The sequence below is a fragment of the Colletotrichum jinshuiense genome, chromosome 8 (genome assembly GCF_051148585.1).
Source record: "Colletotrichum jinshuiense chromosome 8, complete sequence".
NCBI classification, from domain to species: domain Eukaryota; kingdom Fungi; phylum Ascomycota; class Sordariomycetes; order Glomerellales; family Glomerellaceae; genus Colletotrichum; species Colletotrichum jinshuiense.
Genome location: NC_139315.1, coordinates 1,469,373 through 1,704,214, shown reverse-complemented (window position 1 = coordinate 1,704,214; position 234,842 = coordinate 1,469,373). Strand labels below are relative to the sequence as shown.

At 54.0% G+C, this 234,842-nt stretch overlaps 69 protein-coding genes across 69 annotated transcripts; 30 read left to right on the top strand and 39 right to left on the bottom strand.

Annotated features, from left to right (window-relative positions):
* Positions 1-2,051: 2,051 nt before the first annotated feature.
* Positions 2,052-3,491, top strand: EsH8_VIII_000470 (uncharacterized protein; the record flags this gene model as incomplete). Its single annotated transcript, XM_083269512.1, has 1 exon — positions 2,052-3,491. The coding sequence occupies one exon, from the start codon at positions 2,052-2,054 to the stop codon at positions 3,489-3,491; it is 1,440 nt and encodes a 479-aa protein (XP_083129280.1).
* A 9,407-nt stretch (positions 3,492-12,898) lies between these two features.
* Positions 12,899-14,374, bottom strand: EsH8_VIII_000469 (uncharacterized protein; the record flags this gene model as incomplete). The annotated part of the gene is made up of 2 exons (XM_083269511.1): positions 12,899-14,119; positions 14,177-14,374. The coding sequence occupies 2 exons, from the start codon at positions 14,372-14,374 to the stop codon at positions 12,899-12,901; spliced, it is 1,419 nt and encodes a 472-aa protein (XP_083129279.1).
* Positions 14,375-15,442: 1,068 nt separating this feature from the next.
* On the bottom strand, positions 15,443-16,392 carry EsH8_VIII_000468 (uncharacterized protein; the record flags this gene model as incomplete). Its single annotated transcript, XM_083269510.1, has 2 exons — positions 15,443-16,305; positions 16,356-16,392. 2 exons carry the CDS (start codon positions 16,390-16,392, stop codon positions 15,443-15,445), a joined length of 900 nt encoding a protein of 299 aa, XP_083129278.1.
* A 1,303-nt stretch (positions 16,393-17,695) lies between these two features.
* On the top strand, positions 17,696-18,424 carry EsH8_VIII_000467 (uncharacterized protein; the record flags this gene model as incomplete). The annotated part of the gene is made up of 4 exons (XM_083269509.1): positions 17,696-18,045; positions 18,108-18,225; positions 18,283-18,332; positions 18,406-18,424. The coding sequence occupies 4 exons, from the start codon at positions 17,696-17,698 to the stop codon at positions 18,422-18,424; spliced, it is 537 nt and encodes a 178-aa protein (XP_083129277.1).
* A 6,698-nt stretch (positions 18,425-25,122) lies between these two features.
* On the top strand, positions 25,123-26,898 carry EsH8_VIII_000466 (uncharacterized protein; the record flags this gene model as incomplete). The annotated part of the gene is made up of 1 exon (XM_083269508.1): positions 25,123-26,898. The coding sequence occupies one exon, from the start codon at positions 25,123-25,125 to the stop codon at positions 26,896-26,898; it is 1,776 nt and encodes a 591-aa protein (XP_083129276.1).
* A 1,091-nt stretch (positions 26,899-27,989) lies between these two features.
* Positions 27,990-29,099, top strand: EsH8_VIII_000465 (ribosome biogenesis protein BRX1; the record flags this gene model as incomplete). Its single annotated transcript, XM_083269507.1, has 5 exons — positions 27,990-28,117; positions 28,172-28,295; positions 28,358-28,461; positions 28,522-28,796; positions 28,855-29,099. 5 exons carry the CDS (start codon positions 27,990-27,992, stop codon positions 29,097-29,099), a joined length of 876 nt encoding a protein of 291 aa, XP_083129275.1.
* A 1,900-nt stretch (positions 29,100-30,999) lies between these two features.
* EsH8_VIII_000464 (peroxidase/catalase) lies at positions 31,000-33,344 on the bottom strand (the record flags this gene model as incomplete). Its single annotated transcript, XM_083269506.1, has 2 exons — positions 31,000-32,946; positions 33,015-33,344. The coding sequence occupies 2 exons, from the start codon at positions 33,342-33,344 to the stop codon at positions 31,000-31,002; spliced, it is 2,277 nt and encodes a 758-aa protein (XP_083129274.1).
* Positions 33,345-38,394: 5,050 nt separating this feature from the next.
* Positions 38,395-39,928, top strand: EsH8_VIII_000463 (uncharacterized protein; the record flags this gene model as incomplete). The annotated part of the gene is made up of 4 exons (XM_083269505.1): positions 38,395-38,536; positions 38,688-38,756; positions 38,833-39,279; positions 39,336-39,928. 4 exons carry the CDS (start codon positions 38,395-38,397, stop codon positions 39,926-39,928), a joined length of 1,251 nt encoding a protein of 416 aa, XP_083129273.1.
* A 944-nt stretch (positions 39,929-40,872) lies between these two features.
* EsH8_VIII_000462 (uncharacterized protein) lies at positions 40,873-42,225 on the top strand (the record flags this gene model as incomplete). The annotated part of the gene is made up of 2 exons (XM_083269504.1): positions 40,873-41,361; positions 41,434-42,225. The coding sequence occupies 2 exons, from the start codon at positions 40,873-40,875 to the stop codon at positions 42,223-42,225; spliced, it is 1,281 nt and encodes a 426-aa protein (XP_083129272.1).
* A 564-nt stretch (positions 42,226-42,789) lies between these two features.
* EsH8_VIII_000461 (nucleophile aminohydrolase) lies at positions 42,790-43,887 on the top strand (the record flags this gene model as incomplete). Its single annotated transcript, XM_083269503.1, has 1 exon — positions 42,790-43,887. One exon carries the CDS (start codon positions 42,790-42,792, stop codon positions 43,885-43,887), a length of 1,098 nt encoding a protein of 365 aa, XP_083129271.1.
* A 667-nt stretch (positions 43,888-44,554) lies between these two features.
* Positions 44,555-46,383, top strand: EsH8_VIII_000460 (uncharacterized protein; the record flags this gene model as incomplete). Its single annotated transcript, XM_083269502.1, has 5 exons — positions 44,555-44,690; positions 44,821-44,945; positions 45,049-45,193; positions 45,246-45,371; positions 45,428-46,383. 5 exons carry the CDS (start codon positions 44,555-44,557, stop codon positions 46,381-46,383), a joined length of 1,488 nt encoding a protein of 495 aa, XP_083129270.1.
* A 773-nt stretch (positions 46,384-47,156) lies between these two features.
* Positions 47,157-48,371, top strand: EsH8_VIII_000459 (Alpha/Beta hydrolase protein; the record flags this gene model as incomplete). Its single annotated transcript, XM_083269501.1, has 2 exons — positions 47,157-47,711; positions 47,784-48,371. 2 exons carry the CDS (start codon positions 47,157-47,159, stop codon positions 48,369-48,371), a joined length of 1,143 nt encoding a protein of 380 aa, XP_083129269.1.
* Positions 48,372-48,942: 571 nt separating this feature from the next.
* EsH8_VIII_000458 (GNAT family N-acetyltransferase) lies at positions 48,943-49,494 on the bottom strand (the record flags this gene model as incomplete). Its single annotated transcript, XM_083269500.1, has 1 exon — positions 48,943-49,494. One exon carries the CDS (start codon positions 49,492-49,494, stop codon positions 48,943-48,945), a length of 552 nt encoding a protein of 183 aa, XP_083129268.1.
* Positions 49,495-52,560: 3,066 nt separating this feature from the next.
* Positions 52,561-54,332, top strand: EsH8_VIII_000457 (uncharacterized protein; the record flags this gene model as incomplete). The annotated part of the gene is made up of 2 exons (XM_083269499.1): positions 52,561-54,139; positions 54,244-54,332. The coding sequence occupies 2 exons, from the start codon at positions 52,561-52,563 to the stop codon at positions 54,330-54,332; spliced, it is 1,668 nt and encodes a 555-aa protein (XP_083129267.1).
* A 3,760-nt stretch (positions 54,333-58,092) lies between these two features.
* EsH8_VIII_000456 (uncharacterized protein) lies at positions 58,093-58,969 on the bottom strand (the record flags this gene model as incomplete). Its single annotated transcript, XM_083269498.1, has 3 exons — positions 58,093-58,183; positions 58,213-58,450; positions 58,510-58,969. The coding sequence occupies 3 exons, from the start codon at positions 58,967-58,969 to the stop codon at positions 58,093-58,095; spliced, it is 789 nt and encodes a 262-aa protein (XP_083129266.1).
* A 1,726-nt stretch (positions 58,970-60,695) lies between these two features.
* On the top strand, positions 60,696-62,432 carry EsH8_VIII_000455 (uncharacterized protein; the record flags this gene model as incomplete). Its single annotated transcript, XM_083269497.1, has 5 exons — positions 60,696-60,823; positions 60,890-61,559; positions 61,615-61,666; positions 61,726-62,204; positions 62,283-62,432. 5 exons carry the CDS (start codon positions 60,696-60,698, stop codon positions 62,430-62,432), a joined length of 1,479 nt encoding a protein of 492 aa, XP_083129265.1.
* A 95-nt stretch (positions 62,433-62,527) lies between these two features.
* EsH8_VIII_000454 (uncharacterized protein) lies at positions 62,528-63,783 on the bottom strand (the record flags this gene model as incomplete). Its single annotated transcript, XM_083269496.1, has 3 exons — positions 62,528-63,446; positions 63,497-63,542; positions 63,597-63,783. 3 exons carry the CDS (start codon positions 63,781-63,783, stop codon positions 62,528-62,530), a joined length of 1,152 nt encoding a protein of 383 aa, XP_083129264.1.
* Positions 63,784-64,293: 510 nt separating this feature from the next.
* Positions 64,294-66,597, bottom strand: EsH8_VIII_000453 (P-loop containing nucleoside triphosphate hydrolase protein; the record flags this gene model as incomplete). Its single annotated transcript, XM_083269495.1, has 1 exon — positions 64,294-66,597. One exon carries the CDS (start codon positions 66,595-66,597, stop codon positions 64,294-64,296), a length of 2,304 nt encoding a protein of 767 aa, XP_083129263.1.
* A 1,471-nt stretch (positions 66,598-68,068) lies between these two features.
* EsH8_VIII_000452 (phosphomevalonate kinase) lies at positions 68,069-69,801 on the bottom strand (the record flags this gene model as incomplete). The annotated part of the gene is made up of 2 exons (XM_083269494.1): positions 68,069-69,164; positions 69,530-69,801. The coding sequence occupies 2 exons, from the start codon at positions 69,799-69,801 to the stop codon at positions 68,069-68,071; spliced, it is 1,368 nt and encodes a 455-aa protein (XP_083129262.1).
* A 1,322-nt stretch (positions 69,802-71,123) lies between these two features.
* EsH8_VIII_000451 (uncharacterized protein) lies at positions 71,124-74,627 on the bottom strand (the record flags this gene model as incomplete). Its single annotated transcript, XM_083269493.1, has 1 exon — positions 71,124-74,627. One exon carries the CDS (start codon positions 74,625-74,627, stop codon positions 71,124-71,126), a length of 3,504 nt encoding a protein of 1,167 aa, XP_083129261.1.
* A 6,087-nt stretch (positions 74,628-80,714) lies between these two features.
* On the bottom strand, positions 80,715-81,164 carry EsH8_VIII_000450 (uncharacterized protein; the record flags this gene model as incomplete). The annotated part of the gene is made up of 2 exons (XM_083269492.1): positions 80,715-80,859; positions 80,926-81,164. 2 exons carry the CDS (start codon positions 81,162-81,164, stop codon positions 80,715-80,717), a joined length of 384 nt encoding a protein of 127 aa, XP_083129260.1.
* Positions 81,165-87,953: 6,789 nt separating this feature from the next.
* Positions 87,954-89,839, bottom strand: EsH8_VIII_000449 (Aldehyde/histidinol dehydrogenase; the record flags this gene model as incomplete). Its single annotated transcript, XM_083269491.1, has 3 exons — positions 87,954-88,067; positions 88,411-89,295; positions 89,435-89,839. 3 exons carry the CDS (start codon positions 89,837-89,839, stop codon positions 87,954-87,956), a joined length of 1,404 nt encoding a protein of 467 aa, XP_083129259.1.
* A 444-nt stretch (positions 89,840-90,283) lies between these two features.
* On the top strand, positions 90,284-91,264 carry EsH8_VIII_000448 (RNA-binding ATPase activator ESF2; the record flags this gene model as incomplete). Its single annotated transcript, XM_083269490.1, has 1 exon — positions 90,284-91,264. One exon carries the CDS (start codon positions 90,284-90,286, stop codon positions 91,262-91,264), a length of 981 nt encoding a protein of 326 aa, XP_083129258.1.
* A 1,967-nt stretch (positions 91,265-93,231) lies between these two features.
* EsH8_VIII_000447 (ribosome-binding protein NMD3) lies at positions 93,232-94,725 on the bottom strand (the record flags this gene model as incomplete). Its single annotated transcript, XM_083269489.1, has 1 exon — positions 93,232-94,725. One exon carries the CDS (start codon positions 94,723-94,725, stop codon positions 93,232-93,234), a length of 1,494 nt encoding a protein of 497 aa, XP_083129257.1.
* Positions 94,726-96,500: 1,775 nt separating this feature from the next.
* On the bottom strand, positions 96,501-97,622 carry EsH8_VIII_000446 (uncharacterized protein; the record flags this gene model as incomplete). Its single annotated transcript, XM_083269488.1, has 3 exons — positions 96,501-97,188; positions 97,256-97,308; positions 97,368-97,622. 3 exons carry the CDS (start codon positions 97,620-97,622, stop codon positions 96,501-96,503), a joined length of 996 nt encoding a protein of 331 aa, XP_083129256.1.
* A 796-nt stretch (positions 97,623-98,418) lies between these two features.
* On the bottom strand, positions 98,419-99,751 carry EsH8_VIII_000445 (WD40-repeat-containing domain protein; the record flags this gene model as incomplete). The annotated part of the gene is made up of 3 exons (XM_083269487.1): positions 98,419-99,141; positions 99,230-99,470; positions 99,531-99,751. The coding sequence occupies 3 exons, from the start codon at positions 99,749-99,751 to the stop codon at positions 98,419-98,421; spliced, it is 1,185 nt and encodes a 394-aa protein (XP_083129255.1).
* A 3,692-nt stretch (positions 99,752-103,443) lies between these two features.
* Positions 103,444-105,271, top strand: EsH8_VIII_000444 (major facilitator superfamily domain-containing protein; the record flags this gene model as incomplete). The annotated part of the gene is made up of 3 exons (XM_083269486.1): positions 103,444-103,810; positions 103,872-104,903; positions 104,967-105,271. 3 exons carry the CDS (start codon positions 103,444-103,446, stop codon positions 105,269-105,271), a joined length of 1,704 nt encoding a protein of 567 aa, XP_083129254.1.
* A 444-nt stretch (positions 105,272-105,715) lies between these two features.
* On the bottom strand, positions 105,716-107,420 carry EsH8_VIII_000443 (uncharacterized protein; the record flags this gene model as incomplete). The annotated part of the gene is made up of 5 exons (XM_083269485.1): positions 105,716-106,254; positions 106,368-106,454; positions 106,514-106,675; positions 106,782-107,097; positions 107,340-107,420. The coding sequence occupies 5 exons, from the start codon at positions 107,418-107,420 to the stop codon at positions 105,716-105,718; spliced, it is 1,185 nt and encodes a 394-aa protein (XP_083129253.1).
* A 540-nt stretch (positions 107,421-107,960) lies between these two features.
* On the top strand, positions 107,961-109,596 carry EsH8_VIII_000442 (FAD-binding oxidoreductase; the record flags this gene model as incomplete). Its single annotated transcript, XM_083269484.1, has 2 exons — positions 107,961-109,036; positions 109,113-109,596. The coding sequence occupies 2 exons, from the start codon at positions 107,961-107,963 to the stop codon at positions 109,594-109,596; spliced, it is 1,560 nt and encodes a 519-aa protein (XP_083129252.1).
* Positions 109,597-110,037: 441 nt separating this feature from the next.
* EsH8_VIII_000441 (ribose-5-phosphate isomerase RKI1) lies at positions 110,038-110,948 on the bottom strand (the record flags this gene model as incomplete). The annotated part of the gene is made up of 2 exons (XM_083269483.1): positions 110,038-110,480; positions 110,540-110,948. 2 exons carry the CDS (start codon positions 110,946-110,948, stop codon positions 110,038-110,040), a joined length of 852 nt encoding a protein of 283 aa, XP_083129251.1.
* A 4,523-nt stretch (positions 110,949-115,471) lies between these two features.
* On the bottom strand, positions 115,472-118,085 carry EsH8_VIII_000440 (uncharacterized protein; the record flags this gene model as incomplete). The annotated part of the gene is made up of 2 exons (XM_083269482.1): positions 115,472-115,490; positions 115,948-118,085. The coding sequence occupies 2 exons, from the start codon at positions 118,083-118,085 to the stop codon at positions 115,472-115,474; spliced, it is 2,157 nt and encodes a 718-aa protein (XP_083129250.1).
* Positions 118,086-118,684: 599 nt separating this feature from the next.
* Positions 118,685-120,338, bottom strand: EsH8_VIII_000439 (peptidase M24, structural domain-containing protein; the record flags this gene model as incomplete). The annotated part of the gene is made up of 6 exons (XM_083269481.1): positions 118,685-118,741; positions 118,792-118,878; positions 118,934-119,098; positions 119,157-119,420; positions 119,474-120,234; positions 120,296-120,338. The coding sequence occupies 6 exons, from the start codon at positions 120,336-120,338 to the stop codon at positions 118,685-118,687; spliced, it is 1,377 nt and encodes a 458-aa protein (XP_083129249.1).
* Positions 120,339-122,328: 1,990 nt separating this feature from the next.
* On the bottom strand, positions 122,329-122,947 carry EsH8_VIII_000438 (AhpD-like protein; the record flags this gene model as incomplete). The annotated part of the gene is made up of 3 exons (XM_083269480.1): positions 122,329-122,576; positions 122,645-122,706; positions 122,796-122,947. The coding sequence occupies 3 exons, from the start codon at positions 122,945-122,947 to the stop codon at positions 122,329-122,331; spliced, it is 462 nt and encodes a 153-aa protein (XP_083129248.1).
* Positions 122,948-123,564: 617 nt separating this feature from the next.
* EsH8_VIII_000437 (general substrate transporter) lies at positions 123,565-125,756 on the bottom strand (the record flags this gene model as incomplete). Its single annotated transcript, XM_083269479.1, has 9 exons — positions 123,565-123,713; positions 123,834-124,218; positions 124,273-124,441; positions 124,514-124,783; positions 124,856-124,973; positions 125,042-125,064; positions 125,127-125,247; positions 125,310-125,489; positions 125,546-125,756. 9 exons carry the CDS (start codon positions 125,754-125,756, stop codon positions 123,565-123,567), a joined length of 1,626 nt encoding a protein of 541 aa, XP_083129247.1.
* Positions 125,757-129,399: 3,643 nt separating this feature from the next.
* EsH8_VIII_000436 (pyridoxal phosphate-dependent transferase) lies at positions 129,400-131,035 on the bottom strand (the record flags this gene model as incomplete). The annotated part of the gene is made up of 3 exons (XM_083269478.1): positions 129,400-130,470; positions 130,678-130,737; positions 130,820-131,035. The coding sequence occupies 3 exons, from the start codon at positions 131,033-131,035 to the stop codon at positions 129,400-129,402; spliced, it is 1,347 nt and encodes a 448-aa protein (XP_083129246.1).
* A 2,193-nt stretch (positions 131,036-133,228) lies between these two features.
* Positions 133,229-134,437, bottom strand: EsH8_VIII_000435 (uncharacterized protein; the record flags this gene model as incomplete). Its single annotated transcript, XM_083269477.1, has 3 exons — positions 133,229-133,469; positions 133,547-134,268; positions 134,321-134,437. The coding sequence occupies 3 exons, from the start codon at positions 134,435-134,437 to the stop codon at positions 133,229-133,231; spliced, it is 1,080 nt and encodes a 359-aa protein (XP_083129245.1).
* Positions 134,438-135,545: 1,108 nt separating this feature from the next.
* EsH8_VIII_000434 (major facilitator superfamily domain-containing protein) lies at positions 135,546-137,204 on the top strand (the record flags this gene model as incomplete). The annotated part of the gene is made up of 1 exon (XM_083269476.1): positions 135,546-137,204. One exon carries the CDS (start codon positions 135,546-135,548, stop codon positions 137,202-137,204), a length of 1,659 nt encoding a protein of 552 aa, XP_083129244.1.
* A 1,709-nt stretch (positions 137,205-138,913) lies between these two features.
* EsH8_VIII_000433 (chaperone EMC4) lies at positions 138,914-139,576 on the bottom strand (the record flags this gene model as incomplete). Its single annotated transcript, XM_083269475.1, has 3 exons — positions 138,914-138,986; positions 139,040-139,392; positions 139,448-139,576. The coding sequence occupies 3 exons, from the start codon at positions 139,574-139,576 to the stop codon at positions 138,914-138,916; spliced, it is 555 nt and encodes a 184-aa protein (XP_083129243.1).
* Positions 139,577-140,391: 815 nt separating this feature from the next.
* On the top strand, positions 140,392-143,025 carry EsH8_VIII_000432 (adaptin N terminal region-domain-containing protein; the record flags this gene model as incomplete). Its single annotated transcript, XM_083269474.1, has 5 exons — positions 140,392-140,436; positions 140,783-140,967; positions 141,023-141,098; positions 141,154-141,518; positions 141,570-143,025. 5 exons carry the CDS (start codon positions 140,392-140,394, stop codon positions 143,023-143,025), a joined length of 2,127 nt encoding a protein of 708 aa, XP_083129242.1.
* A 3,580-nt stretch (positions 143,026-146,605) lies between these two features.
* EsH8_VIII_000431 (ubiquitin-related domain-containing protein) lies at positions 146,606-147,500 on the top strand (the record flags this gene model as incomplete). Its single annotated transcript, XM_083269473.1, has 2 exons — positions 146,606-147,284; positions 147,346-147,500. 2 exons carry the CDS (start codon positions 146,606-146,608, stop codon positions 147,498-147,500), a joined length of 834 nt encoding a protein of 277 aa, XP_083129241.1.
* Positions 147,501-148,138: 638 nt separating this feature from the next.
* EsH8_VIII_000430 (proteasome maturation factor UMP1-domain-containing protein) lies at positions 148,139-148,659 on the bottom strand (the record flags this gene model as incomplete). Its single annotated transcript, XM_083269472.1, has 2 exons — positions 148,139-148,576; positions 148,654-148,659. The coding sequence occupies 2 exons, from the start codon at positions 148,657-148,659 to the stop codon at positions 148,139-148,141; spliced, it is 444 nt and encodes a 147-aa protein (XP_083129240.1).
* Positions 148,660-148,860: 201 nt separating this feature from the next.
* On the top strand, positions 148,861-151,053 carry EsH8_VIII_000429 (P-loop containing nucleoside triphosphate hydrolase protein; the record flags this gene model as incomplete). The annotated part of the gene is made up of 1 exon (XM_083269471.1): positions 148,861-151,053. The coding sequence occupies one exon, from the start codon at positions 148,861-148,863 to the stop codon at positions 151,051-151,053; it is 2,193 nt and encodes a 730-aa protein (XP_083129239.1).
* An 815-nt stretch (positions 151,054-151,868) lies between these two features.
* Positions 151,869-155,581, top strand: EsH8_VIII_000428 (chitin synthase class II; the record flags this gene model as incomplete). The annotated part of the gene is made up of 3 exons (XM_083269470.1): positions 151,869-152,014; positions 152,582-154,320; positions 154,374-155,581. The coding sequence occupies 3 exons, from the start codon at positions 151,869-151,871 to the stop codon at positions 155,579-155,581; spliced, it is 3,093 nt and encodes a 1,030-aa protein (XP_083129238.1).
* Positions 155,582-157,246: 1,665 nt separating this feature from the next.
* On the top strand, positions 157,247-159,181 carry EsH8_VIII_000427 (uncharacterized protein; the record flags this gene model as incomplete). Its single annotated transcript, XM_083269469.1, has 5 exons — positions 157,247-157,301; positions 157,447-157,534; positions 157,598-157,756; positions 157,834-158,131; positions 158,237-159,181. 5 exons carry the CDS (start codon positions 157,247-157,249, stop codon positions 159,179-159,181), a joined length of 1,545 nt encoding a protein of 514 aa, XP_083129237.1.
* Positions 159,182-160,895: 1,714 nt separating this feature from the next.
* On the bottom strand, positions 160,896-161,345 carry EsH8_VIII_000426 (uncharacterized protein; the record flags this gene model as incomplete). Its single annotated transcript, XM_083269468.1, has 2 exons — positions 160,896-161,139; positions 161,203-161,345. The coding sequence occupies 2 exons, from the start codon at positions 161,343-161,345 to the stop codon at positions 160,896-160,898; spliced, it is 387 nt and encodes a 128-aa protein (XP_083129236.1).
* A 6,203-nt stretch (positions 161,346-167,548) lies between these two features.
* On the top strand, positions 167,549-173,073 carry EsH8_VIII_000425 (glycoside hydrolase family 55 protein; the record flags this gene model as incomplete). Its single annotated transcript, XM_083269467.1, has 15 exons — positions 167,549-167,625; positions 167,702-167,721; positions 167,887-167,947; positions 168,244-168,363; positions 168,427-168,662; positions 168,725-168,973; positions 169,026-169,163; positions 169,216-169,592; positions 169,696-169,894; positions 169,963-170,131; positions 170,218-170,330; positions 170,397-170,437; positions 170,489-170,892; positions 171,005-171,279; positions 171,362-173,073. 15 exons carry the CDS (start codon positions 167,549-167,551, stop codon positions 173,071-173,073), a joined length of 4,191 nt encoding a protein of 1,396 aa, XP_083129235.1.
* An 851-nt stretch (positions 173,074-173,924) lies between these two features.
* Positions 173,925-178,942, bottom strand: EsH8_VIII_000424 (sulfite reductase (NADPH) subunit beta; the record flags this gene model as incomplete). The annotated part of the gene is made up of 4 exons (XM_083269466.1): positions 173,925-173,954; positions 174,018-178,409; positions 178,483-178,625; positions 178,900-178,942. The coding sequence occupies 4 exons, from the start codon at positions 178,940-178,942 to the stop codon at positions 173,925-173,927; spliced, it is 4,608 nt and encodes a 1,535-aa protein (XP_083129234.1).
* Positions 178,943-180,508: 1,566 nt separating this feature from the next.
* Positions 180,509-182,011, bottom strand: EsH8_VIII_000423 (Inositolphosphorylceramide synthase subunit Kei1-domain-containing protein; the record flags this gene model as incomplete). Its single annotated transcript, XM_083269465.1, has 4 exons — positions 180,509-181,243; positions 181,307-181,584; positions 181,659-181,714; positions 181,953-182,011. The coding sequence occupies 4 exons, from the start codon at positions 182,009-182,011 to the stop codon at positions 180,509-180,511; spliced, it is 1,128 nt and encodes a 375-aa protein (XP_083129233.1).
* A 23-nt stretch (positions 182,012-182,034) lies between these two features.
* On the bottom strand, positions 182,035-182,987 carry EsH8_VIII_000422 (Rab family GTPase YPT6; the record flags this gene model as incomplete). Its single annotated transcript, XM_083269464.1, has 6 exons — positions 182,035-182,090; positions 182,159-182,437; positions 182,508-182,637; positions 182,702-182,790; positions 182,852-182,877; positions 182,938-182,987. The coding sequence occupies 6 exons, from the start codon at positions 182,985-182,987 to the stop codon at positions 182,035-182,037; spliced, it is 630 nt and encodes a 209-aa protein (XP_083129232.1).
* Positions 182,988-183,558: 571 nt separating this feature from the next.
* On the top strand, positions 183,559-184,985 carry EsH8_VIII_000421 (ribosome biogenesis protein Nop53/GLTSCR2; the record flags this gene model as incomplete). The annotated part of the gene is made up of 2 exons (XM_083269463.1): positions 183,559-183,710; positions 183,785-184,985. 2 exons carry the CDS (start codon positions 183,559-183,561, stop codon positions 184,983-184,985), a joined length of 1,353 nt encoding a protein of 450 aa, XP_083129231.1.
* Positions 184,986-185,280: 295 nt separating this feature from the next.
* Positions 185,281-187,415, bottom strand: EsH8_VIII_000420 (uncharacterized protein; the record flags this gene model as incomplete). The annotated part of the gene is made up of 2 exons (XM_083269462.1): positions 185,281-185,297; positions 185,354-187,415. 2 exons carry the CDS (start codon positions 187,413-187,415, stop codon positions 185,281-185,283), a joined length of 2,079 nt encoding a protein of 692 aa, XP_083129230.1.
* A 931-nt stretch (positions 187,416-188,346) lies between these two features.
* EsH8_VIII_000419 (uridine kinase family-domain-containing protein) lies at positions 188,347-190,252 on the bottom strand (the record flags this gene model as incomplete). Its single annotated transcript, XM_083269461.1, has 10 exons — positions 188,347-188,830; positions 188,884-189,115; positions 189,170-189,211; positions 189,273-189,300; positions 189,351-189,436; positions 189,494-189,536; positions 189,590-189,734; positions 189,832-189,881; positions 189,933-190,010; positions 190,070-190,252. 10 exons carry the CDS (start codon positions 190,250-190,252, stop codon positions 188,347-188,349), a joined length of 1,371 nt encoding a protein of 456 aa, XP_083129229.1.
* Positions 190,253-191,188: 936 nt separating this feature from the next.
* On the top strand, positions 191,189-192,494 carry EsH8_VIII_000418 (CTLH/CRA C-terminal to lish motif domain-containing protein; the record flags this gene model as incomplete). The annotated part of the gene is made up of 4 exons (XM_083269460.1): positions 191,189-191,284; positions 191,353-191,429; positions 191,653-191,848; positions 192,042-192,494. The coding sequence occupies 4 exons, from the start codon at positions 191,189-191,191 to the stop codon at positions 192,492-192,494; spliced, it is 822 nt and encodes a 273-aa protein (XP_083129228.1).
* Positions 192,495-193,272: 778 nt separating this feature from the next.
* On the bottom strand, positions 193,273-194,006 carry EsH8_VIII_000417 (ETC complex I subunit conserved region-domain-containing protein; the record flags this gene model as incomplete). The annotated part of the gene is made up of 3 exons (XM_083269459.1): positions 193,273-193,582; positions 193,644-193,754; positions 193,813-194,006. 3 exons carry the CDS (start codon positions 194,004-194,006, stop codon positions 193,273-193,275), a joined length of 615 nt encoding a protein of 204 aa, XP_083129227.1.
* Positions 194,007-194,365: 359 nt separating this feature from the next.
* Positions 194,366-195,039, top strand: EsH8_VIII_000416 (F1F0 ATP synthase subunit f; the record flags this gene model as incomplete). Its single annotated transcript, XM_083269458.1, has 5 exons — positions 194,366-194,413; positions 194,477-194,491; positions 194,661-194,814; positions 194,882-194,947; positions 195,014-195,039. 5 exons carry the CDS (start codon positions 194,366-194,368, stop codon positions 195,037-195,039), a joined length of 309 nt encoding a protein of 102 aa, XP_083129226.1.
* A 1,149-nt stretch (positions 195,040-196,188) lies between these two features.
* EsH8_VIII_000415 (uncharacterized protein) lies at positions 196,189-200,055 on the top strand (the record flags this gene model as incomplete). The annotated part of the gene is made up of 3 exons (XM_083269457.1): positions 196,189-196,251; positions 196,406-196,901; positions 196,958-200,055. The coding sequence occupies 3 exons, from the start codon at positions 196,189-196,191 to the stop codon at positions 200,053-200,055; spliced, it is 3,657 nt and encodes a 1,218-aa protein (XP_083129225.1).
* Positions 200,056-204,434: 4,379 nt separating this feature from the next.
* On the bottom strand, positions 204,435-206,002 carry EsH8_VIII_000414 (pyridoxal phosphate-dependent transferase; the record flags this gene model as incomplete). Its single annotated transcript, XM_083269456.1, has 2 exons — positions 204,435-205,331; positions 205,475-206,002. 2 exons carry the CDS (start codon positions 206,000-206,002, stop codon positions 204,435-204,437), a joined length of 1,425 nt encoding a protein of 474 aa, XP_083129224.1.
* A 546-nt stretch (positions 206,003-206,548) lies between these two features.
* Positions 206,549-208,128, bottom strand: EsH8_VIII_000413 (NuA4 histone acetyltransferase complex catalytic subunit ESA1; the record flags this gene model as incomplete). The annotated part of the gene is made up of 2 exons (XM_083269455.1): positions 206,549-207,968; positions 208,043-208,128. The coding sequence occupies 2 exons, from the start codon at positions 208,126-208,128 to the stop codon at positions 206,549-206,551; spliced, it is 1,506 nt and encodes a 501-aa protein (XP_083129223.1).
* A 388-nt stretch (positions 208,129-208,516) lies between these two features.
* Positions 208,517-209,488, top strand: EsH8_VIII_000412 (3'-5' exonuclease; the record flags this gene model as incomplete). The annotated part of the gene is made up of 1 exon (XM_083269454.1): positions 208,517-209,488. One exon carries the CDS (start codon positions 208,517-208,519, stop codon positions 209,486-209,488), a length of 972 nt encoding a protein of 323 aa, XP_083129222.1.
* A 158-nt stretch (positions 209,489-209,646) lies between these two features.
* EsH8_VIII_000411 (uncharacterized protein) lies at positions 209,647-211,260 on the bottom strand (the record flags this gene model as incomplete). Its single annotated transcript, XM_083269453.1, has 4 exons — positions 209,647-209,757; positions 209,812-210,067; positions 210,117-210,781; positions 210,853-211,260. The coding sequence occupies 4 exons, from the start codon at positions 211,258-211,260 to the stop codon at positions 209,647-209,649; spliced, it is 1,440 nt and encodes a 479-aa protein (XP_083129221.1).
* A 2,893-nt stretch (positions 211,261-214,153) lies between these two features.
* On the top strand, positions 214,154-214,747 carry EsH8_VIII_000410 (ribonuclease H2 subunit C; the record flags this gene model as incomplete). Its single annotated transcript, XM_083269452.1, has 3 exons — positions 214,154-214,295; positions 214,367-214,650; positions 214,706-214,747. 3 exons carry the CDS (start codon positions 214,154-214,156, stop codon positions 214,745-214,747), a joined length of 468 nt encoding a protein of 155 aa, XP_083129220.1.
* A 586-nt stretch (positions 214,748-215,333) lies between these two features.
* EsH8_VIII_000409 (MCM DNA helicase complex subunit MCM6) lies at positions 215,334-218,327 on the top strand (the record flags this gene model as incomplete). The annotated part of the gene is made up of 3 exons (XM_083269451.1): positions 215,334-215,614; positions 215,683-218,134; positions 218,196-218,327. 3 exons carry the CDS (start codon positions 215,334-215,336, stop codon positions 218,325-218,327), a joined length of 2,865 nt encoding a protein of 954 aa, XP_083129219.1.
* Positions 218,328-219,024: 697 nt separating this feature from the next.
* On the bottom strand, positions 219,025-220,875 carry EsH8_VIII_000408 (glycoside hydrolase family 125 protein; the record flags this gene model as incomplete). Its single annotated transcript, XM_083269450.1, has 5 exons — positions 219,025-219,116; positions 219,178-219,192; positions 219,245-219,412; positions 219,463-220,670; positions 220,739-220,875. The coding sequence occupies 5 exons, from the start codon at positions 220,873-220,875 to the stop codon at positions 219,025-219,027; spliced, it is 1,620 nt and encodes a 539-aa protein (XP_083129218.1).
* Positions 220,876-221,941: 1,066 nt separating this feature from the next.
* EsH8_VIII_000407 (DNA polymerase subunit Cdc27) lies at positions 221,942-223,531 on the bottom strand (the record flags this gene model as incomplete). Its single annotated transcript, XM_083269449.1, has 6 exons — positions 221,942-222,111; positions 222,165-222,930; positions 222,980-223,047; positions 223,105-223,310; positions 223,366-223,421; positions 223,478-223,531. The coding sequence occupies 6 exons, from the start codon at positions 223,529-223,531 to the stop codon at positions 221,942-221,944; spliced, it is 1,320 nt and encodes a 439-aa protein (XP_083129217.1).
* A 523-nt stretch (positions 223,532-224,054) lies between these two features.
* EsH8_VIII_000406 (uncharacterized protein) lies at positions 224,055-225,497 on the top strand (the record flags this gene model as incomplete). Its single annotated transcript, XM_083269448.1, has 2 exons — positions 224,055-224,586; positions 224,641-225,497. The coding sequence occupies 2 exons, from the start codon at positions 224,055-224,057 to the stop codon at positions 225,495-225,497; spliced, it is 1,389 nt and encodes a 462-aa protein (XP_083129216.1).
* A 139-nt stretch (positions 225,498-225,636) lies between these two features.
* Positions 225,637-227,421, bottom strand: EsH8_VIII_000405 (Snf7-domain-containing protein; the record flags this gene model as incomplete). Its single annotated transcript, XM_083269447.1, has 2 exons — positions 225,637-226,996; positions 227,330-227,421. The coding sequence occupies 2 exons, from the start codon at positions 227,419-227,421 to the stop codon at positions 225,637-225,639; spliced, it is 1,452 nt and encodes a 483-aa protein (XP_083129215.1).
* A 430-nt stretch (positions 227,422-227,851) lies between these two features.
* Positions 227,852-230,161, bottom strand: EsH8_VIII_000404 (ER-golgi trafficking TRAPP I complex 85 kDa subunit-domain-containing protein; the record flags this gene model as incomplete). Its single annotated transcript, XM_083269446.1, has 1 exon — positions 227,852-230,161. One exon carries the CDS (start codon positions 230,159-230,161, stop codon positions 227,852-227,854), a length of 2,310 nt encoding a protein of 769 aa, XP_083129214.1.
* Positions 230,162-230,759: 598 nt separating this feature from the next.
* EsH8_VIII_000403 (Pre-mRNA-splicing factor of RES complex-domain-containing protein) lies at positions 230,760-231,767 on the top strand (the record flags this gene model as incomplete). The annotated part of the gene is made up of 1 exon (XM_083269445.1): positions 230,760-231,767. One exon carries the CDS (start codon positions 230,760-230,762, stop codon positions 231,765-231,767), a length of 1,008 nt encoding a protein of 335 aa, XP_083129213.1.
* A 491-nt stretch (positions 231,768-232,258) lies between these two features.
* EsH8_VIII_000402 (transcription factor IIF subunit TFG1) lies at positions 232,259-234,477 on the bottom strand (the record flags this gene model as incomplete). The annotated part of the gene is made up of 3 exons (XM_083269444.1): positions 232,259-232,515; positions 232,574-233,039; positions 233,095-234,477. The coding sequence occupies 3 exons, from the start codon at positions 234,475-234,477 to the stop codon at positions 232,259-232,261; spliced, it is 2,106 nt and encodes a 701-aa protein (XP_083129212.1).
* Between the last annotated feature and the right edge of the window lie 365 nt (positions 234,478-234,842).

Genomic DNA, 234,842 nt, shown 5'->3' with positions numbered 1-234,842 from the left:
ATAGGAGAGTGAAACCATACATGATTGACGAGAAGGGACGCCTATACCACCTCGCATCTGACGGGACGCGCGAACTCTGTGTGCCCAAGAGCGTGGCAGTAGACGTGCTCGCTCTCGCGCATGACGCGAAATTCCACCTAGGAACAGACAGGATGTTAGCTGAACTTCGGGGCATTCACTTCAAAAACAAGAAACGTGCCGTCAAACGGTATATCGCACACTGCCCAACGTGCCAGGAAAATCGAACGGATCGCACGAAGCCAGTGGGTTCGCTCCAGCCTATCGTCACACCCGGCATCCCATATCACACCATCACAATCGACTTCATCACGGACATGCCAGAGACCTCCTCAACGGCCTCGTTCTGGATGGTTCCCGGCCATGAGGCGTACGATAGCCTGTGCACTGTAACATGTAAGTTTAGCAAGAAGATCTTATTGATTCCAGGAAACACAAAGTACAAGGCCCGGGACTGGGCACAGGTACTGATCCGGGTACTTCTCTTCTGCGACTGGGGACTTCCCAAGGAAATCATTAGCGACCGAGACCCAAAGTTCGTATCGGCCGTATGGGGGGGGATATTCCACGCCCTCCGCACCAAGTTACTCGTGGCCACAGCCTACCACCCGCAGACAGACGGGCAGAGCGAGCGAACGAACCAAACGGTCGAAATCGCGATCCGATACCACACTTTCACCGACCCGGAAATACCGTGGACTGAGATCCTCCCGTCACTTCAACACACGATCAACAACGCGCTATCAGTCACTCTGGGATGCTCCCCTAATGAGTTGACGCTGGGATTCCGCCCACGAACTGTGATAGACGTTGTTAGTGAAGCGGATACGCCGACAGAGTCTCTGGACGTACTACGGAACACATACCAGAAAGAAGCGTTGGCGCTTATAGACGCAGCCGGGCTTATTCGCAAGGAACGATATGACGAGCGCCACCAACAGGTGGACTTCGATGTGGGAGACAAGGTGTACATCCGCCTCGGCCACGGGTACTCTCTCCCAGGCAAGCCGAAACACAAGTGGTCCCCACAGAGAGCAGGGCCATTCCAAGTGATCCGAAAAGCAGGACCGCTCGCCTGTGAGCTCAACATCCCCAGCCACTGGCGAGTTCACCCGGTGATATCTGTGGCCCAGCTATGGAAGGCACCACAGGGGGAGGATCCCTTTAATCGCGAGGTATCTCCCCCGGAGCCAGTCAAGGTGGACGGCGCACTAGAATATGAAGTCGAAAGGATTGTCAAGAGAAGGATCAGGTGGCGACGCGGCAAACACCCAGCGCCCGAGTATCTCGTGCGATGGCGGGGATATTCGGCAGCGGTGGATACCTGGGAACCTCGTGAGAACTTCAACACCAAAGCAATGGAGGAGGTAGATGAGTACGATACCGCGAATCCCATCGACTGGGCAGTGGAATTCCGTAAGAAAGGCAAACCACAGTCGGCCTTGGACAACTTCCTGGCGGCAACGAAGCGAGAAGCCAGACAACAGCCTGGACAATAGAACCAGGCATAAAGAGATTGTTCGCGGCCGGATCGCGAACCACCACCTTTCAACAAGGTCAGCTTCCCTTTCACTTCAAACAATCCCTTCAACAGGAACAAAGCTGAGGGATTATTCTTACCAACAACAACGCGAACAACGCGATATTTCCAGCCAGGCGGGGGTAATACGGCGGGCGATAAAATAAACAGTAGATCGCTGCGCCAGCCGTACTTGCCTACTCTATCCTTACTCAAACTCCGCTTGGATTCACAGCTCCTGCCGTAGTTACGTAGATTCACCGCTCCTGCCGCAACTGCCCACATTCACTGCCCCTTCCGATATTGGCCCAGCACGGTTATTTATCCCCACCCACAACCACCACAACAACTTTCCTTTCTACAACCAACCTCCAGCAGCAGAGCCGCGAGAATCTCGCGATATCTACCTTTTCTTTTCTTTCTATTCTGCTACACCCTATTTCTCCCTTTGACCTACACAGTAGGCACGAATATTCGCGCGCGTCTCTACCAGTAACCCGCGACGCGACCCAGAATGAGCGGTAACCGTCAATACCAACCTGCTCACCTGCCCACCAACGTGGCCGGCAACTTCGACGAGGCGGCATTCGACTTCGAACAATTCATCGCGGAAAACAAGGCTCAAATGGAACAACCAGTCCATAACGAGACCGCGTCTAACGCGCAAGATGACGAGCAAGTCGAGGAGACGATCATGGACAAGGAGGACCTCCAGGTCCTGACTCCGCCCCGGCCTCCCGCGGGAAACGAGTCCGCTCGCGAGGAACAGAGCACCGAACACGCGGAGGGCACCGATTCGGCTAAGCCCTTGTTCCCCAACCTGAGAAGACGCCACCACGCCCAAGCCAGTGGGGCCCAAGATCCCGAGGACAGCATGGACGATCGCGAGGATACCGAGACCGACTCCGATCAGGAAGACAACCGGTCCAATGACACCGACAACGAGTCGTTCGAGGATCGCGAGGACGAACCGGTCGTCTCGGGTGCTAAGACCCCCAAGACCCCGAGGAACGCGCGCTCGCGAACCCCTGCAACACCCAAGGGTCCCCGTACCATCCAGTACCCAACTTACGAGCAAGCCAAGAAACGCGCCAAACAGGCGTTCAAGACCAACCCGAACCCGGAACTTCACATCGAAGTTCGGAACTGGATCGAGAAATTCTACGAGTCCAAGGAGTCGTGCAAGCGCCCTGGCATCACATCGGTCGCATACTTCCGTACGGTCACAGACAAGATCGACAAGGTTCGCAGAGCGTACCTGAAAGGTGAACCATGGACAGAGTACCTCCCCACGCACGCCCAGATCCTCGGCGCAACTTTCGTGGAACCACCCGGCAACCTTAACGCCAGCATCGCCGGCACCCTCCTTATGGTGGGACGACTCGACCTGCTGACCGCCGCTCAACTCGAGTACGTTCACATCAATCCGGCGACTCACAACGTTGTCAAGGAGCTCGACGAGAAAGTCGACAACGTCGTCCAGACAACGGCGGCATATGAAGAGCGCATCAAGACGCTGGAGACAGCGCTCCAGGGTGCCCTCGAGACCGTTAACAAGCTTTCCGCGAACCTTGACACAGCCAACGCGAACCACATGCGTCTAGGCAACGACATCGCGAACAAGCTTATCCCCAAGGTCGATAAGAACACCGTGGAAATCAACAAAGTCTCTACGTACGTTAATGACATGCAAGAGGCCGTACGCGAAGGGTTCGAGAAGCACAAGGCCACCATAACTGGCATCGAAACCACTGTGTCGGCACTCGGCAAGAAAGTCGGCCCGGCGGCCGCGCTTGATAAGTTCAAGAAGGGCCCATTCGCTGACCTCGTCGCGAAAGTCGACGACATTGCGGGGAAGGTCGGCACCAGCCAGGCGAAGCGCCCGGCAGAGCCAGTGGAGGAAGAGGAAGTCCGTGAACCGGCGCCCAAGAGGACTCGACTGTCGTTCGTGTGAGGATCGAGAGAATACATGGGACTTGTGAGATATTTCGCGTTTGTACATGAAGGATACAGGGATCGGTTGGAGTAATCGGGACGATTACCTCTCAAAGGAGGGGCACTTGTCAACGTCTTTTCGTCTAAGTCAACCAGGCTTGGCATAGGACACGTGATGGAACACGTGACCGCGGTGTATATAGACAGATACACGCCAGAACCCATGGGGGGGGGGTTCAACCTTGAAGATATCACTTTGCTCATACCTAGCTTTCACTTTGCTGCTTGTGTTGTTTGGTCCTTTCTGCTCTGTTTGCCTGATTTACGTTGGACCTCTATTCGCGACATCTCACGATCCCTCCGGGATCGATCCCGTCCCCACGACAGTCTTACCCCTTCTAGCAGATCCGGAACGGCTGCCAGAAAGACTGTGACACCTGTCGTGTCAGGACATGAAGTAATCAATTTTTGCTCATTGTCTTTTCTCCTTGAAAACGAGAAGCTCGAAAAGAAAGCGATGTTTGATCTCGGAGTCCGCAAAGACTACTGGAACTTGCCAAAGGCCACCCAGCAGGGGGTACTAGGGCCTGATAGTGTGATCTTCGGGATGCGAGTGGACAAAGGCATCGACGAGATTCTTATAGAAGGAGGGGTGGATTTGAAGTCTATTGGTAAGGGGTTCTCTGGTTGTCTATGTTCATCTTGTCATACAAGCTATTCTCGTGCTTACTGGAATGATTCAGACTACTGCATCTGGTCTCACGCACACTTTGACCACCGAGGAGACATGTCGGTCTTTCCTAAGTCTACGACTTTGGTTACAGGACCTGGATATCTGTCTGCAAACAGCAGACCTGGTGGGCGAGACGATCCACAGGCCGCGCAAGAATTTGAAGGCAGACCCCTCAAAGAAGCCGAGTTCAATACCGGCTTCACTGTTGGCAAGTTCAAAGCCCAGGACTTTTTCGGTGATGGCTCCTTTTATCTACTAGAAGCCCCTGGGCATCAGCCAGAGCATATCTGTGGTCTTGCTCGTACCACCCCTTCTTCGGCTCCAGGGGGGGCTACATTCGTCTTCCTGGGCGGCGATATCTGCCACTTCGCCGGCGTCTTCAGGCCTACTTCAGTAACACCACTTCCAGAGTATATCCCGGCTACAGCCATTACAAGACGCCTAGACTGGGCTTCGAAGGCTGTGTGCCCATGCTCATTCTTCACAGCCCATCATCCCAATGCGGAGAAAAACAGCTCTGCGCGGACCACGCCATGGTATCAGCTACCTCGTGGAAAGAAGCATACTGTATACACTGATATAGATCAAGCCGCTGACTCAGTCTCGAAGATGCGAGAGCTGGACGTGGAGGACAACGTCATGGTTTGTATCGCCCATGATGCAAGCTTACTAGATGTACTGCCAGTGTTCAATAGCCAACCTGACAAGGATATAAATGATTGGAAAAAGGAGGGATGGAAGGCGACAACGTATTGGAGCTGGTTAAACGAGGTCTCTGTTGAAGGCAAGGTGGCGCGAGCTCCTGTTGTAGAAGGGTTTTGGAGGAATAGCAAGAAGTGGGATTATGCAGCGTACTTGGACACTTTAGTCTGAAGTTATGATCAATGAGGAATTTGATTTGACGTGGAAAGTTTGGAATTTAATACTATGGAATCGGGATTGTATTACCATCAACTATCAGTCATCTATTGTCAAAAAACAAATCACTTAGTCAGAGTCAATTACAATCACTTCTGAAGTATCGAAGGCACGATCTTGAATCGCGTCATCCTCTATGCTCGAATCCCTCTGACTGTCCTTAGGTTTCTCGAACAAATATGTTACCTCGGGACTCGATGGAGGGGAGTCTCTCTCATCCACATCTTCGTCTTCAATCTCTTCGTTCTCTTCATCAAAGGTTTCCGTGCCCGAGTCCTCACGAGCTTGGAATTGTGTTTCGGTATCGGATGTCCAGACTTGTGGTTTCTCAGTGAGGTTCGTTGCTGATCGATATGGCACTGGTAGCTGCCAGAGGAAGAATCGCTGTAAACCTCCGTTTAGATGTCGAGACAACATTTCGGTCGTATACATGCCCTCCATGCAGATCAGCTCCAGTAAAAATAAGCAGAAAATAGTCTTTGCCCAAAAGATTGTCCATGGCGAGAACGGCCAGACAAAGCCCATGGTAAGTACCTCTGCCACAGCAGCGATGTACCACCGGCTGGGGAACACATGATTCCAAAGACGTCTTAAATCGTTTGCTACACGCTCAAAGGGCTTGGGGAATGCAAAAACGCGCCAGTGCCGGGCAAGCTCGCGGTGATCAAAATCTCGTCTCGGATCGTTGTATCGAACTCTGTGCCGCAGTCTGTGTTCCCATTCTGGTAGCAAAATCCCTTCATTATCCCAAGGCTCTTTCTCACAAAAGGACCTCCATCTATCAAAGACTTCCAGAGCGACCTCATCAGTGACGTGGTAGTACTCTCTATGTTTCTTTTCACATGCGCATGGCCAAGGGTGACGGAAGTTCAACAGCTCTTTGTGGATTAACCTCTCGGCAAGTTTATAATGAGGGACTTGTCGCGCTATTGCAAGACGATGCTCAATAATCTCGGGGTGTTTGCAAGCGTGCTTTATTGCTTTACTCCGTTTGGTCGGGTGACCTTTTGTTGTGCCGAATTTAAGGAGCCGAAGATCGCACCCTTTAGGTCTGGTGACAAATGCGTACACAAAACCAACAGAAGACGGCCCGGAGCCAGGCCCAGCCTTTATCAAAAGCTCAATATCGCGGTCGATTTGAGGCCCGGCGAGCCTGTCCCTGCAGCTTATAGCTGGCTCGCTTGCGCCTCGTTCCGGCAGGACGGGGCGATTATCCACCCTCTCTTTCGTATCGTACATATCCGGAGACGTATGGGCTCCCATGAGATGCGGTCGAGTCCCAACTCCGTCCCCAAAAATGTCGTGGTCAGCTAAATTGCCTTCATTCTGCTGAAACTGAGTTGTTACTGCCGTTCCCCTTGGTTCCAAGAGAATGGGCCTATTTCTGATTGTTTGTTTCTTGGATGGAGTCTCTTCCTCATCAGTTTGAGCTCTTGGGAAAACAGAGTTTACGTCTGGAGACGAAGTTTCACGCCGAAGTCGAACCTCAAATGAGGCACATCTTTCTCTAGGTCGATCAGGCGTCAAAACCTGAGATACCGGCGCCAAGGGGGACGATGCCGGACCATGTTGAGCTGTTTTGGCAGCTTTGGCCCGGCGCTTAGTAACTCTAGCTGGCGTGAAATGCTGCATGCCCCGGGGGCTAGAGCTGGATGATTGATGACTTTGCGTCTCTGTTGAAAGTTGAGAGGTTGGCATTTTGCAGTGAGAATCACACCAAGTAGAACTGAAACAAACGGTTAGTGGGAAATGTGCGCAAGGTGGAAGTGAGCATCCACCTCATTAGGGGACATCGACAAGTTAAATAACAAAGCATACACCCCTTGCAACATGCCTGACACTAGTTGCGGTCACGAGTAATGGACCCGGCCTCACAGCCCATGGTTGGGAGCAGTCATGTTGGCCGACGAAACTGCGCCTCCCTAATTCTGAGTGATAATCCCTGCGCTTGCATCTCAACAATGCAGTTGGAACCAACAACGGCAGATTTCAGTCCACCTAGGACACCATGATGCAAGCGTTCCAACAAGCGACCGAACTACCAACCGGCATGTTGCTACCGCGCACATTGCGTATCTAATAAATTAGGGGTGTGTGGGCCTGAGTGATGAGGGCGGTGCGTTGGTGGTGGCAGTGCGTTGGAGTCCAATTGTTATCTTCAAATTTTTGGTATTCTCAGTATAGGAACTCTTAAGTGAGATTATGACTTATTATAAATATTGCGTCACAAAACCTCTTTGATAAATTCATCCGATTGGAGGGGGAGCGCTTTAGGTTAGGCTTATGGAAATGTGATGCTATCGAATAACTCTGCAGCTCAAAGGGGTTAATGTTGGATTACCTGGCCAGAATACGGGCAGCGGCCGCAGCAGCGGAGATCACGTCTCCTGGCCACCATTTGCTATATCTTAACCACCGCTTTCTGCTTTCTCTGCTACAAACCGATTCACAGCTCCCGAATATACCATATTGATATTCGGCGAGCTCCAGCCCGTACGGGTAGACCTGTGATAAAGCAGGTATCTCTGGGATACCAACAGTTAAGGCCTCCCCGGTTTTGAGGCTTGGGAAGTTCCAGGAACCATCCAAGAATGCCTGGGATATGGTGCTTGGAAATTATTCCTTGAACCTTACTTGTGTGGTTGGTTCTTCGTTTTGGCTGCATCATTTGTGAATCGCTCTTGTAATAGCGTGAAGGTTTCTACTTGTTGACAACTACGATGATGCGTGCTCTTAACTCAGGAGATCGATGTATGTTGCCTTGGACTCATCACCATCAGCCATTTGTTTCAATTGATTTAATTCAGGTGGATGAGGCTGTCAGAGGTGTTTTTAACAGATTGGAGGGCATAGTAGCTGTTGGATTGCCCAGCCAGAATACGGGCAGGCGGTCAGGCCGCGGGAAGCGGCAGCAGTCGGGCCCGGAGATTCTACCTCCAGGCTGCCAACGGCAATATCTTCACAACTGCTGCTTCCGTTGCCTACCTCTACTTTCTTCCTTCTACACATCTACAACTAGAACACAATACCAGTTTTGCTCTTCGATTGATCTTCCACCCGTGCGGGTATTCTGTGATGCCAACAGTGTCTTTTTATTCGTAGGTAGGTAATATGTAAGACTATTGCTGAAAGCTGCCCACTTGGATTGTCTTGGAGCAACGCAGGCTTCTTGTACTCGTACGGGCATGCTACCTCATTGCAATCTCAGCCCTAGATCCCTGCACCTGCGTTACTGTCTTCTCATAGATCCCACGATGTTGTCTTGGTGTCTGACAGAGGCATGGCTTCAAAGAAGATAATCGCAGATATACTCATGCGAATTAGTGTTGACAGGGCATGTTAATACAAAACTTGTTTGAATAGCTGCTGTTTTAGCCTGACCTGCTCTGAACCAGAGTAAGATAGCCTGTGCTGACTCAACCGTCGTGCTCCTCAGCGGTATCGCCTTCCGCTTCATCAGGGACTGGGTTCGTTACATCATCTACAATGATTTCAACTGGAATGAAATTACCCCTAACCATCAATTACATAGCATATTCCTCTCAGCTAAACCCCTTAGACATTGCGACCTGGGAAGACGACCTTTTCAACATCAAGAAGCTCCTGCGCTACCACCTCATCTAGGACCTCATCAACAGCAGCAAAACTGTGGTATCACAGGATACCCGTACGGGTGGTAAATCAATATAATCAAACAATGCGGTAAACTGGTTCTGTATTCTGTATATGTATTGTGTAGAAAAGAAAGTAGGTAGGTTGGTAGCAGCAGCAGTAGTGAAGATATTGCCACTGGCAGCCCGGAGGTTGGATCTCCGGGTTCCGCAGCCCTGCTGCTGCTGGCCGGCTCCCTGTATTCTGGCTGAGTAGTCCAATAGTCTGGTTCCCCCCATCGTTTGACCAAGGCTCCCTACTGAGGCCACGAATTTCTCATCATTGGACGTAAATACAAGAGCGACCATTATGAATTTCACAAACCAAGTCTAGAAGTGGGCAGATGTATCTGTGCGTTATCATGAAGCAGAAATTTGGTCGTATTTACCAAGCACTTGGTTACATCGATGATCAAACAGAGAATCCGATCAGTCGGTCCCATCGTTCCGTCCATAGATAGTTCAAGTCGAGCTGGCAACCTGACGCCCCTGATTTCGTTGAAAACATGCGAGTCCTCGTCAATATATGAAGGATGCCTTTTCTAAGTTACCCTTTGCTACGAGGTTCAATTGAGAACCGGAAATTGCAGGCAAGAAAACAATGGCAGGGCATCAGGCAACCCCGCTGTACGTAACTCTGTTGGAGGCTGTTAGTTCAAGACGTGAGCCATCAGCTAGATCCAGCGATGATAAGGAATGGGGGAGCTTTAACATCATATTTAGAAGAATTCTATGAAATAGTGGTGGCTGAATTCAACTGTTAGTTAGTCGTGTTGATACTCTGCATATTCATGCCATCATATCGTACCACAAATTCCTTGTCTTCTTGCATAGACGAGATTCCCTTGGGCTTAATGATCAGCGAGAAAACACCCCGGCACGGGAAGTCTCCGCCGTACGCCGCGCCGGGGGAGACGGGAGCCAGAGGATCACCACCCCTGTCCATTGCCGTTGTCTGAACCTTGTCACTGCAAGGGCTAGTTTTTTTCGACATGGTTGATATGCAGTTGGTCCTTCCACTTTCTTCAGCAAATTTTTGCCTCTGTTGGTTCATCTTTGGAACCTTGCCTTTGAGACGTGGTTGGGTGCTAACGAAAGGATTTCATCTCGTTTAAGGGCTTGCAGTAGAACCTAGCACACAAGATAAAATGTGACCCATGATTGATACTGTGTTTTCTTGCTCGCTAAACTCGGGTAGCGCAATGTCAAGGGGGGCCTATACTTGTATCTGAATGCGACCTCAAAGGGTTTGACCATTAAACAGGTATACATTTTGTCATTTTTCAAGTCGGTATGGCTTCTTTGGGGATGGTGTAGTTATTGCAGTAATAGAGAGCGGTACATCGATTTTTCACACCGTGCCAGGTTAAGGCCTTTAGACCCAGAAGAGTCTCGAATCCTAGTCTCATTCGTGAGAACCGGACGCACCTGCAACCGCCTGCAACTCCCTGACTGTGAATCTCCGGCCAGGCTGCATGTGCTTTACATACCCAGCTACCTGGTCAGATTTCATGCGGAACAACTCAGCATTGCAGCAACCTTGAAGAAGTTTGAAGCAAGCGAGCCTAGACTTCGGGAAGCGATAACGCGCGCATCTCCTCCCAGCCGGATGCCCTGTTCCCCACTGTGTCGTCGACTGTTTCAACCGAACTCTCGGTCGATGATCCTGTGCCAATTTATCCTGGATTTTGTCTGTATTTAAGTTAAAATAAAGAACCTGCCGCATGAATCTTCCATGGCTCAAGTTTGGCTAGCTTCACTGTTCGGTATCTTGCGAGGGTATTAGTCCCAGTACTTATGGGCGGGTCGTGCTCTCACCTAACAAGATACGCCGACCTCTGCCGACTTCGACAAGTAAACAATCATGTCTGCCGTGGATGCTACGATCCCGTGCGATGAGACATGCCACTCGGAAAGCAATACTGTGCGGATCATTACGGTCGTCACCATCCTTCACGCCTTGGCTCTCATCAGCGTGAGCCTCAGATTATACACGAGAATATGGCTGATAAAAGCACCGGGATGGGATGATTGGGTGATGGTCTTGACAATTGTAGGTTTTTTCTATCTCCTCTATCCTTAAAGGTTAACCACGCTTACGATGCCCCGTGCCAGCTTTGCGCGTTAGGTGGCTGGATCGTCTTCATCATCCAGGCGCATTACGGTCTGGGCAGACATCAAGCCGCCATTTCCAAACCTGACCTTAAAGAACTCCAACATGCAGGTCTTTTCCAATCTATCATTTCTGCGGCCCTTGGAATCATGTTTCTCAAGATCTCCATCAGCCTGAATTTACTTCGACTCGGTGCAAGGAAATGGTACAAATTTGGTCTATGGTTTATAATTGGTATGTGTATACCTAGATTTCGAAAATCGATCGCTGATTGTTGCAGTCTTCACGTTCATCCAATCTGGCAGCGGTGTTTTTACCTTCACCTTCTATTGCCAGCCGACCGCCCGATTCTGGGATAAAACCGTTGAGGGAACATGTTGGCCAATCAAGGTATTCGTCGGCTTGGGTATCATGAACACCGGTTAGTTTGGATGGATTGATTTCATTTATCCTGATGATCAACTTCTTACATTTGCATCAGCCCTGAATATCTTCACCGATGTTGTCCTCGCTACATTGCCCATTCCATTGATCTGGAACCTGCAAATGAAGCGCAAGGTGCGACTTTATGTTATCGGCATTTTGAGTCTAGGCTACTTGTGAGTTCTTCACCTTCTTGTGTGAATCAGAAATCTGATCTCTTCTTGCCTGTAGTGCTGTCGCTATGGGTATCGTAAAAGCTATCTATCAGATCGGCTTTGGCTCAAAGCCAGACAAGACATTCGAGCAATCCATACAATTTTGGGGATTGTAAGCATTTCAACCCCTCCTAAACTGAACGTGTCTCATAATACTAATACAACGTAGTCTCCAATTACAAATTGGAATTATCGCAGCGTGTGCACCTACATTCAAACCGCTCGTTGGGCGAATGTTACGTCTTACATCTTACGATGACTACACACACGAAACTCACAACAAGGCATCGCGGAAGATCCCAACGTTGGCAACAGTTGGAGGAACCGGAGGAACGGGCAACCGCCACCATACGATGCGCAGTGGGGGCATACACGGAGCAAGGGATCAGTACGAGCTTGACGATGTGGCCTCAGCAGACAGCGACCGTAGCTTGAGTAATGCAGCGGGGACAACGACAACTACGGCCGCATTCTACAAGCATGAGGATGGCCAGGGGTCTGGAAGTGAGGAGCAAATTCTGCATGGGGGCCGAAAGAACAGCATCAAGGGTATTATGAAGACCACGGAAGTCACGGTGAAATAGAGTAGCCATTGGAAAATAAGGACACCGAGGATGCTCCTACCGGTAGCGTGCCTTCGGCCCAATTGCTTTCCCCCCGTCATCTTTCCACTTCCAAGACCTAACTGTGAAATTTCTTAAACTTGTTATACCTCACCAAAAGACCACGGGTTCTCGAATACAGTGAGGAAGCGCGGCGTCTGGGGTAGGTGTTGAAAAAAAGGGAAAAAAGGCGGGCCAAATTAGACGGGAAACCGGCAATATCGAAGCCCTGCTTGTCACGCCTTGATCGTTTTCTTTTTCATCCCTGTGAGCCGCAGTATCCCGCGCTTAACCTTCAAGGTGCTGCCGGGAGTGGACGGGATGACTTTGTTCTCGTTGGCCCGGATCCGATCCTGCGCTCCTTCGTCGACCGGGGGCGGACGCTACGACCGGGATCTCTGGTCGGGACCCCGGACGGGACGCACGAATCCGGGTGGATCCGGGCCCAACTTCAATGTAACGTCTCCCCCGTCCCCGGCTCCAGCTATGTCGGGGAGGCATACTTTGAATGGCAGGTGGATTATGGGCTGAGGGAGGCGAGGACGCAAATCTTTCGGGGCTTGGTGGAAGCGATCTGCCACATCGGTCGATGTAAATTCCTGATTTCATGGCGCGTGAAGTGGCAGACATACCAAATGTGAGCCTGGATACTCCGTAGGATTAAGAAGACAAGAAGAAACAGTTTGTGCATGCATTAAAAATACGTGAATTACGTCTATGGGCTACAATTATCGAAACGCTTTGCCGAACTAATTCCATCCGCATTCTTCACTTAAAACTCCGCCAACAGCTTAGGCAGCACGTACTGGTTGTTGGTCTCCCACAAGATGGTGGTAAACTGTGCAGACCATGCGCCGCCAGTGAAGTAGGTGCTCTTACGGCCCTGGAGCGTGTACAGCTGAGTGATGGCACCGGCCTTGAGATCCTCCCTTTCAAAGTGAAGCTGCATGGCGCCGTGATCGGCCCAGGCCTTAATTTCGACGGTGTTGTTGCCGAGGCTTGGAACGGTTCCAGCAGCGGCGAGTTGCCTTAGCGACTTCTTGACGAGATTTTTTGCCTCGCGGCTTTTGTAGTTCTTGTCACCACCGACTAGGACACGGTAGTTGTTGTCGCCGAGGTAGTCGAAGCGGCCGACGAACGGAAGCTCCGGGAGAGAAAGCCACCTGGAGGGGGCGGTGTTGGTGTAGGAGAAGAGCTTAGGAAGAGATGGGTGAGAGACGATGCCGGCGTAGACAGTAGACCAGTTCCACTTCTCAAAAACGGATGTTTCCTCCTCATCAATATCAATGCCCTTCATGTTGTAAAGGGTGGGCTCGAAAGAGATAAGAAGCTTCTTGGCGCGGATGAGGGTTCGTGTATTGTTAGCACTCTTGACAAGGACCTCAACACCATCATCGGAACGGGCGGTCTTAATAGCAGTCGAAGAGTACATGACATCGTCACCAAGAAGCCCAGCAATCGCGTCGTAAATGTCCTGGTTTCTCTTGGAGGCAGGGACAAAAGACCCTACGATTCCTAAGAAAGATCGCGTGATAGGTGCGCCGAAGGTCTGCATGACGTACAATGTCGATTGGTGGGCGAAGTCGTCCATGCCCAGGCCAGTGACCTGAAAGATGCGAGGGACAGCAGCCTCGATATCGTACTTCTTGACGAAGTCGACGAATGGCATTGTGAGATCTTCCGGGATACCCTCGGTGACATTAGGGAACTTGGCGTACGAAGGGAGGATGTTCTCCTCATACTTCTCACATAGTTCAAGGTAGGTTCTCAGGGCAGCGGTAGTGTCGGCGGCGGCAGGCAGCGAGTAGTTTGTCAACTTGCCTGTCTTGAAATCGGCGTAGGTGGTAGTCAGGGACAGGCGAGCGGGAGTCATGACCGGGATGTTGAAGCGCGCGACGAACTCACGGGCTCCAGTGTAGTCGGTGTAAGAGTTGACACCGTAGTCGTAGTTATTGCCCGTCTCGGGATCAGTATAGGTCGCAACATGACCACCCTAAATATAGTAAGTCTCCTGTTCCATCTTCTGGGTCTTGGTTACGTCTGAACATACGATGCGGTTCTGTTTCTCAACAATGATAATAGTCTTGTTGTAGTCCTCGCGAAGCCTGACGGCGGCATGGGAGCCAGATGCGCCTCCGCCGAGAATCACAACGTCCTTGTAAATGATCTTCGTGGCGGCACTATCGGGGATGGTGACAGCGGCCACAAGGGACAGGGCGCTTAAGAAAGACACAATACGTGCAGCCATGTTGGGTTGGAATTAAAAGAATGGACAGCAGTCAATGTGAAACTCGACGGCTTGTGGTCGCGGGTGTCTTCCTGTCAATTGGTAAGTTGGACGATAGCGATGGAGAACCAACAGAAAAAGTGCCCAGATTTGCTGTGTCGGCATGTAAATATTTATGTGAATTGCTCCGGGTTTCTTTGACATCCATAGCTTTGCACACGATATGCAGTCACATCGGAGCAGCCCAATCTTGCTAGGCTAGACTGTCATTTGCCCCTGCATATTATCGGTCGCAAAGTTGGAACCGCGTGTTTGCCAACATTGATCATTCCCGTTGCGACGATTAGCTGCACAGGAAAATGGCGCGGATGAAATGTGGTACCCATGTCTTGCCGGCTGCCGTCGTGTTTACCTTGTCTGTCTACTTGTCTGTTCGCGCCCCGCCACTAGTCATGGTCTTTGCTGAGGGTGGCAATAGTATGCTACCGAGAACAGGCAGAATCAGTCCAGCCAATTGGAATGCTAGACAGCATACTGGCTATGCGGTTGACATATTGACCAGCATGGGGTTCTCGATATAAAGTTGACAGATTATGGTGGTAGAGCGAGGTTACCGCGCCGCTGTGCTGCCATTGAGCCGCGAGGCATCCGTAGGATCGTCGCCCTGGTCAAGCAATGTGGGTATCATGGTTGGGGCTGCATGGTTAGCCAGGGTCCCGAACACCAGGGTTACGGAAAGCAACTGCGCTTCAATCACATTGGCTGAAGCATTACTCAAGGAGCGAGATGGTTCTCGATTTGGCGTGTTCAGATGAGCAAATCTTGTACCTCCCTCCCTCCTAGGTAGAAATCCTGACAATTCCTTCAGGCGGTCCAATTTCCCCCCCATAAGTGCCACGGTTATTTGCCTTGGACACTTATTCTTCTGAAATGTGGGGGGCTATCTGGCCACAGCCTATTACATCTAGGTCTTGGGGAGTTTAGAGAGAGGAAGCAGTGGCCAGGTAGAGTCCAAAGGCAGTGAGAAAATCGGGACCTTGTTGTACTATCCGATAGTAAACTGTAGCATATCTGACTTTATCTCGTGTGCTATTCTTCAAATTGGAATGCTTCTGAGGTGCCTCCTTCTAGCCAGATTTGGATTTCATGTAGGGCATCCAGATCATTCTTGGGAAGAGATGTCCGCACCGCGTCATCGAACCATTCATACGTCCGGCCAACGCCATCCAAGCTTTCTCCCTCGTAACGACAGGACCCAAAGTCAATGATGACCCATGTATTTCCGTCGCTTACAATGTTGCTAGGGTTCAGGTCGTTATGGACAAGCCCGAGTGAGTGGACATGCTCGAGGCCCTTCTTAACGTCTTCTACTACTTGTCTGTAGTTGCCAAGACCTTGGCGAGTCGCACTGAGTTTCCTCTTCATGAAATTGCGAGGGTTCACCGCTTGCATCAGCGTGATTCCATACTTTACAAAGCAGATGCCGCTGATTCTGTCAGCTGAGAGCTGGCAGCCAATATATCTCGCGATGTTGGGGTGTGGGCTTTGTTGCAAAATCTCGCAGATGCGAACCTCGGCAAGTATGTCATCCGCAATACCGTTCGGTAGAGGACCTTGTTGAAAACGATCATAAGAAATGAGGCTTGGCCGTTTGACGTACGTGTTCCGTGGCAGCGGCTCTGGCGCGCGTGTAAGGGCTGAAGAAAATAGCGGACAGTAGGCGGCGATTGGAATTAACCTCTTGTCGGTGAGGTGTTCTGTAATGGTTTCTACTAATGCAGAGGAACGAGCCGTACTGAGTGCGTGGTAGATGTCATTTCCTTGCTGGTAAACAACAAGCGTGCCGGCAAACTTGAACTCGCCCCCAATCTCCTTATGCACCTCTTTTTTATCCAGGATACACACTGGCGTAGTGAGGGCCGTCACAGAGATTGTTTTGGCGGATGCATGAGCTGTGCGAGTTTGATCAGCTTAGCATCACGCTAACAACTGTTGTACTCACGTTCAGGGGAAGATTTGTCTGCAGTCTTGCAGCCCATGGTGTTGCATAAAAACTGACCAACTTGGAATATTCTGATGGATGCAACCGGTGTGCCGACGAGAGAAAAGGGCGTGGTTGGAAGATGTAGACAGAAAGGACGCACTGGTTAATGTGAAGGTGGGAAAAGGCAAGGGAGAAGGGAGAGATCAGCGGCAGGCCTGAACCCGCGCGGGCCAAAAAGAACCAAAGACCCCGACGACGATGTGGGCAGGAAGCTCAGCCTGACCAACATTCCAGATGTCGACTACACCGTGGCCACCCCCCAGCCTGCTCTCCAATTCAGCCCGAACTTTGTCTTTAACTTATATATCTATCTATCTGCTCAACCTCGGGATAGATTCGATTCTTCGAGCAAGTTATATTAGTAACTACTTGATAAGGTGTACGAATAGTCACTGGTGTGTGTCTTTCACTCCTTCGGCCTTGCGCGTCCTCGCGACAGTCTGCTGTCTGGGAAGAAAAGTTGGTAGCGTGGTTAATATGCAGCCGGAAGTCGCATGCGATCAAATTCACTTACCTAACCATCCGCCAGCCATGAAAAGATATATAACCAGGGGCATGGCGGTTATTTTCTGCGAACCTATAAGATTGAATGCTAATTTAGATACAAGACCTATGTACTGTGCAAACACGGAGCAACTAGGCACTCCACACCTGTTTGTTGCCTTAATAAGAGTATTTCATATCAATAAGTTACACAGCATAAGCAGGCTGTCGCACAATTTGACGTAACTGGTGGCCTCCTTTGAAGTCTCGGGAGGTTTGATTACGGAAGAAAATCTTGGGGCACAGTCTATCTTTCAGACAGCTTGTCCTCAAAATTTGAATTGTACACTGCACCATATTCAAACTTAAATGGCTATAGCGACAGGTCGTATTCAGGCACTTTATCGAAACTCGCCATTTCTACGTCAACGACCCGTACACCAAACCAGCGTACTTGAATTCACGAGACGCTGCCCAGGTATTTCAGACATGGCCCGCTTGGGCCTGCTCATTTCTTGGCTACGAATCCTAGCTATTCCACTGTTGAGCTCGCAACCATCGACTGCTCTCTCTATTCCAGCAGATAGAGGCACGCACATGGTCACATCAAAATCCGGTGAAATTGAAGGAATAGTGCCGGATTACGTGATTCTTCACGGTAAGACCTCTTGTTGCAAGACATTTGCGGAAATAGGACCCTCGAGACTCTTTCACTCATGCTAACCCATCTTCATATAGCGCCGCTCGTATGGCTACACTCCGATGACCCATTCCGACCTTCAGATATACTCCAGCATGTACGCCATACTAAACCGATGGTTTCTGGGCAGCCGGTAGCCGGACTGCCCGAGCTCGACCTCGATAACCTAGCCTTGTTGAATGAGATATTTCACTACGCCCCGATCGCACTGACAGCTGCCGACGACATTACAACACTTCCCAACTGGCTTTTAGGGGAAACACCAGACAAGCTGGGAAGGCTTCAAAACGCCACTTCATGTGTTGTTATCCTCGTTGACAAGGGTGCCAGCTACATGGATGCCTTTTACTTCTACTTTTACTCATACGATCAAGGTGCAAACATTACACAAGTGCTGCCTCCTATGAACAGGCTGATAGAAGACACGGAACATGGGATGCATTTTGGCGATCATGTTGGTGACTGGTTAGCTTCTTCCAATGGTCCACCTTTCAGTTCGACTGCTTTTGCTAATTGTACCTGAGTAGGGAACACAACATGATTCGTTTTCATTATGGGAAACCTACTGGCATATATTACAGCCAACACTCTTCGGGGTCTGCTTATGAATGGGACGATGCTGCTCTCACGGTCGAAAACGGCCGGGTATGTTGACTAGGACTATCGTAGTCAACCGAAGTCATATTACTAACATTCCCCTAGCCTCTTGTTTACAGCGCTTGGGGTTCGCACGCGAACTGGGTGTCTCCTGGGTAAGTATTTTACAATCTACCTGTTGATTTTGCGTGGCTTACCAGTCAACCAGCAATCATACTCACGATGCAGTCCTGTTGGACTATTGTGATGCCGGCCAGCTGTGGGACCCTGTCTCCTTAGCATACTTCTACAATTTTGACACCGAGACATCCGAACTGAAAAGAATATTTCCTTCTGGCAAAGAGAATTCCAGCAATCTCACATCTTTCCTCTACTTCGACGGAATCTGGGGCGACTTTCAATATCCAGATGACCATCCCCGCCAAAAAATGGTCCCGTGGTTTGGCCTAAAACGTTATGTCTCCGGGCCGTCGGGGCCGACTACCAAGCAGCTTATCAGGAAGGGCCTGTTTCCAGATCACCCAGAGAGGAAGTCTTGGCTACAGTGGGGCGTTCAAGTCTACATGTCGCTGTACCCGTGCTGTTTCCGGGGATGGAGGACTTGGTTGTCAGGCATTGTCTTCGTTGTGATATTGATTTGCATGGTTTTCGGTGTCAACCGCTTATTGAAGTGTCTCGGGGGGTGGCTCAGGTCATGGAAGAATGGATACAAGAAGTTAAATAACACTGATGGGGAAACAGACATACTCCTAGACGACCTGGCAGATCGAGACTCTAGCGATCCACATCGCCTCGATTAACGACGACGCCATCATAGATATTTACAACTGAGTACAAAATGTTAGAACCCCAAAGTTCTCATTGCCTACCATAACTCCTGAAAATCTGCTTGTGAGCATTCCGACACTATTTCCTGTAGTGATGTGCCGTCAACACAGGCAGGCGTATCCGGCATGTCCAGCACAGGCGATCAGCAACCCCCCCCCCCCCGCTCTTTGGTTGTTGTAAGACAACCATCCCAACCTCTTGTGTGCGTTTTCTCTTTCCCCTTTTCTCTTTCCCAAATTTCTTTTCTCAATTCTCAATTCTCAACCCGATGGAGCACGCAGCCATGCTATTCCAATATGCAGAAATAAGGCTTCTAAATCATTTCATTGGACGATTACCCTTGTTCTGCGCTATTTTATTGAGACTTGGCGGACAGACTATTGGCGCACGGCAAGCCTCCTTGTACGCGTCGGTGTTCCGAAGTAAGTCACACTGCATTTGTATCTCGGGAATGTTGTGCATTCGAGTCTCGTGATACGCCGTCACATCCCCGCTAACTCAAACCTTTCTTTTTCTGACGACACTTGTGCTCCTCCAGATGCAGCCAACTGCCACCTTTGAAACTTCCCATCGCCTCACCCCTTCATCTGGTTCAGTAATTCGCTTAGACTACCCTCAACTTAGTTTTGGCCTCCAAATAGATCACTGCAATTTGTAAAATGGTTTCAAAGCGTCCCCTTCTCTTCGTTGAGTCCGTTCGACAGTGGGGATGGAGCCAAAGGTGGAGGGCCAGACCAGGATAACTTCATGCTTCTTACCCTCACGGCAGTAAAATAGCCAGAGTCCAAATGTAACATTGAAGTAGCAAGCGATGCCAGTAAAAAAATGCCTTAAGCCTATGTTAGTGTCTCTTCAGGGTCAAAATAATCGCCGAGCTACAACACTCACCACCATCCATGGCCCTCAAGCAGCACACCCCAAGGCAGTCCGAGTTCTCGCCGCCAGAGCCGTAGCTGTGAACAAAATATGTTGTCGAGATTCCAAACCAGGAAGCCAATAGCGATAGAGCTGAGCCCCGTGGCGATCATGGCCCACATTGTCCTGAGGATCTCCGCGTTACAGTGCTCGAGCTCGCTTTGAGACTTAGGCCGAAGTGTTTCCACCATGACATACATGCTTCGTAAAACAACTGTGGCTGTGAGTATAGCGAACATGACTTGATGAAAAACTGGGTCTCCAAGATAATGGTAGTAAAGGGTGATGAAAATCGCCAGGCCGATAACAAAAAGGGCAAGAAGAGATTGGCCTGCTGTGGATCTCCCATGGGAAAACACGGCAAAAAAAAGGACACATGTGGTGTATATCATGGACAGCTCATCAAATAACTGCATCCAGTCTATTCCCATTAGTCGTGCAATCGCTTACGCGTCAAATTACCGAGGGGTAGCGAACATTTTAAGGAGGTGTGGTAAAAGAAGCTTGCCAAGCCAATGAACATATACCCGACGTATGCCACCAGGAAGACTCTTGGGTGCTTGTTCCTCATACAGTTGGATATACCAACCAGCGCAAGATAAATGAATATCGAATTGGTAAAAGTGTTCACAATCTCAGCCACGTAGACGGAGGCGTAGTAGTCCTGCCAACTCCGGTTAGACTCAATAGAATCACACTTAATTGCAATTGTGAGTAGGCCACAGGAATACCATACTTCTTCGCACCAATTGATCGTTGCCGTTACCGGACTCCAAAACCCGGACCCGGAAGGCGGATAGGGTATGGATGGCAATTTATAACGCATCTCTGCTCGAGCTGAAAACGCCAATAGCAGCTAGTCGTCCTTTTGCCGTGCTGATTGAAGTTGATGTAAAGGAGAAAACAAAGACTGCCGATTGATTTTGGAAGTCCCAACGTTTTCAAGGCTTTAAACCCGCCAGCCTGACATGCCACACCAACAGCCGCCAAGATGCAGGGTGGCGGTACTGAGCCGAGTAATCCCCTGCCTATAATATTTTAGATGGCCCGACATCGAGGGCGGTTATTTACACTGACTTACGGCAGGATAACCCGAGGCTGGATGGAGGACCTTCGGCACAATTCTACCCAAGCTAAGGTTGAGTAACAATGGCTTGCAGATGGATACACAGTATGTATTCATTAAATAGACTGCCAGAATAGTGAGAGAGGCTGGAATCCTGATGGAATGATGTCACGACCACACCGACTTCCGGTTTGTCATATATGACTTGTAATGTTGTGGGTATGTTAACGCCATGATAATTCAGTAAGCCTCTCAATCTAATGATGCTATCGTCAGTAGACTAAGTTGGACATGCTCGGATAATCTGCCTGGGAGTTCTAAAACACTTGCTGCTGACTCTTGCCCCCTTGGGAGTACTATGCCGCCTGGACGTGTTCAGGACAATCTGAATCGCTCCAATAATCACTTGGATTGGATTGGCTTCAGGTGTGTAACTGCTTTAACGCTGGCTTGTTTCTTTTTCAATCGATAGATGATTTTCGCAATATATGGCACAGATACGAAGGCATCAATTACTGTGGAGTTAGTGCTACTTCCTGGCGAGAGCCCGGAACCACTTGATCAGGGAATGACCACAATATCTCTCACTTTGTCCTACCGCACTAATTTATAAATGCTTCCTATAGGAGGATGTTACCCGATAGGATTCATTTACGCTCAGATTACTGCAGCCTTCATCATTCGAGCCACTCATGTGTTGTTTTGGTATCCGATACTAAGTCTTCAGCTTCATTATTCTTCTCGACGTTGAGGATCTTGTATTTCATGGGCGATCAATCTGGAATTCATAGCCTTCATTAAATCTACCTTAAGTCACAACTGTAGGTTGTATTGTTTATGTCCTAGTTTGTATATTCCAGACTTGAACATTTCAAACTCATCATTCTAGAAGCTGAACATGTTTCGCCTTGTTCTGTTTCTCTTTATTTTCTGCCTGCATTGGCCGCGTATGGTGGCAGCAGATAGCAAAGACCAGTTCAAAACCTGGTACGAAGAATTCGGTCCCACCTTCGAAGCAATTCTAAGAGACAACTGTTCCTACGAGTACGAGCAATACTTGACGGTACCGAAGAAAGATGCCCCCATAGATTGGTTGACCGGAGGGGGCAATACGAATAGACTCGCTCAGCCAGTTGTAAACTGCATCTTGAGATATACGTCTGGGTTCATCTTAAGCAACATGGCAGCTGCTGCGGTTGTCCTCGGTCTCATGCCAACAATACTCGCCACAGTAGGAAACAGTGTGGAAGAAACCTCAACACTCTGCGTCATTGGCCAAAGACCATTGCTTGCTCTGTTGGTGGCAGCCGCATCACCCGCGATATTTCCAACTCGGTCGTTCGAATACATCAACCCAATGGGGTTAGTTGAACCGCGGCGCGGTCGATTACGTCAAAAGAAGCTGCCACCACGAGGAAAGATGGCAGTTTTGATCACCCAGTACCTGTTGTCAGTCGCAGCCATTGTCAATACAATAACACTTTGCAACCAACTAGGAGTTCAGGTCGTCAGCATGCTTGCCCCTCAGCTGACCTATATGGAATTCGTTTACAGTATTATTGGCATCGCCATCCACGTTTCCGCTACCTTGAGCTTATGGAGTCGCATTGAATTTAAAAACAAGCAGCGCCAGTCCCGGACTGAAATATTTGATTACATCTGGGAAATCCTGCGGCAGCAACTCAAGCCTCTTGATCATGAAGTTTGGAACAGGACGGAGATTGGAGGTGAAACATACCTTTCTACCATATTCTCTTATTTTACGTCCCTTCTGGCAACATGCCACGTTATCTATGGAACTATGCTGTTTTCGAGCTTGGCTTTTATCTCTGCAAAGGACAGTCTCACAGTGGTGGCCCGCTACATGGCATCCGCGATGACCAGCAGAATAATCCTCATGTATGAACTTTCTTGGCTGAGAGAAATTATCATCGATAGAGGAGATGCACGTTTTGAGGAGACAGAGTTAACAAATCTGACGGAGGAAGGCGCCAAGATCTCGCACGGCAGTCGTAGGGAAACCGTAGATTAAGAATTTTTCTGAAATGTGAATACTACTACTTGTACATAATAATGGCGAATTTCTGCAGAGGCGCGAAGTACACTGCTTCACTGCGTCGACAGGAGAACGGCCACGGCTATAAGCTTTTGCTAGAAAATCGAAAGTAGCCGAGAAAGCAATGGAATGTCCGGGCTGACCTCAAACAAATCATGAGGTGAGGCTGTTGCTAGGGGGTTTGAGAGAAGCGTTAAGCCTTAATAAACTCCAGTGTGGATGGCTTGTTTCTTGCTCAGCTTAAGAAGCCAAGGATCTGTTTGTCAATTCTAATTAGAGAGGGAAAAGCCGGTAGTTGCTCAATACCGCTCTTGGCGGTGTTGTAGCGGGAAATCGAGCAGGTATCTGAAGGCTTCTGCCCTTTGGACCACGGATTGATTGAAGAGGGGGGCTTCATCACTTTTATCTACACACTGACTTAATATCGCAACTGATTATAAAACTCCTATCCGTACGGATACAGCCTCTGCCAACTTATAACCTGTAACTTCTCCAAACCCCTTTATTGTTCTATTGATTTGAAGAGCTCATATTGCAGCTTAAATGAATTTTCAGAATGCCGCCTAGAATTCTATACAGCCTTAAATATAGAAAATGCGGCCTACAAGTGTTACGCCGAACACAGTTTAAAGGAGACAGCAATGTGTTTATGCCTTTCTAAATAAAGTAATGCCTTGGTACACTTGGATGCTTGATTGGCCAAGACGACTCGGACCAGCCCCACAGCATGATCGCGGAATGTTTATCGGAATCGCCCCACGGCGGTATCTTGACAACTAGCCGCGGAGAAAGGCGTGAGTCGGCGCCCCCATCGAACGGCATCGCCCGTCACTAGAAATCATCTCGATTCTCAAAGGGGTAGAGATGAGCAACGTAATTTATCGTTGCCGGCCGCCCACAAGCCGTTGACCGATTCGGCTCCGAACAAAGACTCCCGTTACTTTCGTGTGCTTTCTTCGGCGGTATGGAGCAGACTGATGGATAAGTGGGCGTATGAGTCCTCTTAAATCAATCATGGAGAGTGTGGGGTTGTCCCGAAGAATCTTACATCACTGTTGAGGCTTGCGGCTCACCAATCGTCCTAGGTCCAAGAACGCCCGCAAATGTCATGTATACTTGATATGATGATGTCGTAGACGTTCGGGAACATCCTTATCTGGGTGTCTAGTATTGCATAGCTCAGAAGCTCTCAGAATGGTACAACAAAATTAGCAAGGGGTTTATGTTGTCTGTTTAATGGGAGTAAGCAGAATTCATTCATGTATTGCTTAATGCGCCACTCTGACGGACTGACCGCGCCCAGGACCTAGATGCTCAATGACTCATTAAACCAGGACCCCCAGACAAACATCAGGATGATAGGAGAATGATTTCGGATATTTTTGGACAGTTTTCACGAAGGAATTTCCGGGGCGCGTCATTTGACTCTGGACCTAAACTTGGTAAAATAAAATATTTCTGAGGCCATTACCAAAGATAAGTAGACTAGGCAAAAGTACTGCGGAATTCAGATAGTGCATGTACCTCTTCATGCATTGAAATAACTGTATTGAAAATTGGTCAGGACCAGAGTGACGCGGCATCTCGAGGGTGGAGGTAGGGTGCCTCATTGGACGTGCTAGGAAACATCTCCAAGCTCCGGGACTTGGTTCCCCACTTGAACAAGGTTCATCCGGACTATCAGCCCTAGAGAAATGTTTCCCAGTCTCACTAGATGTGGCTGACGTACCATCAGACGGGAACTACCGATTTTACGGCCCCCATTCTGTGGTTCTATACAACTGGGGTTGATGCGAGAGTTCCGGCTCAAATCTGTGCCCTGCGCCCCGGCGCTATGAGGCGTACAGACAGGCCGCGTATGGAGAAACATTCTAGATGGCTTCGCCGTTACCGAAAATATGGGGAGCTCCAATAATGAAGTCGAAGACGGCCGTGACTGTTTGTTATAAGAAGCCCGCCCTATGCCTCCTGGTTCTATGCTTGTAGGACATCACCACCATCGCTTGTTTTCATCACCCATTCACTCGCTTTCTTCCCCGTCTAATCAGTCAAGTTCTTTTTTACATCTGAATCTTTCATTATGTCTCGATACTCCAAGGCGGCTATCCGCGCTTTGGCGGCAAGAGCCAGCACATCTTCCCTTGCTGATGTGTGCACTGTCGACAACGTACAAAGTGCTCTGCCTTCCAACGGCACTTTGCTCGGTATTGACCTGCTTCCTTCAACCGTCACCGCGAGCCCAGTCTATAATGCTACCACCGGAGGAGGTATGATGGGAGGCGGCAGCAGCTCTGGCCAGTCCTACACCTACTGCAACGTGACGGTCCACTACACCCACACCGGCAAGGGCGACACCGTGGTTGTGAAGTATGCCCTCCCCAGCCCCGGCGATTTCAAAAACCGATTCTACGTTGCCGGAGGAGGCGGCTTCTCGCTCTCCACCGACTCCACCGGCGGTCTGTCTTACGGTGCTGCCGGAGGTGCCACCGATGCCGGTTACGATGCTTTCAGCACCAGCTATGATGAGGTCGTGCTCTACGGAAACGGCTCCATCAACTGGGATGCCACCTACATGTTTGGATACCAGGCCTTGGGCGAGATGACCCAGGTCGGAAAGGCGCTTACCAAGGGATTCTACGGCATGGGTGCTGACGACAAGGTTTACACCTACTATGAGGGCTGTTCCGACGGCGGACGCGAGGGCATGAGCCAGGTCCAGCGCTGGGGAGAGGAGTATGACGGTGTGGTTGTGGGCGCTCCGGCCTTCCGCTTCGGCCAACAGCAGGTTCTTCACGTCTACTCGTCAGCCGTTGAGAAGACTCAGGATTACTACCCTCCTCCCTGTGAGTTGGCACAGATCGTCAACTCCACCATTGCCGCCTGCGACTCTCTCGACGGACGAACCGACGGTGTCATTTCCCGCACTGATCTCTGCAAGCTCCAGTTCGACCTGAAGTCCACCGTTGGCGAGTCGTACTACTGCGCCGAGAAGAACAGCACTTCGCTTGGTTTTGGATTCAACAAGAGACAGGCACAGGGTAGCACCACTAGCTACCAGCCGGCCCAGAGTGGCACTGTGACCGAGCAGGGTGTTGCGGTCGCCCAGGCTATCTACGACGGCGTCTTCAACTCTGAGGGACAGCGCGCGTACCTGTCCTGGCAAATTGGATCTGAGCTTGGCGACGCTGCTACGACCTACAACTCCGAGACTGAGGCTTGGGAGCTCAGCATTCCTTCTACTGGCGGCGAGTACGTCACCAAGTTTATCCAGTTGCTTGACCTTGACAACCTCTCCGACCTCAACAACGTCACCTACGATACCCTCGTCGAGTGGATGAACACCGGCATGATCCGCTACTTGGACAGCCTTCAAACTACTCTTCCCGATCTTACCCCTTTCCAGTCTTCCGGCGGCAAACTTCTCCACTACCACGGAGAGTCCGACTCCAGCGTTCCCGCCGCTTCCTCGGTTCACTACTGGCAATCTGTCCGCTCTATCATGTACCCCACCGCCTCCGATGAGGAGTCTCTCAAGTCGCTCGAGGACTGGTACCAATTCTACTTGGTCCCTGGCGCCGGCCACTGCGGTACCAACAGCCTTCAACCCGGTCCTTACCCCCAGAACAACATGAACACCATGATTGAGTGGGTTGAGAACAACAACAAGCCCAGCCGCTTGAACGCCACCGTCTCCTCTTCCACCAACGTCAATGCCGGCGAGACCCAGATGCTTTGCCAGTGGCCCACTCGTCCCCTGTGGCGCGGCAACAGCTCCGACTTTGACTGCGTCAATGACGAGAAGTCGTATGACAGCTGGACCTACACCTTCCCTGCTTTCAAGGTTCCCGTTTACTAGATTCTCATTCACGTTTGGTCTTGTTACCATTGCCATTCCATACACCGAAGAACTGGGTTCTGGAACGTGGTGTTGTGTGCGTGTAAGAAGGAGGTTTTAGAATGAGACTCGGCGTCATTTCATTTCATTGTTTAAACTTGGCAGGCTGGATTCCACAAACCCACCCAGGCTCAAGCTATCATTGTATATAAGTTAGAAAGAAGTAGCTCATTCGTCCAAGTACACAAAGAATGGAGAATATGCCTTCAGATGTGTTCAGCCATTGTACTTGTTTTGACGTGCCCGCTTATTATTTACATTGAATTTTCCCACAGAAATATTATCAGCGAATTTTTGTTCTAAGTGTGATATTGGCTTCTCACGACGGGTAGATGATTGAGTAAAGTACCCTATCCACTTAGCTTGAGTGGGAGGTGCTGTTGTAGTGGAATGGACGTTGAGGGTTGGATATTAACTTAAAACGTGTTTGATAATGCTAATTACAGTGCTCAGCAGGTCAGTTCAGAACAGAACCAAATGTGCAGCTATAGGCAGCAGCACCGAGTGAACAGTATTTAGACATAAATTATAACGATGGACCGCCAAGTCCCGCTTCATTGATGAGGCGAGTATGTGAAAGTTGGACAGAGAAGTCTCATGTAAAAAAAAAGAATACGGAGTCAAAAAGAGGCAGTGAGCACCCAAAAAGACATTTTTTTCGAGGAAGCTCGTCTTGTTGCGACTCAATTGAACAGAAGATGGCTTTTGCAGGAATTAAACGGATACCTTCAGATGCTGACTAAGATGGAGTGTATTCAGATCATTGGGTTTTTGGGTTATGGACAAAAGACTTTGGATCTTAGCAGGTGGGCAGGGGTCCGGATAAGATAACGCGCAATGATCGCCCCACATCTGGCAAACCGTTGGAGCTGGTTGGTTCAGCCGCCCATTTGCCCCCTCTGATTTGCACCAACCTGGAAGTTGCCGACACATGGGCCCCACCTTCCGATAAAAAAAAAGTTGACGTCCAGCAACTCTTTTTCCAGGCCTTCGCGAGACCCGCGGTCACTTTCTCTCCAACAACGCGACAAGTCCAAGACACCCTCACCACAATGGCTGCCGTATACAAATCCCTGTCCAACGAAGGCGCTCGCGCCAAGGGCGAGACCTCCGTCAAGAGCGCCAGGTCGAAGAACGCACAGAGAGTACTGATGCTCTCGTCGAGAGGAATCAACCCCCGGTAAAGAGCGCCGGCCGCCAAACATCCGCAGCTTGGTCACTAATGACGCTTCAGACACCGATACCTCCTTAACGACCTCGCAACCCTCCTCCCCCACGGACGTAGAGAACCCAAGTTCGACTCGAAGAAGAACCTACACGACCTGAACGAATTGGCGGAATTGTACAACTGCAACAATGTTAGTACCCCCCGCAGGAAGGAGGAAGTAATCGCATCGAGCTGGAGCTGACCAGTTCTCAGGTGCTGTTCTTGGAGGCACGGAAACACCAGGATCTCTACATGCATCTGTCTAAGGTTCCCAACGGACCGACAGCCAAGTTCCACGTCCAGAACTTGCACACTATGTAAGGTCGCATCTTCAAACCGTCCCAGTCGGCCAGATACTGACATACCTCGTCCCACAGGACAGAGCTCAACTTCGCGGGTAACTGCCTGAAGGGCTCGCGCCCCATCCTGTCCTTCGACGCCGCGTTTGATACCGAGCCCCATCTTCTGCTTCTCAAGGAGCTGTTCACACACGTCTTCGGCGTCCCCCAGAGCGCAAGAAAGGCTAAGCCTTTCATCGACCGCGTTATGGGCTTCAGCATCCTCGACGGCAAGATCTGGGTGCGCCACTACCAAATTACTGAGGAAGATGTGGTGGCGGAGAAGGATATGTCTCTTCGCGAGATCGGTCCCCGTACGTAAACAAAAGCCCGCTCGCTTCTGAATCCTTACTGACCATGCTACCCATTCAGGCTTCTGCATGACACCAATTATCGTCCAAGAAGGATCATTCAGCGGCCCTATCATTTACGACAACAAGCAGTTTGTTTCTCCCAACCAAGTCAGATCCGATCTTCGGAAACAAAGCGCCGTCAGGCATGGTTCCCGAAAGGAGCAGCTTGTTGAGCGTTCCGCCAAGAGAGAGGAGCTCGGAATTCGGAGTAATGGCAAGGGGGCTCGCACCGACGCTTTGGATACAAAGCAGCTATTTGCTTAGATGGATACGGAGAAGATTGCGGGGGGGAGAAGGGTGCATCAGGGAGTTGGACCTCAGCTCTGACAGCAAGAAGGCGGTCAGAAATGCTGGGTGTATACTAGCACCACAGCGGGTGTCGATATCTCATCCTACCAAAATGATATCGTTTTAGTGATAGTCGTATAGACAAACTTTTCGTCCTTCACTAGCAGACGGTCAGCTCCCTCTTCGGGTGCGTTCGATTATCCAACTTTGCAAACGATAACATGAGCACTCTTGATTCGATGAGCGTGTCCGTTGCACCAAGCACGGCTTCTCAACACCGGTACTAAGCAAACCTTTTGCAATGTTGGAGTCTCCCTGTCAAGCAGGCGACGACGACTCCTTTACCGGTCTCCCACAAGATTAGCGAGTACCTCCGTTTCCAATGATGGCATACCTTGTCCGCCATCAAGGTCCCACTAAGGCTTTAAAAGAGTTGACGTCAACAACATTTAACCTACAGCTTGGGTCAACATCCCGCCACCTTCGTGGGTATCGGGCCTTTGGAACTACTATTGATAGCTTGACTATGGCCAAAGGGGAGGGAACAAGACAGGAAACAGAAGAAAAATGACGAAGAGATTGATTGGTACAAAATGAATTTTATCCAGTGCCCTGATTTCGTGAGGTGGAAGCTCGCCTATCAACCCATCAAGTCACCGACATCAATTACCACTGCAGAAGACAACCCCCCGGCTGACGGCTCCAGTACGTTCACGCTGTCGCAACTTGTGTCACTCGTGGAGGTGAAAGGACTAGCATCGATACATCCTTAGTGGTTTAATACGTATGATTTGTGAGAACAATAAACGTACACTCAACCAAGGGCTCTCGCCACTTGCGTGGTTGCGTGGTCGGGGCTGCAAGGTTCGATTCTCTTCCTCCCCCACGACATTGGAGTTGATTCTCTTCTTCTTGGTACAAGGCTAAGAGATGCGTAGAAGGGGGCCTGGGGTCAGGCTAATGCATGCAGCTAGCTGCTCGTGCTGGCTCATGCGTCAACCACATGCCGCGGGGAGAAGGCGATGGGCAAAACATTGCCATTGTCACGCAATTCCTGAGAGAGAGGGCACAGTGCTTGCCTGGGAAACATTTCACGTTTTCTAGACTGCATCCACACAGACTAGGCATTTCGGGGAAAACTACCCCGGGAGGCCAGAGCGCGCGGATGTCAACACGGAGGTTCGTCCCATCATCATTTTGCGCAACAACTCATCCCCCGAAACGTATACTGGCGGCGCGTGGGCGGCTGCGGAGTTGATGCCCGAACCCAAAGAATAACCATCGGTTGAGTTCTGATCTTGCGTATGCATAACCCCTCCTTTTCTTTTGAGAATGAAACGTTTGAAAGGCTTGCGTGCTGCATGCGCTGGAGCTGGAATTCGACTTATCGAGCTTGTGATCGCTTCGGCAGGGACAAGAAGTCGTACAACCTCCGACAAACACCTGCGACAGGATTTCGAACTAGGCTTTTTATCACATGGGGGTCTAAGTGTCAGACTGATTTCTGAACCTCTTTTGGTGTAGGTAGTCAAAGTAGCGACTGTCAGCCAACAGCAGTCACACACTGTACACACGTAGCTTTGGATGTTACCAAGGAATCATTGTACACAACACCGGCCCGACCCGTATTATTGAACATGATAGTAATTGGTGGAAAAGTGGAACTGAGGACAAATCATTCACTAGTAGGCGTTTGATTTCGCATACGATGAGGTAGGTACCCGTGAAGAGATGTTGAATTACGATATACAACTGGAAATACATAACCACACTTGCAAGACATATCATACCATATTGGCATCGCTGAGCTCGGAGACAGGAAAATCTCTGATTATTCGTCAAACTAGAACTTTTTTCTTCAATTTTTCGTGCCAACCTAAAGGCGGCTTGTTACATTGGAAGAGCCCTTCTTCAAGTCGAAGCGGTCCAAGTTCATAACCTTGTCCCAGGTGGTAACGAAGTCCTTGACGAACTTTTGTCCACTGTCGGCCTGGGCATAAACCTCAGCGGTGGCACGCAGCTCGGCGTGGGAGCCAAAGACGAGGTCGACACGGCTGGCGGTAAACTTCTTGGATCCCGTCTTACGGTCATAGCCCTCATAGAGGTCCTGGTTGTTTGTTGCCTTCCATTCGGTGCTCATGTCAAGCAGGTTAACGAAGAAGTCGTTGGTCAGAGCACCGGGGCGCTGGGTGAAGACACCCGCGGAAGATCCGTCAAAGTTGGTGTTCAATACGCGCAGACCACCAAGCAGTACCGTAAGCTCAGGGGCGGAAAGAGTAAGAAGGTGTGCCCGATCGACAAGGTAGTGCTCAGTCTTGGCACGGTCGGTCGACTTGCCGTAGTTACGGAAGCCATCGGCGAAGGGCTGTAGGTGATCAATAGACTCGACGTCCGTCTGCTCCTGAGTGGCGTCACCACGGCCAGGAGTGAATGGGACGGTGATTTCAAAGCCAGCCTTCTTCGCAGCCTGCTCGACTCCAGCAGCGCCAGCCAGCACAATGATATCGGCAGTCGAAATCTTCTTGCCGCCGCTTGCAGAGCTGTTGAACTTTTGTTGGACGCCCTCCAAAGCCTTGAGAACTTCGGCGAGCTGCCTAGGGTTGTTAACCTCCCAGTCCTTCTGGGGCGACAGGCGGATACGTGCGCCGTTGGCACCGCCACGCTTGTCGCTTCCACGGAAGGTAGACGCGGAGGCCCAAGCAGTGGAGATGAACTTGGAGGGATCGATTCCGGTGCCAAGGATCTCCTTCTTGAGGGAGGCGGCGTCACGCTCGTCGACGAGAGGGTGGCTCGGGGCAGGAATGGGGTCTTGCCAGATGAAGTCCTCAGTGGGCACTTCAGGGCCGATGTAGCGGGTGCGCGGGCCCATGTCACGGTGCGTCAACTTGAACCAAGCCTTGGCGAAGGCATCAGCGAATTGATCCGGGTTCTCAAGGAAGCGTCTTGAGATCTTCTCATACTCGGGATCGAAGCGCAGCGACAAATCGGTGGTCAACATGGTGGGAAGCTGCTTCTTGTTGGGGTCGTAGGCATCGGGGATGATGGCCTCGGCGTTCTTGGCTACCCATTGGTTCGCACCAGCAGGGCTCTTGGTGAGCTCCCAATCGAATTTGAAGAGGTACTCGAAGTATTTGTTGCTCCACTTAGTCGGAGTGGAGGTCCAGGTGACCTCGAGACCACTGGTGATGGTATCAGGGCCCTTGCCGGATCCGTGCTTGTTGCTCCAGCCAAACCCCTGTTGTTCAAGTCCGGCAGCTTCGGGCTCGGCGCCGACATTGCTGTCAGGAGCAGCACCGTGGGTCTTGCCGAAGGAGTGGCCGCCGGCAATGAGAGCGACGGTCTCCTCATCGTTCATGGCCATGCGGCCAAAAGTGACACGAATGTCTCTAGCGGCAGCAACCGGGTCAGGGTTGCCATCCGGACCCTCCGGGTTCACGTAGATCAGACCCATGTGGGCAGCACCGAGAGGGGACTCCAACTCGCGCGTGTGAATGTCGGACTTGGTATCCTGGGAGCCATCCAGGACACCTTGGCCAGACTTGCCCTCATGGCCATGCGCGTAACGGACATTGTTGCCCAGCCACTTGGTCTCGCCACCCCAGTAGACAGACTCGTCAGCCTCCCAAGTGTCTGGACGACCGCCAGAGAAGCCGGCGGTCTGGAAGCCCATGGACTCGAGAGCGACGTTGCCGGTCAGAATCATGAGATCAGCCCAAGAGATCTTGTTGCCATACTTTTGCTTGATTGGCCACAGCAGACGGCGAGCCTTGTCGAGACTGACATTGTCCGGCCAAGAGTTGAGCGGGGCAAAGCGTTGCTGACCCTGTCAGGCGAGCCACCGATCAGTATGTGCGCCTTGCATGCGGGAGGATCCATTGCGGGTTCACGTACCTCTCCACCACCTCCGCGTCCATCGTGGACACGATAAGTGCCAGCGCTGTGCCATGCCATGCGAATAAAGAGACCTCCGTAATGGCCAAAGTCGGCGGGCCACCATTCCTGGGAGTCGGTCATCAAGGCCGTCAGGTCCTTCTTGATGCCCTCATAATCCAGGCCCTTGAAGGCAGTGGCATAGTCAAAGTCCCCGCCCAGCGGGTTGGTGACGGGTGTGTGCTGGCGGAGAATGTTGAGCTTCAACGAGTCGGGCCACCAGTCGCGGTTCTTGGTGCCGCCACCGCCGGTGTTCATGGTCCGGCTGAAGGGACACTTTTCCTCGGCCATGTTGTATGATTGTCTATATCTCCTTCCGTTTGAATGCCGTCAGGCGGATGGTATTGATGTAGCGTTGCTTCGTGAATCGTCAGGTAGTGAAAGGAGAGAGAGAGCTAATTGCAAAAGCAAGGAAGAAAATCAATGGCAGATGGCAGCGACGGGAAGGAGGCGACCCCGCGTTTTATGCCATGGCCACCCGACCCCCTCACCTATTGCATGACCAATGGCGGGAATCTTGTTGGCGGTTGAGGGGTGTGGTCGAGGGCTGGGTACATAGTGAGAGGAACTGTGCGCTCACATCCATTCCCTTTCTAACTTGCACTAACGTGTGACAGCAGGAGCTATGCCGCACTCATCGAGAGTGGGTGGGGGTTTGGCAAAAGGCGTTCAGGGGCGTAGGTCGGCGGGGTATGACAAATGGCGGGGGGCGATTGCCTTGTTCTCAGGGTCTTTGACGTTCGAGAACGCAGGCGAATGGCGGGTATCTTTGTCCTTTCGCCCCGATGGCTGCAAGATTGTGGCGGCCGCACTGGAAGACGAGATGCCTCGGAGACCCGAGGCCTCCAGTCGAGACAGGACACGGCCGATAGCCGCGGCTGTTATCGCGGTGTTAGGGAATAGCTAGAGCAGGGTCTCGTTGCTATGACGCGGACATTCAGATGGTTTCGAGGCGACCTTAGCAGATTTCCAAGGCATTGCCGCATTGGAGCGTTAGCTTCACAGTCTCAAAAAGATGCAACAGTACCGTGAACTTGCGTGACCAGCTTGGAACAGTAGCTTGGGCCGGGTTAGAATGCCGTGCGGGGGAGAATCCATCTGTGCGTCGACACATCCTGAGAGGCCGGGGGAAACAGCAGCAGATCGACACAAGCCAAAGCCTGCTGTCCAATCGAAACGAACGTGATAAGCAGAAGCCATGTGGGATGCGTTAGACAGTGACATCGGAACCCAGCGGGACTGAGGAGTGCACTTTGTGTTCCGTTCGCTCCGAGCCGGCGTGATCCATTTTGCTCCATTCTGCCCCATTCTGCTCCATCTAATACGACCCGCGTCTCCTGGTCTCCTCCAGTGTCTTGTTAAGGGGCAAGCATCGAGCAGTGATTACGCTTTTCCCGGTTGGCTGACACTAGGTACTTACCCCGCAATGGCCCCTGCCTCTTTTCCTTTATTTTCTGCAGCAAAGAGAAAGCGACAGCGCTTGGGGGCGTTCCTCCCCTCCACATTACGCGCCTTCTGCAAAACTAATTATATACCGGTACTACAGGATGTACGTACAATGCACTCAGTGTAGGGTACGCGCGACTACATGAGACATGGCCAGGGGGGTAGCTTCTCGGAAAGTACACGACGTCACCTGACCCCACATTGCTTCTTAGATGCAGAAGGCGACACCAAACACTGGACACTTGATTATCAACGCTAGTTCAAATGGGAAGTGGGCGGCGATGGCAGGTACCGCCTGTGAAGGACCATAAATCTTTTCATGGACCATATTTGTGGCTAAAATCGCCGATTAGCGGACAACGGTGGGTGTTGATGGTGTCGGAGAGTCGAGTAGGTACTACGTAGAGCATGCAATGTGTCCAGGGTGACGATGAACCTAGCGTATACTAGCGCATCACAGCTTCAATGCCGCGCTGGAGATTCCATTCCCGAAGCCCATGTCTGCATCAATTGACACGTCAACAAGAAAACTATGCCCATTTACTGAGGATGCATTGCAATCACACTTCGGGTTGAACACCAACTTCCTGCGCCCTCGAACTCTCGAAACGTGGGCAGCTGCCACCCGTTGATCCTCTTTCACGCCCCCCGCACTCTTGGCAATTCCGGGATTCGAGCGAAACATCGCCGGCCCGGCTTTTTTTCTTTCGCCATCCCTACCAAGCTCATGGGTCTGTTTACCCACTGACCGGCATCACAAGCGCGTCTCCACCTGTATTCTACAGTCGTTGATATCATAGACTTTTGTGTTGAGATTGAACAGTGACTGTCGGGCACTCTTCCTTGCCCGGAACTAACAGCGAGAGTCGAGTGTAGAATACATGGCAGCTTTCCCGGCCCATTTTTTTCTTTATGCATATGTCTGGAATAAAGGCACTAGTGATGGCTCGTTGTTTCTCTTTGCCAAGGTAGAGGTGGTGAAACGGGGTTCAATGTCTCATATCAGATCAAGCCCACTCAACCAATGTATCGATACAGCAGATAGTGACTATAACTCGGTAGCAAACGATTCAGGAGGCCTTAAAGGTAATTGGCTTTGCCGGTCATGTTTATACCCAACAGAGTGCTTCGGAAGTCAACAGTTTCCAATAAACAACAACCCATTACATGAAACCACCGCTGATGTGAGACAAAGGGCCGACCCGTTCTAGCCGCGAAACGTAACGAAATGCATAGCAATACATGATAAACATATTTGAGCTTGTGTGGTAAGGATTCCTCTAGTGTGCATATAGAAACCGATGCTGGTTTTCTTTTGATGGCATTGGGCCACCCGACAGGAATTAACAGAAGCGAGGGTGTTTAGTCCCTAATCAAGTTATAAATGATAGCTTGCAATTCTATTTGGTTTGATCAAACAGGAGCAGCCCAGAAACCAGTGCTGCTGAATGGCGGGCTTGCCAGTCCCATTCACACTCTCGATTTAAACCTTCTTTTTATTTAACAAATAAACATTACGATGCTTTCTCTACAAACAAACCTCCTGCCTAGATTTTAGTAACGTGTTAGCATAAGTTCAAGCAACAGAGACAGGTCACGGGATCTTTCTCTTACACTATTAACACTTTGACGATGCTTTCGTTTACGCCATAAAATGAGAGCAGCCATCACCATAAGCGAGGTAGCCGCTGCCGTCCATATGTCAGCAGCACGCTCAAAGTCTTTCAGAGGGGGAAGTGAGAGGTCTTACCTATGCCTCCGAGCGCGCCAATTACGACGACGCCGGACCCAGTGCTGAAGGAGGTACTTTTATTCGAATCTATTGAAGACGGTTGGGGATTCCCCCCGACCTCGCTCGGGGCAGTCGTTGGAAGAGAAGCAGTCTCAGTGACTGTCACCGTCACGGGTACGGCGGTGAGGAAGACCGTGTTGGTGGGGCTTGGGATAGGTGCTGATGGAGCGCTGATTGTTGAGCTGGTCAAAGTCGTTTGCAATATCGGTAAGCTAGACGGAGGTAATGGTTGTGATATCGGTAAGCTCGACGGTAGTGGTTGTGATGTCGGTAAACTCGACGGAAATGATGGTTGTGATATCGGTAAACTAGACGGAAGTGGTGGCGTCTTGGGAGTCGTTGGGGCGGTTGGTGTTGCCGGAGGCGTACCCCCAGCAGAAGGTACGGGAGGCTGGGTTGTAGTTGGCTGCGGTAGGTTGGGAAATTGCAGCGTCGAGTTTATGAGAGGCCGGCTCGGCGTGAGTGGTCCTGCCGGTGTCTTTTGCTCATCTCGTTCTTGGCGTTGATGTGCGGCGTCAAGTTGAAGCTTAGGCGGAGGTCCTCGCCTCCGGCTCATTGATAGTCCAGCCATTGCAATCTGTGTCTGGAATTATTTCTTGATGGACTTCAGTTTTGGGTGTGGGGCGAGGTCGTACAAATCCTAGATGGAAATTCAGCTGCAAACTCGCGAGGCAGGCTGGCCGAGCTGGGGAGGCCGATGCTTCGTATCTCCGAGTTGAGAGGTAAAACTACGTGCAGGGACCTGGTGTCGGGCAAAGTGACCGGCTTATATTGACTCTGAGGGTCGCTAGGGATGGCTACAGGCTCGAGCGCCAAGGAGTTGCAACAGATTCATGAGGCGAACGACGTGTACGATCCGGAAACTCAAGTGGAAACCTGTCAAAGATATCGGCTCGTCTTGTCTATTCGATGCCGTAGCTATTCTTGGCATTTTCATCTCAGGTCTGTAAGACCATTTGATTCTGGCGGCTTTCGCCGTAAAACCTTGCCAGTCAAACTCGTTTTAGACTCGGCGAACTACGCTGGGGCGAGTTTCACGCTTACCTACCGCAGACCAGTCATGTTACAATGCGAGAAGGTTTTGGAGAAATGCGAGTATACCATTAGTGAGCCCCAATTGCCCAAAGTCGGCTCTACCTTGCAGCCTGCACGAATCAAATCCCAAACAATCTTTGCCAGCCCGAAAGTAAAATAATCCTCACCACCCTTTCGACCTATTTTTGGCGGGATTGGCCGGGGGGCCTAGTTGTTGCGTACTTGCCTGGGCATCAGCATCTTTTGCTGTTGATTCAGGCCTTCAGAACCTGGCCCAAACCGGTGTTAGTATGAAGCTAGTCCGGCAAATTCGTGCATGAGATGGTTTTACTTCGAATACGCTGCGTCAGATGTGGGTATTGTGCTTTCGAGATCAATCAAATATCGTCAAAGTCAGCCTCTTGTTGCCTTATTTCCCACCAACGCTTCATTCGCATGTAAGGCCGCCCAGTATCGATTTCTCTCGCCACGATGGAACCGAACAAGATGGATTCCCCTCGAATGTTGCAAGACATACGAAGCAGGCTCTCCGCCGCCGCCGTCGGTGGCCTGCATCTCCTTACAAGCGATTCGGAGCTTTCGCAGCACCGAGACCTCAATGAATACGTCTCGCCCACGCGAATGTCTATGAGGAGCCGCACGAGGTCTCGTTTTGGGAGTCCCAGTCCAGCGAGCATATATTCGGCAGGGTCCTTCGGCCGGACAATTTCGCGGGCTTCGACACAAGGGACCCAAAGGGATCACGGCGCAGAGTCTCAAAACCCCTTCGCGGATTTAAACTCAATAACAGAGGCGCAAACAAACGGACCTGAAAGCCCCTTCGACGATGTTAACTCAACCGAAGCAGAGGATATACAGGAACCAGAGCCGCCATATCACGTTTTTACAAATAAGCAAAAATGGGTTGTTATTGTGATTATTGGAGCGGCCGGTCTGTTCTCAGGTCTTTCTTCCAATATATATTTCCCTGCACTCGACACAATCTCACAGGTATGCTATTTCCAATCCGTTGTCGTAGGAATTAACTAAAAGCTTTTTCTCGTGGAGGATCTTCATGTAAGCGCGCAGATGGTTTCCCTGACGATAACGTCCTACTTGATCATTCAGGGTATCTCCCCGTTGATCTGGGGATCGATCTCAGACGCATTGGGAAGGAGGCCTATCTACATTGCGTCCTTTGCCGTTTATATCATTGCCAACATTGGGCTCAGTTTCTCCCCAAACTTTACAGTCCTTCTTGTGTTTAGAGGATTACAAGCAGCTGGAAGCGCATCTACCGTCAGCATTGGTAAGGAATTGACGGGCGTCCCGTCGCTCAATCCGTAACCAATTCGTCGTAACCTATTTCTTACATGCAATAGGAAACGGCGTCATCCAGGACATTTCGCCTCCGGCTGAGAGGGGGGAATTCATTAGCTTCTACCAGGCCAGTAAGTTAATATTGCCTTCTGTTTCACTTCACTTGTCTAGTGTTGTAACTTGTAGGCTCGGAGCTAACCCTCGAAGTCCGAAACTTCAGCATCGCCGTTGGGCCTGTGCTCGGCGGTCTTCTCGCAAACTTTTTCGGTTTCCGATCCATCTTTATCTTCCTTTTGCTGCTTTCCTCGGTGGTCACTTTCGTGATTGTACTTTTTCTGCCTGAAACCATGCGAAGAATTGCCGGAAACGGTTCACTTCGCTTGAATGGAATATACAAACCACTCATCCGATATATGAGAAAGGCTCCAGACGGCTTGGAAGACCCAGAAGAGCCTCTCCCACGGAAGAAGGTCACATTGATGACCTTTGTGGAACCGTTGCGACTTTTGATTCAAAGAGACATACTCATCAACCTCATCTTTGGTGGCGTGGTTTACACAATCTGGAGCATGGTTACGTCAAGTACTACCGGTCTTTTCAAGCAACTGTTTGGTCTCAACGAGCTTCAAATCGGGCTGGCATTTCTGCCCAATGGTATGCAGAACCCGAAACTCGATGTGTCGGAGACCCACTTACATGCGGAATATCAGGACTAGGAACGATTGTCGGCTCAGCCATCGCCGGCAAGTTAATGACGCGGGACTATCTGGCTACGGAGCAAGCCTATAAAACCTCGAACAACATCCCGGAAACGGAGAAGCTGTCGGGGAAAAACATGCCCGCCGAGTTCCCTATAGAGCACGCGCGCCTCCGGCGTCTACCGTGGATCGTCCTTATCTTCGTCGCCTCCACCGCCGCCTATGGCGTTGCCCTCGACTTTCCTTTTGTAACCTCTCGGGCAGGATGGATCGCCGTCCCGCTAATCCTACAATTCTTCATCGCAGCAGCGAGTAACGCCGTCTTCGCCCTCAACCAGACCCTCGTCACCGACCTGTGTCCCGGGAAAGGCGCTAGCGCCACCGCGATCAATAATCTGGTTAGGTGTGGGCTGGGTGCCGTGGGCGTCGCCGTTGTCGAAAACTTAGTTGCCTCGTTGGGGCCGGGAGCGACGTTCTTGAGCCTAGCACTCATCACGATTGTGGTTGGGCCATTATCAGTGGTGCACTGGTATTGGGGCCAGGAATGGAGGGCCCAGAGGATAAGAGCCGACGAAGAAGTCAAGACTGAAAAGGGTCGCGGCTAGAAATTTTGCCTGCTGGCCATAGCCATTGATTCATATAGATATTTTACAAGTAGACACACATAGAGATGACGGATAGATTACAGCATGCGCCACGACTACCCCGTAGAAATTGGGGATAGATGCCCCGGAGATAACTTACGTCGAGGATCGAACTCATAAGTCGATGCGATATATCTCGAGCTTTCTCCTTTTACATGGACAACATAGATATATATAACTCGTATATATGAGCTTATAAACATGGGAGTTTCATCAATATGGCCCAGCGGAAGTGGCTATTGCGCTGTGGCTTGTTTTACGGCTTTGATTTTCAAACATTGCCAAACTTCGTCTCCTGCCGAAGTAAGACATGGATTTGATAATCCATATAACACCATTGGTCATTGATTGCGGAGTGGTTGATTAATCAATATTTCGTAGGAGACATATGATTCATTCATTCCAGACGGTGTTAACCAGGTGGAGTCACATTTCGTGTGGCTCCTTGCATTTAATTTTGCTTTTTTGAAAAGTTTGAAGTATTTGGTTACTTCTCTAATAAGCAGGTAGGTGGCATGGAAGGAAATTCGACGCAGAATAATCGTATGCGCTGGAATGACTGCTTCGTGCAAGCCTTTCGGATATCGGCTTTGCCGATGTCGGGTTTGTGACATCTTTCCCGACAACGTCGACCGGCCCGAAGGGCAGCGGAGGCCAGCTTGCCTACGTTGCATACCCGAGCGGGGTTCATCTTATCTATAATCTGTGAACAACACCAATTAGACGCCGAAAACAATCCCGCCGGAATCATTTCACTATATGACCGGCGACTTCCCGTTGTGATTCTTTCGATATAAAGTAGAACTCAAGTGCTTCATCATCGACGCGATACCGGAATCAAAAGTCGACTTCTTCAAGACATAAAAGCCACGCATCACAGACAACAAGCTACATTTAATTCTACAATGACTACATCGGACAGTCAGATTGGTGCTGCAGATCACGCGGTGACGCGAATTAAGCAGCACTTAGACCAATTTGTGGAAAAATACGTTGCCGAAAATGGAAAGTCTAGTCAAGTCAACAAATCCGCCTCGATATCCCTTCCAGGTGGAACAACCAGATCTGTGCTCTACTACCAACCATTCCCCCTGGCTTTCTCGGGCGGTCATGACTGCCACCTGGCATCAGTAGACGGGCATGAGTATCTCGATTTCGTATCCGAATACTGCGCTGGCATGTTTGGCCACTCGCATCCGGACATCATAGCTGCCATCAACAGTGTCACCATTTCGGGCTTCACTCTGGGCGGGCCGACTCCCAAGGAAGGCGAGCTGGGGAAGTTGCTTGTCGACCGTTTCCCTAGTCTTGATGCTATTAGGTTTTGCAACTCGGGAACCGAAGCAAATACGATGGCGCTTGCCACGGCTTTGCATTTTATCCAGCGAAAGAAGGTTGGTTGCACACGTACTCTCATTCCCTTTCAAGGAAACTTTTTTTTTTACTAAGAAATGCATGATCTCTAGATTCTAGTATTTGAGAATGGCTATCACGGCGGAACTTTATCATTCTCGCCCGGTAACCCGCTCATTCTTCCTCATGACTTTGTCTACGGTCGTTACAATGACATTGACTTCACTCGTCCCAAAATCGACGATACAATTGGCGTCATCATTGTGGAACCGATGCAAGGTGCTGGTGGGATGATCGCCGGATCCAGAGACTTCTTGCAATTTCTCAGAGATGAGGCGACACGGGTCGGCGCCGTCCTGATTTTCGACGAAGTCATCACATCCCGGCTCAACTATGGCGGACTGCAAGAATACTACGGCATCATTCCCGATATGACCACCATCGGAAAGCACTTTGGAGGAGGTTTCTCGTTCGGCGCGTTCGGCGGGCGCAAAGACATCATGGACTTGTACGACCCTCAGTCCCCACGGAGTCTTTTCCACTCAGGAACCTGGAATAACAACGTCTTCTCCATGACGGCGGGCGTGGCCGCTACAAAGCTCCTGTCGAGAGAAGCCCTCGAGAAGAACAACAACCTAGGCAATAAGCTTCGTGACGGCCTGGCTGCGATATTCTCGTCCAAAGACGCGTCCATCGTAACTTTAAGTGGCTTTGGAAGTGTTATTGGCTTGCATTTCAATGGCCCTTCAGCGGAGAAGTTGCGAGACCTCTTTTTCTTCTACATGCTTCACAACAGGATATATGTTGGTCGCCGGGGATTTCTCGCTTTGAATCTCACCCACAAGGAGGAACATGTAAATCGTGTGCTCGAGGTCGTCAATGAATTCTGCGGTGAAGTCTTGTGAGACTCGGGATAGCAAGACGAGTTGGATTTGGAGACCGAGGGAAACAAATAAAACAAAAATCACGATCCACATTACTAGCCACCCATCTTCTTTTGTTCAAGCTGTGGCCAACTTGAACTCTTGAGGCAAGTCCCCGTTTTCAATCTTATCGGATCCCATGCCATCCAGTCCAAGTAGCAGAAAGATTGACCGCCATAGACCCAAGACTTCGGTATTATCTGATCATTTCCTCTAATGCTCGGACAGGAAGGTTGATTAACTCGCAGGATCAACCTGGCTTGGCGTACCGAAAGTAACGTGGTAATTAAACTCTTTCTGGACCATCTTTGGACACTCAGGACCCCTGTTTATCGGAGCAGATCAGCCTATCGCGCGGGGTAAACAACATCAGTGCGGCGCACTGCAACCGTGCTTTTTATTAAAGACCAACCAGCCAATTCCGTCTCTGCTCACTCGCGCCATCATCACATATTCTTGCACGGAGCTACCAATCAATTCGACTCCAGTCGGGCCAGCCTCTCTCTCCGACTCTCCGACTCCGGTATCACTCCCGAACCGCCCACCATGCCGGACCTCCGCCCCCGCCTCGCCCCGTTACTCCTCTCCCTGCTCTCCCTTCCCTCTGGGCACGTCCTTGCCCAATCTTCCCCGGGGTTCCCCATGGTTATCAACACTTGGGGCGGCGCATTTATCGCGGCCACTGACGCTGCGTACGAAGCTATTGTCAAGCCAGGCACCTCGTCCCTTGATGCCGTTGAGATCGGTTGCGCAACCTGCGAGGCCAATCAGTGCGACGGCAGTGTCGGCTTTGGTGGCTCACCCGATGAGCATTGCGAGACCACCCTCGATGCCATGATCATGGACGGCGTCACCATGAAGTCCGGCTCCGTCGCCGCCCTCCGCCGCGTCAAAAATGCCATCGGCGTGGCTCGCCATGTGCTTGAGTACACCTCGCACACCATGCTGGCCGGTGACCTCGCAACGGAGTTTGCCATTGAGAACGGTTTCGTCGCCGAGAATCTGACAACCGAGGCGTCGGCTGCGCGATGCGCTGAATGGCGGCGTAACAGCTGCCAGTCCAACTACAGACAGAACGTCACTCCGGACCCAAAATCCACCTGCGGACCGTACACGCCCCTTGAGCTTGACTCGAGTTCGCCCGACTACTTTGATTTAATCGCCCCAAACTCTGCCCAGGCCTCTCATGACACCATCTCCATGATAGCACTGGATGCGAATGGCATCATGGCTGCCGGAACCTCGACCAATGGTGCTTCTTTCAAGGTGCCGGGACGTGTGGGTGACGGGCCGATTACGGGATCTGGCTCGTACGTTGATGGAGATGTCGGTGCCTGTGGTGCAACGGGCGACGGCGACATCATGATGCGGTTCTTGCCATGCTACCAGGCTGTGGAGAGTATGCGGAGAGGCATGAGCCCGCAAGAGGCGGCGAGGGATGCGGTCGTTCGTATGGTGAAGAAATACCCAGCCATGTCGAGCGGTCTTGTGGTTGTGAACAACAAGGGCGAGCACGGTGGAGCAGGATCCGGATGGACTTTCACGTATGCCTTCAGGGGTGGCAAGATGAACGCGACTGAAGTCGTAACTGTGCCACCTGTCTGTGTTAGCCGGTCGCTGAGAGTTGAATCTGAGCTGAGATAAAAGAAGCGGAGGCTGGGCGCTTAGAAGTCGAATGAGACGTGTTGATAAGCGATGAAGAAAAGCGATGAAGATAATATTTGGTTTTCATACTTTCTCACTTTGCTCCCAAGCCCATTTGCCGGGCTGCATCGCGCCGGCTAAATATCCCCGAAAATGCACAATGCTCGGCTCGTCGAATAAGATCTTGGTTGCGAAGACGTCAAAGCAAGGTTGTCTATCATCATTGTGGGGTTTCAGCACACCATTTCTTCGCCCTGCTATCAAGACCCCGACTTGCATTGAATTCAACCAATCCATAGACTTCGGTACCTGGATACTGTTTCACGTAGCCGATATCGCATGTTCTTATCTCCGTGTTTAGTGTTGTCTTCCTCGACTTTCCTCGACTTTCCTCGACTTTGCTCGCCCACTCTGCACAGGATTGGTCTTGCTCATCGACAGATGCTACTCTCCAAGTACTAGACCTGCTGCATCTCCATGCATGCACCGGGAAGAGATTGCGCAATGGCGGACAAGTTCCCGACGCGATGATTGCGGAGCAAAAGTCTGCAACGGCGCAAGCTCACTATATGAATCGCACATTGCCCTTTTGGCCGCAATGAGTCCCTCTCACCCTTCTGGTTCCAGTCGCGTCGGCTTTGTCGCCTAAGTCAACTGATTTGGAGATATGGCATCTGCTCTGAAAGAGTCCGTCCCAAGAGACAGGTGGTGGGAGTGGAGATGGTTCTCCCCCGATGACACCAAAGAAGAGAGACGCCTGATAACGAAGATAGATCTTCTTCTAGTGCCGTATTCGGTTCTTGGTAAGTAGATTTCCATCAAGTTCAAGAAACCCCACCTTTCACTTGCTTCATAAGAAACTTTGAAACGCAGAACACGAGTGACATGCTATTTTCAATTTCACCCATTCTAATTTACCGCCTCTTTGAATAGGATACTGGGTAAAGTATGTTGATCAGTCCAATCTGAATAATGCATATGTTGCTGGGATGAAGGAGGATCTTGGCTTCTACGGCAATGAGCTCGTCCAGCTCCAGACAATATTTACCCTGGGGTCGGTACTGGGCCAGATTCCGTTCTTGTAAGATTTCAACTGCCGGCTTCCAAGGGTATATACTAATAAAAGGCCCTAGGTTCATTATGACATATGTCCCAATCCAGTATCTGATACCCATCTGCGATGTTCTGTGGGGGGTGTTCACGCTTCTGCAGTATCGTGTACACTCGTACGCCGAGTTGGCTGCTTACAGATTCATGGTTGGCTGGTTCGAAGCAGCGTTCTTCCCGGCAATGCATTATGTCTTTGGTATGCTCAACAGCCTCGATGCAGTTAATGATAATTGCTCACATGGCCCCAGGTTCCTGGTACCGAGGTCATGAGATTGCTCGTCGTGGCGGCATTTTCTACACTGGTCTTGCTGCTGGTACTCTGACCGCAGGTCTCATTCAAGCTGGTGCATCGAGTTCTCTAGAAGGTGTTCATGGTAGGAAGATTCTCTCTCAGTCTTGCCAAAGTATCGCCGTTAACCCTTTACCCCAGGCATGGAGGGCTGGCGCTGGATGTACATCATCTGCGCTCTTATCACTATTCCTGTCGGAATCTTCGGGTTTTTCGTGATCCCAGGCACTGTCGATCAACCCAACAGGTGGTGCGTCAACGACAAAGATATCGAGGTTGCACGCGAACGTCTCGAGAAACACGGCCACGTCCTACACGGCAAAATGAAGTTCGGACATATCAAACGCACTCTGTTCGGCTTCCGCTTCTGGTTGGTCATAACCACCGACGTTCTTTTCTGGAACGCAGGCATTCACAAGAATACCGGCTCCTACTTGCTTTGGATCAAGAGTCTTGGGCGATACAGCGCGGCGCGTATCAACGAGCTCGGTACAATCTCGCCTGCATTGGGCATCGCGTATACGCTAATTGCCTGCTTCGCCTCGGACATGTTCCTCGGCCCAGCCTGGTCGATCACAATTTGTTCCTTTTTTAATGCTGTTGGCCTTGTCCTTTTGACGATATGGACCGTGCCGGAAGGCGGTTTATGGTTTGGATTCGCCACCATGTACTGGTCCAATGCCTTGTCCTCTATCTTTCATGGTTGGGTCAACAACTTGTTGCGAGACAGCCCTGAAGAGCGCAGTTTCACACTCGTTCTCATCAATCTTCTATCGCAGAGTTCAACTGCATGGACCCCTTTGCTTACGTTTCCGACGGTAGAGTCACCGAGGTACAGAAAGGGGTTCTCGTTTTGTCTCGGTTGTGCGATCGCCTTGATCGTGTTCACGTGGATCATGCATTACTATTTGAAGAGGGACAAGAAACAAGATGCTATACCGTCGGACCAAGAAATGGGAAGCCTTCAGGAGAAGACCTCGGCATCTTCGGTGGATGGAGGAGTCAAACAACCTCCGGAACCTGCGGCACTGGAGAGGGGTACCGGGGCTAGAAAGACAACAAGCGAAGCTGGCAACGACAAGATCGCGGTAGCTTGAACTACGGATTTCAGGTCAAAATATGCAGCAAATCTGTTGGTTCTGCCTCATTGCCCATCGAAGCGTATTGTTCAGTGGTAGCACTAAGACGACAAAGGCCAGGTTGACAACGGTTGTCGACTGGTGCCAGGACTTCTAGGCACCATGTGCCCTCCCTAGCGAGGACGGACTGGCGTTAAACGATACAAACAAACAAACAAACAAACAAACAAATTGAGACGACAAATGCTTGGCAGGTTGGAGTACCACTAATCTTGCTTGTTACCCTCGAATATCCTCCGAATGAGGAAATCTTCATCAAACCCCTTACAAATGGTTCGATTGTTAGTAATTCTATCGAATTAACTATGGTGCCCGACGGCCGAGTTGCAAAGCCGACAGCCCGATTCGGGCGCGAGGTTGACGTTCCATTCAGTGCGGAAAGCCTCGTAGGATTCGACGGAATCAGGGCAGTCGGATCTGCAGTCTTGGCTTCCGTGATAAGTGGGGCTGCAAGGACAGTTGATTGGGGTATTCAGACTTCAATGCTTACCACCCAGGTCCCGCTTGTCAGACGAGTGCATAAACGAAAAGGAATTTGATTATCCCTTGCAGTCAATGAGGCGCAGTAATGTCTGCCTACAAGTCCACCTGAGTCCACCTTTACTCATTTCATATTCACTCTTGTCAGGATACCAATATGTCTTTCATATTTGATACTTAAAAGAAACTATTCAGCCACATCGGCAATCATTGCATTCGATATCTTGCAAGTCCTCGCTAGTATAATCGAAATGTTCCTCTCGCGCTTGGCTCTATTCGCATCTGTGGCGACGGCCGTCATCATTCCAGGACCTCCCGGTCCTTACTCAGTCACCTTGAAAGTGCAGACTTTTGAAGACGCGGAACGATGGGATCCGTATGCCCCAGAAGACCAGCCAGAGAAGCGGCGTGTGCTTGCGTCCATTTTTGTGCCAAGGAAGGATGCCAACTGCACTATTGAAGTTGTCCCCTATATGCCGCCAGCTACAGCAGCGATTTTCGGCCTGCAAGCCGCATCTTACGGGCTGCCGGACGACATTACCCAGTCACTTGAGCTGGAGCTCTGTGAAGCCGGGCAGACTTGTACGTCAAAGAACAAATACCCATTGGTCTTCTTCTCTCCAGGCCGCGGAGGCAGCCGACTTATGTACAACATCCTCGCCCGATCACTCGCCAGCTATGGTTATGTTGTCGTTGCCTTGGATCATACGTATGATACCGCCATTATTGAATTTCCAGACGGAAGTGTAAGATACGTGGCAAACTCAACGAACAATGATCGGGATTATGTCGAAGGCCTCGTTCAGGTGAGTTGGTTCCAATTGATGCGGCGGTATTCGAAATTTGTCCAGCACCTCTAACGATGAGTCTCATTATAGGCTCGCCAAGAAGATGTGTCTTTCATCATTGATCAGTTCGCGAACCCTTCTGTAGTAGGCCCGATCTTCGCGGGCACGCAGGCCACTGTCGACTTGGACCGAATATTTGTCTTTGGCCATTCCCTTGGAGGAGCCACCGCGGCTTCCTCGGTTTACGCCGATGATCGTGTTCTCGGCGGCCTGAACCTCGACGGTATGATGAATGGACCCGTCACGAGCGAAGGCACCGACAAGCCTTTTGTTGTGGCTGGCACACCGAGCAGTCGCGGGTACATTCCCTCCTGGAACGAAACTTGGGAAAACCTTCGAGGGCCGGCCTTGCTGGCCTCAATAAACGGCACAACCCACATGTCTTTTATCGACGCGCCCCAGCTTCCGACGGTCCTGGCTCTTCCCGCAGAGTATGGCCCGCTGCTGGACGCAATATTCGGTACTACCGATGGCAAAACGATCGGCAAGGTTGTAATAGAGCTTGTACGGTCGGCTTTGGGATTCGTCTTCGACGGCAAGACTGACGGTATCTGCAACGTCGAGAACATTGCCCCTGAGGTCGATCAAGTAGAGATTAAGGGGCTTTCTTGCTCTTGACGTGACTGTTATAAACCACAAAAAAAGAGCATGCTTGGTTACACACTATTGGTAACCAAGACAGTCCAATTCTAGTTGGTATTTATGCTGGCCAAACATTTACCCGGTGCTTTGGTCTATGGAGGTTAACGTTGGAAAAACTTTAGCGCCGACACATAGAATCAGAGTGTTAGCGGTAGGCTACGTTTTGAACAATGAGAATCCAAGAGTTTGTCCCTCAACCCGCATCAAAAACGAGTCTAGCATTTGGTTTTTGTCTATATATAACGCTGACGTCCTGAACGATCTCTGGCGCCCGGAACCTGCTATCTCAAACACCTGAAGTCTTGATGACAGGTCTTGGGCTACTTTGAGTATACTGTAGGGAGAACTTTGTGACGTTAGTTCGAGATCTTAACAAGATGCTGGAGTTTCACTTACTATAAATTCTCATCTTTGAGCTTTCTTGCCACAGGTCAATAAAAAATCGGCTCGGTGATTTTTTACTCCTATGTTTCATAGGTATTCAAGATCCATCTCAAAAGTTCCAATCTTGTCCCTTGATGTCTCCCCATCCAGAATAAATGTCGATTCAGATGGTCTCGGATGCGGCATTCTTCTCGAGTTCGACGAAATGTAGGTCCCTTGGCAAATCCAAGTCGGGAAATCGCTCGACCGGGAAAGGCGTTGTCTCGCCCGTCCTTTGGTAGCCACAGCGTTCATACCAGGCGAGAAGCTTATCACGCGTCGAAAGGGCATTCAACCCAAACTTGCCGACTCCCCATTCCCGGCGGCAGTAGTCTTCGGCGTAGGCGATCAATTGACGCCCAATGCCGCCTCGCTGCTGATTGGGGTCAACCGAGAGCATGGCAACGCGAGCGAGGTCGGGGGTGCGCTTAACAACGTCGACCGAGCCCACGAGGGCGCCGGTGCTGTCGAAGGCCATCAGGACCCTAGCGTCGGGCCTGTTGATCGTAGTGTGTACTTCCTCGACCTTGTAGCGGAACTGTCTCCCAAGCTCCATGTCCGCCGTCCAGCCGGCCCTGCTGTCTTCGGCACGGAATGCAGATTCAATCAGTTGTTGGAGTTGAACCGCATCATCCGGTGCCGCAATTCGAAATTGGAGGGTGCTGCCGTTCGTCATTTCAGCGGTTGTGAGCTTAATATGTGGGCTGTCAAATGGGACCGGCGTGCAATTGTGGTACGCTCGTGCTGATGTTGAAAGCGTGGGTTGTCGTAGAGGACTGCTTTCATAGAAATTCAATGGCCTACTTAAATGGCTCTTGAATCGAAATTTCGCGTGCAGTTCTGTAATTCGCCAGTATAGGCAGGTAACGGCAAGGGCGTTGATGACATGACAACTTGAAGATAAGTCTCATGTAAGCCGGGCGCACGCAGGGCGCACGCAGGGCGCAGGGCGCAGGACGCATCACGCCACTGCAACCAGGCCACTTTTAAAGTAACGCTTGGTAGCAGCGCAGGCACTCCACTCGTGCCCGCACTGGCGGGCGGGATCTTTGCGTATGGGTCTATCGAGCGCGTGGGGTTCCTGCCAGCTGCCCTTACATACTAAGGTACGGATAGACAGTGCCATCATATGCAATGCGTGTGCTGGCAGGGTCGAGGAACTCCCTTCTGATTGCTCAGATTCTAGTCACGTGGTGGGTTCATTGGCCAACTTCAAGTCTTCTTTTGGTGGTTTTCAATTGTACGAAAGCATCTTTATGGATTGTTTTGGACAGGATTCTTTCCTCCTCCGAGGCTGGTTTTCGCGCTGGCTGCGCTTTCGCCCGCCCCCATCTTGACACAAGAGTGCGAGGCCTTGCTCCGCTGGATTTCGGGTATTTTTTCGATCAAGATGACACGCCTCATTATAAAAGCGACGATTTTATCGCCTCGTTGACGGTTGAAGACTCGACGCGACTGAAGACTAATGATATCGTAGCGACTTATTTGTCTTTTCAATTCAACAGGTTGATGAATGGCCGTCATAGAACCGATGTTGCGTAGATCAAGTTCAAAACATCAAGAAATTCGCGCAGAACAGAAAACACGACTGACTATTTTTTCCAATCATTCTAGGTTCGTCAAATCAAAATCACCGAGACCTATGATATTGTGTCTACTTTTTTATTTATTCTAGTCATGGAAAGAGGCTGAATCTCATGCGCAATCGAAGGCAACAACATAAAAGGTGGGAGCCGTAGCCCTTGGCGACTGTGTGCAACCTGTAAAAACCTACGAAGCCATTCGCAAAGAGAGATAATCAATATATGCTGTTAAATTTGGAGCTGGAACATAAGACCATGCACGTCGCGGATATTTGTGGTTGTAATATTGTCTTGATCAAGGTGATCGACTTGGTGGTCAAGCAACACGACGAGAAAACCTTACTCGATTGCTTGAAGATTGACGGCTTGAAGCGAACATGGTGATGGGATTTTGCTGCGGCGAAAACGAATCCATACCCCGCCAAGGTGTACGGAGCCAGGAAACAGACCTCACACATTCTGCTATCTGCTATGGTTGTACTCGGGGATTTTGCGATTCCGTTGAGGCAGACTCCTGCTCGGGACGTGCTGGAAACATACTCGGGCGGCAGTACCGAGGCGTAGGCTCCTTGTTTTCGCATTGGGATAAGTTCCTCCATGTGGCTTGATCGCCAAGACACAATTGCCCAGGTCCAGAGACAGCCAAGATGGCGCCCAGAAACCCAGTGGCTTCTGTGGTGTCACCTTCGTCATCTAGCTCCGTCAAACGAACCTAGTGTGATGTGCGCTGCCGGGCTCTCGGGATAAAACCACGCGTGTGTTGAGCATGATAGGATTCCAATACCGAACATCTGACATGCAACAGCGGGTTAACGCTTGGCGATGGCAGGATCTTGAGCGCCGTGTATACTATTGCAGAAGCCAACTCAACTAAGAGCAAGGGTGTATCGTGGCGTCTGCAGCCTCACTGCACCTGGAAGCCTGCAGTGGCCATGATTCATGAGCGCGGCTGCATCGATACTTTTGGCCACGCTGGATTCTGAGATGGTGTTTGTGGTGAAAGATCTGTCGTCTGCCCGTCCGAGGAGAAGGGCCACAGCGGCACAGCCAGCATTGTTTGGAAATATTGAGTCATCGTTCCACACGAGGAGGCCACAGCAAGGCAATTCTGCAGTTTCCTGCCTGCATATTAGTTTCGGACCATCTGCATTATTACAGGCCGCCGCTCATTCAAGCCAGTCAATACCAGCGGCATGTGTGCTCCGCGCCCGCGGGGAAGAACGTGGGTGGCAAGCCAAGGGTTGAGACCAGGACATGCAGCTTTGGGAGTGAGGGGTAGATCTCCATTATCCCACCCGGTTAGATGGATGGCAAGGCAGGCAGACCAGTTGGGTAGGAAAAGATGCATCCTTCGTTTGTGACGGATTGTGCGGCACGTGTCATGGGTCGCATTGGTCTGGGCCAGATTCCAGGTTGACGCTGCGCCGCAGCTCACCGACCCCCAATCTCAACACGATGCTAGGGTGTAAATGGAGCGCCTGCAAATTAATCCTTCTCCGCATGCTGCTTGGCACACGATAGGGTTCGTCTCGGTTCAGGTCGTACGACGGCAAGATTGTTATGGTTGTCTGGGGTCGGCCACCACTGTAAGGTTCTCAATTCGGTGAAAGGTCCGGCGCTGGCATGCTTGGCTGTATTTGGGGAAAGGTTGTGGCAGTCTTGGCGAGGTGTGGGAGGGAATCTTGGTATTGAAATAGGCCTTCTTGGCTCTCTAGTCATTGGCCATTGTGGCTATGTCTCGCGATGCTCTATCGCGACAGCCCGAGGTCTGCATCACATGGCGCTGTTCTAGAGCGTTTTTGGGATCCAGCCCGTGCGCCTGGGAGGAAATGAGCTGAATCCTGGGGAAGAAGTGATTCGTGGACCCCGTGGGGAGGATGCGGGGGAGTACGTACAGCAAAAACTCGGGGTTGAATTAGGCGAGTCTTCCTGGCAGAGTTGGCAGGTGGTTGGTGGACTCCAAACTTGGCAAAGGGTTAACGACTTGGCATGGGAGATGAGATACGGTTGGGGCAAACACAGTGGGCAACTCGCAAAGTGCTTATCTTCTGCGCGTTTTCCTCTCATCTGCTCTCGTTTTTTTTCTCTCTCTTCTCTTCACCGACATTACATCTTGTCGCCAACTCTCTCAAAACCGACAGATTCCATCACTGGCAACCATGGCCGACAACGAAAAGGCGCAGGTCCGGACGACCGACCACGCCGAATATGGCACTTCTCAAATGGCCCTAATCGAGGCGGCCGGCATCGCCAGTGACGAAGAGGCCAAGCTTCCTCGCAAGGAGCTCTTTTCGCGTTACTGGCCGGCCGCCACATACAGCATGCTCCTCAGTATGGCCTTGATCATGGAGGGCATGGATGTCGGTCTGATCAACAACTTCTTCGCACACGATGCCTACCTGAAGAAGTTTGGCTGGCCCGACGCCAATGGAAAGCAGCATATTTCCTCTTCGTGGCAAGCAGCCATCGGAAACGGTAACAACCTGGGTAGTATCATCGGTCTGCTGTTGAACGGTTGGCTGCAGTCCCGCTACGGCTCCCGCAGGGTTTACATGGCCGCAATGGCCAGCATGGGCGCCACCATCTTCGCCCTCTTCTTCGCCGTCAACGTTCAGATGCTCTTTGCCGCCAACATTCTTTGCGGTATTCCCTGGGGTGTCTTCCAGACCCTCACCACCGCCTACGCCGCTGAAATCTGCCCTGCTGCCATGCGCGGCTACCTCACCGCTTGGGTTTCCATGTGCTGGGGCTGCGGTTCGTTTTTGGCCACCCTCGTCCTGCGTGGATCTCTGGAACTGGGCACCGGCGACATTGCATGGCGTGTTCCGTACGCCCTCCAATGGGTCTGGATTATCCCTCTGTTCATCGTTGGCTACCTTTCGCCCGAGAGCCCCTGGTACCTCATCCGTCGTGACCGCATCGAAGACGCCGAGAAGTCTCTGCGCCGCCTCGCGCGCAAGGACTTTTATACAGAGCAGAGCATGGCCTCCACCCTGGCTTTCATGAAGCACACCAACGAGATGGAGAAGATCGAGTCGGCGAACGCCAGCTACCGCGACTGTTTCCACGGCACCAACTTGCGCCGCACCGGTATCATCTGCATGGCTTGGATCATCCAGATCCTCAACGGACAGTCTGTCTGTTCCTACGCCGCCATCTTCCTGAGATCAGCCGGCATGCCCCAAGTCCAAGCCTTCAACTTCAACATGGGTATTCAGTCGGGTAACATCTTTGGCACGGCTTTTGCCATTGCCATGATGGGCAAGATCGGACGTCGTGTTTTCTATTTCACGGGAAGTTCGGTCATTGGTGGTGCCATGATGATCATCGGTATCATGGGTTTTATCCCGGGCCAGAAGAACATCGCCATAGCCGTGGCTGTCGTCATGATCATCGTCAACATAACCTTTAAGATGTCGGTGGGCCCCACCTGCTATACCATCGTGGGAGAGACCTCCTCTAGCCGTGTCCGAGCTCAGTCTATTGTCCTCGGTCGCGCCGTCTACGTTGTCGGCCAAATCATCGTGCAGCAGCTCAACCCACGCATGCTCAACGACAAAGGCGACGCCTGGAACTGGGGTGCCAAGGCGGGCTTGTTCTACTTTGGACTCTGCGTCATCTGGTCAACCTGGATCTTCTTCTTCCTGCCCGAGACGAAGAACCGCAGCTTTGCTGATCTGGACTACCTGTTCCAGAAGAAGGTTCCGGCGCGCCAGTTTGCTACCGCTCCTATTGACTGTAAGTCTTACCCCCTTTCTTCCACCAGCGAATGGCATCTTTCCGATTCCAGTCGTGCCAGTGATCATGAATGAATGGATCTTGCTGACACTTTACTCGCACAGTGTTCGAACTCACCGGTGATACTGCCGCGAAGGAGCTCAACGACGACCATCTCGACAATACTGTTGAGATCGAGGAGAAGCGCGCATAGGCGGCACTTCTGTAATGGATTGAGGAAGAGACCACAGATAGCAACGGGAACGAGATAATCATTCTAGCGAGGACACGGCGGCCGATTCCGGCTGTGACGGTGAACTTGGTATATCCTCCACATGTGAACTGGATGGCAACTTTTGTATAATGTCTAGACACAGATTATTCTTGTCGTTGTATCGACGTCATAATTTCGTGGAGATGCTCATTGTGTGCTTGAAAAGCCCGCCCATTGCCCCTTGATACCTTGCTACGATGGTCAAAGTTACTGGTCACAACTTGCAAACCTGTTTTCTATTCTTGTAGCCCTCGAGGTTCCGCTCTTCGCCACCTCTTGTGATCAGGCGTGTTGAAATCTACCCACTTTTCACCGTCCATTTTTTGAACCTTGCCGACACACGGGCACTCGACTCTGCCTCTCTAAGTATGAGCTGGGACTTTAAATGCCAATCAAGTCCCTCGATCAACAAATTTGGCCCATCGCGCACTTACAGACAGACACCCACAGCTGCTTGGCCAAGAAGTGCTAAGCCCAAGCTACCCGGAACACATTCCACGATCTCGTATTTCGTGAGTTTGCCAGCACAAACACACCTATTCTAATTTAGACTCCGAAAAAAACTTCAACGTTTTTGTAAACTTACGCCGTTTTGATTAGGGTAAGTTCAATCTCGGCTTATCTCGACCAGCATTGCTCAGCCCATGCTCACCGTTTACGTACCTTATGGCACAGGTGATCCAATTATCTAGGCTCATGATTTGTTGGCATATTCTTTAAGATACAACATACTTGCACAGCTTAGGCATTGAGAAGGTATACAGTATAGAAACAAATACGTCAAGAAAGTCCCTGACGTGATTTCATAGAGTAATTATTGTAGCTTAGAATAATACACCAGTAAACTCGATGTCCCAGAGCATACCAGGGTATCATTTACGATAGTTTAATGCCTTGTTTGCTGTCAAGCTATAATTGTATCATAACGATCAGCCAAATTCGATAAATAATATAACTAAATCTAATCCTAGCGTTATATAATACGCACACCCTTCTCTTTGAACGAATCTTCGCCTTATGTATTTTTTTTCTCAAACAGTTTCAAGCATAACTAGTATAACTTCCAGGCGGCGGTGTCGTGTAAGGGGCCGGCACAGCTTGTTTTCTTCGTGTTGCGAGTTTTGCGGCTCTCCGATCTGGGTTTCCGGTTCTCCCGTCATCCTTCTCTCTGGTAATTAATTCTGCATCATCCATCATTTGGCTTTCCTTGTAGCGCTTCACTGCAGCGCGTGCTTCAATGTCTCGCCTCTTGTCCCCATAGCTCTTCTGGCCCTCTGGAAGCCTTAGAACGCGAAGTGATTCAGCGTTCCTATCATCCTTCTCTCTGGCAATACGTTTTTCTTCCTTCGCCATGTAGCGCTCAAATTCTTCGCGTTCTCGTGTTTTCCGTCTCCTTGCATCCTCTTGTCTCTTTTGACTACCTAGAGACTTTATTATCTGGAATGATTCAGTAATCCTGGCATCCTTCTCTCTAGCAATACGCTCGGCTTCCTTCATCATTTGACTTTCCTTGTTGCGCCCCACTGCAATGCGTGCTTCCCATTCTCGCTTCCGGGCCTGCCGGGTCGTATAAGAGTCTAAGTAATCTTGAGTCGTTGATGGGCGAAAAGCTTGTTCCCGAGTTCGTATTGCCCCTTTGCCAGGGCCAAGTTGTGGCATGCGCTCCTGAGCCCGATGAGGGCGAGCGATGAAAGAGTGTTGCTGAAGGATCTGATGTGCCGAGTTGAATCTTCGATGAGTGGTCAACATGCCAGTAGTACTAAAATCATGCCCACCAACTAGCTGAGGTGGCAGAACTGGCGGGATTGGCGGGATTGGCAGGATTTGATGGGAAAGTGGTCTATCACGAGATGAGTTGGATACTGGTGGATGTGTCGCATTCAGGTGCTGGTTGTGTGCAACGCGTAGTCTTTCGGCTAAATCATTTTTACCGGAAGAAGCCGCCACTCGATTATAGGTCGGCGCCACCGCCATTTCGATTAGATTTGGGTTGTAAAGCTCATCGTTATAGATGTCCGTCGTCGTGCGGTCCAGCTTGGGAACGTTGCTGAAAGCTGCAAATCACATGCTGGTAAGCCAGTGCCTGTAAATCAAATATATTTCTCGAAAACGCCTTACTTGCTTTTTGCCTCCTATCGTCCTCCTGCTCCTCAGGTGAAGGTGTAGCAGGCGAGTGGGCTTTGAGGTCAATTTTACGCGTAGAGGGAGATTCTTTGGGTGGGCGATGGCGTAGTCGTGGACCCAAAGCAGCAAATAGATCAGCCTGTCGCGCATCCTCCCCGTTGGTGTGATCCTTCGAGATAGTAGCGTGAACAAGAGCATGGGAGTCCAGAGTAGGCCAAGGTCGTGGCTTCAAGAACAGCCCTGAAGCCTGTGGGTCTTCATGGTGACCAGGCTCCGGGATGTGCTCAGGAATGAGCTTGAAGACATGGTCCGAGAACGCAAAGGAAGCAGGGCGTCTGGGGCGCCTCCTGGGTGGAAGTGAACGAGGTTTATCTGCCAAAGTTTCTCCGTATGACTTGCCCGGAGGGGTGTCGCTACTTGGTTCCATGCTGCGATGCAACAGATCTTGCAAAAATCATGAGATAGGTGCGTGGCAGTCATGAGGTACTTTTGAAGCGTCCGGGTCAGCAAAGCCACAGGGGCAAGGCGGCGCATGCGGCTAAATCGCGGGAAGGAGAGCAAATCAGTTCAGGCGAAATCACGGTCAGCTGGATATCTCCCCGCTACGATATGCAACAGCCTACAGGAATCCGCTTCTTGAAGTGACACATGTGCGGTTGCCCAGTCCTTCGGGTACTTTCCATAAAACTCGCGGGCACAATTATCAGGTCTGGCAACATGTACGAGCATGGCACTGTTCCTAGAAGAAGAAGAATTGCAATTGCACATGCCTGTCCAATTCAACTCGGGTTATCAATAGTGACATTGAAAATTGCCGCTGTCCTACAGTGTGGTGCCAAAAAGACGTTGTTTCTTCTTCGTTTACTAGAACATTAACCTGCCCATCATCGAGACACTGAACACCATTGAGAGAATCACCCATGGGCTCTGAGCCACAACACATAGCTGTCTTAACAAGGTTTCACGAATTGCTCAAATATTAAAATCTAGTATCAGTTTGGTCTCGGCTTTACAGACTTCAAACCGCCAGCCTGCTCAACGACTAGGATAGCAGAGTATATGTGTGCAAACTGTATCAAGACAGTTCTTTTCTGCGCAAATAGATTGAGTCTAACAAACAGTTGCTGGTTGGCCACAGGGACTGCAGGAACATTCACTGATGATTGCGAAAGGGAGTCTCATGGTCCCTAACATTAGAGCGGGCAGTCTTCAGAACATACACATTATGTACAGACTGTCTCGCTCAGGGATCTATCTATATTCTGGTTTCAATTGGTTATATATTCTAATCCCTTCATGTACTTCTAGTTATTCCCATTAATTCATCTTGCTCGTCGACATTATCGTTTTCGTTAGGCTGCATCAACTCTAGACCAACCCAGCCATGACCAAAACAGCGAAGAACGCCGCTCCCAAGGACGCCATATTACACGTCAAACCCCTTGCTGCATTATCAGAAGTCGGCGTTGGGGAAGAGACAGCGTCGCTGGATGCCGGGGATGCCGTGGTTGGCTCCCCAGTAGTTGGCTCGGCGGAAGCAGAAGAGCTCGCTGGTGCTGTGCTCGCTGATGTTGTGCTAGCTGAAGAAGCCGCCGATGTGCTCGATGCGCCCGAAGTCGCAGCGCTGGTGGACGCCGCGGAGGTTTTCGTGGATGAAGTAGTCGTAGCTGTGTTGCCGACCTTTTCCTGTACCCACTTTCCGGCATCTTCGGAGTAAATGTCGAAGTAGTTGAGGTGGTTTGCTGCGGTGTCACCGCCAGCGCATATGGGGTCGGAATCGACACAGTACGAGCGCAACACACCCGCAAAGGCTCTCATCCCAGCGAGCTGGTTCTCTGGGCGAGGGAATAGTCCGTTATCCCCGGAGCCCGAGAGATAGTTGTACGATTGGCTAGCCGTATGTCTTGTGTCGCCAAATACGAGCGCAGCAGCGACTATGGCATTACACCGTTAGCTAGGCGCCCCAACGGGGGCTCTGGTACATGTCACTCACTCTTGTTGCCCGGTGCCTTGGTCGCGTCCAGGCCCGCATTCGACTTCTGCTGGCATCCCTGGAAGAACGTGCCGCCTCCGCCGCCCAAGACGTCGCCAACAATATGGGCACCCTGGGAGTACCCGCTCACGACAAGCTTTGCGTCCGGACACCGCTTGTTGTACGCGGTGATTTGCGCCGTGCCGTTCGCGGCGCCCTCCTCCACGGACTGGCAATATGGCGATTCCAGCGGGTTCCAGAACTGGATGTCCTCGTAGTCGCAGCTGTCGAGGCCATTGCAAATCGCGGTAACGAGCTTTCCCTGGCGGCCCGGATACGGTTCGTTGTTCCCGCGCGCGAGGAAGATGTGCACGTCACGACACTCGGAGGCGCCCGTGGCTTGACGCTCGGCAACCGAGGCGGTCGAGGCCAATGGCAGCGCCGAGAGGAGCGCGAGGGCCGCTGAGAGAGTTGAGACCATCGTGAAGGAGTCAATTGTTCAATGGTTGCAGCGGTTCGGGAGGGAGGGGATGAACGAGGGTGAGGTGAACACGCGACAACGGGATATTCTACTGTTTTGAAGCACTTATCAGCCGGGGCCTCCCTGTGCTTCAGATGGAGATTAACAAATCCCCAGAGCCGATATATGGGGTTCCGGATGTCAAATACGAGTCAACGATAAGCTGGGTCCACCAAGAACAGGGGTTCCGGGCTGAAGGGCTTGCCTATCTTTGCGGAAACAACGTCATGTCCCCGTTCTTTTAGCGCTATCAAACGGGCCATCCAGGGCGAGACAAGCTGAAGCTCCTGTTTATCACCTGGTAAAGTGGGTTTTAAACCCGCGGAAAGAGTGACGAAAAGGTTCAATCACGCGTCTGGAAAGCTAGCGGAAGTTCAGCAGTGGTTCGCCAACTGACTCGTTGGGTGGCTCCCTTTTCTTGGTGCTTGCAAGGAACAGCCGCGGCCGAACCTCAGCATTGGACGATGCTGGTCCATGCGCGTATTGATTAAGTTGGTTGGCAAAGAGCAAAATAGATCAACCGGTGTGTCGTATTGAGAGTTTGGTCGGGCCTCGGTGGATCTGCACACTTCCGAACCCACATTCAGGGCTAGTTCCCCAGCGATGAACTAATTTGGCCTTGAGGTTGGGATTATTGAGATTCAAAATAAACCAAGCATGCCACATGTCTTCGTCCCCTTGTGCCTAAATTCAAGGCATGCTTCGGATGAGAGGATGTCGTTGCGGGTAGTGAATCCAACTTCAATTGTGAACAATGACAGGCGTTGCACGAGAACTCGGATTCAGTTGGCTTGCCGAAACTGGCTTTCCCCTGGCGCACCTAACTTGTTTCATAAGAAGATAATACTCTCCATTATGACGTATCCGAAAGGTTCGTTTGTTAGGTTTTCCAAGTGGTTGTATAAAAAAGGCTGATGGTGGTCAAAAAGTGCGAGACTGAGAATACGGTGTTGTCCTGTTTAAAGTGTAATTCCCCTACGCTGCATAACTGACAGCAAGGAACCACGCAATTTAGACTCGTTGGCTTTCTAACAAAACCGCTCTATCCCATAAATCATACTTCAATGATGTTGTGAGTTGTCTATTTCGCCGCAAAGAAATGTGCCAATAGTTGGCCGGGTAGACCCGTCGCATCCGAGGCCTGCTCGGCAGATCACACACTAGAGTGAAGACAAGAGGTGCAGTACCTTGCATTGCCGGGATGCCACCCGCCAATCTCCTTCGCGCACGACGGGATAGCACATGGCGTCGTCGCCTTAGCACTGGCGATGCGGACACCAGGCCATCGTCGTCAACGGCAACCGCACCGATCAAAGCCGCATCAATCAGAGGGCATGCCCGCGATATCTTCACGGCTTTTATCTGGTTGCATGGCTGTAGATGATTGTCTTGGCGTTTGTCAAAGGTTATGGGCGACTCTCTCGGGATACGATAAAGATCGGGCCTAGAGTCCAGGTGTTTTCGCTGCGACCTTCCTCATCCTTCGACTCGGCGTCCGGGGGTCCCACACAACGCGCATGATGCCATTCAATCACACGCCACGCGAAAGCGAGGCCGTGGGAGAAGTGAAGAAAATAAAGGCGTGGCTCCGTCCCGAGCGATCAAGTTTACTCCCCTTTCTTTCTTCCCCCGCGGCTCTTTTCATGTCGACGTTGCCCATAATCCGAGCCAGCACCGCGAGTAAAAGATGAAGCCCGCCGCCACCGCCGCGCTGTTGTCGTGGGCGGCCCTCGGCGCCTGCGCGGTCCAGGAACGCCAGGCGTCGAAACCCCTGGTCGACTCGGCCAGCTTCCAAGGCCAGATCACGAGAGAAAAGTAAGCCCCCGCCGGCCCGTTCCTTACGAAGCCCGCTCGTTGCGATGTTAACGTGTGTGGTCCCAGCCTGGAGGCCAACCTGGTCCGGCTGAACGATATCGCGACGGCCAACGGCGGAAACCGCGCCTTCGGCTACCCCGGCTACGACGCCTCGGTCGACTACGTCTGGAGCCGCATCTCCAGCGTCGGCGGCGCAAAGGTCTGGAAACAGGACTTCTCGGCCGTCTTCAGCAGTGAAATCAAGGCCAACCTCACAGTCAACGACGAGGGGTTCCAGGTGTACGGGCTGTCCGGGTCCCCTGCGACGCCGGCCGAGGGCATTACCGCGGAACTCGTCGCCGGCCCAGAGGGCACCGCGGCATGCGAGGCGGCGTCGTACGCGGGCTTGGACGTGAGCGGCAAGATCGTCCTGGTCCGCGAGGCACTGTGCCCCGGGTACCGCAGCGGGTACCACGCCGGCGTCATGAAGCCGGCCGCCGCGGCCGGCGCCAGCGCGGTGATTGTCATCAACGACTTCTACCTCAACCTCACCGCCGGCACCCTCGGCCCAGCCAACGACGGAACGTATGTCCCCACGGGCTTCGTCAACCAGCACGTCGGGGACCCCCTCAAGGCTCGTTTGGCTGCCGGCGAGGTCCTGACGACGTTGTTTTGGGAGGACGAAATCGTCGACAGACGGGTGACGCAGAACGTGTTTGCCGAGACCGAAGGCGGCGACGAGGAAAACGTCATCATTGTAAGTGTGCCACCTCCCTCTCGAGGTGTTGTGCGGTCTCCTAACGAGCTTGTAGCTCGGCGCCCACTTGGACAGCGTCGCGTGGGGCCCGGGTATCAACGACAACGGTAAGCAAAGTCTCCTTCTCCAGCTCGCTCCTAAACGCCGCCCATGCTCATGAATCCAGGATCCGGCTCCTCCCTCTTGCTGGAGCTGTTCCTCGCCCTCACCAAGTACACCACCAACAACAAGATCCGCTTCGCTTGGTGGGGCGCCGAGGAAAGGGGCCTCATCGGGTCGCGGTACTACGTCAACAACCTCGGGGCAGCCGAGTCGGCCAGCATCCTGGCCTACCTCAACTTTGACATGGTCTCCAGGGGCTACTACGGAGTCTTTGACGGCGACGGCGCTTCGTACGGCGTCGCCGCCCCGCCGGGCTCCGACGTCATCCAAGACCTCTTCACGGAAGAGTTCGTCGCCAAGGGCATCAACGTTACAGCGGCCCGCTTCACCAATGGCAGCGACTACGCCTCTTTCTGGCAAGTCTTGAACAAGCCCATCGGCGGTCTTCATACCGGGACGGGCTATGCGCAGGACCCGTGCTACCACGACGTCTGTGACAATATCAACAACCCGGACGTTGATCAGCTGACAGTCAACGCAAAGGCAAGTTCCGAAACAATGACGGAGAGATATGCTACCGAGACGTTGTTGCTAACTATGGTTTTTTCTTTCTTTACGCAGACTACTGCCCACGTTCTTGCGAGCCTGGCCGTGGACGGCACCAACCTCATCAGGAAGCTGAGCCCTCGCGAACTCTTCGTCCGCTCGGCCGGAATCAGCAGCGTAATTGCAACCGTGGAAGAATCCGATGACGAGCACCATCACTGCTGAGAACTGGGAGGGTAATAGCCGTGTCCTTGGGCGCTTGTAGACAGCTTTAATGATCAAGAAATTAAAATTGTGATTAATACCGAGGATCAACCAGCTCAGATAAAGGACGGCATCATGTCTTGGCTCTTCTTCTGCTCGGGCTGTTCTTCCTTCTTGCCCTGCCCCCGTCGTTCTTGCCTTGCGTTGATTCTGCGATTCTTGAATCTCGTAAACAGTTCGTCGTCATCATCATCATTGTCATCATTGCTGACACTCGGTGCCGTTTTCTTCGTCGTACTGGCCGACGAAACTGGCATCGCCGTCATCGTCGTGGGTATTCCTCGGCTGTGCGAAGCACGCCTTGTGCCTTCGGTTCGGGTGTCGCTCGCAAAAACAGTCTGCTGCTTCGTGATGACCCGCGCCGGTGCTTTCGGGACGGTCTTCAAAGGGTGGCCACTCCCCGCAGTCCCAAGTTGGTTGCGCACAGCCTCTCTCCTCGCCGGAGCCACAGCCGGACCTCCGAGGTCATCGCTATCATCGTCCGTCTCCGTCTCGCTATCCTGCTTTCGCTTGAGCACGGCCGCCGACCTCTTACTCTGAGGCCTCACAAGCCCTCCGAAAAAAGACGAAGCCCTGCCCCCAGAATCCGTCTTCGTAAGCGCCATGAGCGGCACCTCCTTCGTCATCGGGCTGTCCATCAGACCCTGCAGCGACGTGCCCCGCCACGGCACGACCGTTTCGTCGCCGCTCTCCTCGTCGCCCCTTCCGGCCTCCCGCTTGGCCCGGCGCAGCGCCTCGCGCTGCTTCTTCCTACGCAGCAGTTCCTCCTGGCGTTTGCGCGCGAGCTCGGTGAGGGACCCGACGACCGGGCGGGAGATGTTCTTGATGGTCTCGGCGTTCTGGGAGCGCGTCTGAACCTTGAGGCGCTGGTACTCCGCCGCGTGGAGGTGCGCGGTGTACTGGCCCGCGATGGTGAAGAGCTCGTCTTCGACCATGCGGTACTTGTCGTCGTTGTCGATGCCCTCCGTCATGAAGCTGGGGAAGCGTTAGCGCCGCGACCACATATGAAGCGGGAGAAAATTTACGTTTCTTGAATGGGTTCTGGCGGTGGCGAGGTCGAAGGGCTTTTCTCTGTAAAGTCTCGGTTAGGTGTGACTGTAAGGAAACCCGTCTATGAGCACGTGCCTCTGAGGAAGCCATCTGTGTAGCCGGGCTTGCGGCTGGAGTTCTCGCGTTGTGTTGGAGTCTCGGGCGCCCGTGATGGCCTGCTTTGCGGTGTAGCGAACTTGTTGGAAGAGGCCGAGTGAGTCGGCTTCGTCTTAGATGGTGTCCTTGCAGGCGCATCGCGATCCCATGGAAGTCGTCGCGTCATGGTTCAGAGTCGCCGGCGGGGGGTGCGATCCTCGTATTCGGTGTGGAGACTCATGTTCCGTTGGCGTATGATTGAAGTTGTAAGATATTTCAATATATGGACGCGTAAAAAGAAGGGAACTTGGTGAGCGATTGCGACAGGCACCGTCGACACCGTTGCATGTGAACTGCTTTGAGTTCAAGATGAGATTAGGCAAGTGAGTGAGTCCGAGGTCCACTAACATATAAGCAGGTGTGGGGCCTCACCCACTTCACCAGTAGGCCGGTTGCCCCACTTCAGCACTGAATAAGGTAGATACCTTTAAGGGGAAGACGGACTACCTCGTTTAAGGCATCAAAGTTGGCATCGTTGCGCCACGGAACAAACCATGACAGGAGACAGGTTTCGCAGAGAATGATATTTTTGATAAAAGAAAAGTCCCAGATCCGGGATATGACTATCTCAACGCTATGAGTTTGAACTTTTTTATCTATTACCCGTACCCAGCCCAAGACATAATACACAACTCCATCAACCCAGGTTGAATTCACTGGCTTGGTCCATCACAGCCCTCATCTTCATCCTCATCTTATTCTCCATCTCGAATGAATCGGCTCCCCCGCCCGTCTCAATGTCGTCCATGGCATCGCCTGTCGGCCTGTGGTCGGTTTGGCGTCTCTCCACTCTCTTGTTGGTCGCCCTCTTCTTCAAGACGACCTTCTTGCTGTCATGGCCGCCGCGTCCAACGCCGGACGGCGCCTCGCGCAGACCGTATGCCTTGGCCATGTGGCCGAGATGCAGCTCCTTGATGTCGAAATACACGCGCTCCTCTTTGACGTGCGTCGCGTACGCCCTGATGTGCGAGCGGAAAGCTTTGCGTGCCTCGTCAAGAAGCTTGGTTGATAGTGGCAGAAGGAGGCGCTGTTCGAGATGGAGCTGAAGGTTTTCGGCGCGGGCATTGAATCTCTTGTCGGTCGCCGGGAGCGGGGTCGTGTCCGTGTCCGCCGGGAACTCCATTGATGTTGTAAGACCGCGCTGGAGGACGGCGTCGTAGAGTTCGGGCTTGGGAGGGCTGGCATTCTTGGCTCTAAGGAGGTCGATATAACCTTCTTCGCAGCCAGGCATGAGGAACAGGACAGCCTTTCCGGGACGGCCGGCACGAGCTGTACGACCGATACGGTGGACGTGGTCTGCTGCGCTGAAGGCGGGGTCGTATTCGACGACGAGCTCGACGGAGGGCACATCGAGACCACGGGATGCGATGTCGGTGGTGATGAGGATTGTTGGGTCTTGGCACTTGCTGTACGACGCCAGCGTAGCTGTGCGCACGGGTTGGGGAAGGGAACCGTGCAGTTTGTGGAGAACAATGTTGGTGTTGGCGGCTGAGGTGATGTATGCCGACGGGGCAACGGTGTTTGCGATTGGTGAGGTATTGTCTGACTTCTCGTTGCCGGACGGCGGCTGCCGCAGGAGGTCAAAATGGTAGTCGACGGAATCGGCACAAGACAGGAAGATGATGGCCTTCATCACCGACCCCTTGCGTGAAAACGTCGACTTCAAAAGCGCTATCAGGGTGACCAGCCGCAGCTTGGCCGGGACGATCAAGTAGTTCTGTTTCAGTTGCGCCGGAGCCTCAAACTTGACCTCCTCTCCGTCTTGCTGGTCCTCCTCTGACGTCGAGATGTGCACGGCATCCTCCAGACTGATCTCGCCGAGCTTCTGGACGTTCATCTTCATGGTGGCCGAGCAAAGAACGGTCACGCGACGCTGGGGAAGGGCAGCGAGAGAGACGCCGTTGGCTGTCGAATCAGCCAGGGGTCCCTCTCGGATTTTGGTGACAATGGCGCGCAGTTCCGCCTCGAAACCCATCTCCATCAAGCGATCGCCCTCGTCGAGAACCAGCCACCTGACGGTGCCAACATCGAGACTCTTGGTGTGTTCCAGGTGATCGCTCAAACGACCGGGTGTTGCGATGAGAATGTTGACGCCCTTTCGCAGGCGGCTTTTCTCGGAGTGTTTGCTCTCACCACCGATAACCGTTGTGGACACCAGGTAAGGGGGGAGAATCTGGGCAAGCACAAGCTCAATCTGCCTGCAAAGTTCACGGGTTGGCGCCATGACGATGGCGAACAGGCCCGAATCTCTCTTGATCTGGCCCTCGACGGACAGGATCCGCTGGAGGATGGGCAACAGGTAGGCCAGGGTCTTTCCGGAACCGGTCTGCGCTTGCACGAAGGCATCGCTGTCGTCCTTGATTAATTGAGGAATGACCTTGGCTTGGATACCTGTCGGCGCCTTCAGCTGTATCTTGCCAGACAGCGTCAGGGCCAGGCGTCTTGAGATGCCGAGGGCGTGGAAGCTCGCGGCTTCTTCTGAAAGAGGGGCGTTTGAGGGCTCGGTCGCCTTTTCCTCAACCTTCTCGCCATCCTGCGGCTCGTCGAAGATGGTCTTTGGCGTGGGGTTGTAAGAGAAAAGCTTCGAGGTGATCTGGCCGTCTCTTGGCTGGCCGCCGGTGGAGATGCTGCCCGGCGGCAGCTTGCCGTTCTGGTAGCCAATGCGCCGGGCAGGCTCTGGTCTTTGTCGCTTTGGCGGACGTTCATAAGAATCGTCGTCGTCGCCGGGGCGGTCGTCTCTCTGGGGCTTCTTGGATCCGGGCGTGTATCTCTGGGGAGGCGGGGCATCTAATGTTGGTGATGAAGGACGCTTGTCCGGGCCCTGGTTCGCAATCCTCTGCGCCTTGTTCCTGTCGCGCCAGCGACCACCCTGGATCTTGACGTGGGACTTGATAGGACCACTCCCCAGGTCAAAGTTGAGAATCATACCATCTTCAGCCATTTTGTCGATGAGATTGCCGTTGGTCGTAGGACTGAGTGAGTGCTAGGTCGCTCAGAAGCTTAGGAAAATTTCAGACAATCAGAGTCTTATCGCGCGATCGGTGATTAGATAAGGCCCACTCAGTCCACACCAATCATGCATCTTGCCCCATCGTGTGCTCGGACCAGTTTATGCTGGTTCATCGGGCTCACCTGTGCAGGGGTAAGCAAACACGGTGAGCAATGTCGTTCATCTCATTCACGATGTCTGGTAACAGGGTGAGCATATGAGTACCAGCGTGCCGTTCGATATACGCTACACTGAGCGAGACATTTTGTAATATAACTTCATGAGATATAAACTGGAAGCACTCTGAACGGCACTTCTTGGCCCAATAGATGAGATCTCTCTATCCTTTACACGGCAACGGCCCTGCATTCTGCTGCAACACCCAGACAGCCTTGTATACGCAAAGAAGCCAGTTTTCTGTCTGACGAGCCGATGGGAGAATGGACTAGGTTTCATAATGAAATTGGGATCGGAGAAACGGGAAACATGTGCAGATATGAAAGAACCCTATCAATAAGGTCTCTAAGGGGGCGAGGGAGGGTTCTTGGCTGCAAGTTTTGATGTCAGACGCCTACTTGTAATGAGGCGAAGTGATGGACAGAAAGTCACTGATGAGTTGGTAGTTGATGCATACCGCAAACTACGCCTGAAATCGCAAAATATCGAGCCAACCCTCTCCACGTGGAGACGTAACACACTTGATAACATGTGAAGAAGAAGACGATATTTTTTTTAGAAAGGAAAAAAAATTAAAAAGGAGAAACAAAACAACGTCGATTCCGGCCACTGACGGCGGTGGGAGGGGAAAAAGCCAACTCGCAGGAATTGCAAAAAGTTTTGATGCGGCCAGTGTGGATTGAACACACGACCTTCAGATTAAGTGATTGAAGTTGACTTCAGTCTGACGCTCTCCCAACTGAGCTATGTCCGCCGCATTTGATTGATGCTTAGCTGAGCCGGGTTTGAGAACTATGACCCACACCATCCGCGTCTCGACCCCCCCGTTTTTTTTTTCAGGGTCCGCGATCACTACCTGGGGACCGGTTGAGCAGTAGACCTGGACCACTGATATTCAGGTAATATTGATGTTACGATGGCAGCGTCACCATTATTTGTTTCTCGAGGGTGTGCAACACGGGGTTGGCCCATAAACAACAATGGATGCCTCTGGTGCCGCTCAATAACAGGACTTGTCAAGCCACGAGCCAGTATTCCCTGTCATTCCACAAGAGAAACGAAAGGATAGGATGTCCAGGGAGAGAAACCCCCCAAAATAAAGGTCTTTGAACTCCTCGCGTGTGTTTTTTTTGGAAACTTCCGTCATATATACGGCGCTGCAGCTATTTGCCTGCCAAAGCTACCAAAAAACAAAGAAGAGAAAAAAAGAAGAAAAAGCTCGGAATATCACCACGCGCCCTCTCCCTCAAGACAGCCACCCGGCGTAGACGCCGAGCTCCTCGCGCCTCGCGCCCTCCATCTCGCCCTTGACGTCCAGCAGCCGCACCCGCGCGCCCTTGTCCCGGGCCCACGCCTCGAGGAACTCCTCGACGCGCCTCTGCGTCGCCTCGTCGTCGCGCATGGCCAGCGCGAGCGCGTCGAAGCCGCCCGCGCCCGGCACGACGCCGCCCAGCACGCCCTCGACGCCGCCCAGCGCGTCCAGCAGCTCCGTCTGGGACGCCGGCTCGATCGGCACCCCGCTGCCCTCCCCCATCTCCCGGATCAGCCTCCGCACGTCGCCGACCGCCGCGCCCACGCCCTCGACCCTGCCCTCCCTGAGCACGGCCGCCAGGCCCTCGTTCTTGCTCTGCAGGTCGTCCCACAGCGCCTTGGACGCCTCGGGCTCCTTCTTCCTCCACTCCAGCACCTTCTTGACCATGCCGACCGTCTGGCTGCCGCAGTCGACGTCGCACATGCGCAGGCACACGCCGGCGGGCAGGCTGACGCCCGCCTTGTCGACCTCGACGTCCCACGCGAGGACCTCGTCCACCTTGCGCACCAGCGCCTCGGCGAACCCGGGGGCGCCGGGGGCGCCGAGGTCGGACAGCAGGGAGGGCGAGAAGCGGCGGTAGCGGCACGACCCGAAGACGGCGGCGGCGACGTCGAAGCCGGAGCCGACCTTGCCCTGGGCGGCGCAGTGCGCCGCCTGCGCGAGGTTGTGCAGCGTGTGCTTCCCGGCCTCGGACGAGAGGTCGAAGAGCGACTGCGGGAGGTGGTGGGTGAGCAGCGCCGCGGTGAGGGATGTGACCAGCGCGGCCGACGACCCGAGGCCCGTCTTGTGCGCCTCGCCGATGGTGTGCGGGTAGCGCGCGAAGCGGGCCCTCTGGTCCTTGCTGCCGGGATCGGCGACGGCGGATGCGGGGTCCTGGTCCGGGAGCGAGTAGTAGTCGTTGTCGGCGAGGATGATGAGGCGGGTCGAGGTCAGGGAGTTGCTGGGGCGTTGCTTGCTGACGCTGGCGATGTAGGTGAGGGCGTAGCTGAGCGTCGTCTCGACGAACGGGTTGGGGCTGATTTTGGAGCCGCTGTGAGGAGGAGGTGAGTGAGTGTTTGTGAGAGTGAGCGGGCAAGTGAGTGAGTGAGTAGTGACGATGGCAATTATGTGAGATGAATCACAAAGCGCGGGCCAAAGAGACCACACGCCCTATCGGGCATTGCTGGCTTTCACCCAGCACAATGGCCCTGCGCGATATATCGAAGGGGGGCCCCTCAACAACCATCCTGACAAAACCCCACCTCTCACATATATCACCGCAACAGCAACTCAACCCCACAGGACTTTCATAGCAACGCAAAAGGAGCAAAAGATGGAGAGAGTGTGTGAGACGGGAGAGAAGAATGTGAAAGGGAACAGAAGAAGAAGAAGGAAAAAAGGAGGGCAAAAACTTACACCTGCAGCTGCGTGACCGTAATGCCCCCGTCCTCGGGAGCGAGATGGAACCCGTAGCGCCACACGGCGTCCAGGAACTGCGGGCTCTCGACGACGATCTCGGTGAGGTGCACGCCCGGAATGGTGTGGATCTCGGAGGCCACGACGTTGACGCGGGCGCTGAGCCCGAAGACGAGGCCCGTGTAGGCCCGGTCCAGGACGAGGTAGCCGCCTGCGAGGAGCACCTTGCCCGGGGCGGAAACGGCCGTCGTGGGGTGAGTCGAAGCCGTCATGTTTGCTTTTCCCGCGTGGTTTTTTATGTATATACCTTTCTTCTTCTTCTTTTTCCACGCTCTAATGTTTTTCTTTTCCCCCGTTGCTTCCGGTTCGGTATACCCTTATTTTTGTTTTCTGGCCTTCTCTCTCTCTGTCTTTCTCTCGGCGCCTTGCCACCGCGCGGTTATACAGTTGAAATTTCTTCGAACAATTGAAACTGGGCTGGCGTGACGCTCAAAGATCCGAGTCTCTGATCCCCTTAATGAAAAACTGCCCGAAAGACGAGGCACGAATGAGGGGTGGAAATATGATGACGCAGACGTGATGAAGGTGAGGCAGCTAGTTGAAAGTTTGATATGTAAAAGCGCATCGCGGGAGAGAAGAGGGGAGGATGGCAGTGTCGGGCATACGGTGTGGCTGTCCGTATGCACGGGTTTTGCACTGTGTGGCCCATCCACTGCCTCCGGCCCGATGAATCACGATCTGATGCCGCCGAGCATGGCTTACTCGTTCAGGGCGACCCGGGCGTCACACTCGGGAAAGATGCCACATGGTCAGACAATATCAAAGCTCACCGGCTGTCAAAAATCTACAGAGAGAGAGAGAGAGAGAGCCCCGACCCATCTCCACAATGTTTCTTGAAACATTGAGAGACATAAAACACCGAGGCCATTCTGTAAGCACGGATGGCAACTGTCTGACAGACAAGACAGGCCAAAGCATCTATCCCACAAGGCAAAATAGCAATCAAGGTGAACAGTAAACAAGTATTTTTTGTTGGATGCTGCCAATAATATACATACAGCAGGATCACATGCCCTTCATGACATGTCGTCGTAACCCGACGTCCAGATATCCATTCCCATCCGTTCATGATCCTCTATGCTGCATTCCGCTTCTATCCGGCGCCCTCTTTTTTTTATAGGGAGTGGGGTTGTATCTATGGTTTGGGCCAATGGCCGTCATCGCTCGCTTTCCGGTAAAAAGCCCCTGGACGGGTGTGCTCAGTCGCCTTGACCCCCCTTTTGCTTCCTAAACGCCGTGCCGCCCGAAACATCGGGAAACAAAATCGACTCCCAATCAAAACTCCAAAAACCAAACATGAACGTAAGGAAATGTTTCCGGCGCACTGCCATTAATCAACCTGGCCGCCCATCCTGCCCAGACACCCCAACCCTCAGCCCACCCGACTTCAAAACACAACGGGGTATCAAGGAACACGGTAGATGAGGGCAAATACAAAGGAAATATGCACACTCGGTAGGAACATGCAGAGCAGCTGCTCGATGCACGTTTCCATCATCGGATAAAGGAGGCGAGACGGTGTGGCGGAGGATGCTTAGTTCTGAGCAACGGCTTCCTCACCACCACCGCCGCCAAGAAGCTCCAGCACCTTGTTGACAACGGCGCTGGGGTAGCCGCGGCAGAGCATCTCACCCACAACACCCTTGGCCTGCTCGCGCTCCTCGACGGCAAGGTATGCGCGGGTCATGGCCTCGTATGTGCTGGGCTCTCGCTTGGCGTGGCCGACAGAGTTGTAAATGGCCTGCGCCTTCTCGATCTTCTTCTCCGCGGCCCAACCGTGGATCAGAGTGTTGGCGATGTACGGCGTCATCTCAACACCGCGCCTGCGCATTTGACCAAGGACAGCCTCGGTGTCTGCAACCTTGTGGTTGGCCACCATCGCCTCGAACAGGGCCTGGAAAAGGCTGGCGTTGGCCGAGACGGACCGGTCGGCCATGACGGAGTCGAACACCTTGCGGGCGCCTTCCATGTCGTGGAGGTTGCAGCCACGAGCGTGGACAAGGGCGGCGAAGTGAACGGCCTCGGGCTTCTGACCAGATGAGCGGATGGCCTCGAGAACGCTCTCGGCAGCGGCCATGTCGATGGGCTCGAGGGTTGCGTGGGTGTCGACGAGAAGCTTGTAGGTGTGTGCGGTGGGAGCAATGCCCTTGGCCTTCATGCGCTCGTAGTAGGCAAGGACCTTGGACTTGTCACGCTTGGTGGTCAAGAAGAACTGCATCATGCTGTTGTAGGGAGCGGGGCGGGCCTTGTAGTTGGGCATGGCCTCCATCTCGTCGAACAGCTCCTCGGCGAACTTCTCGTCGCTGACTCGGCAGAGAGCGTTGACAATGGTGCCGTACGTGACGGAAGTGGGCTTGATACCAAGAGCACGCATCTCGGCGAAGTAGAACAGGCAGTCGTCAATGCGGCGAGCCTTGCCCAGCTTGCCAATCAGAGCGTTGTACAAGAAGGAGCTCGGCTCAACGCCCTCGGCCTTGGCCCGGTGGAAGATCTTGACAGCCTCGGAAGCCTCATCAAAGGTCTTGGCGGACTCCTTGAGTGTGGTGATGTACAGTCCGAAGGTGTTGGCAGAAGGCGCCGCGCCCATGGCGAGAAGCTCCTGGTGGTACTGCTCGGCCATCGGGCGGTGACCGATGGTGAGACACGCGCCGACCATGGCATCCAGGATAGACGACCAGCCATAGCGAACAACGGCATACTGAGCGAGCAAGGGAACGTCGGTGCGGGCCATGGCGAGAATGTCGTTGCACAACTCCATCTTGCCGTCGCGGGCGGCGGCGGAAATCAACTTGGCGTACGTGATGTAGCGAGGGTGACGGCCGGCGCGGCGCATGTTACGGAACCGAGTAAGTGCATCTTGAAGCTTGGGTCCCTTGCGGCCGTGGGTGCCCTCGAGCTCATCGGAGATGAGCGAGGAGCCCTTGAAGTCGGTGTTGTGTGCGTAGGGGTCAAACGAGTCCTCGAAGCTGGAAACGGTGGCGGTGGAATCGAAGGGAGACACGGAGAGGTTCGGCGGGTGGCTGGATACTTGAGAAGCCATCTCCCGGGGATCGGTGATGCCCCTGTTGCTCATGAATTGATGAACAAAGTCCATACCCTCCTCAATCTCGTCGGCGCTCTCAGGGCTGGCGGCCCGGATTCTCTGGAACATCAACTCCGACTCGGCCAAGCCCTCGGCGACCTGGCCAGAGCCGATCATGGCGATGGCGTACATAGCAGTTGGCTCAATGAGAGCACCAGTGACCTCAGTCTCGGGACTGCAGAGGATGTGCCAGTAGCGAGCCGCCGAGGCCACATCGCCCTGGCGGACGCTCAGGGCGAGAAGTGCCATCGCGGGGGTAGCGATCTGGCGGAAGTTGATGGGCAGGTTGGCGAAAGCGGCGAGGGCGGTGTGCTTGTCGCCGTGGTCCGCAGCGCGGGTGGCAAGGCTGCCCATGGGGTCCGCCCTGGTCTCGGCCTCGACAACCTGGGCCCAGCGAAGGGCCTCGTTGAAGATACCGCGGTCGGTGAAAGCCTTGACGAAACCAGTGCTGACAATGGCATCCTTGATGTCCCCAGCGCGGACTCCGTATTCCTTGATGACCTTCTCGTAGAACTTCATGGCGCCATCGGCCTTGTCAGAGACGATGTAAGCGTGAACAACGGCAGCGTACACCTCGGCGTCCAATCGGTCATTGAGGGTGGGCTCGCCGTTGTCGTTGGCGACGGCAAGGTCCTTGTACTCATTGTAGCACTCGACAGCGCTAACAAGATCGCCCGAAGTCGCGAATGCAGTGATCATGCTAGGGAACATGGCAGCGAAGGGGACAACACGGTTCAGCTCCATGTGCTCGTAAAGACGCAGCATGTCGGTGACGCGTCCGGCCTGAGCACATGCGGAAATGAGCTGGTGGTATGACTCGGCCGAGTAAGAAGCTCTCTGGGTGAGAACGGACTTCTCGAACATGTCCAAGGCCAGATCAAGTCTGTCATCCTCTGAGAGGATGGCATGCTCAAGCTCGTGGGAGGCGAACATGAACTTGCCGGGCTCGTCCATGCCACCAAAGCGCACACGCTTGTCATCGAGGGTCTTCTTGAGGGCCGCGACCTCGAGGGAGCGAGCAGCAAGAAGGCCGACCAAGATGTTGTAGGTATCGCTGTCCGGCACGACCTTGCGGCGGAGCATGTCAGCGTAGACGTCCAGGGCCTTGGAGACCATCTCGTTCTTGGCGGTGGGCAGGTGAATGGCAGCCATCAGCAGAGCATTGTAGGCGTTGGCGATGGGCTGCACGCCAGCGACAAGCATGGCCTCGAAAACGGCGGGGATCTCGGCGTAGCGGCCATCTTCAGAGAGCTTCAGGAGATGGTCGGCGTACACCTGAGATTGGGGGTCGAACGGGGGTGTAGCAGTCCGGGCTACACTGAAGGGCGACCGCGATCTGTCGATGGCCGGGGAGTGGTATGAGCGCACCGCGGAGCCACCCGGTGAAGCTGATCGAACAGAGTGTTCAGAAGCCTCTTCCAAAGCTTCTAAGCGGTTCCTTAATTCGATTTCCTTCTCGAGGGCTGCGTCGATCTCGGCCAGGGCAGCCTGGGCTTCTGGGGGGATAGCAGATGGTATCTCTCCATCTGGGGCAATGGCGTGCTCGTCGACATCGTGAGTCTTTGACTCGCCCACAAGAATGGAGGCGGGCGAAGGCTTCCACTCAATCTGTCGCTGGAACTGGAACTGGGTCCATTCCTTCTCGATGTCCTCCTCGGAGGCCTGCTGGTTCTGCAGCGCCTCAAAGTAAGCGTCTAGGCTTCCATGTTTGAGCTTCTCGTGGCGGTGGTCGGTAAGACCAGCGCTTGTCCGCTCGTTGTGGAAGGCGTTCTGGAGCTGGAAGGACTGGAGGCGGCCGAAGCGGTTGGTATTCCGACGGGCGAATGAGGGTCGGTTCTGGGTGTTGAGGATGGGGTGTGTGGCAGCTACGACGGACTGGGCGTAGCCGTGGGTGAACGATTTCGCGAATCCTTGACGGATAAAGTTCTGGTAGAGGGAGGAGTAGATGGTGGGCATTTAGAAGACACGGGGGAGGGGGAAATTCTGTTCCGCGCGGGATTGTCAGTAACGGCTGCTTTACAGGTTCATGATCGACAAGAGATGCGCGCGGAAGCTGTCATATCAGGCCGAAGCTTCAGATGACAGATTTGCAGCTGCAGCACGGTTGGAGATATTTCGCCACGGCAAAAAGCCGGGAACAATGACCGGCCGTACAAAAAAAAAAAAAAAATAGCTGGCATCAACGGCGGAGAGCAACAACTTACATGGGGAAAAGTGAGAGGACCGTTGCAGGTTCATTTGACAGCACCGTAGCCGTCAAATAAACGCGCGAATCTGATTAAAAGGGGGGGGTATAATGTTGGGGTTGGAAGGGAGAAAAGAGAGGGAAAGAAGCGACTGGAGGGGAGGGGGGGCCTCAGGTAGAAGTATTGGCATGAGATGGCCGGCTTGTTTTCCGTGTGTAAAAAGTTACAGGGTAGGGAGGTGGGCAGCGGGAGGTTTGAGATCGGACGGAATCAACGAGGCGAGCGTCGACGGCTCCTACACCCTGTCGCCGCCTTCTTTCTTTCTGTCGTCTCTGGAAGGAATGGAGAATGGAACAGAAAAGGCAGGACACGCTAGACAGGGGAAGGAAGGGGGGCTACGGCGAAAGCATGGCAGGGCCAGGGGCGAGCAGGGCGCTGAGAGTGACTTGAGGGACTTGAGCGACTTGAGCGACTTGGGGGGGAACATGAGCCAGGAGAATGCGCAAGCTGGGCCGCCTTTTTTTCTTTCTTTCGCGTGGATTCGGAGCCTGTCGCATTGACAGCGTCGGCCTCGTCCAGTGATGTCGCCCGCTGAAGGGCGCGCGGCGGGTACGTGACGGCCGAGGGTGGACTCGGGAACTTTAATTACCAAAGCCGTTGTCTTGTCCGTGTTTTCTGCGGTGGAGTTTTAATGACTCAGGCAGCAAACACCGAGCCCTGGGGCCCTGGGGCCCTGGGTCCAGCGTTGTTTGAGTCCTGTGAGTGGCTCAGGGCGGGCACTAGCCTCTCCCGCTGTGGCTCACTCCCTTGTCGTGTTTGGTATCACAAAAAGCAATGGTTGATTGGAATGGATCGTGACTCCTGGGTCAAGGCGAGAGAGATGAAGGGTACGGATACGGAACACACAAGCGCTTTCTCTGTCTCCGACCTTGTCTTTCTCGTTGGCAAGGACAGCAGTCAGTCTACAGAACAGGGTGGCCTCTACGCTACACTACCTACGTGCGCCTTACATGCCGGTGAGTGACGACGTTTGGGGTGGATTGGCTGGCCTCGGAGACGGCGCGGAAACCTCAACTATGCTCCGGCACCGAGAGAGAGAGTATGCGTGTCATCAGCTTGTTGCTGCCTTTGGCCCGGAAATCTTTCAGGAACACCTCGAGGGGGAAAGATACCTGAGGAGGGCGCAGAGGTACCTTGCTGCCACACACAGCGCAGTCAGGTCCGGTCTAATCACAGGTCACCGTCCCTCCCCTCCCTCGGTCTTCCAGGTTGGCTCCCGCAGCGAGATGACGACTCCCTGAGGACGCAAGATTGATCATCGCTGGCTGCAGACTAGGCTCCCTCTGGAACGTCAACGCCAGGACAAAAAAAAACACGGGGAAATTTGGGGAGCCAGCCAAGGGGCCTCCCAGGGCTCACGAGGGCAAAATGATTGCCAAATCAGGACGATGACTCTTTGATGTCTCCCCCCGTGTGGGCTCTCCTTGACCGTGTGCGGGCCCCTGCGAACGAGAAGAAACCGGCACCATTGCACTGGATTGCGTGGGGCCGGTCAAGGCTGGGGACGTCTCGTCAGAATGGATCTGCCTCTCCTCTCTGGCGGCGCTGTCCAATTGCTGTCTCTGCCATGTGTGCTGCTGCTGCTCCTCCCTTGTCGGCGAAGGTCGTGGACGCGAATAGATGACGGCTGCCATCTGACCAATCACGACGACGGCAAAGCTGGGAGAAGCCGGAAGACGCGGGATGGTCGGAGAGCCACCAGGAATCCACCGGGGAGGGCCACCACCACCAAGGGCCAAAAGGGCCCAATTCCATCCTGTCGGGAAGCTGCCTCCAGCCCCGCCTTTGCATTCCGTTCCCACCAGTGGCTGCGACCTGCCCTCGCCTCCCCTTGCTCCGGTACTTCCCCGCCGGTAGCGTGTGTTAGCCGTGCTCTGGTCAATGGGCGGTGATTCACCACACCCACCCAACACACATCCCAATCCTCGTGCGCAAATTTTTCTCACCACCAGAAAGCTCGAGGGTTTTCAGCCATCGAGATCGCCTCCCGCCCCTCCCCCCCCCCCTCCTCCACTGCCTCGAGGCCGTCGCAGTGGCTGAACAGTTGGCCATGATACGTGGCTCGTCAGCTTCGAGCGTCCCTATTCGCGGAGTAGGGCACCGGACATGTTCGTCCCCCCCTGCCACGTTGTCCCAGCCACAGCTCAACTTCACACATGAGGATTCAGACGGCATCGTCGCAACAACACGAGCAGAAAAGAAGAAAACAAAACAAGCAGCATCAAATCTCCCATCGTTTGGCCAAATCGCGTCCCACAGCAGCCACGCCCCCATGTCGTTTCCCCCTATCCCGGGTCGGTCCCCTCTAGGTACGGTAGTCTCTCTGCAGTACATGGCACACTACCATGTATACCATACTCTATAGCTCTATAGTGCCGACGGGCTACAAGTGTGCCCCATGTCCTTGGCCTCCTGTCAACACGACAATCCCGTCATCCCTTGCATCCGCGGACGAATGGCGGCGCACCCAAAATGGCAGAGTAATCTGCCCCTCCAACGGGACCCTGGACGGGTTCACGCTAGGCAAGGCAGGTCTCTGAATCTCGCACACGGGCGAGTGGGCGGAGATGGCGATGCGATCCTCATTGCCCAATTGTCTCGTCGATTGTTGGCGGGAAGCCAATTTCGTTCGGGCGAGGCCGTGACAGGTCGTTTCCTCGTCCCGGGGGGGAGGTCGTGTCCTCACAGACGCGACGCGCTGAGACAAACAAGAAACCGTCCCCCGGGGAGCCTCCTCCACAATTGATTGACCTCACACACGTAGTGCACACGACCGAGTATGTACTTCTCTCTCAACGGGTCATCACTATATGGCCGACTGGCAGATCGCCCGTGGCACAGCTCCAAAGATTTCCCGCAATTTCGTGGTGGGGGTGGCCTCGCATCTTCAGGTCACGAGGGCCATTCCTCCACGAAAAAGAGCCGCCGTGGGCCTGCGGCACGGCACTAGAGCCACTGGTTTCCTCACTCGATCCGCAAAAAACAGGATCTCTCGCCCTCAGGCACGCGCCAGCCAGACTGCAAACGAGGAACAGAGGGTGTGGGTGGTGACTATGGAATGATGTGCCGTGCATGCTCAGGAAACCTCCAAGGAGACAAAAGAAAAGACGTATCTTCAAACTCGTCGGACGTCGGACGGACGCGGACTTCGAGTTGGGCCGGCTTACCTCCGCCCGCCGGGTCCCGTGAGAGCCTTATCCCCGTGTGCCTCCATCCAGCAGGAGCCTCAGTTTGCCGATGCCGACGGCTTAAGTGCCGCTACCCGGGGGGGCGCTCTGCCCTGTGACCTCCCCTGTCCGCATCTTCCCGCTGCCATAGCAATCCACGGGAGGGTTTCCAGGCTGGCTCCAGCCCGCTAATGCGCTGCGCTGCATCCTGTGTGCGTGTATGTGTGTGTGCGTCGAGCTCACCCCCCGTCCCGGGGATTTGACCTCCGCTTGTCGCCGAGAGGTGTCGGCTCGGGACTTCGGTATGGGAAATGGATGCGCTGTGGAGGATCGACGCCCGTACCCAGTCGTCGTCCACCCTCCCACGTGGGGCGCAGCTGGCAGCCGCGAGTGCAGATGCGCCCGCGGCCAAGCAAGCATCAGGGAAGTCGTCCGGCGCATAACTTTCATTACGCAGCATTACGATGTCGGGGAATTTTTGTTTCTCGGTCTGGCTAGGGGACATGTTCGGATTCCCGCATGGGCCCCCCCACAGCGGACTTTTCGAGCGGCTCCGAGGTGGGCCTTCCGGGGGAGGGGGCCTAGAATCTCTCTTGAACAAAGGGCATGTATGTGAGAGATGGTTGAGAAAGGAAGGATTTTTTTTTTTTTGCCCCAGTGGCTAGAGCACACACGATGAACTGTTTGCATCAGATAGAAGGAGGGGGGGGCAAAAGATGTGGGATGCTGTCTGTTGATCATTATTAATATGGTTTGGTTGTAGTTTTGTTTCCGGCACAAGGACTGTGACCGTGAGCATGCCAAAGGACAGGGTTTTTCTACAATGGTTGCAGCAGCGCACACAGTCAACCGTCCACTCCGGGGAAAGAGAGAGAGAGAGAGAGAGAGAGAGAGAGAGAGAGAGAGAGAAAGAGAGAGGACCGGGTGGCAAAAGATGTAGGTTGATGTCTGCTTGTTATCATCACTGCGATTTGATGTAGTTCGGTTTCTGGCAAGGGGACTGTGACTGAGAGACAGTCCAAAAACGACAGGCTTTTTTTCTTTCTTTCTTTTTTTCCCCCCCTGATGGCTGTAGTAGTACGCACGACCAACTGTCTATAGAACACAAAAGATGTAGGATGATGTCTGTTTTATTACAGATTCGTGGTTTGGTTTGGTTTGGTTCCCGGCACACTGGGGTTGTGACCGAGAGACGGTTCAACAAGGACATACTTTTTCATCTTCATTTTGTTCATCTTATATAATAGCTGCAGCACATATAATCAACCTTGTCCACCAGAGAAGGAGGATGAAAAGGTGTAGAACGACATCTATCTAACTATTGCCATTGTTGCAGGTTGGTCTGGTTTGGTTTCTGGGACCAGCAGGGCCGCGACCAAGAGTGAGTGCGGCACACGCGACCAACTGCTTTGCATCAGGCGCACAAGGGCCGCAAAAGATGCAGGATGGTGTTTGTCTAGTTACTATTTTGTAGTTTGATTCAATAATTCCGTTTCTGGTACAGGAGGCTGCGACTGGGAGACGATTCAAAAACGACAGACTGTTCGCAATGGCTGCAGCATATATGGTCAACTGTCCCCTCCAGAGGGGGACAAAAAGGTGCATGACGATGTCTGCTTACTGTCATTATCGCGGGTTAGCTTGGTTTCTGGTGCCACGGGGCCGCGACTTGGAGTGCAGCACACACAGGCGACCAACTGCTGTGCATGGAGACGAGGGCCGCAAAAGATGCAGGGTGATGTTTGTCTACTTACTATTCTGCTGCAATGTCTGCAGCATACACGATCAACTGTCCGCTGCAGAGGGGGACAAATGATCTAGCAGGAGGGTGTGGCTTCTACGACTATCGTGATTTGATATGGCTTCTAGGACTGTGATGGGGACTATGGTTGGGACCGTGGCTGTGGCTGTGTTCGAGACCGCGGCACACACGACAACCTGTTTGCACCAAAGAGGACGAGGACGAGAGAGGCATGTAGGATAATGTATGTCTTTTTTTTTCTTTCCTTTTGTGGTTTATTATTGTGGCTTGGCCTTGCGGTGTTGTTCTCTTTCTTTATGTAAAAGTGCACCTATCCATTCACCACCCCGTTCCGCGGCCCCTCGCGGATTCAATCCGCAGGCCCCCCTTCGTCCATCGCGCAACCCAAAGAGCGGGTGGTATCGTTTCATTCCTTCCATGAAGACAAACAAGATGTGAAAAAGAAAGCCAATCTCTTGGAGCAGCGTACGGCTTTTTTCCGCCGTCGCTGTTGTGTGCGTTTAGTGATCCCCTCCCTCCGACCGAAACGCCTTCGCTTGCTCAAAGTAAAACCCAAAGATGAATGAAAAAAAGAATCCCGAGGTATCATAGTACCAGGCCGTCCGTCCCCCCCGTCCCATGCGTCGCTAATGACTCCCCCCAATGATATGATGATTTTTGGTCCCATCACCAGCCTGGGTGGCGGGAAAATGCTGCGGCTCCATTATGTTCCAGCTCTTTAAATTACGGAGTAGTGTGATATTTAATCGTCGTTTTGTTCGAGTCGAGAGAAGAGTGAGTGATGGTTGGTTTGAGAGAGTAAGGAAATGAGATGAGTGAGAGTAAGAGTGATGAATATGAAAGTTGGTGAAGCGATTGTGGTGACGATTTATCTGTAGGAGCTGCCGATGGTGGAGATGGAGGCGCTGGACATGACGGGCTGGATGGTGAAGGGAGCCCGGGTGGGGTACTCGGAGTCAAAGTCTGCGATGCCGATGCGGCTGGCGGCAGCTTGTTCCTTGAGCATGGCAATCCTGAGGAAGTTTTGTTAGTCAAACTGTTGCGGGCGGCAAGGTATGATGCGAAGGGGGGAAACTTACTCGTCTGCGCTGATGCCGGCGAGCTCCAAGTTGCACTTTTGGAAGTTGAAGGGGGCGGAGATCTCCATGGGCTTGACCTCCTTCCTCCTGCGGATCATCTTGTTCAGGAAGACCTTGAAGCCGTCGCTGGAGTGCATGGCTGAGTCGTTGTGCATGGTGGCGGTTGTGGATGTGGTGGAGAAGGAAGAGTGGCGGGTGCTGAATGACATTTGTCTGGTCGAGGGCTGGACAGTGGTCATGTTATATGTGATGGAAGCGTTTGCTGTATTTGTGTGCTGCACCGGGTGGCAGGGTATGTATGTGTATGTGAGTGTGAGTGTGTGTGGGTAGTAGGAGGTGATGCCGGAAGGGATGAGATATTGCTGCGAGGAAAAAAAAGAAGAACCTCGGAAAGAGATTGATCGTCGAGGGGAGATTTCCAATGATGCGGCGAAGTCTCTGTTTTTGAGATATATCCAATTGTCTCGTCGGGCGCCACCGAGGAGGGAAAAGTAATGAAAATAAGTTGGGTTTGTCCGTCGCCCCCTGCTTGCTTGCTTGCTTTTTCTTCCAGCTCTTTGGTTGTCGGGTCTACTCTCCCTCTTTGGGTTGTTTCTGGCTATCCTTGCGCTGGTGCGGATCAGGGCTGAAGGAAATTGGTGGATCAGAGGATGGTTGATCGGGTCTATATTGGGTGTGGATGGGTTTCTTGCTGATTGCTTCCTTCTGACTTGTTTGGATGGAGATTGCTTGTCCGAATAAGAAAGGTGAAGAGGGTAGGATGAGGACGTGGGAACGTTCAAACTCATATATCTCTGTCCCAGATCGGCGGGCTGCAAGCGGAAGGGCCTGGTGTCTGCCTGCCTGTCTTGAAGATTGGCGTGCTGCGCGGGTACGTCCCCGGCGACAACCACACGCCCCCTCCCTCCCCCTCCTCTCCCCGTCCTTCACTCCCGTCCCATCTCAGCCAAAATGCCAAATGCATTCCTGGGCGTCTTGGGCGGCGGAGCCCGTGCCATCGAGGACAGCGTCCGTCCGTCGGCCGGCGGTGCGCCACGGCCGGAAACAAGGTTAGGTGGATCGAGGACATGGGGGTGTGCGGCCTAGTAGAGACGGCGTGGTAGGGGTGGGGGGAGGGGTGTGTCTCCATTGTAACGGACGTAGAGGCGACTCTTATCATAGGGGACTAAACCATGTTCAATGTTGGACAGGGACGGTAGTCAGAAAAGAGACTTTGGCGGCGGCTCGATGACTCTTGCGTCGAGAGCCGACTGACACGTCTGACTGTGTCTGCCCTGGCAGTAAGCTTTCTTGGCAAAGCTGCAACGGCGATGAAGACGACGATGGCGACGACGAAAGCGACACGAGCGAGCAAACTTTGGCTGCGTGTTTGGACCAACTGGGGACGTCGGGAAGCAACCAATCAGAGGCCGGGTATCGGAGAAGGGGGGGGGGAGGCAATGTATGGCAGGGGTTAAGATCTACACATGAGGAAAAGGGTCCTCCCCGCCGTGGCCGGACGGCAGCCTCCGAACGGAATGATGGGAGAGGGTTCGGATTCCTCAGAAAAGCGAGCTTTCTGAAACTCGGCGCAGGGGTGTTCTACAGAGAGAGAGCGAGAGAGAAGAGCTGTTTCAACGTCTCATCTCTCGTGGTCCGCGGATGGGACACGCAAATAGAAGCGCCTTAGTTCGTGTGGTGTTTGTGTGTACGTGCGTGTGTGTGTCTCTCTGTCTCTCTCTCTTCGGTCGTAACGCAACGCACGCAACGCTCATCGGGCTGTGCATCTCTTTTTTCTTCGCTCGCGACTTACGTGCGCTGCCTCGCCTTCGCACGCACGCGGCTGAGGATGACGGGGGGCGGAGCAGCACAGGCGCCTTGTCAACGATGCAGCTGCAAGGCCGCCCCTCTCCCCGACGAGAGAGACACAATAGGCAATTTCCAACAGCATGCGTCATAACGTCCGCGCGTGGGCCTGTCTGTGCCGTCCTTGGGGGCGAGGCAGCTACTGTCTCTAGACGCGGCGGGCTTACAGGTGAGAGAGATAGATGGAGAGACATACAACACATGCACACATGCACACATAGACAACACACAGACACGCGACGCAGGTACCTGCATCGCGTGTCCGCGGACGCAGGTCGGGTGGCCGAAACGAGACAGGACATCTCGATTTGGCGGCGGCGCTGCGACAAATTGGAGTGAATATGGGCACATTTGGGCACATTTGGGCGTCGTCTTCCGTGTGTCTGGCTGTCTGTCTGCCTGTCTCCCCGTTGCCCCCCTCGCCTATTCACCCAACCACCTGCTTTACCACATTTCATCTCCCCGTGAAGATCTGCAAGGGCAGAGGTTAATCTCCCTGAAGATGCGCGCCCTGGAGGGTCTCTCCTCCCCTTGACCATCCCGGCACGTCCGTCCGCGCGGCGGCCCTGCAAAACCCAGCTGGCCGGAGTATGGGGCGGCCAGTGGGGGCCGGCCAATCTTGATAGGCGACTATGGGGCCCAATGGTGTGGTGTAAATGGTGATGGAGGGATGGTTTTACAGTGGGTGGGTGGGTGCTGCGGGATGCCGCGCGACGCTACACGTACACACACAACACATGGGCAGTAGAGTTTGGCCGTCGGAGATTTTGTTTGGGGCGACAGCGGCCCAGGATGCTTGTTGTGTGTGTGTACCGTTCAGGCATCATCGCGTTTGCGAACCCGACCTATTCAGGGAAGCACGAGCACGAGCACGAGCATGAGCATGAACATGAGCGGGCGGGCGGACGGGCGGCGAGCATCTGCCCATTTGACACAGACAATGGTGTTGCGATTAATGTGCCACCTGTCTCTTCTCTGCACTAGCACATCCGACACACGAGAGGGAATCCGGGGTCGGGGACGCAGCGCAACGCTGGAAGCCCCTTCGGTGGTTCGACGTTGAAGCCCGACGGCATTCCGGCATTCCAGCTCTCCAGCTCGCCGGCTCGCCGGCATTCCCAGCAGCCTTTCGCAGCTCTGGTACCCATGGCATATGGCCCAGCAATTTGGCGAACCTGGCCAAGCCTCTCCCGGGGCCCCATGCCCAGCTGCCAAGGTTGGGTTGATAGTCTCACCTCATTCAGTCCTTCAGCAGAGTTGCGCCGAGAGCCCATCCTCCTACACCACAAGAATGAGAGGGTGGGGGAGGGAATGCTAATTCCCAGGGTTGGAGGGAGGGAAAAAAAAGATTAAGGGGTCGTCTTACATTCCAGCTGAAGGTTAAGAAAGGAAGAGAAAAAAGAAGAAGAAGAAAACTCTCCGACGGTGATAGCCCGCCATTGGAATGTTTGGGTGGTGTGTGTGTGTGTCAACTTGGACCCTTGAACGGTTGAGGCACATTTCGTCTCTTTTCCTCAACTTTTTTTCTAAATCGAGCACACACACACACACGACACAAACATCTGGAGGCGTATGGTAAGGTAAGCCCACCACAGCCCAAATGCCAAGTCTGGGCCCCTTCGCTCCCCTTCGACGTCGTTCCTTCGAGCCAGCCAGCCTGCCAGCCCACGCTAAACAGCCCACGCGGCGGGTTCACCGCGGAGGTTTGGAGGAGATGGGAGGGCTCTGGCAGGCAAGGCCACAGGCACAGCTGTCCCAGCGCCATCCATTCCACCCAATAGAGGATTAAAACCCTGCAGGAACTCTCGCTTCCTGCTACGCCTCACAGTATGGCGTGCGTACGCCGCCTGGGCAGTCCAGCCTCGGACCGGGGCGTCGGTGGGGAGGGGAGGAAAGCGGTGGAGAGAGGTGGGCTTGGGAGGGGAATCGGGCAGCACGCATACCTACTACAGTACAGCCAGCAGCGGCGGCGGCGGCGGCGGCGACAGCAGCAGCACCCTTGGCGTTTGGCGCAGAGCATCCCATCATCATTATTAATATAATTGTTTATTTTTAAGAAAAGTTTTGGTGTAATCTTAGCGGGAAATGCACGACCCGGGGGCCCCAAAGGCCGGACGCACCGCCAGTCACGCAGAATGCAGGTCCCAGGCTGACGGGACGTGAGATCTGGTGCCCTGCACGTTTCTCTGTAAAGGGGAGATCGTCGCGGACGAAGGATCGCGATGCCAGGCACCAGCAGCTGCTCGTTGCTTGTTTTTGTAAGAGGATGCGGTGGAACCCGACCCCCCAAGGAGACTGCAATTAAACCACAGGCAGGAGACCCTCCCGGTCCCATGGCCAATAGCCTACGAAAACAGGGGCCTCTCGCCCATCCCAGCCCCCCAGATCAAGCACGTCAGGTCTCCGAGGTAGCCTGCCAGCCAGCTGGGTGAACCAGGGCAGCAAGGTACGGTACTGGGGCGGAGGTGACCGCCGCAGGCTGACATATCAGAATTTGGCAAGAAAGAAGCAAACATCATGTCGGGGGGACCGCCTCATTGGATCGCAGCCGACCCATTGGTCAGCGTGCGCAAGCTCGATCTGCAATTGCCGTGGACGTGGGCGCTGGGAGGCTTCTCGGATGCATGGCTTGCCAGATTTAGTGCCCACTCAATACTGAGAGTTACGGCCGCTGGAGAGGGGTCTTGGAAATTGTGTGGAGGGGGGGGGGGGGGTGGCATCTGCAGCAGTCGTTTTCACTCGGGGGTTGCCAAATCGGGGCTGGCTGACAGGTTGGGCTGACCTAACGCTGCACAGAGCGGGAAGATGAGCGAAGCCATCGTTGCCATGATTAAGCAGTTCCGCGGAATCATCAACGTGAAGAGCAGAACGGGCGCGGCGGGGCACAAGCCTAATGGGCATGCCCACGGCCTCAACAGAGCCGCCAGAGAACGCCGCGCCGCAGAGCTTGGTACACTTGGCCGTGCCCCCGGCCCCACCCTTCCCGCGCAGCACAGGCTCCCTTCCCTCCCCAGGGCCGCCCCAAATCGCCGGCTCCGGCTGTCACCCTCTGGGAGGCTTGCCTTAGCGACCCCACCGCCCCGCGGGGATTGGATGGCTAGGCGAGTGTGGATCAGCCTCTTCCCCGATGCATACGAAACCACGGACCGGGCGAAACCCCCACACACGATGTGAGCTGTCTAGCGAAATGGACGAACGGTAATAATCCGCGATGGGAGGATGGCCCCCTCTGTAAATAACCAACAGCTGGCCGGATGCGGTCGCCGCCATAGTGAACCGCACGCTTGCGATTCCGGCTCCCTCCCCAGCCGTGGGCGATGTCCTGCGTTTGTGGCGCCTGATGAATACTCCCCCTCCCCAAGAGACTCCACACGAACATCTCGATATTCCGTTTGCGGAAGACCTCTGGGCCTCTTCAGACGTTGACGCCGAAGACGCGAGATCTACGCACGCACGGTGGCAGATTGCACGGCATCCTCCGCACGCACGCACACACTCTCACTCACTCACTCACACATACACACATACACAATACACTCAAAAAATAGATCAGGTCCTAATTCTCCGAGATGCCCCCACCGCCTCGCCCAGCGGCCGACAGATTTTGCCCTTCTCTTCGGATCCCAGCGGTGGCGGCCGACCGACCGAGCCGACCAACTACTGGCAACTAAAACCCCTCCGTCAAAAACGCCCTCGTGAATACCGATGGCCAGCCTTGAATGGGGGTTCGCGGCGTAAAACGTTCGTCCCTCTTGTTTTTTCCACTGGGGAGAGGGAGGGGCCAAGAGTGAGCAAGCCACTGCGGAAGGCCACCGTCCGCAACGCAACGAACAGCGAGAAGATTCCGAAGCCAGAGAGAGAGAGGCTGGACCGCTTGATCGACTTCTCTATTTCCATCTGTCTCTCTCTCTCTCTCCATGTCTCTCCCCATAAGCCACCATTTCTGCTCTACGTCCGTACAACCGTAAACTTTGGGTGTAGAATTTTCCGTATTCGTCCGGGGGTCGACGATCGTGGTTTATTCCCATCGTTACGGCCGGGCCAGCCAGCTCTTCTTTCACGGGTCGCGCGTGCTCGTCACGCCCGCAGACCTGTCAGGTATCGCCAACTCCGAGGTCTCGCGCGACTCGCGGGGGAAAGACAAGAGATCACACCTGCTTCCAGGAACGCTGTCTTCGTATAACGTTTTTGTTCTCTTGCCAATCTCGAAAAAAGCTTCCTCGTTTTCAGGTTTCAAAGGGGAGGAGGGAGGGGGTCGTCGAGCGCCCCGTTTATGCTTTCGCTCTCGTCCTCTAATTTTGTTTCTTTCTTTTTTACTTTTATCCCGTTTTCGCTGTTCATCCCGTGCAATGTCTAAGCCTCGCGAGAACGAGATGGCGAAATTGCGAGTCGTGGAAGCGTTTATTTCTGTTTCCCTATAAAGTATGCAGGGGACGCATGTGTTGTAAACACATGCACACTCACACACATACACATACACACACACTCACTCACACACACACGTACACCTGTATACACACCTCTTTACATTTCACTCAAAACATACACGTATACACACAACATACACGCCCACACCCACAAAGTTGTTCATCCGCAGCCTTGGATTCGGTATCGTTAGCTGGAACGACCTGCTGGCCCGTTTGGGAGCCGTCAGTGTAACTAGACAGGACCAGGCCCGCCCTCCGGGGACGTGGACACACAGACACATGACAAGATGGACGTCTGAGCGCGCCGCCGTCGACGGGCTGGGCTTCCCAGGTTATCGGTCGTGCTTCAAGGCCAGTCTGTTGAGGTAAAGTGTATTATTCAAGGGTAAAGCGATGATCGTGCACTCCCCGGCCAGCCCTGTACCCACCGGCAAGCACCACCCCACACCTCCCCGATCTTATCGACTAGCTCGCCTTCACACACGTCTGGCCCCTTCGCACAAGTCCGTGAGGCCCCAAGCCACCAAAAAGCGGCTGCCCGTGCGCTGACAAGTTGTCGGGATCGCGCCTAACAAGCTCATAACCACCGTGCGTCTCCCACAGACTGCCGTGATATGTGGGCAGTTGCAGCCTTCGTCTAGCAGAATTGCGCTGCCCCTGCTTCCTCGCGAAAATCCACGCACCATCTCCCCCAACGAGAAAGCAGCGCGAGCGCGCCCTGGCTCACGCGAGACACTTCAGAATGTGATCTGTCGCTCATTTGGGGTAATCCTTCAGATGGTAGCTCTTCAGCTTGACGAACTGATCGTAGCCAAAGCGGCTGAGTGTCTGTCCCTTGCCGGAGTTCTTCCACCCGGTCCACGCTAGGTCCTAAAATGGTCGTCAGTTGCGAAAAATCCTGGGGAATGCCACCAAGACGCCTCAATTGAGAAAGTGGCTTGAAGGCGCACGCAAAAAATGAGGGAAAAAATTTGACAGAAGAAAGCTCGGACATCGGGCAGTTGCGGTAAAATGTGAACCGCATAGAACCGACTGGCTACCAAGCCACGGTGGGATTGGAGGCGCGCCGGCTTTTGGGCGGACGACGCAGTGTCGGGTCGGACTAGGAAGGGAAAAGGAATGGGGGGGACGGGGTCAAAACAACAAACTGAAGGGGAATAGCAGGGACAACAGATCGGACGGTTGTAATAGGTCGAAATCCATATTTACTTACCGGGCTGGGGTAGTCACATCGATTAACGAAGACGGTGCCTGCTTCGACCTGGTCCGCGAGCTCGTAGCCCAGGTCCGTGTCCTTGGTCCAGATGCTGGCCGTCAGGCCAAACTCGCTGTCATTCATGAGCTTGACAGCCTCCTCGTCACTCTTGACCCGCTGGATCGGAATCACCGGTCCGAACGTCTCCTCCGTCATCACCGTCATCGAGTGGTCCACGCCGGTCAGCAGCGTGGGCTTCACGAAGTTACCCTTGGGCGGCGGGTTGCTGAAGGTCTCGTTCTCTGGCGTGGCATCGGTGGCACCCTTGGCGATTGCATCCTTGATGTGCGACTCGATTGCCTCCTTGGAGCGCTTCGAGATGACCGGGCCGACGTGGGTATCCTTGCTGAACGGATCTCCGAGCTTGTACCCCTTGAGAACCTTCTGGACGGCCTCGACAAAGGCGTCGTGGATCTTGTCGTCCACGTACACCCGCTCGATGGAGCAGCAGCTCTGTCCCGAGTTGAAGACGGCACCGTCGACGATCTCCCCCGCGGCCCAGTCAATATCGACGTCACTGCGCACATACGCCGGGTCCTTGCCACCCAGCTCCAGTCCGACATTGACGACGCGGTCCGACGCCGCTTGCTGAACAGCGAGACCGCCGGCCACGGAGCCGGTGAAAGCGACGAGCTTCACCTTGGGGTTGCGAACAATGGACTCAATCATGGTGGGGGAGCCGCAGTGGAAGTACTGCAGCACACCGCTCGGCAGACCGGCCTCCTCAAACACCTTGGCCACGCGCTCCACAATCGTCGGTGTCTGCGGCGACGGCTTCAGAATGACGGTGTTACCCGCCAACAGGGCGGGAATCAGAGAGTTGACCAAGATGAGATACGGATACTGAAGAATTCGATATTAGCAAGAACCAAACGGCACTGCGGCGGTGGCAGAGCTATTGCATGTCTCAAAGCGAGGAAGATTACCACGCTTCGGCCACGCAATGGACATGCAACGGACACGCGGACAGGAAATGACCCACATTCCACGCAAAGAGAACGAGGACCGGACCAACGGGGACCTTGCGGATGAAGCGCTTGAAGCCCTTCTCGGCCTCGCCGTCCGTGTCCTTGAGCACCTCGTCGCTGATCTTGAGGAGGTACTCGGCACGCTTCACCGCTGTTGCGACCTCGCCGGCCGTGTAGGCGATGGGGCGGCCCATCTGGGTGGTGATCTCCTGGCCGAGGTCATCCTTTTGGTCGATGAGAAGCTTCAAGGCCTTCTTGACGATGGCCTGGCGGTCAGCCAGGGAGGTCTTGCTCCAGGACTCGAAAGCCGTGGTGGCGGTGTTGGGGAGCTCATCTAAGTCGGCCTGGGAGACGCCATTGCGGGTGACAATGATCTCGTTGGTGGTAGGAGAGATGGTGTTCAGAACTTCGACCGACATCTTGACTGCTGTGACTCCGGGGAGGCTTATACCAAAGATTAGGATGATGAATGAAGTGAAAAAGAATTGAATCTGAGTGACGATCAAGGCAGTTCACGGCTTAGATATCCTCGTTCCCTGATACATGAATCGTGAGCTCATTGAGGGGCGGAGGGGCAACGAGGGGCAACTGCACTGATAGCCCCCGCCGAGCTCGGAAAAAGATAAGATAGGCGCGATAGGGATGAGGTAATCAGTCGCGATAAGACAATCCACCGCCGGACCCACTGAAATTTTGCAGTTTGGCCAACGGCTTGGGATCGTCGACTTTTGTTCGGGATCTACGACGACAATTCGGCACTGCATTCGACCAACGAGGCTGCTACGGGCAAGACCAAGACCGCACCCTGTATTAAAGGACCTAAAATAACCCACATCGCCGGTTTCATGACCCAATTGCCCACAATGGCCCCCGAAAAGCGAAACAATTTCCTCGAAGCAGACGAAAGCGACGACGACCTCGAGCAAGGCTACGACTCCGAGGCCGAAGAGCTGCGCAAGGGAGGCCGCACCGCCAAGAGGCGCAAGGTCGAGGAAGAAGAGGAGGATGAAGACTTTAGTGACGAGGAAAACGCTGGCGGGGCAGGCGGCGACGACGACGACGAAGACGACGACGCGGAAGCATCAACATCGACCAAGAAGAAGTCAAAATCCACGGCGCTAGACCTCCCGGACATCTCCAAGCCGCTCACGAAAAAGAACCTCGTGGCGACGGAGGAGGCGGTCAAGAAGTCGGGCGTCGTCTACGTCTCCCGCATCCCGCCCTTCATGAAGCCCCAGAAGCTGCGCTCCCTGCTCGAGCCGTACGGCAAGATCAACCGCATCTTCCTCGCGCCCGAGGACCCGACGGCCCACGCGCGCCGCGTCAAGGCCGGCGGCAACAAGAAGAAGACATACACCGAGGGCTGGGTCGAGTTCATGCGCAAGCGCGACGCAAAGACGGTCTGCGAGCTCCTCAACGCCCGCACGATCGGCGGGAAGAAGAGCTCCTACTACCACGACGACATCTGGACCCTCAAGTACCTTAAGGGCTTCAAGTGGCGCCACCTCACGGAGCAGATCGCGACCGAGAACGCGGAGCGGACGAGCAGGATGCGCGCCGAGATCAGCAAGACCAGCAAGGAGAACAAGGAGTTCGTGCGGAACGTGGAGAGGGCGCGGGTGCTGGACGGCATTGCCGCGACCAAGGCGAAACGCGGCAAGCAGGTGTCGGCGGCCGCGGATGCGGCGGGCGGCGAGGGGCAGGTGGCCTCGGCCGCGGGCGACGGCGGGGAGCAGAAGAGGAGGACGGTGTTCAAGCAGATACCCTTGGCGGACAGGAAGAGCGAGGCTGCGGCCGGGAAGCCGACAGGGGATGTCGCGCGGGTGCTCGGCAAGATTTTCTAAAGGAGGGGGCGTGGCTGTACATCAGCACCTCCTGTTTTCATATTCTGTTAATGGAAAGCATAATCGATTTTGGTTATAGGACGAAGTATTCTTCATTTCTGCCGCCGTGCAGTTCTACCGCCGTGACTTGCAAGTGTACACGAGAGAGGTAGGCATCCCTGGCCACAGCCAAGACACGGATGCAAAGGATGATAGGCCACCCTCCCCGAGTCCATGACTAGCTGTTCAGTTGGCATCTTGGCGCGAAAGCGAAGATGAAATCGTCCCTCTGAGTTAAAGACGAATATACTCAAAAACATCAAACCTGCCGCTAAAGCAGGTATCCCGTTCCGTACACTACTGGCTAGTATAACGGCATCCTGTTGATATATGACATGTATATATTATATATACATATATGTATGTGTGTGTGTGTGTGTGTGTGTGTATCTGCAGCTCAATTGCAGTGGTCATGATACACCTGTCCATCACAATGTAAGTCTGGCTTGTGCCTCGAGAAAGACTTCCAAACGACATCTCGAGGGCCTCTCAGCCAGCAACAAGAGGCCCAGCATCGCGATCGCCAAGTCCGCCGGCGCATGCCATCCCTATTTCCCTTTCATCAGCCTCCGCCACCACGACGAACCACACAAAACACGACACCCTCTCTCCCAAACCCTCGCCGGCACCCGAGAAGCCTTGGTATCCGTCTACACGATCTCGATCGGACGGCAGATGGCGGCCGGGTGGAACCCTACTCGAAAATGTTTGATAATATTTTTAAAAAAAGAAAGAAGGCTCGTCGCACGCCGCGCCCGCCCGCCAAGTCCGTCGGCCACCCGACCCAGTCCGTCGGCCCCCCGTCTTGCACGCTCGGAACCCGTTGCGGCGCCGACAGCATGGCAGACCTGTCCCTGTCGCCCATCTCTATCTTTCCTTTCCGTCTCCGTCCCAGAACTCAGATCGAGGCACCCCGCCCCCCACCGTCCCATCCTCCCCGAGCCCCCAGTGTGGTAGAGGACGAGGAGGGGGGGTGGCCTTGCGGGGAAAAGGACACGGGTCTCTCTACGGACGCTCCCAGCAGGAGTCTGGGGAAGAAGCAGGTGCCGAGTGAAGGGGTCGGCGCCAGTGTCTGGGCCCGCCCGGGGTAGGTAGACAGACCTCAGACGCCATCAGAAGCTTGTGGCAAGGCAAGGAACATTGGGTTCGCGAGCTTGAAACGACACCGCCTGGCCCAGGTGTTAGAAGGGGGAGGGCCCAGGCTGTGTCCAGTGCTGGCGTAGGGCAGACTGCCGTCGAACGAACGAACAGGCCACAAACACACACCCACCCGTGGCCGCGGGGCTGCGGCAATGTAGAGGTGGCAACGGTCGCAGCATGGTGGTCGGCGATTTAGAAACAGTTCGGCCGGCTGCCTATAAACTTTCGGCGCGCATCCTTTGCAGGCGAAGAAGCAGGGGGAGGCACGGACTCTGGGCTCAGTCTGGGAAGGTCGACGGGGTATGTGGTGGTTCGGGGTGCCATGCCGAGGGCGTGCGCGGCGAGCGGCGGTCGCACGCGTATCGACGGGGACGTGAGTAAGCAGGCGGTGGTAGAGTTTTTGGCTACGTCACGTTGCACATCGCCAGCAGGACTGAGACCGTAACGGCAGCGGCGGTTAAGCGGGAACGATGAAAGGCGGACGCATGAGCCACGTGGTGGTCTAGTATTCCAACTACAACGCAACGCCTTGCTTGCGTCGAGAGAGCGAGGTATCTGATGCATTCACGCCTTGCCATCCCTAACCGTCCCATCCTTTTTAGAGATATCCTTACTCTTTTGACCTAAGAAACAACTGTGCCCACGCCATCTTTCCATGAGAAAAACAACTCTCCTCCCCGCAGACGGCCACTTAACCTTGATTCCCCTCACTTGGGGGGGTCGCGACGTCGGAGTTCTCGCTCCCTTTAGTCCACACGCCCCTTCCTTCCCTTCCCGTTCAGATTACCTTAATCCTGAATCTGGAGTTCATCCATGTCGTCAAGCAGTTCATCCATGTCCACCCTTGGTGCCTCATCGCCGTCGTCGGTCTCGGCGATACTCATCGCATCGGGATCGGCGTTCTTCTGCTGCTGGGATCTGTAGAGCGCCATGGTCGCGCGCAGCTCGTCGTCCTCCTCGACGTCGCGCAGGAATTGCTCGTAGTCTTCGTTCATGCGGTCCTGGTCGGCCTGCTTGGGGAGCAGCTCGCCCTCGTCCTTGTTCATGCGCTTGAGCTTCCAGTTGCGGTTGCGGTGCTTTCTCCTGTTGGGGTAGTGCTTCTTGACGAGAATGACGTCGGGTATCGTGGAGCCGTAGGCGTGCGACTCTTCAATGGCATCGAACTCCTCATTGTTGAAGTTGGTGCCCGTGAGCATGTAGCCCATGACCGAGTCACCCGCGTGCAGCAGGTTGCCCATATGTGTCCTCGCGAAGTAGGTCTTGTCGTTGGAGCCCAGGTCGGAGGCGCGGGCTACTTGCACCTCGGCGAGGTGCCATTTGCCTTTTGTGACACCGGTCGGCTCGATGTCCATGACAATGAACTCGACCAGCTGCTTCACGTCGGCGAGGGAGTGGAAGGGTGCGCGCCAGTAGATGTTGGAGCTGACGTCGGCGGTCTGGAGGGTGTTGGGGTCGAGGAGGTAAATCGAGGTTCCGATCTTGTGGCAGATGACCAGGGGGGAAATGTTGCCAGACGCCTTGGCCAGCTTGATGGGCATGGCCACAAGGTCGTCACGACATATAGGGATCAACTCGGCCGAGAATGTGAACTTGAAAGACTTGGTGGATGTGTGGATATCCTGGGAAATGAGCTCCTGCGACTTCTTGATCTTGCAGGGCACGACAGAGTTGAGGAAGTCGCAAAACTTTTCGGCCTGATTTCTAGCCGAGAAGAAAAAGTCGATTCCGTCCTTGGCCTCCTTGATGTTCAGGGTATCCTTGTGCGCGCCGTGCTTCATGATGAGCTGCTCGAGGAAGAGGAAGGTCCTCTTGTGCAGGACCTTTTGGCGGACCTGGACGGAGGCGCGCCACACGTTGGCCGTGTACGACTTGGCGCAGTCGGGGCATTGTTGGTAGGCGACGATGTAGACGGCCTCGAAAACTTGCTGCAGGAGAACGCCGGTCTGGACCTCGTCCTGGATGGTGATCTTGACCTTGACTCGCCTCGAGTGAGGCTCGGTCCACACAAACGAGGCGTCGATGATGCGGATCTTGTGCAGGCCCTTGAGCTTCTTTAGGCAAAGGGCGAGGAGCTCGCGGGACTCGGGGGCGGCAACGACCCAACTGCTGGGCGGCAGCAGCCAGCGGTCGCAGTCTCGGCAGAAGTTGAGAGTGGCCTCGCGCTGGACGCCCTGGGAGATGTCGACGGTCAACTTGATACAGTCGTAGCAGAGGGCACCGGCGGCGGTGGTGCCATCGATGGGGGCGCCGCAGTTGCAGCAGAGAATCGTGGCGTTCGTCATTTTGTGTGGTATTTTCCCTCTTTGCCCGGTTCTTTGTTTGGAGGTGTAGATATAGGGCGGCAACGGGCTCTGGGAGGTTTGGGCTGCCTTATGGCGGGGTTGATCGCAAGAAAGTGGGATGTCCAAAAAAAATTCGAGACCCTGGTGCAGATAAGGATGGCGGGGGGCCTTATCAAAAAACGTCACGTGCGGCAAGTTTTCCTCATTATGCAAATGTCGCCGCCAGTGGCGGGGTTTCGACCGTCATTATTAATCATACTCGTGCCCGCCGGCTCCCACCGTGCAGAATGTCTGCAGCAGCGGAACGCCGAGAGTAGGAAAAGCCCGGCAAAAGCTGGACGTCGCTTGAATTTTTGATTGAAGTTCAGAGTCATACCGTCTTACTTTTGTGCGGGTACCGTGACAAATTGCTGGCCGTTGTAGGTCTAGCCAGGTCGCCGTCTGCCACAAACCAAGTGCTCGTTTAGTCGATTCTCCGCGATGCTCCTCCATCCTTCGGTTCAGTTTATGACTCACAAATTGAAAAAGAAAAGATGAAAAGCTGCGGGTCTTGGGTGCAGCTGCAGTCTCTTTTGAGGCTTGCAAAGATCTCGGTGTATGTCCCCTGAGCAAACAGTTGATATACTCACAATGTGGAAGCCCCTGGCCGCCTCCTGCACACCATCCCCACAATACTTTCCCCCAACATTATGGCACTCTTCTTCAAGCGTTTTGCTGCCGGCACACACCGCTGTGGGCAAATGATAGACCCGAACTGCTAGGGACTTCAAGTCCCAAAACTTTTCAATGTAGCGAGTAGTTGAGTGAGCCGGAAATCGGCTCCTACTGGTTTTCGGGGTTGAGGGCAGGGGGGAGTTTGTAGTAAGAGATTCAGCACAGCAAAAGACTGAGCTGCGAAGCCTCTGTCTGATGCGTTGAATGCCATCTCAGGCAGAGCAGCCGACACGCGAATTGGTCGTCTTTTTGAAAGTGGCATTGATACACTTGAGCAAAGGGGCATGGGGACGGGTTTTGTGAAAACCGACCCGGGGCGTAGAAAAGAGGGGCAGAATATGAAGGGGCACTTATAGGCGTTGGTTATGAGGATGGTTGTGGGAAGAAAAGAACGGTAATGAATGGAGACGAATGGTGACGAAGGGAGCAACTTGATGCTGGTTGTGTTGCCGGTTCCCGGAATGGTACCTTCCTGTTGTGGGCAAGTTTGAGAAGAGACCTCGAAGAGAGGAGCGGTGTGGAATGGGAAAGTCGAGTTGTTAGCAACAAGGGGCACTTTCTCCTTACCAAGTGAATGCCTTCAAACGCGTAGGTTGAAGGAAGGGGTTGGCTCTCCCAACCCTATAAAGGAGATACGGTGGGAAGAGTACCCGGGGTGAGAAGGCCGCAAACGTGGTGCAGAAACGCACGAGGCAACGACTGTATGCAGCAGTGGTGCCATTTCTCCTTGCATTTGCAAGGTCTGGGGGGAAACAAATCTCCAGTGGAACAGTTTCTTTGACATCGGATTTTTCATGTGCGATTATCAATGTCACAGCAGTCGAAACAGGATGCAGCTGGTTAAAAAGAAATACCCGAGTGAATGATGTTCATTGTATGTCGTACAACATGAAGCCGGCAGCGTCAGCATGACCACCCCGTGCCATCGACCAATAAAAAGGCGCAAAAAACACTGCCATCTACATAATAGTCTTCTAGTTGATAAGGCCCATCGTGTCTTTCTTATTTCTGTCTAGAGGGTATACCTGATACGGGGCTTAGAATTCATGACGTTTGAGTTACTAGGCTTCAGACTTGCCGTTCGCTTCCTCGCTCTTCTCAGCCACGCCGTTCGTGGTGCCGTTCTTGCCGTTCTCCTGTCCCACGGGCCCAACGGCCTGCCTGGCGATCTGCAGATCCTGGGCCACCATGCCCAAGTGCAGCACATCGGCCGACATGGTGATGAGACTCATCCTCTTGGCCGCCTCCTTGAGCTTCTCGGGGCTGCCGTAGGGGGGCGCGCAGAAGGCGAAGCCGGCGTACGGCTTGTCGTGCTTGTCGATGGTGTCGAAGAAGAGCTTCGAGATCTCGAGCCACTCGGGCTCGTCGGCGCCCATGCCGCCCATCTTGGCCTCAAGGTTCATGCTGACGCGGCAGTCGAGGGTGCCGAACCAGACGACGTCGATGTCCGGGCACTCGGTCAGGATGGCGTCGAGGTTGCGCACGCCCTCGGCCGACTCGATCTGGATCATGATGGCCGCCTGGTCGTTGAGGCACTTGTGGATGTCGCGGTTGGGGTCGTAAGGGGTGTCGGTGAGGAAGGGGATGAGGCGGAAGGGCGGCGCCGACCGCGTGCCCTTCTGCTTGGTGCCGTACTTGGCAGCCGACATGACATGCTTGGCCTCCTCCACTGTCTCGACCTGGGGAACGACGATGCTGGCGCCACAGTCGAGGGCGTAGCCGATGGCGGCGTGGTCATGGCCGGGGACACTATGGTTGGGGAAGATATGTTAGCGCCAGGACCCATTGTGCTGGACGTTCGCCAGAAACTCCTTACCGAACCCAGGGGATGGTTCGTCCCTGGCTCATGAAGATGGCTTCGTGGACCATCTATGCTGTTGTTAGTGCCATTGCTAGCTGCCCTCCAACTGCTCTGAACCGTAACGTACCGAAGTCATGGTCTCAACATTGCAAGAAGTGTGCTCCCAGTCGATCCATACGGCGTCGTATCCCATGGGGGCGAGGAACCGCGTGATGGGGAGAGAGCTCAACCCCGCATAGTAGCACATCAATGGGGGGATCTTCTTCTGGTGGGCATCCCGGATGGCCTGACGGGCCTTGTGAGGTTGGAAGAGCGATGGCGCAGAGTAGGCATTCATGCCCTGCGTGGCAACGTTCTTGTATTCTTCGCCGATAACAGACATCTTGACTGCTCTGTTTGTCTCGGGGGTTTCGAGAATGGACTGGTGAAGGGTGTTTCTTAAATCTTCTAGTTGAGTAGAGTAGTCGATAAGGGTCAATGGCGATCAAAAGGGCAGCTGGACCAACTCCCTTTATATGCGGTTGGTTCTTTCAATGTTACTTCACAGCATGTGGAACTCCAGGGACCACCAAAGGTCTCCGGAGCCACCCGCACCGCCTGCGGTTCCTCCACAGGCAATGAAAACATGGGGTTTAGGATGGAAAAACAGCTAATTCCGATGCGACTACGCTACGCACTGCCAGTGAGGCCTAGATCATGGAAAGCTCGGTCCGGGTGCCCATTGACGTTTCTCCAACACCATGGGTGCACTCTCACGTCAGCTCAAGTGGGACTTTGTACAGAATGGATCGTACAGGCTCAGACTAAGACAGTCCGAGGAAATGAAAGTCCTGGTAGTTACTGAAAACAATTAATTGGAGAATCTATTGCTTAGCGGCAGTGGCATTTGAATAGGTAGGCAGCTACAGTGCCATGGTTGCGGGTGATGTAGTGGTAGTGGGTCGTGATGCATCAAGTTTGTACTGCTGGAGCCGTTGACTGCTACCTACTCGGACATGGATGGAATCCGTCGAGCCCTAAAGCCGCTTGTATTGGCATAAGCCCCGGCCATCATGAGAAGGATTGACATGTCAATGTCCGCGCTAATTGCTGTGTACCGCCCGCAGTAGTTAGGTCTTACTGTTTCGTGGGACTTACGACGACGCCAGGACTTGCATTACCTCATTCAGGAAGTCCCATCAAAAGATATCCCACAGGGATATTTTGCCGTCCTTGCTCCCAGCCGCCAGCCAGTGGGCAGTTTGAGCCTGGGTTATGCGTCTTTCCTTGACGCTCAGTTGCGTGGAGTGGGGGATAGGATTACGGGGAAGCTGGTTTGATTCGCTTGAAGGCTCTCGGCTCTCATCAGGCTGGGGGACAGGGCACACGCTGGCCAAAGCAACGGCATAGCATCCTACTTGGTGCCACTTGAGCGCCGCCACCTCCTTGAGTGTTTTGGAAGAGTATACGCGGACCATGGAATCCCAGCCGGCAGTAGCGAAGATGCGCCCGTCGTCCCGGATTCGTAAGCTCTGCTGGCCCGAATGCTTGGTATTTGAGATCTTCAGCGGTTGCTGGACCAGGTCCTCGTTAACGGCGGCCATTGCACCAGGAATGGGGTGCTTCGCCACTACGGCATCCGCGCCAGATGTAAGAAAGTAGTCTCGGCCGGCAACGACGTCCAGTGAAAGGATGGGTTGCTTGTGGACTTGGGCCAGATAGGTGGTATTCCATATTCCCCTGGCGAGCTGCATGACCGTTGCCAAGCCGTTCTCGTATGCGGCGACGAGGGTCAACTGGCCATTGGATGTAGACGATGCTCCGTCGACGTACAGTAGGGCTAGGGCCATGACCATGCCATTCTTATCAGTGGTCCTGACGGTGTGAAGTCGCCTCTTTGACGGTAGCTCGTAAATGTCGACCTGCCACGGTGCACGGGTTAGGTTCCGGTCTCATGCAGGCAAGCCGGGCTTAGAGTCGGAGATAAACTGCCGGGCATGGCTAACTGACCGATTCCGAAGCCAACGTGTTTGGCACGGCCACCAATAGGCTGTCAGTGTCTGAGGCGTCGCCTGAGAGAGGCACGCAGGAAGCGAACGAGCAAAAGTTCATTGCGTTAACGTCGATAAGATGCAACAGCCAAGGTTGAGGCCTTGGCTCTGGTGTCTCATCGAGAGGCAGCTTCGTGCTAAGATTGGTCTCGTCCTTGAGGCCCAACTGCCAAACGGCAAGCTTGTGATCCCGGCCGTGGCTACACAAGATGTGAGAAACAGTCAGCGTCCCGAAGGAGAGAGAGAGAGAGAAAACTCACGTGATGATGCGATCGTTGCCCCAACTGTCGATGCCCAAGATTGCATTTTCGTGTGGCCTCCAGACAGCTGTCGGACGCCTGATGGTGAGGTCCCACAGGACGACGAAGCCTTCAGCGTCCCCGCTGGCCAGGCGCTCATTGCCGCGGACGAAGGTCAGGACGTGAACCTGAGCCTTGTGGCCGCGCAGTATCGACTTTGGATGCGGAACTGCGTCCGTCATGGTGGCCAGAGTGCGATCAATCACTCGAGGTGGATGAGGGGGGAAGAGCCTGTAGATGAGGGTTGTGGTGATTGCAGCCGCCTGGGCCTGAGAGATGGGGAAATTCTGGCGTACAGTGACTGCATCCCGCATCCCGGCACAGTGCTTCTTTAGTGGAGGAAGTTATTCTTCGCGCCTAAACCACCCGCGATTGAGAGCATTTGATACGCCGCAGCCGAAGTAATACAGTACAACGACAGCGCGCAGTTTTGCTCTGTCGAGTATTGCAATTTTTACTTTATTTTTAGGAACGCAGTAATACCGTCCCGGTCATGGCTACAATTGGTTTGCACCCGAGAATGTAGCTTACCTGGCATTGGCAAATCCATAGCGAAATTCTCACCTCAGATCTCTTTGGCATAATCTCTCATAGCGTACAGGCTTATACGAAAAGGTAAGAAACAATCGCAGAACGGGCATTCCATCAGTGGGGGCCGCTGAGCGTCAGACAGATCGCCTAGTACGGGACCACCGAATGTCGAGGTGAGCACAGGGGCACTCGATAAGACGGCGTACATGGTAGATATTTTAAGAATGAACGGCGCGAAACCCCAGGAGTTGCCCGTCATTCGGCCAGATAAGCGCGCCAAGATAGGGGGAAGGCGAGTTCAATGGGCTCGAGGCCAGGAGGTCAGTTTAAAGCTGCAAATCATCCGCCATGGGGTCAACACCATGGCCCCCTCGTTGCGACGAAGAGGGTCGTTCAAGGGGTTACATCCTGCATACGCAAATAGGTCGTGAGGCATCGAAATGTAAAGCAGCCGTTGGGAGACCACAAGCCGTTGCCTCTGGCTTATCAGTTGTCTATAGCTCATATAGCAAGTACACTTAGTCGTGACGTAGATGTTGCTCATGTCCGGAGGTTTCTTCCGTAGAAGGGGGAGGCCGCGTCTTAAGCGATCATGACCTGAGAGACATCACTTAATTTAAGACCTTGAAGTAGGTATTGTACCAAAGGGAGGGCGGTTGTTTGGCGGATTGGTGCGGCCTGACATTGGCCCGTCCTTCGGATGGATGCGGACGACGCGGCCGAATAGGCCGAGAAATCCGCTCCTCTAATTGAAGGAAGACTGTGGAATGTGCTCAGTCCACGTCAGCTGCTAGAGCCCATTGGTTATCGTTGTTATTGTTTCTTTTTGGCTTCGTTTTCTGCCATGATGCCTGCATCGTGGCTTAGCACGCAAGGCGAGCTCTCATGCATGCTAATTCCTATGAGACGGGCTGATTCGGTGACAGAATCCTCCTTGGTCAGACAGGATTATAATGAACCAGGACAACGGCATTGTGTTGTGGGTGGTAACATTCCGTCCGCTGTCTCCGACTTGCCAGAGCGAGCCAGGTGAAGGCAATGTGTGCCAGGTGTGACGGACGGACAGATGGTGTGCCTGCTGGCCGGGTAGGTATGTATGTATATGTATGCCAGGAGGGAGGTGGACACGCCGGTCTGGCCCGGGTAGATACGATGTACGGTACCTGCCTCGAGTGCTGTGGTGTGCCTGCTTACCTCATAAATTCCGACCCCCTTCGGCAGTCTTTTAGTTTAATAGCCGCTTCTTTCCGTTACATAATCGCACCCTCCTGCAGCCCTCGTAAATCTGGACGATGCAAATCTAGCTGACACGTGCGACAGAAACATTGGCACGCAAAAGTCGCCGACGACCTGGTATGCCTAACATGCCTCCCCACCCCCCTCCAAGCGCCCCTTGGCATCATCTTCAACCGACCCGTTCGGACCATCTGGCTGACAGATCAACACACCCATCTTTCGCTATCTTCATCTCCTGGCCTTCCCTGGCTCACATGCCTCCCTCTACCTCCGACCCCGAGACCCCGCTGATTTGCAGTGAAACATATTAAATCCGGGAGTTTGGAGAACGTTATGGTGGATCGGTGGAAGCGTTATGGTGAATCAGTGGCTACAAGTTGACTTTGCTCTGACCTTAGGCTGCAGGTCTCAAGCCCGCTTTGATGGCTAACATGCTCCTTGTCCTGCCGGCCGGACGTGTGATTCGTGTCATCACCTCCTACCGCTGAATGCTTACTCAAGCAGGCCCGTCATTCGCTAGTTGTACGACATTTTCCGATTTTCTTCCCGCTGGGAGACGGTCGCGTCGCACCAGCACCGACCATCACTTCGGTCTAGCAGTCATGGCGAATGAATCATCTTGCATGCGGATCATGGTCAACAAGCTTATTCGGTGGGACTTTAGTCGTCCAAGGGCCTCTCCTCTCCACTCTGTTCCCCTGGCCAAAGCTTGTATGGTCAGGCTTAATGTGTCGCAATTTGCTCAACCATCCATCCTCGTTCGTCTGGATCTTTGGTCGTCTCAACAATGCCAAGTACCGAAGAACCGGACGAGTGTGCGGCAGGCTTGCCTTCAGGGACATGGTTGCTTTACAAATCAAACACGAAAACGACTGGTCCGACAATCTGCTGGTCTACTGGGACGGGCGCAAGACGAATATTTTGTGATGATGTGGCGGCGTCGGTTGGGCAACAAGCGCAGCCTTATCCGTCTGCAGCCTCCAAGATGATGCCTATGAAACTGGAGCTATTCCCAACGTGGGAAATCCAGGCGTAATTGCGAGTGCGGCTTGGTGCTCAGATCGGCAACAAAGGTGCGCCATGTCTGACTCTTCCACCGCTTACTGCCGCTCAAACTCCGCAGAACATGTCGTTATGTCCATTACCTCCGCCGGTTCGGCGGAACCGGTACGGTACTGCACGCTGCGATATGCAGCCCAGACAGGGGCGGCAGAAGTCCCCTACTGAGGTAAGCGACCAGCATTGCAGCCTGGCTGGGAGCCTCAGAAGAAGCCCGCCCCCAATTCCGCAAGGGAGGCTGCGGACTTCGGAACATTCCAGATCTGCACACAATGTGAGTCTGAGATGAGATTCGACGAATTGCCAAGAGGAGTTTGCGACCAAACCTGCGGTACGCAGGCGGAGATTGGATGAACTCGGCTACGTGGTTACCAAGCAGAAACGCCTAGGTGGTGGAAAGGGGTCGCACACGAAGTTCATTTTCCACTTCGGTCTCAATATCTCCGCCATAGGGCTTATCAATGGCGGCTTCACAACAAGCATGATTCGAGCCGTCTTTGTGTGCACCGCCCTACTGCCCTACCGCCCCGGCCTAATGCATCCTCCGTAGAACTGATCCCACCACCGTCCCATTGGGTCACCCCGGTGCCGTTATGCTGGCATAACCATGTACAACCCTAGTCTTGTACCATACACGATGAGCAATCGCGTCAAGTCTCGCTTGGGATCATGCACGGAGGATGGCCCACGCCAGCTTGTCATCGCCAAGATGAGACTTCTGCACCCAAAGTAGGCTAAGCACCATATTGCGGTTGTCTCTCTTTCCTCCGAGCGGCGGGCCATTCCCCGGTGTGTCAACGCTTCCCAAACTCCGAGCCGTACTGCTTGATTCCCATGGCGTTCATTCAGATACATAAGGGAGCCGGGACTCCCCCGTTCCAGTGTTATAGCTCTGTCTTGTGGCACGCACTTCAGAGACATTCAGCCTCAGTTTAAATAGTAAAGACTTCGCTCTTTGCTAGGACTGTAACAGCTCCGCATCATCATCGACATTCAAGCACATTCACCTTCGTAAAGGTCGAGTCACTTACACGCCATCACCGTCGCAATGACCTCTACTACGAGTACCCTCGTGGCGCAGCGCGAGAAGGGCGACACGGATCGGGAAGCCACTTCTTCGCCGTCGATGCTTGCCGACGACGAAATCAATGAGAAGAAGGAGGAGACCGGCACAGCAACCGATGAGGAGGCCGGCTCAACACAGCCAACGGAAACGAAGGCGGCCGTGTACCCGACAGGCATCCGGCTTACTTTCATCGTCGTCGCCCTCGTTCTCAGCATCTTCCTCGTTGCTCTTGACATGACCATCGTCGCAACCGCCATCCCAAAGATCACTGACGAATTCCGCGGTCTGGACCAAGTCGCCTGGTACGGTGCCTCATTCTTCATGTGTGTTGCCGCCTTCCAGTCAACATGTAAGTCATCCCCCCCGATTACACTCTATGCCACCACAATACTGACAATGTCGGCAAACAGGGGGCAAAGCATACAAGTACTTCCCGCTCAAGACATCCTTCCTGCTCTCCATCTTCATCTTCGAAGTCGGTAGTCTCATCTGCGGTGTCGCGCCCAACTCCGTCGCCCTCATTGTCGGCCGCGCCATCGCCGGCGTGGGCGCCGCAGGCATCGGCTCCGGTGCCTACACCATCATCGGTTTCTCCGCCCCGCCCGACAAGCGACCGACCTACACGGGCATCATTGGCGCCTCGTACGGTATCGCCTCTGTCATCGGGCCCCTTGTTGGCGGCGCATTCACCGATCACGTCAGCTGGCGCTGGTGCTTCTACATCAACCTCCCCATTGGAGGCATCTCCGCCGCCATTATCCTCTTCTACTTCCAAACCCCGCCCCAGGCTGTCCCCGTCAAGGCTAGCTTGCTCGAGAAGTTCCTCCAGATGGACCTCATCGGAACCTTCCTCATCATGGGTGGCACCATCTCCTTCCTCCTCGCCTTGCAGTGGGGAGGCTCCAAGCACCCCTGGAACTCGTCCACAGTCATCGGCCTCTTGGTCGGCTTCGGCCTCATCATAATCGCCTTCATCGTGTTGGAGTGGTACCAGGGTGAGCGCGCCATGATCGCGCCCCGTCTGATCAAAGACCGCACCGTCTACATCTCCTCCGCCTATGCCTTCTTCTTCGCCGGCGCCTACTTCGTCCTGGTGTACTACCTGCCCATCTACTTCCAGTCCGTCGATAACGCCTCCCCGACCATGTCCGGCGTTCGCAACCTCCCGCTCATTATCGCCGTCACCATCGCCACCATTGCTTCCGGTGTCTCCATCTCCATCACGGGCTTTTACACCCCTATTCTCGTCGTCAGCGCCGCCCTCGCTACCGTGGGTGCCGGCCTTATCTACACCCTCGACATCGGCACCGGAAGTGACAAGTGGATTGGATACCAGGTCCTCGCCGGCCTTGCCTGGGGTGCTGGTTTCCAAATCCCCATCATCGCCGTGCAAGGCACCGTTAGCGAGGGAGATCTTGCCTCCGCCACCGCCGTTCTGCTCTGTAAGTCTCCATTCCAACCCCCCTCTTCCCGCCGTGATACAGTACACTAACACCCACACCCAGTCTTCCAAACTGTCGGCGGAGCTTTCTACGTCGCAGCCGCCCAATCCGGCTTCCTCATCACCATTCTGAAGAACGTCGCCAAGAACGTCCCCAGTGTCGACCCCAACCTCGTCGCCATCACGGGCGCGACCCAGATCCGAACCGCCTTCCCCGCGGAAGCCGTCCCGGGCGTCATCCAAGCCTACATGGACGGTCTCAAGGTCGCCTTCGCCCTTGCAGTTGCTGGCGCCGGCGTCTCTTTCTTGATCTCTCTGGGCTCGAGATGGAGCAAGCTCAACACCAAGAACCTTTCCGGCGCTGTTTAAAAAAATAAAAAGGAGAAAAGTACAAACAGGATAACTCAGCCCGGATTGCTTTCGAACTTGTTCCAGATACCATGGTCCACATTGGTGGATGCGCTATAGAATGTAATGGGGAGCCCTCATGTATGAGGTTGCGGCGTTACGGATAGAATTTTAATGAAAGAGGGTTTATTGGCCCTCGCGCGAGGAGGGATTGCTCGGAAGGAACCAGCTCGACTCTTAATGTCTTACGAGGATAATGTCTAGAAGTATTCACAGTATATGAATGGATAATGTATACCATGAAACCCGAGCCTCTAAACATATGGTGATTGTGTTGCTCGCCATACTTTTGGCGTCAAGACATGTCACTGGTGAAAGCCCCGTTTCCATACGATACTGTGTGCTAACTAGCATGCCTTTTCTCGCTTACGGCTAACTGCTTGCGCCGATCTGCCTACGCCCAGGTCACGCGAACAACTCCTGTGTCCTGCGCTTCGTCTCTCCCAGACCCGACTCCCCTCGTAGTTCCTCGACCCTGTACTCGACCTCTTTCTGGATCCCCCTCACCGGCCTCAACTCCGTCTCGCTGCCTTGCGCCGAGACGCGGCCGTCACTGTCCACCCCTTCCAGGCGCACCGCGTCCTTCTGCCACTTCCTCGACCGCAGCGACTTGCCGGATCCGCCAATCGTCGGGCCGGCGTACCTGGAGGCCGTCTTCTTCGAGGCGGGCCGGTTCTTGCTGAGCAGGAAGCGGAAGGCGGGAAGCGTGGCGACGATGACGCTGACGGACGACTCGATGTGGCTCCACATGCTCAGGAGCACCGGCCCGTTGGCGACGGTGGTGGGGTCCTTGGCCGAGTCGCTCGTGGCCTTGGTGACCTGGGCGAGGCGCGCGAGGGCGAAGGCGATGATGATGCCGCCGAGGGAGAAGAGGACGGCCAGGCCGAGCTTGTGGGACCGCGAGGTGGAGAGCTTGCGCAGTAGGTTGAGGGGCAGCATCATGACTATGGGAGATCACATGTTAGTGAGCTATCTAACGAAGGAGGTCTGCATATAAGGGAAAGCAGCCTCCCGTCCTCCCCACTTTGCCTGGGTCGGCCTGGAGGGCAGGACATACTGAGCAGGTCTGCGGCAACGTCGGCGCCGGTCGCAAATTTGATGGACGCGTCGGCTCGAACCAAATCTTCCGGCGCGCTACACCCAGCTGGTTTCGACTACTGTTAGCCGGCCAACTCGAGCCGAAAAGTTGCGCGAATCACTCACTCGCACTCCAGTACCGAGTCAAAGGCGTGCACGTCAAAAAGTTGGAGAGCATGCAGGCGAGGTAGAGCAGCAGGACGGCGCCGAAACACACCCACCACGCGCGGATGTAGTTGGGCAGACCGCTAACAAGCCGCCGGACGAAGAAGAGGATGGAGAACTTTGCTGATAACGCATCCGGTCAGTCAAATCTTGACTTTTTGATTTCCGACCGTTTTGCTTCCACCACGCCCTCGAGATTCGAAGAAGGGGAGAGTTGGGGGTGACCTACCAGCCCACAGCGTTGTCCAGAAAAGCAGCATCTGGGAGAACATCAACTTCAGCGCTGCGACTGTCCTCAGAGTGAGCTCATCAAGCGGCAGAGGGAGGGGCGTGAGAGGATCCTTCGCGGCGGCCTTGGTGTACTCGCCGACAAGGTAGAACTGCGGCAACATCCTCGTGATGACGGCGGACAGGGCGGTCAATGTGACGACTCCAGCGATGATGAAGTAGTCGTCCGCGTACAGACGCCGCTGAAGGATCCATTGGAAGCTGCCTCGAAAGATGGTCATTCCGAGAGCAATAGCCCACATGACCCAGATGAGGACCTGGGGAGCCCGTTAGCGAAGGCGGAGCAAGATGGTCAGTGCGACGGAGACAACCCGAAGCACAGACCGCGGAGGCCAACCGGCGGCGGGCTCCCCTCCCCCCGGCCGGCCCGGATTCCGAGGAAGCGGGGGCGGGGATCGGGATTGATTGGGGCCACCTACCATCATCTCAGTGAAGCCAAGCACGGATGCCGCCATTGTACGAGTCGTCTATTGCCCGTCGCTTGGATGAGACGATTTACCTTCCAGATGGTTTCCTGGTTGACCGAGAGGTTTGTTGGAGCACCGCGGCACCGCGGCACCGCAGTGGCAAGACCGGGCATTAATAGAACGGTTCACATTGCTTCTTCCCCTTCCTCTCTGTTCCACTTTCCGCGCTGTTGCATCAGGGAGGCGCGCATGCAAACCAACGGGAAAAAGAAAGTATCCCTTGTCGGGTAGACCGGCTAGGCCCACACGTTGGAAGCGAGACAATGTCTTTTGTTCGTGTCGATGAGGTGCTAGCCAAGCCGGGTGGTGGGGGGCAAGGATAGAGACGGGGTAGCGACTGGGGGGGTTCGTTACCAGCACCAACATCTCATCTCGGGTCTGCGACCACCTGCCAATGAGAGACTCGCGAGATGAGGCACTACTGCACTTTACAGCAGATACTGCATGAATCAATCCATCTTCGCTAACGAATGCTGCAGGTCCATGGGACCCCTGGGCCCCCTACAATTTCGCCATATCTCCATTGCCACAACCAACCTAGGTCTCGCTGCTCGAGCCCGTGATAGAAAGATGCGCTCCTCCTGCATCCATCGCGGCTTGCTGGATTACGCTCCCTCTTCTTTCATGTTCCCGGCAAGCTAGTCCAGCAAATCATGGTTCGTGTTTCGCTCCTCGTCGCGAGGCTCCTGGCCGTCGCAGCTGCAACATTGTCTCCTGCAGCAGTTGCAGCAGAGGATTCCGATGCAACCACCTCGGCTGCTGCCTCCAGTATCCTCGGCTCCGAGAAGGTCGCCTGCGGGCTCCTGAGCTTCAGGTACCCCAAGCAGACGTTCTACGCGGGCACCGATGGCTACGTCTACGAGACGCAGACGCAGTACTGGTCCGCAAGGGCCTACGACACCCCCGCATGCGTCTTCGTGCCGCAGAACGCTCAGCAGGTCTCCTTTGCCGTCACCACCCTGACCCTCAGCTTGACCAAGTTCGCGGTCCGCAGCGGCGGTCACATGCCAGTCGTGGGCTACAACAGCATCGGCTCGTCGGGCGTTCTGCTGTCGACCTCGAACCTGACCACGCTGGCCCTCTCTAGCGACAAGGCCACCGTCTCCGTGGGCGCTGGACTTAGGTGGAGGGACGTCTACTCCTACGTCCAGCCCTCCGGCCTTGCGGTCGTCGGCGGTCGCATCGGCGGCGTCGGCGTCTCTGGCCTGCTGCTCGGGGGAGGCATCTCCTTCTATTCGAACCAGTACGGCTTCGCGGCCGACAACGTCGTCCGCTACCAGGCCGTCCTGTCCAGCGGCATCATTGTCGAGGCCACCGCCACCAACGCCTACTCGGACCTCTTCTGGGCCCTGAAGGGCGGCGGCAACTCCTTCGCCATCGTCACCCGCTTCGACCTCAAGACCGTCAAGTCGCCCAAGGTCTGGGTCGGCATCTCCCAGTACGCCCAGAGCGACAGCAGCAAGTACCTCGACGCCGTCTACAACTTCGGCAAGTACGGCTCTGCCGATGGCAAGGCCGCCATCATCCCCACCATCCTCACGTACCCTTCGTACAACATCACGGCCTACGCGGCCGCCAGGTTCTACGACTCCGAGACCGAGTCCGCCACGGCCTTTGAGAACTTCACCTCGCCGGCTCTTGCGCCTGTGGCCGAGTCCTACGCTCTGCAGCCCCTTGCCGAGTACGTCAGTGCCGTTGATGCGCTGCAGCCCACCGGCCTCCGTCAGGAGTAAGTTGCCCCCCCCCCCTTGCTGAACCCGTTGCAAAATGGGCAAGGGAACTTCACCACTAACATCTTCCTCAAGGTTCCGCGTCTTGTCTCTGGTCGTTGATCGCGACGCCGTCGACTACGTCCACGACGCTTTCATCGCGGCCGCCACCTCGAAGCTCTCGGGTGTCGTCGGACTGTCGGCTTCCGTCACCTTCCAGCCCATCACCAAAGAGTTCATCCAGCAGGGCATCGCCAAGGGCGGCAACCCCCAGGGCGTGGACCCGGCCAAGGCGCCCTACTTCTGGGTCGTCGAGAACCTGTCGTGGCAGGACGCCAAGGACGACGCGACCGCGAGCTCCTTTGCCGACACCGTCACGGCCGAAATCGAAGCGGGCCTGGAGGCCCGGGGTGTGGCGGGCGGCTACCTGTACCTGAACGACGCTGGCAAGGGGCAGCCCATCTTCCAGAGCTACCCCGCGGCGAACCTTGCGCGCCTCAAGGCCATCCGCACCAAGTACGATCCGTTGAGAATATTCACCAACCTCCTCGTTGGTGGCTGGAAGGTCGCTGACGTCTGACTGCTCGCTTGACTAAACGAGACTGGAGATCTCATGGCGCAGATGAAGCAATCTATTGCTTATATACATTTCGTAGTCATCGCCGGGCTATCCGAAAGCCTAGGGTAATGTTTTATAGTAATAAACCACACATCACCACACATCACCACACAAAGGCGCAATGAGACATCCTGACATGGATATTCTGGCTAGTGAATTCCAGCTGATAACTTCAAAACTTTGGTATTGTTCGCTCCAGGGATTGTCGCACGACAAACCACACAGCAATGGGTGCTCTCTCATTGCCTCGTGACGTCTCAGAGCTAGCAAACACTAGACAGTCTGTGAGCCGACCATGTCGTCGGAACCTGCAGTCTTCCTGCAGTCTTGCTGCTCCTCGGTGATTATTTCCTTTTTAACTCCACTTCGCTAGAAAAAAAACACAAGACCATCCGCGCCAATTCATGAACTACCAGTCACCTTGACGCTGCCGTCCTCCATGCCAAAGTACGCGGCAATGGGCTTCTGCGCCAGGCCCTCCTTGCCGGCCTGGGCGGCCTGCAGACCGTTGAAGCCGTGGAAGATACCAATCTCGACGATGCCGGGGATGAGCAGCAGCTCCTTGGCCAGCGCCGAGACCTCCCACGCGCCGTTGGCGTTGCGGCCCTGGGCGCCGTCCGCCAGGTCCTGGGACAGGAGCAACTGCGGGAAGGGCGCGTCAATGAGCCACATGCCGTTATCGGTGACGACCTCGCCGGCCTTGCCGGGGGCGCCGGGCCGGACGGCGGGCTTGACGGAGCCGAGGGCCGTCAGCCTGTCCAGCACATCCGGGGCGGACATGGGGAGCACCTCGATGGGGATTGCCTTCCAGTTGGTGAGCAGCCTCGACGAGAGCTTGCGGTAGTCTGCGTACGCGGTCAGCTCGCCTCTCACTTTTCCACATGGATCCGGACTCAGAACTCACCGGCGACAACGATAAACTTCTTAGCGGCAATGGCAACGAGCTTCTCCTGGAACAAGCACGCGCCGCCACCCTTGATGCAGTTGAGATCCGCATCGACCTCATCGGCGCCGTCAAAGGCGACGTCGATGGGAACGAGCTTGCCGTCGGGGCCGAGCGGCCTCTCGTCAAGGTTGCACAGGCGCAGGCCCGCAGCGCGGATGAGGCCCTTGGACTGGCTGCCCGTGGGGAGGAAGGTCATGTTGCCCCAGAAAGAGGGACCCTTGGCGGCGATGGCGTCGACGACGTAGACGACGGTGCTGCCAGACCCGATACCGACGTAGCGGGCCGCGGGGTCGAGGTGCTCATCGACGGCGCGGTAGGCCGCGGCCTTCTTGGCCGACTCGACGAGGGACACAGCAGCGGCGGACATGGCGCGGAGATAGAGTTTTGAGTGGTGCGGGGAGGAAGACCTGAGGAGGGGAGAAGGGGAAGACTTTGGTGAGAGAAGTGAGGTGGATGAGAAGCGAAGGGTCGAGAGTGTTGATCTTAAGGCTGTTCTGCCGCAGAACCAGAACATGGGGGCGAAGGGTCCGGGAAGTGGCCGTTGGGATGAGGTGGTGTGGTGTTATAGTGGAATGAGCCATAAAGTGTGTTCTTCCGGCAGCCGGGCTTACTCATGAATCGTGACGGGGAAGTGGATTCTGCAGCGGCTGGTGGCGGCTGGTTCCGGATGGCTGTGCTTCCGTTTTGGGTACCTCGAGACGAGGACAAAACGACCGCTGTGCCTACATGATGTGTTCTTGTGGAGACTGATGATGTTCCCGTCGTGGTATAGAACTCTGCGAATCATTCGAGACCCTTCAAGTCACTTTCCGCTGTAGCCGTCGTTGTGCCAGAGAGATCAACATGAGCTTCGGTGAGACTCGGTGAGACCCCTCCTTCACCGAGCGCGGGGCATACTCAGGTGTCAGGACCACTTCTTCTGCTCCACCATGACGTCTTTTCCGTTTTATTCAGGGACGTAGAAAATCCACCGACTCAATGCCTTCAAGCCTCGTCTCAGGACGGATCTGCCGAATCAGGCCGAGATTTCGGGGGTCATTACGCGCTCCGGGAACCACCGGCGTGCTTCCGGTGGACCTCCGGTGGATCAAGAAAAAGTTTGTACTTCGTACGTTGCAGTCAGCAGGGAAATTGCTCGCGGGAACCGCGGTCAACAGGAAAGATGTATGGCAAACGACGTCATTTGCTCAAAGACGGATGAGAAGTTATGGTCAATTGACTGACACAGTGAGGCTATCTAGTGCCAAGCGTTTTGCTGGCCACTCCACCGACCACAGTAGCTTTATCCGTCCATCAAAGATCTCCAGGTAAAGAAAACCATTAGCGTCCGTTGACTGTGATCTTCGACAGTATCTCGATTGTCGAAGAAGGAAATAGGATACAACTCCACAATCTCTCGATTTTATCAGAGTTACACCAATAAACTTGACACGATCTAATCGATCGCCTCCTACAAGCCTCTCCAAGTTGGTCATCTCGTCGCAAAATGGACCGATTTGGACGAAGCCGCTGTCTCACTTCTAGGTTATTACATGTCTAGTATTCTTGACACAGACTGAAGATGTTGGATGTTTGAAAGTAGATGGGTACGAAAATATTAGAGCGTGCTGTCGGTTCGTTTGAGTAATTGGAAAATGATTGTTCGAATCTGGTGGAGAGCCTCGCATTCCGGTAAGAACCTGGGCAATGAATAGCTTACCCGTCCGGGCCGTCCCGGAAATACATTGAGTAGCAACCAGGAGAGTTCGGTTGCTCAGTGAGCCAGCCATGATACAAACACGCTAGGAGGATGGTAAACGGCAAAGCCTCTGATTGAACTTTTTATGTACTCTTAAGTACAAGCCGAGGCAGAAAGATTTATTCAGGTGTTAGAAGGATGGCGAGGGAAGAAAGGAAGAAAAAGAGAAGTGTTGAGTCCTAACTGCAGCCATCAACGAAAGCCGTACCAGCTGGTCGGTGATGCTAATTAACATGCACATGTGTAAACCGTACACGTTGTGATTTGGAATGGGCTGTTCACACACGCTTGAGAACCTTTTATGTTGTGATTTTAGCACTCCAAAGACAAACCAAATGTTCGCAACGCATTTATATTTAGCAAGAGATCGAATAACAAGTCAGAAACTTACGCCTGAGACCAAGCAACACAGGCTGAACAAGGGACAAAAGCATATTTTTAGTGAGGTAACTTCGGTTAACCAGATTTAGATCATGTCTTGGAACGTTTATCTGCTGGGCTAGCATCGAGCCAATACGGGATTTTTGACTATTATATGTCAAGGAAAAACCTATCCAGAACAATATCACCTACTACTGTGACAAACCTAGAATTTCATACTATATCTTCATATTACTCCCACTTTCACCGAAATAGATGCTCTTGCGATCGAAACAGCCGGTTGTCGGTGCCGGTCGACTCGGATGCTACGTCGCTGGGTAGCCATGCTTGCACCTGAATCTACTATAAGAAGAGAATAGCTAATTGAAACACCGATAAAGCAAAGTTATCCGTATTAAAGCAGAATTTCTGCTCACTCTGTACAGGCTTCGGGAATCCCTCAATAAGTTCAAGCCAACCTTTGGGGAAGAGGCCCCCAAAACCCCGGATATCCCGGGGCCAGTGGGGGGCGATGTAACTGCCGACATCAGTTATTGTATCTTTGCCATTAAAACTCACAATATGGAGAGGCCTAGATCTGTTAGATGATGTTTATAAGCCACAGCGATCATAACATGGAAGGTTAAGATCCAGTCAGCGCAGACGGGGGAACCCGCTAGGCGTCTCGAGTTATGCAGCCGAGATGGCTTAGTTTGACTCTCAGGAGCGAATCGCAATTCATGCTCAATGACAAAGCCCACTTTTAGCCGTTTAGAGAAGTTGACGGCCTGTCGTCCAGCCTTACCGGTTTGACTTCGAACATCAGGGGGAAGCGGGAGCTTGACTGACCTTGTTTATTACATGGGTGTATTGCTACGTTGCAAGGGGCTATTATCTTAGTAACAGAAGCACTGCATATGTTTATCTTGACGCATAAAAGGCCGCAAAGTTTGCTAATACGAATTGGTGACCTTTCCCCAAGCCGGTTTGTTACAGTTTGAGGGGATCAGATCCATTAAGACGCTCTGTTAAGTCCAGTCAGCGATGAGGATAGACAGTGTCATCCCGTCCCGGGGGCACTAACATAATTCTTCAACTAGGGGCTGCCCCCGATGTATGATCCTTGTTAAAGGACTGTGCTCTTCCTGATATCCGGGCGATCTAACGTTGCAACCTGTTTCTCGATGGCTGAATAACAAATCGCATTGCAGCATACGAAATGGTAATTTCCCCAACTGTTCATGCCAAAAAGATCTTTAGCATCACAATTTCTAACACCGATGTCAAATGATTAAAAATTGAAGCGGTCGGGCGGCGGTACCTGATTTGGGGATAGATCCCCTCGGGCCGGAGAAGCCAAACGCAATTGCCGAAAGGGCCCTTGCTCAACCTATGAACCCGCCGCGCTATGGTCGTTCTTACCCGTCTTTGCCGGAAGCTATGCAATTAGCCCCAACGTTTGGACCTCCAGAGTTGCATCGCGCATCGAGCTATAGAATCTTGTTTATATGAGTTACAGTTAAGCCTTCCTGATTGAAAATACCGATCGTCGTGAGATACATAAACGTGAGTCGCAATCCAATTCTTGCCAAGATCATCAATCCGTCTCATAATCCTCAACGCAATACATTCATTTTCTCTCTTCGGACTCCATCTTTGTATTTCCATACATTGTCTGAAGATATCAGGAGTTATGGACTTTTATCTGGAGGCCTCTTATAACTTCCCTATTTTCGACGACAGCAACCCAGGGTACACTTTCGACTCTCAATTCACCCCCTTTCCCGCCGGAGATTGCTTCCAAGATTTGAACCATCAATGTTCCTTCCAGTCATTTCAGCCCTCCACTTCATTGATAAATAACAATCTAACGACCACTTTGAACACTGAATATACCCCCAATGATACTTCCGCGGCACAATCCCCTACCGACCTCTCGCCCATCACAAGTGAGCTGTTTGATTCTGCATCATCCCCCAGCAGTGGAACCGCTTCGCCACGATCTCCTCCTAAAGGTTCGGAGCCTGAAACTTGGGGCCCTGCAGATCTTCATCAAATTGGCTATCTCGATGTCGCTGGCAACTGGCGCTGCCAGTACCCGGGATGCTGCTCTTCTCGTGCTTTCCTTCGAATATGCGATCTGAGAAAGCACTTCCGTGGCCACGCAAAATATTTCTTCTGCACAGAGAAACGCTGCCAGCAAGCCGGCGTCGGTTTTGCCACTCGCAAAGATTTCCAACGACACATGGGCTCTCATACACCAGCAGTTCGGTGCTTGCACCCCGATTGTGATCGTATATTTAGCCGGAAGGATAATATGGTTAGTCAACATTGGCAGAGCGAGTCTCTCCGTAGCACTACGACTGACAATTTTCACAGAGGGAACACTACAAAAAGATTCACCAGCGCCTGGAAAATCAGACCTCCCCTCGGCGATCCTCGGCGATGCCTCCAAGGGGAGCCCGCCGCACAAAAAGGGGCGAATTCAAGGCTTGTCCGCCGGAGCCAAGCGGAATCCCCGAGTTTGAAGATGATAGAATGAGCTCCGCCACATAACCTGTACTCTTGGTTTGCATAATTCTCTCTTCTTTTTTTTTCGGCATTGCTTGTCTACTCTGCACTTGGTAGTAGAACCAAGTTACCGTAGCATTCTTTGAGAAAAAGGCTTCGCAAAACATTGATTAAAATATGATGTGTAGACAATACTCATAAACTCTGCAAACTTGTGTTTGCGAATAATCAGAAGAGGCTTCGTGTTTTATTAGAAGGGTATATGAAATCACACCTATAATCTACTCCTCAAATTGCGTTCTAACCAGGATAATGTGACGAGGAAAACAAGCCACGCTGTGCTCAATTTATGGCGTTTCAGCCGAAGGAGGTTTCTGGATGGCACAGTATTGTTCGAAATGTATATCAGCAACCAATATCTATTCAAGCACGAAAAGTTCCATCTACGTATCATTTAGTCTTAATAAATACCGGACTAGTGATAACCTTGCCACCTGAATGTTCCCTTCCAACAAAATATACCGCCCGGCTAAGACCTATTTCCGACGATCCGGACGTGACCGTGAAGTCGCCCTCGACTCTCCTTGGCAATGGTACGTCCAACAGACTCTCTACAGATACGAAAAGCTCTGCGCCGCCATTCAAGTCTTTTTGTCTTCCACCTGGCTGGGTTGCTTCTTGTACGCTGACAACAAAGTCAAATTGAGGTTGGGGCTTGTGAGGGTTGCCTTTAAGGGCATCGCCGACTTTGACATACCCTCCCAAGTGCCCCGACACTCTTATTGTAGAGGGGTTCTCGGAACCTTCTGCAAGGAAAATGTTGACTCCATCAAAGTCACCGCTGGTGCGCGTGTCAAAGACAACTTGCGTCTCAGACACCAACTTGACGACCTCCTCGGCGTTGTCCAAAACGCCACCGAACGGCTGCACGTGTGAGATGACAACGCCTGGGACCAGGACTGAGCCCTGCCAAACTGCCTCACGATATCTATCATATAGACGTGCACCTCCCCACTTGACACGAAGTATTCTTGGTGTTGAATCTGCCGCACTCCTGGATACCTCTTGCTGGAGGTCACGATGGAAGATCCGTCCACTTGCATCCCAAGCCTCGACTGAGGAGAACCCGTTCGTCCCAAAAAAGCGGTATTTGAGGTCGACGGTCTCGCCTGTCTTGACTACAACGTCATCGCCCTGAAGATTGCCGTCTTTGGTACTGACCAGGCCAACAAGTCGTTCTCCCGTGGTAGCAAATGTTCTGCGAGCGCGAAGCGCTTTTGCAACATCGCTGCGTTCCAGCTTATCGGACAAGACGCCAGTCAGACCACCTTTCGTGCCAAACACGGCGGTGCCGGGCACTCCACCGCCACACCGCCCCCGATGCTCGTCCGAGTTGGCCGAAACTCCCAACTCCCATCCACGCTTTACGGCATCGCGAAGGAGCCATTCGAACAAACCCCATGCACTCCCGATCTCGATCAGGCGCTCCAGTTGCGGGTGATGCCACGCCAAGTTGCACCTGCGGCCACCGACATGAGGAATGAGAAGATGTTGTTCTGGGGAGTGAGCGTAGGTGGCGTAGACTTCGTCAAGAGGCCAGGCGCCCGGCACCAACTCTGCCGGGCCATCCTCGTTCCATTCGAAGCTCCGTGCTACATTCCCGTTTCTATCGAATGGGAACTCCGGCTCACTTACGCTTGGGTCATCAAGGAAGACGACATTGTGGTCACCGCCCGCGGCTGAGTTACCGCACCATTCAGTCCCCGGGAAGACGACAAACTCGCCCTTGGAGTTGACCTGCTTGATAATTCCGAGTGTCTTCTGCCAGCGCTCCTTTGTAATGTTGAAATCGTTGGCCGTGTAACCCACGATATCGAGGCCGGCGATCTGTTGAGCGTACGAGAAATTATACGTAGTAGAGTTGGTACCGACAGTGTCGTCGGAATGGACGTGAAGGTCCGCGTAAAATGGTCGAGGGACAGGAATAGAAGATTCAACTGAGATATAGTCCCTTGTTTCAACCAGAACGTGGCCACTGTGGTTGAGAACAGTCACCGACAACTCATAATCTCCGTCCAACCCGAGTGATACGTTATCATTCACAACGGTCCAACCCTGGCTGGAGAATGAAAGGCTTTGCTCCCAGACGACATCGGAGGAGCCATCTGCTGTGATGGCGAGTTGAGCTTTCAAGCCGTCAAGATCGGCTGTCGCGTTGCCCCATGCATCCTCGGTGTGAATGTGAATGGGGAAGGGCACGTCAGCTCTGACCAGACGAGGCGTAATGGCCCTGACTTTGGCAACGGGTCCCGGTTTGATTGGAAATGCGATATCTGGCTTGATAGGGGCGAATCTCGACGTTCCAACAGGATCAATGTACCATCGCATCAGGAAGTTGTCCTCGACGAAAGTCTGCGCTCGCGTTCCGCGCGAACCCCATCGTCTGTCCCCAATACGGACAGTGATCTTATCACCAGGGTTCATGTATCCATCGACAATATCGATAATGATGGCCTTTTGAAACGGCCTTTCGTGGCCTTTCTGATCGAATCGAACAGCCAGGGATTGCACCGTTGCCGGGTTTTGGCCGTCGTGCAAGGGGCCTGGGCTGTATTCCGCCGAAACGTAATTGTCTTGTTTTGCTTCCGAAGTCTGGAACAGTGCCCAGTCGGAGTAGAACTTGAATGTCCCTTTGATCCAAGCTCCATCAGCCAGTCCACTGGCGCCGACAGTATATTCGATGATGAGCTCGGTCCATTCTCCGGCAGTCAGCGTTGTGGTGTCGCATTTTAGGTTTCCGAGAAAAGGTAGGCTTTTGGTATATTGATACAAGCCTGTCGGGGCAAAGTAATGGCCTGCAAGGCTCTTGAGCTCCTCGTCGCACAGCGTCTTCATCTTGATCGATTGCAGTGGATCTTGGGTTCGTTGACATGAATTTGACCAGAAATAGCTTCGACGGAACAATGTTGAAATCACTGTCGAGTCACCTTTTAAAGCGGCTTATCTCTCTAGTAGAGCTCAGTAACACTCCACTAGTGGGATGTAAATGTCGCGAGTCGTTGACAATAGTGGAGGTTTTGGATAACCAATTTGCTAAGGAAATGACGTGATTTGGGTGACACCAAGTAGCCATGATTCTACGGAAATAAGAAATCTACCCCGACAGTAATATTCGATAATCCCAAGGGTTCACGAATACAATCCATTGGCAAGCTAGAATCGACAGTAAGGACGGATTTGTATGTCTTGTATTCTTTTACTGGTAGCTATACCATGTTTGAAATACAGACCAAACTAGGTTACTAAATGAATGTGGTGAATGTAAATGCAGGAGTGTTGAACTGTGCGGCCATGTTGAAGCTGTGTTGAAGCAGCCTTGGCTTGACGATGAAGTATCTTCTCCGACGCTGTTGAACCGTCCCGAAGATCTGTTGAATGTGAAATGAATTCCTGTAATCCTACCCAGTGATTTCTCTTATAATAAAAAATCACAATCAATAGTCACTTCCTCGACTCAGAACCTCTTTGGTCGACTCGCGGAGCAAGATCGTCTGGACTGATTAGTTGCCCATTATTCATAAAAGATTTGTGTCGGACTTACGTGTTCATATTGCGCGGAATACGACCCCTTTGTGTCTGCGAGCGGTTGGTAAGGCTCAACGATGCCATTCGCAATGAGACAGTTCAACTTTAAACTCGTCAGTAAATTATATATCTCAAGAGAACACTGCAGAACGCCTTACCCCAGCCAAGTACCGATCCACACCAAGACGGTCCAGATATCGGCGACAGAAAACGAGCGTGCCAAATTGCTCTTTAATCACCTTGTACAAACGGTTCGCAGAAGCAAATGGCAACTTCACCTGACTCGGGGCATCATATGATAGCCCGTAACCGTAGATACCGGCCTAATCCATATAGTCAGCCCAGTATACCCTTGAGTTCCAGGATTGAGATATCACTGACATCGTCATACAACTTGCCCCGACCCGTCGTTCCAAAGGTTTCAATGGCAAAGATTTCGCCTTCTTCCATCTTGGTCTGATCATTGTTCTTGATGAACGGGATAGACTTTCCACCATGGATACGGTAGTGCTTGATGTCGTGTGCGCAGATGTTGCGCACTGCTTTTACAGGGTAGGTTTTCCCGCCGATTTCGACTTCATAGCTCTCCATGGCCTCCTGTATCTCAGCGCTTACATCGCAGATTCGGACGTCGATCCCAGCAGTCTGTAGAACAATTAGATTCTGCTGATAGTGTGATAGAATTGTGCAGCACTCACCTTGATGCCAGTGTTCGTCGCATCCTTGACCGCAGCCAAGAGATTGTCGTACGTAGGGTCAAACGCCATAGTGAAGGCACTATCCACAATCCACCCATTGATGTGCACGCCGTAATCGACCTTCATCACGTCTTGGTGCTGCAGCACAACATCTTTCTGGCCTGGATTAGGTGTATAATGCGCAACACCATGGTTGATTGAAAGGCCAGTAGGAAACCCCATTCCAGATTTGAGGGCGTCTCCCGGCACAAGCCCAGGATTTCCCAAAAGCGATCGCACGCCATCCTCAATTCCAGTTGCGATTTCGTTGAGTGTCTGGCCGGGTTTGACGTTATCTTGAACCCAATGCCGTACCTGACGATGCACTTCAGCGGCTTTCCGATAATCATTCAAGAATGTCGGATCCTCGAGGTGCTGACGACTGAGATAACGCATCTCCGCGGCCGTTGTGCGAGCAGTGTTTGCATTCTCAGCATAAGCGAGAAACTCGCCAGCTGGATACTCTCCCGAAGGAAAGAGGTCACTCAGAGGCACCCTTGGAGGCGACGATTGCTTGAGAGCAGTCGTTTTCTTCTTCTTCTTTGGCTTTCTCTTCTTTTTCTTCTTGTCGTCATGCGCCGTCAACCGCATGGAGCTAGCATCGTCGTCGTCGTCGTCGCCGCCTCCTTTGTCCCCAACATTGCCGTCTCCATCGCGGGAGAGATGCGCACCCCGAGGCTCTCCACCGGCTGAGCAAGAGTTGTTTGAGAGGGATCCACCGCCTGCTGCCAGTAAGCACTCATCGTACAGTGAGCTAAAAGGAAGCCAGGCTATTGGTCATACCATCGCCCCCTGGAATATGGTCCTCAGAGGTTTTGGAGCCCATTTCGACATGAATGCTGAACTTAAATTACCAGATCGTGGGCAATCGAACTGAAGGATGTTAGAGACTGTGTAGCAGACAGCAGAGAACGGCTTTTAAGGGGCTGGACGCAACATGTACCTCGAAGGGCGTGGTCGTCATCGCAATTATGTAATTATCCAGCTCATTGCTTCATATGTGCATATGATCTGGCCCTTATGCCAATATTGCGATTTCAACGCTCAATATATTCATTTCACTCCTTTTTGAGACGAAACTCCCGTCACCAGAGCGTAGGGCATATCCTCTAGTATCCTATAGGTGTTATAAACTTGCAACGATCTCGAAAGACAGTTAACTACGGTAACTTGAACAAAGTCTTGAACCACTGCTTTAGAACGAGTGCAGCCCTGATTAGGTCCACCAGGTGACGGTCGATGAATTGTTGGCGTATTTTGCATCCAATATTTCGAAAGTAAAGCAATTCATTTTCTTTTGCTTTGGTTCTTGTATTTTAATAGAAGAGCACGCAGCTTATCTTGGGCAATCTTTAGATCGTTGTTTTCTTGTTCCGGATTTTGACATGCAGATAGTTGAAGTTTAAACATGGCATAATTGTTTCCAAATAGACACAGCAAGCTGCACTTTTGACTAACCGTTTTGATTCTATCTCCGCAGAAATCAATTCAATTTTCATAGCTAGCTGTGGTCCGCGCTCACATGTTTATCAGGCTAAGCTCAAATCGATCCGGGTAATACGCAGACTCCTTTAGGACACAGCCTCCAGGATTTGTGACCTACTACACTGATGGGAAACACTAGTTTCAAGTTCAGTATATCGGGTCAGATATATGTGTATGGTTGGTTATTAAATATTCGATCTAGCTTGGAAAGGAAGGCCTACTGGGGCTAAATGTGTAACTCGTCGAAAAAATTCACTCGCCCGCATGTCAAATTGATGCCAAGAACCAGCTAATGAAGCTATAGTATGTTCGGCTACCACCAATACGAACAACTCGGACGATGGACGTACTGTGCCGCTTACCTGCTGCTCTGAGAATCCTTCGGGAGGCGGGGTTGAGCGGGGAATTCTGCATCCTATTAATTATTTACCGTGATACCTCCGCCCGACAGCATAGGTATCGGGCGTTCATGGCTGAGTCTGAAGAGGGAGGTGGTACTGCAGGATTTGTCGCAGCTGGCTAGTTCGTAAATGATACAACTCTCCAACGCCGCGGCAAGTTGTTCACGAGAGGCTTCTATTTGGTTTCCTTGTTATTTTGCATTGGGGAGTATAAAAGGAAATGGGTTTCTAGCTTTTTTGATCTTTTCTCCCTGATCCGGGCAGCCATCAAGACCGAACAATTGAGGTTTAGACTATTCATCCAAACCCATCTCCATCATACATTCATCATGCAGATCCTGAAAGTGTCTGCTATTGCGGCAATATTTCTTGGCGTCGCTCAGGCCTGCACGCCAGGAACCTATAGGTTGGCGATTCCTGGGCTCGTCGTTGGGAGTTTCCACGTCGTGTTGCTAATGACTGCACGCTCAGATGCGATGTTTGCGGGTGGCAAGATGACGACAATTGGTACTGCCGTGATATTGTGAGTCAAAACTTGTTCACGCAAGTGTCCAAATTCTGCCCATAGTGCTGGCCCAGTCCGGATTATGGGTTTATGTTGGGGTAATGACTAGCTGCTAACCGAAACGTGACACAGCAAGTCTGTGATATCAGCAGCCGATGGATCACAACGCACAATTGCCGCAGCTTTGGATTCAACATCTGGTGCAAGCAGAATGGAAACAGCTTTACCTGTGGATAAGGGAGTCTCGAGGATCAGACCCCTTGGTTTGTACACAATACATGTTACTTCATAGTGCGTCAGTATTGCTAAGTTGGTTTTTATAAAACAAAAATGGCTTTCTGCGATTTTTGACGAGCAATATTGAGTAGATGTGAGGAGACATTAACCATGTATCGCTTCCAACCCCTGTTGAACCCTGTTGCTTTCTACCCAGACTTCTTAAAGCTTGGCGAGACCTCCGCCAGCTGTCTCTGGTGCTCCCCCTTCTCAATCATGTCCTTTAGAACCTCATCAGCTACCTTCATGGCCTGGACGCCAGCTGGTGCGCCGCAATAGACTGTCGCATGAAGAATCGCCTCCCGGATCTCGAGCTCGGTGAGCCCGTTCCTGATAGCACCCCGTATGTGGATCCCGAACTCGGCCCAGCTTTTGAGAGCAATGAGCATGCCGATGTCTGGCACCGGTTATGAGAATACCGCACAAATGGCCGATTGGTGTATGATGCGGCTCGATGTGACTTACTCAGAAGGCTTCGCTGCTTGCGCTCCAAGCCAGGGCGTGACCAAATGTTTCCCCAAGCCCACCTGATTGCAGCAACGATTAGAATCTTCAGCTCAAGTGCGTAGCAGTCATTCGTGGACTACTCTCAGATGGTTCTCTCTCTGTCTCTTACTCGGTGATGAGCTGTTGCTGGGGGTAGGCAAACTCGCTGGAGCCATTGTGCAGGGCAGTCTCGACGTAGGCCTCGCCAACCACTTCGCGGCGGTTCCGAAGGCCAGCCTCGAACAGTTCGGAGCGCAATTTGTCGATATTTTCCGAAGACATATTGTCGTGTCCGTGTTTTTTTTTTTCGTATCAACGATGGGCTGCAGGTGAGGCAAGGTCAAAAGTCGCGGCTACGGTACAGGAGCCAAGAATCTGTCTGGCCAGGGGGGGTTTTGCAAAGAAGCACACAAGTCGTCGTCCGGATTCGGCAGAGCCACGGGCCAGCTGAGGGAGGGGGGGGGGGGGGGGGGGGGGTTCCGCAGCTCAAAAAGAATAGGAATGTTGGGCGGGCGTCGATTCGGTTCGCAACCGGGAGGGATCAACGCTCACCCCGCAGTACCCCGACGTCCCGCACGGCATTGCGGGACTATTCCGAACGCTATTCCGATATCCCGCTCCTCATCCCGCCCCCCCTCTCAGCCAGTTTCCTGTGAGGACTTTTTTTTTTTGGTCTTTGGGGTATTTGACGTCTTGATATTGCGCATTTCGCTATTCACTTGGTGTGCTCACAATGTTTTTTTTCTCGTGGGGCAATGAGGGTAATTCAGCACGCGGAATACTGCGCACCCTCAATCAGACTCGATTCGCAAACGCAAAGCTTCATTAACTCGTACAAACAACCACCACCGTGATTTCAGATCCCTTCCGCGATACCGTGCCCACTAAACATAGTCGCCTCAGACCTTGGACTTGTTTTCGACATTTTCATGAACCTCGGCCTTGCCGCCGCCGCTCTTGACCTCGCTGACAGGGTCCATGTCCTCGTGGTGGATAACCTTCTCGACAGCACCGACGGCCTTGTCGGCAAGGGCCTTGTCCTCGAACACTAGTGGGGCGACATTGTTAGCAATTGTCTCGCCTCTATACAGCATCCGAAGAAGAACCCATTTCGTGATTTGACGGAAAAGGAGGCGGGGGTGCCGCCACAAGAGGGTCCAAAACTTACAGAATGCCAACTCCTCCAGGGTCCGTCCCGCGGTCTCGGGGAACATGAAGTACACAAACACGACCTCGAACCCGAGCCAGCAGCAGTAGCTGATGAGATACCTCCACGACGAGTTTGCGAGGCCGATGGGGTTGACAAAGGTCGTGAAGAAGCTCGCCAATCTCCCGAAGAGCTGGAACAGCGAGATGCCGCGCGACCGCAGGGCGTAGGGCCACAGCTCGACGAGGTACGTGTACGTCAGCGCGTTGTAGCCAATGTTGTAGCAGGGCGAGTACATGAAGATGAAGAAGATGGTCGTGATGGAGGCGGCCTGGTTCTTGTAGTCGTTTTCGAGGGCGTGCACAGAGCGCTCCATGGCCACGGTCCAGCTGATGTAACAGAGGAGCTGTCATCTCATTAGCAAGAAGACCTTTGCCATTGCCGTAGCTGTACCACTTACGAGTGAGATCGTGCATGCCATGTACATGACGCGGCGCCGGAAGGTACGGACGAGCAATGCGACGACAACGCCGCAGATGAGGGAAAAGCCGGCAATGCCCAGGTTGATCTTTTGTTTGACGGTGGAATCGGTCAACCCGACCATCTCAAGCAGGTCGCCGAGGTAGTATCTAGGCACTCAGAGTGAGTTTCCGCTGGACGCTATGGAGGGGGTGAGGGGGTGTAAACTCGAGGCAACTTACGAGATGAGCGTGTTGCCTGACCACTGAGTGAAGAGGCCGAGCATGGCGCTGAGGAGGGCTCGGCGGCGCATGCCGGCCGTGTTGAGGAGGTCCATCCACGACTGCTTCGAGGCCTCCATCTCCAGCGTGATGACGGTCTTCATCTGCGCCATCTCGGCCTTGACGAAGTCGGAGTCGCGGTCGCCCTCGGCGTGGTACTTAGTCAGGATCTCGTACGCCTCTTCGCCGCGGTCCTTTGTGACGAGCCAGCGGGGACTCTCTGGCAGGAATCTGTAGGCGCGCATGCTGGTCAGCCCGAGGTAACGAAGGCACGGGGAGGACATCACGCTGGGCTTTTCTTACAAGACGAAGCTGATCTGCAGGAGAGAGGGACAGATCTGGAGGAGAGACGGGATTCGCCACGCCCAGTTGCTCTTGATGTTGTTGGTGCCGAAGCAGATGCCGGCGGCCAAAATTTGACCTAGCGGTTTGTGTCAGCATTCGGGCTGCCCTGAATATTTCTCAAAGAAGGGTTTCCGGTTTAATTACCAACAAAGTAAGCGACGTTGAAACTGTGAGAGTGTTAGCTCCTCATACTTGACACTCGCGGATGCTCCAACGCCTGATGACTTACAGAGAAGTGAGAACCGGACGCTCCTTGGGGTAGCTGAGTTCACCGATCAAGGACGAGCCGGAGACGATGCAGGTCGGGATGCCGAAACCAAGAATCATGCGGGCAACAATGTACATGCCGACTGCGACACCCAAAGTCAGTTTTCCATATCCCCGGACCTCCATCTCTTGGAGCCAGACGTACCGTGCTGAGAGCATCCTTGGATGATGGCGCCCACGACCATGATGCAGCTGCCGCCGAGGATGGACCATCGTCGCCCGAGCCTGTCGTTGACGATCGGGATGAAGGGGAGGGACAGGATGGCGCCGAGAGAGTAAGCCGCGGCGATGATGCCCTTCAAGCTGCCCTGCGGGTCACCAAAGTCTGCCGAACTAGGTCAGCCCCGATTCGATCCCCTCTCTCCGTCTCCCGTGACTTACAGTTCTTCCAGTAGGGCACGATCTGGAGCGCATTAATCATTTGGGAGTCGAAGCCAGACGTCAGCTCGATGCCCATGCACGTCGGGAAGAGCATGAAGTAGAGGTATCGCAGGTTCGGCTTCCGGTACCATGGCACCTTGTCCTCCTCCGAGATGCGGGTCAGGATGGGGTCCGACGCCCCGGTCTCCTGGGTGCGCTTGATTTGAACCATTCTGGCCGTACGTTTGGGGTTGGCAAGATTGGGCACGAGTGAGGCGTGTGTTTCTGATCCGCGACAGCGACGGGGAAGGAAACGAACGTTGAAGATGGAACGACGAGGATCGGAGACAGAGTTTATATCCGCTGGACGGAGGTATATGTTACCGAGTCCTTGTCCCTGGGCGGAGAGCACGCTTTCACATCTCCAGGATTGGGCGAGGTCCACCCGGCTACTTTATACGCATGTAGCGTAGACCGCATTTTTGATAGAGCAGGAGGTATTACATGGCATCTACTCGCGAATCCATGCACAAACCGGCATGGGGACGCTGCGGCGGGAGAGCGGGAGAGGGAAGCGTGCCCAGGTTGTAGAAGGTCCGAATGAAATGACCGTAGCATCGGCCGCACGTCGCAAAGAGCCGGCTGCCAAGGAGCTAGGGGGGGGCATTTATCCATCCAGTGACAAAACACGTTCATCTCTTTTAGACTGGAGCCCTTTGGGTGGCAGACCAGTCAGCACTTGGGCGCACAGGCAGCATGCGGGGAAGCGTTCCCCTACTTCCCCACATGGCCTCCCCCTCATCCCCATGGGCAGATGGTGTTGTGCTTAATTTATGGGTGTGGTTGGGCGTGTTTGAGCGGCAACTCCGCCCTCTGTCCGCTAGGCGGCTCATGTGTGGTTGGAGAAGAGGGAACGGCATAGACCTGGTTTGTGCGTAGTATGGGGTATGGAGACTGGTATCAACGTCGACTTTGCTTCTCTTCGGAAGACTGCTTGCTTGGGGGTGTGTTATCAAAGGGGACTGGCCTTGTTCGGTCTATCGGGAGGACCAGGAGCGAGATCGTCTCTTACGCCGAGGTTATGTGTGCGGAACTCCGAGGCCAGCAGCAGCAGCAGCCGTTCTCTACCACCACCACCACCACTACCACTCGGTCGCCAGAGGAATTCAGTATCAAACTATCCATACCTCATCAACTCAGGCCCTCCTTCCGCTTGCCACAAACATATTTGGGCAACGACTGCCTTGGGTGGTGCCAAAAGCAAGTTACCCACCAATCACCTACCAAGTCAGGCCTTCTTGGCGTAGGCATGGCTGCAGCTATTTCGAGGTTCGAGCAAACCTGCTGCCGCAAATGAGAAAAACATGTCCAATTGCGCTGCAGGATGGTCACGCGGAGGAGCCCATTACGAGAGGTTGTAACACGGCACAGCTGGTCTAGCTGGGCTGGGGGAGGTGGGATGCCGAAGGGGGAAAAGAAAGGCAGGATGAAAGAAAGAATGCAACCCTGGTGATCCTTGGGGAGATGAGATGCCCCGACTTCTGGCTGACCACAGCTGGGAATATGCAAGGCGGTTGCATGCCGACTTGGAGTAACCCGCGTGGGAGAGGGGGAGAGAGGGAGGAGGTGATTGGCAACCACATGGTGCCAGATACGGATGAACCCAAGCGCTCTGGCTCATGTTTTGGCCCGTCCCGGTCGTGTGGTTGACAGCACATAGGGATGGATGGATGCAACCCGGGCCCCAAGTCTCACCGGCTTTCTGACTGGCTCCCTCGGACTGCTGGGCGCAGAGTGTCAGGGTTTTCGACGACTCATCGGGAGCACCCCAGCTGGGACTGTAGTCCTCCTACCAATGTTTAGAGCACACACGAGGATGCATCCGTGACGCCGGGGGGTTGCCTCCAACTTCTCCAACCAGTGCCCTCCCCCCCTTGTCCTGCTTCTCATCTCGTTTGATCCGGGAGAGAGCAGAAAGGAGCTTGCGGGGAAACACCACCTCGGTCCAATTGGAGATATGCCATAGACCTTCTGACTCGGGCCCAGGACCGTCCCCGGATATAGATTACTTTCTCTGTTTGGGGAGGAGAGAGGAGAGAGCCGGTGCTGGGCCCCTCTGGCCATTCCCGCCATCTTGCCATTGGACTCTGAGAAAACAATTAGAACCTCGAGGGGTGTTGCGGAGCAATCATTGTCCGCCAAGGGCAGGATACAAAGTCCAAGAACCCCCACAAAAGCCCGGCAGGGGGTGGGAGCGAGCATCGACCACACCATCTTTCTCTGCCGGCATTGCGGGAGGCGGGGACACTGTTAGCCGTAAAGACCCGAAAGAAGGGCCGATTGCCACGAGGCATTGGGACTAGATAATCGGGACGTCGTCCCTGACTTTCGACGTTGTGGCTCCTCCAGCTCTGCTTTGCATGGACCTTTTTGGATATGCTTAATTCTTTTTATTAATTTTTATTTTTATTCTTTTTGGGCGCATCAGTTGTCGTCATTGTTGTTGTTGGGGTTTTGAAGGATTTCCCTCCCCCGATTTTGCAAATCAGGGTAAAGCAGACAGGCACCGAGGACAAAAAAAGGGGATAGTCATCATGCCATGCGCCGCCACCTACGACAGGGCCGCCTTTGACCCGTACCCGAACCCGGACGACCCAAAGCACGTCACGTCCCGGCCAACGACATTCTTTGAGGGGGGGCTGCTCTGTCCGAACAGAAAGGGCCTGCAGCGCCAGCTCTGCTGACTGGCCTTTCGTCAATGGACTGGGCATGATATTGGGGGCGGTTGAGGGACAAAGGAGGGGGAGGGAGTGGGCGTGTCGTTGACCCCGAATCCTGCTAGCCTGCCAAGCCGAACCGCAGTTCCTCCTTCCTACCCAAGCCATACCGAATTCGACTGGGCCATCATCCGTCCGTCCATCTCATACGAACCTCGAATGCCTCATCCGTGGGAGGGGAGTATGGGGGGAGGGCTGCCCTGGGACTATCTGCCCAATGGAAATTACCAAGGCTCCATTGATCACAGGTTTGATGCCCGTACCGGACGACACAAGACTTTGGAACACCCGCGTCCCCCGCTTCCTTCGAGCTTTATATTGCGCCCAGGGATGTAAGCATGCCCCCGGACGGCCTCGGCCGTCCGGGCCCAGGAGATGAGCAGGCGAGCAACTCTTGCGGCCAACGTCCCCCAAGACGCGCGCATAGGTCACTCGATCCAGAGCCTCGGTCATTTCATCTTCAATCTCATACAGAGATCGTACGGGCATGTGGTAAGTACCAGCCCGCAAAGGACCCCTGGATGCTGCCGTGTAGTCCCGGCAAAAGAGTCGGCGTCCGGAGGGGCAGCAGCACCAATTATCGGACCCCGTCCGTGGCCTCGGTATTCAGCCTATGTTGTTGCTTCTGTAAGGCAATCCCAGGCTAGCCAGGGGAGGGGGTATAATCTCATGGAAGAGCACACTCGAGAGCTGCGGAGTACGGGAGCGGGGTACAGGCTTATTCCTCTCAACCTGTAAACCGGAAATGTGAGTATGATGCGAGTGAAGCCTCGGGGCCAAGGCCGCGATGCGGGTAAGTCAAAAGGGGCATTTCGCATCGCATCAGGTCACGCAATGGGGTTGCAAAAACAGCTCGCGCAAAAAAGAACAAGTGGTGATGGTTGATTACTCCAGAGCTAGGAAATCTAGAATTCCTTTTTCTTTCCCCATCCTATCTTTCTTCCATTTCCTGCCGCACATTTGTGGTTCGTCCAGATTGTGCAGACCGACATCCGGGGGCCATCTCATCCCCGTTTCCCATTGAGCCGCATTTGGTGCTCAAAAAACAAAATTCGCCGTTTACATTCATACAAGCGCATCAAGGTCTCCCCCTTCCCCTTACTGAGATTCGCGGACGACCTTGTCCACGGCCTTGGCGAAGTACTCGACATTCCTCGTGTTGAGGCCGGCCATGCTGATGCGGCCGTTCTTGGTCATGTAGACGTGGGCATCCGAGCGCAGCTTCAGGACCTGGGTCTCGGAGAGACCGGTGAAGCTGAACATGCCGATCTGGTCGGTGATGTGGTTCCACGTGCCGGGGGTGCCGAGCTCCTCGAGCTTGGAGCGCAGGGCCTTGCGCATGTCGATGATGCGGCCGGACATGGTGCGCAGGTTGTCCTCCCACTCGGCGAAGAGCGCGGGGTCGTTCAGGATGGTGCTGGCGACGCGGGCGCCGTACAGCGGCGGGTTGGAGATCTCCGAGCGCTGGAGGATGGCGAGCTGGGAGGCGATGCGGGAGGTGGTGGCGGCGGCGTCGGAGGCCGGGGCGGTGACGAAGTGGAAGCAGCCGGCGCGCTCGCCGTAGAGACCAAAGTTCTTTGCGAAGCTCTGGGCGATGAGCAGCTCGAAGCCCTGCTCGATGAAGTAGCGCACGGCCCAGGCGTCCTGGGCAAGGTTGCCCGAGGCGAAGCCCTGGTAGGCGCAGTCGAAGAAGGGGAAGTGGTTCTTCTGGCGGCACAGGGCGGCGATCTCCTTCCACTGCTCCTGGGTCGGGTCGACGCCCGTGGGGTTGTGGGCGCAGGCGTGCAGGAGCACAACGGAGCGGTCGGGGGCGGCGTTGAGGGCGGACTTCAGGCCGTCAAAGTCAAGGCCCTTGGTCTGCTTGGAGAAGTAGGGGTACTGGGCGATGGGCAGGCCGACGTTGCCGAAGATCTGGTTGTGGTTGGCCCATGTCGGGTTGGAGATGTAGACAGTGCGGTTGCCCTTGTAGAACTTTGCAAGGAAGAGGGCGCCGAGATGGACGGCGCCGGTGCCGGAGATGGTCTGGACGGAGGTTGTGCGCTTCTCCCGGATGGCGGGGGAGTCGGCGCCGAGCATCAGCTCGTTGGCCTTGCCGGTGAAGCTCGTGATGCCGGCAATGGGGGCATATTCGTGGTTCAGTTCGGGGTCGTTGCGAAGGATCTCATCGGCCTGCGTTGCATCATGGCGGGGTTAGCGGGGGTGGATAAGGGGTAAGAAAGTGGAGGGAGGGGTGAGGGATGAGGGGAATCTCATCAAAAATAGATGGTGCATCAGCTGCTGCGTGACACAGCCGACCATTTTTCTTGCTGGAGGCCGGAGGAGCCGCGCGACAGGCAGCAGAAAATTTGCAGCAGAAGAAAACAAACTGTGACGCACCTTCTTGACGACGGGCAGAACCCAAGGCTTCGCGTTGTTATCGCGGTATGCTCCAATTCCCTAGACAGAGGTGGTCATGTTAGCACAGGCAAGGCAGCATAGCAAAGCAAAGCAAGCACAAGCAGGAAGAGGGTCACCCCACCAAGTCGACCTTGTCCTTGCTCTCGTCGGCCCTGTAGGCAGCCATCAAGCCAAAGAGGGGGTCCTCGGGAGCTTGGGGCACCGTGTCGGCGGGGAAGTTTGTGGTAGCAACGGGCGCCATGATGTGCGATGCAATGTTGCGTATTCTTGAGAGAGTTGAGTTGTTCTGAGGAGAGGAGGAGGAAGAAGAGGAAGACGATGAGGAATCGCCGGGCATTTTCAGTGTCGGAGCTTTCGTGAGATGGAACGAGTCAGAGAGGGTCGCCTGGGGGTGGTTATTATTATGGCATCAATAGTGGTACGATTTAGACGGGCGAATGGGAGGCTTTGCGATTACAGGCGCCAACTGTCTGGGCCCCCGGGGTTACGCTTCCACAACTTGGACGGGGAGCGGACATGCGCCTCCATCGACCGGGCTCTAGCTAGAGAGAGCTGGAGCCCCGGTGAGGTAACGAATTCCAGGAACAGGCGGCGGCTCGATGCGCCGTTTGGTGTGGTGTGGTGTGTACCCCTCTGGGGACTGGGGGAGGTGGGTGCTTGCTTGCTTACCTGGGGGCTGGAGTGGGCTAAGGTCGACGCTGTGTCTCGCCGAGTGTCTCGTTCCGGCGCCGGGAGTTGCAGACTTGCAGTTTGCAGTTGCAATGACGGCGGCAGCAATGCAGAAAATAGGCGTGCTGATGCAGGGCAGGGCGCTCTCGTTCAAGGGGGGGGACCGGGACGCTTGTTTGCTCGGACAATCGGAGGTTGGGAAGCTTGGGGCTTTGGGGGGAGGAATTGGAAGGATGGGGAAAAGAAACCTGGCACGAAACGTAAATAAAGGTACCTTGGGCGAGGGCGTATCCACCGGGAGCGGACAAGTATCTCGTAAGTTGTTGCTCGAAACGGGTGCGGACAGGCGGGGTTTATCTGTGGATGGATGACTGACTTGCTTGGCTGGATAGATTTGCCAAAGATGATGATCTCTAGACGACTGGGATGGATGTGATGGACAGGGCAAGCAAGATACCGAGCAAGAATCGGCGAAGTGTCGGGCCACGATCGGGAATGTGCATTCAAATGTCTACCCCGACCTCTCTTTCCCCCCTCACCAGCATGACGCGGGGGGGATTGCGCCCTCTCTTATCCTCCCGCCGTCGGCTCCCAGTGGCCCTCCCCCAAGCTACACCTGTGAGGTCACCGCTGTGGTGGGCCGAGGTCTCGGGGGACGACCACCGCCCCCATGACTCTCCGCCAGGCGGCACCACCACTACCACTCGATGCATCTCTCGACACATGGTTCAAGTCCTGTTTTGCCTGTCTGGGGCTTTTGTCACACATTGCTGGGTTTAATTCCCGGTTTTCTTCTGTCTGGCTGGAAACTCAATTGCAATTCGGGGCGGCGGGCTGAGCTGGGGGATCAGCACCGTCCCATCTCTTACAAACACACGCTGCGCCCGCCTGTCGAGGTGCGGTCCTCTTACGAGATTGAATGCCATTTTTAATATATAAACTGCCACTGTGCAGAAAAATACCCTCTTTTCGATATCATGAGACTTACCACCAGATAATGAGTCCACTCCCTCCTCGGCACTGACAAACCCATTCCCTCAAACACACAAAGTACCATGTACCGTTTCGCACATGACATGCGGTTTAACAGCGCCAATCAGAGCCTCCTCACATTGCGATAGCTTGCCCTTTACACCTGCCAAACAAAGCTCCGTCTGCACCCCAGAGCTCCGTAGCGCAACCTGGGTCGGGGAAATGCCGGTGCAGCGATACCGAACACACCGCAACGCGCAATGACCCTTCTGTAGACGCACCGTTGCCAGTGTTTGCACGAGGCCGGTCATCCTTCAGCCTTCAATTAACTCGACATGGTTTAGAATCAGAGGTCACCTGGCCCTGGACTGATTCCTCTCCCCCAGCATGTGACGCCGCTATACGCACTTGGTTTCACATGCCAAAGCGCCCAACCACCTTCTGCACGAGAGACTTGGGCCAGGAACCAAACCTAACAGGAAAACGCAGAGGGATAAAAGGGAGAGACAGAAGGTGGGGGAAGAGCTTAATGGAGTTAGGGACCAAGTAACTCTAGCGATGGGCGTTTAATGGACTTTTAGGTATGCTCGGAACGATACCCGGCAGGGGGGTCTTCAGACCTTCTAGATCACCTTCCCCAATTATTGGCCGAAGGAATCCAAGCAGATACCTCCTCCGGGTATCTCACCCCGCGACCAGGCGGCCCTCGGCCATGTGATACTCTGACCGAGGTGAGGTCGCCTCGGTTGCATAACGGCCATGTCAAGTATCACTCAACGCCCGCCCTCTATTCACTGTTACATATTCACTGCGATTCACTGCACCTGCACCTCCTTGCAAAATGATGCCCGACGTTAGGCTTCTATCGAGACGACCTCATAAAAATCGCTTAGATGATCAAATCCCAGAGAATCAAAAACGCGCACAACCCTGCCGACGCGAAAAAGGTATACCTCGCCGCGCTGGGCCGTTGTGTCGCCTTCTTGAGCTGCTTGTTACCGCCCCCAACGTCCGTCGTAATGTTTTCCGAGTCCGCCACGAGCTGTTCAATGTGTGCTGATTGCGTCGCCAAGTTGCCCACGAGCAGCGTCTGCAGCTCCGCAATCTCGAGCAGCGATTTCTCTGCCGTCCTGTGCAAGCCCAAATATGTTAGCCTCCTGAATGCCCTTGACACATGCACAGAGAAGTGCTGGCGGCTGTCACGTACCTGACTTTGTCCAACGTGCTGTTGTAATGCTGGAGCATGTCCTGGTTGCCCTGCTCAAACATCTGAATCTGCTCTTCGGTGAGGTCTTGCCGGGGGTCGTACGGCCCTCCCTCATCCGGCAGCAATCCAGACTTCGCCGGCGCCTTCGTCGCCGCGCTCTTGCTCATCGACTCGTAGAAGTTCCCGAGCTCCGGCATCGCGGTGCCGCCCCCGGCCTTGGCCAGCACGCTCCGGTTCTTCTCCATCTCCCTCGTGAGCCTCGTCTCCATCATATCCTGCTGCGTCCGCCCGCACAGCTGCAGCCCTTTCCTCAGCGACTGGATGACCTCATTGCGGTGCTGCCCAATGTCCCTCGCCTTGGCCTCTACCGCCAGGTGCTCTGCCGTCTTGCCGCTGTCGCTGGAGCTACCCCCGCCGGTGGAGGCGCCCGCCGCCCACGCGCCAAGTGCACCCAGGCCGCGGGCGTACTTCTTGCGGATGATGGCCGTCTCGGTCTCGCGGCGGAGCTGCTCCGACGCATCGAGCGCGGAGATGCTAGCGTTGAGCTCGCGGAGCATCTTCTTTGCATTGGCATCGATCTCTTCGCGGTCGCGGTCCGTGAGCTGGCGGGGTTGCTGACCGTTGCTGCTGGGGCGGATGTGCGTCTTGCGCGGCTGCGCCGTCGAGAGGTAGGCTTGTCGGACATCCTTGAGCTCGTTGTGGAGGTTCGTGATGTGAGAGTTCTGGAGGACGTTAGGGAGGCTTGTCTCGCCAAATGACAAGACCGCAACTGACTATTCTGTAAGCCTCCTTCAGGAAGCCGTCAATCGCCTCTAGGCTGAGCTTCTTCTCAGTGACGATTGGCGCATTGCCCTTCCGAAGGAGCTCATTGAAGACTGGTGTGATGTCCATACTGGCTCTGCTGAATCCGTCCGGTTCCCTGAGTGTGCGATGAAGATTGAAACCTGTCACCTCGGCTCTGGGAGCCTGCTACTTGCCGGCGATAGGGGAATCAGAGCATCAATGTAGTGCGGATTCGTGGTCATTTCCACACCAAAGCTGGGGATTTGGAAAGCTGTTCTCCAATGACGTGGCTTTGGCTCTTGGGTGCACCAGCCACACTTGTTCTTTCGACGGAAGAACCCACTGTTGATGTGGCTGTGCGGTGTAGCTGACTTTCGCCCTGCACTACGTTCGGGGCTGCATCGGCAGGTCGGCAACGGCGTCGGCAATATGCACGAGCCACCCTCCACTCCCCCACACCGGCGCGGTGGAAGGCCCCTTCGCCGCCAATGGGGACTTCGGTCAAAGATTTCCTGGACCCGGTTTTGTTCTCACGATTGCAAAATGCCATGTACTTGATGGTCTTCTGAGGCGAAAGCTTGGTTGACGGTGGACTAGCATTATGGCTAAGATGCCCGATCTCGGACACAATAATTGCTCCCGAAGAGTCGAGCGACACCTAGCTTGGCCTAAGAGCACAACGAGACTCTAGTCAACGCAGATCATCGAGCCGAGCTGTAGGCAGGCTCTGTTCCTACCTATCCACGGCCTGCCCCGATACCGCACCGAGCATGTGTTACAGATGCCATTCTCGGTCAATGCCAGACAACCCAACTGCCCAAAATGGGCGGGCTTTTGTGGAGGCAGGGCCCGGTCCGGGCGAATTGCGGAACCTGCAAACTGCGGTAGCCCAGGTGCCGGCTTTCCAAGGGTGTGGAGGCGATCCAGAACGGAAATAACATCATTGAAGGGTGGGCGGGAACAGGGTCCCGCTTACGGATACAGACAACGAGTTTTGCAGGAAAAGAGTGCCTTTCTCACTTGCTATCTCTGCCATTTCATGTTTCTGTTGAGTTTGATCACGATGCTCTGATAATTAAAGATAGTCGTGACAGGAGCAACATCGAATAGCAGGCCGACGCGCAGCATTACCAGAACTGTTCTTCTCTCACTCAATCCATTGTGTTATCTGTTCCGCCAAAGTAACGCTTGGCATGTCACTGCCGTCTAGATAAGCATGGGACAAGACGAACTGAACCAAAAGGGCCACCGGGAGGAGCAAACCAGATCCATCTCGCCCCTGAGCTCTCCTGAGCCGTCGATAATTCCAATACCATCAGCTTCAGATCCCGGACTCGTCGACGAAAAGGAGCAAAATGAAGCCACCACGGACGGCGGGCCCGGCACGACTCAGGAACAAGCAGACCCCGAAAGCCTCACCCGCCAACCGAGCGGCCCAGCCTACAGCGTCTTCTCGCCCTCGACGAAGCGCTGGGTCGCCTTCATGGCCTCGGTCGCCTGCTTCGTGCCGCCCATGTCCGCAAACATTTACTACCCGGTTCTGGCCCCCATCGCCGACGATCTGGGCGTTTCCATCGCCCTCGTCAACCTTACGGTCACCTCATACATGATCCTACAGGCCATCTCCCCGACAATCTTTGGCGATTTTGGTGATATGGCGGGCCGCCGTCCGGCGTTCCTTGTGGCCTTTAGCATTTACCTGTTCGCCAACATTGGCCTTGCCTTGCAGCGCAACTACGCCGCCCTATTGGTCCTCCGCATGCTGCAAAGCGGCGGGAGCAGTGGCGCCATCGCGTTGGGCTTTGCCATGGTCGCCGACATCTCCATGAGCTCCGAGCGCGGGAAGTACATGGGCATCGTGGGCGCGGGGATAAACGTAGGGCCTACCATAGGCCCTGTTATTGGCGGCGTGCTGACGCAGTACTTCGGATGGGCCTCCATTTTCTGGTTCTGCGTGGTCTTGATCGGCCTGTGGCTTATCCCTTATGCCTTGTTCATCCCCGAGACGTGCCGCAACGTCGTGGGCAACGGCTCCCTCCCGCCACAGCCGTGGAACCGTCCCGTCGTCGACCTCATCCGCCGCCGCCGGCTCAGGCACAACAGCGGCCTCTCCCGAAGCGAATCCGCGGCGGCGGCAGGGCAGCCGAAACGCAAGCTCCGCTTCCCAAACCCAATCCGTTCCGTGAAGATCATCTTCGAAAAGGAGATGGGCCTGGTGCTCGCGTACAACAGTTTGCTCTACGTTGCATTCATTTGCGTCGCGGCGACCCTCGGCACCCTCTTTCGCGAGATTTACGGCTTCACCGACCTGGAGCTGGGCCTGTGCTACCTGCCCTACGGCGCCGGCTGCGTTGTCGCCAGCCTGGGCCAGGGCTACGTGCTCGACTGGAACTACCGCCGCATAGCCCGCAAGATTGGCTTCACAATTGACCGCCGCAGGGGCGACGACCTCTCCAAGTTCCCCATCGAGAAGGCCCGCCTGCAGCCCGTGTACCCGGCTGTTGTGGTGGGGCTCATCGCGCTGGTGGCGTATGGCTGGGTGCTGCATATCGAGACGAGCGTCGCCGCGCCGTTGGTTCTGCAGAGCATCATCGGGCTTACCATAACGGGGTCCTTCAGCATCATGAACACGTTGATCGTCGATCTGTTCCCGGATGCGCCTGCTACGGCCACGGCGGCGAACAACCTGGTGAGGTGCGCCTTGGGTGCTGTTGGTACGGCTGTCATTGAGCACATGATTAGTGGCATGGGAAGGGGTTGGTCGTTTACGTTCTTGGCTGCCTTGTGCGCGGTGCTGAGTCCAATGTTATTTGTGATTGTGAAGAAGGGCCCCGTGTGGAGGAATGAAAGGCGGACGAAGGAGGAGACTCCATGATTGGGTACAAACGGACGGTTAAGGCGTTTAGTGCAGCAGTAGAGTGAGGTCATGATATCAGGTTAAACCAGGCTGGGTTTCAGATCCAGAACGGTTAAGCGTTCTTTCCAGGTCAGATTCTATAATTATATCTCAAGCCGTGTGTTGCATTCTCCATTCACGTGTGAGAATGGTTGAAGTACAAGACTCGTGCCAGAACCAGGTCATGGGACAGCATCCCGACTTCGTGAAGATGTTGTTGTGGCTCACATGAGCAAGCACAGTCGATTCGCGCAGCTTCGGAGAGGCAAGACTCTCCTTCCAAACATTAGATGGTATTTCGGATTTTAGAGTGCTATGGCTGCACCTGCAAGACAGACTCAGAGGTTGGTTTAGCGGATACATCATCCCTTGCAGGCCAATCCGTCGTATTCTAACCTGCCTTCGTGCTAGCTCCGTCTAAGATGGTTTGAGCCTCTTCCAACATCATGTCTCAGCTGACTCTGGAGAACACCAGCGTCCATCGGAAGACTACCATATTTTGAGTGTCGAGTTAGATGCAAAGGCCGGGCCGCATCCGGCTTTGCTAACGACTATGGCACGCGTGGCTGTAGGCAAGGCTATCGGACTCTTGGTCCGCTCGATCTGCCTACAAACTCTGCTTTTTTCGTTCGTGATAAACTCATCCCTAGCATTCCAAGCTTCTTTGTTTGTTAAGTCGGGAAGTGACCCCCTGATGTGAGGTAATTGTTGTTCGTAGTATTGAATACATCGGGCATCGTGATGCTGGAGACGAAGTCCTCTCGGAACCCGCCGATTCTCCTGGCATTGAGCACCAAAGGTGTCCATCCAAGGGATTACAGTATCTCACAAGCATGTAGTATCTACTGCGAACTCTAACATCTGGTCAATGACTAGACGCCAACTTGTCGAGGTGATTCTCCGACGACTCTTGAAATCCTGCCTCGTCGGCTTCTTGGCATCCATCTCCTACCGTACCTTCTGGCTCGACTGGTGAAGCCATGGCGCACCATAAACAACATAAAAGCCCTGGCTGTCTCTACCGATAAAGGCAAGAACAGCCCCCTTCTCGTACTTATAGATCAGTCTGAGCATTGTCGAGAATTCAGCTATTAAAACATCATGAAAAATAAGGTAAGGTGGCATACAAAATGCTACCTAGGCTCAAATCCAAGCTTACTTCAAGCCTAGATCAACCGCGATGACATTGCCGTGGATAGAGAGCCAATGCATACGCTTCAATCAACCCAGACCCCACAGATTGAGGAACGAGAAAATGTGGACTTGGAAATCCTAGAAGAGGGAGACGACCTGGCAGGCAACACGAGCCATCCGGAACAGCCTCTGAAGGGAGCCAACCCGTGCGGAATTTGCGCCCACAAAGCCCTCGTGATAAATGCAATAGTTGATCGCCCTTGGACAAAGCGATCGAATATCAACCACGTCGCGACTATGGTGAACGAAGGGATTGCGGGCCAATCTGTTCATGATCCACTTAAGCGTTGGCTTGCCGAAACCATCGATAATCAACCGTACAATAATATTGCCGAGGTAATAGTACCGCCTGAAAATAGGGATGGGTTGCGGATGAAGGGGGACAATGGGAATGTGACATCAACTGTAGCAACGGCTGGCGAGGCTACTATGTGAGGGGCTTCACCAGGGTATACGGTTGAGATGGTAATAGATGTGTCCATAACCTAAGTCGTCTATAAAGCGGCCGCCGAAGACTCCAAAGGCTCTCTCTGAACTTCCCATGCCAACCAATCTGATCGCGTCGTCCTGTTGTCAAATTAACACTGTATCCATGAGTGAGATTTGGCAGTATCACGTACGGTAGCAGACCCATAGAGTTGACTTTCCAAACTGCCAAAGCGAGTGCCACGAATTGCATGGCGACGTATGCCAGCTTAACCTGGAGCATCTTGCCCTTATTGGTCTCTGACTCGAATCGTTCGAACGCCTGGTTGACCGCAGCAAGACCCATGAGAGGGTTCTTGAAAGCCATGAAAACCATCATGATGCTGAAGATCTGAAGCGAGTTGCCAGACATGTACATCATGATAGCTGTCATGGGCAAGTTCTTGACGGGTGCGAGCGCGGTCTCCCATGCCTTCTTCACCTTCAGGGTATCCATCTCTTCGGGAGTCTGTTGCTTTCGCGGCTGGACCTTCTGATCCTTTTGTTTCTAAGCAAGTTTGTCAGCGCGACTGCAGGCCGGCGCGGGTCCAATAAAAGCCAACCTTGGAGCTAGAAGAGGTTTGCGACGGATAGCCTGGAGGGTCGGAGATGCCAGGAACCTTGGACTTGGCGGCTGGGGGGGACTGCAGGTCCGCCACCCATCGGGGAACCTTGCCATTGACCAGAGTCATCTTTGTTTGTTTGTGTAGATATTGTTGATCGATCGCGTGGTCGAGAGCTCGGGGACGGGGATGCAGGTGGTTGAGACGAAAGCTAACCCACGCTTGCGTTGATGACGAGCGGACGTTGACTCAAGGTCCCCACACAGCAAGTCGGCTAAACTCAGGCACGCACGCCAGACACGCGGTTGGTAGCGGTTGTCAGCGTCTGGCTCGCTTAGCCTTATCGGCTGACCGATAAGCCAGTTTCCGGCCTGTCGCACTCCACTGCGGAACGGCGGGAGCTTGGGACCCAACGTTTACTTTCCCCTTAAACACCTGGAACCGAAGCGGATCGCCCGTGAGAACCGAACGACGACAGACCGCAATCGCCCGTTGCAGCAAACCGACGACCGCCGAGCCCACGCAGCGACACCCCACGGACGCAACAGTTGGCGCAACGAAAAGGTCCGCCGGCATTCAGCTCAACGACACGCTTATCAAGCATCAACCTCTTCCATTGGTCGCAACCCCCGGCCCAACGACGCATGTGACATCCTCTGCCTCTGCACCCCTCCCACCATCCAAGACAAGTCGAGGAAACACTGCGGCTTCCCGCCAACTTTTGCAACCTTTTTCAATTGGGTGGCTTGGCCCTAGTCCAGGGAAGCTAAAGTCCACATTGATCGCGCAGCTGGGCGTGAGGGGTCCGTCGTGCCATCACCCACCACCACGCGATCTAGCACCGGCAAAGCTTGTTGGAGACCCGTTCGGAGGGACCTGTCTAGAATTCGCAGTACATACCACCTTACCGACCGCGGTGTCTTATAAAAGAGGAAGTCGTCACCATGTCGAGCGCGCAGAGCGGAGGTGACTCCAAGTTGTTTGCCAGGGTAAGCTCACGTTCCTTGTCTCTCTCGGTTCCGTCTACAAGCACATCCCATTGTTGGACATGTTCCATCATAATGCCCTTAACTTGTCCACCTTGACCCCTGTCCCAACTCTAAGGACCTGACGATTTGGGCCTGACCTACAAACTGGCTTCCCCGCCATCCCCAACGTATCAGCCTTGCTGTGCCTCACGGCCTCTAGCTCGTTTCCCCTCCAGCAGTTGGCTTGACAGGCCAAGTCTCTCCTAATCACCCACTGCCTTGGATTCTCTCCTATGAACCGCCCAACATGTTTATGGCCTACGTGCCCCCGCCGGCTTATGTTATCAAACATCTAACAACCTCCAAGGGCAAGGTAGCTGAGCTGCGGCTTGAGCTGAATAGCGGCGGCAAGAAGGATAAGAACAATGCGAACAAGAAGATCGCCCTCAAGAAGATTGTCGCCAATATGACCATGAGCAACAATGATATGGTCGCGCTGTTCCCCGACATCATCGGCTGCATGCACATTCAAAGTCTAGAAATCAAGAAGATGTATGGCTACTCGGCAGTTACGCGCGACATGGACGGATATTGACTATTCTTCTAGGTGCTTCTTGTTTCTGGTCAACTATGCAAGGATGCGACCGGAGATTGCCATTCAGGCGATTCCCGTGTTGGAGCAGGTGGGCGCAGACCGGCGACCTAGCGCATCGAGACAGTTGACTAACATCATTCCAGGATATGGAGGATCACAACCCCCTGGTCAGAGCGCTTGCCCTTCGAACCATGTCGTATATCCACGTCCGAGAGTTTGTGGAAGCGACTGTGCCTTTGGTCAAGCACATGCTGAAGGATGCGGACCCCTATGTGAGGAAGACGGCAGCTTTCTGCGTCGCGAAGCTCTACGACCATGACCGGCGCATGATTGAGGGTTCGGATCTTATCGACAGACTTAACACGCTGCTCAGAGATGACAACCCCACCGTAGTAGCCAGCGCCCTGGCAGCCTTGATGGACATTTGGGAACGGAGCGATGCCATTAAGCTCACTATTGATTACAGCAACGCCTCCAAGATGGTGGCCATCCTGCCTGACTGCTCCGAGTAGGTGCTTCGTCCCTTTCTTCCCGATGAGTCTACTAACCAAGGATTCAGATGGGGTCAGACATATATCCTTGAGGCGCTCATGTCGTACGTCCCGCAGGAGTCGGGAGAAGCCTTGCTTCTTGCTGAGCGCATATCGCCGCGTTTGTCTCATTCCAACTCGGCCGTTGTTCTCACTTGCATCCGTGTGGTCCTGTACCTCATGAACTACATCTCAGATCAACGACAGATCACGATACTATGCAAGAAGCTGTCACCTCCCTTGGTAACTCTTTTGGCAAAGGGGCCAGAAGTGCAATACCTCGCGTTGAGAAATGCGCTCCTGATCTTGCAGCGCCGACCCGAAGTCTTGCGCAACGATATCCGCGTCTTCTTCTGCAAATACAACGATCCCATCTACGTGAAGGTTACGAAACTAGAACTCATCTTCATGCTGGCCAACGAGAGCAATATCGACGAGGTTCTGACCGAACTTAGAGAGTACGCAACCGAGATCGATGTTCATTTCGTACGAAAGGCTGTACGAGCCATTGGCAAGTTGGCCATCAAGATCGAACCGGCTGCGCGGCAGTGTATCAACCTGTTGCTCGAACTGGTGGCGACCAAGATCACGTATATCGTACAGGAGGCCACAGTCGTTATTAGGAACATCTTCCGCAAGTACCCCAACCAATACGAGTCCATCATCGGCACCCTCTGCGAGCATCTCGACTCACTGGATGAACCGGAGGCGAAGGCGGCTATGGTGTGGGTCATCGGACAGTACGCAGACAGAATAGAGAACAGTGATGCTCTCCTTGAGGACTTCTTGTACTCATTCGCGGAGGAGCCGGTAGAGGTGCAGTTGGCGCTGCTCACTGCGACCGTCAAGCTCTTCATCCAGCGGCCAACAAAGGGCCAAGAGCTGGTGCCTCGGGTGCTGAAGTGGGCAACGGAGGAGACGGACAACCCGGATTTACGAGACCGAGCGTACATGTATTGGCGGCTGCTTTCAACGGACATGGCGGCAGCCAAGCAGGTCGTTATGGGCGAGAAGCCGCCCATCACGGCCGAATCCGAGCGTCTGGACCCGGCGACTCTGGAGGAGATGTGCCTCAACGTGGGAACGTTGGCTACGGTATACCTCAAGCCGGTGCAGACAGTCTTCCGCTCGGCAAGGCCGAGGAAGCTGTTGGACTCGCCGGCGTTACAGAAGCACCTGCTCCCGACCTCGATTGAAAACCAGAAGAGCCTGAGCATGCTGGGCATGGGCGGACAAGCACAGGATATCAACATGCACAGCCAGCACGTCGACCAAGGGGACGGAAACCTGGCCCAGGCCGTCAGCGATGCAGATGCATACTTCTCCAGCATCGGGCCCCAGCAAATGGCGGCGATGAGAATCGACCAGGGAGACGTGTTTGGTGAGACGACTGGGTACGAGACGGGTTATGTTGTCAACCAGCACGCGCCGCAGCAAGTGGTGCAGCCGGCGCAGGGAAGCAACGGGGACCTGCTTGTCCTATAAAAGTAGGCGGACGAGAAAACGACTCAGAGGGAGTTTGCTACTGTAGACTACGGATCATATACTCGATATTCAGTAATGGCAGAGAGAACATGTGTTGATGATTGGGCAATTCTACCAAGTTTCAAGAAGAGTTCGGAGTTTTCTCCGAGTGAACTAGACGAGTGGCTCTACTCGGTGAATGACAAAAACAACGCTCTTTTGGGCCAAGGTTTAATCACGTTGGGTCCATCGCCCTTTTGACGGGCACTCCGGCGAGTTCCCTTGATACATGGCGCAGGCGCAGGGTTGAAATGTGGTTCAGACAAGGACGAGATAACACGTCGTGGTGCGGGTGCACGAACGACGACAGGTGATTAGTGGCGGGCCAGACGGGAAGTCTAAAGGGCCAAAACCTTGTGATCTGAGCGTGGGGCGGGGGGAGGGGGGAGGGGGCTTATAGAAGAGGGCGCCGGGGAAAGGGGAGAGAAAGAGCGAGGGAGAAAGAGAGCGTGCGGAAAGAGGCGCAGAGCTGAAGGCCGGCTTCGACAATTGATGATAGTGACGAGACTGGGTGGGTGAAACTCGGGCGCCAGACCGGTTCTTGGGCTGGATATGGTGTGCTGCTTGGCGCTCGGCGGCTTCGCAAGCAGGTGGGGGGAGCATCCACCCTCCCCGGCGAGGACACTGGACGCTGGACACTCACTGGACGTGGAGTGTGGACGGGTTTATCGGTGGGATGGATGGGCATCTTGGCCGGGGTAAAATGAAATAAACAGAGTGTTGAGACTGGGGATGTGGAGATTCCTCCGTGCGGGAGAGAGAGACACTGGAAATGGGGAAGAACGGGGGTCTGCCCCATGCTTCCGTCTCTGTTCCTGCCCCCCCCGCCCGATGAAGATGTCGGCGATGGTGTAGACTTGCGCTACAGACTACAGACTACATAGATCTATCGGATATCAAAGATGGATGGATCCAAAGAGGGCAGGAGATTCGGCCCCCCTCCCCCCTGGGGGTTTGATGGCAAGACCTTGGACGAATGACGAATGGGGTTGGAACTCGGACGCCTTTTCCCGCTGGAGCCGTGGCATGGAGCGAGCCGACAGATGACCAGACCGCAAAGCGACGGACTTTTTTTTTTTTTTTTTTTTTTTTTTTTAAATCTGGGTGCGTCAGAAGCCCCGCGGGATTGGCGGGCTCTTGTTTGCTGCTTTCTCCAATGCCATGATCTCGTCATCAGGACCTGTTCATTTGCCTCCCTCCCTCCCTCCTCCGACCTGTCTTGTCTGACCCTCGCGGCAGGTAGGGCAGAGGAGGAGGGGAAGGGGCCTCGTCCTCCAGGACCGGGAACCGCCTAATGAACAAACACAAGACGTGGAAAGATCGTGCTCTGCTTCTATTTTCCGGTCTGGAGGGGCCGAGCGTGCCTGACTGTGGTCTCTGTGCAGCAGTGAGCCTGAGGAGAGTTTCTGGTTCCTGGCCGTCTTATCCCATGTTCGGAAACCGAAGCAACACCGATGGTACCTGAGTGGGATAAACAAAGTGGCGACGCGACTCCCTGCCATGGTGCCTGTCCCTATGTCTATCCCCCAGATTCCCCTAAAAAAAAAAAAAGATCCGTTCCCCATACGCGTATGGGGGTTGGGGGGGTTGCTGAAACAATTCACGTCTTTTCCCACGTTGGAGGCATTGAGTCGGGGACACACTGGAATATAGATTTGGGATGGCCTAGGCCCGGGCGCCCAGGAGCCGCAGTCTGGCTAGCAAAGAGGAGAACGCAGATACGGCGGTCACGCCCAAGATAGATACGTACCCGGCCTCAATTGGCTGGCTGGGACACTGGCACTGCACTGGCATTTGTTGAATCTGCACCTGGGACTGACTTGCTTGCGCTTGCGCTTCTTCTCTGTCGTGTTTGCCAGTTGATCCTTCCATGCACCACCGCGAGGTACATTGTACAGTGCGTGCGGTTGAAATGTGTCATATCAAAGATAGCGTCCTCTTTACCTTGAGCGGTAATGGCGGGGGCATCCTTGGGCGCCGCGGTCAACTTTGCCATTGCCCCCCCTGCCCGCGCGCTAGCCTGGACGAAGCCTAGCACGTAAATACAGTGCGATATTGGGCAATCAGCGTGGATTTCGCACGTGACACCTTTGGGTGCAGGAAGCGGCCGATCCGACAGGGGAAATGGGAAGCAGAAGGGAAGGGCGAGCTGGGGCGGGCCTTTCCTTTCTTTCATGAGCCAGCAATTCCCTTGTCTGCCCTCCACTCCGCCTCCGCCTCCCGCCCCCTCCCCCCAAAAAAGAGAGCATTTTGGCTGTCGCATTCTGTTCTTCTCCCCCGCCCCAAAAGAGATAGATGCTTGGCAGGCAGGAAGTTTATCGCAGCATATCCTAGACCTGCAACGGGCAGAGAAAAGGAAAGAAAGGGGGAAGAATCGCAGCAGACCACGCGCGCTGCTCCTACAACGGAACAACGGTTTGCTGCTGGCCCTCCATCGCCAGCCCTGTTTCTTAGTACTAGTCACCAACCCACTTGGCCTTCATCCGCTACATACAGCGGCGTGTCTCATTCCCACACCGGGTCTGTCACTGATTACCTGCGCCGCTACAGAAAAGGGCAACGTCACCAGAGGCTAAACTTGCTAAACCTGAGAGAGGCTTGAGGAGGGGGAACTCGACAATCTTTGAGCCCGAAATCAGCAGCTGGGAATTGGACAGAGCCCGTGATACCCGCTGCATCACAACATCCTCGACCCTTGATCAGCATCTGCTTGTTGCTGCCGGTACCCGCCGCCGCCGCCGCTGCCGTCGCTGTCGCCATCGCTGCCGCCCGCCGCCGCTGTTCTGGCCAGGAGATCCTGATAGGCGAAACAGACTGTACGACGAGACTTAATCCCATCTGCTCGGAAATTCGACGGGAGCCGACTCAAGACCCCTTCGTGACAGCATTTCCCTGGTTCTCGTCCCCTTCTGCCTGCCCTACCTGCCCGACTGGCTGACTGACCGACCGGACCGACCGCTTGCCTGCCTCAGACAACGTGGAAGCGAGGTGAAAGACACCACACCTGCCGCAGCAGCAGCACGAACCGGGACGGGACACACTAATTTGCTCCAGTCCACCACCACCCGGCGGCCCTCCCCAGCGAAACGGGCTTATTGCCGAGCCATCCAGCCCAGCAAACAGCGCCCACGCCCAGTCGGCCTCTCCAATTCGGTCCCCATATTATCCATCCTTCCTTCCCTTCTCCCACTTTGCTGGATTGGATGCACTGATCACTCACTCACCTTCCCATCCGTCTTCCCGTCACAACCCCCCCCCCAATCCTGGCAACTGCCACAACACCGGCCTCGCTGCCAACGCCAACTGGTACCATCCCCGACCTGCGACCGACCGTCTCACCTGACGACAAGAATTCATCCTCCCCAATTCTCTCCACGAAACATCGATCTCATTATCGAAATACCGTCACACCCCCCCTTTTTTTTCCTCACCCGCGACCTGCCGCATGCGTTGAGCAATTGCACCCGAGCCACCCCAAGTACATTCGTCAGGAGCCCGTATTCCTCCTAACGGCTCGCCCTGCCTAGGCTCGCTATCCGCCATGGCCGACACCAAAACAGCCGACGCCAACATGAGCGGCGGTCAACCACCAAAGGATGGCAACGCTTTGCTGGCCGAGCCCCAAGACGCAGTCCCCATGAAGAACCTGTCGCAATCTTCATCGACCGAGACCGATGCCGCCGCAAACACAAAGACGACGACGACTTCAGCAGACAGGGGTCCCAGCCCCGATGCATCAACAAAGCCAGAAGCCAGCAACGACACCACTGCTGCTGCGGCCGCGACCGCGACGACGACGACGTCCGGCGACGCCGACGATTCAATCGAGCCGTCCACCAAGGGAAAGGAGAAGGAACCCGCCGCTCAGTCAGAGGTCAAGAGCCAAGACGACTCGATGGCCATAGGCCCCTCGGTCGACGATGTGCAGGCTGTCAACAATTCCCCATCAGATGGACCGGTTTGCAACATCACTTTGCTGTTAACGACTGGTGCACGACACCCCTACAAGTTGGATGAGAAGTACCTGACAAAGAGAAATGTCAACGTCCCTGGATTGACAGAAGCGGGAAAGAAGGACCCGTTCACTATCAGCGTCTACACTTTGAAGGAGCTGATACTGCGGGAATGGCGCGATGAGTGGGACTCCAAGCCAGCAAGCCCCAGCAGTATACGATTGATTCATTTTGGAAAGTTGTTGGACGACAAGGACCAATTGAAGCGTAAGCACTGTCCCGCCGCGGTATTTCCCTCAAGGCGTGACCTTGCTAACACCCTCACTAGAATACCACTTCAGCGCAGAGGCGGCAAATGTCGTACACATGACTGTCCGGCCAGCTGATATCGTCGAGGAAGAAGAACCTAAGGGGGGCAATAAGTCAGCCTCTGGCGCCGGCCGCAGCCGAGAAGGCGGCGGCGGATGCTGTGTAATCTTATGATCGAAACGGCTTCAAGGTCGATGTTTTCTTCTGCGACCACTTCTTTTACAAGAGCCATTCCTTTTCAGTAGGGAGAATGTCATGCATTGAAGACAGGCGGGCGAGGAGGACGTAACAGACCGCCTTGGGCCTGGCTGCTCTGCCGTGGTAAACGATACAGAGAGGCAGGGGCCGGGCTGGTGTCATGGTTTCGACGCTGCTTGCATTTTCAGATGTGCCCACAACGGGCTGGCTGGCCTGGTGAGGCTTTCGGGTTAGGTGTTGCTTCGGGTCTTCCTCTTTATCTTGCCTTGTGTGCTTCCCTTTGGCGGCACTCCCCCAACATCCATCGAGCGTATTACAAAGAGCGAAGACGATACGGGGAAATCAGGAGTACGGCGGCGTATCATAGCTTTGTGTATTTGTTCTGTTTATGTTTTCCCCTTCACGCCCGTCCATGGGTGATTTTGTCCATAGGATAGTAGAACGCATTCTGTTCCCTCTTCCCTGAAATCGAGGCGCTCTAGCGGATCTTCTATGGTCTTGGTGTCCCTCAGCCGCGCCGTTCAAATGTCATTGCGCATGTCGTAGTAGTACAACTCCAATCATCGTCTTCTTGCTCCCTTCCTCACCCCCGTTTCCAGGCCAGCTTAGGCGTTTCAAATCTTCAGCTTCCTCTCCATCTCGTCGTGCAGGCCGACGATGCCCACGCTCTCGTCGCCTGTGTAGACGTCCTCCCACGAGATGCTCGTATCCTTGCCGCGGAGGATTTCCTCGTGGAGGCTGGCCTTTTGACCGCCGAGGGCGAGGGGCCGCCACTCGCCGTTCCGGGTGATGTTGAGCTCCATCTGGCGGCGGATGGGCTCCGCAACGCCAAAGGCGCGGCGCAGGGTCTCCATGCGCATGTTCTCCTGCGTGGCCTCCCAGTTCTTGAGGCGGGCCTCGAGCGGGTGGGCGCTCGCGGGGACGTTGTTCTTCGCGTCGAAGGCGCTCTGGCCGACACCAGCGCGGAGGGTGTCGTGGATGCCAGGGGCCGAGGGGGCGGCGGCACCGGCGGAGTAGGTTGTGGGTTGGTTTGCGGCGGGGACGATTCGCATCTGGGAGAGGGTTCTGTCAGTTTCTGTGTTTTTTTCTTGCCGTCTGGGACGGGAAATAGCATGGGGTATGGACGTACAGCCATCTTGAACTATTTCGGGATGGTTTTGGTCTAGGGTGTTGGTCGGGTTGTGATTGATGGTGATGCGGTTGAGACGACGAGGTTAGCTGGGAGCTTGCGCTTCGGTGATGTGCCTGGAGCTTTCCGCCTGCCGCTGTATTGCGTTGCGTTGCTCCCCCCCGTCCTTCGCCTTAGCTAATGCTTGCACGTGACTTCTAGGCTGAAATGCAGGCGCGGCAGCAGCTTATCTTATCCCTGTTTCCCCTTCCGTCCCCCGGGGGCGAGCTAAGGCGGGGTGGGTCTTGTAGTGGGGCGATGACGGACGAGCTTCACACCGAGATCGCAGCTCGCTTCTTACGTACAAAAAGTCCGGGGAAAAGCTGTCCCCGGATTCGACCCGAGGTTCGCAATGTTGAGTCAGAACACACGGAATGGTGGTCAATCGACCCTGAAAACACGATGCGGCTACCGAACCGCTCTCCCCCGATCCTGCGGATCGCCAATGGCAGCTTCTACCGACAGCACCCTAACGTGCACTCGACGCACCCGAACCCGCCGCTGTTCAGCGACCTGAGTTTCGAGCTGCAGTCGTTCGCCGAGACCAAGAGTCACTGGTGCATTGTCGGCCCCTCGCTCTCGGGCAAGACCACGCTGTTGCAGGTTCTGAGGGGCCAGCACCTCGCCATCCCCGCGGCGGCAAGGGCATATCCCTACCTCTCAACCGATGAGGTTCCCCCGCGGCTGCGGAGCGCGAGTAAGGCGATCCAGTATGTCGGATTCGACGGCGAGCACAGCGGGGGGCTGGGCGGGCCAACGACGAGCGCCTATCTGGCCGCCCGATACGAGTCCAGGCGAGAGAATACGGACTTCTCGCTGAGGGACTTTTTGTTGGGGAACACGGAGCTGAACCCGTCGGAGAAGCAGGCGGGCGAGGAGGACACGATCCCGCGGGGCCTGCTGGAGCGGGTTGTTGTGGACCTGAGGCTCGACCAGCTCATGGACCTGCCGGTTGCATTCCTGAGCAACGGACAGGGGAGGAGGGCGCGCATCGCGAGGGCGCTATTGACAACGCCCGAGGTTCTGCTGCTGGACGAGCCGTTCATGGGACTTGACCCTCCTACCGTGGCGTCGCTAAGCCCGCTTCTTCAATCGTTGGCTGAGAAGCAGAGCCCACGCCTTGTTCTCAGCGCCAGGCCGCAGGACCCTCTGCCTGAATGGATCACGCACTTGATTTACCTCCGGAGCGACTGCCAGATTGGTTCGATGGGCCCCAAGGACACTGTGCTGGAGGGCTTGAGGAAGTATGTCAGGGGCGTGTGGAAAGGCGGCTTGCAGGAGGACGAGAAGCTCCCGGTGCACTCGCTGGTGGAGATGGGCAAGACGTTGACCGCGAAGGGCATCGAGGGCGAGGGCCTTTTTGAGGCGAAGGAGAAGGACAAGCACATCGCCGACCCTGGTGCCACAACGGATGCCACAGCTTCCGGAGCCGGTGTCGGCGAGCCTTTGTTGGAGATGGACGGCTGCCAAGTGCGATATGGAAGCAAGATTGCACTTGGAAACTGGTCTCAAGATACACCATCCGGACCTAAAAAGGGCCTTATATGGACGGTCCGGAGGAGAGAACGATGGGGAGTGTTTGGTCCGAACGGGTCAGGCAAGACTACCATTGTATCGCTCCTGTGTTCCGATCACCCTCAAACATACTCTCTGCCCATCAAACTATTTGGCAAGAGCCGCTTGCCCGAGCCCGGTTCGGGCCAGCGACCCGTCACATTCTGGGACATTCAGTCACGAATTGGGCACTCGAGTCCCGAGGTTCACCAGCATATGCCCCGCAGCCTGACGGTGCGACAGGTTCTTGAGAACGCTTGGGCAGACACATTCAAGGGATTCCCCAAACTTGACGACGAAGCACGCGGAAAGATTGAGGCGACGTTACGCTGGTTCGCACCGGAGCTGAACCCAGTGTACCAAAAGGTAGCTGGTAGCGACAACTTCGCCTGGGCCGACGAGTATCTCTTCGGCGGTCTGTCATTCAGCGCCCAGCGCATCGCCTTATTGCTCCGCGCCATCATCAAGAACCCCGACGTGGTGGTGCTCGACGAGGCGTTCAGCGGCATGGACGACGCCGTCAGGGACAAGTGCATGCTCTTTCTCGCCAAGGGGGAGGAGAAGGCGTACAGCGGAGAACGCATTGTGGACAGCGAGATTGCCAAGGCGGGCAAAGTGAGGGTCAAGGGTCTTTCTGATGACCAGGCATTGATCTGCATCAGTCACATTAAAGAGGAGGTCCCGGATTGCGTGCGTGAGTGGATCTGCCTACCCGAGGCGAACGAGGGGCTGCCGGCGAGGTTTGGTCGGTTTGATGGGCCGTTGAGGACGGACGAGAAGCGCTGGAGGAGCCTTTGGGGCGTGTAGTATTATATAGCGAGATATCTTCCTTTACTCAGGCAAGTAAGTACTGCACACGTGGGAACCAGCCACCTACGTTACGAAGTCGAGCCAAAAGAAACTATCCAATCCTCCCGGGGCCAGTCGAATGCGCGCAAAGGCCATGTCGTGCCCCCGGTTGCGAGTTGACAGATTCAGGCGGAGCTCAGCGGATGGGGGGAACTTGGGGTCCCGGTGACGCTGCAGTGCAGGTGAGTCCAAATCTGTTTGTTTCCACGGCCGTTTTTGGCAATACGATCAGGAACAAGTTGGCGGACCAGGGCGCTAGCAGCCGCTTAGGGGATCCACACCCAGGCTCAGCCCCTTGCGTCGGCCCGCTTTTCGCGACCAGGACACCACACGGATCTCACGCACGCATGGCCGTTGCCCGGCCAACTTGATCAACCTCTTCGATCCGTCCTGTTGCCCCTCGACACTCGCGGATGGGCTGGGAGTCGCATAGGACACACGTCGCAACCCACACACGTGCTGCCTTAGCTGCTGGCTCCTTATCATCCCTCTCGATCCCACTTTGCAAAAAGCTACCTAGTCTCTGCATTATCGGTTATGCCACTTGGAATTCGTCGAGAAATTCCCGGCGACGCATCCCTCAATTGACTTACACCCATTTTCGAGCATCGAGTGTCCAACAGCGAAACCGGCGCCACAACCTGACCGGACCACGCCAGCCCTCACTCGCAATCTCATCGCGGCGCCAGCCCGTTGTAGAGGAAAAAAGAACTCCACCGACTGGCCTCCCAAGACATTCGTCCCAGTAACCGGAGGCGCAAACAACGCCCAAGATGGACCCGAACACCCCATCGCGCCCGCCTGACTACAGCCTCCCTGCCTACGATGACCGCGACGACGACACCCCGACCGGGCGCTCAAACAATCCTGCAGCCATCCGCCTGTTGACTTCAGTGGAGGAACCTTTGGACAGCCGACCGTACGTAGCACCCAGCGCTCGCCAGCAGACACACGTCTGCAGCAACAGCACATTGCAACCGCATCTTCCTGCTTCATCTTCCTGTTCTTCTGCCTCTACTTGCCCTTCTTCATCTCTACGGCCAAGCCAAAAGACGCCCGAGTCGTCGCCCAGCCTTTTCCCGCGTCCACTCTCGCTGCGCAGGAAGAAGCCGGACGCAGCAGACCCGGCGATCTCTACCCCAGATCACCTCGACGCGCTGCGGCAGCAGGAGGAGGCCCAACCGACAGTTCCCTCATCTCCGGAGCCCATCCGCGCGTCACGGAGAAGCGGCGTAAACGTCGTTGATTTCGGTGCTTCGCAACAATCTCACTACCAGCCGGCGCGGTCTGCAACTGTCAAGCTACAGAAGAGGAAGAAACCCAGTTTCGTCAGGGAGGCAGAGTTGCGGGACAGTCTCCCAATCATTCCGGAGGGTCCTTCGTTGCGGAAAAGTCAACTGCACAAGTCCTCCAGCTGCCCCGTTGCCCCTTCGTCAGATGATTCTAGTAATGGGACAGGAATAAGCTCACACTCAGAGAACAATAGGCCCCGATCAAGTCGACGATCATACGCATCGTCCATCCTTTCCGACCGCTCTGCTTCCATCAGAGACCCTCCCAGCATGCCGCCTCCCGATTCGACTTATGTCCCTTTCCAAGGCCGCGACTACGCCCGCGAGTATGAGCGCACTTACGAGCAGGAGTACCAAGACGACTACCCGTACGAGTATCAGTCCGGCCGTGACTCGCCGACAAGGACATACAGCCCTTCCCGACTTTCATCCGACTTCACCAGACCACCCCCATCAGGAGTGTATGAGCCTGCAGACCTCAATGGCAGCCCGAGGCCGGGAACGCCATCATCAAGATACGGCGGAAGCCCCAGACGACCGCTTCCCCCAGCGCCGCTATTCTCGACCGGCGCAAACCGCAATTCGGCTGCCTTCGCAGACGATGCAACAGTCTCAATTCCTCTGCATGATAGCGAAGATGTTTTTGGGCCTGAGACTGACATCAGCGAAACCCAGCCCATGAGGGAATCGTACATGTCACAAGACCAGGTCACGCTTAGTGAGGAGGGGACCGAGACCGACATCAACGAAAAGGTTGAGCACTATGGCCCGGCACCCGACGGAATGCAGGAGCGTCGAGGCGTACGCGCGCCGCAGATGTCCAGAAAGGAGGTTCAGCTCATCAACGGAGAGCTTGTCCTGGAGTGCAAGATCCCCACGATCCTCTACAGTTTCCTGCCCCGCCGCGACGAGGTTGAGTTCACCCACATGAGATACACGGCCGTCACTTGCGACCCGGACGACTTTGTTGACCGCGGCTACAAGCTTCGTCAGTGCATTGGCAAGACGACCCGTGAGACGGAGCTGTTTATCTGCGTCACCATGTACAACGAAACCGAGTTCGACTTCACGAGAACCATGTACGCCGTCATGAAGAACATCTCCCACTTCTGCTCCCGTTCGCGCTCGCGCACCTGGGGCGACAACGGTTGGCAGAAGATCGTCGTGTGCATCGTTTCCGACGGCAGAGAAAAGATTCACCCCCGGACGCTCGACGCATTGGCAGCCATGGGCGTGTACCAGCACGGCATCGCCAAGAACTACGTCAACCAGAAGGCTGTGCAAGCCCACGTATATGAGTATACGACGCAGGTCTCGCTCGATTCCGACCTCAAGTTCAAGGGCGCCGAGAAGGGCATCGTCCCTTGCCAGCTGATCTTTTGTCTGAAGGAAAAGAACCAGAGGAAGCTGAACTCGCATCGTTGGTTCTTCAACGCCTTTGGAAAGGCTCTCAACCCGAACGTGTGCATTTTGCTCGACGTCGGCACCAGGCCTGGCGGTACATCGCTGTACCACCTCTGGAAGGCATTCGATAACGACTCAAACGTCGCTGGTGCTTGTGGAGAGATCAAGGCTATGAAGGGTCGTTTCGGAGTAAATCTCTTGAACCCTCTTGTCGCTTCGCAAAACTTTGAGTACAAGATGTCCAACATTCTCGACAAGCCTCTCGAGTCCATCTTTGGCTACATTACCGTCTTGCCCGGTGCTCTCAGTGCCTACCGATACCACGCCCTGCAGAATGACGAGACGGGTCACGGCCCTCTGAGTCAGTACTTCAAGGGAGAGACGTTGCACGGTCAGCATGCGGACGTGTTCACGGCGAACATGTACCTTGCCGAAGATCGTATTCTTTGCTGGGAGCTGGTCGCCAAGCGCGGAGAGAGCTGGGTGTTGAAGTATGTTAAGGGGTGCCATGGTGAGACGGACGTGCCAGGTAAGAGCCACCATTCTCCTCTCAACTGGCCCACATCAACTAATTGAAAATAGACACGGTTCCCGAATTCATCTCGCAGCGAAGACGTTGGCTCAACGGCGCCTTCTTTGCCGCTGTGTACTCGCTGGTTCACTTCAAGCAGATCTGGGGCACAGACCACAGCATCACCCGCAAGGTCCTCCTCCACGTTGAATTCATCTACCAGTTCTTGCAGCTTGTCTTCACCTACTTCTCCCTGGCAAACTTCTACCTGACATTCTACTTCGTTGCGGGCGGTCTGGCTGATCCACTGGTGGACCCCTTCGGTCACAGCATCGGTTCTTACATCTTCACGTTCCTACGGTACACCTGTGTGTTGCTCATATGTGCGCAATTCATCCTATCGCTGGGCAACCGTCCGCAGGGAGCGAGGAAACTGTACCTGTTCAGCATCATCGTCTACTCCATCATCATGATTTATACGACGTTCGCCACCATCTTCATTGTCGTGCGCCAGCTCAAGGAAAAGGACAATCCCGACATCCACTTGGGCAACAACGTTTTCACCAACTTTATCGTCTCGATTCTCTCGACGATTGGCCTGTATTTCATCATGTCCTTCGTGTACCTCGACCCCTGGCACTTGTTCACCAGCGCGGCCCAGTACTTCATGCTGCTGCCGGCATACATCTGCACCCTGCAGGTCTACGCCTTCTGCAACACGCACGACGTGACATGGGGAACCAAGGGAGACAACGTCATGAAGACGGATCTCGGCGGTGCCATCGGCAAGGGCAACAGTGTCGAGCTCGAGATGCCATCTGAGCAGCTCGATATCGATTCCGGATACGACGAGGCGCTGCGCAACCTCCGCGATCGTGTTGATGTCCCAGCCGCAGCCGTTTCCGAGGCGCAGCTGCAGGAAGACTACTACAAGAGCGTTCGCACGTACATGGTGCTCTGCTGGCTCATCGCCAACGCCATCCTCGCTATGGCCGTATCTGAGGCGTATAGTAAGAGCGGCATCGGTGAGAACTACTACCTTGCCTTCATTCTCTGGTCGGTGGCGATTTTGGCACTCTTCCGCGCCATTGGTTCCGGCACGTTTGCGATTGTGAATTTGGTGAACATGGCCGTTGACGGCCAGGTGCGCATGAGCCTCAAGGTGCCCAAGTGGATGGGCGGCTTCGGCAGCAAGGTCAGCGAGAAGATGAGCAGCATTTCGAGCAGCGTGGGAAGCAGCGTCGGCGGGAGCCGTCTGAGCAGTGCTTTTGGTCGCTGATGATCCTCCCGCGCCTTTTGGTTTTTTTTCCCTCCCGCGCCTTTTGGTTTTTTTTCCCTCCCGCGCCTTTCCTGACGAAGACATGGTTGACTCTTGCAAATTTGGCGTTTATGATTCCCGTTTTTCCCCCTCCTCATATCTCCCATTGCAAACGAAAGAAAAAAACTGTTGCAAGGAGAGCAGTTTGGGTTGTTGTCGTTGTCGTTTGTGTTTTTTGTTATTGTTTATGTTTTTTTTGCTTCAGAGATATCAGATGGGACCTTTGTTGTTTTTCATGATGGATATGGGAAAACTCGAAGCCCTTTTTATGTAATGATTGAAGAACTTGTCGGATTGCAGCGGCGATGAATCGACGACACTTTGGTTTGCGGTACGAGGATTGAAGACTCATGTGTAAATAGACGAGAACCCAAAAATGAGAAGATGCCTGAGAGATGCCCGCGGAAGTTTTAGTTTTTTTTCACCTCTCCATGCTTATGAATGTGCTTGTGACTGACTGTATGTCGACGCCGAGGCCGTGGGTGGCTGCGTTTGTCGTTGAGTATTCCGTTCTCTTCCTCCCAACACTGGTATGTTTCCCGACTCCTCGGCAAGTTTGTAAAACCCAGCAGTCTCCAGAGAGTTTGCCAGTAATGTTTTCGTTGCTAATTTTATTTCATTTGGGTCGATAATCGCTAGTGGCAACATCGATAATTAGAAAGTTCGAGTGTGCATGCATTCATTAGGTTAAGATAAGGACTGCATGGCCCTTGAATCGACGCTCTTGTTGATACTCGACTGGCAACCGAGACGCTCTAGCGTAAAAGAGTCGATTTCCAGCTTCATTTATCCATTTTTATAACGATGCGCTGAATCTGCACAACATGTGTGTAGCTAGAGGTGGTAGTCGTCGGTATTCGTAGTATACCAACGTTGCAGCAGCGTTCCCCATCAGCGTCGACCTTGGAAACCGGGAAATGCGGAGAGCTTCACGGATAACACAAGGATACCCTACCTTTTGGTTTTACCCCGGACGCCAATTCCGCCCGCACAAGAAGCTTCTCCGAAGATTGGCTTTTCCGGCGTGGATCTTTTCGGCGAGACGGGGAACTTGCAGTTCCGCAGTGCAGCGGTGGCCGGGCCGGACTCCCACCGTGCGACTCCGGCATATGCGTCCCAAAACGTTTCCCGCCTTGCTAGTTGAAATGCACCATCCCTCTTCGAACTCAATCGTCTCCCCCCCAAACTGACTGCACCTTAATATTTTACAATTTCTCTTTTATCGTTTTTTTCTCTCGCCAACACGACCTTCCAGGGTTTGAGTTGATCGGCCCTCCCCAAAACTGCCGGACCCGATTCCCGATGACCCCGCCACGTGATGAGAGATGGTGAAATCGCTTCTGAGGATGGCGACAGATGGCGAATGCATCCGATCAACCCAGTTTACCTCCAGAAACCCCTCCCACCACCCGACAGATGACAAATGGGCATGGCCTGACTCGGCTGGGAAAGGTCGTTCGATCCCCCAGAGGTCTTTTGTTCTCTCCTTAAATATTTTGTAACAAAAAAAGAGCGTTTCTTGGTAGATCCGGTTTTTGATTAAACGGTGTCGGTCACTCTCTCGTGTAACCACCGCCTTGGCCTGAGCTTTTATTTTTATTTTTAAATACCGAGTGACACACAATCATGGGCGGCGAACGGAGGATCAAGTCCGTTGCCATCATTGGCGCCGGCGCTGCAGGTAAAACTTACACCAACTCCCTCTCCTCCGTCCACGGCGTGTCCCTACCGGCTTGATTAAAAGACGCCAAGGTTGAACGTCTGTGCGTTTACTTTCACAACTCTTAAAGACGGCGGGACTGACTCTGTTTGTCTCAATCCTCTAGGCGCCGTTACGGCTGCAGCATTCCAGGCGGAGAACTACTTTGAGAGGATTCAGGTGTTCGAACGCAGAGAGACCGCTGGCGGCACATGGTACTGCGGCTCCTCCCCAAGATCTGCAAAGTGTGGGGGACCCTGACTGACTCCCCTTCTCAGGATATACGATGCAAGCCCGTCTGAGCTTCCTCCGCTCCAGCCGGGGCTCCTCCCCCCGGATGTCGACCCGGCTGTGGAGATCCCGAGCGAGCTGCCCCAGGTCAAGCCCCACAGCCAACGGGAGCGGTACTCACAGACGCCCATCTACCACTCTTTGACGTGAGTTCTCCGGCCTGGGCAAACGCAGGAACATAGTGAAGCAAGCTACTTACACGAGGGATGTTTTTTTTCTACAGCACCAACGTCCCGGACGTCGCAATGTCCTTCTCGGACTCGAGGTTCGCCTACGGGCCGTTTGCGCCGCACTGGATCCCCCGCCAGTACATTGAAAACTACTTTTCCCTGCACAAGACGGACTCCCTGCTGGTGCTCAACACGACCGTCGAGGACGTGACCAGGATCCTGGCCAAGGACCGGCCCGAGCAGTGGAGGTTGACGCTGCGCAGATTCGACGCCGCGCGCAACGCCGATGTCTGGTGGCAGGAGGTGTTTGATGCCGTCGTCTTTGCGAACGGCCATTACTCTGTTCCTTTCGTAAGTTTTACTCGTTTTCCCGTCCAACACCCCCTCGAGCCTTGTCTTGGACGTGGTCGTCGTTTTTGCCATGACTTGAGAGAGATGGGCTGACTGTTTCCGCAGGTGCCTCGCGTCAAGGGTCTGGACGAGTACATCAAGAAGTTCCCCGGCCGGGTAGTCCACTCCAAGACGTACCGCACCCCGCAACCTTTCACTGGCCAGAAGATTGTGACCATCGGCAACTCCGCCTCGGGCCACGACGTGACGGAGGAGCTGGTCAAGACGGCACGCACCCCCGTGTTCCAGTCGCGGCGCTCCAAGTCCCGCTGGGACGGCGACGAGCCGCCGCCAGGGATCGCGTGGAAGCCCGTCATCAAGGAGTTCCGCCTGGACGGGCGGATCATCTTCGAGGACGACTCGTACCTCGACGACGTCGACCACGTCATCTACTGCACTGGGTACAAGCCGTCGTACCCGTTCTGGAACTCCGAGGCCAACGGCGGGAGGGCCCTGTACGACTACGAGAAGGGCAAGCTGATCAAGACGTTCTGGCACACCTTTTTCCAGGACTTTGAGACGCTGGGCATCGTGGGCATGCCGAGGGTCCTGACCTTCCGGAGCTTCGAGTACCAGGCCATCGCGCTGGCGAGGGTCTTCTCCGGGAGGCACTCGGTCGCGCTGCCGCCCGTCGAGGAGCAGGAGCGGTGGGAGAAGGAGCGCGAGGAGACGGTCCAGAGGGAGGGGCGGAAGTTCCACGACATCGCCTGGGAGACGGGCGAGACCTTCGAGTGGCTCAACTGGCTGTTCCGGGTCGCGGGGCTGCCGACCCTCAGGGGCAAGGGGCGCACGCCGCCCGTGCTCTCGGAGGAGGTGATCTGGGCCGTCGAGCACTTGAGGAAGTACCCCGAGCCCGGAAACCCCATCGAAGGCGAGGACGAAGGCAAGAAGAAGGATGGGGGGTCCAGCAAGGGGTTCTATAGAGATGACGTCGATCAACGAGGAGAGGAGCACAAGGGGAAGTGGTCGCTGGTGCAGAGGCCCAAGAAAGACCTCCTAGGCTTCATCTGATTGACATGTTTACACAAGGCTGGCCGTGACAGATCCAATGGCCATTTTTAGATATGAAGCGTGTTATTGCATAACGAATGAAGAAATCAGTGTTTGTACTAGTGGCTGGCAGAACTGTTCATTTTTGAGGAGCTCGTGAAAAGACCCGTTGACAGCAAAATACGACATCTTGCGTTTCGTCGAGTAGATGGGTTTCAAACGCGAATATGCTGTGGCTCCAAATCGCGGACGGCGCACTCGATATATAGCACCCTGCACCCCTGTCACAACTAAACCTACAAAGAAAAAGTACAAGAGAGGAATCACGGCAGGGTCAGAGATTCTTCTAGCCATTAGCCACTTTAAGCACCTGTTTCCTAAGGTTGTAACATTGTGTCATTATACATGTTCCTAGTTACGCTTTCGTGCGATCCCACGAACTTGGGTTAAGATACTTCCTAACATGTCGTTTGAAAGCAGGAAACCTTACCATCTCTCACCATCGGACAGATAGCACTAGCAGTACAATCATCTTGCTGCCTCTGTTTCTAAAATTAACACTCTCAATCATTCGCTGTCAATTGAACAAATAACAAAGGAGTATGTTCTTTTTATTTGTATGTATTCTTTACCGTTTTGAATTTCGTACAAAGCCAAACCTGAGGCGTATTACGCTTCCAAAATCATTACGTAAAGACACAACGATGAACAAGCTATTTCCTTTATATTATGGCTTTTGTTTAAGGGCGATGTATTGCCTTAGTGCCTTAAATAAGGCTCAAGATTATACCGTGAGTAAATTCCGACGTTTAAGTATCTAGTCCAAGTTAAGTGCGTAATTCGGATTATGCAATGAAACACTCTTACTTTTAATTGAAGGGTAATGATCTAGTGACGTTGAGTTTTAAACTCAACACGAGTGGTAAACACAGTTATACGCCCGAGGATGCCAAATTGGATGTGATGTTGAATTTCCAATGCTCTTCGTAAAACTGAGCCAAGTCAGATCCAATGTACCCCCTCATGGATGAAAGGTTTCTAGTGGTCTTGATCTAATTTCATTGACACCATAGGTGATTATTTGAACTGCGAGGACGTCTCCAAGAACCTTAATATTGGAGCTCTTCAGTGTTTGTATTAATTTATTCCAGATGGAAGACTATGCGGTGACTGCAAGCTGTCGGCCTTGGCCAAGGTGACATCTTAGGCCCCATGATCTATGTCCTCTTTTTTTTTTTTTTTTTGGGGGGGGGGGGGGTTGTGGATAACGAGTGAAGATTGCTCTACAGCTTCATGTTGCTAGTAAAAGGGATCCAAAATCTAGCCGGTATCCTGGACTCATCCAATCTCACAATCGCTCGTCATACTTTAAGTTACTTTTGGAATCGCAGGGTATCTGTTGTATACAACAGGACTGCCCGTATGGGCTGGAGCTCGCCGAATATCAATAAGGTATATTCGGAAGCTGTAAATCGGTATGTAGAAGTGAAAGTAGAAGGTTGGCAGCAGCAGCAGCGGAATCGTAGATATAGCTGTTGGCAGCCCGGAGACGTAATCTCCGGGCTCCGCTGCTGCGGCCGGCAGCCCGTATTCTGGTCACGTAATCCAACAGTTACAGCACTTGAAAATAACCCTTGGATCTTGAGGCTCGTGTTTATGTCACAGTAGAGTTTCAGAATCAGAAACGACACGAATTTTTTCCGTGCAGCTACCCCAAGTTCATGTCCATTACGCCTTACTCTTCCGCAAGAGGGGATGCCTCGATGACCTGAACCGAACCATCCTCTTCCGCCTTCTCGACCGCACCATTGCTGGCTACACGGCAGCAGGATCCAGGGAAACTGGTATATCCAGTACCAATGTAGCCCCAAGGGGGGTCACATCCGTGAATACCGCGGTTGATGTTGTCTTGGTTGATGTAGTAGATGCGAGATCCCGCACACATGCAAACGGTGGGAACACAGCAGGTAGGAGAGGCGCTGTTGCCGAGTTATTTCGTCAGCGAAGAGGATACTCATGTAAGATTTTGGGTATAAACGTACAAGTAGTAGCAGCCACTCGCGGTCTGGCGAGAAGCAAGCTCGTGATCTTCGGCCCGGATGGCAACCGAAGCATCCTCTGTCATAGGGGTGGCAGAAGTAAGATTAAATGCCATCGCGGCAAAGGCAAAGACGGAGAACTTCATCCTTTCGATCGGTTTTCTATATTAAAATAGCTCTCTGATGAGTATAAGATGAAGGGAAAGGTGTGTGGTGCGTTTCTTCCGGTACTTTATATGTCTCGCCAATGATTTTCGGCCATCGTGGGAGTTCGTGGACTTGAAGCTAACCACAATTTTTGCATGGGGCTGCCTGAAATCAATGCCAAGTCCTATACCACTCTCAGGCAGTAATCATGAGAATGAAGCCGACTATGGAATTCCACCGTTGTGTAGTATTCATGTCGGTACAATGCGATGCCCGTTTGTGGCACAGAAGCACTATCGACCCCAGGCATCGGCCGCGAAACAAGTCTTTGTGTCTTGGTTTCCAAGATTGTGGCCTAAACCCCGACTTCTTTACCCCCTCCTGGTCATCTATCCAGATTATTCCAAACTCTGGTGCAAGCTGAGGAAACATGCCTCCTAGGCGCTGGGGTCACAATCGACTCAGTTACATCCATGGAAGTGGGGCTTGAAGGAAGCCATGTGTGAGACTGACCCTGCCCTGCTATCAGGATCAACTCGGTCATCCACGGAGGTGTATTTTGAATATGGTTGCCTGAATTCGATCCTTCTAGCTTGGAGATACACTCGAAGTTACCTTCTAGATATCCCACAGTGGTGAGGAACTATTGCAAACATCACGATAGCAGTCCGGTTTCGGGCCCCGGGCTAACTTGCCCCTGAATGTCTTCCTACCAGCTAAGAACATGGTAGTACGTCGTATAGATGCCCCAGATAGTAATAGTGGACCTGAGACCCCTGCCACTCTGACTTGCGCGGTGGAGTCCGGAGTGATCAGTGACATCGGTCCAATCCAATTTACGTATCCTAGACCAAGTCAGCCATCGATATTGGTGACTAGTCCTATTTTCCGCGTCGGGTTTTACTAGCAAAGCGCTTTGGGTTGAACAACCGTAGAGGCCAAGGCCGAAATTGTGCCGTTGCGCCTTAGGGCTGCATACGCGCCCAACTTATCGATTATCCCATGTTACTCCAAGACTAGTTATTTTATCCATGTATGTATTAGTGTTCTCTCATACATGTCCCGACCTGAGCACCCGGATTTTCGTGGCTCGCATGGTACTGCAGATGTAGGCTGATCTCGTAAAGCTATGCTGAGAGCACATAGGCAAGTAAAATGAAATGTGCGTCAAACGCCAACCTGAATCCGTCAAGCCAAAATAATAATAATGAACTGTTATGGAACTAGCCGTGACCCGCCGGCATTCGCTGTCGTCCCTCCGTGGCCTGCGGTTTCCATCCCTCCAGCGGATGTTGCAAGGCTTGTTTTCCCTGCGCCAAGAGTATTATTTGGTTGTTGTACTTTGGGCCTGGCGTATGAACCGCTGCCAAGTATATCGCAGCGCGGCTGAGATGCCTGCAGGCAACCTCTGAATCAGAGATACTTGGTTCAGATCCGTATGCGTTCGGAACTGATCTAGTGCGGGTGCAACCGTCCCTGGGCAATCCATATTAGGAAGGTGGTTGGGTTGGCGCTACTGCCGCACCCCTGGTAAGCCAGCATGTTTCCTCGGCTATCGGACGGATAAATTCATGAGTGGTGGCGCGATTAGGTATGGCATTCGTGAGGATGGCCTAATTTTAACGACAAGGGCGTGCCAACGCTCTATGCAGGGGATGTCCAAATACGTTTATTCCTTATCATTACAGGCTGCTAGCCACTTCAGTAAGAATCTATTGATGGGAGCCTTGTCAGCTAATCAGTGAATTCGCACCCGGAGCAGCTTGGTATATTATGGGGCGTTTCTGGGGTTCTGAGGGTGTAGAATTGGCCAATCTTGGGCCAGGTTGGCAATCTTCACTGCCTAGACGCGGTGGTTTTTGCGTTTCTCCGAATATTCTACAGGAAAAGGGCAGATAAGAAGAAGTCTTGCTCACAACAAGCTGTTAGAGTTAATCAGAAAGTTACTATTTTATGCCCATCATTGTGGCTTTCCCATGGCAATTGAGTTAGTGTTATGCCTTTGAGAATGCCTCAGGTGAAAAGTATTCATGTTCTTGACATTGAAGTTAATAAATGCCATGCCCTTTTTGAGTGAAGTCTTGGGCTGAAGGTCTCCGTCAAGTTGGATTACCCAAGCCCTCTTTCTCTATTTCGCACTCAATTGCTTTAGCCCTTCTAAGGTCCAACGTTCTCTACCACGAGTCTCATGAATACTTTGGCCTGATCTCCAGCCGTTGAGAATGGCTTTGGCCCTTCACTACTCCAAACCGAAATCTCTGTAATGCCCCTCAATCCCAGCACCTCCTTGTGCTGCAACAGAAAAATGGCTGGCCCTGATGCATGAGGTGTAGCTAGAATTGCAAGCCCTTCGTCCTGCTGCATAGTGAACGTAGCTCTGTCGGCCCAACTGGGGTATTCCTTATATTCGGCTTTTTGCAATGCCTCTTTGATCCATTTTAATGAATCATCATAGATGACGTTGGCTCGGAAGATGAGATTGATGTTTTTCGGATCGACCTTGTCCGCCTCGCACTGCTCGAGCCATTGGAAATAAATCATGTCCGACCACTGGTTAAGATCGGGAACATCACCTTGTTTCCATTTTTTGGCGTAATAACTAGGGCTGAAGTTGTAGTCCGCAATAAGCGCCCCAGACTTTGGGTAAATAACATTGGCGTAAAGCGCTTCTGTTGGCTAGGACGGTATGTTACAACGTTGTTCAGGCAGAGTATTCCGCTTCCATTGGATGGTTTTCACAGGAAGTGTTTCATAAATGAAGGAGAACTCACATAGCCTCTCATTCCATCTGTTTTCACAAACTCATCGTTATGTGTGTCTGAGAGAAGCCCCCCAGTATCCGTGTTCACTTTATGTTCGGGGTCATTGAACGCTTCGTCGAGTGCGGTACCATAACCTGGTCCTACGCCGTCGTCGTCTCCCGGCCGCTCTTGCGCGTTCCAGCCCCACCTGGCTAACAAGCTTTTGTCGGTGAATTGACTGGCAATCGACTTGTCGTTGTTACTCTTCTGTGCCTCTGCATTGTTCAAGGGGAATAGACATTTCAGGTAACGGCCTTTGTCGACTCGGCCTTGCCATGTGTTTGGGAAAACTTCAAACACCTGACGTATGTCCAATGACCCCGGTAGCTTGATATTGGCATCATCTCGGTTCGTAAGTAAGGAGTAGGGGCTTTCAGCATCTCTTCTAACCCTTTCACTCCTATTTATAGGAGGCAGATCATGATGAGAATTAACGAGGGCAGCTTGTGCAATAAAAATGACAAAAAATAGGACGCCGAGAACTCTTGCAAACCCAGCGGTCCGGGGGACGCGGGATAGCCCTACCATATCGACTGTGACCAAGTGGTAGTAGAGGGAGGGGCTGACGGGAGGCTTGAACTGGAATTATCTGAGATACGGTTTGGATTATATTATTATCGGAGCTCGGTTTCTTAAGGAGTTCACAGTGTTTGTTCAAAGCAACAAGATTGGCTACAAAATGTGAACTGCCACACTATTGCTTGCCCAATCGAGCGAGCGTCCTTTGCCTACACCGTGCCATCCTTGCCTTGTATTAAAGTACATGCCATCGAACACGCACAACCGATGTTCTCAGCCCTTTTTTGGTACCTAATATCACAGGTCTCGTGGCTCAAAGCAGTTGCCCAGAGTTCGGGGGTCAATAGATCCTATTGATCCGGGGTTATCTGCACGAACATGCAAGGGCCAGTCCGACCTTTACACAGCCATGACATGGGCCCTTGTCATTAATCCATGTTATGCATGTTCTCGAATGTAACATCTGGCTGGGCCTCTTGACTGGAAAGGATTGCGGGGCTACATTCTATCCCGGTGTAAACCAGCCATGAAAGTTGGCATTAGTTAGGCACCCATGCATGCAGTTGACAACAATCTAGTCATTCCTCCGCATTGCGTCGCTGCCAGTCCTCCTCTAATCTTCTCTCCACCTCAGCCAAATATCCCTCGCTCAAAATGCTTCGCCATGTAAATTCTTGATCGCCCCGCCCTCTTAGTGGTCCCCTCCCTGCAGATGCCCCGACCGGACTCATGAGCTCCAGCCTTATCAACTTTTCCCGCTCCCAGATTGCAAGTCCTAATTGTCGGAATGGCCAGAAATCAACACCGCGTATGGGAGACCGCGGATTGATGTGAAGATGGCCAAAGAACGACCATGCCGCGGAAGGGGCGTTCAGATGGCTGGTCCAGCCAGGCCAGGCATCGGGTCGTGGTGCCTCGGCCAAAACCGGCCATGAGGCTGTTGGCTCACCTTCCGACCATGGCTTTGGTAGTGATATGGTGTGTGCTTGGATGACTGTGTTTTCTTTTGATTCTATCGCGTATTCTTTGAGGAAATCCGTCACGGTAAGGACTTCCTCTAGCTGCAGACGCCAACCCTCAAAAAGGGTTTCTGGTGCCATTTTGTAAGCTTGCTGGTTTGATTCAGCTGCCCAACCTGTACGTCCTTCAGATACCGCGCGTTTGAACTCCTGGAATACTTGAAGTCTCCAGAAGCCGCGCATCACGCGTTGCTCCTCAACCCAGGTTGATGGGCCTATGTCTTGGGGCTGATAATGTTTGCCATCGTAGCGTTCCCTCCAAGGCTTCATGGCGCTTCCATAATAAACTCCTCTCCGCTCGACCTTGTGTGACAGGGTGACGGACATGCACCTGTCGCGATAGTAGCTTATACAAAGCGGGGTGAGGCAAGCTATGCGGCGTGCAATCAAAAGAAGTCTCCTGATGTCGCCAAGCTCCTCTCGGTCGTTAAAACTTTGAGTGAGTGGCGGAGCGCAAGGAAAATACTCCTTGTCATATTCTGCGCTTCGGATATACTGGCTCAAAAAGGTTTCGAGAGAGGGTGCCATTGGGTTCCTTGGTGTCCACATACGGATAGCCCCCACGAGCCTCACGAGCTCATGCAGCTGACGAGGCACAGATTCGGTGAGGACATGCTCGAGGATTTCTGGGCCCACAGCATTGAAAAGACGGTATGCAGCAGGGAAGGCTCTAGTTAAGTGATAGAGAGCCTTGAGGTCGGCAACGTCAGTAAGTATCTTGATCAGTATCTCTCGCGGAAAATCGTCCAAAGAGGCAGTTAGTCGGTATGAAGCCATTACAGGGGGTCTTGGAGTGGGACTAGAGTCGATATATCGTGGGCGGTTGTTGGGTCAGGTTGGAGATTGAACTTCGACAGATCGTGTGGATGATTGGATTTAAATGAACTGCATACGGCGGTGCAGCTTGGCGGTTGTTGTATGTGCCACGTGAGATGAAACTGGGGGCAAATGCGACCTTACACCCAGGCACAGAGATTCTAAGTAAAGCTCTTGAAGAAATCCCTCATCTTTTGACGCGGGCTATATGCCGAACGGGGGCTATTTGCCTGCCCTGCGGCACAGCTATAAGGTTACATTGATCAGATTGGCTTGCCACACACCCAGGGAGTCTACACAAGCTACATGCAGGCAGCACCTACCCTAGTCGTTATAGGATGGCAATCCATGTCTAGCGTCGACTTTTGGTATACCGAGCCTCGTTGCAACAAATTCGATGGTTAGGCCCGTCTAGTCGACTTGAAAAACGGGATAGCAATTAGACCCCGTCTAGAGGCACAGATGTCACCAAAACCCGTTTGGTACATGGTTATATATGAAAGAGACACGATGAATAGTGTATAACATGTCTGAGCGGCTCCGCCAGATAGTTTTCTTTGTATTTCTATCGATTTTGCCTTTGCCAGATCTTTCTGGTGGCTTGAGTCTTGACTATGGCGCTTAGGCTTACTTTGTGGCTGGTGGCCGCAGTTGCTGTCATCGCACAGAACCTGGTTGATCTGCCTCCTTTACCCAGTGGTTATACGGCACCTGGACTTCCTGCTGGTCCACCTCTTGTAAGTTAATGATTAATGACCTGTATTTGGAACACAAGCGTTGAGCTGACCTTGCTTTCCCATTTTGAAGCTAGCACCAGAGTACATGGTTGATAACACAGCCAACACATTCAATGTGGTGCCCGACAAAGGTGGGACACTCTGTGATTGTATCATTTTACCATAAAAATACTGACTTTCTGTCACTCAGGAACTCTGGAGAAGCCAGTCACGAACCCGGAAGAGCGGGAGAGGTTCAGGAAGCAGACCAAGAGGCCTGCTACCAACCCCACAGAATCTGGTCAAGACAAGCCAGCTGAGCAGAAACGTCATGAACCAGTATCTAGACCCCAACGGGATAAGAGGCAAGGCGGCAGCTATTGGATCCAAGACATTACACATGGACAGGTGAGTACAATTACGGAATATATGTATCTAATTACACGCAGGCTAATCAGAGATTACAGATGCCCTTTGCACCTAGTGGCTACCAGTTCTTTAGAAGTAGGTTGAATGATTTCTCTGGACAGACATCCGCTTGAAAATACGGCACACAATACTGTGCGGAATATTGTGCAACAAATCTGGCTGTTGCACTTCTTTCGCATGTTTTTGTGACTCCTGCAAGCCAGCCATTTCCAGAACGCTCATGAAAGCTGACTTTGTCAGATGTCAAGGACTTTGGAGCGGTAGGCGACGGCGTGTCAGATGACACGGAGGCGATCAACAGGTAAGCGCTCGTCTTGTTTTGTTGAATACACATCGGATTTTCTACTGACACAAGATCTGCAGAGCTGCTTCCCATTTCAGCCAAACCGATGACACCGAACGATGCGGAAAGGATTGTGGCCAAACAACAACACTTGGGGCGGTTGTGTACTTTCCAGTAAGGGATCAATCCCCAAATCATCTCATATGCAACTTGAATAATTACTGACTGGCTGCTTTTCTGGTTAGCCTGGAACCTACTTAATAACATCCCCCATCATTCAGTGAGTCCATAACGTCTTGGAAAACATGGCCTAGGGCGTTAACGCTTCTGTCTAGGTACTATTACACGCAGTTTATCGGCGATGCAGGCAACAGACCTACCATCAAGGGCGCCTTCGACTTTGCTGGAATTGCCCTCATTGATTGTGACCCATAGTAAGTCAACGGTCATTTTGTCTTGCTGAAGCATTGGAACGCAGGTATTGACCGCAGTTTCAGTATCCCCGGCGGTGACGGTGCCAATTGGTTTATCAACCAGAACCAATTCTTTAGGCAGATTCGGAACTTCCGGTTTGATTTGACAGCGATGAATCGTACCAACTGGGATGGAGACCAGGAGTATGCACCCACGGGAATCCACTGGCAAGTATCTCAGGCGGCTTCACTCCAGCATCTTCACTTCGAAATGCCTGTATCCGATGCAAACGGCGCAACCACTGCAGTTGGTATATTCAGTAAGTCGCAGTCACGAAATCTCCAGTATGTCTGTTTCTTGTTTTGTCTCTGACTTGAATAGTGGAAAACGGGTCTGGTGGCTTCCTTAGCGATTTGACCTTTTTTGGCGGTAATATCGGCTTCAGGGCTGGGTCGCAGCAGTATACGGCCCGAAACCTTCAATTCACGTCTTGTCTCACAGCAATCTCGATGATTTGGGACTGGGGCTTCACATGGCAAAACATCTACGTCTACAGTTGTTGGGTTGCCATCGACTGCACCAGTGTTGGCGGTATTGGAAACCAAGGCACCGGCTCCATTACGGTTCTAGGTAAGAAGTTCAATGGTCACCCGACTGCTTATAATATGCTCATTTCTCAAAGACTCTCATTTCAACGGTGTTCCTTACCCCATCACCTTGCGCAATGGGGGTCCGCACCCCAATATCGTCTTGGACAACCTCCTTGTTGAGAATTCGGCTAGTATCGTCTTGGTGTCTGGAGGAGAGACTATTTTTGAGGGTAAGGCAAAGAATCCAACTACTCTGCTTTCCGTCCTTAACAAGAACTGCAGGATCTAGTGGGCAGACTTACTTCACTTCCTGGGCACTGGGATCTCGCTGCTCCTCGAAAGATGGCACCTGCTCCTTCGAGACGGGTCTTCTGAATCCGGCCCCGAAAAAGCCATCCAGTCTGTTGGATGGAACTGGCAACATATTTGCCAGATCTAAGCCAACCTACACCAATTTTGGTCCTGGGAGCTTTGTCATTGTCACTGACAAAGGCGCCAAGAACGATGCCACCGGAGATCAATCGGGCGCAATCAATGACGCGCTCCGAGAAGCAGCAAGCGCTGGGCAACCCGTTTTCTTTCCCGCGGGTGTTTACCTTGTCGAATCAACCATCTTCATCCCAGTTGGATCTATTATCATTGGAGAGGCATGGTCACAGGTAAGTTCATCAGTTTTAAAATGAGCAGAGTATCGGCTTACTTGAATTCGTCAGATTATGGGGACGGGCTCGTTCTTCGCGGACGAACAAAACCCAAAGCCAGTTATCCGGTAATAAATGCTCCAAGATCTACTGCGGTGATATGCAACATTTTCATGAGCTGACTTGGGCCTTGACAAGCGTTGGAAACGTCGGCGACTCAGGTGTTATAGAGATTTCCGATATGATGTGGACAGTCAAGGGTGCTACTGCAGGTGCAATCCTTATGGAGTGGAACGTCCATGAAAGCACCAAAGGAAGCGGTATGTTATTCCGAGGCTCGCCGTACTGCTTGATTCTATTTTTCGGCCGAGTTACTGACTAAAACTAGCTGCTATGTGGGATAGCCACTTCCGCGTCGGCGGCGCCGTCGGCTCCGACCTAAGGCTCGACGATTGCCCCAAGAGCACAAGCGAGGTAAACAAGGACTGCATGGCCGCATCCATGCTTTTCCATGTGACGTCTCGGGCATCTGGCTACTTTGAAAATGTCTGGGTCTGGTGAGTATATCATGTCTCCTATTTCTCGGGAAGATTAGGTGTGAAATCTACCCACCTGTTGAGTATGTTACTGACACGAACCTAAGGACTGCTGATCATGATATGGATGTCCCACATCGCTACATTGAAGACGGAAACACGACAACATCCGCTCAGATCAACATCTTCACAGCCCGAGGAACCTTGATTGAGTCTGAAGGTAAGCGTGAACGAATGGAAACAACAACATAATGGCAAGACGTTCAAGACTGATGCTCGTGAACAGGACCGACATGGCTCTATGGCACAGGTTCTGAGCATCATGTGGTAGGTTGAAACCAGCAGCACATTCAGACAGTCTGATTGATACTGCAACAGTTGTACCAATACCAAATCCAAGACGCCAGGGACATCTTCCTCACCCACATTCAAACAGAGACGCCGTACTATCAAGCCAGTCCCAATGCTCTGCAGCCATTCCGTGTTGGCTTATGGGCCGGCGACCCTGAGTTTGGCGACTGCTCAGAGAATTACTGCAAAGAGGCATGGGGACTTCGTATCATCAGTTCATCCAATGTTTTACTCTACACTGCAGGCCTTTACAGCTTTTTCCAGTCCTACGAGCAAGGGTGTCTAGACACCGAGAGTTGCCAGGAGAGAATATTTGAGACGAGCTACAGCGAGGGGTTGTGGTTCTACAATATTTTCACCAAAGCTTCGGTCCAAGTCATCACCCCTCGAGGTGGTATCCGTCCTTTATTTCAGAGTGCAACCGATCAGACGTGAGTTGAACCTCTCGCATTCACAGCATTTCGGCGACCAACAAGCATCCATTACACTTCTCTTGCCCATTCCATTTCCTTCCCTAGCACTAGCTAACCGGTTCAATCAAAGCGGTTTCACTACTGAAGTCAGCGCCTGGCTTGTCCTGGCATTAGACGGCGGCGACCTTGGTGGCGACGGAGGCAACGCGGAGGATGGCTCCGATGTCGTCTACATTGACCCCCTTATATTCGTAACGCCGAGTCCAACCGTCCAGTGCTGGCCGCCATGTTCCCTTGTTTTCCCTCCGTCAACCATGCCTTCGGTGTCGACCATCGAGTTCGATCCTGTCGAGACTTCGATCGTGGTTGGAGGCTCAACAATCACTCGAGTGACGGTTTCAGCTAGTAAGCAGCCTTCTTCCCCCCTTTTAGCACATCGTCCTGCTTGTTCGACTTCAAAGCTGACACGAATTCTCACTTTGCATAGTTACAACGACGGTAATCAGCTATTATAACCATCCTGTTGACCTTCACGAAACGTCATTTACGTTTGCTCTTACACCAAAACTTAAGCCCGCACCAGTCACCACCACGGTCAACGGCGTCACAACCGTCATCACGCTTCCTGCATTTTCAACTTCAGTTACGGAATCAGACCCCACCACATTCTATTCCCTGCCGACCACTGTCGTCGTGACTGGTGGTATAACCTGGACGTATTCTATGGACCAGATCACTAGCTTGAGAAGCAACACGGCTCAGACCTCATCTACATCGACCAAGACTTTGGAGGATGATGATGATGACGACGACGATGACGATGTCATCATTTTCCCATTTTGGATCAACCCGGGAGGGTTTTACTGGTCGCCCGTCTTCCCAACACCACCTCCAACTCTCACTCCGCCGAGGATTCCTGCGCCGCCCGTCCCCACTGTCCCATGCTTCAAGCTGTTCGGGATATTCTCCATCATGTGCCCGCCGGACAAGACGAAACCGACATCGCACTTTACAACCGGCCCGCCCAAGCCGACCTGTACCTCGGGCTGCGGCGAGGTGGACAATGACGACGATGACGACGACGAAGAGTCCTCGACGTGCGCAACGGCGACGGCGACGGAGTGCCACGACGTGTGCAGAACCGACCCGTGCGAGAGGGTCTGCAACACCTACGTGGGCTGCAGCTGTCCCACGCAGACGGCCACAGACTACTGGGTGTCGTGCTCGTCCGAATCATGCACGACAACGCGCACGCGAGTGGTGACGGGATGCTACGAGACCGGCTCGGCCACAACGACGGGCGACTACTGCCCCCTCGGCACCCTCAACCCCGCAGAAGACCAGGGAGAGGATGGCACTGCGCGCCCACCGACGACGGCCGTCATCACCCGGCCGCCGGTGGTGATCATCGGCACGGAAATTTACACCGTGACGTCCGGCTCCATCTACGTGTCTGGATCATGGTTCGGCGTGCCAACTGGGGCATCCGGGCCCGTTACCACCACTGTCAACGGCCAGACCGCAGTCGTCTATCCCAGTACGACCGGGCGAGGCGTCATCGTGACCCCCACCAGTCCGGGTCCGACACCACCGAGCAACCCCGGGCCCACCACCACCACCACCACCACAACTACCGCCGGCGGTGGCGGGGGTGGTGGTGGCGGTGGAAACCCCGCGCCGTCGCCAACGGCATACATGGAGATTGCCTTTGGGCAAAAGTGGCCTTCCAACGTCCTGTTCCCGGACAACCGATGGTGGTTCTACGCGAGGCCGTACGGGGAGAGCTACGGCGTGTGCGACGCGTTTACAACCTTCTTTGCGGGCAGGGGCATCGACCTCGGGGACCCCCCCTTCCCGCCCGGAACCTTCGAGTTGCCTGAACTGTTTGGGTCCGAGGGCTGCGTGTACGAGGGCACGGAGGATGCCCCGGGGTCGCTCACCTGCCCCGACCTTACCCAGGCGGTCCAATGCTTTCCTGTCATTGGCGAGCGAATATGCTACGATATCAATGCTCCGATTCAGTTCGTCTTTAGGGTGAGATGCGAATGGGGCTCCGCCGTTGGCAGATTGCCGTCGTCGCCGTCGCCGTCGCCGCCGGCGGCGACGGCGGACGGCGGCTGCGGCTTCAGCACCAATGACAAGGGCGAATGGGTTGTCGAGGATTGTCCCTATCGGGTTACGCCCACTCCCAGTTTGTAAGGATTCAGGGGTCGGCGTATAAAAGGATGGAGGTAATGAGACCACTAGTACGCCAGGGAGGCGTGTCTTGCAAATATTGAACTTCTTGTGTAACCTTGCCATGTTTTGTGTCAGATTAGCTTGCGGGTGCAGCCTTTTCACTTGCGATGCTTGTTTTCCCGCAAAGACGTCCAATCCTGCAAGACATGTTTGACCTACGGCATTACAACTTAACACAGTCACACAATATTTCTCGGATGCATGAGGGTACATCTTTACAACCGCGTTTCTGTCTTGAAGAGGTCAAGGCGTTCCGGTCCCACCCCGACCCTCTGCCCCCCTATTCTCCACCGCGCCACGGAAAGTCTCACACCGCAGGAGACCAACGCCCCGTCCCCGTCATTCTCTTCTCTGTAAGCGGTGATGCCGACGAAACGACACATGCAATGGTCAGGCCGTGATGTTTGATCTCGCTTTCCATCCTGAACAGCTATTACTAAACTAACCCAGCATCGGACGGACTATGGCCTCGACCAGACAGCATGTAAGAGCGAAGTAATTGTCAAACGTCAATGGACACACACGCACGCCGTATACACAACACAACCCCTCACGTTGAATGAACCTGGACTAATGATTTGTATGATATTTTTCGAATTTGATTGCTTTGATAAAAAAAGAGAATATGTATAAAAATAGGGAAAAAAACCATTCGCAACGCCTGCCCCTGATGCTGAAGCTAAAGCGGATATAAAACATACATTTTACAAATCGTACTTTTGTTTTCTCCCCCGCTACCCCGTAGGTTTCTCTCTTTCTGTTCTTCCTCACAACAGTTCATCTCAGTTCATCTTCCAATGAGAAAGAATAATTTACTCCTCATCAGACTCATCCTCAGGGACCTGTTTCACGCCTTGTTAGCTACTGATTCTCATGGGTCAAAGCGGTTATTCAGAAAGACCTACCCCCTCGTGGAAATCCTGGCCCTCCCTCGTAGCCTTGATAACACCCGCACGAATGCAGAAGTCACCAAACCTCTCGCCCTCCTCCCTCTCAAGCGCATACCGCTTCAGCAGAGGCTTCATGATCGCCAAGATCTCGTCCTCCTTGATGCTCTGGCGGAACAGCTTGTTCAGACGCTGGCCGTGGTAGCCACCGCCCAGGTACATGTTGTACGCGCCAAAGGCCTTGCCGACGAACGCGACCTCGGCAAGCCAGGGACGCGCGCAACCGTTGGGGCAACCCGTCATGCGCATGACAATGGAGTCCTGGCGCAGACCGTTCTCCTCGAGGCAGCCCTCGAGCTTGCTGATCAGCACGGGCAGGTAGCGCTCACTCTCGGCCATGGCCAGACCACAGGTAGGGAACGCGACACAGGCAGAAGAGCTGAGGCGCAGGGCAGAGAACTGGAGGTTGTCGAGCTTGTACTTCTTCATCAGCTCCTTCATCGCGGGCAAGTCCTCGTCGGCGACGTTGCTGAGGATCAAGTGCTGGTTACCCGTCAAGCGGAACTCGCCCTTGTGCACCTTCGCAATCTCGCGCAGGCCGGTCTTCATCTGGAACTCGGGAGTGTCCTCGATACGGCCGTTCTCGATGAAGAAGGTGAAGTGGTTGAGACCCGTCTCGTCCTTCTGCCAGCCGAACGTGTCGACGTTGGACTTGAACTCGAACGGACGCTCCTTCTCGAACTTTTGGCCCCAGAGGTCCTCGACCTTGGAGCGGAAGACGTCGACACCCATGTCGTCAATGGTGTACTTAAGACGAGCGTGCTTACGGTTCTTGCGGTCGCCAAAGTCACGCTGGACGAGCATGACCTTCTCGCAGGCAATGTGAACCTGGTCCGTCTTGACGAAGCCGAACATGCGGCCAACCTGCGGGTAGGTCTTCTTGTTGTTGTGGGTGGCACCCATACCACCACCGGCGAGCAGGTTGAAGCCCTCGAGCTTGCCGTCCTTGCCCTTGATGGCAATCAGACCGATGTCGTGAGCGTAGACGTCGGTATCGTTATGAGGAGGGATGGCGATGGTGATCTTGAACTTTCTGGGCAAGTACGTGGGTCCGTACAGGGGCTCGAAGTCCTGGACGGCGTCGCCTGCAATCTGGGTCTTCTTGTCGTTCTCATCCGCCAGCCAGATCTCATGGTACGCGGTGGTAGAAGGAAGCAGGTGATCGCTGATCTTCTTGGAAGACGCCCAGACCTCCTTGTGGTACTTGGACTGGGTGGGCAGCGAACTGCACATGACGTTACGGTTGACATCACCGCAGGCGGCAATGGTGGTCATGAGCGCCTTGTTGATGGCCTGCATGGCGGGCCTCAACTTGCCCTTGACGACACCGTGGAACTGGAAGGTTTGACGGGTGGTGAGCTTCATCGTCTCGTTGCCAAGCTCGTTGGCGATGTCGTCCATCTGGACCCACTGCAGGGGGGTGGACACACCACCGGGCAAACGGCAGCGGATCATGAAGGAGTAGGCAGGCTCTAAGCCCATCGCCTTGCGCTCGTCTCTGACATCACGGTCGTCCTGCATGTAGGTACCGTGGAACTTGGTGAGCTGCTGGTCGGCAGCAGAGATGGCGGCAGTGCTGGTGTCCTTCAGGCCCTCGGCGATGGTACCACGGAGGAAGTTGGACTCGATCTTGATGTCCTCGTTTGTGATGGGAGCAGGCTCCTCGGGAAGACCATCAATGTCGTCAACGCCAAGGGCGCGCCAGATCTTGGGCTCCCACTCCTGGTAGCCAGTCTGGTATCCATCGGGGTCCTGATCGTCACCAAGACCGACGTCGGCAAGCCTCTTGCCGCCAAGGTTGGCAAGAACACGATCAAGGTCCTTCGCGGGCTTGTTGTAGTAGATCTTGTCTTCCTTGCGGGGCCAGTAGTGACGGTCACCGAGACCAAAGACGGAGTAGTTGACGTTCGCCAGGTCAAGCTCGGTGTTGTCCTTCAGAGCAGTCCAGAGCGCGTGACCGTTCTGAGGGAACTCTCCCTGACCAGCGGTCGACGACACAAAGATGATGTTCTCCTCAGAGGGCAGGTCCTCAATGGGGTAGTCTTCCATCGTCATGACCTTGGTCTTCAGACCGCGAGCCTTACCGCGGTTGCCGAGACGCTTGGCAACAGAGGTGGCGTTGCCGTTGTCGGAGGCATACAGAACCGTAAGGGGCGCACCGAAGAGGCCCTCGAGGAGCTGGTCATAAGCGTCCTTGGCCTTGCGCTTCTGCTGAGCTCTGACCTCGGTGCCGAAGTCCTGGGACAGGTTGGCAGCGAAGACGGGATCCCGCTTCATGATTTGGGTCAGCTGGTTGTCACGGTCCAGGAAGGCCTTGAGCTCGCTCTTGATGCGCTCGGAGTCCAGGGTGAAGTTGGGCTCGCCCTTGGCCTCGTTGGCAGGGTTCCAGCGGTACAGGGGCCAGTAGCCAACGTCAATGGCCTTCTTGGTCTCCTGGAGAACGGTCAGAGGCGAGTCGTGCTCTCCGAAGTAGGGGAGGTAGGCCAGAACGACGGAGGGACCCTCGTGCTGGTCGGCCTCGAGCATAGCCTGCAGCACCTGGGTGTATGAGCCGTAGACAGCGGTCGAAGCAACATAGGCGTTGCCAAAGTTCATAGCATACAGACCAATATCCTTCTTGCGACGGTTGGCATCGGCGGCAGCGCGCTCTGAGTAGGGGGTCGAGTCGATGATGAGCATGTTGACGTTCTCGCCAGAGGCCAGAACGTGGTGCACACCAGAGTTGCCCAGATCGTAAGACCAGGCATCAGATCCGACGAGCCACAGGGACTCCTTGCGGAAAAGGCGCTTGCTAGACAGCAAGTTGCGGGCAAGGGAAGAGCCATCGGTCTCAAGACGAGGAATCAGGTCGTCGGCGATTTCATTTGCCTTCTTGGCATCGGCCGCGTTGGCGGCCCAGCGAGCAAGCCAGCTCTTGGGGGACTCAGTCACAAACTGGTTGCTGCTAGCAGCCTCCTTGACCTCGTTGACGAAGCGCACGCGACGCTCCTTGCGAGCCAACAGGGAACCAAAGCCGAACTCGGGGCTGGCCTGGATGGAGCTGTTGATGCCAGCATTGCTGGACTTTAGCGCGTTGGCAACGTAGGCCCTCTGACCAAAGAGCTGGTCGAGGATCTTGGTGTACGAGTTCTCGACCTGGGGCTTCTCGAGTCCATACTCGAGGACTTGTTGAGGGATCTCCTTGCGGCCGACCTCGAGATTCTGGATAGGGTTCTCGGAAGTCAGGTTCTGCAGAACGCCACGCAGAGCCTGGATGACGGTCTTGGGGTCGATGTAGCCAAGTTGGTACCCAACGACAGCCTGCACGCCACCGAAGCCGGTCTTCACACTGGTGAGAACGTCAATGAGGACGGGGCCCCACTTTGTGGTCTTGCGGTGGACCTGCTCAAGGACGGCGATGCGCTTCACGGATTTGGGAAGGGCCTCGGCAAGAGCAGCGCTGAGCCAAGGACGGTACAGTCTGGGGGTGATGATGCCGACCTTGGAGAAGTCACCTCCGCGACGGGCCTGGTCAATCACATCACCGAAAAAGTAGGCGCCGGAGCCGAAGACGAACAGGCAGTTCTCGGCATTTGAGGGGCCGGCGTAGAAGAAGGCTTGGTAGTCACGGCCAGTCACTCTCTTAAGCTGGGCCCAGATGCCGTTGGCATACTTGAGGATATCGTCAGAGGAGACGACGGGCAGCGACGACTCGATGGTGGTGGCGTTGGAGGAGATGACCGACGGGGGGCTGTCGGTGACGCTGTGCTCGCTGGACTGGACCGAGGCCCGGGACGAGTCGAGCTTGGAGTGCACGGACGAAGCGAGTTCGGAAGAGCTCAGACCACCGATGGTAGAGGAGCCGGTCGGCGGCACGTCGGATCGGTCTGAGGCAACCGGCAGTCGGCCATCATCGGCATAGATGCCGACAGCCGCTTCCGTGCCGTTGGACGGCTGCTGGAACCGTCTGGCAGCGTCAACATCGAGGATCTGGCGCACGACTTCGGGGTCCTCTGCGTCAATGGCGGCATCGTCGTCGCTCGAGGACGAGGCGAAGAAGTGGATGACGCCCTTGCCAGAGCGCAGAGCCAGGGCGTGGGCCGTCAGAGCCATGTCCTGTGCCTCCTGCAGCGACTCGGACTGCAGAAACGTCCATCCTGAGTTGCGGATAGCTGTGATGGCGGAGAAGTCGGGGAAGCCGGAGGGCTGGAGGGAGACGTGCAGGACGATGGGGTAGTTTGCCAGCTTGTAGAGGTGGGAGATGGCGGGCAGAAGGACGTTTGAGGACGTCGTGACGGCGACGAGCTTGCCGGCGCGGGTGGGCGCAAAGACGGATAGGAGGGGGTCGGCATTGTGTCTCACGTGTTGGACCTGGAGCAGAGGAAGAACTGTCAGTCTCTAGATGCCCAGACGATGGCAGGCCGAAGAGGAATTGCTTGCTCACCTCGGGAACTGAGGCCTTTGCGACGAGGCTCTTGTCGCTGCGAGCGACGTAGCGCTTCAGGTGGGATGAGAACTCCGAGTCCTTGGCCAGCGACGGCTGGACGGAGACGACGACATCGCTGGAGAGATATGCGATTCTCGCAACTGGTGAGAGCGCATGTTAGCCACAGCAATTGCCGTTGTGCTTTCCTTCCTCGTTGGCGTCGCCGGTCGTCGCCCTTCGTCGCCGCTTCCCTCATCCTCTCTCTCCGCTGTCTGCCATCACTAGCGGGAGCTGGGACGCTGGATGCGACAAATAGCAGAGCTCTGATTGGCCAGGCCAGGGTGCCGCTGAAGCTTCGCTGTGGTTACAGCGGGCACAGCGCTGAAGGACGACGCCGCTGCAGACAGTAAAACAGGGGGAAAGAGCACTACTTACCAGCCTCTCCAGGTGTCTGAATTTGGCCTCTTGTCGGTGCCATTGTCAATGTCTGCTTTTTCTGGGGGGGTATAACTGCTGGTCCTGTTCGTGTTGTTGACGATTGCTTCTTTTTTGTCTTCCTCCTCTCAACCAGTTACAAGGAGGGAAAAGAATTCGCAATACAACAGCAACAACACACAACAACCGACACTTGGGGTGGGATGGATAATGATTGAAGCAACAAGGCAAGGGGAGGGGAAAAAAAGTCGACCAAACTGCGAAACAGCTCCGATGCTCTGCTTTTGGTTTTAATTCATTCCCTGGTTTCGTAGTCTTAAGCTGGCCTTCGTTCCCACCGACAAATTTGCCCCGCAGAAAACAATGAATTTTGTCGACATCAGGGTCGATTGCGTGATCAGCTAGCGCAGCATCTCCCCCAGTCCATTCGCTGGTTGCTTTGCCGCACTGCTCTATTTGCGCCGCGGGTTGCTTGGGGGGTGGGTGTGCGTGTGAGTCGGGCTGGCATCTTCTGCATTTCTTGGGGGAACAGGGAATCGGCGACGGCGCCGCCAGCCAGTGGCCAACGGGCATGGGGGGGTGGTGCCTGTACTGGCATGTATGTTTTGGCCTGCTCGGTACCTCATGTTGGCTCTTGCCTCCGGCCCTTCTGTTCCCGTCCTGAATCACATATTATTCACGGTTTCTTTCAAGCCACCTTAGCGATACAGGAGCAACAACAACAATACCACCGTCAACCTAGCCTCTTCCGCCACTGTGGGTGGCCGACTGTCCCAATGAGCCACTCACTAACAAGGTAATATAAGATGAGGCACCTTGGCTTCGCAAGAGCCAGGGTAGACGGTGGGAGAGAGGCAAAGAGCGAGAGAAGGAGAACAGGTCTAACACGCGGTCTGGAAACCACTGACCGAATGCCGAAAAAGGCCGTTGTCGGCCGGGAACACTTGCTCAGTCTTAGCCGCTGCCGTTCCCAATGGGGGCGAGTCAACTAAGGCAAGGCGCCCTCACGCTATTCCGCGTTGCCATGCTCCATATCCCGTCGTGGACCCCGTCAGCGTCCCCATCCCCCCGGGGAATCTTTCGGATTACAAATGATGAGCTTTGCATTTGCAGTTTCTGCTTGTCACTGGATGCAATCACTCTCCGAACCCAGTATTCGGTACCTGGTGCCCAATGTTAATGAATTAAAGTCCATGTATTACTTTGTATTAGTCTATGTCTCCTGTATCCGTATTCTGTCCCTATTCGGGATTTGGAGCCGCCTGCCAACAGCCCAGGCCCACTCCCATCGCCTCTTGGCCCTACCTAATGATTTCCTCTTGCCATCCAATCATTCAGACGCCGATATCCTCGCGACAGGAACATGTTGTGCAAAACCCAAGCCCGAAAATGCATGTCCCACGATCCACCAACTGCGTGTACCGTCCACATTAAAGATTTCTCATACCGATGATGCCATCGCGCGATGGCATCATCAATCACGACCCCGCCGTCACCGGGTATTGGGTTATTGCCGTCCCCGGCCCGCTGAGGGCGGTGAACCAACCGGCAGCCGCCGACCTGCCGTAACCGCCGACGCCGATACCCATCCCGTGTGTTGAGCCCGTATTTAGACCCCGCTATGCCGGAACTTTGCGCTCACCGCACTCGCCCACTCTTCCTCCGGTCGCTCGTGCAACCAGTATCCCCTACCAAGCGCAAGCATCACGCGTCCGATGCGGCCACGGGAGCCCTCGCCGCCAGGCTCGCCCTGAGAGAACGGGCCGTCGGGGCCCTTCTTGCGGCCTTCCTCCTCCCATCCCGTCTCCGTGTGCCGCTGCAGCACCTGCTGTGCAAACGACATAACGACGAGTGCAAAGTAGATGCGCACGAGGGTCACGGAAACAATAAGCCCGAGACTCATCCACGACTCCTGGGGACCGATATGCTTCGTCGTCTTCGGGACGTCGGGCACGACAGGAGCGCCGTTCGCAAGCGCCGTCTCGGCGATTTCCGCTCCCGCCGCGGCCCCGGCGCTTCCAGGGTGCTTCTGCAAGGCGGAGCTATTGAGGTACCAGTTCACGGCAAAGAAGGTTGTGTATCCCACGTTGAGGGCCGTGTCGATGATGTAAAGCCATGCGAGACCGAGCGTCTCAAAGGGGCTCTGTTTGCGGATGTGAGGCATGAACATGGCTAGGAGAACGACGACGCCGAGCGAGTAAAGGTACATTGACAGCTGCGTCACCGACAGCTCGTAGCCGGTGAGGATCGCGAGGAGACCATAGAGGCCGGTAAGTCGGTTGAACAGGAGGATTAGGGAAATGAGTTCGGTGCCCGTCTGGAGGCTAATGCAGCCCAAGAACGTCTGTCGCAAGCATTCAAGTTAGATGTGATGCGCGGCGGTGAGTACGCGATTTTTCTGGCTTACCTTTGGGCTCGGAAACCGCAATCTGAATCTCGAAAACGCCATCGTGTGATCCTCCTTCGTGGTGGTTGGTTGTGTGTATTGCGTCAGAATGGACCAGGCCCAGGGAGCTCTGGTAGAGTTTAGGGGCTTTGGGGAAGCGTTGCAGAGCCCGTCACATTTAACCAGAGCGGCAGCGCCGGATGACATGGTAAAAATGTGGAAAGACCCTGCGTTGTCGATGACATGATAGGCCCCACCCACTCCGTCATAGCGGCACGCCCGGGGTGTCTGAGCGCGCTCTACAGAGTGCAGCAATGCGCATCCAGAACCAAAAATCGACTTTGGCCCACTGCACTGGCACCACACCATGGACCCCGGCACTCGGCGACAGCCCACCGCGGTACCACGGGGACCGGCCGTCGTGAGAGTCTAGTCCCCGTGTCACTTCGGATGGCGAGTAAAGCATTTCTAGTCTTTTGCTGAGATGGCTGGGTGTGCAACTGAGGGAAAGAATCATGATTGAGAAGAAGAAGAAAGAGCCATTAAATGTAGGTATGTACTAACGACCGTGGATGATAGCCCGTTATTATACAAACTGTAACTGATGCTGAAAATCCCCATTGCACGCTATGCATAAGATGTCCTGCCCCGCCAGTCATGTCGTAACGTAACGGCAATTGGACCCCGCGTCGTCTGGCACGGATCGCCTCGGGCTACTCCAGTCATTTGGTCTTTGTTTAAAAAGTCGTCTAGCACGCGCAGCCCTCTTGCGAGGATTGGGCGGGGGTCGTCTTCACATCAATCACTATGTGGAGGTTAGCAACTCCATCAGTCCAACGCATCTGTCTAGCCAGGGGTAAGGGGGGTACGCACTTTGGTTCGAAGCCTGCGCGGCAGCATCTGTTCCCTCCATACCCGGCAGGGCTTGCGCTATTCTCTTGAACAGGGTTTTAACGTTGTGGCCCAGCTTCGCGCTGGTCTCGACGAACATGAGGTTGTTCTTCTTGGCCTCATCCTCTCCCTGCTGCGTCGTCACCTCCCTCTTGTCGTTCAAGTCCGTCTTATTGCCAACAAGGACAATGATAACGTCGTTTCCTCTCTCAGCACGCACGTCGTCAATCCACTTCTTTGTGTTCTGGAAGGATTTCGCATCTGTCATTTCCCATCGTCAGCTTCTGACCGGTTGTTCGCATCGCTTCTGTACCGTTCAACTGTAACGTACTTGAGATATCGTAGACAACGACCGCAACGCTGGAGTCGCGGATGTAAGAAGGGATCAAACTGCGGAATCGTTCTTGGCCAGCCGTGTCCCAAAGCTGTAACCTCACCGTCCGGTCCTCAAGGTACATGGTCTGCGGCGAATTAGATAGATACTCCGGCCAGGCCAGGCGGCCCGAGAAATCAACTGCGGCTTGCCTTGGAGAGGAAATCGATTCCGATGGTTGCTTGGTACATGTTATCGAACGAATCGTACATGAATCGAGTGATGAGGGACGTTTTCCCGACTGCAACAAAGAGCTATTAGCGAGGGATAGGTGTCAGAGGAAACCACGCAAGCAAACATACCACTCTGCTCTCCCAAGAAGACAAGCCTAGTTTCAAAATGTCAGCAAATCAAATGTCAGGGGGGTTATCCTGTTTGCGCATCGTACTTGAACTTCTTGAGAGGGTTGTTGTAAGACCCGCCTGCGCCGGACGCCATGGTTGCGAAGTACTTGCGGTGATCAAAGGGAAAGCCGGTGTGGTATCAAGGGTTGCAGGAAAGTCAACACTAGCACCTGAAAAGACGACGGACGACGTGTGGGCTTAATGCAAGGGAGAGGTAAGAAGGCGAAAGAGATGCTGAGGCCTTTGTAAACGGGGGGCGAGTCGGCGGAGGTAGCTGCCGGGGAACGTGTCGTTGGTCGCAGCTCTGGAAATTGAGAACCTAACTGAACGGTAAAAGGAGGTCAACTTTCGCCTTGGGCGCATTGCAGCTTGGCAAGGGCCCGCCATTCATTGAGGTGGACTTTCAGGATAAGGAAAGACGGGGTACATCACGTGTAGATAGCGGATAAGAACGGCTCCTTGCGCGATAAGGCCGACCCTGGCTCAAAAAAATTCTGGACGCTCCTAGGCCCCGCCGCCCAGAGATCCAGTGTGCAGACAGACGACCAGCAAACGGCAGGGTACGCAAATCGACTTCTCAAGGCACAAATCTCCCCAACGGTTTCTTCCTTGCAATCCGAACATTGGAAATAGTCAGAACTGCTATTTCAGTCTCAATCATCAGCATGCCTGTTCTCAAGCCCCTCTCGGGCGACGGCGCTGCGCCGCAGCAACGCAAGCAACCCTCCAGAAAGGGCAAGAAGGCGTGGCGGAAGAACGTCGACGTTACCGAGGTGGAGGACGGTCTCGATGAGTTGAACAAGCAAATAATCACAGGGTATGGGCTCTCCTCCTCATGACACCATGGGAAAACAATCAGTCAATGCGAGCGGCATGCTAACAGACCCAAAGTGGTGTGGTCGCAGAAAAGGACTCGGCAGACCTCTTCCTCGTCGACACGGTCGGTGAAACCAAGAAGCGCACCAAGCCCAAGAAGACGCTCAAGTCGGACGAGATCATTGCCGCCCGTTCCGCTGTTCCCTCCGTCTCCTCCCGCAAGAAGCGCGAAAACGAGAGCTCAAAGACTTCAGACGGCCTCCTCCCCGCCAAGCGCCAGCGGACCGACTGGGTCTCGCACAAGGAGCTCGACCGTCTGCGCAGGGTCGCCGACGGCCAGCACGAGTCCAGCATCGTCGTCCAAGACGCCACCTACGACCTCTGGGGCGCCCCTGCGCCCGGCGCCGCATCTTCAACCACCACTGCGGCAGCGAAGACCGAAGACAACAAGGACAACTTCCTCCCTGCCGTACAAAAAGCCAAGCCCCCCAAAACTCTCAAGCATAAACCTATCTCCCTCACTGCCAGCGGCAAGCAGGTCCCCGCTGTGCTTAAGCCCTCCGGCGGCTACAGCTACAACCCTACTTTTGACGACTACGCCGACCGCCTCGAGGAGGAGAGCGCCAAGGCCGTCGCCGCGGAGGAGGCTCGTCTCGCAGCCGAGGAGGCGGAGCGCATCAAGCGCGAGGCTGTGGCCCGCTCAGCCGCCGAGGCCGAGGCCGCCGAGGCTCGCGCCCAGCTGTCCGAGTGGGACGAGGATTCCGCATGGGAAGGTTTCGAGAGCGGTGTCGACGACGACAAGCCCAGTCTGAAGCGCCCGCAGCGCAAGACGCCCCAGCAGAGGAACCGTATCAAGCGCCGCAAAGAGGCGGAGCGGGAGGCCAAGCACCAGCTCGCCCTGAAGAAGAAGGCCGCGCAGTCGGAGAGGATCAAGCAGATCGCCACCGAGATCGCTGAGCGCGATGGCTACAAGAACGCCCTGGCGTTGGCCAAGGAGCTGGGAGAGGATAGTGATGCCGAAGACGACGACGAGGGGCCTTTGAGAAGGAGACAACTCGGCAAGATTAAGCTGCCTGAGAAGGACCTCGAGCTGGTTCTGCCGGACGAGCTCCAAGACTCGCTGCGGCTGCTGAGGCCCGAGGGAAACCTGCTCAAGGACCGGTACCGCAGTCTGCTTGTCCGCGGCAAGGTGGAGTCGAGGAGACACATCCCGTTCAAGAAGCAGGCCAGGGCGAAACTCACGGAGAAGTGGTCGTACAAGGATTTCAAGATTTAAAGGGACAACACACACTAGAGGGCATCAGAATAATAATTCAAAAGCGTGCATATTTCGTTTTCTCATCCGATCTGACCGCAACATGACTGGCTCGAGCAACAAACAGAATGGGAACAGACACTGGTGAATAACAATTTTAAATTCGATTATATAGACTTTGTCACCGTATCTCTTCTTCCTTCTGACCTCGCAACGCTCTATTCTTATGCATCACTCCGGGCGCTTTTTATCTCTAGTACTCCACAGGGTATGCTGGCGGAAAAATTGAACTCGTTATAATACTCGTGACCGGAAACTAGTAGCTCATCAAATCTAAGCGTTGTTAGCAGTTGAACAGGTTTCACAACACATCACGGGTAATTGCTTACCTCTTCCAAAGAGACCACGCTTGGCCCAATCCATGGCAAGCAAAATACGCGTCCGCAAGCTGACGCTCTGGGCAAAGTAGACCGACCGCCACATGTAAACAGCCCACAGGCCACCAGCAAAGCTCCAGCCTTGGCCCCAGTCGAACACGGCCGAGTTGCCGATGTAAGCCAGACTGCCGAGATGGCGGTACTCAAAAGCCCTGTACACGACGGAGTCGATGTCGCCGTCAAACACCTGATTCGCCCTCAAGCCGTCCGAGGTGCGGGCCAATTTGTTAAACTTGTGCGCAAGGTACTGGCCCTGCTGGTGAGCGCGCTGCGCAGTGGCGGGTAGTGATGTCAGCTTGGAGTCGATCTGCTTCAGCAATTCTCTAAGCTCGCCAAAGTCGAGGGTGCCAGACTGGTCTTTGTCGAACTGCTCAAACAACTTGTCAAGGCGCTTCAAATGGCCGACGGCCTGGGGGAAACGCTTCTTCACATCGGCTGCCACATCGCGCCAATCGCTGAAATGCAACTCCAGGGTTTCAGGGTCGATGCCGCGCCTAAAAGCAAGGCCGCGAAGGAAGGTAATTATGTGGTCGGCAACGTTGTTTTGCACCGTCGAACAATCGCCAATGGCATAGACATCACCCAAAGGTGTCCCGTTGAGGCGAAGGTGAGTGTCAGTCTCCAGGGCGTGGCGGTTCGTCTGCGATGGGCCGAGCTTTTCGGACAGGCGCTTGCAAATCTCGGCCTGGGCGACACCGGTTGACCAGAGACAAAAACCCATGGGAAGCTCCTTGGTGAGAAGGCTTCCATCAGGTTGCTTCTGAGTGAAGACAATCTTGTCGGGGAAGACTTCCTTGACGCGGGAGTTTGTGAGGACATCAACCTGATCGCGGGCAAAGTGCTCCTCGGCGTACTTGGAGACAGTCTCATCATAGGTGTTGAGAATATGGCTGCGACTCTGGATCAAGTGCACAGAGATTTCGTTGCGGAGGAGCTTGGGAAAGTGCTGTGTCAGATCTTCGTTGAGCATGTCAAACAGCTCAGCGGCAAACTCGACACCTGTCGGACCACCTCCGCTGACGACAAAGGATAGAAGACGCTTTCGCTCGTCATCGGAAGTCGTTGGTAGGCAGGATTGTTCGAGGTTATGCATGACCTGGTTCCGAACCCGGCGCGCATCGCTTATGTCCTTGAGAAAGTGGGCGTTTTCCAATCCCTTGACGCCGTGGGGGTTCGTGGTAGACCCAACGGCAATGACGAGCTTGTCATATGGAACGTAGAAACGGGTCTCGTTGCCTTGAGCGTCCGGTTGACAGCATTCAACCAACTTGTGAGAGAATTCCACGTCCTCTGCCTTGGCGCGTATGAAGTGACCATTGACGCGGGCGAGGACTCGACGGATCGGTTCGACCAGAGATCTCAGTTCCAGGGTTCCAACAGTGGCAGACGGTAGCATGGGCGTAAACAGGAAGTAGTTCGTGGGCGAAATAACTGTTACATGGTAGTCATCGGGGTTGAGCTCTTTGAGAAGAGCAACACCGCCCCAACCACCCCCTAGGATAACCAATTTCGGCTTGTCTTTCGTCCGCTTCATGCCTTCGGTGTCCAAATCGTCAATCAACACCTCGGCGATTGGTAGATTCTTTGGTCCGCCTTTTCGGGGGCTCAGAGCTAACTGGGATACGTCAATCTCCATCTGGTCGGGATGTTCTTTGTAAGTGGAGGCATCGTAGATGAAGAACCCGACTACGCCGAGGCCAACAAAAATGACGCCGCCACCGAGCCACGCAGCTCCGCGATACGCCAAGCGAAGGAGTTGCGATCTGGGTTTCGGAGGCGGCGTGCCTGAGATGGAGCGAACGACGATGCCCTTGGGCAGGCCATGACCATTGAAGAAGGAGCTCGCGAGGGGGTTTCGGCTTGTTCGGGATCGTTGCGGGATGTTAGCAAAGGCGCGACTTTGCGACGCGGCGACCTGGCGACTGCATGACTGGGACGCCTTCAGCAGGCTAGCAGTCGAGTTCTGTTGGGCGGCGCGAGATAGGCGCATCAGCGCCGAAGTGGTGGGAGGCATTTAATTATCGCAACTTGATGGCCGATGTATTCAGCAACGGGAAGATGTCATGTCGAAGCGAGTGAATGGAGCAACGGGAGGCTCTGCGTTCGTCGCGTCGTCAGTCACAGTAAATGATTGAGAGTAACGGATCGTGGTTAATTTTCCAAGGAAAAATCAAAGACGGAATGGCTACGAAAGAACGATCTAGGGGTCTGGTGGGATAGCTCCCTGACATATGCGTAATGATGCTGGTACTAGGTCAATCAAATCCGAGGAGCTCCTGTCCCGGCAGCTCCAGCAGGTACGTCATTGCTCGGTTAAGCCGAAAACTTGCCTCCAATGCAATTACCCATCATGGAAGCCAGCACCAGAATATTCTAAATGCCGCGCGAGGCATCCTCCGAGCCAGGGAAATGAAAATAAAACAAAATACAATTATGGGCCAATCCAGAATCTAATTGCATATCATCGCCACCAACTCGGACTTTCGTCTCAATTCCTTGGCCCCGTGTCGGCGCCGCGTTCGCGGTCTTCCGAGCTGGCGGCTTCTTCTAGGATTCTCTCGGCGAAAAACAGTTCGTGGCGACAAAATGAGCTCAGTCAGCGGTGTCAAAGATGCATGCCGGGTGCCGTGGTCTCCACCTTCACATCCACTCCTCGGTCCTCAGTCGGCCAATTGAGGCTGGACATGAACCAATAACAGAAGGCATGGTCGGGACCTAGCCAGGTCAGATAGACATTAGAAGTGACGGATCTTGCATTTGAAGCTGCGGCCTCTTGCATGTGCACCAGCTCATGCTGTTCAGAAGATCCCAGCCATGGGCTGCATTCCTTGGCCCCGCTATGCGTCTTTTACTCATTGACGTTACTGTAGCTATGTAGGTGCTTACTGAGACAACAGAGGTATTCGTGAGGCCAAGCTTCACCGGCCTTCTACTAGGTATATTAACTAGCACCGGAAGTACTTCTTCTCGACCCAGCGATCCTCAATGTCTGCGAGCATGTTGCAGAGAACGATGGTGATGCCGGGGAACACCTTCGCCAGCCGGTGTACTCCAAGCCTTCCGGCGGCGTAGCATGCCAGGACGATCTTCTCCTGAGCGACACCGTGGTCGACGAGAACCTGTACAGCCATAAGTGCAGCTCCTCCGCTGGCCATCTGTGTGTCAATCAACAACACCGCCTCGTTCTCATCAATGTTGTCCGGAAGCTTGAGATAATGCAGCTCAGGCTCTCCTGTCCGCACATTAGACTGGATGAGGATTCTGCCCGTCCTCATATCGGGGACAACTCTCTTCAAGGCGGTCTCAAAGGCAGCGCCACCCCGGAGAACCAATACCGCGCTTACATCCCCCTTTGCTTCAAGTCCGTTGTATTTGTAGCCCTGAGGCGTGGCAATGGTCTTCTCCCTGAACTGCACATTGTTGAGCGCCCTAGAAAAATCAGCCTACTACACTTTTGGTCACTTGAAATTCAGTCTACCCACTGCTCAATAAGTAAACATGCGAGACGGTCAAAGTAGAAGATGAAGTCTTCTGCCGAAGTATCAATATCCTGAATGATCGTGCTCATGCCTCTGAGCTGCGTCGTCTGGTCCAGGATCACAACCCTGTCGGACAAAGGCTCACTGGCAGCGGCGAGTTCCAGTTGGGTCAAGGCTGCTCGGTGATGGGTTGATTTCTCGATCAATTTCCGCTCGATGTACTGGACGACCATGTCTAACTCCATGCTTTAGTCAAACCCACAAATATGTTAAGCCGTTACCTGCTTACCCATTGCAACTTGGTTCTCGATACCTCGGGGCACGATGATGTCTACATATTGTACATTGTTAGTATCGAGGGGGAAAGGTTCTCCGATAACAGCATGGCTTACCCGCTACTTTGCGCTGCGGCTCAACAAACTATATGTATGTTAGAGAAGACGGGCGCGACCAGTTGCGAGGGCGATTACCTTTTCGAAGTTGGGCTTCACAAATCCGAACCACTGCTTCATGATGCCCTCAATATCTCGGCCACGTTCTTTAACATCTCGCAGAACTTTGGATGGGTCAGTCTCGCAAGCACTAAGCTACAATTGTGGACACTACGACTGACCTCGTCGAGACAAGCATGTGTCGGCATCCGCCTCGCAGAATATCTAGGATCTTGTCAGGACTAAAGTGCGTGTTTCTTTTGTGTGGTAATACATACCCTCATATCCAGAAGTTCCACAATACGGGGGTCATGGAGGGCGAAGATACCCTCCAATATGATAACATGAGGGGAGTAAATGGTTGTGGTATGGTCGAGACGCTGGTGCTTAGCAAAGGAATAAATAGGAATCTCGGCACGTTTGCTAGAAGAAGCCGGTTACTAGGCTGAGCCACAGACGCAAACCAAAGGCCTATCCTATCAAGAAGAACACCACGCAGCCAAACACCAGGGCGACTTACCCAGCTTTGAGGTCTCGCAGACATTGCACAAGCACGTTAAAATCAATAGCCTGTCACGATTATTAGCGGGCAGGCCACTGGGGGAGCGAGACAAGGCTCACGTCTGGCGCATCAAAGTCAAACTCGTTGGCAAAAGCCTTCTTCGATTCCTCAGGGGACAGAGGGTTGTAAAAAGAATCCTGTCGTCACCGAGTTAGGGGCGTTGTTAGGTGAGTTGGCGGGGTAAATGCACACACACCATTGACAGAATCACTACCCAGGGCAGATTCAGCTTCCTCACGATAGCATGCGACAAGGTAGATTTTCCCGAGCCCGAGCTACCAGCAATGCCAATGATGCTGACATCCGCCCAAGGTGGTGAGTAGTGAGCTCGCCGTTGAACCGTCACATGAGACTCGGTGCCATTTTGTTCGTCGGCCATTGTGAGGCGGAGGTCTCCGACGTCGAGTGGCAGATGGTGTCGGCTAACTGCGGCTTGGGCCTCGAGATGCTACACCTAAGCGAACAAAGACAAAAGTAGGCGGCAGGATTTCGGGAATCTCGCGCCCGGTTAGTCCCTTGCAAGTGAATGAGAAAAGTGAAGTATTAAAGTGAAAAGAGAGGCAAAGCCAAGGGTTCACTCTCCAAGGATAAGCGTTGAGGGGACACTGGACTTTGACGAGCCTAGTGGAGCTGCTGCTAGATGATAAGGCAATGTAGCGCTGCGTCGGAATAGGCGCTGGTCAGGGCCACATGAGGGGAAACACTGGCTGTATCTGTCAGGTGTGTATATGCAGGGAACCTCGACAACAGCCGAGAGATATTAATGATGTCTTGTTAGGTCATTCGAACGACGGGGTTATGAAGAAAGGAAATTTCGGCCAACAGGCAGAAAAGGCTGTGCTAGGTAGTCTGCTATCTTGCCTCTTGGGCCTCGCACAGGTTCTAGACGCTCTCAGCTCCAGCTCCAGCTCCAGTCTCCAGCCAGTTCTGTACGTTGCTCGGGTTTAGCTTTCGTACCTGCCTGTCTTGTGCCTCTGGTGGAGCTCGCCCTGTATTTTTGCCCTGTCAACCCGCTTTCAGCATCTGCGCATGTGCCCGCATTACCTAATCATGTCTGCCCCACGTTAGGAATCGGCTGGTCCTGCGATTGGCTGTCTGTAGCCGCAAACTCTGGAACAGAATAAAGCTCCGCTCCAGCCTCCTTCTCTTTGTTCTGACGTTTTCTTCTTCTTCCACATCCAATCCTTCTTTCTTCCTCAGCTTCTTTCACGTTGTCACACAACAACAGACGGGAGCTCGAACGGCCACTCAAATGTGACGACGGCCCAGAGTTTGATCCTGTCTTGCTTTCCATGCTTTTCGCATCTTCCGACGTATGTCAGGATTGCCAGACATCAACGACCCAACAGCGATAGCAGCCTGGAATAGAGCTGCTACTGACCTCGTGCGGGAGACCTGGGAGAGAATCATGGTCCGTTGAGCTCCTGTGCCCTCTTGCTGGGCTGGCCCTAGCCGTGCAGCAGCTAAGATGTCAATCAGACTTCGTCTGCGTCGACTGCTACGCCCATGAAGCATGCCTTCGAGAGGCGTGTTCAGGACGTCAAGTCGCCCAAGAGGTAAGCACTCATTTTTCTACTAGTCTGGCGCTAGCTCCAAGCCTGCGCGCCTCCCCTCCCTCCCAGCTCACATGATGATCTACTATCAAATGGGAATCTCTCCTAGCAATTACCATGCGGAGAACTCGATATAAAATTTACCTGACACTTTGCTGTTTTCACCCATTTTTTCTCTTTACTTTGCGACCCACATACGAGGACTCGTGCTAACGTGGACCTCCAGCGATATCAACGCCTTGATACTTGATTACCTGACTATGGAAGGTTATCCCAACGCTGCTGCCAAGTTCAGCAAGGAAGCCAACCTGCAACCCCATCAAGTGGACGAGACGATCAAGGTCCGCCAACAGATCCAAAAGTCGATTCATACTGGAAGCATTCAGTTCGCTATCGAGGCTCTGAACGACTTTGACTCCGAGGTATGTGTGTCTTGTCTCTTCGTCTTGCACCTTCCATTCGTGCTGTGATTAGAAATCGAGTTGTACATGCACCACTCATAGAACCTTCGGGATCTTGGATGAGAAACAACCACTTTATATGAGCTTTCCCTTTCCACTTCAATTTGTCAACATGCTCCAATTATCTGTATGCATAGTCTAACAAGTTGGCCAGATTCTGGATCGAGACCCCACACTGCACTTTGCTCTACTTCGGCTCCAGCTAGTCGAGTTGATCCGGGCATGCACATCCACACCAGGCGGTGATATCACCCCTGCCTTGTCGTTTGCCACGAATCACCTGGGTCCTCGAGCACCCACCGATCCTCGTTTTCTCAAAGACCTTGAAGAGACGATGGCATTGCTGATTTTCCCTCACAATGACCTCGAACCTCAACTGGCAGCCATTCTGCATCCTGACCTGAGACGGGACGTTGCGGATGATGTCAACAAGGCAATCTTGCAGCGTCAATCGGAGCGCAGAGAAGCCGCGATTCGACAGCTGGTTAAGATGAGGGCCTGGGCCGAGTCTGCCGCCAGGGCAGAGAAGAAGTCGCTGCCTGAAAGAATAGGACTTGGCCTCAATGGGGATGAGAGCGACGGGCATGACCCGATGTTGATCTCTTAGGACGACAACAGCGACAAGGAGAATTTAGATCCGGCGCTGAATGCTGTTCAGGATACTTGTAGCGACGACAGTAGTCATGAAGACAGCAGTCACGGCGGCAGTGAAGATGTTGGCCGAGACTGGGAATTGTTACTTCAGACTGTATTGTCCGACACCTTTTGAGGGATAAAGACCCTGGTTTTCGGGTCTAGGGCCTGAGTGAGCGCATGGCGTTTAGAGCAAGCAAGTATGGTACTGGGAAGGGATTAATAGGATCGGTGCATCCTGGAGGCGTTGAGCATTCGGTTACGACTGAATGAGATTCATGGCACAAGACAATTGGCTTTGGGCATTTACATCGGGATAACAGAAGACCGGTACAGCAATAGAAGCCTCAATGGCAATTATGATCCTTCAAAGTTTTACTCATCTCCCATTTCCAAGTGACTGCACTTTTTATGCCTCGTGCTATTATCCTAGCCGAGTTCGACGCCAAGAATCCCGGCGGTCACAGCTGGGGCCTGTTGCGAGTCTCTAGCCAATCATTTTGCGGATAAGTCCGCTTATGGTTGCAAACGCTTCCATGGCGGGTGCGCTCCTCTACAGCGCTGTCTTTATCTCTGAACACTCATAATCCCTCCATAAGTCACGCTACTTTGCTGCTTTGCGAGCGAGCGGCTCAAAAATATCTCCAGTCACGTCCAAGACGGCAAAACCAACGTCCTAGATGAACACCATTGGATTCGGATACGGAATCAAAGAAACAGTTTGAAATGTTATATACAGTTGGTACAAACGTCTATTTCGTGCGGATGTGCTTGAGCTTGTTGGGCGAGTAAAGGAAGTTGTTGGCGTAGGCCTTGGGTCTGATTCTCCTCGTCTGGGGCTCTTGCACGAAGTATTCGTAGCCCTGCTTCTCGGCGAAGTGGATGGCCTCCTCCTTGGACTTGAAGTTGAGCTTGGTGCCCTGCATCATGTCTCCTGATGATTGCCAGCCCATCAAAGGGTTCTCCCATCGGTGACCCTTGCTGAGAATGTCCCAATCCATGCGCCAGTGGTGACCCTGCCAGTTGCCGGATTGGGTCGCAGGCTTGGCCTCTTGGTAAATACTGCAAAAGGCCCGTCATTAGTATCGCGTATTGATGGATTTGAAATCAATGAGATATATACCGGACGGTTCGAGCCTGAAGCTCCATAGGGGCACCGGAGAGGACGGCGGCCTGGAGATAGGGGACGTCTTCGCTGCCATTCTGAACCTTCTTGGGGACGGGGGTAAAGGTGCTGAGATGCGTGTTAGCGCTATTTGTCGTCACCATCACGGCCTACAGAAGGCTCTTACGATGTCGCCTTGTCAGCGGCAATGCTGTAGTCGGGCTCGTTCTGCTCGGTAGAGGGGGGAACCGCTGCGGGCGCTCCCGTGACGCCAGGTGCGAGCTGGCTCTCGAATCGGCGAGCGGTCATCGGGACGGAAGCTCGGAGGGGAGTCGTGCTCCGCAGCAGGCGGGCTGCATTGTAGGCTCGGAGGGATGCCATTGCGACGATTCGCTCCCTCAATTGATGTGGCGGAAAGTCGTCGTCGTCCGGGATGGGAGGGTTTGATTCAGGGAATGTAGTGGTGGTTGACGTTCGGCATGGGCAAAGCGAAGGGCCTTGCTGGGGCTCCGTTTGGCGTGCGCTGATTGGCCGCCGCAAGAACCTTGACCCGAAGAAACGAGTGCTTTTCGTCAAACCTCACTTCGGCAACGGAGCATCACCTCGTCCACATTGCAGCATCAGCCTCCCTCACGTCCGAAATCGAAGTCAATTGATCCGCTCAATTGACTGTTTGCGCCAGCCGAGCGATCGACGACTCTCCCCTCCAACTTATCTCGCGACCCCGATACCCAGGCACCATGAGCTTCGTCACCCGCCGCGGTCTTTCGACCCTCATTCCCCCCAAGGTGCGCACTTCCCTCCGACCGACAACAACTACCCGGAACCTTGAGCTAACGAAATGCAACTAGGTCGCCTCTCCCAAGGTACGATTTCTATGCGATTTTTCGTTGTTTTGATGGATGCAAGGCCGGTGCGAAAGCTACGCCGCGAATCGGAGGTTCGCGGAACACGGAGAAGGAAGAGACTGGACGGAGCTGCTCGGAGCTATGAAAAAAAAGACGACACCGGCTAACATAACATGCGTCCCTCCAGGCCCTTGGTGCGGACCCCAACGCCGTTCGCATGCAGCGCGTCGTCAACTTCTACGAGAAGCTCCCCCGTGGCCCGGCTCCCGAGACCAAGGCCACTGGCATTCTCGGCCGTTACGCCGCCAAGCACTTCAGCGGCAAGAACGCCTCGGCGAAGCGTATGTTACCTCCTTATCCATTGTGTGTGCATCGAGCTCGAATGGGATTCTGACGTTTGTCGTGCAGCCATTATCCACGCCCTCGGCTTTCTCCTTGTTATCGGCTACGCCCAGAACTACTACTTCCACCTCCGTAAGTCGCGCTCCTCGGGTTCGGACGAACCGAGATGTGCGATCTGATGACGCTGACCACTTCCAGGCCACCACAAGAACAATGCTCACTAAGCGACTCCCAATCGGTTGTAGTCCAGCCTCAGGCTGTATAATGGCATTGGGACTGTGTATATAAGAATTAGAACCCTTTTTCCGGGAGGAGGCTCCTCGGCGAATTCCCTTTTGTGTCCAACGTCTACCCCTCAAATGTGACCCGGCCGGTAAACGGACCGGATTTTTGGTCAGCTGAGTCGCCGTTAAAGTAGAAAGAGGTGCCGAGAGTTTGTTTCAGCTAGTCAAAGATTAACTGAGTGATGTTGCGTAATGCCCAGCTGGCCCAAACACCCGAGAACTGACATGCCGGGAACTTGAGCAACTCTCATTCATTGACTTGGATTGCCATGTGCAGCCAGCGGCCACCACTTTGCTGTCTAAATCAAGAACACGCCATCGTTTTATCCATTGACACGGTTAACAGCACCTGTCAGTCAGTCGGGGGCTGCGGGAGCTGCGCCTGTATCCGCATGTCCATGAAAATGCACACAGACGGGGGGTTGTTGATCAATGCAAAATATCCAAGAATAGCCACTCGTTGTCGGGGAATCCCGCGTTGGTGTCTGTCTCCTCCCCCCCTCCCTCCCCCAAGCACTTTCCTCCAGCCCGACCGAGTTGAGCCAATCGCACAGTGCTAGTGGCGCACAGTGAGTCATATGGCCACACTGTCACAGCCTTCCAGTCCCAGTGACCACGTCGGCGGGCAGGACCCCATCGGGTCCACTCATTTTCCCTCACCTGCCTTTCCTCGCACGCACTGGACACACTGGACCTTTGGCTGCTCCCCTGCCGCACGCTAATCCCTGATTAGGCGACTGCAGCTCCTGTGGAAAATCGACCTCACAACCATCACAGCCGCATAGGTGTGCCTTTCTACCACCACCTCTCCCCCATCAGCCCAGCGCTCCTTTTTTTCCCTCCCCGAACCCAAAGCGACTACCTCGACGACAACATACGTCCTGCTGGTAGGGGATTTCCGAACCCGCGACTCTCGAGATCGCATAACCCCCGCGATTCGATCCACGAAACCGCCCGATTCTGCGACTCGTCGCCCCGTCGACAACCAACCACCACCACAACCACCAACCCCAGACTCGTCCTCTCTGTGACTCGAGCCCGGAGAAGCCCAACCTCGCTCTTCCAGCGCAGAACCTCCGACGACGTATGATGGCAACTGAAGCCACCCTCGCCGCCCCCGTTGACGCTTCTGTTCATTCTGACCCCAAGCTCGTGCGTTTCCCTTTCCCCTCTTCGACTTCACCGCTGGCGCCGCCCCATCGCCGCCGGGTGATCCCCACCTCCCCTCTTCATTTATCCCCATGCAAACCTCACCCTGTCGCTTGCCATGGCTAACCTAGGATCCTTTGGAACCCCCACCGAACAGACTAACGACGCTGACAACGACTCCCAAAATGTCGGCCCAAACCGCGCGATACTGAACGGCAGTCCCGCCGTCGATGACTTGGACAATAAGCACATCACCGGTGTCGAAGATCAGGTCATTTCAGCAGATGTTAGTGTTAGTGGAGGGTCGGATACAGAAGCATCACGGGCTGCTCGAGATGGAGAAAGGGGGCACGGTAGGACGTCGTCGGCAGTCAAGAAGCCTGCGACGTTCAAGGCCGTATCGGTCAATAAGACGTTCCTAGCCTCGAAAGGTCCCACGAATAGCTCCACCACCAAACCCGGCGAAAAGACAAGCTCGGCGTCGATTCTAAGCTCCTCGCCGTCAGGAACTTCGACACTGTCGGCTTCGCGGCCCAGACTTGTCGCAAAGTCAGGAACTGGCACCGGTGCCGTCCCACGACTATCATCGGCCGCCAATGGTGCCACCTCCGCCTCTGGTCCCGATCCCAACGCAGTATGGAACAAGAATCGACGTAAGGATACCGGGTATTGGTGACGGTCATGGTCTGTTGCTAACCATGATCCATAGCTGTTCCTGTTCCGGAACCCAAAAAATTGACGGATGAGGAACTTAAGAAGTATGGCATTCATATGGCAAGCCGACTGGCCCCGGAAAGCGGACAGGCGCAAGGGAATTGGGCGGACATAGAGGATGACGACGATGACTGGGCGCCCGAGACCATCACATGGACAGACGGTACCAAGACAACTCTCCCGCACCCTGACGAAACCCCTGCGCCGCCTCCCGAGCCGACCCCCGCACCTCCAAAAGAGACGGTGGTAGAGAAGCCCAAATCGCCTGCACCAATTCGAAGCACCGCTTCACCATCCACGAAACCCGCTGGGCTTCCTTCCGGGAAGGGGTTGATTCTCAAGGGTGGGTCTGCCGACAAGCCAACGCTTGTCGCAAAACCGCCAGCGCCTCCGACACCCGTCAAGTCGCCCTGGGCGCCGTTACCACCTATCGAAAAGGCGCCCCCAGTTGTCACGGAACCGACAGCTCACTACTCCGGTACGAGATTTTCCACCAGAGATCAACCCGGCAAGAGCAACACACCGCCCCCTGCTGCTAAGGAGATTGCTGCCGACGACTTTAGTCGATCTGCTTGGAGAGAGGGGCCTGCTGGCGGAAACAGAGAACTATTCAACTCTCAGTCTGGTCGTTATGAGCCTGTAACTGACCGAAGGGGCTCGTTTCGATCCGATGCCCACGGTCGGCAGCCCGCCTTGTTGCAGCGCCCATCTCATTCCGATCACCCTGAACCTTCTGCCGCCTTCCAGACGAGCAGGAGCACTATGCCTGACGGTCCGTTCGGAAGACGCCGCGGATCTTCTAATGTCAGTGGTGGAAGCGGGTCCTACTTACAACGACCGGGCAAGGGACAAGAACTGCCCGCGCCGCCTCAAGACTTACGCAGTGCTCGCAGAGGCTCTGTAGCAGGCTCGGTTGACAGCCCTGTCTCTCCACGAAACTTCTCTCCCTCGGGCTTGCAACATGGCCCGCGCACGCATGCAAATCAGTCATGGCAGCCTCGGGCTTCACCCAGCACCAACCATGCCAGTCTCCATACGGCTGGCCCACAACCGGATGGAAGACCAGCTCAGCCACCGCCAATGGCCCGTCTGGAAGAGGATATTGAACTCCAGAAGAAAATCATGCGTGAGAAGCGCGAGTTAGCAATGCAAAGGCGGCGCGACGAGGAGGCTCGTGAGGAGGCTGCGAGGAAGGAGCGTATTAAGGCAAAGTTGGATGCCATGGGACCGGCCCCGGAACGCAAGAGCGCGAAGAAAGAGGCGTCACCAGACGATGCTAACGCGGCTGCTCAACCGACACGGCAACCTCTTGAACGCGGCGCTTCCGCCGGTTCCGCCGGTTCGGAGGCAGCCTCACAAACACCACCAGCGGGCTCCGGCTCCACGGTTGACCCTGCATCTGGCACCAACACCAGTGACAAGACATTCAGCAGTGATCGCGGCCGGCGAAATAGTGGGCAGGAAACCAGACAGCCTGCCTTGTGGGAAGCTCCAGCACCCAAACAGGAACGAATTCCAACTTGGGGTGCAGCTGCCCAACAAGCTTCTCGAAATGTTTGGGGGTCGCCTAATAATGACCGCGGCCTTGGAAATGGGACGTTCAACACCGATTTGGGCCGTCTGACAGAGTCGCAAGCAGCTCAGCTTCCTCCTGCTCAAAGCAAGACCGGCCCTGCGCCCATCGCGCCGCCCATTGCACCACCTATCGCGCTGCCTAACGTACAGAGAGCCCAAAATCAGCCGCCGGCAGTCAGTCAGACTCGCCCCGCAACGCGGGAAATCAACGAAATGCGAAATAAGTGGGCACACTCGGTATTGGAAGGGGACAAGATAGTTCTTGACGAGAAGAGAACTCAGCGCCTCGAGCGCGACCGGAACCTTGCTGAGCGCGGGCTCACCATTGAACAAGCCCAGGCCTCGATCAAAGATACTTGGCGGCCCTCCGGAGATGGCAGACGCGATCCTGCACATGTCGTCCATCATGATGTTTCTGGGCGCACTGCGAGCTCCGTCGACCATCCACAAGTCGCAGGACCCAATGTTCAGCTTGCCGGTTCTGTTTTACCCCCGACTGGGCCGTCAGCCTCTCAGTCTAGAACCTCCAGGTTTTTCCCACCCAAGGATATCCGAAACGACGCCTCATCTTCTCTTGTGGAACCGTCAAGGCCTAACTCGCCTTCTCCGCCGCCTCCCGATATGCTCGGCCACCCAGCCTTCGATGGAGACGCGCTTCATCCTCATGTATCCCTCCCCCGCCCCCATCCAGTGGTCAAGTTGCCTCCTTCAGCTTCCGCCGCACAACCTGCACCCCCTAGGTCCAATGGGCCATTCGCCTGGGCAACTCCGTCTGGGTACAAGGATGGTTCTGGAGCTAATCCCCGCGGGCATTATCACCAGAATAATGTGCCGCACCGACCGCAAGATCAGGCAGCGAACGAGAATTGGCAAGATCGCATCAACAACCTACTCACCGGGCGAAAGCCCAATTCTCCACCGAAAGCGCCTGGTGTCGAGCCTGTCACTAAGAGTGCTCTCGACTACTCGGGTCACTACAACCCGGCCACGGTTTCTTTGCCTCGTTCGGCCGCTCAACAATCATCAGATGATGTGAAATCCTATACAACTAAGCCAGTAGCGGAAGAGTGTTTCGAGGAGCAGGAGATGGGATCGCTCCCACAAATTCGCCTCCCACACAAGACACCAGATGCCGCGTGGCACCCAGCTGCCGCCCCTACCAAACCAATGCCGAGGCGCTTCTGGGTTTCTGAAATTGAAACCGTTCGCTCGTTGTGGTTCCCTCACGATATGTCCGCCAGCGGCAGCGTGTACCGCATTCTTCTTCCGGGAATGGCCGAGGCCACGACTGTTCCCCTTCCATTCTCCCGATCAGGAAGCAATCCACGCCGATCCAGTGGACGTGGTGGGCAGCGCGGTGCCAGTTCAAGCCATCGAGGGGGTAAAGGCCGTGAATCTCCGTACACCGGCGAGGCAAGCAGCTCGACACCACCCCCCAGCCGTGGAGGTCGAGGTAGCTATCGTGGACGAGGATCTGAGAACTGGTCTCGCCGGGCCCCTCCCACGCAAGCAGCATAAAATTGATGCTGCACACATTGCATTTTCAAACCATGACACAGCGTTGTCCACTTGTGGGCAGCATACTTTACCAATCGCAGCCGGCAAAACCATCAGCCAGCTTCATTCAACCAAGTCGACATAATACCGTACGATACTGTTCTGCATGCTGCAACCGTGTGCATGCTCGAACTGCTCCGCTACAAGCGTGGGCAGCTTGTACCATTTCGAAAACTTTGATTATTTCCGCAGAGAGCGTTTTGCGTTTTCAGACTTTGCAGACCCTCGGTCGATCGGATTGCTTTGGTCCGGTATATGAGCTTGACCGGCCGGAACCTTGGCAGGGGCGCGGACACATAGGTTGGGAGGAAGCGAAAGCGAACTCTTTTTGTAACTTTCTTCTCGACCGCTCTTCACGACGCGAGCCTCAACGGCTCCCCGTTGATTAACACGTCAACCCGAACCCCGAAACAAGTAATTGTCCCCCGCAAAACCAAAGGGGGAAAACACTGGTCATGTTGATCAAGGTCTGGTGTTTCTTCGTACGCTTGGTAAGCATGACACGCATAACGAACGGCGGGGGGCAAAGGAGGGGTGATGGGTGTCCTGGGGATATTGGGACAAAACGCGATCTTTCACACCTTATGCGAAACGAGGTGGTGGTATTACACGACTCGGAATGGATGATTGTCTTGCGGCGGGCACATATCGGTCACTGCCAGGACATACGCAGTGGCGGCTTACGGACAGCTAATGTCCATGGTAATTGCAGTTCAGAAAATACAAACAAATGATGAAAACACCAGTGGCGGTGTGCTACCTTTCGGTTGGCTCTGTTATCATGCTGTTGAAGAGGTGACGTGACTGGTTGCTTTTGACATACTTGATTTATTCATATAAACATCATTCAGTATTTGACTTACCATACCAGTATTCGTTTTCGTCTAGATTGTGATGTGCCTCAGTCATAGGAAGCATAAGAAATCGCGCATCAAGGTAAGCATGGAGCGCCATTCTTCTGAAGTCCGGGAAAGGTACACCTTGTGTAAAGGGGTCTAAGTCGGCGAATGTTTAATACATCATGACAGCGGACTATCGCAGTGAGCAGCGGGCCACCCCTCATGAAGGCCTTCGCTCAAGTCACATGATCTACAAGTATGTATTTCCGCCGTAGTTTCAGTCTGAAGCATGTCCCGGTCCTGCATGTTGTTGAAAATTATTCGCGCCCGTTTGAGTCGGGCTTTTGTTAGACATCAACAGACAAGAGTCCCCAGAGCCACGGCGGGTGTCGACTTTTTAAAAAAGTGGTAGACCCGCAGGCAAGGCTCCTCGAGCCGATTCGGTTCTGGTAGACTTATATCAAGTCTCGGCCTTCGTCGTACATTTGCGGAGAGTGGGGTCTGGAATGGCTCCCTCAACAACTGTTGGGCCGTTTCCTCCCTGCTCAAACGCTAAAGAGTCCTATCACAGAGTCGAATCGTTTGATTGTTTGCGGATGGAGCCAAACATTGGCAGATCTCAGTCTGGGACCGGCGGGGTTTGAGAAGTGGCTTGAGACCCTCTTCGTCGATTGAGTAAGGCGGCGGCGCTAGCCCCCTCACGGCTGATGGTTATCTCGTTCACATTGGAAGCGATGTGTCCTCGGCAGTGTATACTAGTCTATGTGGGCATTCTAAAGGTTGCATCGTTGATAGCGCCTCGATATACGGCCAGGACTCTCAAACCAATGACTAGTCTCCAGTGACGTTCGTCCCAGTCGAATGCGATGCATTGGAAGCATGGTGGTTAAATGACAATCCTCGGTATGAAATACGTGTCGACCGAGGCAGGGGTTGAAGAACAAAAAGATGAACACAAAATAGTAACATGGATGATGGGATCCATTCAACCCCTCTCTTAAATAGCAATGCTCTCTCATTTCCATCCTGTGGCGGTAAGCTCTGACTGTACAGACACTTTTCCAAAAGGTCCGAACCTGTTTGCCAACAGTCGGAGGTCATCCTGACGGACACTCAGTAGACCACGGAAAAAACTCCGCTGCAGAGCCAAGCCTCCGGATTCCCGGAGGCGTCCCTGGTCTGCCTCTAGAACGTCTCATAGTCTTTTTGTTTATGACCAGGATTCGCCCCCACGTCTTTGGGTTGGTAGGTTTCGACCGCAAACGGTTCCTCCACTTGCCAGCTAGATTCACCCCAAACGAATAGCATACCTCAACAGCCTCTGCCCATGTAGAAAACCGCCCATTGATCTGCACTACAACAAAACGACCACCTCTTCAACATAAACACAATTCGCCCAGACCCAACGGCCGCCCTCGTTCCCAAGACCTTGAACTCGTAATGCCTCCCCTGTTGGCGTGGCTGCTTCACGGTTGTCTTGCCGTCCACCCCCGGTTCAATGGCGCTCCAGTTGTTTAATGGTCTCCCGGGCTGTGCCGTGAGTAGCTTCCCATGTCCCCGTCATCCAATGGATAACGACACTGATGCCATCGGTGCTCACTAGACACCATGTGTCTACGAATTTCTCAATTTCACCACATGCGCTGTGGCCAACCTGACTTTAAGCTGTCTATGCCATGACGAGGAATACATCAGCTCAGTGCATGACTGCATACGTGGAGATTGTGGAATGGACGAATCCTTACGTTAGATAACCATTTACCTTTCCTTCGTCTAACATTACATGATCAATATTGTTGTTTTCCTTTCCTAACATCAACTTGCCTAACTACATTCTAATAGTATTTCACACTCTCTTGGGCATCCATGCTGACGCAAATCTCACTCAGATGCCAAAAATGTCACGTGGGCTGAGTGCGGGCTTCCCTACCACGCTCAAAGAGGGAGCTTGTTTGGCAAGGTCTTCCTAATGATTGTCACCTCTTTATTGTTCTTTGCGCGGATACTCGCCAAATCATTGAGACTTTCGACGTGGTATGCTGATGACGCGGTGCTAGTTATTGGATACGTGAGTTTGAAATGGTTGCACCCGCCTATGTCGGTTACTGACATGCTCAACAGTTCGCCGCACTAGCCTATTCTGTTTCTAATATTGATGGTATTGTTTCATCTCAATACCGTTTGAATATGACTATGGAACCCCCCTTTCTTACGCAATTCCAGGCGCCAAGCTGGGACTCGGGCGAGATATTTGGGCGCTTTCCCACGACAAGATTGCCCTATTCATGCAGGTATGAATACGGAATTGAAAAAGAAACTATGTGGGAGTTGACAATCGTCACAGATCTATTACGGGTTTGAAATCGTATACTCTTTGGGCATCGCAGCCCTGAAAGCATCCATCCTCTTTTTCTACCTTCGCATCTTCAACCTGATCAGCTCCACATTCAACATCGTGTTGTGGTGTACACAGGCCTTCATATTATTGTTCTGTATCGCCTTCACCATCCCTATGTTGACCCAGTGCAAGCCCTTGAGCTACGCATGGGAGATTTGGGACAGTCGCCGCGTGGGGCACTGTATCGACATCTACGCCTTGTTCATATCGCACGCCGCCATAAATATTGCGCTGGACATCTGGATGCTGGCTTTGCCCGTGACTCAGATATTGTGGCTCAATATGAGGAAGAGGCAAAAGGCCGAGATCTTGATAATGTTCGGAATTGGGCTCTTGTAAGTGAAGCAAACACGGGCAACCCAATCCTCTTTGCAACGTCTCCAAGTGGCTGTAGTATGGACCCAAACTGCTATATTTTGCATGGCGGGAGTGGGACTGACTGACCTTTTCCCTTCCGACTTAAATAGTATCACAGCCGTCAGCGCCATCCGCCTTGTCGTTATACTGAATGTTCATGATCAGTGGGACATTACATGTGAGGTATACCCAATGCTGGTTGCTTGAGAAAATATGCTTACACTTGCGTTACGCTACTAGATAATGCCTACTACGTTCACCTGTGGTCCTATATTGAGCTTTGCGTGGGAGTAATCGTGGCCTGCCTGCCATCCGCGCGCCAACTGTGGCGGCACCTTATGCCCAAATTTCTACGGGCCGTGGGACTAGGACCCCCTCGGCATCAGAACCAAGCGAGGCCAGGAGACTCTTCCAGGAAGCTCAAGGAGATACTGTTCTTGAGTCTAAGCACAGATCAGCCCACTCCTACGAGTGCGAATGGTTTCTCGTCATTTCACACGCGGTCTTGCTAAGAAATAGGTTGGGCCTTTTAAAGGTAATGCCTGTAACAATATGGTATTTTATATAACGATCAGCTCAATGTAAACATAATCATCTTTTGTCGGACGAGGTAATAAAACGGGGACATCAGCGTTGGTATGCAGAGCGCCTGTAAATCTAGGCGGTATGTATTCTCATGCTTCTCCTTGGACGGAATGAACACGCTTCTTTAAATCCATCCCGTTCGTATTTTGATGCGTCTGTCCTTATTTAACATTGTCTACATCCAACCCACCCGAGGACCTCCACTCAGTGCCATTCTTCATGGCTTTTAGCACAGCACCCAGCCTCTGCACGCCTTCAACAACATCCTCTTCCGGCTCCCACGTGAAGCAGAGACGGATCTCCCTGCTGAATTGGGCGGACTCCTCATCCCCGTGCACCTCAAACTGACCGCCATGCCCGATGATGAGATTCTCCGTCTCCTTGGCCCTGGCTGCGACCTCCCGGCTCGACATGCCCTCCGGCAAGCTAAACCAGACAAAATAACCACCGTACACCGCTGCGCCCTGGAGCGAAGACTCACGGACCAAGACCTCGTCGCCCAGGGGCTCCTGAATGTGGTCCGCGATGGCCTTCATCATGAGCCGATGCCGCCGCGCCAGCGCAGGCCGCGTCGCCTCGTCGATCTGCCTCTGCAGCTCCCCGCTCTCGAGGAGCTCCGCCACCAGCATCGCGGAAAACTGACTCGGGGCGCCGCCGCTGCAGGTCGACCCCGTCTGCGACAGGCCGTAGGCGAAAGCCGGGCTTCCCTCGGCCCAGCCCGTCCGCATGCCGGGGGCGACGATCTTGCTGAAGGAGCCGTTGGAAACCGCGTTGCCGAAGGATGCGTCCGGGACGCCCATGGCGCGGTCAATGTCCACGAGGCGAGGCAGGCGCATCTCGGGCGTGTAGTCGCCCGGAGGCGCGTCGTCGGACCTCAGAGGCCACTGGAGGAAATCGTAGACGTCGTCACTGATCAGGAGGGCGTCGTGCTTGCGGGCGAGGGCGACGAGCTCGTAGCGGCGGGCCAGGGACATTGTCTTGCCCGTTGGGTTGGAGCATGTCGGGACAAGGTAAATGATGTGGCGGTAGAGCTTTCTCTTTTTGGCTTCCTTGAAGTGCTGGGGCGGAATGTGTTAGTGTGCTTCCTCGTCTGAATTATGAATTCGAGGTACAACACGGAATGAGGAAGCGTTGGAATGTCACGAGCATACGAAGAGAAGACATTGATCGCAAAGACCAACTAACTGAATGGAAAACTCACATCATCGCCCCCCTTTTCTGCGGCCTCGAGACCCCTTCTCAAATACTCAATGTCAATGCCCTCATCATCTTCGGGGACCGACTTGAGACGACCGTCAAATCCGGCGTCGGCAAAGATGGGGCATGCGAGGAAATAGCACGGCGCGACCATCCATACGTTGCTGGTGTAGAGCGGGTCGGTGAAGGACTGAAGAATGCATGCGAGGTTCTGGCTGGCACCACCCGTGATGCATATGCGGCGGACGTCGGGCGGGTTGTGTCGGAGACTGTCATTGCCCCGGTCAAGAGCGGTAGCGGCGGCCGGTGGTGCGGGGTCAGCGGTGGGGTAGAATGCCGATAGCCAGCGGGCGATGGCTTCGCGGAGCGGCTGGTAGCCAGGGTCCGGACCGTACTGAAGCCCTGGGACATAGACGGCAGGGTCTGCCAGGGTCTTTACGGCGGCGGCGGATATGGCTGCGGCCGGAAGAAGGGAGGGGGCAGGCCAGCCTCTGAGGAGGTTAATGGGTTTCTTGTGCAAGGGGGCGTTCATTTTGGAGGTGGGCGGCGGCGCTGATGAGAACAAGAGGCGGCAAGGGAACAGATATGCACAACGATCGACAAAAGCCGCTTGCAATGCGCTTCGGTTGTGAGTGTTGACAATGCCCGCGCGATGTGCGACGTGGGTGCTATGGGTGAGGGACCGGTGAGGTAATTGAGTGAGGTGCTTTGAGGCTCTTGTTACGCTATGCTTCATAACCCCCGTCCTGTATTCTTGCACTGGTTTATTTAGGGATGACTTCGACGAAGCCTTGAGGGGACATTCGAATGTTTATATGGAGAAGCTTGGTAGCTGTCAAGTCGAAGTTCGAGGTGGCCACCTCCGACTGCGGAGGAATGGGAGATAGCAATCGCGCGGCTGCCCCACGCCTGATTTCGCAATTGAGGTGGCCCATGGGCCAGACTTTATCAGCACCATTGTTGTGGAAGGATTCAACTAACACAAGTCTGTTTCGCGAATTGACTTAAAGACAGGGGTATCATATTTGCTCTAAATACATCGTGGTCTGCACACATCTCCAACACTTCACAAAAGCAACTACCATCCCCATGTCCTAGTTGACGCTGTGAACACCGGCGGCTTCCACTGGATCCTGCTCGCATCAATGAGTCTCTTTTGCTTCACCCTTTGTTTCTCCCTTTGCTGTATCAGCTTCTCCGGAATAACAATCTTGTGCTCGCCCTTGTGATACACCTGCATCTTGAGAGCCTGCAAAGTGTGTTCCACATCCTGCGGGATAATGGCGAGAGCCGACGAAATAGCTTCAATGGTCGTCTTCTCATCGCGCTCATTATACCCTATCAGCAGGTCTAAAATGTTCTCACCCCAGTACTGGCGATAACTCAGCAAACCTAGATCAGACAACGGTTTCTCGGGCGACCCCAGTTTGCCCTCAATCTTTGAAAGCTCATACGAGAACTGAATCAACAATCGACCGTAGCCTTTTCGCTGGTACTGGGGCAATGTTAGGATACAAGCAACGTTGTAGCCGTCAGCGCTCTCCTTTTCCTTGGAAAAATACCCAATGATGTGGCAGCCCTTGTCGTCTCGTGTTGTCATAACGTAGAATAAGAAAGGGTCGACATCGTAGTAGAGTGTCTTGTGATCGAGAAACATCTTGGACAACAAGCACAGGTTGCGACAGTATGTCCTCTGCCGCCTACCGTCGATCTCAAAAAAGGAAACAGAATCGTCTCGGTAAATTTCGTTGCCAGGGGGATGCTGCAAAGTGCACTTGCGCCGATGCCTTGTAAAAGACTTCTCATCGCCGTAGTACCCGAGGCAAAACTCGCAGATGAAAATAACATCTTCCTGGTTGAAGACCTCGGGGTACGGCGAGAAATACCAGGGGAAGAGATCATGCTTTCCAAACTGAACCTTGGAAATGTTGCGGATTCGCGAAATTTCGGCAGGATTCTGCGTCATAGACCCGTGAGTCCGAAGCTTCTCGATCTCCTCCTCGCGGCTGAAGCCATTGAGTAGATCCTTCCGGTGATCTCCCTCATCCAAGTCAATCTCCATATCATCACCTCCGGCTGCCGGCGTGGCGGCCGCATCGCCGGTTGCAGGGGTTTGACTCTGGCTATCTTCAGCTGTGGGCGTCATCTTTCGACTTTGCGACTCGGTGAACTCGGTCCATGGGTGCGGTGTGGCGGCTTCTGATGGCGCTGACTGCTCCCTCTTCCCAGGTCTCTTTTGGGCCTTCTTGGAAATCTGCTTCTTCGACGTAGTGACTCCCTTCTTCGTCTTGGACTCTTTGGGCTTGTCCTTTTCGGGATTCGGCCATTCGACATCGTGGTCGAAGTCGATGCGAGCGGTTGGCACCCACTCGTCGAGACGCTTGTTGAAGTTATCGAAATTGCAGTAGAACTGTCGGCCGCTTTTCGTTTCCTTGATACTGAGAATCTCTGCTCTCCGTGGTATGCCCTCTTTTCTCACCATGGCGATGCATCCTACTCTGTGGCGCATTTGTCAGTTGTCTGCTTCAGGTGGCGGCCAGCCCGACAGTATACGCGAGGGAGAATGACGCACCTAATTGTTTCTGGGGTGGCCTTGCCTTTCTGTCGGGGTTCGCCAGACCCGACAGTAGGCTCACCATTGGCGCCGTGTGCCGCCATGATGAAAGCTCGAGGTAATGGTTGTCGGTTGATGAATTTCTACGCAAACTGCGTTCTGTAGCTCTGTCGCAAAAGATGGTCGAATGGAAGCAGCAAGAGGAAGGTGGTGTGGCAGAAAACGCGATTACCCAAAGGCGGTGGGGAAACTGCCGCGAACCCATGCATGCCTTGTGGGGTACAGAGTGACAATCGCCCCCACTCTACCTACTTCGATAATTGCATTTCCCAATTTTCTCTTGCACTGGTGCATGAGGACCTGTTCATCGTCAACTTTACTTCCGAACACCCCTCTTAATAATCGATATCGAGATTTTAAGAAGGAAACACTGCAACTTTCTTCTTTATAATATGAGCGTCAGTCTCTGAAACCGTCAAAGTATCAAATAATATGGCCCCTGAGCTATCGTCAAATTGGAAGAAGCTCCAGGCTCAACTCAAAGCGGCAAGCCCGCCGTCTTCCACTTCTGGAGCAGTCAAGAGAAAGGCAGAAACCTCAGATCAGCCACAACCTAAAAAGCAAAAAACCAAACCCGACAGGAAGGAAGCCTCTAAAACCTCTCAGAAGAACGTCAAAGGAAAGAACGACCGCATGGGTGTCACGCAAAGCTCGAAGATTGAAATTGACCCCAAGGTCGGCCCTTCGCCGTCTCTTGCTCTGTGGGCGGAGGAGAATGACATCTCATCTGAGGCACTGGCCGAGGCTTATGGCCTTGGTGTGAAGAACAACTCGATGCTCACGTCAGAAAAAGACAAGATCAATGGCGGCCTCACGGAAGGACTTGACGTCGGCAAGTATGTCGGCATTGACTGCGAAATGGTGGGCGTTGGGGACGGAGGGTACGAATCTGTTTTGGCTCGTGTGAGCATCGTCGACTTCCACGGTCGCCAGGTTTACGACTCATATGTGCGACCTCAGGAGCGAGTTACCGACTGGCGGAGTGCCGTCAGTGGAATCCTCCCGAGGCACATGAGATTCGCCCGAGATTTCGACGAGGTTCAGACTGAAGTCGCAGCACTGCTCAAGGACAGGATATTGGTCGGCCACGACATCAAGCACGACTTAGATGCCCTCAAGCTGAGCCATTCAAGCAAAGATGTCCGCGACACATCCAACTACCCGGCATTTAGGAAGTTTGGCAACGGCAGAAAACCAGCCTTGAGAAGGCTGGCGGAGGAGGTATTAGGCACCACTATTCAAGGCGGCGCTCACTCAAGTATTGAAGACGCAAGGGTGGCCATGCTCTTGTTCAGGAAACACAAGTCTGGATTCGACGTTGACAACGCAAATCGCTTCCCTGGCTCGGGAGGCGCATCAACAAAACCGAAGACAAAATCTAAGAAGCCCAAGAATAAGAAATGAGCTTTGGCTTCTACTACCCCAATGACCACCACCAAAGGCCTGCGCCTTACAACATCGTCTCTTTAAAAGATGAGAGCCACCTTCAGGGGCCTCAGGGCTATCCATCATGCTCAGCACCCAAATCTGTCCCGCCTGCCACCGAGAGTCAATACTCTTCTTCATAGCGGAATACCCTCCATCAACTCCAGAGCACCCTCTCGGCCCACGGTTATAATAACGTCGCCCAGGGTTTTTGTTAGGAAGCCAGCTTCGCAGTATGTGAAGTAATACTGCAAAATCATTAGCATAGAAACAAAAAGAGGGACAGATGGTACGTGTCTTACCTCCCACTTTCTTCGAAATACATCAATCTCTTCCTCAGTCATGTTGTCATGTTCTCGCTTCAACGCAGGCCGAATTTTGGAATCAAAGTTCCGAAGAAATTCTTCCTTCCACAGCCTCAAAGTCTTGGAATAGTGGCCCCCGATATTTTCGACTTTGTCGACAATGAGTGTCCCATTTGACTCCTTGCTGATGTGATTCAGCAGCTGAGTGATCGCTGGAAGATATCCTCCAGGAAAGATGTAGTGGTTAATGAAACTATTACTCGTTAGCGCGACGTCACTCTTACGACTCTATTGTGACTTACTCCTCTCCCTTGGAGTACGCCTCATGACGGCCCTCAGGCATTGTAATGCACTGGAAGACGGCAATGCCCCCGTTCTTCTTCAGCAACCTGTCCATGCAAGCGAAATATGTTCCGAGGAACTCCTGGCCAACAGCTTCCAGCATTTCAATTGACACGATTTTGTCAAAGGGCTTCTCCGGCGTCGGCAACGCCCTGTAGTCCGTTAACTTGACCTCGATGCGGTCGGCAAACCCGGCTGCTCGAATACGCTCCTCCGCGAGGGCCTTTTGCTCCTTGGACAGCGTCAGGCTGGTGACGCGGCATCCGGTCGTCTTTACCGCCTCTATCGCAAAAGAGCCCCAACCAGTGCCAATTTCCAACACATGATCCGTCGACTTTATGCGAGCACCGTCAATAAACCGATGTAGCTTTGTCATCTGCGCCTCTTCCAGCGTCTCTTCTGGCTCGTTCGGATCGGTCTGCGTCTTCCAGATGGGGCACGAATACGTCATGTCTGGCGACAAGAATGCGGCGAACATTTCATTGCTGATGTCGTAATGCGCGGAAATGTTGAGAAGCGCGTTCGAAAGGGTGTTGGTGGTTCGTGCAAGGCTCGAAATTGCGGAAGAGAAACTCGATATCCATGTCGTTCCGTTCCCCATTTCTTCACGGTTGACGATGAAGAGCTGCGGTCCAGCCAAGTCAGCGACAACAGCAAAGGGTGAATAGGGGATAGGGGCCAGATATGGTTACTCACCTGGAAGAAGGCGGTCAAGTCTTTGCACTCAATCTCTCCGAGCATATAAGACTCGGCGAAGCCCATATCGGCGAACAAGAATAGGCGCATCCAGAAGGCATCGCTCTTCACCACCAGCTCGACCCGAGGGACGGCATCGGCGCGGCGAGGAACGTGATCGCCATTCGTGAGGTCCTCATTGTATTTTGTGCCTAGCTTTTGACCAAACACGCGCCTGAGTTCAGCAGGCTCGTCGACAAGGAGGAGGGTGCCGCGCTCAATCCTCGAGAAAACAGAGAGAATGGCTGGCTTGGTTACAGACAGGGCTGGTCCCCAGGTCAGACTACCGACGGCGCCTCTCACCAGCTCTGTGCCACGGTACAGAGGCTGGGCGACAGCGGCTGGGACCAGCGAGGGTAGCTTAGGCATGATTGCGCAAGGACGGGAACGAAGTCGGCGGGCTTATGTACGAGGGTGAAGCATAAATGCTTGTATAGACGAATTGGCGCAACTACTAAGGTCAATTGAGTTGAGCAGGCGCCGGGGAAACCTAAACCGAGCTCTCAAGGTCACCGTAATGCTGTATCGGCTTTGAAGATGGAGGGGAGGGGGATGGAGGAGTGGAATGCGAAAAGGTTCATGGGGGCCGGGTGTGTTCGCATCTGAGACCAACAGCAGGGCGGGACGATCATTTTATTGCGTATGTCACTACGGGCAAACTAAGGCCAGGCGCATAATTACTGGTGTCTAAGAAACCGGCAAATAACTTGCCCTCTTCACGGATGCAACGAGCGCGTGCTTTCGTCCCGCCCATCGGTATTGTCGCAAGCCCGACGGCCATAAATGTGGGCAAAGAGGGTCCGGCTAGGATCAGCCTAGGTGCATTGGTGTGGAACAAGGGTAGCTTAGACGGGAATCCCTCGGGAGAGGCAGAGGCCTTGTTCATCACTTGTTTCATTGAGGAAATGGCCATCCGGGCTAACGATCTATCGGCAACTGGTGTTCTATTTGGGACGCTCTGCTTAGAATACATCACATCTTGTAGCTGAACATGGGTCATTCCCGACATGTTGGTTCTGTTAAGTTTGCGGCCTTCTGCGTATTCAAGGAGGAAACGTCGTGGGCTGCGATGAGACAATGGCGGCAGCTGCAGGCCGCGGACTCTCAACAATTTCTTAGGGCAGGGCTAGGGATGATGTCGACTCCAACGGAGGAGCGGCGAGCCGAACGCATGGGAGCGCATGTGGGCTGCCAGAGCTTAACCTGTTGCTATATCAAGCAAGCCCATTCGTCGTTGAAGAGTAGTCAAGGGCTACGATGTAGGAGGTATTAGGCCAGTGCGCCGCCGGGGCGGCCGGGCCATGTTCAGCCTCGAACTATTAGTGCTGGAGGAGGCACGCGGCCGAGGTTTCGAGAAGCCGTCGGATTTCATCCCGGCTGGCAAGGCCCGGGCGGCGAAACAAAGAGTGTGGCCCACGCGGTTAACGATTCAGGCACTGGCCATCGGATGAAGGCCCAAATTATTTGGCATCAAGCGTGCCAGCCCCTCGACGACGACGATGAGAGGGGTTGGGCCTTTAGCAGACAACGAGGCAACTTCCACGTGGGGGCGCGTGTCGGTAAGCTGCCCTGCACCATCGATGGCCATGCCGTCTGCTGTGCTTGAGCGGAACACATGTACTTACTTGCACAGAGACATTGAACTGGGAACTATCAGTCCTTGGCAAGTCCCTGCATCCCGAGAAAGAGGAGCTTTCTACAGCAAGGCTTGATAACATGCTCATCACATATCGCATGTCGGCTGAGCGGCGTTGCTTGACAGAGCTAATAGGGAAATCTTACATACATACACACACCAGCTAAGCCGTCCGTAAAACCAAAGGTCTTCGATCCAGCAGTGAGCCTTCGATGGTCGGGCTTTACGGGATTGTAAAGCGGACGAGAGAGGTCTCTTTGCCCGATTTGGTTGCCCCCCCCGGGTTTCCAGACACGCAGGGTCTTTGTATGTACATGCGGAGCTTTTGCCGAATTACTGAAAATTAACCAGGGTCTCTTCAAGTCAATGACATCAAGACTTCTATATCTCCACTTTTGACGATTAACTGCTAGGCTTCTCAGGACTCTACTCCGGGTGTATTGAATAATCCTCCGGGAAGGAGGAAGATGAGGAAGCGGAGGCTTTCCGAATCAGAAGGGTTCGATCAATCGAAGTGAATTGGAAGAAAATAATAAAAATGGCTAGAGTAGGGTGGCGGGGCGGTGATTCATTACGTGTGATACTTTTTTTTCCTCTTCTTTCATTGTCTTACTGTTGGAGTGACTGGCTAGCCCAAGGGGTCATGCAAACTGCTTAAGAGAGGCTTGCGAGAGTGGCGCTCTACGCCCTGTGTCAGCTTTAGACAGTAAATCACACCGCCTGGTGTGCAAACTGGTTGTTGACACGACAAGAATGTCTCTAGAAGAATGGCTGCACATCGACGTTGTCTATTCGCCGTCGGACATTGCCCCGAACACCATACTGCTTCAGCCAGACGACGAATCACCTAGGTTCAGAAATTGCCCAGTTTTGCATGTGCTGTTCACGAGTGGCTTCTCCCACTTTGCCAAAGATATCCTCCTTTCCCAGACTGCTATATGAAATGACCCGTAGAGAGACCAATCTGCAAGGAGGCGTTGGCTCTGGCAAAGTCGACGAGGTGGAAGACAGATAGGAAACGCATGATTCGCGCAAGAAAGCCATGCAAGTGTATGGGAGATAAGGGTTACGGCGGTTATGAGCCTGGCATGACCGATGGAATCCGATGACGATGGCGGACGTCAGGTGAGTATCAAGACAGGCTATAAGGGGGTTAGGAGAAAGCTGCTTTGCGAATTAATTATTCACGTAATCAATTAATACCAAGAACGCTCACTAATTTGCCGAGGTTTTCAATGCGAGCAAAAAGTAAGACAACGGGCACTCCTTGGAGGTACACATCGTGAGGGCGGCAAAGTGAAGTGGACGGGCTTGTCACATCGCGTCACATCAATTCCAGCGATCAACCTCCCTGGACCATGACTACCTGGATTACTGAAACAGCGGGAAGCACAAGCCCAGAGGCCCGTGGTGCGTGGTGGAGGGGGCGGGCCGAGCGCTGCTGTCGCTGCCAAGGCCATCATATCGATAACGATAAGCATATAGCGACTCCTTATCGGCAGTTAATTGAATTCGCGTGTCTTCTCGTCGGGGACTTGGACGCGTCTGAGGATATGGCAGATCACCGTGCAAAAGATTGCCAATCACCAACACCGAACAAATCCCCGAGCACAGCACAAAACCACCATGTCGAAACCTATCCTCTCCATCCGGTCGAACGACTCCAATAAGAAAGTCAAGGCTGTGGCCAACCTCTTGCCGTGCCGTATCCATCATGATGGACCAGTTGGCGAAGCCCAGTCCTTTTGGAACCCCACCAAGTCCGACGGTGTGTAACCTGTAGCAGTGGCGGTGCCATGATATAGTTGCAGAGAAAGCATGCTGACTCCGAGCTTCCAGATGGAAAACCGATAGCGTACTTTCGCGGCAGAAAACTGCACGGCACGACGGTCAAGTTGCCAGAACAATACCGAGGCGTGGTTATGGAAAAGAGCGACAAGTTTGAGATCCAACGGTCTGAGGGCGAGGAAGAGCAGGAGGAGGGAAACTTGGTTGAGTTGGGCACAATGGAGGTCAAGGCAGATTTCGATGAGATGGTCATCTGGGGCCACGAGTCGAGCGCCGATGCGGCGACGGACCCGTACGTGAGGAGTATAGAGGAATGGCTAACGGTGGCCGAACAGGTGCGTTCTTTTGTGAAATGCCGATGGGAGAGCCTTCGACTGACCACCATAACAGATACATTCCTACCCTTCACCAGAAAGCAAGAATGGCGCATAGACCGCCGGAAGGTAGAATTGCGAGAAGAAGCACAGGCTCCTGGGATTTGGGTTTGGGACATATCAATATTGCATTGTATTTTGAAGACGGTGGACTGTCGATGGCATGGTTCAGGCGTTATGGAAGCAGTGCAGTACAGCACAAATAGCAAAAGTTATCTTCAACAGGCTTCTAATCATGATACCTGGTCCATCTAGACTGAATGAGGGTCTACTCTGCATGTTGCGAGACATCAGATGCTGAGCAAGTGCGTCGCAGCTCCCGAGCCGATTACATCTACTATGTACGGTTATGACCCGATACGGACTAGCGCCGACGCACTCAATTAAAGCCGTCGCGATAGCAACGCGTTCGGACGCGCCTCCTGCCCCTCACGCGACAAAATCAATTAAGGCCCCCTAGTCTGTCTCCGCCTCCAAATGCGAAAGAGGGTCTATCGCATCCCACCACCCAAAATCCCACCTCCACCAAAAAACACCATCCCGCATATCGCCTTGACCTCCGCCGCCAGCGCTTGCTCTATCCATTGTTGATTTCCACCCCGAAAGACGTCATCAATTAGCAGTCGCAACAGAAAGCAGCAACCATGGCTCCCTCCAGCGACGCCGGCCTTCTGATGTCGGACGCCCCGTCTCGCTCGGCGGCTACCCCTAAACGCTCCTTCATGCCCAGCTCCTCTGCCGGCGGCAGGCCACGAGTGCCGCCCTCCGAAAGCATGGGCGGTGCTCCCAGTGACGACGAGGCCGAGGGTTTTGCCGATGACCAGGTCCCCCGTGGATCAAGGATACCAGACGCCGCGAACATTCCGCGTGTTGAGGACAGGATTGGCCTCATGGTCCAGGATCACTTTGAAGCCTTCATCGAGGGGTATGTCGCACTCTTATGTCTACTTGGCTCTCAAGCTCTTCAACGCATCTAACCTTGATTCCACGCAGGTATATTGAAGACCCGACTTCTTCGGGCGCACCCACACCCAGCGCCGTTACAACGGACAAGTACTACGTTGCTCAGATCCACGGCATGCGGACATACCAGCTTTCCACCTTCTACGTCGACTTCAGGCATCTGGCCTCGTGGCAAAATGGCGAGCTAGCAGATGGTGTCATGCGTGGATACTACCGCTTCCTTCCTTTCCTCACCGCTGCCCTGCACAACATGATCGCCAAGCATGAGCCGCAGTACTTCCGCGAACACAGGCAGCCTACCTCTTCCAGCAACCAGACCAACTCTGCTGCAAGCCAACTCGGCTCTGCGAGTCAAACGGAGATGGGCGACAAGACGGCCAACCAGCAGACGGACAAGCTGTTCGCCATCGCATTCTATAACCTTCCCTTGATCTCGAGAGTTCGCAGTCTCAGGGCGGCCAACATTGGCCAGCTCCTCTCCATCTCTGGCACCGTCACGCGGACGTCGGAAGTTCGTCCGGAGCTGTCACTTGGCACTTTTGTTTGCGAGGCGTGCAGGACCGTTGTCCCCAATGTCGAGCAGACCTTCAGATACACGGAGCCCACACAGTGTCCCAACATGACGTGCCAGAACCGCATGGCGTGGCAGTTGGACATCCGGCACAGCACGTTTGTTGACTGGCAAAAAGTGCGCATTCAGGAGAACAGCTCCGAGATTCCCACGGGAAGCATGCCGAGAACGATGGACGTCATTATGCGCGGAGAGATTGTGGACCGAGCCAAAGCAGGAGAGAAGTGCATCTTTACTGGCGCCCTCATCGTCGTTCCGGACGTCAGCCAGATGGGTTTGCCCGGCCTGAGACCATCCGCCGTTCGAGATGACACGGGTGGTGGTCGTGGTGCTGATGTGGGCGGTTCTGGTATCAGCGGCCTCAAGGCGCTTGGTGTCCGCGATCTGACCTACCGTCTGGCATTCCTCGCCTGCATGGTTACCCCCGATACTTCTAATCCAGGACAGTCTGCGAGCGGGCAGGTGGCCGATGTCATTAGCTCTTTGACCAAGAACAACACGGCTGATGCCTCGGAGTCTGTTGAAGATGTCCAGGCTGCCGTGCTCGCATCCATGAACTCAGCCGAGATTGAGGAGCTGCGTGACATGGTACACAGTGATCATATCTACTCCCGTCTAGTGCAGTCCATTGCACCCACCGTCTACGGTCATGAGGTTGTCAAGAAGGGTCTCTTGCTACAGCTCATGTCTGGTGTACACAAGACTACTGCCGAAGGCATGGAGCTGAGAGGTGACATCAACATCTGCATTGTGGGCGACCCTTCCACCTCAAAGTCGCAGTTCCTCAAGTACATTTGTTCCTTCGCGCCCCGCGCCGTCTATACCAGTGGTAAGGCATCTTCCGCCGCCGGTCTCACGGCTGCCGTGGTCAAGGACGAGGAAACAGGCGACTTCACCATCGAGGCCGGAGCTCTCATGCTGGCAGACAACGGTATCTGCGCCATTGACGAGTTCGACAAGATGGATATTGCCGACCAGGTTGCCATCCACGAAGCCATGGAGCAGCAGACCATCTCCATCGCCAAGGCCGGTATCCAGGCCACCCTCAACGCCCGCACCTCTATTCTCGCTGCCGCTAACCCTGTCGGCGGCCGCTACAACCGCAAGACTACCCTTCGCGCCAACATCAACATGAGCGCTCCCATCATGTCCCGTTTCGATCTCTTCTTTGTCGTGCTCGACGAGTGCAACGAGTCCGTTGATCGTCATCTTGCTGAGCACATCGTTGGGTTGCACCAGCTGCGCGATGCTGCCATCGAACCCGAGTTTAGCACGGAGCAGCTTCAACGGTACATCCGCTTTGCACGCACCTTCCGCCCGGAGGTCACCCCGGAGGCCAAGGAAGTCCTTGTTGAGAGGTACAAGGAGCTCCGTGCCGACGATGCGCAGGGCGGAATCGGCAAGAATTCGTACCGCATTACAGTCCGTCAGCTGGAGAGTATGATTCGTCTGTCCGAGGCGATCGCCAAGGCCAACTGCGTCGAGGATATCACGCCTCAAATGGTCAACGAGGCCTTCAACTTGCTCAGACAGAGCATTATATCCGTCGAGCATGACGATGTCGACATCGACGACGAGGAACTGCCCGAGGATGGCGCAACACTACTCCGTGCCGCCTCTGAAGCGGCTGGCCAGCCGGCGGAAGAGGACGGCTCGATGGCTGTCGACGGAGCGGAGGGCACGCCTGCGGCGGCCCGACCGAAACAGACGATTACGTTTGAGAAATACTCGAGCATGGTCAACATGTTTGTGGAGCGCGTTAACGATGCCGAGGCTGAAAACGGCGAGGGCGTCGACGGCGACGGACTTGTCAAATGGTACCTGGAGCAAAAGGAAGAGGAGCTCGAGTCTGTGGAGGATCACAACGTCGAGGAGGCGCTGGCGAAGAAGGTGCTCAAGAGGATGGTCAAGGTAAGCCGTATTGGTCGAAGACATCATCGGTGTGATTTGAGGCTAATCAAGAACACAATAGGAGAACATCCTCATGGCTGTCCGCGGGCAGGGTCTGGCGGACGAGGAGGAGGCCAGCGAGGGAGCGTCTGCGCCAGCCGATCAGCGGGTTGTCTACGTCCTGCACCCCAACTGCGCTGTCGAGGAGTTTTGAGAAGCTCGGCCAGGTTGCGTCTCGGGCCAGAATGGGCTCGACCGGACAGGCGGGCGCCGGCTGAACGAGTATGATGAGAAAGAAAAGTAAGGTAATGTCTGCGGCAACTTTGGACCTTTGAGCCCTGAATGGGAGTGGGTGGGTGGGAATGTTGGGCTCGTGTTACTGCAGCCCGGGAGTTGGGGCGTTCGTAGGGTGGGCGGGCCGCTTTTATGGGAGATGGCCATGCATACAATGAAGAGAGATTTCAATAGCTGCGAAGTCTTTTTTCTGATTATCCTTCGCCCCAAAACATTCAACATTTGTCACTTTTGCTCATTCGCTGGTGAGCCATGTTACTTATCCGTTAAACAGTGGCATCTAATGATGAAAAATGCATCATTCTCTATATCAGTCTGCTCCTTTCGACAAACCTTGGGCCTTTTCTTCTTCCAGTCTCTCCGTGGATCGGGGTGGGGTGGGGGGGCACGATCACGTTGTCGATTGAAACATGTTTTGATTGCAAGGCCCGCCACGGGACGAGCCTTCTCTCTCTCTCTCTCTTTCACTGGGTATAAAAATGCAGGTGGGAGGGGCGAATCCAGTCGCCGTGCCTATGCCTTCTCCGTTGACGATTCTACGAGCGACGCCAGCAACCCGATGCCGTCCATTCATCAATGAAATGGCCCGGTGTGCTTGGGAGGTCATTGTGCCACGTTCAGATGGTGTAGGGCTTCGCGTCGGTAAAGATCAGATGCGGCTTCCGCTTGGCGATGTCCAGGATTGTCTCGGCGAAGACACCGTTGGCCCCTGTCTCGTATGTTAGCATCATCACCGGCAATATCACCAAGACGCCAACGTGTGTTCTTACAGGCAAACCAGCTTCCTGCGATGTATTGTTAGCGGGTGCTTGTCAACATGAATGTGGCACGGCTTACTGGTGTATGAGCTAATGCGGTTAACATCGACACTCTCGTGGACCAAGCCCAGGCGAGCTGAGCGCAGGACGAGATCCAGGCACTCTGTAATCTCCTCGTCGTTCTCGGACGTCTGTGCCTGAATCAACAGGCTCATCGGCCACGCGTTTGAGAGACCAATATGGGGGCCTGGCTACGGTTAGTCATCCGCTCACACGTCAGTGTCAACGATAGCTCACCTCCAATTCCATGGAAGGCTCGGCCTTCGAGGTAATATGGGTTGCCGCTCTTCTCCAAAAGCATCTTCCTCGTGTTCTGGTACGTTGTGTCATCGGATGGCAGGAAGCCCATCAGAGGCAGAGCGAGAAGCGAGGGGTAGTTCGCATCGTCCATCAGTATGGAGGAACCGTAGCCATCGACCTCATATGCGAAAACGTCACCATACTTGGCGTGCTTGACCACTCCATTGTTCCAGACACCGTCTGAAATGGTTTGGCTCCACTTGTCCACCGTCTGCGCGAGCACATCTTTGCCGGCGGCTTTCAGGACTTGGGCAGTGCGTTTCAGCTCCACGGCCATCATCGCATTCGCTGGGATGAAGAAGCCGAGAATTGTAGCATCATCGCTAGGCCTGAAAGCCGACCTGACCAGGCCCGTTCCATTGTTGAGGGGGTTGCCCACGCCCTTGAGGTTCAAAGTCTCGGTGCCTGCGTCAGTCTTGCGCTGGAAGGTGTACTCGTTCCTCTGGAAGTTAGCAGTCTCCGGGTCGAACGTTGAGCGGGACTGCTGCTCCAGCACGTTTAGCAGAGTCTCCAGTGCAAGGTACCATCTCTGTGTCAGGAACTCCTTTGATTCGGTGTGCTCGTAAAAGTCGTTGCCAAGTGCCAGGAAATGCGCCAGCGAATCCAGCTCGTACTTGCATTCAAACACAAAGGAGGGCTCATAGATGGGATGCACAACGTCGTCCTGGCCGTTGTGGCTCGGCTGCAAGTTCGCGATTGGAGGGGGCTGAAACGCGTTGCAGTACGGCGACTCGATGACATACTCAGCCTGGGTGTTGATGGCGCCGAGGATCAACTTGAAGACGGCAGGGTCTTTTTTAGAAAGCGGCTGGTAGGGAGACAGCTGATTCGTGCTATCACGCAGCCATTCGGCGATGATGTCGCCCGTAATAATGAAGGACTGCGGTCCCTCCCATTTGCCCTCGTCGCGCAAGCTGCGGCCGTTCAAGTCGACAAAGCGAGTATCAGTCCCGTCGGTGTGAAACTTGACGGTGGTGTCGGTCGTCGAGGGGAATGCGTTCTCAAAGAGCCTGGCCAGGTCGGGGTCCTTCATTCGAGAGGTAACATCGTCAATGACCTTTTCGATGGCGTCGGAGCGAAAGGTACGGCATCGTGGATCGGGTCGTTGGTAAGGTAGGCCGAGCGGGCCTTCACTCAGCGGCTTGCTAACAAGACGGAGTCAGTTTCAGGTCATGGCCACAATCAAAACCGCAAGTCTAGGCCCGCGACTCACTGGGGAGAGGTAGAATATTGTGCGTAGTTGGGACATGCCGCGCGGTCGTCACCCGTCAGAGGCTCTTGCGCCGCGTAGGCGCGGCCGGCGAAGAGGCCTAGAGGGAGCAACAAGTCGAAAACGGCACGTAGAGACATGACGACCGAGGCCAAAGAGGCAAGTATAGTAACGATTGTGTCTATCTCTGCATGGGTCTCTTCAAGGACTCTTGCGCAGAGCGTAGGTGGAAAGCGATTGTTGCAAGGAGATTTTGACCGATGTTGAACGGACGCAGAAAATAGGGCGGAAGCTCTCCCAGCCAGGTGTCCGCTGTCCTTGGGAGATACCGTCACTGCGGTTCCTTGCAGGAGCTCTGACAGGGGGCTTCGCACTTTAGCGTCGCATCTTAACGACCCGGACCCACTGCGGGGTGGCGCGGGGCACATTCCGCACCGCTCTCACCTCCAGCCGGTCCTGGGACGGCCCGACGTTCAATGAGGAAGTTGACAAGAAAAGGTACCCAAAAAGGGGGGTGAGAAGAGCCGGCGAGAGAGTTAACACCATAAGAGATGTTTCTACGAGAAAGACGAAACAAAGATTGAAGTGACCTTTTTCCCTTTCCGCAATACTCGGATACCGCGAGTGACCGGGTGTCATAGCACCCACGTTTGGGATAGAATTGAACAAGCTGTTGGTTATCATCGTCTGTTCAAACCCAAATCCAAAGCAAGGCAGTAAGATATAAACAACTTGAGGATTCGATGGGCGCCTGTAGATGTATGCAAGGTTGCTGTAATCGAATTCGCAGGCTCAATATATTCATGTTACACAAGTGAGGCTTAAAACAAGTTCAGAAACAGAAAAGATCAATGAAGGGGGTTTCAGGAAAGGGGGGTTGATGAATGTTTTTCTAATTAAATGTGTGGAATCGGCACCGCTGTGGTGTAGTGATACGAAACAATATACGCATCTCACTCACATACGGTTTCTATCCATCTGGCCAGTATAATAAGGTGGTCGACCTTCTCTCATCTCCACGAGAGCTGTCACAACCATAGCCACCGTTAGCCACGACGTTTTACTGTGATTGTATTATTTATAAGGTAGCAGGCAGACCTTCATAACAAGTCAATCACAATAACGGCTCAACTGTTTGAAGGCGATGCACTACTTGTACCACCTGGTGTAGCTACTTTTCCCTGACCCACAATGCCAGCGGAAATATTATTTCTTAGAGAAAAATGACATGATGTTGCCCTGTCCCTTAGGGGCGGCCTTTTTAGGCTTTGAAGCCTGACTTCCGGAACTTGGTGCAGATGAAGGCTTGGGCTTGGTAGGCGGTGGAGGCGCCTCATCCTCCGAGAACTCCTCCCAAGCAGGCTCCTGGATGGTGACTGATGGTTCGATGTTAGCGTGAGAAAAGGTAGGCGACAGATGTGTAACATACCCAGATAGCCCTGGTCATCCATAATCTGCTTCTTCTTCATGACCCTCCGCTTGCCACGCCTTCGGCCGTCGCCGGTGCTTGACACAATTTCTGCCGGCTCAGGCTCAACCTTCGCCTCGACCTCTGGCTCCGGGGCCTCCTCCATTGGCTCGTCTACGGGTTCTTCCTCCTTGTCTTCGGGGTCTTCTTCATCCTCGCTCTCCTCCATCATTTGCTTCAGCTCGGCCTCACGGTCCTTTCTCGACTTTCTCCCAGAATTAGCTGAAGACTTCGCAGCCGGAATGTCTTCGTCGTCGTCTTCGCCATCATCCGATAGAGCGGGCGAGTTGTTAGCTGGGCTATTGGTAGTTGCCTTCGATGGAGTCTCTTTTGGCTTGCTTGAAGCTATTGCCGCAGCTTTAGCAAACGAAGACATGATCCCAGAAGAGCCGCTCTTCTTTAAGGATGGTGGTGGCGCGGCACCCTTCTTGGTAGCTGCAGTTGATGACGGCGCTGCCTTGGTTGGTTCATTCGGCTCCTGCTTAATAGGCTCCGCCACTTTGGATTCAGGGACCACAGGTTTCGTTGTGGATGGGGCGGGCTCCTTCTTGACGGATTTGGCTGCTGGTGTCGCAGTCGCAGTCGCAGGTACTGATCGCTTTCCTTGTCGATCGCGCTTCCGAACATTCGGGTTGGTGATGGTGCCATATGTCTCTGCCATAGATGCGCTGTCATCGGTTGACTGCTCCTTCATCTGTTGTGAGACGTCTGCCAACATTTGCAATTCCTAAGTGGCTGGTCAGCATTGGATTGCGGGACTGGACTTGGAGGCTTACTCTGGTGGGATGCCGCGCTAAGCTATAGATATAAAACGAGGAGACATCTTCGTAGGTCGCTAGTACTTCTGTAAATACCGTCAGTATTTTGAGAACACCGGGGCTTAGAAAGGAAATCGTTATACCCTTAAGACGCTCACCCGAAACGAGGGTCATTGAGTGGGTGACGACCTCATCAGACAGAGACTCAACATCAGGAGGAGAGCTAGTCATTTCGACATCGCCATCCTCCTGCGTCTTCTCTACCTTCTGGATGCCGTATACCGTGTAAGTAGCGTGGATTGTCCCAGGACGCATGCCATTCTGGGATCGATGGAACTCATAAAGCATTCTGTGGAGGGGTGAGTAGCTGAGCCATACAAAGGGAACATGTTCATAGAACTGACCCCTTGGCCGTATTGACATGAACTTTGAGTGCCCTGCTGAGGCTCCGATATGTGACCTTAGCATGTTTGTCAGTATCAAATTCGGCCTACAGTATGGAGCATCCAAGCTTACAATCCTCTCCTCGCTGAGGATTTGGTCCGCCAGATACTTCTTGTATTCCTCCATGGCAAAACGATTAGACGACCGTAATGAATGTGCTGATTAAGAAGAATGGTAGTATAAAAGAGTAGGAAATCGCCTAACGCAGCTTTTGCAGGGAACGTTCACGATGCTTCCCATATGCAGGAGGGATGATGGGGGCGGGTAAGACGCGTTAAGGAAAGGTGAAGACGCGGTCTCACGTGGGGTCGGGTTCTCTTAATTGATTTTCTGCGCACACCCCCCAACGGAGCCACTCAGACAGGGTCGATAGGTGATTTGGCCCACTAAATTCACACCCTGGCAACTTGATCCTCGACTCCCAAGCGCGCCGCCACTCGACGCGCCTTCAACATCTTTCCCAAAAGTTCCCAGACCCTTCACGACCGGCTGGCTGCATCTGCCCCGCAGCCTCGATTTCCTCCCCGTTCTCTAGGTTGCCAGCCTACGGATTTCAATCGCAAGACACGAACAATTCGGACCTGAAAGTTGCCTTCGCATAACCACGCATTTGCCTTCAATACCCGACGCCTACATCCATCCGCCCGCAATGGTGGACAATAATTTCGAAGATGTCCCCGACTCTACGGATTGGCTCACAACACCTCTACCAGGCTTGTCGGCCGTCGAAGCCGCCTTACGATGCCAAGTCTGCAAGGACTTTTTCAAGACGCCTATGCTCACATCCTGCTCCCATACGTTCTGCTCGTTATGCATCCGTCGCGCCCTCTCCAACGACGGCAAGTGTCCGCTGTGTCGCGCTTCCGATCAGGAGTTGAAATTGAGGAGTAATTGGTCCATGGAGGAGGTCGTCGAGGCGTTCAACAAGGCTAGGAAGGATGCTCTTCAATTCGCGAGGACGGCGGGGCAAAAGGAGAGTGCACGCGCTTCGCCCAAGAGGAAGTTAGCACACGAAGACTCGGCCATGGGCGAGCAACAGCCAGAGACGAAGCGCCTCAGGAGTTCGACAAGGCTCAGCAGGACAAGAGCGGGACAGGCCTCAGCCGTGGAGATGCATGAAGAGGTTGAGGTTGAACAGCAACAGGAAGAGGACGACGATGAGGTAGAGGACGCAACGTTCGGTAAGGCACTTCTGACTCTGTCAATTCACTATTTTCCCGCTAACTTTCCCCTAGCACCCGACGACGGCCTCGTTCCCTGCCCCATCTGCAATACCCGCATGAAGGAAGCGCAAGTCTTCCGACACCTCGACACCTGCACCGGCCAAGCTCAACCTCAGACAGCATCACGCGCCAGTTCAAGTCGGATATCTACGCCCAATACTCCCGCTCGTGGTGGTCCCCGGCTGACTCCAGCCCCCGAGCGCCTCCCTGCCTTGGCATATTCCATGCTCAAAGATGTCGCCCTGCGCAAGAAGATGTCGGACCTGGGCCTCTCAACAACAGGTTCCCGCCCGCAGTTGGAGAAGCGACACAAGGAATGGGTCACGCTATGGAATGCAAACTGCGACTCGGCTCGTCCCAAACGCCGCGCTGAGCTGTTGCATGATCTCGATGTATGGGAGCGCACGCAGGGTGCCAAGGCGCCCATTTTTGTCCGTCCAGGGAATGCGGTCAAGGATAAAGAGTTCGACGGTGCGGCGTGGGCAGCGAAACACGATACCTCGTTCAAGGACCTGATTGCCAACGCGCGCAAGTCGAGGGCACAGGTGGAACAGAAGAAGGAGGAACCTAGCTCTGGGAATGAATCCCCTGCTGCAGGGCCGGGTACAATAACGGAATCTTCAGAAATGGAGGTGGCGATGATTGATCTGACAGAGCCGTCAGCAGACACAACGCAACCCCCCGGCTTCGATTGTGACAATCAAAAATACAGACCAGTGGATGGAAGCCAGAAACCCGCAGAGTCCGACTTGGTGGGGGACGAAGACTTGACAATAAAGTCTCGGTCGTCGTCTGCGGCGTACTATTTGCAGGACGGCTTCTCAGAGCCGCAGTTGCCCCGCGTGGGATTCGGCACAGGAAACAGTTAGGAAGTGCGGTGATCTGCTCTGCGATATCATGACATAGCGCTTTCATTATTATACCCTCCAAATGTAACCGTACAGAAATGCTTTGCTACAAAAAATAACGCCATGATCTAAACGCCATACATTATACATGAGACAGTGCTTATTGCGCAGCTTGCGGCTCTTCGAGTCCCAACTTCTCCAAGCTGTCCGCCGCCTCTCTTGTCGGCGTCTTCGCATCCTCCTTCTCCGAGGGTGCTGTGACAGGCGGCCGCAAGTCGCGCATCTCCTCCTCGAGCCGAAGCCTCGTCTCCTCGGCTTCCTTGGCTTCTTGGGCCTCCTTCTTCGCCCGCTCCGCCGCTTCCTCCTTCTCCCTCTCCTCCCGCTCCATGGCCTCCAGCTCGTCGTCCACCTCGAACTCGTCCACGGGCGCCGTGCCAACCTCGGAGATGATCTTGCCCACCTCGTCCACCTCGCCCATCTGCTCACGCAGCCTGTCGACAACATCCCCAACGCGGTCCGCGCCGCCAACCTTCTCGTTGAGACCCTTGAGAGCACCCGCGCTGGTCTCCATGACCTTGACAAGCTGGACCTGGTCGCGGGCCTGTTGGATTCTGGCAGCCACGTCTTCGAGCTGGTTGAGTGTCGCAAACCGCTTCTCCAGCGACGACTCAGTCATCTTCTTCGACTTGAGCGCCGCGAGTGCCGCGACCTTGTTCTTCTTCGCGACGGCCTCCTTGGCAGAAACCGTGAGCTCGTCGACGCGGTTCGTGAGCAGCTCCGTCTGCTGCCTCATGTCGGCGATCAGCTCCTTTAGGGATGAGACCGCGGCGTCCTCTTCTGTTATAGCGGTCTCGTCCTCGTCCGTAGCCGATCCCTTGATCCTGATGACCTGGCCGTCATATACCACTAGTCCCTTATCCCGTGAGAGGAAAACCAGAAGGATGTCGACGTCCGTCTCGGATAGCTTGCGATCCTGAACCAGGCTGTCTGCAAATGTCTTGCGAAAGTGCGACTTGGTATAGGTCCTGTCGAACCTTGTGTCCGCAGACGTCACCCTCTCGGCAAGGGACTTGGCTGTCGTCTCGACGTTCTTGATCACCACGAACCTGCCCTGCGGCAGCTTATCCTCCCCCGATGTCGAATGTCCACCGAAGCCGAGCTGCCCCGCCGCCCACGACACCACACTCCACGGCACCTGCGACCACGTCTTTCCGGCGTAGATACTGTCCTTGGCGTTCAGGAACTCGTTTAATGGGTACAGGTCCTTTTCACCCACGGCTTCCCTGACGACGGTGCCTAGGGCCAGGGGTCGGCCAAACTGCTTGCTCTCGAGAGACCGCACAAGCTGCTCATCGACGTTCACGACAAGGAGGTTCGGGGCCGAGACCTGCGAGGCTATCCTGCCTTCCCAGGCGGCGCGGGCGAGGGCTTGGCGCCAGGCGCTGACGTTGGCTTGGAAGCCATCTGGGTTGAGGGTTCGCTGGGGCCGGAAGTCGGAGTAGAGTGCGGGCAGACGGGCTCTAGAGGGAGACAGTCAAATGTTAGCGGATTCCCATGAAGGAAAACGAAAAATATTGATTGCGGGCGGGGGAGTCGAACTTGCGAAAGCTTTCATCTCGTTGGGCGAGAAAGTCGGCCAGCTCTCCCATCCTGACCGAGTGACGTCGAGGTTTGGATGTGTGTGCGTCCTCGGCTTCTTTGTGTGTGTTGCTTTCCTTATCCCGACCTCGACTCGGTTTGGGGGATGCGCGCCGCTCCGGGAACCTGAATGTGGCTAGGTCCAGCAAAGTAGTGTAGAATGCGTCGCGCGTAATGAGAAAATATGAGAAGCCTCAAATCGAGAAACCTGGGACCTGTCCAACGACGTCGAAGAGAAAGCATCCAGCTTGTACGGCGGCGGGACGGTGGGGTGGCTCCTTATCGGTACGCATTTAGTAGTGTCCATTCCCCTATCGGTTGCCTGTGAGATCACTGGAAATTCAAGGGTCCCTGGCAGATGGGGTGGTACCAGAAGGTACGTACCTGCCTCAGACGGCAAGCTCGAGCAATACCTTTCGATTAACGTCATCCTTGGTAGTACCCCTAGTCGCGAGGTCGACGTGAGGGGCTGGACTGTACCCAGATTCCCAGCAATATATAATTTCAGGAATACAGCCTTGTTGTATACCTCTACTCTATATTGTTCCGATGTTATCTTCATGCTAAGTGCAGCCTTAAATGGCTGTTTCGGGGCATGGATCACCTTTGATTGGAAGGAACCTCACGGCGATTTCATTACGAATAGTGTAAATGCTATTAATCCGCTTCGTAAACGCATCTACAGACCACTTGAACCAATCAACGCTACAAACCTCGCCGTCCAACATTCCACGTCTTTAACCGAAATCGTCCTGCCTTGATCTGTCCCCAATCTCCTTCACAGGCGAGGTAACATCATGCAACGGCGCCGTCTCAAGGCTCGCGGCTGGCACCACCACACGGCCCATCATGCTCACCCTTCTCGACCTCAGATCCAGCGCTTCACTCTCCTCGTCGACGACTACCTCTTCCACGTCTTGAGACGGTGACTGATCGCCTCTATCGTCCTCCTCGAGTTTCTCGTCGAGCTGATGTTGTAGGCCGGCCACGAACTCGTTGGCTAGGTTGAACTTGGAGATGCCGTTATCGTGCGGGAGCTCTGAGTATATCCGCTCGGCCTCGTTAAGGCAGCGCTGGGACTGTATGTACTTTTGCTGCAGGTCCCAGGCTTCACCGCCTAGAATGCACCACATTGCCGACTTGCGTTTCCGGTGGCCCCATGACCCAGACCCGATGCCCGGTTTCGAGGCGTAGCAGATCGCAAGGCGCTCTTTCATGAGGGCGTCGCCGATAGGACCGAGAATCTTCGAGTCAAGGAGCCTGATGCCCCATCTCACGGCGTCGTCGACGCTGCTTCCGCCCCTGAGTCGTAATAGCTCAATACCCAGGGTCAGAGACCGCAGCGCGCCAAAGGGGGAGCTGCACCGTGTGTGGTAGGAGTAGAACGCCGCCTCCAACATCTGGTCTGTCGTCTCGGCGCGAGACTTGGATGGTAGATTTTGCGGCATGATGAGGAGACTGACGGCAGCCATCTCGTTCGCGGCTGCATGATACTTCCATGCTTTCGCATCGCTGAAGTCGGATCTCAACAGGTCATATGTGGAGTGCGCCAGCTTCCAATCCCTTAGCATGAAGGCAAAGTCGGCCAGTTTCCGCATGATTGCCTCCGAGGTGTCTGGTCGGTAAAATCCGAGTGTGTCGTAGTTGCTAGAAGACCCGCTGCCTCCTACCACTGAGTTTCGGGAGCTGCTACCAAAGCCACCCCATTTCCTCGACAGATTCATGAACCTGCCCGTGATGCCTCTCCTGCGGGATGCCACTTGGTCGTTCCAGAGCGACACGTGGCGCTCCATGGTGGGGATGATTGACTGCGTCACCATTTCCCTTACGAAAGTACGGATTGCCGTTACATCCGACTCGAAAATGTACCTTGTCGGATCTTCCAAGTCTTCCTGGGCCTCGCTGTTTCGAATATCTGCCAACTCTTCGGCTGCTGACATCCAGTCGCTCCGTGGCAGTGGTATGCTGTCGTCGTCGGTTTCAGCGCTCTGTGTGCTTCTAAGCCGCAGAAGATGGCAGTGCAGGCCCAGATGGCGCTTCATCTGGTCGAAGAGAGCGAGTGACCGTGTTATGTCGTCCCGCTCTTCGTCATGTACCAAAACATAGTACCGGAGATAATCCCCGTCTACCCAGACCGGCAGCTTGTTCTCGCCGGAGCTTGTGTCGTTGTATAACTTGCGCAAATCCTCTATCGGCGACGGGCTTCGTGAACTGATGGCAACCACACAGGCTACGGGGTGGGCAAATGTCTCGTGTGGTGACACGGGAATGCCCGATAGCAACCTGCGCAGGTATAACGAATAGTAGGGCGAGGTAGCCTCCACATCCAACCCCTGCCTCGCCGGCCCATGGTGTGGCGTGTTCAGAAAGGACTCTTCAGCGTATGATAGATGGCGGTCTACCACAGCCTCTACATCCTCATGCCTGCCCCTCGACGTTAAAGTAGATCCGGCTTGTCCATTGATAACAGATTGCGTTCCAGTTGCGCCACCCACGTTCGGTGGCTCGATATTGTCGCCAAACTTGACGAACCGAACCGAGTAGTCCTCCCACGATCTGCTTGCACCATTGCTGTCCCGGATAGTGACTTTGCCCTGGATCTGTTCTCCAAAGGGGCGCAGGAGCTCCCACAATCCGTTCTTGAAACCTTTATCCTTCGCGAGTTCCTCTGTGTCGTGTGAGGCGTAGATCGCAACATGGGGAACATATGCCTTCATGATCAAATTCCGCGGGTCACCCGGGCTTTCGGATGCGGTTTCGATGAGTGAACGGCCTGCTGGCCCTCCAAATACGGAGCCAGAGAGTGGACGGGCAGGCGAGCCTCTACCCATGGGCGAGGCGGATCGTGAGCCGGGAGGAGTTAGAGTCGAGGCAAACAGCGGCGCTACTGAGGGGTTGGATCGCCGGTAGGGTAGGCTGACTTCGGATTGCGCCAGAGGGTGGCCCTCCGATACAGACTGCCTCTTAGGCAGCCTCACGGTGGAGGCCGCCATCGGCAGCGTCTGAAGCGACTCGGTTGGCGACGCATCGTTGTCCGGGAACTGCATGAAGAGGAGTGCGTGAGGTGTATCAGCCGAAACGACTGATACCCTTTGCCTTGGGACTTGTCGAGAGTGACAGTTCGCTCGGTTAGGCGTTCAAGGGCGTGTGTTGTTTTAGCATTCGTAATCCCGCCTGGTGGCCTTTGGCGTCGTAATCATCAGGGGGCTTGCGAGTGGATCGCAGAAATGAACGGAAAGCTGGATCAGTCTGAGAGTTGAGTAGGAGTTAGTAACCACGATTATGGTGTCAGATATGTGATCGCAGCGACGTACAAAGACTGTTCCATAACGAGGCCACAATGTCCGCTACAGCTGGCCAAAACCTCCAGAGACCGTCATTGTCAGGTTCGGCGCGGGAGACAATCAATCTTCCGATAAATGACTAGCGCCCCGTCACTTGCACACCCATTCGTGGAGGAGTGGGGGGACCCTTGTCGTTCTACGGCCCCTGCTTTTCTGGCCGTCGAGTCCGTGCGTCTTAGATGTGCAATGATATGGATAGCTAAAGCACCTGGGAATTGTTGGATTTCAAGAATATCTGGAACTCGCTGCTATCATACTCTCTCCACAGCCCCCCATCCTGCGAGCAAACCCCTCCGCGACCATGCCCTCCGACCTCTCTTCATATCTAGCGACGCGCTATCTGGTAGCAGATCCGAAACCCACGAAGAAGCGCAAGCGCAAGCAAGCCTCCGAAAACCAAGGCCTCATCATTGCGGACGACGACGACAACAGCTGGGGCCAACCTAACACACAAGATGATGACGCAGATGTCGGACCGGCACTGGTATCGGGAACATCAGCAGAGTTCCGGCGCACCAAGAAATCCAACTGGAAGACCGTCTCCGCCAGCGGAGGAGGCGCGGGAGCATCGAAACCCAACGACGATGATAGCGCCGCAGCTGCAGATGCCATTCTGGCCTCCGCTGCAGCGGAAAATGCAGCGGCTGCGCAGGGCGACGATGAGATGCCCGTTATCGAAGGCGGTGACGGCAGTGTGGTTAAGATGAGCGACGGGACACACGCGGGTTTGCAGAGTGCCGCCTCCGTGTCGGCGCAGCTGCGTCGAAGACAGCAGGCGGAGGAGGCCGAGTTCGCCAAGCTGAGGAAGCATGGAAAAGAAGAGGAGACGGTATACCGCGACGCGACAGGCCGGCGCGTCGACGTATCGATGAAGCGCGCAGAGGCACGAAGGTTGGCTGCTGAGGCCGAGGAGAAGGAGCGACAGGCGAAGCTGGCGCCTAAAGGCGATGTTCAGCTCGAGGAGGCACGGAAACGGAGGGAGGCACTGCAAGATGCCAAGCTGATGACATTTGCGCGGACAGCCGACGATGAGGAGATGAACAAGGAGCTCAAGGAGCAGGAGCGATGGAACGATCCCATGGCACAGTTTATGAGTGAAAGAACAGACGGGGGAGGCGCCAAGGGTAAGAGAGGGAAGAAGAAACCGATCTACACTGGTGCTGCGCCTCCGAATCGATATGGCATCCGGCCGGGGTACAGGTGGGATGGCGTGGACAGAAGTAATGGCTTCGAAGGTGAAGGATTTAGGGCGATAAATCGCAGGGAGAGGAATAAGGGACTTGACTATGCTTGGCAGATGGATGAATAACTGGGCACTTGGGAACAGGCGATCGACGTTTAGAACCTTGAGCAACTAACTAAACCCCAATAGCAAGTTTCTGGTGACGATTCCAAAGCATAAAAAAACTGTAAGAAACCCGCAAGCAAGTGTGGCGGGGTGATTTTGCGTCCAAGATGGCAGATTCCCAGGCCCCATGAAAGGCCGTGCATTTGCATTCAACCACCAAACAGTCGTACATCAATAGACAGAAAATACGGTCTGTATTTTATGGTTCGTTGACTGAAAGCGATCGAAGCCAACTCATGTACATACAATGAGGAGCTGCGTGACGCTCTAAAATTTTATATCTATGAGCTCAGCGACACAGATATTCTGCTGCATCTTCTAGCAGACCTTGACGCCAACATCTACCCGTCGGGAGACATCTGCGCTGGCCGGTTCCGGGAGCAGTGCATGAAGTGGCACTCCAGCCGAGCCGTATAGTCACACATTCCCAAAACTTAGGTCTGAACAGGAGCCTAAGGCCTGCGACGAAGAATCTTGTCAGGGCCATAGGCACAGTTCTCCTTGACAAGCTTAATCCACTCCTTCCTGTCCATCTGGCCAGGGCCATCGCCGATACGACCTTGGAATCTTCTCATGAGATTACCAATACTGATACCGCCGGGTAGTTGAGGCAGCGCGTCAACAATTTCCCAGGCCTCAATAGGACCACTGGGCGATCCAGCACGTGGAGCCGGAGAACCCTCTGGAATGGGCGATCCAGGCTTAGAACCTACCGCAAATTGTCAGCGTCAAAACTATAGAGAATGGATATCGAAAAGAAAGCTTACCAGATGTTGCAGGAACGGGACTGCCGGCCCTTGAGCCAACTGGCGTGCCTCTTGCTCCACTGCCAATAAGCTTGATCTTCTTCTTCCTCAACTGGCCGTCTGACATTTCTCCCCCGGTTGCTTCTCCGTCGCTCATGGCCCCCTTGCCCAAATTGCTCTTCTGGCCCGCCAAGGGTGTCGACGACCGACTTTGATGAACTGAAGCAGCGCCATGCTTCTTCATCTTCTTCCGTGACGACTCGTTGCCACTAGACTCGGACAAATTGGGAGAACCAGGGCGCTTCAAAGACTTGCCCTTCTTGAAAGCGTCGGTGTGCTTCTGTCGGCCAGACGGGGTCGTGTCACCCTTGGAAGACACACCAGAAGCAGTCTTGTCTTTCGAATCTCCATCCTTGTTGCCGTTCTCGTCTTCTTTCTCCTTGTCCTTGTTCTCCTCCGCCTGCTTCTCGTCATCGGACTCCTCGCTCTATAAAACTTGGTCAGCTTAAGACAACTTTAGGATGATGCATCAACGATCTTACCGACGAAGACTCAAAGGGATCGTAGCCGCTTGAATCGGATTGGTAGATGGTCTCTTTCTCTCTCTTGATCAGTGCTTTGGTGGTTCGCTTGCCCTCCTTACGACGCTCTTCTTCGGCCTTTTTCTCTTCGTTCAATTCCTTCTCGACTCTGCGTTCATCGGCATCACCGAAAAGATTGGCGCCCATTTGATCGCGGCGAATTCGCTCTGTCGCCTCTTTGAAATCCTCATCGTTGTCCACATCCAAACCGGGATTTTCATCGTCGTCCTGAAATTCATCACCCTCCATATCAATCTGATCATGGTCCATTTTCTCCTCTCGAGAAGCGGCTCTGAAGGTGTTGCTCTCGGTTTTGATCCTGGCGGGACCGTAGAGGGCATGCCTGGTTGCATCCCATTCGTCTTGCTCGCTCTTCTTCTGCTTGTCCCGCATGTACCATCGGCCAACATCTGTCTTTTTACTCATCAAAGCCTCGGCTTCTTCCAGTCTCATGGTGTTAAAGTGCGGCTTGGCGGTAAACTTGTACCATTTCTCCAGCGGGACTGCAGCGAATTTGCCATCCCGAGTGGCGACGAAGCAGACAGTCGTTTCCGACAAAGGTGCGACGTAAGAACCGACCCAGACATTCTTACCATCGGCGTCCTCCAAATGCCAAGGAAGCGCTTCCTCATATCTTAATCCCTGTTGCTTCTTCTCCTTTTCTGATCTGGGGGCTCGGTGGAACTGAACGTCCTTCTCCTTCTCCTTTGGCTTCGGCTTCTGAGTGGCGTTGGGATCTTTCAGACTGGGTGCGCTTTTTGCGAGCTCAACAGCCCGGACGGCTTCGCGATCAGCCTTCAACTGTGCCAATCGCTCGGCCTCCTTCTCGTCGACCGGCTGCTGCTCGGGCTGTTCCTGCTTGACCTCGCGACCAGGAGGAGGTTGTCGTGGATCGCGCCGTTGTAGTGTGACAGGTCGGGTGAACTCTTCTTGATTCGTAGGGTCAATGCCTCTCTGCTCGAGATCCGCCTTGGAGGAAGAAAGTTTCATGACGTGATGTCGAACACCATCCCTCAATGCTTTCTTCGTCGTCACAATCTTGAACTCCCTCATATTGGACGGCGGAGGATCGAGCCAGCCGCCATTTGCCGCTCTTCTAGCCTTGATATCTTCTTCAGTTTGAGGCCGCTGCATGCCAGGGTGGCCCGATGCGCCAGGAGATGGCCGAGCAGCCGACCCGGTTTGAAGGGAGCCCGGCGCGGGACGCGCAGCAGGCGGTCGTGGAGGCCCAGGTCGTTTGCGGGCAACAAGAGGATCGCCTCGAGGTCGTCGCTTGATCGGAGGCGGGCGTGGCGGGCCATTCGGGTTCTGGCCGTTAGGCAGGCCAGACGGAGGCGCGCTCATCTTGTCAACAACAGCACACGATTCGAAGGTCCTTCGGCTGGTGCCTGTTTTGAGGCGGCGCCGACCAACGGTGCTCGTCCGCCAACTGTGCTGGAGTGTTCCACGTCAGGCGTAAGGCTGACGAAAGGGAACCAGGCGTGAGACCGAGGAAACTCGCGGCGGCGCAAAAAATACACTGACTAGGCGTTAGAACCCAGAGCAGGTACGCCCGTGCGATAAAGCTGCGGATGTGATGCCGGCAATAATTTCAACTCGGCTACCTGGGTTGGTGGCCGGAGATCTGCGATGAGATGAATAGAGGTTGCGTCGCGGAGAGGGAGGAATTGAGGCGATGGCAACGAGTAAAGACGAAGAGGTGAATGCAG